General features: G+C 43.5%; 1 protein-coding gene across 2 annotated transcripts; it reads right to left on the bottom strand.

Annotated features, from left to right (window-relative positions):
• Window positions 1-24265: 24265 nt before the first annotated feature.
• Window positions 24266-183726, bottom strand: OPN4 (opsin 4). Of its 2 annotated transcripts, XM_077257176.1 has the most exons (11): window positions 183509-183726; window positions 144716-144858; window positions 129681-129814; window positions 127133-127336; window positions 80114-80285; window positions 78382-78543; window positions 74496-74603; window positions 55629-55818; window positions 47439-47585; window positions 47124-47192; window positions 24266-25306 (listed from the first exon to the last, which is right to left on the bottom strand). In XM_077257176.1, the coding sequence occupies exons 1-11, from the start codon at window positions 183650-183652 to the stop codon at window positions 25007-25009; spliced, it is 1773 nt and encodes a 590-aa protein (XP_077113291.1). In that variant the 5' UTR covers window positions 183653-183726; the 3' UTR covers window positions 24266-25006. The 2 variants fall into 2 exon arrangements, with proteins under 2 accessions (XP_077113291.1, XP_077113290.1); XM_077257175.1 differs by lacking the exons at window positions 144716-144858; window positions 183509-183726 and adding an exon at window positions 141294-141429.
• Window positions 183727-243793: the final 60067 nt, after the last annotated feature.

Here is a 243793-nt window from a genome sequence, read left to right as displayed (position 1 = left end):
CGGCTTCTTAAGACTGTGCGGTGTCACGGCCGTGGCATGCTATTAGGGACCAGCTGACACCGAACAGTCTGAAGAAGCCATAGGGAGATGAGTGAGAGGTGGAGGTTCAGATATGCACTGCGCATGTCCATGGATCCCAGGCCCCCAGTGGGATTAAATCAGAAGACACTGCGAGGCGGGCTCTCTGCCAGCGCGGCCGCACAGGCGCAGCCATCCTGACACCAAATGATGCCAGAAGACGGGCAGCGCTAAGTGTGCCTGGCCACGGGATAACATAACAGCGCAGGCTCCGGGACGGAATCAAACAACGCTGAGGAGCGGGTGCGCGGCGCCGGGGGGGTAGGAATGACGGCTGTGCTGCATCACATTACGAAGGAAAGTCCCACCTCCGGGACGGTGTTACGGTATCAGTGGACACATTTTATAAGTGTTAAGTTCTGCGTGTGCAAGGTGCTAAACAAAAATAGCTACCTTTTCCTTGTGCAGCATTACTGCTGCACAAGGTGGCTCTTTCAGTAACAAACGCCTTGGGGGGGGGGGGACAGATTCCCTTACATTTCAGTTGTTGTGTCAGCGTGGCGGTCGCATGACACATTGCCGGCTACACAGCTGGGGATCAGCTGACGTTACTGAAACCCAATAACACTGGGTCGTATGTTTTGACTGTGCAGACGGCACTTCTGAGCCTCAACTGGCGGTGTTGGAGCCCAGGAATTTAAGTTCAGGTGGTAGAAAGATGAACACAACAGGAGACCTGGATAACGTATACAGTGACCTAATTATTTAATCAGGAGGAGGAGTGGCAAATTCCTGCGAGATCCAGGCCTTGTTCATTTTCAGGAAAGTAAGCCGGTCAACGTTATCGGAGGATAGTCGCATGCGACGGTCAGTTAGTACACCACCTGCAGCACTAAAGACACGTTCCGATAATACACTGGCCGCAGGGCAAGACAGCACCTCCAATGCATACTGGCTTAGCTCTGGCCATGTATCCAGCTTTGAGACCCAAAACTTGAAAGGGGAAGAGCCGTCTGGGAGTACAGCAAGAGGGCAAGACATGTAGTCTGTCACCATCTGACGGAACCGTTGCCTCCTGCTGACTGGAGCCGTCTGTGATGGTGTAGACTTTTGTGGGGGGCACAGAAAACTGTGCCACAGTTGGGCCATACTGGTCTTGCCTTGGGCAGAGGCACTGCTTCTGCTCCCTCTTTGTGCAGAGCCTCCACCACTGCCTGGACGCACTGAGCTGCTTTGGAATGCACTAGCAGAACTTCTCTCAGTTGGAATGGAGAAGATGATGGAATTGACCAGTGTGTCTTGGTACTCCCGCATTTTTCGCTCCCGGTTCAACGGTGTGATGAGGCTTTCTACGTTGTCCCGGTAGCGAGGATCGAGGAGGGTGAACACCCAATAATCAGACATGTTGAGAATGTGGGCGATGCGGCGGTCATTTCTCAGGCACTGCAGCATGTAATCCACCATGTGCTGCAGACTGCCAACTGCCCAAGAAACGCTGTCCCCTGCTGGAGGCGTGATCTCTGCCTGCTCGTCATCACCCCACCCTCGCTGTACACACTGAGTACTGGACAATTCGGTAACTCCCTCCTCTGGATGGACGTCTTCCTCCTCCATTGACTCCTCCTCATCCTCCTCACAAACTGTCCCCTGCCTACGCGTTTGTGAGGAACCACGTGGTGCTGACTGTCCAGAAGATGATGGAAATGGTGAATCCTCATCCTCCACCTCTTCCACAACATCATCCCTTAGCGCTTGCAGTGATTTTTCAAGCAGGCAGATAAGGGGGACAGTCATGCTGACTAGTGCATCATCTGCACTCGCCATCCGCGTGGAATAATCAAAGGGACGCAAAACCTGGCAGACGTCATTCATAGTGGCCCACTCTGTGGTTGTGAAGTCTGTACGGCGCTGACTGCGACTTTTTTGCGCCTGAAGCAGCTGGTACTCCATTACAGCTTGCTGCTGCTCACACAACCGCTCCAACATATGTAACGTGGAATTCCACCTGGTAGGTAGGTCACATATGATGCGATGTTCCGGCAGGCGGTGTCGGCGCTGCAGAGCCGCAATGCGCGCTTTTGCCGTGCTGGAACGCCGCAAGTGAGCACACTCTAGGCGGACCTTGTGCAGCAGTGCATCAAGATCCGGATAGTCCCTCAAAAAGCTCTGCACGACCAAATTGAGCACATGTGCCAGACATGAGATGTGAGTGAGGTTGCCGAGGCCCAGAGCTGCCACCAGATTTCGGCCATTATCACACACTACCATGCCTGGCTGGAGATTCGCTGGCACAAACCACACATCGCTCTCCTGCTTGATGGCATTCCAGAGCTCCTGCGCTGTGTGGCTACGATTCCCCAAAAAAATTAATTTCAACACGGCCTGTTGACGTTTGGCCATGGCTGTGCTCATGTCGGTCGTAACAGGTACACGTTCATCACGGGTCCATGTGGAGGTGGACTGTGACGGCTCCTGCAGCGATGATTCTGAGGAACTGGTGTAAGAGGAGGAGTCAATGCGTACAGAATGGATTCCTGCAATCCTTGGAGTGGGCAGGACACGTCCTGCGCCACTCGCACGGTCTGTACCCGGCTCAACGACATTAACCCAATGGGCAGTGAGGGAAAGGTATCGCCCCTGTCCATGTTGACTGGTCCACGCATCGGTGGTGAGGTGGACCTTGCTACTGACGGCGTTCAGTAGCGCGTGTTTTATGTGTCCCTCCACATGCTTGTGCAGGGCAGGGACGGCTTGCCTGCTGAAGTAAAAGCGGCTGGGCACATTGTACTGTGGGACTGCCAATGACATCAAGTCACGGAAGCTGTCAGTCTCCACCAGCCTGAATGACAGCATTTCCAGTGACAGAAGTTTGGCAATGCCTGCAGTCAGAGCCTGTGCTCGTGGGTGGTTTGACAAGAAAGGCCGCCTTTTCTCCCATGCCTGTACTACCGATGGCTGTAGACTGGGCTGGGAGTGTGTGGATGACTGGGAAAGTGGTGCTGCGGGTGGAATTACAGCGGGTCTCTGGACAACAGGGCCAGAGGTTCTTCCACGGCGATCCTGGGAGGAAGCCGAACCAGCTGCGTGTGAGCTAGAGGAAGAGGCAACACGAGCTGAAGAGGTGGTAGCTGCCGCTGTTGGTTGGCCTACCTCTTCAGTGTGTTTTTCTAACTCCGCCGGGTGCCTGTTGCGCACATGTTTCCACATGTTGGAGGTATTGAGGTTGCTGACATTTTTCCCTCTTTTGACTTTTTGATGACACACCTTGCATCTGACATAGCAAATGTCATCTGCAACTGTGTCAAAAAAGGACCAGGCACTGCAAGTCTTGGGAGCGCCCTTTTTGGCTTTTGGAAGAGACATGCTCCTAACAGGTGCCAAAGCGGAGGCTGCAGGATCCGCAGTCTTCCCCCTCCCTCTCCCTCTTTGGGCCGTACAGGGAATCTCTTCCTCAGAGCTGCTCCCACCACCTTCCTGTCCCTCACGCCAAGATGGGTCGAGGACCTCATCATCTACACTACCCTCTGCCCCCAACTGCTCCTCCTGGGTAGTCTCAGCAGCAGAGCACGCACCAGTAAGTGGCACCTGAGTGTCATCATCAGCTGATGCGGCCTGCGATGTGGTGACCGGAGCCACTGGCCCACCCGCCTCTTCAGAGGAAGACAGAAAAAGCTGTTGGGCATCACTGCACCCTGCCTCTTCTTCCATTTCTCCAATGCTGCTTGGCTGGCCCCCTGTTTCCAAGCCAAGAGATTCAGAGAACAGAAGTAGAGACGGCTCCTGCCCTGGGCTCTCTGTCTGCCTGGGCAATTTGGCAGGTGGTGAAGAGACAGATGGCTGCTCTCCAGTGCTCTGTGTCTGAGAGGATGTGGCACTAATGGAAGTTGATGCATTAGCTGCCATCCATCCGACAACAGCTTCAATTTGTTCTTGACGCAGCAGCGGTGTACGGCGCTCTGACACAAAGCTGCGCATGAACGACTGTTGCCTGGTGAAAGTGGGTGCTGATGAGTCACCGGTGCCCGCAGCAGGCACAGAATCCCCACGTCCCCTCCCTGCTCCGCGCCCACGCCCACGCCCACGTGCCTTACTCACTGCCTTCTTCATCTTGGTTGACTGATAAAGATAAGCAGAAAAGTACTAACGGATTTGTGTGCTTATTCCTGAGCAACTCCTCCTAACAGGTATAAGAAACACTAATTTTCTAAAGTGTGGACTAGACTTTAATATGAGCTAATGTGGCCTACACAAATGTAAAGTGGTGTAACTGGTGTGTTTGGTGAACTTTATTATTTATTTCTTTTTTGGGGGCTGAACTGACAACAGATAGAGCTGCAGTCACACGGAGACCGTGCAGACAGACGTAAACGGCGCTGCAAGGCCCAAAAACCCTCCTCTACGTTATCCTATGTAGTGTTTTTCCACAAGTTAGCTGGAGACGGGTGGAAAGACACTAATAGGATTTTTTTAAATAAATTAGCAGCAACCTACACTACTTGAAAAAAAAAGAAAATTGATTTGGCGGTATGACGCAGTGAACAACCCTGAGCTGGAGACAACCAGGCTATGGCTGCTCACAGACTACAGGGCGAGCTGCAATCACACGGAGACCGTGCAGACAGCCGTAAACGGCGCTGCAAGGCCCAAAAACCCTCCTCTACTTTATCCTATGTAGTGTTTTTCCACAAATTAGCTGGAGACGGGTGGAAAGACACTAATAGGATTTTTTAAAATAAATTAGCAGCAGACTACACTACTTGAAAAAAAATTAAAATTGATTTGGCGGTATGACGCAGTGAACAACCCTGAGCTGGAGACAACCAGGCTATGGCTGCTCACAGACTACAGGGCGAGCTGCAGTCACACGGAGACCGTGCAGACAGCCGTAAACGGCGCTGCAAGGCCCAAAAACCCTCCTCTACTTTATCCTATGTAGTGTTTTTCCACAAATTAGCTGGAGACGGGTGGAAAGACACTAATAGGATTTTTTTGAATAAATTAGCAGCAGACTACACTACTTGAAAAAAAAAAAAAAAAAAAAAGAACAGTATGAGGCAATGAACCACCCTCCCTGAACTGAATACAACCAGCTATGGATGGCCTATGTGGCTGCACTCAGACTAGAGAGTGGGCTGCACTCACACACACACACACAGACCTTGCAGATCGCTGTGAAAACAGCGCTACAAGGCAAAAGCAAGGTGAATAGTAGGTGAACACAGCAGTTGCTAAATTAGCCTTTGGAAAGCACAAAGAAGCAAATCGCTATCTCTAAACTGGCCCTCAGTCAGCAAACAGCGTCCTGTCACTAACTGAATTCACAGCAGAGTGATCGCAAAATGGCGCCAGCGACTTTTAAACTGCAGCATGACATCATTTCAGCAGCCAATCACAGCCTTGCCAGTAGTTTCATGCCCTCCATGCTAAACAGGATGTGCCCACACTTGGAATCATTCTCATTGGCTGAATTTCTGCATTTTGAATCTTGGAACTTCCGATTCCGGTATCCGATACGCGGCAAGTATCGGAATCCCGGTATCGGAATTCCGATACCGCAAGTATCGGCCGATACCCGATACTTGCGGTATCGGAATGCTCAACACTAGTCAGTAATGAATATTGCAGTTTATAGCAAAGAAACAAACAGCATATTCACTCGAATCACCGTAGGGCTATTCTAACCCCTCCAACTTGATATCGCTTCAATGGATGACACTACCTGTTAAGGATCCACCGCTGTAGCCTGTTTGTCAGGTAAAGCAACGTCACTGCCTTCAATCATCAGGGGAATTACTCAATTGACTGACAAATGATGGATGAGGCCTATTAGACCAGTTATTGAGGAACTCACAGTGAGCGTATACACCTCCGATTCCAGCTCATGGAATATATATATATACCCCAATAGGATCAATACCAGTTCCACAATAGCAAAAAGAACTACTAGCTGCCATCACCAATCATTTATAGAGGTTGATTGGACACCCTTTACAAGTAGCATATGGCTTCAGGGGAGCGGTTTACAGAGCAAGAAAAACAGAGCTATTACATTTTTTATATCTAAACCAGAAAGGTAGGCAATGTTTATAAAAACTATGCAGAGATGATGCAAATGGGAACAAACAATACAGTATATAAAATTATATATAATAAAATGTATATCAAAAGAAAATTACTAAAGCTGACGTCACAGAAATAGCTCAGAGCTTAGCGAATGGAAGTACTTCTTACAAAACAGACAGAACCCCGAGCAAACTGTACCTTCCAGGAATGACAAATGAAACCCAAACTTTGTTTTTTATTAGAACAAGGTTACACTCACATACCTCCCCTTGGTCAGCTCATGTGGGGGCTGATTATGGGATGTGCTAGATCTGCTAAAAATTTTAGGGTTGAGCGAAACAGATCGGCCAATTTCAAAAGTCGCCGACTTTTGGGAAAGTCTCACTGTGGGATCGGGTCGGCCGTCGGCGATCTTTGCTCCAAAGTCGGGTTTCGTTTTATATATATACATATATATATATATATATATATATATGTCATTGAGACATATATATATATATATATATATATATATATATTTATATTTACTTCAGCGCGATATATGTGAAAAGCCGGTAATTCAATTATTCAATTGCTGGCTTTTCATTTCTCCTGACTAAACCCGACATGATATGAGAAATGGTTTACATACAGTAAACCATGTCATATCCCCCTTTTTTTTGCATATTCCACACTACTAATGTTAGTAGTGTGTATGTGCAAAATTTTGGCGCTGTAGCTATTAAATTTAAGGGTTAAATTGCGGAAAAAATTGGCGTGGGCTCCCGCGCAATTTTCTCCGCCAGAGTGGTAAAGCCAGTGACTGAGGGCAGATATTAATAGCCTAGAGAGGGTCCATGGTTATTGGCCCCCCCCTGGCTACAAACATCTGCCCCCAGCCACCCCAGAAAAGGCACATCTGGAAGATGCGCATATTCTGGCACTTGGCCACTCTCTTCCCACTCCCGTGTAGCGGTGGGATATGGGGTAATGAAGGGTTAATGTCACCTTGCTATTGTAAGGTGACATTAAGCCAGATTAATAATGGAGAGGTGTCAATTATGACACCTATCCATTATTAATCCAATTGTATGAAATGGTTAAAAAAACACACACACAATATTGCAAAGTATTTTAATGAAATAAAGACACAGGTTGTTGTAATATTTTATTTTACTGGTAATCCACCTGAAGACCATCGTTCTGTAACAAAGGAAAAATAATAAACCAACAATATACATACCTTCCGTAGATCTGTAACGTCCCACGATGTAAATCCATCTGAAAGGGTTAAAATATTTTACAGGCAGGAGCTCTGCTATAATGCAGCTGTGCTCGTGCCTGTAAACCCCGGGGAATGAAGGTAATGTAGGTCAATGACCTGTATTTACATTGATTCGTGGTGAGGCGCCCTCTGCTGGATGTCCTCATATGAACTCCAGCGTGGGAACTTTTCCAAGGCTCCAGTTCAGAGAAATGAAAAGCCAGCAATTGAATTACCGGCTTTTCACATATATCGCGCTGAAGTAAATATAAAAATATATAGATTTTCCATTAACTTGCATTGGGTTTCGTGTCTCGGCCGATCCCCGACCCCGACTTTTCAAGAAGATCGGCCGATTTCACTCGACTCGACTTTTGGTAGATATTGTTGTCATGTTTCTTATTGTGATTTTACCTGTTTACAGAGATGAAGCATGGCATGGATAGCACCATCTTATCAGACCAATATTAACACCTTCCCAATATGCACCTTATATTTACAACGCTGCGTGTGCTGTTTTCCTGCAAATCACCGTATATATATATATATATATATATATATATATATATATATATATATATCATAATGATTAGTGATGAGCGAGGATACTCGTTGCTCAGGTTTTCCCGAGCACGTTTGGGTGGTCTCTGAGTATTTGTAACTGCCCAGAGGTTTAGTTTTCATTGCCTCAGCTGCATGATTTACAGCTTGAATACATGTGGGGATTCCATAGCAGCCAGGCAACCCCCCATGTACTCAGGCTGGCTAGCAGCCATAAATCATGCAGCTGCGTCAACAAAAACTAAATCTCCGAACAATCACAAATACTTGGAGACCACCCAAACGTGCTTGTAGAAAACCCGAGCAATGAGTACACTTGCTCATCACTAGCTGACATGACTCCTCCCTGCATCTGAGACGCTGATCTAATGGTCTGCAATGCCAAAAGTATTATTATCAGCGATATGTCAATTTAAATTCAAATAATAGCTATCTGAATATGGGGATGCAAAAAAACAGTTTGTTTTTGCAATAAAAAGCATTTTTCACTGTGTGACAGCAGCAAAACATAAAAAAATGCTTTAAATCTGGTATCACTGTAATCACAACGGCCCGAAGAATAAAGTCGTCTAATCACTTATACTGCACAAAGAACGGCTTAAAAATAAATACAGTAGAACCAATTCTTCACCTGCTGTTGATTTTTTTTCATTCTGCCTACCAAAGATCACAGTAAGGCTCAACTCACATTTATCCTGTGCTCTACGCTGAGCACTTACACAGGGGTTTCAGTGTAAATCTCTGAAATACATGAATCAGACAGAACCCCTGTGGAAGATTGCCTCTAATGAGGCAGATGGAGGCACTGTGGACGTAGTCTGGCCTATGATCCGGCATGCAGAAAAGCACGGTCTCCACAGTTTTGTGCACTTTTGAAAACAAGAACACTAGATATAAACCTAGATGTAAGTGCTCAGTGTAGAGTGCCGGATAAATGTGATCCCAAATGTTTTGTAAAATGTTCCCAACAAAAGCTTCAACTCAATCCACAAGAAAGGCAAGTCCCAACTCAGGGCCGTCATCTGTCAATGGAAATATAGAGGGCTTCCACATTACTGATAGTACAAATGTTCTGTAAAAGCGAAACGGCTCCTCACCCCACAAAAGAGATTCAGCAAATTCTGCGCTCTCAAATCCAAATGCCCCCTTCCCTTCTGAGCCCCACAATGTGCCTAAACCACATTTAGCGTCCACATTTTGGGCATTTTTAGAAAGATGACAGCTTTCTTAATTTACAGGTGCATGTCTCCAAAAGCATGAGCCGGGCACCACAATGTGCTGGGCACTACAAAGTACTGGGTACTACAACTTACTGGGCACTGCAATGGCAGTTTGCAATTTTCACTCAGCAACATCCACTCTTGCTTGCTTCTGGAAAACACCCATGGAGTCAAAATCATCACTACACCTGTAGATAAACTCCCAAAGGGGTATAATTTCCAAAATGTGGTAACGTGAGAAATTCTGCTCTTCTAGCACTAGGGCTTTGTATATGAAGTCCGTAAACTATTCTAGGAAAATCTGTGCTCCACGAGGCAATTAGCGCTCCGTGCTTCCCGAGTTACGCCGTGTGGTTAATCAGTACTGTACAGCCACATATTGGGTCTTTCTACATTCAGCAGAAATTGTGGGACAAGTTTTGGTGCTATTTTTACCCATTTCCCAGTGTGAAATTTAGTGATGAGCGAACGTGTTCACTCGAACCTGGTGTTCGATCGGACATTAGGGCGTTCGAAGGTGTTCGGTATTCGGCCGAACATCTCGCGGTACTCGAGTGAAATCTCGTTTTTGTTTTTCTCATTTTTGGCGGTTTTTCAAGGAGCCAATCATGTTAGGTGAGCCTTCTAAGCTACTAGCATGACGTAGGGACATGTACAAGACGAGAGCAGTGAGTGGCTGGCCAGATCAGGTGACCTGACCAGCCAATAGACTGCTTTCATTATGTTCGGCGCTTTCAGCCATTTGCAGTGTGAAAGAGCATAGGGACAGACGTGCTGGGGGGACTGGGAATTGATAGGGACTAGAGCAGGGACAAAGACCAGAATTAATCAGGCAGGCAGGGTGCAGAAATCAACAGCCCTTGTCAGGGCTAATCTACGTTTACTACTACTAGTCCTCTCTTGTATTTGCTGGCTAGCTGTGTGGCAGCTGGGACCAGGAGTGCAGCGGCCGCCATCTTAGCTGCGCACTCACTGTCTCAGTGCCAAGTCTCAATCTGAGTCTCCAAGTCAATCTTTATAGGCATTAGGCATTAGGCAGGGATCGTGTGTGCATTAGGCTGGGCTTTATAGTGTGGCGTCCGCCATTTTGGGCGAACGCCGCACTATTAGAATATCGGATGCTGGATGTTCCTCAGACTCCATTTAGCCTCCAGCACATGCTGTCTGTAACCTCATTTGTGCTGCTGTCTGGGACTTGTAGTGCCTCAGACTCCAGCACACGCTGTAACCTCATTTGTGCTGCTGTCTGGGACTTGTAGTGCCTCAGACTCCAGCACACGCTGTAACCTCATTTGTGCTGCTGTCTGGGACTTGTAGTGCCTCAGACTCCGTAGAGTGGTACAGCACACGCTGTCACCTCATTTAATAATAATAATATTAATTAATAACAATAATTAATAAATTAAAAAAGGAAATATTTGCGGCCTAAAAATAAAACCGCATAAGATATAAAAATGCATTTTTGAGTGATACAGATATACCACACCTGGCCCAAAAATATTTGTTTAGCGTACACATAAGCGCAGTGTACAGAATACGCAATTCTGCCACATATATAGTATATATATATAGTATAGAATACCCTACATTCTAATCCAAGGTTTTGTGTGTCCAAAAAACCGCATTAGATAAAAATTGCATTTTTATAGCACGCCATATCTAATAGTTAAAGAAATAAAGGGTATTTGATGTGAAGAAATACCACAAATATAAACACAGTTTTATATCTGTTACTGGTACCCAAGTTTTGTGGTTCAAAAATACGCTCTGTATTTAGTGACTAGGCCTGTTGCCAGATTTGTGCACGCCATATCTAATAGTTAAAGAAATAAAGGGTATTTGATGTGAAGAAATACCACAAATATAAACACAGTTTTATATCTGTTACTGGTACCCAAGTTTTGTGGTTCAAAAATACGCTCTGTATTTAGTGACTAGGCCTGTTGCCAGATTTGTGCACGCCATATCTAATAGTTAAAGAAATAAAGGGTATTTGATGTGAAGAAATACCACAAATATAAACACAGTTTTATATCTGTTACTGGTACCCAAGTTTTGTGGTTCAAAAATACGCTCTGTATTTAGTGACTAGGCCTGTTGCCAGATTTGTGCACGCCATATCTAATAGTTAAAGAAATAAAGGGTATTTGATGTGAAGAAATACCACAAATATAAACACAGTTTTATATCTGTTACTGGTACCCAAGTTTTGTGGTTCAAAAATACGCTCTGTATTTAGTGACTACTAGGCCTGTTGCCAGATTTGTGCACGCCATATCTAATAGTTACATAAAGAAGGGGTATTTGATCTGAAGAAATACCACAAATATAAAACACAGTTTTATATCTGTTACTGATACACATCAGTTTGCTGTAAACCAAGGTTTGGTTGCATAAAATACGCTCTTTACCGAATAGTCCTTTTTGCAACACGCAATATATCCTCTGTTTGGACAAATAGAGTGTATTTCACCTTCATAACTAGCTTTTCTAGCATAACCTTTACAATGGTGAACCCCAGGGGTAAGGGACGAGGACGAGGACGTGGTCGTGGGCGTCAAAGTGAGGTTGCAGGCAGAGGCCGTAGTCCTGGGCAGGGTGACACAGTACCTGCTTCTGATGGAGCACTGGAACGCCGCAGAGTACCCTTTTCTAGCTTCCTGTCCCAATTTACAGTGTCACGTGGCACACCCCTATTGGATCCCCAGCAGTGCGAACAGGTGATCAACTGGATAGCGGATAATGCATCCAGTAGTTTATCCACCGCCCAGTCTTCCACGCAGTCCACCAACGCTAGCCAAGGGAGTGGACCTCAGGATCTTTCAGCTCAACCTCCTCCCGCCCAGCCTGGCCCCTCCTTGGAAATTAGTGATTCAAATCCTGCATACTCCCAGGAACTGTTTTCCCAACCCTTCCTAGATTCACAAAGCACTGCTGAGCAGCAACCTGACCAGTGGGTCTGTCCCGATGCCCAAAATAGAGAGCTTTCCCAGTCTGTGGGTGATGAAAGTGGGGATTTACAAATAGTCTGTGGAGAGGTGTCTGAGGATGAGACACGGGTGTCGGACAGTGAGGTGCTTGTCAGTGCAGTAATTCCCAGGGGGGAGCAGGCTGATGAATGGGAGGAGGAGGAGCCGGTGGATGATGAGGTGACTGACCCCAGCTGGGTTGTTAGGCCTAGTCAAGAGAGTGCTTCGGAGGGGGAGGCAAGTGTAACATCAGAAAACGTTGCAAGAGGTAGACGTGCGACCAGAGGGAGAGGCAGGGCCAGAGTAATTTCATCAGACAGAGGTTCAACAAGTGAACCAGTTTGGTCGAGGCCTCGGTGTTCTAAAGTCTGGAGCTTCTTTAAAGAAAGTGAGGAGGACCGACGGACTGTGTTGTGCAACCTGTGCCACACCAAGCTCAGTAGGGGAGCCACCACTAGCAACCTAAGCACTACCAGCATGCGCAGGCATATGAGTGCTAAACACCCAACTCATTGGAATCAAGGCCGTTCACCTCCTTCTGGTCGCACCGCTGCTCCTTCCCCTGTGTCACATGCTGGCTCTGCCAGTAACTCCCCAGCCCAGGAGCCCGGCACCAGCGACTCCCGCCATGCAACCACCCCTGCACCTTCACCATCCCCCCCACAATCCACCAATGTGTCCCAGCGCAGTGTTCAGCTGTCTTTGCATGAAACATTTGAGCGCAAGCGCAAATATGCCTCCACCCACCCACATGCACAGGCCTTAAATGTCCACGTCTCCAAACTCCTGAGTTTGGAGATGCTGCCCTACAGGCTGGTGGAGACGGAGGCATTCCGCAACCTGATGGCGGTGGCTGCCCCTCGCTACTCCGTCCCAAGCCGCCACTATTTTTCTCGATGTGCCGTCCCAGCACTACACCAGCACGTGTCTCAGAACATCAACCGTGCCCTGACCAACGCAGTTACAGAAAAGGTCCACTTAACCACGGACACGTGGACCAGTGCTGGGGGGCAGGGACACTATATCTCCCTGACGGCACATTGGATTAATTTGGTTGAGGCTGGGACAGAGTCTGAACCGGGGTCAGCTCATGTGTTGCCCACACCCAGGATTGCGGGGCCTACCTCGGTGACTGTTTCCCAGGATTACTATACTTCTCCCCCCTCCTCCTCCTCCTCCTCCTCCTCCACCACAAACACCACTTGTAAATTTCCATCCGTGGACACGCCACCTTCAGTCGGCAGCTGCAGTCGCAGCAGGACCGCAGTGGGCAAGCGCCAGCAGGCGGTGCTAAAACTGCTGAGCTTAGGTGACAAGAGGCACACTGCCCAGGAGCTGTTACAGGGCATGACGGCTCAGACGGATCTTTGGCTGGCGCCGCTGAACCTGAAAGCAGGCATGGTCGTGTGTGACAACGGGCGTAATCTGGTGGCGGCTCTGCAACTGGGCAGACTCACACACGTTCCATGCCTTGCCCACGTGTTCAATCTGGTGGTTCAGCGGTTCCTCAAGACCTACCCCAATCTGTCAGATTTGCTCACCAAGGTGAGACGCATCTGTGCCCATTTCCGCAAATCCACCACTGATGCTGCCACCCTGAGGGCAGTGCAACGGCGCTTACAACTGCCAGCTCACCGACTGTTGTGCGACGTGCCAACGAGATGGAATTCCACCCTACACATGTTAAACAGGGTTTACCAGCAGCGCAGAGCCATTGTAGACTGTCAGATGACCACTTCCACCAGAACCGGTAGTCAAGTTAGTCAGCTTCCTCAAATCTACAATGAGGAGTGGACGTGGATGTCTGATATATGTAAGGTGTTAAGCCACTTTGACGAGTCAACACTGATGGTCAGCGGGGATGACGCCATAATCAGCGTCACCATCCCGCTGCTTTGTCTGCTGAAAAAATCATTGCTCAGCATGAAGTCTGAGGCGCATCGATTGTCACAGGAGATGGGGGAAGAAGAGTTGACTGAGAGCCAGAACACCAGCCAGTCTGTTTCTCAGAGTGTAACTGAGGAGGGGGAGGAGGAAGATGAGGATGAAGAGGAGGAGACTGTGGGCGAGACTGAAGACGGTACCCATTCCCTCTTCTCAGTTCAGCGTGTTTGGGCTGAGGAGGAGGAGTTGGAGGAGGAGGAGGAGGAGGAAATGGAGAGTCGGCCTGTTGCGGAGGGGGAATTCTTACGTGTTGGGACTCTGGCGCACATGGCTGACTTCATGTTAGGCTGCCTTTCCCGTGACCCTCGCGTGAGAAAAATATTTTCCACCAGCGATTACTGGGTGTTCACCCTCTTGGACCCCCGGTACAAGCACAACTTTTCCACTCTAATTCCTATAGAGGAAAGGAGTATGAGACTGCATCAATACCAACTGGCCCTGGTGCACAAGCTGAAAATAGCCTTCCCATCTGACACCGCTAGCGGCAGAGGACGTGGTTCTGAGGGCCAACAAGCGAGGGAGAGGAGGGGAGCAGGCAGCTTGTCAAGCGCTGGCAGAGGATCAATCTCCAAGGCCTTTGCCAGTTTTATGTCACCCATGCAAGAGTATGCCACCAATCCACAGTCTAGACAGAGTAGAGGCGAGATTTACAGAAAGATGGTGAAGGACTACCTAGGTGACCATACCAACGTCCTGCATGATCACTCTGCTCCATACAACTACTGGGTTTCAAAGCTGGACACGTGGCCAGAACTGGCACTGTACGCCTTGGAGGTGCTGGCTTGCCCTGCCGCTAGCGTGTTGTCAGAGCGGGTCTTCAGTGCAGCTGGTGGCATCATCACCGATAAGCGTACACGCCTGTCAACTGACAGCGCTGACAGGCTGACGCTTATCAAGATGAATAAAGCATGGATTTCTACAGATTTCCACTCGCCACCGTGTTAAAGCAGCTCAAACTGAAGTCTGTCATGTCACCGTGCCACTCTCCGTGCTGACGCTGCTGACGCCTCCACATGCTGGGTCTTCGCTACCTCCAAACTATGTAATTGTGCCACTCTGTGGCCTCAATGTGTAAGGAATGATGCTGCTGCCGCCTCCTCAAGGGTCCGTCACCGTGCCACTCTCCGTGCTGACGCCTCCACATGCTGGGTCTTCGCTACCTCCAAACTATGTAAATGTGCCACTCTGTGGCCTCAATGTGAAAGGAATGATGCTGCTGCCGCCTCCTCAAGGGTCCGTCACCGTGCCACTCTCCGTGCTGACGCCTCCACATGCTGGGTCTTCGCTACCTCCAAACTATGTAATTGTGCCACTCTGTGGCCTCAATGTGTAAGGATTAAGGAATGATGCTGCTGCCGCCTCCTCAAGGGTCCGTCACCGTGCCACTCTCCGTGCTGACGCCTCCACATGCTGGGTCTTCGCTACCTCCAAACTATGTAATTGTGCCACTCTGTGGCCTCAATGTGTAAGGAATGATGCTGCTGCCGCCTCCTCAAGGGTCCGTCACTGTGCCGCTCTCCGGCCTGATGCTGCCTCCGCATGCCGTGCCCATAGCTGCCATGCTGTGTCAGGCTCAATTTCGGTGTGTTTCACCTGCTACCTCATCAAAGTGGGTCACTCTGTCACCACAAAGCTGTTGGCCATAATTTGGCGTAATGGTGCATTTGGGCAGCCTCAGAGGCAACTATGCATGCTGCCCCTGCTGTTTCCTGTCCATTCCAGTGTTGTTTCCATCATTTTCTGAGCTTCCCAGGTTTTTAGGCGACCTTCCCTGTGCAGAGCTTTGGTCCCGCTGAAAAATGTTCGAGTCTCCCATTGACTACAATGGGGTTCGTTATTCGAAACGAACACTCGAACATCGGGAGATGTTCGACTCGAACAACGAGCACCCGAACATTTTAGTGTTCGCTCATCACTAGTGAAATTGTAAAATCTGGGGCTAAACCATAATTTATGTGGTGAAAATGTAATTATTTTTTCTTCACTGCACATTGGTATAAAATTCTGTGACATACCTGTGGTGTCAATATGATCACTGCACGCCTAGATGATTTCACCGAGAGGTGTAGTTTGTAAAATGGGATCACTTATGGGGGCTTCTGCTATTTTGGCACGTTAGGGGCTTTACCAATGTGACATGGCACCCTCAAGCCAGTCCAGCAAAATCTGAACTCCAATATGGTGCCTATTCCCTTCTGATCTTTGCAAAAGTAGTTTTCATCCACATTGGTGTATCAAGGTACTCAGGACAAATTGCACAACACATTTCGGGGTCCATTTTGTCCTGTTACTCTTGCGAAAAAAAAAATTGAGGTTAAAAGAACATTTTTGTTTGAAAAATGTGAGTTTTGTATTTTTATGGCTCAACGTTATAAACTTCTGTGAAGCACCTGAGGGTTCAAGGTGCTCATCATACATCTAGATAAGTTCCACATCTATATGAGGGATCTAATTTACAAAATGGGGTCACTTGTGGGGGGTTTCCACTCTTTAGGCACATAATGGGCTCTTCTATGCTGATATGGCATCTGTCAATGATTCCAGCAAATTTAGCATTCAAAAAGTCAAATTGCGCTCTTTCTCTTTCTAGCCCTGTTGTGTACCAAAACAGTAGTTTTCCCCCTCATATGGGGTATCAGTGTACTCATGAGAAATTGCACAACAAATTGTATTGTATAATTTCTCCTGTTCCCCTTGTAACAATGCAAAATTTGAAGCTAAATACATTTTTGTGACAAAAATGTGATATTTTTTATTTTCACAGCTCAACATTATAAACTTTTGTGAAGCACCTTGGGATTCAAGGTGCTAACTGCACATCTACATAAGTTCAATGAGGTGTCTTGTTTACAAAATGGTTTCACTTGTGAGCAATTTCTACTGTTTAGGCACATCAGTGGCTCTCCAAACACAACATGGCGTTCGCTAATTATTTCAGCAAATTTTACTTTAAAAAAGTCAATTGGTGACCCTTCTCTTCCATGCTCTGCTTTGTGCCCAAACAGAGGTTTTCCCATACATATGGGTTATCGCCACACATAGGAGAAATTGCTCAACAAATTTTGGGATCCATGTTTCCTGTTACCCTTGCAAAAATAAAAGTGAACTAAAATTTTTGTGAAAAAAAGTTAAATGTTAATTTTTTCCTTCCACATTCTATTAATTTCTGCGAAACACCTGAAGGGTTAATAAGCTTGTTGAATGTGGTTTTGAATGCCTTGAGGGGTTCAGTTTTCAGAATGCTGTCACTTTTGGGTGTTTTCTGTCATATAGATCCCTTAAAGTCACGTCAAATATGATGCGGTCCCTAAAAAAATGTTTTTTGCAAGTTTTGTTGGAAAATTGAGTAATTGCTGGTGAACTTTGAACCCTTATAGCATCCTAACAAAAAAAATGTGGGAAATGTTATGTATTAACTATTTTGTGTGATATGGCTCTTTGATTTAAAGGCATAAAAATTAAAATTTGAAAATTGAAAAATTTTCCAAATTTTTGCCAAATTCTGATATTTTCACAAATAAATGCAAGTCATATGGAACAAATTTTACCACTATCATAAAGTACAATATGTCTCAAGGAAACAGTTAAAGAATCAGTGAGATCCACTGACTTCAGGGTGAAGGGGTTAAGTTCTGCCAGCTTTACAGTGATGCGAGTTATTGTGTTATGTTCGCCCCTTCGCTACAATGCTGAGAATATATTTCCTATAAATATCAGATCACTTCAAACCCAAATATTCATCACTGACCACTGGCTCAAAAACATCTCAGAATCGTGTATTGATCAGATGAAGCTCTATCCCTGGGAAGCGTCCTTCCCAGCCGCTGTGTAAACAGATCCCAGTCTTAGTTTCCGGCTCTCATAACAAATCTACTGTTGCCATTACCTGTTCACCGCAGGAGGCCTCTACTTCAATTTGGAGGTTGAAGTGTCAGATCCCTCCCACTTCCCCAGTTGTAATTAGTTTTTCTCTTCCCCAGATATAATTAATTCCATATGATCAATGTAGGGTCCTACTTAAAAGGAAGTTGAAGAGTTTGTTTGTTCCCTTTTCCCCAGCTATAATTCCATATGTTCAATGTGAGGGTGATATGTCCCCGCTCTGGGGATGTCTTATAAATTTAAAATTTTCTTCATGACACTACCCATGCCATATTTCATCTGTATAGAAAAGTAAAATCGTGATAGGAAACATGACAACAATATATACTGCCTGGGACTTCCAGGGGCGAAGATATCCTACAAGTTAGGGATATCAAAAATTCAAACAGACCTAGCATGTCCCACAACCAGCCACCATATGAGCTGCATGAGAGGTTTGTGGGCGTAACCTTATTCCAATTTAAAGCAGAATTTTGGTTTTCACATTTTGTCAGTCCTGGAAGGTACAACTTGCTGTATTTCTGTCCGTTTTCTTAAGGAGTACCTCCCTCGTGAACCATTTCCGTGTCATTAGGTTTACTAATTTTCTTTTGTTATCCCTTTTATTTCATGTAATTGTATATACTGTATTGTTTTGTTCCCATTTTGCATCATCTTAGTCTATTTTTATAAACAATGCCTACCTTTCTGGATGACGGATTAAATATATATAAATTTAATAGCACTGTTCCTTTTGCTTTTTTGTAAACTGCACCACTGAAGCCATACAGCCATACCTGTACAGAAGTCTGCACACGTGGCAGATTTGGTGCGTTTTTGTCGTGTTTTTTCTGTGCGGACAAAACCTGAATCAAAACTGATGCCAGCAAAGTGAATGAGAAATCTGAAGTGTCATGCACATGTTAAGTATTTTTGAGTTGCAGATTTGGTACAGAAAATACTCTACACCATAACAATTCTCTGTGCGTTTTTGCCCTGTGTTTTTCATAATTGACTACTAAAATCAATCAAAAACGCAGGCAGAAAAAGAGAGCAACAACGCAGGCAAAATTGCAACAAAAGCACAGGTTTTTGCAGATTCTTTTTTCCAGGTAAGAGATACAGAAATGGTGGAGAAATTTTACCCATGTGCCAATGCCCTTAAGGGTGTCCAATCAGTCTCCGTAAACGATTGGTGGTGGCAGCTACTAGCTCTCTTTTGTTATTGTGGAGTTGGCAGTGACCTTACCGGGTTATGTACTGTGTGTGTGTATATATATATATATATATATATATATATATATATATATATATATATATATAAATGGGATGCGTTTACAATAATCGCCAAAAACTTTCAAGGGCATTTCTCATCTATTGTCCTCCTTCTAATGACTTCACCTTCACACTCCTTACATCATACAGGTTTGTGCTATCTTTATTATAAACACTTTTAAGGGGAAAATTGAAATTCTGTGAAAGCAAGACTATGTTTGTTGCCCATAACAACTAATCCTGGTACAGCTTCAATCTTACAAGTCTCGTGTAAAATGAAAGCTGCGCTGTGATTGGTCTCTGAGAACATCAGAGACAGCTTTTCCTTTAGATTGTTGCTATAATATGTCCCTTTTATTTTGTGTGATATTTTACATCTTTAATCCTATTGTTTTATTGAACAATTAATTTTCTTAAAAAATTAAAGCAGGCATATATATAATCCGAAGTAAATGTACAATAACATTCAAGTAGAAAGTGTCATTAATTCAAGCAAAACAAAATGGCAAAAACCGTAATGATCGCTGAAGCATAACAATAAACTATACATGTTTGGTGTTAAAGAGAACCTGACAGCTGACACATGCTATCCGATCCTTGGGCAGCATGGATCAGGCACCGGCTGCGTGATCTCAGCCAAGGATGTTTGACTCTGTACGCTGCGGCGTTTAAAAGAAAATCATGATTAAAAAGTTGCAAGGACTGAGCTGCTCTGTAGACTAGTCGGACAGGCTGGTCCCTGGTGGCTTCTCCCCATCTACTGCCTAGGATTGACCGGTCTCTGTCTACATGCTCATATAGGCAGAGACCTGTCAAGCCAGGGCAGTTTGTGAGGAGAAGCTGCTGGGGTCTGAGCCGCACTGTAGACTGGTTGGTTTTTAAGGGTTTTTTCTGTAACTAGGACAAGTTAAAATGTTCATATTGTTCTTCTCAAAAATGTGTACACTTTTGAATAGGATTAATTTTATCTCCATATACAAGGACTGATACCCACTATCCTTGTCTATAGATGGAACCTGCTATCTTTGTCTACAGATGGAATCACCACTAGTGAACAGGGAAGACACTTAGAGAAGCCATTTCTAAATATTAGAATATATTTTAGGGAACTACTTTATATGAAACCGAGCATTATATAGCGTCTCTCTTTTGGTTGAAGAGTTCCAGAAAATCTATATAAGCAGGTGTTTTTTCCCAAATAGGTGGTCTTTTGGTTTTACCATGAACCACATTTATCATGATCAAATTGCTTGCGAAATTGATAAAGAACAATGAACACAATTTATTTCAGCAGGAAAAAAACACTCATATCCAAGACATTATGGACAACATTACAAAAGGATGTGCAATCACACTGAACGGAAAGCACTCGGACAGCAGTCTTTGTTCTGACATTATCATGGTGACATATGCTAAGAATAAAACACAGTTGGTATGATAAATGAGTTGTACAGGGTTAGCAAAACAGTGTCAGACATGTCCCTGGGCTGTGTGTGGTATTGCAGTTCTGTAAGTGAATGGCAGTGGCATAGTTACAGGATCACTTCTGCAACTGAGTCTTAAAGCCAAGGAGCTCACAGCCCCTTCCATCAACGGTTACTGTAGGCACTTGGCCTTTGTAATTTTATTTAGGTGAAACTGCTTGGATCTCTATTATGCACTTACCCGCCCATCTCCCGAGCAGGTCCTTTTTTCTCTTAGCACAGACCTGGGTGCTAGAGCTGATAACTAATGTGTAGTGATGAGCGAATATACTCGTTAGTCGAGATTTCTAGAGCACGCTCGGGGGTCCTCCGAGTATTTTTTAGTGCTCGGAGATTTAGTTTTCAGCGCCGCAGTTGAATGATTTACATCTGTTAGCCACCTTGATTACATGTGGGGATTCCCTAGCAACCAGGCAACCCCCACATGTACTTATGCTGGCTAACAGATGTAAATCATTCAGCTGCGGCGCTGAAAACTAAATCTCCGAGCACTAAAAAATACTCGGAGGACCCCCGGGCATGCTCAGGAAATCTCGAGTAACGTGTATATTCGCTCATCACTACTAATGGGGTATTGTATGTGAGGTGCACACAATGTTCTGAAGCTAAACAGCACCCAGAATGTAAGATGACTTATCTCGGGAGCGAGGAGCCATAAGTATACTTATATGGGTCTGACATCTGAAATTTTAAGGTTTGGTCTAGAGTTGAAATTTATTTTTGAGGTTTGATCTGTGGTCTGTATCAATTTTGGTGTCTGAATTAATTTTTGCAGTTTAATGTGAGGTCTTAATACATTTTTCAGTTTGGAATAGGGTTCTCAGTTTGTTTTTGGGTCTGGAGTTTTTGGGTCATGGCAAAAAAAGTGCAAATTGGGATGGCAGAATGACCACAGAAACCTCCTAATCTATGGCATGTTCAGCATTGCATTAAATAAATGGGTGTTTTCCCCTAGAATACATGGCATGTAACTATACTCTGTAACAAAGCACGAGTTCATTTAACCTCAATAGTTTTACCAAGTCCTGTAAAATCTTATTCAGAGGTATAAGGATGTACAGCAGGGCCCACCGAGAGCTATAGCAAAGCTTCAGACAACTTGCTATCATATGTGATATGTGCATAAGTCCTTATTCATACACAGAGAGCATAGGATTTGTTGTAAGTGATGAAGACAGAAAGGGTCCAAGATGGTTTTTGCACCAGGGTCTATGGTGAACCCGGATGATCTGCAATACCATGCACAGTTTTCTGAAAACTAACAGCCATGTTGTTCTTTTCCTACAAAACCTCACCTGCACAGTGATACAGATCTTTTCCTAACTTAATATTAATATTTTCCTAACTTAATATTATTATATAAATATTTTTAATTAAATATATTAATTATTACGTTTGCTATATCCGCTAGCTTAAAACTTACATTGTGATTTTGGTCGTTATTTTGGTTTCTAGCTGCATATAAGTTATCATGAAAACATTTGTACTTGAAATATGCACTAAACTGTATACGTGTACAAGTAGTCATGTAATATCCGATTATCATCTTATCTAGTATTTACTATTTCTAGGCATAGATTGATTGTACAGTACAAAGTAATAAAGGGACACTGCTGTAAAATAAGTCACACTGATAAAGATACAAATGGGCTGGATTGCATTTGATACAACTATGTCATGTACCCATTGTACGGGTTTTGGCAATAATTCCAGAATACATGTAGAAGTAACTAGAGATGATTAAACCTTTTGAGATTCAAATTTGCCAGATTCAGAAAATTTTTCTTTAAAACTCGATTTGCAGCAAATTTCAATTAGTTCAACTGCTTTCAAATGACATGTCAAATATTTTGCCATCCCTCAATCCTGTATATAATGTATTTTTTTCAATATAGCCATAGGGGAGAAGAGAGAGACACAGACAGCGAAATGTTCATTAACTATACTGCCTTTTTCTGTCACTATGTGAACGAGCTGTACACTGTGATCTCTATCTCTATGGTGTAAAAGCATAAAATAGCGCTGCTTGTATGGCCCCCATCTTTTAAACTGGCTGTGATTGCCCTATGATTGACAGTGCTAGACCATGCGATATGATAGTTGCAAGGCATGTTGGGAAATCCACGCCTCTTGGCATTAGCCCACTCTGTGGCTGTTCAGCAGTGTGTGAAATAGCGACTGGTATTTTTTTGTACTGATCCTCGTGAATCAAATTACAAACTGTTGTCTTTTAATTTTCAAGAAATTCATTTCAAATTGATTTGCTACTGATTGATCCTATCATCTCTATCAGTGACCGACTGCATTAATGAAGAATAATTAAACTAAAATAGTATTAAAGGGGTTGTCCACTACTAGCACAACCCCTTCTTAAAATAAATGTTCGGCCACAAAAAAAATAATAACAATATACTCACCTTCCGTGCCGGAGCTGTACACGTGGTGTCCAGCGCCCAATCAGACCTGGCATCACTGTCCCGCCTTCAGACAATTTGAACTTGAAGTCTAGGATGAGCTACAACTCTGGCTTTCTCTTCGTGTTCAGTTCATGCGAAGGTGGAGACAGTGACCCTAGTGTTGATTGGGCACCGGAGTCATGTGTCACAATCCCGCATCACAGCCCCGGGGAGAGAGAGTGCCAACACTGTGGAAATGGTGCCTGCATGGGAGGTGAGTATAGGCTTTATTATTTTATCTGGCCCAAACATTTAGTTTAAGAAGGGGTTGCCTAGTCGTGGACAACCCCTTTAAGTCAATCACTGGTTGTGGCTGTGACTTGCTATAACTAATGATTGTTTGCAGTGTTCACAGGTCCATGTCATGATTTCATTGTTGGATCAAGAAGCAAAGACTAGCAGGGGACCTGCAACTTGACAGAGCAGATTAGCATTGGATTGGTAAAGTGAGTTTAATTTCTATTATTTAAAAATATGTTTTACTATATGGACAACCTATTTAGAGATCTCATATTCCCCAAACTCAAAATTGTGCTTTCCCAACATGGAATATTAAAGGGAACCTGTCACCCCCAAAATGGAAGTTGAGCTAAGCCCACTGGCATCAGGGGCTTGTCTACAGCATTTTGGAATGCTGTAGATAAGCCCCCGATGTATCCTGAAAGATAAGAAAAAGAGGTTATATTATACTCACCCAGGAGCTGCGGTCCGGTCCGATGGGCGTCACGGTCCGGTCCGGGACCTCCCATCTTCATAGGATGACGTCCTCTTCTTGTCTTCACGCTGCGGCTCCGGCACAGCAAAGTACTGCAGTGCGCAGGCGCTGGGCCTCTCTGACCTTTCCCGGCACCTGCGCACTGCAGTACTTTGCTCTGCCCTCAACAGGGCAGACAAAGTACGCCTGCGCCGGAGCTGTAGCATGAAGACAAGAAGAGGACGTGATCGTAAGAAGATGGGACCGGACCGCGATGCCCATCTGATCGGACCGCCCGCCCAGGTGAGTATAATATAACCTCTTTTTCTCATCTTTCAGGTGACATCGGGGGGCTTATCTACAGCATTCCAGAATGCTGTAGATAAGCCCCTGATGCCGGTGGGCTTAGCTCAACTTCCATTTTGGTGGTGAAAGGTTCCCTTTAAAATAAAGTTTAGATAATTTTTGTGGAAAAGGTTTTTTTTTCACAGTTGAAAGCAATGTAATTGTGCAAACAGATAACATCCGATTTAGGACAAAAGCTTTGATACATTGAATATCCCAATGTAATGTATAATCGAGATTCAAATAACATGGCAAAAATTTTTTAGAAGTCAACCAAGAATCTGTGTTTGCTGGAGTGTTCACTTAGGCAGCAATCTGACATTCTCTGTCTGTTCCACAATCCTTCTACTGTAGGAATATTTTCTAGAACATATTTAATAGCTTGTTGATATATGTACATACGGTTTCTCTTCTATGAAAGGTGTTCTGGAATTTGTTTTAAAGTGATTTACAATCTTCCAAATTAATATGCAGTATATCATGGCAGTCACTATTGCTGAAGACTCTGAAGATTAAAGGGATTGTCCACTACTGTAAGATGGATGACCTATCCTTACATCAAGTGTATGGGTCCTGAACTGCGGAAACAGCTTAAAGATCTGTGCTGTTCCTTTTTGGACACTGTTGTTGAAGGTTATAACAGATGATCGGTGAGGATGGCCGACCCCATCAATCTGAGACTGATGATCAATCCTGAGGATAGGTCATCATTAGCATCATCAGCTTAATAGTGGACAAGCTCTTTAAACTGAGCACATAAGATCAAAAAATAGCCACATAATATACCTACTGTAGCTACCTTCATAACTATGGTCTGATTCTAGCAACCAAAAGAATTTCACAGTGTAGAAACCAAATTAATTTCTGAAGGTTTCATGAAGTTTTACTAGGTGATGACTGATCTGTGAACATCTCTGCACTATTTTCTGGTATGGTCTCAGTGATGATGGTGGTAGAATTCTGCTTCATTTTATCGGTTTGTCTTCTGAGATCTTTGTCTTGATCTTGGTTATTGGTTCTATGACAAGGCAGGGTTGTATTATGTTCTGCTGCTGCTTGACCTCCCTGGTGGTGATGGCTGTAAGTCACTATGATACTGGGTATTCTTGATGCGGCTACATGCGAGATAGGGTCTCCTTTTCGTTGGCCATAGCCATTCAAATATTTTCCTGTCTTAAAAATGAAGAGTGAAAAAAAAGAATTGTTAAAAGGAATAATTTCAAAATTGTACTTTTTGTAGCATTGTTCTCTATGTTCTCATCTAATATATAAAGCTGAATGTGTGTGTGTGTGTATGTATGTATGTATGTATGTATGTCCGGGATTGGCATCTGAACCGTAGCAGCTACAGCCACAAAATTTTGCACAGTCACACGTCTGGACCCCGAGAGCGTCATAGGCTATGTTGTGAGGTGAAATTTTAACCCCGCGCTTTCCAATTCACCAAACAATTTTGCCCCTATCTACATAATGGGGAAAAAGTGAAAGGAAAAGTGTTGGAGGCGTCGCAGCTACAGGCACAAAATTTTGCACAGTCACACGTCTGGACCCTGAGAGCGTCAAAGCTATATTGTGAGGTGAAATTTTAACCCCGCGCTTTCCAAGTCACCAAACAATTTTGCCCCTATCTACATAATGGGGAAAAAATGAAAGGAAAAGTGTTGGAGGCAAATTAACAGCTGCCAGATGTGAACAAGGGGGACTTAAAGAATGACAGCGATGGCACCAAAGAGTATATACTGTACAGTTGCTAAGGTGGGGCCCCAACATGGGATAATCACACCACCACGGGGATATGAACACACACACAAAATGCGCCACACACTACCACGTGCTCGAACACATATACCACCCTCAGTGCACATTTCACCACACATACACCAACCTCGCCACATAAAAGTAGAAACACAAAAGTCGCCGCTCAAAACTCGCCACGCGCAAAACTCTCCACATGCAAAACTCGCCACACGTGCAAAACTCGCCACACGCAAAACTTGCACACGCAGAAAAATTGCCACACGCAGAAAAATTGCCACATGCACAAAAGTTGCAACACATGCAAAAGTTGCCTCACACAAAACTTGCACATACTCAAAAGGCACCACACATAAAACTCGCCACGCGCAAAACTCGCCATGCGCAAAACTTGCTGCACACAACTTGCTACACTAACCTGTCACATGCAACTCGACACACAAAAAGTTGCTACACGCATGTCGCCACACAAAACTCATCTCACAAAAGTCCCTACATGCATGTCGCCACACGCAACTCAACACACACAACTTGACACACGAAACTCGCCCTAAAACACACACAAGTCTGGTATCCTTCAAAAATAAAAATCTGATTAATAAGCAGACAAACTACAAGAGCAACAAATGTACCATATAGGAATCCGGCAGCTGTCAGTCACATGACCAGTCTATTATGTGTATGTGTGAGCTAATATATACTGCCAGGGGGTGGGCTTACTGTTGGCTGGGGATTTATCAGGCTGCCATTTTAGCTTACAAATACTGAGGTAAAAATACTGACCAAATAACGTGTGAACGAGGGCTAATACAGGAGGAGATGGCATACAGCTATATACTATATACAGGAGATGACACACAGGTATATACTATTTACAGGGGAGATGACACACAGGTATATACTATATACAGGAGGAGATGACACACAGATATATACTATATACAGGAGAGATGACACACAGGTATATACTATATAGAGGAGGAGATGACATACAGGTACATACTACATACAGGAGGAGATGACATACAGGTATATACTATATACAGGAGGAGATGACACACAGGTATATACTATATACAGGAGCAGATTACCTACAGGTATATAGTATATACAGGAGGAGATGACACAGGTATATGCTATGTATAGGAGGAGATGACATACAGGTATATACTATATACAGGAGATGACACACAGATATATACTATATATAGGTGAGATGACACACAGGTATATACTATATACAGGAGATTACATACAGGTATATCTAATATATAAAGCTGAATGTGTGTATGTATGTATGTGTGTATGTCCGGGATTGGCATCTGTACCGTCGCAGCTACAGCCACAAAATTTTGCACAGTCACACGTCTGGACCCCGAGAGCGTCATAGGCTATGTTGTGAGGTGAAATTTTAACCCCGCGCGTTCCAATTCACCAAACAATTTTGCTCCTATCTACATAATGGGGAAAAAGTGAAGGGAAAAGTGTTGGAGGAAAATTGACAGCTGCCAGATGTGAACAATGAGGACTTAAAGAATGAGAGCGATGGCGACAAAGAGTATATACCGTACAGTTGCTAAGGTGGGGCCCCGACATGGGATACTCACCACACACGGGGATATGAACACAAACACAAAATGCGCCACACACTACCACGTGCTTGAACACATATACCACCCTCAGCACACATTTCACCACACACACACACCAACCTCGCCACATAAAAGTCGAAACACAAAAGTCACCACTCAAAACTCGCTACATGCAAAACTCGCCATATGCAAAACTAGGCTCACGCAAAACTCGCCACACGTGCAAAACTCACCTCATGGAAAACTCACCTCATGCAAAACTTGCACACACAGAAAAATTGCCACATGTACAAAAGTTGCACCACATGCAAAAGTTGCCTCACACAAAACTTGCACATACTCAAAATGCACCACACATAAAACTCGCCACGCGCAAAACTCGCCATGCACAAATCTTGCTGCACACAACTTGCTACACTAACCTGTCACATGCAACTCAACACACAAAATGTTGCTACACGCATGTCGCCACACAAAACTCATCTCACAAAAGTCGCTACATGCATGTCGCCACACGCAACTCAACACACACAACTTGACACATAAAACTCGCCCTAAAACACACACAAGTCTGGTATTGTCCTTCAAAAATAAAAATCTGATTAATAAGCAAACTACAAGAGCAACAAATGTACCATATAGGAAATACGGCAGCTGTCAGTCACATGACCTGTCTATTATGTGTATGTGTGAGCTAATATATACTGCCAGGGGGGAGGGCTTCCTGTTGGCTGGGGATTTATCAGGCTGCCAATAGCAACCAATCACAGCTCAGCTTCTATTTTGCTACAGTTAATTAACCTGAGCTCTGATTGGTTAATATAGGCAACAAAGACATTCTCAGTATAACAAAGCTAATATATGTTGTGAAATGCTTCTATTTGCTTAGTTTTTGCCTTTTAATAATTACATTTCTATCTATTTGTTTTGTGGTTTTTGTGTGCAGAATAAATTTTTGTTAACACATTCTATTTTGCTAACAGCAGTCATTAACCCGGGCGAAGCCGGGTAGTACAGCTAGTAATAAATAAAGGCATAAAGCTGAAACTATTGAAATACCAGTTTATGTATTTGGTCCATACTTACACCACTGTTTGGATATAGCCCCCACTGGTGGCCATTGAAAATGCACACAGTTTGCACAAGGTTTTTCTCATATCCACTATTCTATTTGAATGGAACTAACAACAATCTTTATTCTTATCTGGGAAAATATCTGTCCACTTCTAAGAAAGGTGCACCTGAAAAGTGACCCGTTATTCAAGCCTTCCTGTCGAGCAAAGCGCGCTACTTCTACATCTACAAAACCAATGAGCTAGCGAGCTTGTAAACATTTATATACATTGTTATAAAAAGTATGGATTTATTTTTTTAATTTTAGAATTTCAGTTTTACAATATTATTCATCATTTAGATGAACATGCTGTTAGTGCGCACATCTCTTATACTAGTACTGATCTCCAATGTTTTTGTATAAGTCTAAAAAAGAAGAATACTGCTAGGACAAAGGCCAGACATTGTCCAAAGAGACTCAATCAGCATAATTGAAGTGAATGGATCCTTTGGGGTTTTCTCTGGCTTCCTTTCAGAATCCTGATTTTTGAGGATTCCTATAGAATCCCCAAAATAGTGCCCAGTGGACAGCACTGCATTTGTGAGAACCTAGCAATACACCACTTTATTGATCTCATAATACTTCCACACCATGATGGGATAATAGCGCCATTGTGTAAATGAATAATATTACCATACAGTTACTGAATAATATCTACATACCGTGTTTGAATAACACCACCACACTGGGACTGCATGATATCTCAATGCAATAACTAAATAACACAACCATTTAGAATACGTAGCATAAATACACAGTAAATCGGCCATGTTTAGACCTGGATTAAAGATTTAGAAGAAAAGTTAAGGTACCTTCACACATAACGATTTCGTTAACGATATCGTTGCAACATCACGCTTTTTTGTGACGTAGCAACGATCCCGCTAACGGTCTCGTTATGTGTGACAGCGACCAATGATCAGGCCCCTGCTGGGAGATCGTTGGTCGTAGGGAATGATCAGGACCTTTTTTTGATCACCCGCTGTCATCGCTGGATCGGCGTGTGTGACGGGGGACGTGACAGACATCTGAATGTGAGTATGTAGTGTTTTTTTTTTAAACTTTTACAATGGTAACCAGGGTAAATATCGGGTTACTAAGCGCGGCCCTGCACTTAGTAACCCGATGTTTACCCTGGTTACCCGGGTGCTGCAGGGGGACTTCGGCATCGTTGAAGACAGTTTCAAAGATGCTGAAGTCGTTCCCCTGATCGTTGGTCGCTGGAGAGCTGTCTGTGTGACAGCTCCCCAGCGACCACACAACGACTTACCAACGATCACGGCCAGGTCGTATCGCTGGTCGTGATCGTTGGTAAGTCGTTTAGTGTAACGGTACCTTTAGGCCTATTAGACCATGTTACCAAGACAAATAAAATGTCATAAAATGATTAACAGTTTATAGGTGACTGCTCAAAGGTGCTGTGAAAAAAAATTGGGCGGAATAACAGTGCACCATTCCTGTTGTGAAACTATAAGGGATGTTCCTAGGGAGCTGATTAGCCCATGAATAATCTGCCTGCATTACATAGGTATTTTTTCATAGATTTGCCATGATGCTGATTTAAGATCTGCCCTATGGTTATATGGGCAGAGCTTCCTGATGGGCAGTTCTCAGCAGTTCTTCCAACCAGTTGTTAAACAGACAGCAGGTCTGGAGAACCAGTGAAATGCCAGTCTCTCATTCATGATTACAATTGAAGCTATGAGTGACAGTACTGCATGGGCCGAGGTGCATTGATGGTGCAGATAGAGACAAAGACAGAGTGGAAAGGGGCCAGGCTATATTAGGGACTGATCAGCAACCATAGTTCCTAAAGAGGGGACAGTAACCGTGAAACTAATAAGAGGGGACGATGTGGCAGTTATTGTTCATCAGGGGGTATGGTAGGGCAGATATATTTCATAACTGAAGATGGTGTGGTAGTTATAGTGTGGAGGCAATGTTTTTACAGTATATGTTCATTTTATGCTGTAAATCTATCACAAAAAACTTTTACACAGAAACCCCCTACACATTCCAAGTCTCTGACATTCGAACCAGACACTTACACACAACTATCTCTAAGTGTCACAAAACAGTTTCTTGCTTGTTGGCATAAAGCCCTTTATAACCGGGGTGTATATAAACCGCACCCGCATTTAATTAAAGTGGAATCTTATGCTGAACACTACTTGTGTGCACTGTATTGATTCTCCAAGCTCGTTCATCACAACACCTTTAATCCGGCTTTGCACATCAACTCAGGTGAGCCCGTTGCGCCCACAGTATCATAAGAGAAATAGTGTAGGGGTAGTGTAGAGAGTAGAGTCAGGGGTAATTATTTATAAATAGGACAGCAAAGCCAGATATTTTTATAGATGGGGCATAATAATGAAACTGCTTTTTAAGGGCCCATGTATCTGCAGATATAAACTGTGGATGTGAAAAGTCATCATGGCATCTACAACAGATGGAGATAAAAGGGATAAGAAGGACAATCAGAGCAAACATCACTTATAAGGTACCTGGATGTAAATGTTTCTTTGTCATACTGACTGCCTCTAATAAGTACACCATGTTCCAAATTATTATGCAAATTGGATTAACGTGTCATAAAGATTTACTTGTTTTGTTTTTCAAATAAACTCGTGGATGGTATTGTGTTTCAGGGCTCAATGGATTACTGAAATCAATCTTAAACACATGTGATAATTAGTTTTCCAGGTGATTCTAATTAAAGGAAAACTACTTAAAAATGATGTTCCACATTATTAAGCAGGCCACAGGTTTCAAGCAATATGGGAAATAAAAAGGATCTCTCTGCTGCTGAAAAGTGTTAAATAGTGCAATGCCTTGGACAAGGTAGGAAAACATTAGATATTTCACGAAAACTTAAGAGTGATCATCATACTGTGAAGAGATTTGTGACTGAAACAGAGCACAGACAGAGTTCACGCAGATAAAGTCATAATGAGGAAGGTTTCTGCCACACAAATTCATTGGATTAAGAGAGCAGCTGCCAATATACCATTACAAAGCAGCACACAGTTATTTAAAGCTGCTGGTTCCTCTGGAGTCCCCCATACCTCAAGGTATAGGATCCTTCAAAGGCTTGATGTGGTGCATAAACCTACTATTCGGCCACCCCTAAACAGTGTTCACAAGCAGAAATGGTTGCAGTGGGCCCAGCCCCAGACATACATAAAAACTAATTTTCAAACAGTCTTGTTTACTGATGCGTGTCGAGCAATCCTGGATGGTCCAGATGGATGGAGTAGTGGATGGTTGGTGGATGGCCACCATGTCCCAACAAGGCTGCGACATCAGCAAGGAGGTGGAGGAGTCATGTTTTGGGCCGGAATCATGGGGAAACAGCTGGTAGGGCCCTTTAAGGTTCCTGAAAGTGTGAAAATGACCTTTGCAATGTATATAGAGTTTCTGACTGACAACTTTCTTCCATGGTATAAAAAGTAGAAATGCTCCTTCAGGAGCAAAATCATATTGACGCATGACAATGCACCATCTCATGCTGCAAAGAATACCTTTGAGTCATTGGTTGCTATGGGCATAAAAGGAGATAAACTCATGGTGTGGACACCATCTTCTCCTGACCTCAACCCTATAGAGAACCTTTGGAGTATCATCAAGCAAAATATTTATGAGGGTGGGAGGTAGTTCACATCAAAACAGCAGCTCTGGGAGGCTATTCTGACTTCATGAAAAGAAATACAAGAAGAAACTCTCCAAAAACTCACAAGTTCAATGAATATAAGAATTGTGAAGGTGATATTAAAGAAGGGGTCCTATGTTAACATGTAACTTGGCCTGTTCGGATGTTTTGGAGTTAAATTGCTTTTTGTTCAGTGAAAGTGACCTCCTAATGCTGCAAATTCCACAAATGAGCATTTTCAGTACTTTAAAACATATCAAATGTTTAGCAATTCTACTGTGCCTAATAATTTGGAACAGTGCATTTTGAGTTTACTTTAGTTCCGGTTTGGTTCACAGTCTGATGATGACTGGTAATAACATCTTCCAGTATCTACTTACCATTGTTAAGAACATACTGGTAGATGTATGTTTATGCCATGCAAATGTATATGGCAAGAGCTTCCCTGATATTACAATTGAGCTCTGTAATAAGCTTGGTACGGTTTTCATGTATTCATGACGGTTCTGGATGATTTTGGTGATCTATTCATATAATTACTGTGATTCTAATTGTGGTTTTAATGATGTATTAATGTACTGTTGATGATTCTGGTGATGCATTCATGTATTGATTATCACTGTTTACTGTATTAATTTACCAATAGTCATTCTGGTTCTGTATTCATGTATTAATGACAATTCTGGGAATATATTCTTGTATTGAGGATTGTTCTGGGGCTGTATTCATCTACTAATAGTGGTTCTGGTGCTTTAGTCCTGTAATGATGGTAGTGCGGGTGCCGCATTCATGAAGTAAGGGTGGTTCTAGTTTTGCATGGAAAGACTAATGGTGTTTTTAGTTTTGTATTTCTGTGATGTTGGTTCTAGTTATGTATGCCTCTTCTAAAGGGAGCTCTGGTAATGTATTCATGTACTCATGATGGTTCAGGTTACATATTCCTGTACAGTTATTGGTTCTGATCCTGTACATATATAGCAATTCATAACTTGTCAGATTACATGCTGCATGGCTATGTTAATAAACATTGTGCCATCAGAAAAGTTAAGGATTACTACATCTGTATTTATGTTAGCAGTGTTAAAGGGACTCTGTCTCCTGAATTTGGAGGGAACAATTTTCAGCCATAGGGGTGGGGTTTTCGGGTGTTTGATTCACCCTTTCCTTACCCGCTGGCTGCATGCTGGCTGCAATATTGGATTGAAGTTCATTCTCTGTCCTCCATAGTACACGCCTGCGTAAGGCAAGATTGCCTTGTGCAGGCATGTACTACGGAGGACAGAGAATGAACTTCAATCCAATATTGCAGCCAGCATGCAGCCAGCGGGTAAGGAAAGGGTGAATCAAACACCCGAAAACCCCACCCCTATGGCTGAAAATTGTTCCCTCCAAATTCAGGTGACAGAGTCCCTTTAAACATTTGTTTTTGAAAGCCCTCAAGTTCTTTTTTTTCTCACTAGTGTACACTCTGCACCCCATATTGACTGAAAAAAAACAGAAATGTAGTAATTTTTGTAAATTTATTAAAAAAGAAAAACTGAAATATCATATGGTCATAAGTATTCAGACCCTTTGCTAAGACACTCATATTTACAGTAAGTCACATGCTGTCCATTTCCTTGTGACCCTCCTTGAGATGGTTCTACTCCTTCATTGGAGTCCAGCTGTTTAATTAAACTGATAGGACTTGACTTGGAAAGGCATACACTTGTCTATATAAGACCTCACCGCTCACAGTGCATGTCAGAACAAATGAGAATCATGAGGTCAAAGGAACTGGCCAAGGAGTTCAGAGACAGAATTGTGGCAAGGCACAGATCTGGGCAAGGATACAAAAGAATTTCTGCAGTACTCAAGATTCCTAAGAGCACAGTGTCCTCCATAATCCATAAATGGAAGAAGTTTGGGAGCATCAGAAGTCTTCCTATACCTGGCTGTCCAGCCAAACTGAGCAATCATGGGAGAAGAGCCTTGGTGTGAGAGGTAAACAAGAACCCCAATATTACTGTGGCTGAGCACCAGAGATGCAATAGGGTGATGGGAGAAAGTTCCACAAAGCGAACTATCACTACAGCCCTCCACCAGTCAGGCCTTTATGGCAGAGTGTCCCGACGGAAGCCTCTTCTCAGTGCAAGACATTTGAAAGCTCACATAGAGTTTGCTAAAAAACACATGAATGACTCCCAGGCTATGAGAAATAAGATTCTCGGGTCTGATGAGACGAATCTAGACCTTTCTGGTGATAGTTCTAAGCGGTATGTGTGGAGAAAATCAGGTGTTTTTCAGCTGCAGGGACAGGACGACTGGTTGTCATTGAAGGAAACATGAATGAGGCCAAGTACAGAGATATCCTGGATGAAAACCTCTTCCAGAGAGCTCTGGACCTCAGACTTGGCCAAAGGTTCAACAAGACAAGCACCCTAAGCACACAGTTAAAATAGCAAAGGAGTGGCTTCAGAGCAACTCTGTGACCATTCTTGACTGGCTTTGCCACAGCCCTGACCTAAACCCAATTGAGTATTTCTGGAGAGACCTGAAAATGGCTGTCCACCAATGTTCACAGACTGGAACTGACAGAACTGGAGAGGATCTTCAAGGAAGAATGGCAGAGGATCCCCAAATCCAGGTGTGAAAAACTTGTTGCATCATTCTGAAGAAGGCTCATGGCTCAGAAGGGTGCTTCTACTCAATCCTGAGCAAAGGGTCTGAATACTTATGACCATGTGATATTTCAGTTTTTATTTTTTAATAAATTTGAAAAAATTGCTGCATTTCTGTTTTCTTTCAGTCAAGATGGGATGCAGAGTGTACATTAATGAGAAAAAAATGAACGTTTTTGAATTTAACAAATGGCTGCAATGAAACAAAGAGTGAAAAATTTAAAGGGGTCTGAAAACTTTCTGTACCCACTGTATACCTCAGTTCCAGTGTTACCTATGTGATGTATATAATAGATCTCTGTTTGAGTCTATAAATGTTACATGAGCAGTGATGATTTTTCCAACTTAAGGAGACTTACATTGAAATTTTTAAACATGATGTTCCATAGGTTGCAGTACAAAATCAAAGTTGTCGCTTCCCACAAGACCTGGCAGCCCTGAACAGCGGTGACATCAGTAAGTAAATTGCTCATCAGAGCCGAGTCGCATAGAGGACAACGTGACTCAGCGACTCTGATGAGCGGTATAGTTACTGACATCTCGCAGGAGTAAATAACTTTGACTCTGCACAGCAACCTATGGAGCATGGACACTTCATAGCTCACTCCCAGTCATGTCTCACAAGTGATGACATTACTGAGTTACTGATGTCATCACTGATGTCATGTGAGACATGACCTGGAGTGAGCTATGAAGCGTCTTTCTCAGAACGACACTCTATAAGTTGCCGTATAGAAGCTGTGAACGCCATGGGAAAGCCATGGATTAGGCTGGAGCTGCTGGGATTTTTCAATAATAAGTTGGTTAATGAGGGTCTGTTTCTTGTTTTTATTGCTTTACCTCTCTCTTTTTTTATATCTTTCAGGTTCATGTTTGTGGATTGGAAGACTTTGGATATGGTGGGCTATGTCAGAATCCCTGGACTGGATGACATTTTTTAATAAATTGGTGAAACAGGGCTTGAGTCATGGGATGTTTGTTTTAAATAAAATGTGTGTGTGTTTTTTTTCTTTTAACTTACTGGGTCAGTAACGGGGGTGGCTGATAGACACCTCTCCATTACTAACACCACTGCTTGATGCCAGCTGACAATGCACAGCTGACATCAATCCCATAAACCATTAACCCGATCGCCACCGCACCAGGGAAAAAGGGAAGAGCTAGGGCGATGTGCCATAATTGGCACATATAATGTGATGCGGCAATTCTGGTGCGACTGCTGGCTTGTATTTTTATGCTGGGAAGGGCCCGAAATCAAGAAAACTTCCCAGCCTGATAATATAATTCCAAAGTTGTTTGCTTTATCTTGGCTGGTTATAAAAAATACCTGGGACCCCATGTAATTTTTTTAAATGATTTATTTATTTAATTGGTTAAAGGCTAAATACCCTTTAGTGCTACATCAAAGGCACTAATGGATGCTAGATTAATATGTGTAGGGGGCTTGTGAAATAAAAAATCTACAGGACATTTATCCTATATATTAAAAAATCTATTCTATCTAATCTATCTATTGTGATGGTTCGGGTTGTGATTTTACTGTACTTGGCTAATGAAATGTCGGGTTTCCTATGAGATATGTGCGTACAAGTTGGGCGGCACACGCATGTCCGTGTGCCATCGGATTCTTTTCTCACACCCACTGAGTTGCATTGGCATGTGCAATCCAATTCTCGCATTCAATCACAGAATGCTGTGATTTTTTCATCAGTCCGATTAAAGGAAAAACTTTCAGATGAGCGCCGCCGCTGACTCATTGAATAACATTGGTCAGAGTGCAATGCAATGTTTTCTCGCATTGCACTCCTCCGTATTATACGCCAGTGTGAGCAAGCCCTTACTGTGTTACATTTCTCAAATAGGCAAAAAAAAAATTTTGGTGCCCAATATGCTCCATAGTTTGGGTGCAACTACATCCCCTCCACCCAGTGTAGTTGTGCTTATTGTTAGTGCTCACTATTTACTAGAGTGGTATTATGCTTCTTTGTGTTTTATTTTGTGTTTGACATGACCTTTGACCTTTATATTACGTAGCTGGAGGATGGTGCCGATATATCGCTGTTTTCTAGACTTACAGATTCTATTTTGTAGCAGCTGCAATAATGTCCTGTAAGTACATGCTGCTTCAAAATCAAATAAATTCTCTACCATGACATTCCTCTATTAACAGATTCTGTACCTGTGACAGTGGTGTAAATGGAAGCTCCTGGGGGGATGTAATGAAGTAGGACCTAATTATGATACTTGTGTATTTTTAGGTGAATGTGCAACCTCAAATTTTAAGCAAAAGTTGCATTACTATCTCTGCCAACTTTAAAGCTATGCTCCTGTCTGTTAAATCTACAGTTGTGGAGTCATTTATTCAGTAAGTTGGAAGAGGGAGGGGTAGAAGTGAGATGGGACACATGCCCCTGACACATTTAGGAGAGAGGGAAGAAGTTTGGTTTGCAGCAAAAGATATATATTTGCAGCCCCCTGTCACACATAGTGCCTCTGTCAGCACTAATCAGCTGCTGGTTTCACTCCCTGCTGGTTGCAGCAGTAAACATCTAATTTGCAGCAGCCAGCAATCCTCTGCTCCTCCTGTCTTATCTAGAATGAGATGATTTAAAGAGAAGGTGTGAAAACTTCCCATTACAGTTATGGGGAGGTTATACCAGGAAGCAGCAGCAGTACTGATGTATACAGGTGACTAAGTCCTGCAGAATGTGGCTGTATACATTGGGCTTTGAGGAGTGATTCACTGCATGATGTGGCGGCGTATACATGTTCTGAATAGAGTGGTACATGCAGGATAGTATTGTATATAGAGGGACTAAGGCCGGTTTCACACGTCCGTATATTTTCGGTACTGGAGAAATCGATACTGAAGATATCCGTGTCCATGTGTCTGTGTGTGTACTACGTGTGGCAACTGTGTGCCACCCGTGTGTCGCCTCAGTACCACACGGACAGACGCCGTGGAAGAAGCGCTACAGTAAGCACTGTTCCTCGGCAGCTGGTGCTGAAGCCGGCTGTCATCATTCTCCCCTGCTCTGCCAGTGAGAAAATGAGAATGATGAGCTTTATATTAACGTCCGAACGACAGCAGGTGGTGGGCTCTTACCCCCATCATCTGACACCTGCTGTTGCTAATAACAGCCACAGTAGGTGCGGAGGATGGGGTATTCCACAGCGGCCGGCTGCGATCGTTCGGAAATAAATTAATGAAAAACCTGACATGGGTTTCTGTTATGATCTGGTGGCCTAAGAGCAGCATGAGACGTACTCTGGAGAAGGTGGTACCTGTACTGACCGCAGACCCTGAACTTAACACCGCAACTAGAAGTAGCCGTGGAATGTACCTAGCACTCCCTGGACATCTCGACACAGCTGGAGGACTAATTACCCCTAAAGATAGAAAAGGGAAAACTATCTTGCCTCAGAGAAAATTCCCAAAGGATAGGCAGCCCCCACAAATATTGACTGTGAGAGGAGAGGGAAAAAACATACACAGGCTGAAATCAGAATTTAGCAAAGGAGGCCACTTCTAGCTAAATAGAAAGGATAGGACAGAGTACTATGCGGTCAGTATTAAAACACTAGAAAATATCCACCACAGAAAATACAAAAACTCCACAGCTAACTAAAGATATGGAGGGTATATCTGCATCTCCAGAGACACCAGCTTGGCTAAACAAATCCTAATACAGACCAAGCTGGACAAGACAAAAAACATGGAAAAGAACTGAACAATAAGGCCACAGCATGTGGACAGCAAAAAATCAAGGCCAGAACTTATCTTTGTTGAAAAGAACTGCAAAGCAGGAGAGACCAGGCAGAGATGTGAATCCTCCAGGAACAATGGACAACTGGCACTGACTAAAGGGTGAAGCAAGACTAAATAGCCCAGTCAGATTTGCAAAAAGTGAACACACCTGATAAATGCTGCGATTCAAAGACAGCAGCGCTACCACTTACAACCACCGGAGGGAGCCCAAGAGCAGAATTCACAACAGTACCCCCCCTTGAGGAGGGGTCACCGAACCCTCACCAGAGCCCCCAGGCTGATCCGGACGAGCCAAATGAAAGGCACGAACCAAATCATTGGCATGAACATCGGAGGCAACAACCCAAGAATTATCCTCCTGGCCATAACCCTTCCATTTGACAAGATACTGAAGCTTCCGCCGTGAAAAACGAGAATCCAAAATCTTCTCAACCACATACTCCAACTCCCCATCAATCAACACCGGGGCAGGAGGATCAACAGAGGGAACAACGGGCACCACATATTTCTGCAACAAAGATCTATGAAAAACATTATGGATGGAAAAAGAGGCTGGAAGGGCCAAACGAAAAGACACTGGATTGATAATCTCAGAAATCCTATAAGGGCCAATAAACCGAGGCTTAAACTTAGGGGAAGAAACCTTCATAGGGACATGACGGGAAGACAACCAGACCAAATCCCTAACCCGAAGCCGGGAACCAACACACCGACGACGGTTAACAAAACGCTGAGCCCCCTCCTGAGACAACACCAAATTGTCAACAACATGAGCCCAAATTTGCTGCAACCTGTCAACCGCAGAGTCCACCCCAGGACAATCAGAAGGCTCAACCTGCCCCGAAGAAAAACGAGGATGAAAACCAGAGTTACAAAAGAAGGGTGAAACCAAGGTAGCAGAACTAGCCCGATTATTAAGGGCAAACTCGGCCAATGGCAAGAAAGCCACCCAATCATCCTGATCAGCAGACACAAAGCATCTCAAATAAGTTTCCAAAGTCTGATTAGTTCGCTCGGTTTGGCCATTTGTCTGAGGATGAAATGCGGAAGAAAAAGACAAATCAATGCCCAGCCTAGCACAAAAGGCACGCCAAAACCTAGAAACAAACTGGGAACCTCTATCGGAAACAATATTCTCCGGGAATGCCATGCAAACGAACCACATGCTGAAAAAACAACGGAACCAAATCAGAAGAGGAAGGCAACTTAGGCAAAGGTACCAAATGAACCATCTTAGAAAACCGGTCACAAACCACCCAGATAACTGACATCCTCTGGGAAACCGGAAGATCCGAAATAAAATCCATAGAAATATGCGTCCAAGGCCTCTCAGGGACTGGCAAAGGCAAAAGCAACCCACTAGCGCGGGAACAGCAAGGCTTGGCCCGCGCACAAGTCCCACAGGACTGCACAAAAGAACGCACATCCCGTGACAAAGAAGGCCACCAAAAGGACCTACCAACCAAATCTCTGGTACCAAACATCCCCGGATGACTAGCTAACACAGAACAATGAACCTCCGAAATCACTTTACTAGTCCATCTGTCAGGAACAAACAATTTCCCCACTGGACAGCGGTCAGGTTTATCAGCCTGAAATTCCTGAAGAACCCGTCGTAAATCAGGGGAGATGGCAGAAAGAATCACCCCTTCCTTCAGAATACCGACCGGCTCAAGGACCCCAGGAGAATCAGGCAAAAAGCTCCTAGAGAGGGCATCAGCCTTAACATTCTTAGAACCTGGAAGATACGAGACCACAAAATCAAAACGGGAGAAAAACAGGGACCATCGGGCCTGTCTAGGATTCAGCCGTTTGGCAGACTCGAGTTAAATCAGATTCTTATGATCGGTCAAGACCACAATACGGTGCTTGGCCCCCTCAAGCCAATGTCGCCACTCCTCAAATGCCCACTTCATAGCCAACAACTCACGATTGCCGACATCATAACTGCGTTCCGCAGGCGAAAACTTTCGAGAAAAGAAGGCACACAGTTTCATCAAGGAACCATCAGAATTCCTCTGAGACAAAACGGCCCCTGCCCCAATCTCAGAAGCGTCAACCTCAACCTGAAAAGGAAGAGAAACATCCGGCTGACGCAACACAGGGGCAGAAGTAAATCGGCGTTTAAGCTCCTGAAAGGCAGAAACAGCCGCAGAGGACCAATTTGTCACATCAGCGTCTTTCTTCGTCAAATCGGTCAGTAGTTTAACCACACTGGAGAAGTTGGCAATGAAACGGCGATAAAAATTAGCAAAGCCCAAAAATTTCTGAAGGCTCTTCACGGATGTGGGCTGGATCCAATCATGAATGGCCTGAACCTTAACCGGATCCTTTTCTATAGATGAGGGAGAAAAAATGAAGCCCAAAAAAGAAATCTTCTGCACTCCAAAGAGGCACTTAGACCCCTTCACAAACAAGGCATTATCAGGAAGGATCTGAAATACCATCCTGACTTGTTTCACATGAGACTCCCAATCATCTGAAAAAATCAAAATATCATCCAAATATACAATCATGAATTTATCAAGATAATTCCAAAATATATCATGCATGAAGGACTGAAACACAGATGGAGCATTAGAGAGTCCGAATGGCATCACAAGGTATTCAAAATGGCCTTCGGGCGTATTAAACGCAGTTTTCCATTCGTCACCCTGCTTAATACGAACAAGATTATATGCCCCTCGAAGGTCAATCTTTGTAAACCAACTAGCCCCCTTAATCCTAGCAAACAGATCAGAAAGCAAAGGCAAAGGGTATTGGAATTTGACCGTGATCTTATTCAAGAGGCGATAATCAATACAGGGTCTCAAGGAGCCATCTTTTTTGGCAACAAAAAAAAAACCTGCTCCCAATGGTGAAGAAGATGGCCGAATATGCCCCTTCTCCAAGGACTCCTTAACATAGCTCCGCATGGCGGTATGTTCTGGCACAGACAGGTTGAAAAGTCGGCCCTTAGGGAACCTACAGCCTGGAATCAAGTCAATAGCACAATCACAGTCCCTATGCGGTGGAAGGGAACTGGACTTGGGCTCATTGAATACATCCTGGAAATCTGACAAAAACTCAGGAATTTCAGAAGAGGGGGAGGAGGCAATTGACATCAAAGGAACGTCACCATGAACCCCCTGACAACCCCATCTAGTCACAGACATAGATTTCCAATCTAATACCGGATTATGCACCTGTAACCATGGGAAACCCAGCACAATAGCATCATGCAAATTATGCAACACCAGAAAACGACTATCTTCCTTATGGGCTGGCGCCATGCACATGATCAGCTGTGTCCAAAACTGAGGTTTATTTTTAGCCAACGGTGTAGCATCAATGCCCCTCAAAGGAATAGGACTCTGCAAAGGCTGCAAGGGGAAACCACAACGTCTGGCAAATTCTAAGTCCATTAAGTTTAGAGCGGCGCCTGAATCCACAAATGCCATGACAGAAAATGACGATAATGAGCAGATCAGGGTCACAGATAACAGAAATTTAGGTTGTACAGTACTGATGGTAACAGAACTAGCGATTCTCTTGGTACGCTTAGGGCAATCAGAAATAACATGAGCAGAATCGCCGCAGTAAAAACACAACCTATTCTGACGTCTGAATACTTGTCATTCAGCTCTAGACACAATCCTATCACACTGCATAGGCTCAGGACTCCGCTCGGAACACAATGCCATAGTGTGCACAATTCTGCGCTCACGCAAGCGCCGATCAATCTGAATGGCCAGAGACATAGAATCACTCAGACCAGCAGGCGTGGGGAACCCCACCATAACATCTTTAACGGATTCAGAAAGACCCTTTCTGAAGATTGCCGCCAAGGCATCCTCATTCCATTTAGTCAGTACAGACCATTTTCTAAACTTCTGGCAATATGATTCTGCCGCTTCTTGACCCTGAGACAGGGCCAACAAGGTCTTCTCAGCATGATCCACTGAATTAGGTTCGTCATACAATAACCCAAGCGCCTGAAAAAAGGTGTCTACATTAAGCAATGCCGGATTCCAAGGTTCCAGGGCAAATGCCCAATCCTGGGGGTCACCACGCAGCAGAGATATAACAATTTTAACCTGCTGGATGGGATCACCAGAGGAACAGGGTTTCAGAGCAAAAAACAGTTTACAGTTATTTTTAAAGCTCAGAAATTTGGACCTATCCCCAAAAAACAAATCAGGAGTTGGAATTCTAGGCTCTAAAACCAGAGTCTGAACGATATAATCGGAAATACCCTGTACTCTAGCAGCAAGTTGATCCACACGAGAAGCCAATCCCTGAACATCCATACCAGCGCCGAACTCCTGAGCCACCCAGAGGTAAGAGGGAAGAAAAAAAAAACACAACAGACTACAGAAAAAAATGGCTCAGCACTTTCCTTCCCTTCTTCTGAGATGCGGTTAACTCATTGTGGGCCAGTTGTACTGTTATGATCTGGTGGCCTAAGAGCAGCATGAGACGTACTCTGGAGAAGGTGGTACCTGTACTGACCGCAGACCCTGAACTTAACACCGCAACTAGAAGTAGCCGTGGAATGTACCTAGCACTCCCTGGACATCTCGACACAGCCGGAGGACTAATTACCCCTAAAGATAGAAAAGGGAAAACTATCTTGCCTCAGAGAAAATTCCCAAAGGATAGGCAGCCCCCCACAAATATTGACTGTGAGAGGAGAGGGAAAAAACATACACAGACTGAAATCAGAATTTAGCAAAGGAGGCCACTTCTAGCTAAATAGAAAGGATAGGACAGAGTACTATGCGGTCAGTATTAAAACACTAGAAAATATCCACCACAGAAAATACAAAAACTCCACAGCTAACTAAAGATATGGAGGGTATATCTGCATCTCCAAAGATACCAGCTTGGCTAAACAAATCCTAATACAGACCAAGCTGGACAAGACAAAAAACATGGAAAAGAACTGAACAATAAGGCCACAGCATGTGGACAGCAAAAAATCAAGGCCAGAACTTATCTTTGTTGAAAAGAACTGCAAAGCAGGAGAGACCAGGCAGAGATGTGAATCCTCCAGGAACAATGGACAACTGGCACTGACTAAAGGGTGAAGCAAGACTAAATAGCCCTGTCAGATTTGCAAAAAGTGAACACACCTGATAAATGCTGCAATTCAAAGACAGCAGCGCTACCACTTACAACCACCGGAGGGAGCCCAAGAGCAGAATTCACAACAGGTTTCCCCCTATTTTATTAACCAACCAGACCAAACTCACAGCTGGGAGCTGCAACCCTCAGCTGTCAGATTCTGCAAGGTTGGTTATCAAGAATAGAGGGGTCCCCATGCTGTTTTTTTAATTATTTAAGGCAGCATATGCAGCATCAATAGTAAAAAGTTGGTCCGGGATGGGGCGGCACACTGGCACTGACTGGAGGGGAGTAGGGAGGGGGCACTGACTGGAGGAGAGTAGGGAGGGGCCAGTTCACGGCCAGACTAAGCCTGTCGCTGATGAAATCAGCGACGCGGGATTTCCATTACAGACAAACAGACAGAAGGACAGACAGACAAACGGACGGAAGTACCCCTTAGACGATTATATTGATAAATTGTAAGGAGGCTAATGGCCATCTAGTGAATGGGAGATATGTGTCGCAGAGATGGCTGCTCCCTGCGATGCAACCCGGAATATTTTGCTTTAGTGCAAGATGTTGTTTAGTGCACCTGGGTCCGGCTTGGGGTTAGCTATGAGAGATGGGTGGGTCTGGCTACCCACATATCTCACCAGTGGATGTGGTTACAGCCTAGACAATGGAGGCTGTTGTTTGGCACATTGTCTGTGTCTTGGGAGGTAGAAAGCCTCCTGGGTGTGTGGCTCTTGACCGAGCCTGCATGCTGGACATTGCCCCAGCCTGTGTGCCCACTGGCCTGAGGGAGCAGACAGCCCTGGCTAAGGATAGTTTTGTGTTGTTTTGCCTGCTCTGAAGGCCGTTTACCATTTGTTGTTACTGCTGGGTTTATGAAGGAAATAAACCCATTCAGACTTTCTAAAGAAGCATGCCTTATGTTTTCCTCCTGCCGCACCTAAGTGAGTACGATTCCTTACAATATATATATTTTTTGACCTCCTTGTATTTCTGCTTGTTATTTACCCTTATTTTGTAAGTGTGCATCATTTTTGTAAAGAAGGAATTTTTAAATACCGTATATACTCGAGTATAAGCCGACCCGAGTATAAACTGACCCCCTAATTTTGCCACAAAAAACTGGGGAAACTTAATGACTCGAGTATAAGCCTAGGGTGGGAAATGCAGCAGCTATCGGTAAATGTCAAAAGTAAAAATAGATACCAATAAAAGTAAAATTAATTGAGACATCAGTAGGTTAAGTGTTTTTGAACATCCATATTGAATCAGTAGCTCCATATAATGCTCCATAAAGATTATGATGGCCCCATAAGATGCTCCATATTAAAATATACCCCATATAATCCTGCATAAAGGTTAATAATGGCCCCATAAGATGCTCCATAGACACATTTGCTCAATATAATGCTGCACAAATGTTGACTATGGCCCCATAAGATGCTCCATAAAGATATTTGCCCCATATAGTGCTGCACAAACCTTGATTATGGCCCCATAAGATGCTCCATACAGACACTTGCCCTATATAATGCTGCACAAACGTTAATTATGGCCCCATAAGATGCTCCATAAAGATATTTGCCTCATATAGTGCTGCACAAATGTTATGGCCCCATAAGATACTCCTGTGATGGTGTGATATGCTATGTGGGTATAATTTTGTGTATATTTATATTTTACTGATTATCATGATGTTCTCTTGTAGTATGAGTTATTTGCCAATTGATGAATTGCTGTTATTTGCCATCTGATATCAGCCACCACATTCCTGTACTGTTATCGCTCCACAGGGTCAGTGAATAAACCTGTTTGCTAATATGCTAATGAAATATTGAACTAGCTTGTTGAAACAATGACCCCCTGTAGCGCCTTAATCCACCAGGCACCTTTGTCAGGTGTGGGAGGCCTGAAAACCACCCCAACCTGTCTTACTACTTCTGGACATAAGGAGAGGACAGGAGCTGGGGGGAAGTCAGTATTGTGTGGAATGAGGTGAAGACAGCACATCAGAGAGAAAGAAGGGAATATGGACTGTAATCCTCTGTGCTGGATTGTTGGACTTTTATTCTGTAACTGAACTGCATTCGTGTTCTGGAATATTTTATCCTTTGTGTGGTGGATCGTATATGGATCTTTCGTACTTTTGCCTAAATAAAGGTCTTGGGACTGTTCACTCTTTGCTGGCTCTGTTGATTGTGTTATACCGGAGAAGGACCCCGTGACAACTCCATACAGACATTTGCCCCATATAGTGCTGCACAAATGTTGATTATGGCCCCATAAGATGCTCCATACAGACACTTGCCCCATATAGTGCTGCACAAACGTTATGGCCCCATACAGACACTTGCCCCATATAGTGCTGCACAAATGTTATGGCCCCATAAGATGCTCCATAAAGATATTTGCCCCATACAGTGCTGCACAAACGTTATGGTTCCATAAGATACTCCATACAGACATTTGCCCCATATAGTGCTGCACAAACGTTGATTATGGCCCTATAAGATGCTCCATACAGACACTTGCCCCATATAGTGCTGCACAAACGTTATGGCCCCATGCAGACACTTGCCCCATATAGTGCTGCACAAACGTTATGGACCCATACAGACACTTGCTCCATATAGTGCTGCACAAACATTATGGCCCCATAAAATGCTCCATACAGACACTTGCCCCATTTGCTGTTGCTGCATTAAAAAAAAAATCACATACTCACCACGCCATCGCTCAGGCCCCCGGCGCTTTCAATATTCAATAGACTTCGTTCCGGTGCCGCTCCATCTTCAGCGTCTTCTGCACTGCACTGACATTCAGGCAGAGGGCGCGCACTAACCACGTCACCGCACCCTCTGACCTGAGCGTCACTGCAAAAGATGCTGAAGACGGAGCGGTGCCCGGAACGAGGAGCAGGTGAATATCGCGCAGCGCTCCCCTCCCCGTTATACTCACCTGCTCCTGGCACGGTCCCTGCAGGTCCCTGGTTCCCGGCGCCGCACTTCTTCCTGTACTGAGCGGTCATCGTTACTGCTCTTTACAGTAATGAATATGCGGCTCTACCCCTATGGGAGGTGGAGCCGCATATTCATTACTGTAATGAGCGGTACCATGTGACCGCTCAGTACAGGAAGAAGCTGGGGCAACGGGAAGCAGGGACCTGCATGGACCGCGCCAGGAGCAGGTGAGTATAATTAGACAGGCCCCGCTCCCCCTCCTCTGCCGACCCCTGGGTATGACTCGAGTATAAGCCAAGAGGAGGACTTTCAGCCCCAAAAAATGGGCTGAAAATCTCGGCTTATACTCGAGTATATATGGTATATGTTTAATGTATTATAAAGTACTTACAGAGAGTGGAGAACTACGATCTGATGAGCCAATTTCAACCAATGAAATGTCATCTGCATCAGCTGAATTCTACAAATAAAAGACATTTTTATAATTAATTTTAAAATCATTAATAATTATTAAATTATAATTAATATTAAAAATGAAAAATCCAACTCTTAACAAAAAATTTTTTTTATCATTAATAGAACGCAAACTGGAAAATACTTTTATTTTAAATATGAAAGATAAAAGAGAAAATAAAACACACATGGTTGAAATAGTCTACAGAAGGATGAGAGGAATTGCATACAGGAATTTAAAATGTAGCTTTACCTTTTCAAAAATCCCAGAATCATGACTTTTCAGCTTGGCTTTGGATTTCAAGTCATTGCTGTCCGTTGTGTTTTTGCTCATCTCATAGGAAACTTGCCGACTAGCTTGCCTGGAGTTCAAACTATCTGCTTCAGTTTCAGTCCAACCCTGTAATAAATATATCATAGACACTGAATACACAATTATTCAAGAAGCTGATTGCAAAAAGACTTTTATTGATTATGACTTGACTGAGGTGGAGTGCAGTCTACAGAGATATACTATAGAGATAAGTGAATCTGCCAAAATTCTAATTCAGCAGATTTTGGATTAAATTTGCTCAATGCAAACCAGATGAGTCTAAATTGTCCATAAAAATGAGCTCATTATGATGTGAGGTGTTTCAATCTCAAGTCATAATAAATAAATCACCCATCTCTGTTGCAGCGGCTCCCTGAAGGTCATTTGCAGGATTTTTAAGCTACCACTCCAGTGCTGGTCTCCTCTTCTTTCTTCACTAGCACTTACAGCACAAGCTAGGCCTCAACACAAGTTCTAAAGTCACAAAGTCAGAAATTGTGTTGCCTCACTTGGTCACATGGAACGATGCACATAATGAAGTCAAGACTTCATGCGGTAGCAGGGACAAGTGAGAAGCTAGGTGAGTGGCCAAAATGAGTGCAGCAAAATGGAATCCAACTAGTCACTATTTTGCTAGATTCACAAGAATAGAATTTCCAAAAATTTGGATTCACTATAATCTACGAATTTTAGGAAATTGTAAAATAATTAGATTTGTTTAAGGGTATGTGCGCACGTTTTGGATTTGACTGTGGAATTTTCTGTGCGGATTCTTCCTCTCTTGGCAGAAAATGCAGTTGAAAATCCATGCGGATTTGATGCAGATTTTCATCCTTTTTTTAATGTGGATTTGTATGCGTTTTTGTAAGCTAAATAAAGATATATTATTTAACAAACAAAAATTGTGATGTCACTTCCTTGTCCAATTTCTTCTTTTACATACTCCATTGAATACCATAACTTCATTACATACCTTATTCACATATTATTTTACACACACAAAACAAATATAAGTGAATATTAGATAGATAGATAATACGAAGCCAGATGTTTAGTAATGAACAAAATAAAATGTACATAAAGACGTAATAAAGACACACACGAAATATGCGTGAAACGCAATATCTGTTTAAAAAAATGGAAATAAAAAATTGCGTGGGCTCCCTCGTAATTTTCTTAAACAGCAGAGGGAAAGCCAGCGACTGGGGGCAGATGTTTATAGCCTGGGAAGGGGGTAATACCCATGGATCTTCCCAGGCTATTAGTATCAGCTCACAGCTGTATACTTAGCCTTTACTGGCTATTAAAATAGGGGAGACCCTCAAAAATGACGTGTGGTACCCCTCCAATTAATAAAAGGCTATGCAGACAGCTGCGGGATGATATTAACCGCTTTCTGCCATTGGACATACTATACCATCCATGTGCTCTGGGCCCGTCTGACCATGGACAGGATAGTACATCATGGGCGATCAGCCACGCTCAAGAGGGCCGATCGAGGCCGGGTGTTAGCTGATTCTCGGACCACTCACGGCACTTTAACCCCCATAACACTGCAATTAAACATGATCGCAGCGTTCTGGATCCGGCAGAGGGGATGACAGCCCCTCTTCCTTTGGATCGGAGACCCCACGGCATGATGCGGGGTCCCGATCGCTGCCATGGAGACCCGATGTCATAACTACATCCGGGTCTCCAGACCTGAGGGATTTTCTGTCATGCGCAGTGATGACAAGGATGTCTCTCAGGTCAGTTTAATAGAGACTGCAGCGCTGACAGCGTCTATAGCATGCAAAAAATGAGTGTCCCATAGTGGAACAAAGTGTAAAAGTAAGAATTAAATGGAAATTTTTTTTTTTAAATAATTGTAAAAATATTTTAAAAAATAATGGAAAATAATCAAAAAAATCAATATTCCATCAATAAATAAATATTTGAATAAAAAAATCTAAACAATAAAAGCAAGCACACATATTTAGTATCCCCGAGTCTGAAATGACGAGACCTATAAAACTGTCCCACTAGTTAACCCCTTTATTGAACACTATTAAAAAAATTAAACAAGGCAAAAAAATAATGCCTTATTATCATACCGCCAAACGAAAAGTTGAATAACTCGCGATCAAAAAGATGGATATAAATAAACATGGTACTGCTAAAAACGTCATCTTGTCCCACAAAAAACAAGCCACCATACAGCTCCATCACCGGAAAAATTAAAAAGTTATAGCTCTCAGAATAAAGCGATGCAAAAATAATTATTTTTTATATAAAATAGTTTTTATTGTATAAAAGCGACAAAAAATAAAAAATGATATAATTGAGGTATTGCTGTCATCGTAATGACCCAAAGAATAAAACTGCTTTATCAATTTTACCACACGTGGAACAGTATAAACGCCTCCCACCCAAAAGAAATTAATGAATTGCTGGTTTTTGTTCATTCTGCCTAACAAAAATCGGAATAAAAAGCGATCAAAAATGTCATGTGCCCAAAAATGGTACCAATATAAACATCAAATCGTCCCGCAAAAAACAAGAACTCACATGACTCTGTGGGCCAAAACATAGAAAAAAATTATAGCTCTCATAATGTGGTGATGCAAAAACTATCTTTTGCAATAAAAAGCATCTTTTAGTGTGTGACAGCTGCCAAACATAAAAACCCAAACTAAAAACCTGGTGTAAATAGTAAATCAAATCCCCCTTTATTACCCGGTTAGTTAGGGCAAAATAATAAAATATGTTTTTTTTTATTTATTTCCATTTTCCCATTAGGGTTAGGGTTGGAATTAGGGTTAGGGTTGGGATTAGGGTTAGGGGTGTGTTAGGGCTATGGTTAGAGTTGGGATTAGGTTTAGGGGTGTGTTGAGGTTAGGTTTGGAGTTACAATTGGGGGGTTTCCACTGTTTAGGCACATCAGAGGTTCTCCAAACGTGACATGGCGTCTGATGTCAATTCCAGCCAATTCTGCATTGAAAAAGTCAAACGGCGCTCCTTCCCTTCCGATCTCTGCCATGCGCCCAAACAGTGATTTACCTGCATCTACGGGGTATCAGCGTACTCAGGACAAATTGTACAACAACTTTTGTGGTCCAATTTCTCCTGTTACCCATGGTAAAATAAAACAAATTGGAACTGAATTACATTTTTTGTGAAAAAAAGTTAAATGTTCATTTTTTTAAAACATTTCAAAAACTCCTGTGAAGCACCTGAAGGGTTAATAAACTTCTTGAATGTGGTTTTGAGCACCTTGAGGAGTGCTGTTATTAGAATGGTGTCACTTTTGAGTATTTTCTATCATATAGACCCCTCAAAGTGACTTCAAATGTGATGTGGTCCCTAAAAAAATGATGTTGTAAAAATAAGAAACCTTATAACTTCCTAACAAAAAAAAAAATTGGTTCCAAAATTGTGCTGATGTAAAGTAGACATGTGGGAAATGTTACTTATTAAGAAATTTTCACAATTTTCACAAAATGTTCATTTTTTTCACAAATAAGTGCAAGTCATATCAAAGAAATGTTACCACTATCATGAAGTACAATATGTCATGAGAGAACTGTTTCAGAATTACCAGGATCCATTTAAGCATTCCAGAGTTATTACCTCATAAATGGACAGTTGTCAGAATTGTAAAAATTGGCCTGGTCTTTAACATGCAAACCACCCTTGGGGTAAAGGGGTTAATAGCCTATAAAGGGGCCATGGATATTGCCACCCTGGCTAAAAACATCAGCTCTCAGCTGCCCCAGAAAAGGCACATCTCTAAGATGAGCCAATTCCAGCACTTAGCCTTGCTCATCCCTCTTGCCCTGTAGCAGTGTCAAGTTCGGTAATAGTTGGGGTGGGCTGATGTCACCTTTGTATTGTTTGGTGATATCAACCCCACTGCTTAGTAATGGAGAGTTGTCAATAAGACACCTATCCATTACTAATCCTATAGTTGTTACATGTTAAATAAAGACACAGCCAGAATAAAGTATTATAATGGAATAAAAGACAACACAGTTTGCCATTTTTGTTAGTACTCCTAATCCATGTGACGCCCTTGATCTCCTCCAAAAAAAAATAATAATAAACCAACACAAATACTCCTTGTTCCGATATAATCCATTTAATAATGAGTGTCCCACCACGATTTCCTGTGTAGAGCAATCACATCAGGATGTGGGACAGCCCTACCTGGCCTCCGATACACTGACAGAAGATAATCGCTCCTGCACTGCATCTGAGTTCATCTGAATTCGTGCTCTCACTTTACAGCACTACCACTGCATAAGAATTTTCTCATGGAGCGGTGCTGCAAGCATGAACTCCTGTGAACTCTAGGCGATGGAGTGATACACGGCTGGAGGATTATCTCCTGTTATTGTATCACCGGAGTCGTGTACAGCAGTCACATCTCCCGATGTGACTGTTCTACACGGGAGATCGTCACGGGACACTCATTATTAAATCGATTACATCGGAACAGGGAGTATTTGTGTTGGTTTATTATTTTATTTTTTTTGCAGGAGATCGAGGGCATCAGGGATCAGCTGTTTGGTGAGTATGAAGGGGTTTTTTTTACTATTGAACACAGTAGCCAGATGATGGGACTACAACTGTCCCATCATCGGCTAATACTATCACAGTTATATGTGACAGCAGACATAGCCAGATGGGACTAGTAATCCCATTGGACAATGCCTGCCTACACACAGACACCCGCACACACACACACAGACCCACACACAGCCGTGCACACACCCACAGAGCCCTGCAGACACACAGATACACACAGACATCTACAGACAGACATGAACATATTCTCCGCTCACACATAGTCTCCGCCAACACACATAGTTTCTGCCCACACACTCTTCCTCCTTCCTTTCTGCAGCTTTTTACGCACGCACATCCGCAGCAGATCCGCAAATCTTTTTACAACTGTGGTTTTGCTGCGGATTTGACTGACTCAATGAAAGTCATTGGGTGCAGAAATGCTGCAGATCCGCTAAAAGAATTGACATGCTGCGGAAAATAAAATTGCTGTGAATCTGCACGGATTTTCCATAGCATGTGCACACCAATTCTGGATTCCCATTGATTAACATTGCTTGTGCACTACACTGCGGAATTGGTGCAATGCTGAGCGTCCAAAAATGTTGCGGATCCGCAGCAACATCCGCAACGTGTGCACATAGCCTAACATCGATTTGCTCATCTTTAATATATTAGCTAACATATTCAACAACCGTTATTTTTTTTACTATTTGACTTGATTCCATTACCCAGCGCTATAATCCACAAATGTTATGGGCAGGACAGTTAAAGGGTTTATCTTTATTTTACCAAATGTGTTGGGGGACTTGATTTTGTGGCCCTTAGTAATGTGCTACTATTACAGATTTTCCTCCTGCACAGCTCTCCTGGTACAAAATGACTGCCGACAAAAATCATATGACCAAATCTGTCCATCAGCCTCCTCAAACATGAGACATGAAAAGATTTCACTAATTTCTGCTATGAGGGCACTTTATTGACTGATCTTTTCATTGTCTTTATGATTACAGATGGGCAAATTTATTTAAGTGGAACTGAATTCTACTCAGATTCTTCAAAAGCATGTATTTCTATGCAGCTGTCATGCCCGAGTCAGGACAACTGATGGCCAGTTCAAGCATTAGGCTGGAGTCACACTAGAGAAGAATACGGACGAGTGCGAGAATAAATCGCATAGCTCTCGGCCCAATGTTAATCTATGGGGCAGCTCCCATCATCCGTTTTTTTCTTGGGCCGTATCATACGTGCAAGTGAAATCTCAGCATGCTGCGATTTGCACCGTATATTGGCCGAGACTCGCCAATACAAGTCTATAGGTGCGAGAAAAAAACGGGGAACACACGGACCATCAGTGTGACTTGCGAGAAATATGCAAGCATTGTCCTCATTTCAGCCTATTGAGCCATTAAATTCAATGGGGAAAAGCATTGAGAAATACGCATGTCATACGGATACAAAGATGTGAGGAAATCGCATCATCATATTGCACACAGATGACATATGGATCACTGTTCATGAAACATTGATGTGATTCTCGTCCATGAAAAATGGACTGATTTTTTTATACGTTATGTGTGACACTGGACTTGCAATGTGAGCTTCGTCCGTGTTATACAGCCATTAGTGTTGAGCATTCCGATACTGCAAGTATCGGGTATCGGCCGATACTTGCTGTATCGGAATTCCGATACCGAGATCCGATATTTTTGTGATATCGGGTATCGGTATCGAAACAACATTAATGTAAAAATGTGTAAAAGAGAGAATTAAAATAAAAAATATTGCTATACTCACCTCTCCGACGCAGCCTGCACCTTACCGAGGGAAGCGGCAGCGTTCTTTGTTTAAAATTCGCGCTTTTCTTTCCTTTACGTGAGTCCCGGCTTGTGATTGGTTGCGTGCCGCCCATGGGACCGGGACGCAACCAATCACAGCAAGCCGTGACGTAATTTCAGGTCCTTAAGGATTTTAAAATTACGTCCCGGCTTTGTGATTGGTTGCGTCGCAGTCACATGGGAGACGCAACCAATCACAAGCCGTGACGTCACGGGAGGCTGGACACGCGCGCATTTTAAAATGGGCGCGTGTCCAGCCTCCCGTGACGTCCCGGCTTGTGATTGGTTGCGCCGCGATCAACCAATCACAAGCCGGGAGGCTGGACACGCGCGCATTTTAAAATTTTAAAATGCGCGCGTGTCCAGCCTCCCGGCTTGTGATTGGTTGACCGCGGCGCAACCAATCACAAGCCGGGACGTCACGGGAGGCTGGACACGCGCCCATTTTAAAATTTTAAAATGCGCGCGTGTCCAGCCTCCCGGCTTGTGATTGGTTGATCGCGGCGCAACCAATCACAAGCCGGGACGTCACGGGAGGCTGGACACGCGCCCATTTTAAAAAGCGCACGTGTCCAGCCTCCCGTGACGTCACGGCTTGTGATTGGTTAATGGCGGCCATGTTGCCGGGACGCGGACCAATCACAGCAAGCCGTGACGTAATTTCGTCACGGCTTGCTGTGATTGGTCCGCGTCCCGGCAACATGGCGCCGTGACCAATCATAAGCCGGGACGTCACTGGAGGCTGGACACGCGCGCTTTTTAAAAAGCGCGCGTGTCCAGCCTCCCGTGACGTCACGGCTTGTGATTGGTTAATGGCGGCCATGTTGCCGGGACGCGGACCAATCACAGCAAGCCGTGACGTAATTTCGTCACGGCTTGCTGTGATTGGTCCGCGTCCCGGCAACATGGCCGCCCTGACCAATCACAAGCCGGGACTTCACGTAACCAAGTAAAAGCGCGAATTTTAAACAAACAACGCTGCCGGTTCCCTCGCTGAGGTCCAGGCTGCGTCGGAGAGGTGAGTATAGCGATATTTTTTATTTTAATTCTTTCTTTTACACATTTATATGGATCCCAGGGCCTGAAGGAGAGTTTCCTCTCCTTCAGACCCTGGGAACCATCAGGAATACCGTCCGATACTTGAGTCCCATTGACTTGTATTGGTATCGGGTATCGGTATCGGATTGGATCCGATACTTTGCCGGTATCGGCCGATACTTTCCGATACCGATACTTTCAAGTATCGGACGGTATCGCTCAACACTAACAGCCATCTGACTGTGTCCTTGTACTGTGATTGTGATTTCTATGTTAAAGGGAGCCATGGCTCTGCTTTTTGGGGAATGGAAGCTTCAAGTAACATGTAAAGCCATTATTACCTGTTTGCAATCTCTGCAACCTGTAGAGCTGCTTTGAACAGACAACAACTTGCATGCTGAATAAAAATGAAAGGTGTTTAAGAAATAAGGAGCATGGCATCAGGGGGCAAACATTGTCTGCCTTTAGTGATGGCCGCAAGATATAGCAACAAAGATTTTAGGTTTTCTTTCAAAAACTCAATACTGATATTATTAGCCCCGTTCTCTCACAAACATTATTGACCTGGAAGAGTAGAAAACATCTACTGACTTGAGATCTTTGAGGACAAGTTCGACCAGTACAGGCTTCTTACATGTAAAACCCCTACTATAAGATGCAAATAAATAACAATGTAAACTGCAGAAATAGTGTATATAGATGTTCTTACTGATTCACTGTCTGAGACGGAGGGTAAACGAGTCTTCAGTTTTAGATGCCCACCAAAATCAGAAGATTGGCTGCAGTGACTGGTAACAGTGGAACGTCTAGTTGATGGATAGCTGCTGTAGGACTTGGAGTCTTTGCGAGTAACTCTAAGTATTGACCTCAGACAAGGAATATACTTTGCAATTGCCATTCTATGACACAAAGAGTTTAATAAAAGTCAAAAATGTAAATTCTGCCAATATTTCAGTTATTTTTTTAACTCATACAACTCATACATGCTTTCAAAGTTATTCGCTTCAAAAATAGTACTAGACCAATTGTCAACCTTTGATACATAGAAAGCCCAAATAAACCATAGAAAAAAATGACTTAGTAGCCATTTGTCTATTTGTGTAGCGGCTGCACTCAGGTGCAGTGGCTCAACTCCTATTAAAGTGAATAGGAGCTGAGCTGCAGTTCTCAGCAATAGCCACTACACAGTGCATGGATCTGTGCTACTCAGTTCAGTTCACAATGTACATCCGGCTGCCAGCAGAGAAATAAACTGCTGATAAGGTGACAGTGTCGGGCAGCACTGATTTGATATTAATGACTAATGCTAAGGATAGTTCATCAATATTTTACAGGGGTTGTTCCCTGACACGATGTCAGTGCCACAGTCAATGCTAAACAACAGGAACAGCAGCGACGAATCGCTAGTGGACAAAGAAATGTATACAATGCGGTTTGTTTTTTTTTATCGTAAACAGCAGCCAAGGGAGAAATTAAATTGAAAGGATATAACCTTTTCGAATTTTTGAGAACATGAATAGTCTACTGAGAACTATATACACACGTGGTCAAAATTGTTGATACCCCTCGTCTAGTGACAGGAAAACCCATAATGGTTCACAGAAATAACTTGAATCTGACAAAAGTAATAATAAATAAAAGATCTATGAAAATGAAGAAATGAAAGTCAGACATTGCTTTTCAACCATGCTTCCAAAGAATTTTAAAAAAATTTAAACTCTTGAAATAGGCTTGGACAGAAATAATGGTACCCCTGAAAATAATGTGACAAAAGGGACATGTTAAACCAAGGTGTGTCCACTAACTAGCATCACAGGTGCCTACAATCTTGGAATCAGTGAGTGACGCCGTATATAGGGCTACAGATACTCACAGTGCTGCTTGGTGATATGGTGTGTATCACACTCAACATGGACCAGAGGAAGCGAAGGAAAGAGTTGTGTCAGGAGATTAGAAAGAAAATTATAGACAAACATGTTAAAGGTAAAAGTTTTCAGACCATCTCCAATCAGCTTGATGTTCCCGTGACTACAGTTGCACTTATTATTCAGAAATTTAAGATCCATGGGACTGTAGCCAACCTCCCTGGATGTGGCCGCAGGAGGAAAATTGATGACAAATCAAAGAGACGGATAATACGAATGGTAACAAAAAAGCCCAGAAAAACTTGTAAACAGATTAAAGGTGAACTTCAAGCTCAAGGAACATCAGTATCAGATCGCACCATCTGTCATTGTATGAGCCAAAGTGGACTTCATGGGAGACGACCAAGGAGGACACCATTGCTGAAAAAAAATCATAAAAAAGCCAGACTGGAATTTGCCAAACTACATGTTGACAATCCACAAAGCTTCTTGGAGAATGTGCTATGGACAGATGAGAAAAAAATGGAACTTTTTGGCAAGGCACATCAGCTTTATGTTCACAGATGGAAAAATGAAGCATATCAAGAAAAGAACATTGTTCCTATTGTGAAACATGGAGGAGGCTCTGTCATGTTTTGGGCTGCTTTACTGCATCTGGCAGAGGGTATCTAGAATCTGTGCAGGGTACAATGAAATCTCAAGACTATCAAGGGATTCTAGAGAGAAATGTGCTGCCCAGTGTCAGAAAGCTTGGTCTCAGTCGCAGGTCATGGGCCTTGCAACAGGATAATGACCCAAAACACACAGCTAAAAACACCCAAGAATGGCTAAGAGGAAAACATTGGACTATTCTGAAGTGGCTTTCTATGAGCCCTGACCTAAATCCTATTGAGCATCTTCGGAAAGAGCTGAAACATGCCTTCTGGAATAGGCAACCTTCAAACGTGAAACAACTGGAGCAGTTTACGCTTGAGGAGAGGGCCAAAATACCTGTCTAGAGGTGCAGAAGCCTCATTGACAGTTACAGGAATTGTTTGATTGCAGTGATTGTGTCACGATCCATTTTTGGATTTGTGGCAGATCTGGTTTCATCAACTTTTTTCCTTTCAGGCCATTGGAGGTGTCTATTCCCCTGTTCCCTATTGACAGGGCCCACTGTTGTTATAGTTTCCATGGTGAACTCTGGTGGATGGAGGCATCCTCACTGTAGGTTCTTGACTGGTGAGGTCCAGTGTTGAGGGTCCAGAGGCCCCTCATTGAAAGGGGGGTACTGTCATGATCCATTTTTGCATTTGTGGCAGATCTGGTTTCATCGGTGGCCTGCTGGTATAATTGCATTGATGCTGGGTCAGCTGATGTGGCTGGTGACCACTCCCACCATCCTTCAAGAGGTCACCTGATGCATCAGCTGACTGTCGGTGTGGTGTTAGTTCATTCTACAGCGACTAAGCTGGAGGAAGGAGCTCTCTGGGTGCGATGGTGCTTTGCTGAGTTTTCTTTTCTGGTGCGTTACTCTGCTGTTCGGTGCTTTTCAGCAGAGGGAGCTAAGTGTTGCATTTTTTACCCTGTCCCTTTTTGTGTCTGTCTTTCCATTCCTTTTGTTGTATTAGTGCAGTTGTGGGACCAGTGCTCTCACCTGCCAGTTCCCTACTTAGGGATAAGAACAGGGCAAGTGAGGGATTAGGTACCCTGCTCGGTGACAGGATAAAAGAACCCGTATATGGACAATAGAGAGATCTGGGCACATCCTCAGGTGAGTGCAGGAGGTGTCCATTCCCTTGTTCCCTATCGACAGGACCCACCTTTGTTATACTTTCCCTGGTGTTACTTGGTGTTTTTGTGCCATCCATTGACCGACCATTCGTGGGGTTGAGTCACACCGCTTCAGTCACATCATGAGTCATGACAGATTGCATCAAAAGGTTGTGCAACAAAATATTAAAGGGAAGGTGCCGCATTTTAATTTGTTGTATTAAAAATGATTGTTTATATAAAAAATTATATTTAATACAAATTTACATTTTTTACCTTTAATTTTTTTTTATTATTAATTATTTTTTCAGCCACTGGGCACCGCCATTTTGTTTTGCAGGAGTGTAAGTGTAGCTGCATGACACTTACACTCTGCAAATATGGCAGCCCTGGGCATACACATCTGCGGTCGGCATCTGACCCTATACCTAGCATTGAGCTGCTCCCTGCTGTGATCTGGCCACGCCCCCGAGCCTTTCACATCACAGCAGAGGCAGGAGATCGGCGCCATCTTTCTGGAGCTCACAATGCATCTGTGAGCTCCACTTGAGAGCCCTGCTGTTATAGGAGGAGGAGACCAAGGATGGCACAGGAGGGAGAAAGGAGCAGCGTCGGCAGCAGTGAGGTAATATCGGCGGGGAGGGGGAGAGGTAATCTAATCCTATCCTTTGTGATGCTGACTCTGAGCAGTGTTTCTCCTCCCATGTGTGTTACTGTGCTGACTGTGCATTTAATCCTATCCTGTGTGATACTGACAGAGCTGTGTATCTAATCCTCTCCTGTGTGATGCTGTCTGCTGAGCCATGTATCTAATCCTACCCTGTGTGATACTGTGCTAAGACGTGTATCTAATCCTCTTCTGTGGGATACTGTGTGCTGAGCCGTGTATCTAATCCTATTCTGTGTTACTGTATGCTGAGCCTTGTATCTAATCCAACCCTGTGTGATACTGACTGAGCTGTGTATCTAATCCTCTCCTGTGTGATGCTGTCTGCTGAGCCATGTATCTAATCCTACCCTGTGTGATACTGTCTGCAGGGCCAAGTATCTAATCCTACCCTGTGTGATACTGTGCTGAGACGTGTATCTAATCCTCTCCTGTGGGATACTGTGTGCTGAGCTGTGTATCTAATCCTATTCTGTGTGTTACTGTATGCTGAGCTGGGTATCTAATCCTCTCCTGTGTGATAATTTGCTGAGAAGTGTATCTAATCCTCCCTTGTGTGATCCTGACTGCTGAGCCATGTATCTAATCCTATCCTGTGTGATACTGACTGAGCTCTGTATCTAATACTATCCGGTGTGAAACTGACTGCTGAGCTGTGTATCTAATCCTCCTATGTGTGATATTAACTGCTGGGCTGTGTATCTAATCTTCTCCTATGCACTCCTCTTCCCCCTGTTATGTGTGATCTGTATGGCGGCATTATGTGAGAAGTATATGGCGGTATTATGTGTGAAGTATATGGCAGTATTATGTGTGATCTATATGGCGGTATTGTGAGAACACTGGTGGTATGTGAGATCTATATGGTGTCATTATGTGTGAAGAATATGGCGGTATTATGGGTGATCTATATGGCGGTATTATTTGAGAACACTATGGTGTTGTTATTTGTGATCTATATGATGGTATTATGTGAGAACTATAGGACAGTATTATGTGTGATCTGTATGGCGGTATTGTGTGAGAACACTATGGCAGTATTATCTTCAGAAAGCGGACCCATTCTAGGGTGGTCCTGGCTGAGCACCTGCACACGGGTCTGCTGTAATAGAGGGGGCAGCATGACCTCCAGTTAGGTGCAGTCAGGGGAGGGCTGGTGGGGCAGCTGTATAGAAGGGTCTCATTTTTATCGTTACTATATGGCTACATTTCCCCCCCACCCTGCTTCCCAGAGTCACCCTGGACTGTGCCTGTCATCTCACAAAGTCTGGATCAGAGCAGGCCATCAATCGAAAAGAGCATCATAAAAAAGCATTGGGGAATATTAAGAGCTGACCCTGACCTTAGGGACTATATCCCGCCCACTCCTAAAATTACGTACAAAAAGGGTAGATCGCTGAAAGACAGATTAGTACACAGTTTCTACGACCGACCCAAACCACCAGGAACATGGCTGGATCGCAAACCCTGTGGTACTTTCAAGTGTGGTAACTGTAAATTTTGTATGTGGGTCAGAAAGGAAAAAACCTTTAAGAGCACTACATCGGCCAGGGTCTACTGTATGAGGGACTTTGCCAATTGTAAGACGGAAGGAGTGGTGTACATGGCCACATGCGTCTGTCCTCTCAATTATATTGGGAAAACCAAGAGAGAACTGCGGAGACGTATAGGCGAGCATATTGGTGATATTAAACACAGACGGGATACACCAGTGGCGAGACATGTCAGACAGTTTCATTCTAATGACAGTAGTGCTATCTCCTTTTGTGTTCTTGAAGTGGTGCGTCATAACCCACGGGGCGGAAATTTGGACAAATTACTTTTACAGAAAGAGTGTCAATGGATCTTTAGGCTGCGAACCCTTGTACCGGATGGTCTTAATGAACAGCAAAATTATTGCTGTTTTTTGTGAGTCAGTAGTCCATTATCACTAGCCAGACCGTACTACCTGGGCTAATTGCCCGGTTTTGCTTTATTATTTATTGGTTATTATCTATTTTTGTTCTAATTTTGTATATGCACAATTTCGTTATATGCTGATCATTGGTCCTTCATATATAGTACTTAAAAGGTGTTGGTCTTTATCTATATAGCACGTTATGTCTATACACATAGATATGTTTATTGCAGTATACCTTTTATCTTTCCTGTAGAGGTATCCTGTATGCGGTATCGCCGCTGGTAATGTGATGTCTGTATGTTGATTTTAAATATATATCTTATTTCTTTGTCTGCGCCGTCTTTATTATGCTTTACAATAGCGCATCATATCAGTGCACATAATCCTCAGCTCATCAGCGGTCATCGGAGTGTACCTGTTTTTCTATCACCGGCGCTTGGGTTTTTTCTGATGTCATCAGCCCTTGATGTTGGGCGCATGCGCCGTGCTTAGCGGCCGCTTGTTATTTTTCCAAGCCGCTGGAGCATGTAAGCAGTCTTTCCTCTGTATGGGGGCGGTTTTGGACTCCATGAACATGGCGGCTATGGGAGCTAAGCATTATGCTCCCCTGCTTCATGGATGTATTCTCTAGGTAGTGATATAGCGCATCACTAAACAGGAAACTTTCGGGTATAAGCATTTATATAAAGGAGGCACCAACCGGTAATCAGCGCAGTCCTATATTTCTTTGTAGCCATCTATGTTGCCATATATTTTGTCTCTCCTGATGAACCCAACCATGTGGGGGAAACGCGTCGAGAGGAGCGGTGAGGTATTTCTCGCCGTGTAGCTATCCACATGAGCCAGGATGTCTGGACGATTTGCAGTATATTACAGATGAGTACAACATCACTGTACATTTTTGTATTGATTTAACTTGATCCTATTGGTATCTGCAAACTATCTGTTCCAGGCGTTTATTGGATCATGCGATCATCTACTTGATATATAATATACTTTTTTATGGTCAGCTGGGTCAGTAATATTCTGAGTGGCGTGCCTAGCTTGTACACGCCTTTTCTGGTGTCCACTGTGATTTAGGTTTCTCCCTATGTGTATCTTCCCATTAGATGTGGTATATGTATATCTCTATCCTTGGATCTTACAGCACATTGGAGGGGAGGGCCTGAGACGCTATGTAAAAGGCACCACACATATTAATATATACCTACAAGTTGCCTACAGCCACCTGGCGTTCTATTTCTCACTCTATCCCTTATAGGGATAAACCAGGAGACTAGGGTGAGCCATCGTACGAGCGGGGGCGCCATTCTCGACTTTCTTAAGGGTGCCAACCTCCGCATCTAGGTAGATGTATCTCTAGGGCCAATACATAGCCTATAGGGACACTTTGTGTTTATCTGTACACCCTTATAAGTCAGTAGTGTATATCACATCTTCTGTCATATTTTCAAACCCTGCAATTTTTTTTTGTGGTTAAAGGGCAATCGGGGTTTTTTTTTACCCCTGCTCGTTCATCTCAGCTGACCTACTTGTATAGGGCGTTATTTATCTTTTTTGTTTGTGTGCTTTTAGATATATTCAATAAATTATTATAGTTTTATGGGGGTTTCTATTTTGTAAATCTGTCACTTTCCCTCAAGGTATATCCTTAATTTTGTTGTTAGCAGGCCATCAATCCACAGAAATGTTTACTGGATTTCTGTGGAGCAGACAAGCAGTCGGTCCATCCATGTGTATAAAAGACAGCGCTCTATGTACTATCCCTGGCTGCTCCGTGCACCGAACAGGGTACCCCCCATAGACCTGCACACTGCTGTCCTGAAATACTCTGTGCTGCTATCACCCTGCTCCCTCCACCATATATCTCCCAGAATCCTTGCTGCCTGCCATCCTCGTGACTGTCTACTTGTCAGTATAACTTTGCAGTCACCAACAAAATGGCTGCTCACTGTGTTCACAGCCATGTCAGCAGACTCCGCCCATAATTACTGCAGTGCAGTAATGTGAGCTAGTTGTACACTAGGTTTTTGTCAAATTTCATTAGCTGCTCCCCCTAGTGTTTAAAAGTGGAAATGCCAAACCTTTTAACATTATTTTTCATATTTTACTAAATTATAAAGAAATTATAATATTTTTTAAGAAAATTTTAACATTAATTCTTTACATTTTTTCAATCGCTGGAATTTTTTTATTTTTTATGGCACCTTCCCTTTAAGTTAAGCGTACCATCATTTCTGTCCAGGCCTATTTCATGAGTTTGAATTTTTTAAACATTCTGTGGAAGCATGGTCGAAAAGCAATGTCTGACTTTCATTTCTTAATTTTCATAAATTTTTTATTTATTATTTTGTCAGATTCAAGTTATTTCTGTGACCATTGTGGGTTTTTCTGTCATAAAAACGAGGGGTAGCAACAATTTTGACCACGTGTGTAGGGTTAAAATTTGTATTTGTGTCATTGCCCTCGGCTTTCTAATTCATTATTAAATTCAGAACATCAAAAGAGATAATGTGGTTTCTCCAGGGACCCCAAACCAAATATTAAGTCTAAAGATTATCTACATCTACAGCATATTGCTCATTTGATGTCCTACCAATAGTTATGCAATTCATTTTATTTACTTTCATTATTAAGCAAAAGTCAGAATGCTGTAAAAGACTCTCAGATCTTGCCACAATAATTGCAAATTAACGTACAACTCACATTTATTTCCCATTGTAAGATTAATATTTTTACAGCATAAGATACAATGTTTTATCCTAAGAAGGTAACAAATAGATTCAAATTGTATAAGCTTGATTTTTGGTGTTTCATCTCTTATTCATTTAAACATGAACAATTGTCTTTGTTCCGGGTGCAATGCCAAGAAAGATTTTCAGAACACCAGGCAGACAATAAGGTGGATACCTGCTGTGCAAGGCAGCATTGTAAACAAAGTACATTCTCCAAAATTGGAGGCTAGAGATTCCTTGAGCTAGATATATATTTGGGACAAAGCAATAGCTTATGATTAGTGTTGAGCGATACCTTCCGATATGCAAAGGTATCGGTATCGGATTGGATCGGCCGATATCCAAAAAGTATCGGATATCGCCGATACCGATACCAATGCATATCAATGGGACACAAAATATCGGAATGGTTCCCAGGGTCTGAAGGAGAGGAAACTCTCCTTCAGGCCCTGGGATCCATATTCATGTATAAAATAAAGAATAAAAATAAAAAAATATTGATATACTCACCCCTCCGACGGCCCCGGCTCTCACCGGTCCAAGCGTCTGCCTCCGTTCCTAAGAATGCAGAGTGAAGGACCATCGATGACGTCGCGGCTTGTGATTGGTCGCGTGACCGCTCATGTGACCGCTCACGCGACCAATCACAAGCCGCGATGTCATCGAAGGTCCTTCACTCCCTGCATTCTTAGGAACGGAGGCACCGCTAAGAGCCAGGGTCCGCCGGAGGGGTGAGTATATCAATATTTTTTATTTTTATTATTTATTTTTTACATGAATATGGATCCCAAGGCCTGAAGGAGAGTCTCCTCTCCTCCAGACCCTGGGAACCATACGCACCGCACACTTCCGATTCCGATTTCCGATATCGCAAAAATATCGGAACTCGGTATCGGAATTTCGATACAGCAAATATCGGCCGATACCCGATATTTGCAGTATCGGAATGCTCAACACTACTTATGATCAGTGTTGAGCATTCCAATGCCGCAAGTATCGGGTATCGGCCGATATTTGCGGTATCGGAATTCCAATACCGAGTTCCGATACTTTCAGTATATCGGATACCGAAATCGGAAGTTCCCATAATTCAAAAAGCCAGAATTCAGCCAATGAAGCTTTTTTTGGCCTTGCAGCGCCGTTCACGGCTGTCTGCACGGTCTCTGGAAATAAGCATGCTATTTTCAATTGGTTTCCATTGGTTTCAGGGTAGGGCTGCAAATGGTTTAAATGCAGTGTTAAAGTCAAAGGGGATACTATATAATTGGGACTTCAGTGACGTATTGATGAGTGTGTTTGTTTTTTTTATGCAGCCTTAAATATCCTTTTTCACTGTGTTTGCATACTTTTGAGCTGGAGATCCCTGAGAGTTGTCTCTAACTTTGAATGCCGAAGATTGATGGCTTAATGAGTGCCCAGTTTCTGGTGTATATGTTTTAGTATCTATAACCCAGGAGACTTTTAGGGACACGAGGGAGTGCCGCCGAGGAGCGGGGGCGCCATTTTGCGTCCAAGAGGGTGCCAACCTCCGCTGATAGGCAGGGATTACTCTAGGGACCTGGTAGGCAAGATATCCTTATATCTATATTTATGCTCCCAGAATATCAGATTGGTTTTATTCACTGCACTTTTTTTTGGTTGGTTTTGTATATTGCTGTCCTACTCCCCTTTTTTTTGGTTATAATCAAGAAAAGTCATTGTGTGCTGTATCCCTGTGTAGTGGCATTTTTCGTGAATCCCCTATTGGTTTTGCTAGGAAGATAAGGGCAAGCCGCCGAGGAGCGGGGGCGCCACATTGCGTCCAAGAGGGTGCCAACCTCCGCAGACAGGTAGGGTACAGATAGGGATTATTAGGGTGTAACAGGGATACCCATCCCCCATGCCCACCTGCGAGTGTTGTCTAGTATAGTTGATTAATTATTGCTTGGTGTGGTTTTTTTTTTAGGTCATTGGTTATATTTTTTAAAAAAAAGCAGTTTAATAAAAATTATTTTTATGGTATTAGTTTTTTTGGTGAGACGTTGTTTACACTAATCCAGCAATATAGGTAATATACTTTTTTTGCCCCTGGAATAAACCTGCTGTTGCAGGCAAAACTGAACGCGGACAAATCCTGTTGTAAATCTTTTGTGACAGGCAGAACGGAAGGTGTAATCGTTAAACTTTTATAGATAACAACTACAGGAAGGCCTGTCACAAATAAGAATATGATGGAGAAGAAGAATATGAAGAAGATGAAGAGGTTGAATATGAAGAAGAATAATAGTTGAATAAAAAGAATATGAAGAATGTAAAAAAAAAAATAATAGGAAGAAGGTGAAGAAGAAGAAGATGAATCAGGTGAAGGAGAAGTTGATGAAAAAGATGCTGCTGCTGAGGATGATGAAGAAGAAAGTGTGGGAGAAGTAAAAAAGAAGGTGAAGAGCATGGAAGTAGTGAAACATAAATATCTGACAAAATATACAAAAATTAACATAGTCAATATCTTTGTAACTCCGAACGTCTTAAAATAAAAATAAAAAAATTCCTGCTATTCCATTTGATTGGGCTAAACCTCTATGCCTTTAATGTCTCCGCCACCTCCTCCCCCCAATACATCCTACATTATTCTTAGTTGTTTTCCTTCATGTAGAATTAACCTACAAGGAAAGAAAGGGTTTATTTTAATTCCGATATTTTTGTCCCATTGACTTGCATTGGTATCGGGTATTGGTATCGGTGATATCCGATATTTTTTGAATATCGGCCGATCCAATCCGATACCGATACTTTTGGATATCGGAAGGTATCGCTCAACACTACTTATGATATATTATCCAATATGTTATTAATGCTTCATTGTCATTAGTGGTATAAATAGAGTTTGCTATAAATATTGCAATACATTTTTAAAGTGTATTAAAGCCACTTAAATCTATACGTTAATATTTTCAGAATATATCCTAGTGTATGTGGATGCTATTATTTGGTTTGGCCATTTCAGTGATGCCCATTGCTAATAGGAGTGTAAAATTAAGCATATTTTCATACAATCCTTTTAGAGTATTAATGGAATGGATTCAATTAAATATCTCTATACACTCACGGGATGTCCTTGATTCAAGCCTTTTCCTAAAATGACAACCCTTAAAAGTTACTGCAGTCCACTATAAAGGTAGCTCTAACATCATACTAGTTGGTCTTGGGCTTGGCATGTATCCAGTGAGTGCTTCCCTTCTTAAATGAAGTTTCATCTGTCATGCACAGTGTAGGAAAGACTAAGTGCAACATGAAGGGATGAGGGGAAGGGAGTACAACACTAGGGAAGGGGGGAGTGGAGACCCCTAGTCAGATCTAAAGTCACCCTGTCTTGTCATGGTTCCCAATGGCAGGGGAACATCAGGAGCATAGAAAAATGGACAAGCTCTCGGGTGATGGAAACTAGAGCTGACCACGATGCTAAACCTATCACACAACTAATAGTAGCCAGGGAACGTATCTACGTTTTTGCTAGACGTCTCGCACCAGCCGGAGAACTAACTACCCCTGGTAGATGAAATATAGTCCTGGCTTGCCTCCAGAGAAAATCCCCACAGGAGATAGTAGCCCCCCACATATAATAACGGTGAGTTCAGATGAAAAGACACACGTAGTATGAAAGCAGATTTAGCACAGCGAGGCCCACTAACTAGATAGCAGAAGGATACAATAGTGGACTTCGCGGTCAGCTACAAAACCCTATCAAATACCATCCTGAAGTTACCTTAAACTCATGTGCCAACTCATGACACCGGAGTGGTAACTTCAGCCCACAAGAGCTTCCAGCTGCAGAGAATCACATAACTGCAAACTGGACAAAACATACAAAAATAGACTAAGGACAAAAGTGTCCAACTTAGCTGGTCAGCAGACTGGGAGCAGGTACATGCAACAGAATGACTCTGGTTACATTGATGGCCGGCACTGGAAAGACTGAGGAGCAAGGCTAAATAGGAAACTCCCATATCCTGATAGAAACAGGTGGAAAGCACACAAGACACCAGTACCACCAGTGACCACTGGGGGAGCCAAATAACCGAATCACAACAGTACCCCCCCCTTAAGGAGGGGGCACCGAACCCTCACAAGAACCACCAGGGCGATCTGGATGAGCCCTATGAAAGGCACGGACCAAATCAGAGGCATGAACATCAGAAGCTGTAACCCAAGAATTATCCTCTTGACCGTAGCCCTTCCACTTAACCAGATATTGAAGTCTCCGTCTGGAAACACGGGAGTCCAAGATCTTCTCCACCACGTACTCCAATTCACCCTCAACCAGCACAGGAGCAGGAGGCTCAACAGAAGGCACAACTGGCACCTCATACCTCCGCAATAATGACCGATGGAAAACATTATGGATAGCAAAGGACGCTGGGAGGTCCAAACGGAAAGACACAGGGTTAAGAATTTCCAAAATCTTATAAGGACCGATGAACCGAGGCTTAAACTTAGGAGAAGAAACCCTCATAGGGACAAAACGGGAAGACAACCATACCAAGTCCCCAACACGAAGACGAGGACCAACACGACGATGGCGATTAGCAAAATGCTGAGTCCTCTCCTGGGACAACTTTAAATTGTCCACCACCTGACCCCAAATACGATGCAACCTGTCCACCATAGTATCCACTCCAGGACAATCCGAAGATTCCACCTGACCTGATGAAAAACGAGGATGGAACCCCGAATTGCAAAAGAAAGGGGAAACCAAAGTGGCAGAACTGGCCCGATTATTGAGGGCAAACTCTGCCAACGGCAAAAAGGTGACCCAGTCATCCTGATCAGCAGACACAAAACACCTCAAATAAGTCTCCAAGGTTTGATTAGTACGCTCCGTCTGGCCATTCGTCTGGGGATGAAATGCAGATGAAAAAGACAAATCAATGCCCATCCTGGCACAAAACGCCCGCCAAAATCTGGACACAAACTGGGATCCCCTGTCAGAAACTATATTCTCCGGGATACCATGCAACCGAACCACATTCTGAAAAAACAGAGGCACCAACTCAGATGAGGAAGGCAACTTGGGCAAAGGCACCAAATGAACCATCTTAGAAAAACGGTCACACACCACCCAGATGACAGACATTTTCTGAGAAACAGGGAGATCAGAAATAAAATCCATAGAGATGTGTGTCCAAGGCCTCTTCGGAATAGGCAAGGGCAACAACAATCCACTAGCCCGAGAACAACAAGGCTTGGCCCGAGCACAAACATCACAAGACTGCACAAAAGTACGCACGTCCCGAGACAGGGAAGGCCACCAGAAGGACCTAGCCACCAAATCCCTGGTACCAAAAATTCCCGGATGACCTGCCAACGCAGAAGAATGAACCTCCGAGATGACTCTACTGGTCCACTCATCCGGCACAAACAATCTACCAGGCGGACAACGATCAGGCCGATCCGCCTGAAACTCTTGTAAAGCACGTCGCAGGTCAGGGGAGACAGCAGACAAAATCACCCCATCCTTAAGGATACCCGTAGGTTTAGAATCACCAGGGAAATCAGGTTCAAAACTCCTAGAAAGGGCATCTGCCTTCACATTTTTAGAACCTGGCAGATACGAGACCACAAAATTAAACCGAGAGAAAAACAACGACCAACGCGCCTGTCTAGGATTCAGACGTCTGGCCGACTCAAGATAAATCAAATTCTTGTGATCAGTCAAGACCACCACCTGATGTCTAGCACCCTCAAGCCAATGACGCCACTCCTCGAATGCCCACTTCATCGCCAAAAGCTCCCGATTACCAACATCATAGTTTCACTCGGCGGGCGACAATTTTCGAGAAAAGAACGCACAAGGTCTCATCACTGAACAATCTGAACTTTTCTGTGACAAAACCGCCCCCGCTCCGATCTCGGAAGCATCGACTTCCACCTGAAAAGGAAGTGAAACATCAGGCTGGCGCAACACAGGGGCAGAAGAAAAGCGGCGCTTAAGCTCCCGAAAGGCCTCCACAGCAACAGGAGACCAATCGGCAACATCAGCACCTTTTTAGTCAAATCAGTCAAAGGCTTGACAACGCTAGAAAACCCAGTTATGAATCGACGATAAAAATTAGCAAAGCCCAAAAATTTCTGAAGGCTCTTAAGAGAAGTCGGCTGCGTCCAGTCACAAATTGCCCGAACCTTAACAGGATCCATCTCAATAGAAGAAGGGGAAAAAATGTACCCCAGAAAAGAACTCTTCTGAACCCCAAAAACACACTTTGAACCCTTTACAAACAGAGAATTGGTCCGTAAAACCTGAAAAACCTTCCTAACCTGTTGAACATGAGACTCCCAGTCATCCGAAAAAATCAAAACATCATCCAGATACACAATCATGAATTTATCCAGATATTCACGGAAAACATTGTGCATAAAGGACTGAAAGACCGAAGGGGCATTTGACTGACCAAAAGGCATTACCAAATACTCAAAATGGCCCTCGGGCGTATTAAATGCGGTTTTCCACTCATCCCCCTGCTTAATTCGCACCAAATTATACGCACCGCGAAGATCAATCTTAGAGAACCACTTAGCTCCCTTAATGCGAGCAAATAAATCTGTCAGCAATGGCAAAGGATACTGATATTTGACTGTGATCTTATTTAAGAGTCTATAATCAATACAAGGACTCAAAGAACCATCTCTTTTGGCTACGAAAAAGAACCCTGCTCCTAAAGGAGATGAAGAAGGACGAATATGTCCTTTTTCCAAGGACTCCCTAATATACTCTCGCATAGCAGCATGTTCAGGTACAGACAGATTGAATAAACGACCCTTAGGAAATTTACTGCCAGGAATCAAATCTATGGCGCAATCACAATCTCTGTGAGGGGAAAGAGAATTAAGAGTAGACGCCTCAAAAACATCACAGTAATCAGACAAAAAAGCCGGGATCTCAGAGGGAATAGATGAAGCAATGGAAACCAAAGGTGCGTCCCCATGATTTCCCTGACATCCCCAGCTTAGTACAGACATTGTTTTCCAGTCAAGGACTGGGTTATGAGTTTGCAACCATGGCAATCCCAGCACTAATACATCATGTAGATTAGACAACACAAGGAAGCGAATCACCTCCTGATGGTCTGGAGTCATACGCATAGTCACTTGTGTCCAGTATTGTGGTTTATTACTAGCCAATGGCGTAGAATCAATACCCTTTAAAGGTATAGGGACTTCCAGAGGCTCTAGATCAAACCTACAGCGCCTGGCAAAGGACCAATCCATAAGACTCAAAGCGGCGCCGGAATCCACATAAGCATCCGCGACAATAGAAGATAACGAACAAATTAAAGTCACAGACAAAATAAACTTGGACTGCAAAGTGCCAATAGCAGAGGATTTATCAACCTTCTTTGTTCGTTTAGAGCATGCTGATATAACATGAGTAGAATCCCCACAATAGAAGCACAACCCATTTTTGCGCCTATAATTCTGTCGTTCGCTTCTGGACAGAAAACTATCACATTGCATACTCTCTGGTGCCTTCTCAGAAGACACCGCCAAATGGTGCACAGGTTTGCGTTCCCGTAAACGCCGATCAATCTGAATAGCCATTGTCATGGACTCATTCAGACCCGTAGGCGCAGGAAACCCCACCATGACGTCCTTTACGGCATCAGAGAGACCTTCTCTGAAATTTGCCGCCAGAGCGCACTCATTCCACTGAGTAAGCACAGACCATTTTCGAAATTTTTGGCAATATATTTCGGCTTCATCTTGCCCCTGAGAGAGGGCTATCAAGGCTTTTTCAGCCTGTATCTCTAAATTAGGTTCCTCATAAAGCAACCCTAAAGCCAGAAAAAACGCATCCACATTGAGCAACGCAGGGTCCCCTGGCGCCAATGAAAATGCCCAATTTTGAGGGTCACCCCGCAATAATGAAATCACAATTTTAACCTGCTGTGCAGGATCTCCAGCAGAATGAGATCTCAGAGAAAGAAACAATTTACAATTGTATTTAAAATTCAGAAAACAAGATCTATCTCCGGAGAAAAACTCTGGTATAGGAATTCTAGGTTCAGATATAGGAGCATGTATAACAAAATCCTGTAAATTTTGAACTTTAGTGGCAAGATTATTCAAACCTGTAGCCAAACTCTGAGGATCCATTTTAAGCAGGTGAGATCAGAGCCATTCAAGGGTTAGAAGGAGAGGGAGACAAAGACTGCAATTAGAGCTGAAATGCAACTGATTCAACTATAGAGCAAGTACAGAGGGAAAAAAAAAAAAATTTGCAGACTTCTTTTTCTCTCCTTTCTTCTGCCAACAGTTTTAACACTTGGCCGGCCATACTGTCATGGTTCCCAATGGCAGGGGAACATCAGGAGCATAGAAAAACGGACAAGCTCTCGGGTGATGGAAACTAGAGCTGACCACGATGCTAAACCTATCACACAACTAATAGTAGCCAGGGAACGTATCTACGTTTTTGCTAGACGTCTCGCACCAGCCGGAGAACTAACTACCCCTGGTAGATGAAATATAGTCCTGGCTTGCCTCCAGAGAAAATCCCCACAGGAGATAGTAGCCCCCCACATATAATAACGGTGAGTTCAGATGAAAAGACACACGTAGTATGAAAGCAGATTTAGCACAGCGAGGCCCACTAACTAGATAGCAGAAGGATACAATAGTGGACTTCGCGGTCAGCTACAAAACCCTATCAAATACCATCCTGAAGTTACCTTAAACTCATGTGCCAACTCATGACACCGGAGTGGTAACTTCAGCCCACAAGAGCTTCCAGCTGCAGAGAATCACATAACTGCAAACTGGACAAAACATACAAAAATAGACTAAGGACAAAAGTGTCCAACTTAGCTGGTCAGCAGACTGGGAGCAGGTACATGCAACAGAATGACTCTGGTTACATTGATGGCCGGCACTGGAAAGACTGAGGAGCAAGGCTAAATAGGAAACTCCCATATCCTGATAGAAACAGGTGGAAAGCACACAAGACACCAGTACCACCAGTGACCACTGGGGGAGCCAAATAACCGAATCACAACACTGTCTGCCCTAAACATCCCTATATGGGTTCTGCATCTATCACCGAGCAGGAACCTAATCCCTTAGGGAAGGATGGGGTATTTTAGTCAATCCCCACTACCACTAAAGACAGCTTAGATAGACAAACAAGGGGATCACTTATCCTGAGTAGACTCAGAGATGTAACACAGACATGGTCCAGCAATACCAAAGATGAATACCAACTGCTATAGCCTCAACAGGGGAAAATGGAAATATCACCAGCAATTCCCAACAGCAGTCTAAGAGTCTATAAACACCCAGGTACAAGTTTGTCAATTAGAGCTGGAGAAAGGTTGCAACTGAGTCAAAGAGGCAGAAGGGTTAAGAAGGTGTCTGCATTGCCAAATGCTCAGACCTTCTGCAGCTAGATTCAGTGAGACTGTCTGCAGCTTCAGACATACCTGTGACATCATCATTGAGAAGTGAACAATGATCTGATGTATTTTCTAGACTTCTTTCTGGCGTTATAATGCAATATTATTGCTTAATTTTTGTAAAGGGATTGTCCTGCTACAAAAAAATTATACTTAAAATAGTAAACTATGCAATTTATTAATATACTTGAGGTCTCGAAGGTACCCTAGTATTAGAGATTTTCTACTTTTAGAAAAATGTGCCTCTAATCATGACTCTGTGCTGCCTGGGTGTGAGTATTTTGGTTGCAGTTGTGATGTCACAACAACAGCAGGCATCACTGCTGTAGGCAATAATTGTTGTGCCATCAGTAGAAGGCGGCACTAACAAGTGCAGGAGGGGAACCTGTACTACTTAAATACTAGCATGAGTTACAAAATCATGTCCCAGCACATTTATTTAAAGGGAACTTGTCATGTCAACTAATGCTATTAACCCGCAGATGTGGTGTTAATCTGCAGATTAATAGTGCAAGGATGGTGCCTGGCTGCTGTACTGGAAGTGTGGTACCTGGGGTAAATGAACTTTTTTCCTCCCAGAAGCCACAAGCTTTCAGTCATGTAGGCGTGCCAGCCCGGCAACAGTCATTTTCAGTACAACAGCATCATGAGTACACTATTATCCTGCACGTTAATAGCATTATCAGATCTGACAGGTTTCCTTTGATTAAAAGATAAAGTGGGCAAACCGTTTACGCTTTGGGCACATTTTAGACGTCAAGTAAGGTGTATAAATTATTGATATTTTTTTAGCTGGAAAAAATCTTTAAGTCTAGTGCCCGCCTTATAGAATATTGAATGAACATGTCTAAGTGTTGATCAAAACATTAGTAGGTGGATTAGATAAAAATTGATGAGCAATGATATGCCCTGTGTAATAATACAAGAATTTACTTAAAATGTCCATGTCAGTACAAGATGAGAACAAGAGCACCCACAGTAAGCTTTTTTTTATGAAAACCTAAAATTCTAAAAGGCCTCTATAAATCCAAATAATTTTATTAAGTATATTTTCTATTTAAAAATATCTCCCAATGCTCAATAACATAATGGAAATACACATTTCTTACGTACGTATAAAGATTACGCAGTTTTGCTAAACATGCTATTAAGATAAGCTAATCTCAGTGTATCAGAATAGAATAAACGCATCAAATCAAATCGGTCACACATGATGTAGAAGGGATCAAGCATACCTATATTTAGGATGAGTGATGGCATAGATAATAGGATTGTGGATGGCAGATGCCTTTGCTATCACAGCAGGTACTGAATTCATGTACGGAGTTAAGAAATTTGAATATCTGGTGAAACATAAAAAATGTATAAAGACTTTTAATAAATGATCACACATTTTAAAAGATATATAGGAACTGAAAGTATTGTGGATCTTAAAGCGCAAGCTCACATTTGAATTTCATTTTTTGGGTTTACATCTAGAATTAATCTATAAAAAATTGAATGGTTAAAACATTATATTGCTTGTGTTTAGCTTGAGTTACATCATATATAACCCCCGTGAAAAGCTCTAAACTCTTCCACTTTTTGGCAAAATTGTGTCAACATTTTAGAGTAAAATATTGGGGCAAACTAAGCCAAACAGTAGATGTGGTAAATTGAGACAAATGTGTCTAAAGATATACACAAAGTATCATCCAGCAGGATAAATTTAGCACATTTCAATTCTGTTTATACTGACTAAATACAGAATAAGGCCAGTTTCACACATCCTGATATTTCCGGTACCGGAAAAAACGGTACTGGAGATATCAGGTCCGTATGTCCATCTGTGTACTAGGTGCGGCACACGTGTGGCAATCGTGTGCCACCCATGTGCTGCATCAGTACCATGCGGACGGCCACTGGAGAAGCAGCGCTATAGTAAGCGCTGTTCGCCTGCGTGTGGTGCTGAAGCCGGCTGTCATCCCTTCTCCCCTGCTCAGCCGGCGAGCAGCGCAAGCAGGGGAGAATAAATTAATGATACACAGCAGGCACAGGCTCAGTAACTAGCGCTGACATCACTGAGTCTGTGCTCGCTCGCCGTCATGAACTCCTGTGACCTCAGGACCATGGGACAATGTAAGTGATGAGGTCACTGTAAAAGAGCTCGAACTGACATGACCTCATCACTTGCATTCTCCCACAGGAGTTCATGACGACTAGCGAGAACAGACTTAGTGACGTCACTGCTAGTTACTGAGTCTGCGCCCGCTGTGTATCTTTCATTCCCCAGTAGTTTACAGCCGGGAGTGGTCGCATTAGCACCGCTCTCGGTTGTAAACTGTATACTCCCCCAGAGATGGATTACGGTGTGGGACTGACTGTATGCCGGACAGGTATGGGTATATTGTTTGTTTATTATTTTGACTTTTTTTTTTTTTTTACAGGAGATCAAGAGCTTCACTGGGAATGGCAGACTAATAAAGATGAGAAACTTTGTTGTGTATGATTTCATTAAAGGTCTTTATTTTTACTGTGTGATGTTTTATTAACCCTTTACCAACTATAGGATTAGTAATGGAGAGGCTTAATGTCACCTTACAAATAGGAAGGTGACATTAACCCTTCATTACCCCACTTGCCACCAATACAAGGCAAGTGGGAAGAACCAGGCAAAGCTCCAGAATTGGCGCATCTAATAGATGCGCCTTTACTGGGCAGCTGAGGGCTGCTGTTTTTAAGCTGGGGGGGCCCATACCATATCCATGACCCCTTACTAGCCTGAGAATAGTCTAGAATGGGTCTAGATGTGTCAGTGTCTCCGGTATGTGAGAAGACTGTCACTACACGTACCGGAGGCACTAATATGTGAAACCGGCCTTAGTGATTTTTTTTCACATTGGTTATTGAATATTGTGGTAAACTACACTTTTCAACAGTATACAGCATTTATATATTTGATATAACTAGACTCTTTTGGCATATGTTTTGAACCACAGAAATCTCAAAGTATTCCACAAGGTGTCTGAGTTCACACCATGATTGGTCAGGAACCAGTCATTTACATAATAAAAGAAGCATGTATCCTGTCGAAAAATTCTTAATTTTTAACTCTCCTTTAGACAGAGACATCTACAGTATATACTGTGCAAACTGGTACCGATATAAGTGAATAAGTCTGCCGTTGGCTGATATTATATAATCTTTATCTTCCGAACTAGAAACATTATAAGTCATTGGCTGATGTGACTACAAAAATACAGATGTACCTTAATACACATACCGTCATGGTACCCAGTTGCTTTAAAAGTTACCTCGCTCATGTTTTTCAGTATGGTTATAAAAAATGTACCTAGGTGTAAAATTGACTGAAATGCACGAAAAGCAGATGTCTGCTCTAAAGCAATGTATTGATACTGAAGAAGAGTATGTAGATTCCTTTTTATTTAAGCTGTATACTGCCAACTGTAGTGAAAACATGGTGCAAATTAAGCTGAAGTTAAATATTATTCTTCCATTACCCCATGGGGAATCGATCTTGGAAGCAGTAATATTTTCGGCTGACTAACACTATGATTTACAAGATATAGATTTATTATGATCTCATCAGCTGATAAGATGTAGCAAATATAAAAGTGACATAATTAGTGACCCAAGCTGCATGTGACAGTGGTGGTCTGAAGGTAGGTGATTATAGGTGTCAGGACTCTGAACATTTTTTACCTTTTGTGCATTACTGCTCTTTTCCAAGATGGCGTCTTTGGTCTCATGTGCACTGTGTCTTCCTGCTATAAAACTCCACCCCAGCCTTCAGTCTGTGGTAGAGTATTCTGCCTTGCATCCAGCTCCTGACTCTGATGACTCCCTGGCTATATACCTGCTCCTGTGAACCTGTGTGGTTATACTGCTACTCTGCTCTGAGTTCCTGCTGCATACACCAGTTTCCAGTAATCCTCCTTCATCTGCTGCTCGTGTTTACTCCCATCTGCATTTGCTGGACATGTAAGCTGTTGCTGCTCTGCTTAAACCTGAGATTATCACCCAGGCCTTCCTGGTTGAGATAAGACATTGCTTGAACTGCCTTATAAGCATATCTATCTATGTTTGGACTAAAACAAGGACTTATTTGTGTCAAGTATCCTCAAGAATAACTGTGCTTCATAGACTTTCTGCGTGATTGCATTTTCCTCTGAAGTTTCCTATAGACTGTTAAGCTGCGTTTAATATTTACACCAAGTGTTGTGGACTTGAGTTTCTCTCTGCACCTGTTTGAATAACCATGTTATAATACAGACTTTACCACTTATAAAACTGTGTCCTGTAGTTGTCTTGTTCCACACAAAGAGTCTCCTGAGTTATCCCCTATAATTATTACAATAGGTAACAATGATACCACATTATTCCCCCATTTATATTATGGGTGTCCATATGTCGTGATGGATGGAGACACGATATTCTCCTTAACAATAACTTCCCCTGATGAGTATTAGAAATGAAACGTGTTGGGAAGCAGATTTTTTCGGTGTGACGCTATGGGTCTCGAGTCGACTGGTGATTCACGTGGGGTAATGTTTGGATTAAATAAGAGATGCCTCCCCCATGTATATGACACCAGAAAAAAAGAGCCCTCTTTCTCTGTTAGATGAACGAAGGAACATGAGGTGAGATCGTTGCTTTTTCAGAAATTAATAACTGGATTTGTTATTTTCTAACCCACACATGATTTGGGATTCATAACCAGTTATACCAGCTAATTATTAAGGTTCTTATATGAGCCTTTGTACAGTGTTTACAGTATTTCTACTCCTGTATTGTGGGAATATATGTACTTTTTTGTGTATCTATTTAGTCATGAGTATTTAGGCTCCGTTTATATATGGAATCATATTTGTGTCTGCATACAATTGAGTGTGAATCACTGAGTTGGACCAATTGTCTCTCAGGTGTTTTTTTAAAATATGTTATGTTAAAAATTAAATTTTAACTTATTGGTCCCACCCTGCTTTATTCACTGTTTTTGGATCGGTGGTCATAGCTTTATTTTGGATTATACGTAACAAGCCTAACCCCCACTTACAACATGTATTACCATATTGTAAAGTCAATATACACAATTCAGAAGTATTAAAATGACAGTATTACCCAGCAAATGCTACCAGTGCCACAGTTGAATAAGGAGACCATGAAATCACATACAGGAGGATGACAATTAGAGCAATCTTTGCCATTTTCCACTCATTTTTCATTTTCTGATATTGTTTATGAGATTCCTTGTTATCATCTGAACCAATTTTCTGAACAGCCCTTTAATAGACAAAGTGACATTGAAAAACAGGCAAACATAAGCAGAGTCACATTCTTTTCCTAAGATCATTGTCTGACTAAGGGCTCATTCGGAAGTCAGCAACATTTTTTGTACACAAAGAAATGATCTGAGTTTCATTAGTAAAACTGAAAAATTAACTGAACTGTAAGGTGGTATACATGCAAAGTGTAGGAGCATGCTCACACTGGCCAATAAAACAAAATAAACATTTACCCTGCTATAAGTAATTAAAAAGCAATAGTGCATATAAATAACATATAGTACCTAGTAAACGCTGTTTTGATTTTTAAAAAAGTGTAAACGCCATCCCACCAGCGTCAAGGTGAACCCAAATCGGGATGGTCCAAATATCTAGTATTAAAACTTACCATGTGTCAAAAATTACATCAATGTGGATAAGGGCCAGGACCCAACTATGGAAACCTGGCAGTGGGAAGCCATATAAATGTAAGCTCTAAGAAAGGGAGGCCATGCCCTTGAGTGCAAGTTTTTATAAAGAAAATCTTTTATGCTTTTTTTTTTAAATCAAAACAGTATTTTCTAAGTACCCTATGTTATTTATATGCCCTATTGCTTTTCAGTTACATCAGAGTATATGTTTATGTTCATTTTGTTTCAATCTTAGGTTTTGTCTGAATTTCACCGGTGTACTGGATGAGACTTTCCTCTGAGTTTGGTCACTGTGTCAGCTTTTACATCAGCATTTCAACAGTTTTTCTCATATGCAAAAAAAAAAAAAAAAAAACTGATGAAGATTTCTCAAGCATATTTTATCAGTAAGTGAAAAACGGAGAGTAAACTGGTGGCATCCAAGTGCTGTCTGTTGCTTTCATGATCATCTAGACTTGCATTGGTGAGTTTGATCCGTGACTCAGATCAAAATTGGACATTTTTCTGTGTTTTTGTATGGACGACTTAGTCTGCAAAAAGTCATGTGAACAGCCCAATTGACTATATAGGCATGAGAGAAAATCATTCATGAAAAACTGACATCTGATTGAGCCCTAGTCAACACATGTTTTCATTATACTTATATATTTATGTCTATGTTGCAATTTTTACAATTCATAGATTAAGCGATGCACATTATACAGTTAAAGGGTGCTATATACATTATATAGAAGGACGTTGATGGTTGAATAAACTCTGAAGGAATATTCAATGAGTGAGTGATCATTCTGATGAGACAGCCATAAATGTTTTTGTCTATAATGGTCTTGCAAGCTGGCCAACCTTGGCGATCCAATAAGACGTGAGCTTTCTGGGAAGATTCTTTCACAGAAAGTTCATAGACTCGTCACTATTACATGACAATGACACTGTCAGATAAAAGAATAGTTTTGATTGAAATTAACAATTTTCCTTCATTTTAAACTAATATGTATGGTCACCTTCACATTGGACAAAGCTGCTTGTATATCTTGCACAAACTATAATGTGGTTCATGGTCAATGTGCTCTACTGCAAAACTCAAAACTACACAAATACTGTATGTATAAATATATCATCAGTCAACTACATCGCCACAGGTAGATGCAAATGAATCACCTGTTAGTATTCTTGATAGCCTTAAAAATAAAAATGTAGCAATATATAATGACAAAAAGAGGTATGAAGAAAACAAAGCAGAAGAGGAGCATTGTGTATGCTCTAACAGATGGTGTGAAGGTCATATAGTCCCATGTGCAGGAAGTGAAGAGTCCTTCAGGGACATAGGCACCTTTTAAAAAGGAAAGAAAGAGTTTATGTTAATTGATATTATTAGAAGGGTGTCATGATGTTTAGTACCAGAGAAAAATACACTACTAAAGATATATTTTATATACTGTAAACACTGTAGAGTAAACGGATAACAATGAATGAACTTTTTGATTTTCAAGCTCCATATCTCACCATCCATTACTGTTTCGAACATGAGACTACCATAATCATCCTGGCTATCTCACACATAAATTTGACTTGAAACTATTCAGCATATGATTAGTTATGTAGATTCTTGTCATGTCACTGTGTTGATACTATTTTGCTCCTGGCAGTGGAAAAATCTTTTTTTTGCTGTATACTACAAATTACAATCTGTTCTCACATTTTTTAATAGCTCAGTGTGCTATTAGGTTGATTTGCAAGCGAAAGGTCACTGATTCGAATCGAGGAGCATCCATAAAGATTTTCTAAGAAAAGAGAAAAAGCATCATCCAGCTCATTGATAGTGGTCTCTTGGCCAAGAAAATAGCGAAACTGCAATGTCAGTACCATGACAGTTGGAATAATACGAAATAAAGTCTGTCCTTTATAAAATTGCAACTCATAGTAATACTAATGGCTGTCACATGAACTCTTGACCTTGTAGACACTATGTCAGGACTCTGAACATTTTTATTACCTTTTTGTGCATTACTGCCCTTTTCCAAGATGAGGTCTTTGGTCTCATATGCACTGTGTCTTCCTGCTATAAAACTCCACCCCAGCCTTCAGTCTGTGCTAGAGTATTCTGCCTTGCATCCAGCTCCTGACCTCCGATTACTCCCTGGCTATATACCTGCTCCTGTGAACCTGTGTGGTGATCCTGCTACTCTGCTCTGAGTTCCTGCTGCATACACCAGTTCCAGTAATCATCCTTCATCTGCTGCTCGTGTTTGCTTCCATCTGCATTTGCTGGACATGTAAGCTGTTTTTGCTCTGCAAGAACCTGAGACTATCACCCAGACCTCCCTGGTTGAGCTAAGATATTATTTGAACTGCCTTATAAGCATATCTATCTGTTTTGGACTAAGCAAGGACTTATTCGTGTCAAGTATCCTCAAGAATAATTATGCTTCATAGACTTTCTGCATGATTGCATTTTCCTCTGAAGTTTCCTATAGACTGCTGAGCTGCATTTGATATTTGCACCAAGTGTTGTGGACTTGAGTTTCTCTCTGCACCTGTTTGAATCACCGTGTGATAATATTGACTTTACCACTTATAAAACTGTGTCCTGTAGTTGTCTTGTTCCACGCACAGAGTCTCCTGAGTTATCCCCTTTAATTATTACACACTAGTTACTAAGATGATAAAGCTTCTGCCTCTGAAAAATTGCTAAATTCATTTTCCTTGGATCCTTTACAGATCTTTAGATAGTGTCACAATTGTGCCACTCACTGTGTCCTAGGGACACAGTGAGCAACAGCTCATCCGTTCTATGAATTGCAAGGTCATGTTGGGCTGTCAGTACTGTTAGTGGCATTTAGTCCTTCCTATTGTTTTCAGTGGCATGCTGAGCTGTCCATTTTATGTATGGTATTTCCCTGCAGCCGATTTAGGTCAGGCGTGCTGGAAGTCCTGCCCTGGGTAATTACCTGGCTGACCATGCTAAAGGCCCCGTCACACACAGCGACGCTGCAGCGATACAGACAACGATGCTGATCGCTGCAGCGTCGCTGTTTTGTCGCTGTGTGGTCGCTGGGGAGCCGTCACACAGACCGCTCTCCAGCGACCAACGATGACGAGGTCCCCGGGTAACCAGGGTAAACATCGGGTTGCTAAGCGCAGGGCCACGCTTAGTAACCCGATGTTTACCCTGGTTACCAGTGTAAAATGTAAAAAAACAAACAGTACATACTCACCTTCGCGTCCCCCGGCGTTCGCTTCCTGCACTGACTGAGCGCCGGCCCTAACAGCAGAGCGGTGACGTCACCGCTGTGCTGTACTTTCACTTTCCGGCCGGCAGTCAGTCAGTGCGGGAAGCAGACGGCAAGGGACCTGACGGACACCGGAATGTGAGTATGTACGTTTTTTTTTTTTTTACATTTACGATGGTAACCAGGGTAAACATCGGGTTACTAAGCGCGGCCCTGCGCTTAGTAACCCGATGTTTACCCTGGTTACCAGTGAAGACATCGCTGAATCTGTGTCACACACACCGATTCAGCGATGTCAGCTGGACCTAAACGACCAGGCTATTCCGACACGACCAGCGATCTCACAGCAGGGGCCTGGTCGCTGGTACATGTCAAACATAGCGAGATCGCTACTGAGGTCGCTGTTGCGTCACAAAACTTGTGACTCAGCAGCGATCTCGCTAGCGATCTCGCTATGTGAGACGGGGCCTTAAGACTATTGCCAGTCGTTGCTTTTGCATGCTGGTGTGTGCTTTGTACTTAGTATTATCTGACTGTGATCTTTGTTGCCCAACCTCCAATTTATCCTCTTTGACCATTCGGATTGTTGCTTTGCCTTGAAGTTCTCTGAATTTCGATGCCTGACCTCAGCCTTGCTCTTGACTTTTTGTTTGTCTTATCTTTTTATCTCTCACAAAGTCACTGGCAAAGTACTAGAGGGGAGGTAGGTTTCACTAAGGGTTTTAGCTTCAGGGATAGCAATCTTGCAAAGTGCTGAAAGGGGTTAATCAGCCATGTTTAGTGGTAGGTTGATTGAACAGCGGTAGAGTGGGAGGAGTCTCGAGGATAAATACCCAGCCTTCTAGACCATTCAGAGTGGGGGTGAGCCTGAAGGTCCAAGCTCTGGAGCTGTGTTTCCATGTTTAGGGAAGTATAACTTTTTGTTGTTTGTCCCTGGAGTGGGCGGATTCCCGTTGCAACAAGGACTGTGCCATACATTATGTTTTGTTTTCCTGTCAGGCCAGGAAGGCTGGATTTGTTTTGCTAACATTGCATGGGTTTATGCAAGATTTTTAATAAATCACTGGAAGATTTAAAGAGACACATTTGGAGCTAGAAGTGCGGGCAATATCCCTAGGAAGCAAGTGTGATGGCTGTAGACAAACTGCATGTCTTGGGTGAAGGCAGCTATAGGGATGGAACAGCGGTCAGACTTATTGTAGGACCTGATCAAGGACCGGGTTCAAAGCCAGCAGAAGCTCCAGTAGCAGCTGCAGCAGTAACCGCTGGCACAACAAGAGACAAGTAAGTGGCTGATTCAACAGCAACTGCAGAGCAGACAACATCAGCAGCATATTGAATTATTCACAGAGGCAATTCATGGCACGGCGGCAGCTACGACCCCAATGTCAGCTGATGATTTCTTTGTCCAGAAGGCGATGAGGAGAGCCTAGGTCAGACTGGTCAAAAGTATCAGGGGGTCAATCGGTTCTTGAGGAGGCAACCCACTCCATAATGGGGGAAGTTTAAAAGGGAGTGGGGAGTCCAAAGTCCAAGGGGACAGCTGAGGTCCTGCTCAGGACCTCATTGGAGGATCTAATTTGCTGGAGATGTCACGGCCCAGGTCATATAGCTGTCAATTGTCCAATGACCACTGAACAAATGAACTGTACCATGGGATACTGGTGTTCATGCTACACATATCCAGTTTGCAGTGTAGACTATCCACCCAGCGAGAGGCCCCAAGCTTGTCAGATAAAAGTGAATGGTCTGCAAATTACTGGACTACTAAACTCAGGATGTTTGGTGACCCTTGTGAGGGCCACAGTCTCTCTCCAATTTATCACTGTGAAGAATGTGGGCTGCATTCATGGTGATGCTAAAGTGGCCAGAGTGGTCATCGAGACAGTTCAGAGTGCTAAGTCCCATGAGGTCGGCGTGGTTCAGGATTTTTTGCACCCAATTATCATAGGCTGGGACTCAACAGTATATTGGTTTTGTGACTTGTGGGGGAGATGTGTTATGGACCTGGTGGTTAGGTGCACCGGGAATGACCTGATGATTAAACTAAATGACAGGATAAGCTCTGGGAAGTGGGAACTCTGCTGACCGCAAATCCTAATCCTAACACACACACTAGAAATAGCTGTGGAGCGTACCTAACTCTCCCTAGACGCCTCTTCACAGCCTAAGAGCTAACTACCCCTAAAGATAGGAAAATAAGCCTTACCTTGCCTCAGAGAAATCCCCCAAAGGTAAAGGCAGCCCCCCACATATATTAACTGTGAGTTAAGAGGAAAGTCACAAACACAGGGATGAAACAGGTTTCAGCAAAGGAGGCCAGACTTACTAGATAGACTGAGGATAGGAAAGGGATCTATGCGGTCAGCACAAAAAACTACAAAAAGCCACGCAGAGTGTGCAAAAATATCCCCGCACCGACTCACGGTGCGGAGGTGCCACTCTGCAACCCAGAGCTTCCAGCTAGCAAGGCAATATCATGTTAGCAAGCTGGACTAGAACTTAGCAAACACTAAGAAACATATTCAGTACACAATAAACAACAAATGAACCAGCGGGGACTTAGCTTATGCTGGCGTTGACAGGTCATCAGAAAGATCCGAGAGAGATCTGAACCAGTACTGATACATTGACAGCTGGCATGGAGTAATGATCTGAGTGGAGTTAAATAGAGAAGCCAGCCTAGCCGCAAACGAGGGCAGCTAAGGAAGTAACCTCAGAACCAGCAGTTCCACTCACAGCCACCAGAGGGAGTCCACGGACAGAACTCGCCGAAGTACTATTCATGACCACAGGAGGGAGTTCGAGAACGGAATTCACAACAGTACCCCCCCCTTGAGGAGGGGTCACCGAACCCTCACCAGAGCCCCCAGGCCGATCAGGACGAGCCAAATGAAAGGCACGAACCAACTCGGCCGCATGGACATCGGAGGCAAAAACCCAGGAATTATCCTCCTGATTATAGCCCTTCCACTTGACCAGGTACTGAAGTTTCCATCTCGAAATACGAGAATCCAAAATCTTCTCCACCACATACTCCAACTCCCCCTCGACCAACACCGGAGCAGGAGGGTCAACGGAGGGAACCATAGGCGCCACATATCTCCGCAACAACGACCTATGGAACACATTATGGATGGCAAAAGAAGCTGGAAGGGTCAAACGAAACGACACAGGATTGAGAATTTCAGAAATCTTATAAGGACCAATGAAACGAGGCTTAAACTTAGGAGAAGAAACCTTCATAGGGACATGACGAGGTGACAATCAAACCAAATTCCCAACACGAAGTCGGGGACCAACACAGCAACGGCGGTTGGCGAAACGTTGAGCCTTCTCCTGGGACAATGTCAAATTGTCCACTACATGAGTCCAAATTTGCTGCAACCTGTCCACCACAGAATCCACACCAGGACAGTCCGAAGGCTCAACCTGCCCTGAAGAAAAACGAGGATGAAAACCAGAATTACAAAAAAAAGGCGAAATCAAAGTAGCCGAACTGGCCCGATTATTAAGGGCGAACTCAGCCAATGGCAAGAAGGTCTCCCAATCATCCTGATCAGCAGAAACAAAGCATCTCAGATAGGTCTCCAAAGTCTGATTAGTTCGCTCGGTTTGGCCATTTGTCTGAGGATGGAAAGCCGAAGAGAAAGACAAATCAATGCCCATCTTAGCACAAAAGGACCGCCAAAACCTTGAAACAAACTGGGAACCTCTGTCCAACACGATGTTCTCCGGAATGCCATGCAAACGAACCACATGCTGGAAAAATAGTGGAACCAAATCAGAGGAGGAAGGTAATTTAGGCAAGGGTACCAAATGGACCATCTTAGAGAAGCGATCACAAACCACCCAGATGACTGACATCCTTTGAGAGACAGGGAGATCTGAAATAAAATCCATGGAAACATGCGTCCAAGGCCTTTTCGGGACTGGAAAGGGCAAAAGTAACCCACTGGCACGAGAACAGCAGGGCTTGGCCCGAGTACAAGTCCCACAAGACTGCACAAAAGAACGCACATCCCGCGACAAGGAAGGCCACCAAAAGGACCTAGCCACCAAATCTCTGGTACCAAAAATCCCAGGATGACCCGCCAACACCGAACAATGAACCTCAGAGATAACTCTACTAGTCCATCTATCAGGGACAAACAGTTTCTCTGCTGGACAACGGTCAGGTCTATCAGCCTGACACTCCTGCAGCGCCTGCCGCAAATCAGGTGAGATGGCAGACAGAATTACCCCCTCTTTGAGAATACCAGCCGGCTCAGGAACTCCCGGGGAATCAGGCACAAAACTACTTGAAAGGGCATCGGCCTTCACATTCTTAGAACCCGGAAGGTATGAAACCACAAAATGGAAACGGGAGAAAAACAGCGACCATCGAGCCTGTCTAGGATTCAACCGCTTAGCAGACTCGAGATAAGTCAGATTCTTGTGATCCGTTAAGACCACTACGCGATGCTTGGCTCCCTCAAGCCAATGTCACCACTCCTCGAACGCCCACTTCATAGCCAACAACTCCCGATTGCCAACATCATAATTACGCTCAGCAGGCGAAAACTTTCTAGAAAAGAAAGTACATGGCTTCATCACAGAGCCATCAGAAGATCTTTGAGATAAAACAGCCCCTGCTCCAATCTCAGAAGCATCAACCTCGACCTGAAAAGGGAGCGAAACATCTGGCTGACACAACACAGGGGCCGAAGAGAAACGACGTTTCAACTCCCGAAAAGCCTCAACGGCTGCAGAGGACCAATTCACCACATCAGCACCTTTCTTGGTCAAATCAGTCAATGGTTTAACAACGCTAGAAAAATTTGCGATGAAGCGACGGTAAAAATTAGCAAAGCCCAGAAATTTCTGAAGGCTCTTCACAGATGTAGGCTGAGTCCAATCATAAATGGCCTGAACTTTAACAGGATCCATCTCGATAGTAGAAGGGGAAAAAATGAAGCCCAAAAAGGAAACCTTCTTTACTCCGAAGAGACATTTAGACCCCTTCACAAACAAAGAATTAGCACGAAGAATCAGTCAATGGTTTAACAACGCTAGAAAAATTAGCGATGAAGCGACGGTAAAAATTAGCAAAGCCCAGAAATTTCTGAAGGCTCTTCACAGATGTAGGCTGAGTCCAATCATAAATGGCCTGAACTTTAACAGGATCCATCTCGATAGTAGAAGGGGAAAAAATGAAGCCCAAAAAGGAAACCTTCTTTACTCCGAAGAGACATTTAGACCCCTTCACAAACAAAGAATTAGCACGAAGAACCTGGAACACCATTCTGACCTGCTTCACATGAGACTCCCAATCATCCGAAAAGACCAAAATATCATCCAAATATACAATAATGAATCTATCCAAATACTTTCGGAAGATGTCATGCATAAAGGACAGAAACACAGATGGAGCATTAGAAAGCCCGAATGGCATCACCAGGTACTCAAAATGGCCCTCGGGCATATTAAATGCTGTTTTCCATTCATCGCCTTGTTTAATACGCACGAGATTATACGCCCCTCGAAGATCTATCTTGGTGAACCAACTAGCCCCCTTAATCCGGGCAAACAAATCAGACAGTAGAGGCAAGGGGTACTGAAATTTGACCGTGATCTTATTGAGAAGGCGGTAATCTATACAAGGTCTCAGAGAACCATCCTTCTTGGCCACAAAAAAGAACCCTGCTCCCAACGGTGACGACGACGGACAAATATGCCCTTTCTCCAAGGACTCCTTTATATAACTCCGCATAGCGGCGTGTTCAGGCACAGATAAATTGAAAAGCCGTCCCTTAGGAAATTTACTACCAGGAATCAAATTAATAGCAGAATCACAATCCCTATGAGGAGGTAGGGCACTGGATTTGGGCTCATCAAATACATCTCGGTAATCCGACAAAAACTCAGGGACTTCAGAAGGAGTTGAAGGAGAAATTGACAACAACGGAACGTCACTATGTACCCCTTGACAACCCCAACTGGACACAGACATTAATTTCCAATCCAATACTGGATTATGGACCTGTAGCCATGGCAAACCCAACACGACCACATCATGCAGATTATGCAACACCAAAAAGCGAACATCTTCCTGATGTGCAGGAGCCATGCACATGGTCAACTGAGTCCAGTACTGAGGTTTATTCTTGGCCAAAGGCGTAGCATCAATTCCCCTTAATGGAATAGGATACTGCAAGGGCTCCAAAAAAAAACCACAGCGCCTGGCAAACTTCAAGTCCATCAAATTCAGGGCAGCGCCTGAGTCCACAAATGCCATAACAGAGTAGGACGACAAAGAGCAAATCAGAGTAACGGACAAAAGAAATTTAGGCTGTACAGTACCAATGGTGACAGACCTAGCGAACCGCTTAGAGCACTTAGGACAATCAGAGATAGCATGAGTGGAGTCACCACAGTAAAAACACAGCCCATTCTGACGTCTGTGTTCTTGCCGTTCAGCTCTGGTCAAAGTCCTATCACATTGCATAGGCTCAGGCCTCTGCTCAGAGGACACCGCCAAATGGCGCACAACCTTGCGTTCACGCAAGCGCCGATCGATCTGAATAGCCAAGGACATTGATTCATTCAGACCAGCAGGTGTGGGAAACCCCACCATAACATCCTTAAGGGCTTCAGAAAGACCCTTTCTGAAAATTGCTGCAAGGGCACACTCATTCCATTGAGTAAGCACAGACCACTTTCTGAACTTCTGGCAATATACCTCCGCTTCATCCTGACCTTGACACAAAGCCAGCAGGATTTTCTCTGCCTGATCCACAGAGTTAGGTTCGTCATAAAGCAATCCAAGCGCCAGAAAAAACGCATCTACATTAAGCAATGCAGGATCTCCTGGCGCAAGGGAGAATGCCCAGTCTTGTGGGTCGCCACGTAACAATTTTTTACTTGCTGAATGGGGTCACCAGAGGAACGGGGTTTCAAAGCAAGAAACAATTTACAATTATTTTTGAAATTCAGAATTTTAGATCTATCTCCAAAAAACAAATCAGGAATTGGAATTCTAGGCTCTAACATAGGATTCTGAACTACATAATCTTGAATGCTTTGTACCCTCGCAGTGAGGTGATCAACACAAGAGGACAGACGTTGAATGTCCATATCTACACCTGAGTCCTGAACCACCCAGAGGTTAAGGAGAAAAGAAAGACAAAACACACTGCAGAGAAAAAAAAAATGGTCTCAGAACTTTTCTTATCCCTCTATTGAGATGCATTAACACTTTGTGGGCCAGCTGTACTGTTATGGACCTGGTGGATAGGTGCACCCGGAATGACCTGATGGTTAAACTAAATGACAGGACAAGCTCTGGGAAGTGGGAACTCTGCTGACCGCAAATCCTAATCCTAACACACACACTAGAAATAGCTGTGGAGCGTACCTAACTCTCCCTAGACGCCTCTTCACAGCCTAAGAGCTAACTACCCCTAAAGATAGGAAAATAAGCCTTACCTTGCCTCAGAGAAATCCCCCAAAGGTAAAGGCAGCCCCCCACATATATTAACTGTGAGTTAAGAGGAAAGTCACAAACACAGGGATGAAACAGGTTTCAGCAAAGGAGGCCAGACTTACTAGATAGACTGAGAATAGGAAAGGGATCTATGCGGTCAGCACAAAAAACTACAAAAAGCCACAGCAGAGTGTGCAAAAAGACCCCCGCACCGACTCACGGTGCGGAGGTGCCACTCTGCAACCCAGAGCTTCCAGCTAGCAAGGCAATATCATGTTAGCAAGCTGGACTAGAACTTAGCAAACACTAAGAAACATATTCAGTACACAATAAACAACAAATGAACCAGCGGGGACTTAGCTTATGCTGGAGTAGACAGGTCATCAGAAAGATCCGAGAGAGATCTGAACCAGTACTGATACATTGACAGCTGGCATGGAGTAACGATCTGAGTGGAGTTAAATAGAGAAGCCAGCCTAGCCGCAAACGAGGGCAGCTAAGGAAGCAACCTCAGAACCAGCAGTTCCACTCACAGCCACCAGAGGGAGTCCACGGACAGAAGTCGCCGAAGTACCATTCATGACCACAGGAGGGAGTTCGAGAACGGAATTCACAACAGAGATGCGGAAAACTCAATTGCTCGGGTAAGAAACAGGTTGGCCCTAAAAAACTCTCACCAACCCCAGAGTCTAACGCGCTTCCCTTCTGTGTAATAAGAAAAGAGGAGAAGGTAGTACTTCCTGAGGCAGACATTCCTGAGATGGAGTGACCAGAGAAAAAGTTGGTTTCGTTCAACATAGGGGCCTAACTAGTGATGAGCAAAAGTGCTCAGATAACGTCTTATCCAAGCATGCTCGGGTGTTATCCGAACATCTCTTTGAGTCCCTGTAGCTGCATGAATTGCAACTGTTAGACAGGATGAACACATTGAGGGATTGACTGTTTGTTATGGAATCCAGACATGTGTTGAGGCTGTCTAACAGCCGCAAAACATGCAGCTGCGGGAACTCGAACATAATATATGAGCACTCCCAGATGCTCGGATAACTCCAGAGCATGCTCAGATAAGATATTATGCGAGCATGTTCGCTCATCACTAGACCTAGCTCTAAAACAAATGTTCAATAAGGTAACCGTTATAGACAACATAGCACAGGAGTGGGGGGCTGACAACAGGTTTCCCTTTTCACGTTGAGTGGGGACTTATTGAACCGGCTTACTAAGGTGAGGGAGGAGATAGTTGAGCAATTGTTGGTACCAGAACCTTATAGACAAAAGATGTTGGACATGTGAAATTCATATGTCTTGGGTGGCCATCTGGAGGTGGAGCAAACTCTAGAATGGGTCATGTGGAGGTTCTATTGGCCCAGATGTCACCGGGAAATCCCAAGATATTGAAAGTCCTGTCCCACCTGCCAGTTAACGATTACCATCTCTCACTTCCAAAATCCTCTCATATCGCTACCAATCAAGGCCTCATTAAAACTCCATGTTAGCTGGACAAGCCAGAAGAGGACATTGAGAATGTCACAGTGGGAGAGACACTGTGACTGGCCCAGAACCAACAGTGTCGAGAACTGCTTAAGTGGAACTGGGACCGGTTTTCGGAGTTCTCAGGATGTATGCAGGTTTGTTGTGGATTCTGTTTTTGGGCTCCCTCTGGTGGTTACAACTGGTACTGGGTGACTTTGGTGGGTTGCGGTCTCTGGTTTCCACCTGTCCATTAGTGGCTGGGTGTTTCCAATTTAACCTGGCTTTCCTGTCATTCCCTTGCCGGCTATCAATGTATCAGCGTGTCTCTGTTACCTTTGCTACCTGCTCCTAAGCCTTCAAGACAAGCTAAGTCTGGAATTCCCTGTTTCATGTTTGCTTTCATGTTTTTAGTCCAGCTTGCAGATATGTAATTCTCTGCTGCTGGTTGCTCTAGTGGGCTGAAATTACCACTCATGTGCCATGAGTTGGCACATGAGTTCAAGTAATTTCAGGATGGTATTTTGAAGGGTTTTAAGCTGACCGCGCAGTTTTCCTTTTGTATCCTCTGCTATCTAGCTTTAGCGGGCCTCATTTTTGCTGAATCTGTTTTCATTGCTACGTTTGTGCCTTCCTCTCATTTCACCGTCATTATATGTGGGGGGCTGCTATTTCTGTGGGAATATTTCTCTGGAGGCAAGAGAGGTCTGTGATTCTTCTGATAGGGGAAGCTAGATCTCTGGCTGGCGCGAGGCATCTAGAGTCCCCCCAGGAACGCTCCACGGCTACTGTTAGTTGAGTGTTGAGGTTCAGGATCGCGGTCAGCTCAGGTTCCATCACCCTAGAGCTCGTCCTGTTTTTGCCCATGTTCTGTTGCTAATTTCCCTGCCATTGGGAACATGACAGTATAGCCGGCCACAAATTGTTAATTGTTTGGGCTGAAGCAGGAGAAAAAAAGAAGTGTTGAGGGGAATTTTTTTTTTTTTTCCCTCAGAGTTTTGCTGCCTAGCCCTTAATTGCTGTCTAGCTGCTTCTTACCTCCTCTTAACCCTTGAATGGCTCTGACCTTAGCTGTTTAAACATGGATGTCCAGAGTTTGGCTTCCAGCCTGAATAATCTCGCTGCTAAAGTTCAAAACATACAGGATTTTGTTGTTCACACTCCTATGTCTGAACCTAGAATTCCTATTCCAGAGTTTTTTTTTCTGGAGATAGATCTACCTTCCTGAATTTCAGGAATAATTGCAAATTGTTTCTTTCTTTGAAATCTCGCTCCTCTGGAGACCCTGCTCAGCAGGTCAAGATTGTCATATCTTTCCTGCGGGGCGACCCTCAGAATTGGGCATTTGCATTGGCACCAGGGGATCCTGCATTGCTCAGTGTGGATGCGTTTTTTCTGGCACTGGGATTGCTCTATGAGGAACCTAACCTGGAGATTCAGGCTGAAAAGGCTTTATTAGCCCTCTCTCAGGGGCATGATGAAGCGGAGGTTTATTGTCAAAAATTTCGGAAATGGTCGGTGCTTACTCAGTGGAATGAGTGCGCCCTGGCTGCAAACTTCAGAGATGGTCTTTCTGAGGCCATTAAGGATATTATGGTGGGGTTCCCTGCGCCTACAGGTCTGAATGAGTCTATGACTATGGCCATTCAGATTGATCGGCGTTTACGGGAGCGCAAACCTGTGCACCAGTTGGCGGTGTCTTCTGAACAGGCACCTGAGACTATGCAATGTGATAGAATTCAGTCCAGAAGTGAACGGCAAAATTATAGGCGGAAAAATGGATTGTGTTTTTATTGTGGTGATTCAGCTCATGTTATATCAGCATGCTCTAAACGCACAAAAAAGGTTGATAAATCTTTTGCTATTAGTACTTTGCAGTCTAAGTTCATTTTGTCTGTAACTCTGATCTGTTCACTGTCATCCATTTCTGTTGATGCCTATGTGGATTCGGGCACTGCCCTGAGTCTTATGGATTGGTCATTTGCCAAACGCTGCGGTTTTGGTCTGGAGCCTCTGGAAGTTCCTATTCCTTTGAAGGGAATTGACTCTACACCATTGGCTATGAATAAACCACAGTACTGGACACAAGTGACCATGCGCATGACTCCCGTTCATCAGGAGGTGATTCGCTTCCTTGTACTGCATAATTTACATGATGTACTTGTGCTTGGTCTGCCATGGTTACAAACTCATAATCCAGTCCTGGATTGGAAAACAATGTCTGTGTTAAGCTGGGGATGTCAGGGGGTTCATGATGATGCACCTCTGATTTCAATTGCTTCATCTACTCCTTCTGAGGTCCCTGCGTTTTTGTCTGACTATCGGGATGTTTTTGAGGAGCCTAAGCTCAATTCGCTCCCTCCTCATAGGGATTGTGACTGTGCTATAGAATTAATTCCTGGCAGTAAGTTCCCTAAGGGTCGTTTATTTAATCTGTCAGTGCCAGAGCATACTGCTATGCGGAATTACATTAAGGAGTCCTTGGAAAAGGGACATATTCGTCCATCTTCGTCCCCTCTGGGAGCAGGTTTTTTTTTCGTGGCTAAAAAAGATGGTTCCCTGAGGCCTTGTATAGATTATCGCCTTCTGAATGAGATTACAGTCAAATATCAATATCCATTGCCATTATTGACTGATTTGTTTGCTCACATTAAGGGGGCTAGGTGGTTCACTAAGATAGATCTTCGCGGTGCGTATAATCTTGTGCGGATAAAGCAGGGTGATGAGTGGAAAACCGCATTTAATACGCCTGAGGGCCATTTTGAGTATTTGGTAATGCCTTTTGGACTTTCTAATGCTCCTTCAGTCTTTCAGTCCTTTATGCACAATATTTTCCGTAAATATCTGGATAAGTTTATGATTGTGTATTTGGATAATATTTTGGTGTTTTCTGATGACTGGGAGTCTCATGTTCTACAGGTCAGGAAGGTGTTTCAAGTTCTGCGGGCCAATTCTCTATTTGTGAAGGGCTCAAAATGTCTCTTCGGAGTCCAGAAGATTTCTTTCTTGGGGTACATTTTTTCTCCTTCTACTATTGAGATGGATCCCGTCAAGGTTCAGGCTATTTGTGACTGGACACAGCCTACATCTGTTAAGAGTCTTCAGAAGTTCTTGGGTTTTGCTAATTTTTATCGTCGGTTCATTACTAATTTTTCCAGTGTTGTTAAACCTTTGACTGATTTGACTAAAAAGGTTGCTGATGTTGCTAATTGGTCTCCTACGGCTGTGGAGGCCTTTCAGGAACTTAAGCGCCGGTTTTCTTCTGCTCCTGTGTTATGTCAACCAGATGTTTCACGTCCTTTTCAGGTTGAGGTTGATGCTTCCGAGATTGGAGCGGGGGCGGTTTTGTCACAGAGAAGTTCCGATGGCTCGGTGATGAAGCCATGTGCGTTCTTTTCTAGAAAATTCTCGCCCGCCGAGCGCAATTATGATGTGGGTAATCGGGAGCTTTTGGCCATGAAGTGGGCATTTGAGGAGTGGCGTCATTGGCTTGAGGGTGCTAAGCATCGTGTGGTGGTCTTGACTGATCACAAAAATTTGACTTACCTTGAGTCTGCCAGGCGTCTGAATCCTAGACAGGCTCGTTGGTCGTTGTTTTTTTCTCGTTTCAATTTTGTGGTTTCATACCTGCCAGGTTCAAAGAATCTGAAGGCAGATGCTCTTTCCAGGAGTTTTGTGCCTGACTGTCCTGGAGACTCTGGGCCTACTGGTATCCTTAGGGATGGGGTAATATTGTCCGCCGTCTCCCCAGACTTGCGACGTGCATTGCAGGAGTTTCAGGCGGATAAACCTGATCGTTGTCCACCAGAAAGACTGTTTGTTCCGGATGATTGGACCAGTAGAGTCATCTCCGAGGTCCATTCTTCTGTGTTGGCTGGTCATCCTGGAATATTTGGTACTAGAGACTTGGTGGCCAGGTCTTTTTGGTGGCCTTCTTTATCAAGGGATGTGCGTACCTTTGTGCAGTCTTGTGAAGTGTGTGCTCGGGCTAAGCCTTGCTGTTCTCGGGCCAGTGGGTTGTTGTTGTCCTTGCCTATCCCGAAGAGGCCTTGGACGCACATTTCCATGGATTTTATTTCAGATCTCCCTGTCTCACAGAAAATGTCCGTTATCTGGGTTGTGTGTGACCGCTTTTCTAAGATGGTTCATTTGGTACCCTTACCTAAGTTGCCTTCCTCCTCTGAGTTGGTCCCTTTGTTTTTTCAGAACGTGGTTCGTTTGCATGGGATTCCGGAGAATATCGTTTCTGACAGGGGATCCCAGTTTGTGTCTAGATTTTGGCGGTTTTGTGCTAAGATGGGCATTAATTTGTCTTTCTCGTCTGCATTCCATCCTCAGACGAATGGCCAGACGGAGCGAACTAATCAGACCTTGGAGACTTATTTAAGGTGTTTTGTTTCTGCTGATCAAGATGACTGGGTTGCCTTTTTGCCACTGGCCGAATTTGCCCTTAATAATCGGGCTAGTTCTGCTACTTTGGTTTCTCCTTTCTTTTGTAATTCGGGGTTTCATCCTCGTTTTTCCTCTGGTCAGGTGGAGCCTTCGGATTGTCCTGGAGTGGACGTGGTGGTGGACAGGCTACATCAGATTTGGAATCAGGTGGTGGACAATTTGAAGTTGTCTCAGGAGAAGGTTCAGCAGTTTGCTAATCACCGTCGCCGCGTGGGTCCCCGACTTGGTGTTGGGGACTTGGTGTGGTTGTCTTCTCGTTTTGTCCCTATGAAGGTCTCTTCTCCTAAGTTCAAGCCTCGGTTCATCGGTCCTTATAAGATCTTGGAGATTCTTAACCCTGTGTCTTTTCGTTTGGATCTCCCAGCATCGTTTGCTATTCATAATGTGTTCCATCGGTCGTTATTGCGGAGGTATGAGGTGCCCGTTGTTCCTTCGGTGGAGCCTCCTGCTCCGGTGCTGGTGGAGGGAGAATTGGAGTATGTTGTTGAGAAGATCTTGGATTCTCGTGTTTCCAGACGTAGACTCCAGTATTTGGTTAAGTGGAAGGGTTATGGTCAGGAGGATAATTCCTGGGTGGTCGCCTCTGACGTTCATGCGACTGATTTGGTCTGCGCCTTCCATAGAGCTCATCCTGATCGCCCTGGGGGTTCTCGTGAGGGTTCGGTGACCCCTCCTCAAGGGGGGGGTACTGTTGTGGATTCTGTTTTTGGGCTCCCTCTGGTGGTTACAACTGGTACTGGGTGACTTTGGTGGGTTGCGGTCTCTGGTTTCCACCTGTCCATTAGTGGCTGGGTGTTTCCTATTTAACCTGGCTTTCCTGTCATTCCCTTGCCAGCTATCAATGTATCAGCATGTCTCTGTTACCTTTGCTACCTGCTCCTAAGCCTTCAAGACAAGCTAAGTCTGGAATTCCCTGTTTCATGTTTGCTTTCATGTTTTTAGTCCAGCTTGCAGATATGTAATTCTCTGCTGCTGGTTGCTCTAGTGGGCTGAAATTACCACTCATGTGCCATGAGTTGGCACATGCGTTCAAGTAATTTCAGGATGGTATTTTGAAGGGTTTTAAGCTGACCGCGCAGTTTTCCTTTTGTATCCTCTGCTATCTAGCTTTAGCGGGCCTCATTTTTGCTGAATCTGTTTTCATTGCTACGTTTGTTCCTTCCTCTCATTTCACCGTCATTATATGTGGGGGGCTGCTATTTCTGTGGGAATATTTCTCTGGAGGCAAGAGAGGTCTGTGATTCTTCTGATAGGGGAAGCTAGATCTCCGGCTGGCGCGAGGCGTCTAGAGTCCCCCCAGGAACGCTCCCCGGCTACTGTTAGTTGAGTGTTGAGGTTCAGGATCGCGGTCAGCTCAGGTTCCATCACCCTAGAGCTCGTCCTGTTTTTGCCCATGTTCTGTTGCTAATTTCCCTGCCATTGGGAACATGACACAGGTTGCTGAACATGAAATCCTGATGGAACCACATGTGAGGGTGAACCAAAAGCCGTATAGAATCCCTGCCGCAAGGTGGTTTCAAAGGAGGTGAGGAAAATGGTGAGCTTGTGCATCGTCAAGGACTCAAAGAGCTGCGAGTCCATCACCACTGACCTTGTGCAGAAACCTGGTGGTGAGTGGGGTTTCTGCAACAACCACCGGAAATTAAATGTGGTGTCTAAATGTGATGCATATCTGATAAACTGTGTTGATGATCTTATAGAGAAGCTAGGTTCAGCCAAATACATCACCACTCTGGACCTAACGAGAGGTTACTGGCAAATTCTTTTTTCTTAAAGTGCAATGGATAAGACTGCTTTTTCTAAACCTAATGCTTTGTTCCTGTATAAGAGAATTCCATTCAGGCTGCAAAAAGCCACAGCTACGTTCCAGAGGGCCATCGACCAAATCTTAGCCCCTCACAAAAAGTATGCCACAGCACCCCAACCGACCTTCTTAAGGTCATGAAGACGTTTATGGCCAAATGGTCTCTTGAAGCAGAGATTGCATTCCAATAGTTGAATTTCAGGGCTGCAAGACTTTCATGTGGAACACAGGCCTTGGAAGCTGCATGGTGATGCACATGCCCTGTGTAGACTTTCCTTTTTTGTGATTTTAGGTGCCAAAACCCCTGGCTTTGGGCAGAAGGTGGGGATATGTGACAAAGTCACTGGCAAAGTACTGGAAGGGAGGTATGTTTCACTAAGAGTGTTAGCTTCAGTGAGAGCAACCTAGCAAATGCTCCAACACACAAGTGCTGAAAGGGGTTAATCAGCCTTGTTCAGTGGTAGGTTGATCGAACTGCTGTAGAGTGGGAGAAGTCAAGAGGATAAATACCCAGCCTTCTAGAGCATTCAGAGTGTTGGTGGGCCTGGAGGTGCAAGTTCTGGAGCTGTTTTCATGTTAAGGAAAGTTTAACCTTTTGTTGTTTGTTCCTGAAGTGGGTGGATTCCCATAGCAACAATGACTGTATCATATGTTATGTTTTGTTTTCTTGTTAGGCCAGGAAGGCTGAGTTTGTTTTGCTAATGTTGCACTGGTTTATGCAGAATTAAAAAAAAAAAAACAGAGGAAGATTTAAAGACACAGTATTCCTGGGTCTACCTTTATGTTCAAACAAGTGAGCCAATCTACCAGAATGGATAAATCATTGTGAATTACAGTGGGTACGGAAAACTCCTTTATATTTTTCACTCTTTGTTTTATTGCAGCCATTTGGTAAATTCAAAAAAGTTCATTTTTTTTTCATTAATGTACACTCTGTACCCCATCTTGAATGAAAAAAACAGAAATACAGTTTTCTTTTGCAAATTTATTAAAAAAGAAAAACTGTAACATCACATGGTCATAAGTATTCAGACCCTTTGCTCAGTATTGAGAAGCACCATTTTGAGCTAGTATAGCCACCCACGAGTATTCTTGGGAATGATGCAACAAGTTTTTCACACCTGGATTTGGGGCTCCTCTGCCAATTTTCCTTGCAGATCCTCTCCAGTTCTTTCAGGCTGCATGGTGAATGTTGGTGGACAGCTATTTTCACGTCTCTCAAGAGATGCTCAATTGGGTTTAGGTCAGGGCTCTGACTGGGCCAGTCAAAAATGGTCACAGAGTTGTTCTGAAGCCACTCCTTTGTTATTTTAGCTGTGTGCTTACGGTCATTGTCTTGTTGGAAGTTGAACCTTCAGCCAAGTCTGAGGTCCAGAGCACTCTGGAAAAGGTTTTTATCCAGGATATCTCTGTACTTGGTCGCATTCATGTTTCCTTCAATGACAACCAGTCATCCTGGCCCTGCAGCTTAAAAACACCCCCACAGCATTGTGCTGACACCACCATGTTTCACTGTTGGGATCGTGTTGGGCAGGTGATGAGTAGAGCCTGGTTTTCTCCACACATACAGCTTAGAACTATCACCAAAAAGGTCTATCTTCGTCTCATCAGACCAGAGAATCTTATTGTTAATAGTCTGGGAGTCCTTCAGGTGTTTTTTTAGCAAACTCTATGCGGGCTTTCATATGTCTTGCACTGAGGAGAGGCTTCCGTTGGGCTACTCTGCTGTAATGTCCTGACTGGTGGAGGGCTGCAATGATAGTTGACTTTGTGGAACTTTCTCACATCTCCCTACTGCATCTCTGGAGCTCAGCCACAGTGATCTTGGGGTTCTTCTTTACCTCTCTCACCAAGGCTCTTCTCCAAAGATTGCTCAGTTTGGCTGGACGGCCAGTTCTAGGAAGAGTTCTGATGGTTCCAAACTTCTTCCATTTAAGGATTATGGAGGCCACTGTGCTCTTATGAACCTTGGTTACTGCAGAAATTCTTTTGTGACCTTGGCTAGATCTGTGCCTTGCCAAAATTCTGTCTCTGAGCTGAGTTGTGAGGTCTTATATAGATAGGTGTGTGCCTTTCCAAATCCAATCCTATCAGTTTAATTAAACACAGCTGGACTCTAATGAAGGAGTAGATTAATCTCAAGGAGGATCTGTCATGACTCATGATGGGACGGTTCTGGCTCCATCCTGGTCAGGTAAGGGTTAAGTTTGTCTGCCTCTCTTTCGTTCTAGGGTGGCTATTAATGCTGGTAGTTCCTGGGCACAGTGTCGGTGATACTTCTGTTTGCTCGGCTAGAGATTGCTGACTCAGGTTACTCATCTGTAATTGCTGTTCCTCTGCGTGTGTGAGTTTCGCTGTGCATGGCCCAGTTTGTCCCTTTACTACTGTCTCTGTCTTCTTGCTCGGTACTGCTTTGTCTCTCCTGGTATTCTGACCCCTTGGCTCATCCCTGTTTACTCTTCTGTCTTGCTCCTGGTCACCTTGTACTTGTCTGGCTTCTGACACTTGAAGTCATTCGGTGTGCGTACTTTTCTCCACACCGCGGTCGGCTCTCCATACGTTTGTGGGGTATCTCCGCCCCTGTGGTCACGTGACTGGCTTAGCTCCGCTCCTGTGATCACATGACCAGCCTATCTCAGGTTGCGGGCGCTCTGCACACCTCAGTCTTCTCGCTCCGTGTTTATCAGCTCACGATCCCGGCTAGCACCCCTGGCCTTTACCCTGGTGACACTATCTCCGTGTCATTACATTATCACTGACCCAAACATATTTTTTGGGGCGTATAGATTTACTGTATGTCATGGATCCGCTCCATGCTCTGTCAGATTAGGTGGCTAATCTGACCAAAATGATGCAAAATCTGTCTGTTGAGCAAAGAGCTTTGGTCACTTCCCAACAGCAGGTGCAAAGGTAGTTAGCGGATGCTGTTAACTCTATTAGGGGTGCCCCTTCCCCATCTGGCAATGTGGGGGGTGTGGTGTCAGATGTCTCTTTTTCTTCCCCTGAACCTTCTGTTAAACTGCTGGATAATTTTTCTGGGGATAAAAAAAATTCCGGGTATTTAGAGAAAGTTGCAAATTATTGTTTTCCCTGCACCCTTGTGTCTAGGGTAATGAGAGTCAAAGAGTGGGAATAGTGATATCTCTGTTATGAGAGGGGCCACAGGCTTGGGCTTTTTCCCTATCTCCCACCTCCCCTGAGAAACTGCCTGTTGATCGGTTCTTCAAAGCCTTGGGTCTGATATACGATGAACCTGATCGAGTGAAATTGGCAGAGGACACGATTTTGGTTCTCACCCAGGGAAAGTGCTCTGCTCAGTGGTATTGTTCAGAGTATAGGCGATGGGCATCAGAAGTGTATTGGGACTCGGCTCTCAGAGGGATTTTCCAAAGGTCTGTCTGAGCATTTAAAGAATGCATTGACTCTGTATCCACCACCTGACTCTTTGGAAGAGGCCATGACACAGGCTGTCAGCATGGACCACAGACTGCTTGAAAGAGGAGTGGTGCAACAGACTGTTATTGCCAATTTATTCTGAACCTTCATCATTGGTCAAGCCCATGGAAGTGGGGGCGGTCTCCACAAAAGAAAGAGAAAGGAGACGTCATAGAAAGAACAAACTATGTTTCTATTGTGGAGCTCCGAGCCATTGGAGAAAGGACTGTCCCTCCTGCCCGCCAGATTCCAAGGTCTCAGGAAACGCCTAGGTCTCGGTAGCTACCGAGGAGGTTACCCAGACCCACAGGTACTTTTTTCCTCAGTTTTCAAATTATTGCTGAAAGTGGAAGTTGCTGTGAACAATTGATTTTCCCTCTTCTGCTTGTGTGGATTGTGGGTCTTCTGTAAACTAGATTGATTCGAAATTTGTGACCCATTGTAAGCTAGGGACAGTCAGGCTGGGGAAACCCATGAAAGTGGTGGCTATGACTCTACTCTTGTCACCAAGGATGGGATCCACTTTGCTACTAAAGAAGTCATCCTTATGTGGGCCCTGCTCATCTGGAGCATATAGCCTGTTTCATTCTGGATAATCTCCCTGCTGGGTTGGTCTTGGGTTTCCCTTGGTTGCAATGTCATACCCCAATCATTGACTGGGAGGCTCGTGAAATTGTTAAATGGGGTCTGAATTGTGAAAACAAATATCTGGTTTTTGCATCTGTGTCGTCTGTCGGTCTGGAGGGCATTCTGGAGTACCTGAAAGACTTCGAGGACGTGTTTTCCGAAAGCCAGGCCGAAGAGTTACCAGCGCACCACCCTTTTGATTGTGCTATTGACCTGGTTCAAGGGCTAAATTGTTTAAGGCCCGATTGTTCAACCTTTCTAGTCCCGAGTGGGTCGCCATGAAGGAATATATTTCTGAGAGTCTCCGCAAGGGACATATCCGCCCTTCTGTGTCTCCTTTTGCTGCAAGTTTCTTTTTTGTAAAAAAAATTGACAGTGGTCTCCGCCCATGCCTTGACTTTTGGGAACTGAATAAGATTACCATAAGAAACACATACCATCTTCCACTCATTCCAGATTTGTGTAACCAATTGTCCAAGGCCAAATGGTTTTTTAAGTTGGACTTACGGGGGGGCATACAACCTGATCCGGGTATGGGAGGGGGATGAGTGGAAGACTGCATTTCTTACCTCTGAAGGGTTGTTTGAAAATCTTGTTATGCCGTTTGGTTTGACCAATGCTTCTGCGCTCTTCCAAAACTTCATCAATTATGTATTTTCTGATTTTATTGGGTGGTTTGTGGTAATATATTTAGATGATATTTTAATTTATTCATCTGAATAAAGCTTATATTGGTCATCTTTGATCAGTTCTCCAGAGACTCAGGGGAAACCAGCTCTTCGCTAAGTTAGAGAAGTGCTCGATTTTTGTTAAGGAATTGTCCGTTTTGGGGTTCAGTGTCTCAGGTGAGGGTTCAAGCCATTATTTATTGGATGCAGCCCCATGATCTGAAGGGTCTTCAGTAGTGTTGAGCATTCCGATACCGCAAGTATCGGGTATCGGCTGATATTTGCTGTATCGGAATTCCGATACCGAGTTCCGATATTTTTGTGATATCGGAAATCGGAATCGGAAGTTCCCAGTGTATGGTTCCCAGGGTCTGGAGGAGAGGAGACTCTCCTTCAGGCCCTGGGATCCATAATCATGTAAAAAATAAAGAATTAAAATAAAAAATATGGATATACTCACCCCTCCGGCGGCCCCTGGACCTTACCGATGTAACCGGCAGCCTCCGTTCCTAAGAATGAGGAGTTTAGGACCTGCGATGACGTCGCGGCTTGTGATTGGTCGTGTGAGCGGTCACATGAGCGGGTGAGTATATCCATATTTTTTATTTTAATTCTTTATTTTTTACATGAATATGGATCCCAGGGCCTGAAGGAGAGTTTCCTCTCCTTCAGACTCTGGGAACCATCCAGGATAGCTTCCGATACTTGTGTCCCATTGACTTGCATTGGTATCGGGTATCCGTATCGGCGAAATCCGATATTTTTTGGATATCGGCCGATCCCATCCAATACCGATACATTTGAGTATCGGAAGGTATCGCTCAACACTAGTCTTCAGCGATTCTTAGGATTCGCTAATTATTATTGAAGGTTTATTAAGGGTTTTTTTCAAGTGGTCAAACCCCTCACTGATTTGACGCATAAGGGGGCTAATGTTAAGAATTAGTCAGCTGCAGTGGTTGCAGCGTTTCTGTCTTTAAAAAAATGTTTTATGACTGCCCTGGTTCTGGTCCAACCTGATCCATCTGAACCTTTTGTGGTGGAGGTTGATGCCTTGGAGGTGGGGGTGGGGGCAGTGTTGTCCCAGGGGCCCACCACATTGACCAATCTGAGACCTTGCACCTTTTCTCTAAAAAGTACACCCCGGCAGAACTAAATTATGATGTGGGCAATCAGTAACTGCTGGCGGTTAAGTTGGCTTTTGAGGAGTGTAGGCATTTTTTGGAGGGGTGGCTCATCCCATTACTGTGATTACTGATCACAAGAATTTGGCATACATTGAGTCTGCTAAAAGGTTGACCCCTAGGCAGGCCTGATGGTCACTTTTTTTTCCTGATTTCAGTTTTTGACCACTTTTCATCCAGGATCCAAGAATGTAAAGGCTAATGCCTTGTCCCGAAGTCTGGATCCGGTTTCTCCTCCCAAACCTCCATCATTCATTCTTCAATCTGGGGTGATGGTGGCTAATGTGTCGCCAGAGTTGTTTCAGGAGATTCGAGAAGGTTAGTCTCAAGGTCCCTCGTCTAAACCAGGTGATAAACTGTTTGTTCCGATTCAGTTTCATGTTAGGGTGGTGCAGGAGTTTCATGATTCGGCTTTTTTGAGTGGTCATCCTGGGATTTAGGCTACTCAGGGTGCCATCGCAAGGGTTTTTTGGTGGCCTTCGCTTATGTCCAATGTTAAAAAGTTTGTGTCTACTTGTGAAGTGTGCGCACGTGCTAAGAGCTCTCATAACCGGCCGACTGGGGAATTGGTGCCTTTGCCAGTTCCTGATAGACCATGGACACATTTGTCCATGGACTTTATCACCAATCTTCCCCCTTCTAAGGGTTGTACTGTCATATGGGTGGTGGTGGACAGGTTTTCCAAACAAGCACACTTCGTACCCTTGGTGGCTTTGCATTCTGCGGAAACCTTGTCTAGGTTGTTGTTTCAGTATGTGGTTCCTTTGCATGGGGCACCTTTGAATGTGATGTTTGATTGTGGAGTACAGTTTGTGGCCAGGTTTTGGCGGGCGTTTTGCAAAAGGCTGGGTGTTGAGTTATCCTTTTGGACCGCATACCATCCAGAGACTAATGGTCAAACTGAGCGGACCAACCAGTTGTTGTAACAAATTTTGAGCTGCCTTTCCACTTCCAGGTGTGATGCGTTGTCATTAGCAGAGTTTGCATTCAATAACCGTGTTAGTCACTCCACAGGTAATTCTCCATTCTTCTATAATTACGGAATCAATCCACATTTTGGGGAGTTCTCCAATTTGGACTCCAGTTGCCCTGGGGCTGATATAATTGTTCAGCGGTTGGGGAACTTGTGGTGGGAGGTCCAGAGGAATATTGAGAGGCTCAGAGGAAGTTTAAGGTTTTCACAGACAGGAGACGGCCTGTGGGACCTATGCTCTGGGTTGGAGATAAGGTTTGGCTGTCTACCAGGAACATTAAGCTTAAAGTTCCTGTGGCAAAATTGGGGCCTAAGTTTATCGGCCCTTATGAAATCACGGAAGTGGTTAACCTGGTGGCATTTCGGTTGCGTCTTCCATCATCTTTTAAAATTCCCAATGTGTTCCATAACTCCCTGTTGAAACTGTTGGGGGCTGTTGAGGAAGGATCATTGAGCCCTTCGCCACCCATTTTGGTAGATGGTAAGGAGGAGTATGACGTGGAGTGCATCGTAGAGTCTCGGGTGGTCCGTTGTTCCCTTCAATACCTTGTGCAATGGAAAGGGTATGGTCCGGAGGACCAATCTTGGGTTCCTGCCTGATCGATCCATGCCGATCGTCTGGTGCGGTCTTTTCATGCCCAATTTCCTGAGAAACCTGGGGTCCTGTGGCCCCCCGTTGAGAGGAGTGTACTATCATGACCCAGGATGGGGTGGTTCAGGCTCCTTCCTGGTCAGGTCAGGGTTAAGTTTGAAAAGAAGAGTGAAGAATTTAAAGGGGTCTGAATTCTTTCCGTACCCACTGTATACTAAACGGAAACTTTCTAATTTCAGAAACTTCTTATTCCCTTTTCATGCTCAACTGTATCCTAAAGATGTGAACTTATAACCCATTCCTATGATAGATGCTAAGTGTCTGGAAGAGACCATCTCCATCATGAAAATGGGGATTCTGAATTCCCTCTGTAAATTGGAATGGCAGTCAAGATTGCAAAATGCAGCTCCAATGAATCTCTGTGGAACTTCCATGGAAGTCTAGATGTGGCTTTCTCTTGCACTGCCATAATGTTTGAATTAAGCTGTAAATCAATTGCTGGAACACAGCTTCAGTCATATGGAAGATTTGAGATGTCTGTTATCAAACTTTATGAATCACTTTTCTCCTATACTTTTCCGCAAATGTGACCCAGGGTCATGTAACACCAAATTGCAAGTATTAATTGAGTAATCAATTACTCAGTAGCGTGCCTTTGCAAAACAGTGGGATTGGAAACTTGAAGTTTTAATGTGCAGTTTAGATATTTGTAACATCTGCATGATACTATTACATAATTCAAGCCATTCACCAAATGCAAATCTATAGGAAAGCAAAGTATTGCTTTAGTTATACTTGGAGGTTGCTAATTTTTTAATAGTAACTGTATAAACAACATTATTTCTTTAATGCTGACATAATTCATGACATTGCACACTGGCAAGTATGTTCATTAAGTTAATCCTATTTGTCAAATTTGGTTAATGTACAAATGGATAAAATTCACTCATATAGTTAATCAAAACTGGAGCATTATATGCAAGTTTTGATCCAAAACCCTCTGTAGTATGATGAGCCAAATTTATTAGGAGGCACATGCATGGTGTATCATTGACGTGCTGCATGCCAGAAAAGGAAATCTATGCCAAGCAGGAGCTAGAATAGATTTCTGCTATCATTTTCAACACTATCTGGTGAAAATTAAGTTGTCATAGGTATAATGTAATATAATGTACACCGATTTCTTATAATAGAACATTTGTTGAGCTGTGGTTGGCCATGCCCCTTCCTGCTTAGCCTGTTAACTTTTCATAAAAGTGCAGTGGCCAATTAAAGACCATAAAGAAACACAAAAGTTCTTCTAAACTGACTGTTTAACACCAAAAAACTGGCATTAAGTATTTCATGAACCCTCCCACGTCTCCAATATTTTTGCAAACCGGCCACAAAATCTTGTCCTTTCATTACTACCATTTTGTGCTTTTTATATTCTCTAACAGTGTATTTGGTAGCTCAGGATATTTGTTGTTCATGACCCACAAAGTTCTGTACATCTTTAACACTGGCTATACACCTGTCTCAAGGAGAAGTATCCACTGGGCAAATTCCCTTCAGATTTCCTCATCCAGCTCAACATGATTTCTCTCACTATGCAGTAGGCCTAGAACATATATAATCTAAATACATATTATGCACAATTATTAGGCAAGTATTTTGTCCATATCATAAACTATATGTAGATTTTTTTTACCTCCAAAGTGTATAAACTTGAATGCTTATTTGTTGTGTGGAGATCAGACTGAACCAAAAGAATCTATCGTGTCTTTCTCCTGTTAAATCTGGCTTACAACAGGAAACTTGAGCAAAGTTGACATTTCCTTTTATGGAAATAATTACGCACGCATTCCTTCTTGATATTGTAGCCTTTCACCTACATACCAGAGGTTGTAACTTATCACAGTATAGATCTGCTTTGTAAAAGAATGTGAAATATGAGCGCTTGTGCGCATGTCTGTAAAATGTCTAACTCTTTACTATATAAAGGAGGGGGAGAGCCCAGCGAGGCAGACGTGCTCCAGGGCTACCTCTGTATATGATCACACAAACTCTGTGCTGCGTGTCATTTACTTGGTTACCTACATTCAGGAAGCCAGGGACGAGAAGGACTCAACATTTCTTTGGCGCACCGAACAGGGACCCGAGGCGAGAGTATTTGCTCGAGATTCACCTGTGGATACGGACAACGGAGATCTGGGATAATGGACGGCAAATGAACTGAAAAACCTGGCCAGGTAAGAGACATTATTAGCTCTCTTTTATCTGCCTTGTATTATCCGAAAGATCTCTATGAGCCGTGTCACGCTGGGTTAGTCTAGTAGTGAGTAGATACCTATAAAACTCGGGTTACCATATTGTATAGATTTATGAGTCCTGTCCCTGGCAGTGTGTGAGCAGTGTGGAGGTTGTGGCATGTTGTGAAAGAAGAGCAAAAGTGCATAGAAAAATAAGCCGAAATAGTTGGGGTATAAGCCTTATACACGGAAGTCAGCCTAACTGGGTCATGTGGTTGCGTCCTTTCGGGGAGACCTCCGCCCATGCTTGACTCTCATTAAGTGCTTAACCTCCTTCATTTCTGGATAAGGTTTGATAGAATGAGCCCAGGACGCGGTTTCATGAGCCTGGGACAAGTATGCTAACTGAGACAGAAAGTTTTGTGATCTGTATGGTGTTGCTGGGTCTGTTTGCGTGCATAATAGCACTTAAGTATGTTCTGCACGTTAGGAAGAACGGAGCAGACAAGCCTTTCAATATTTTAGCTCCCTAGGAGAGAAGGCAACGAGACATCACCATAGAGTAAGTGATTGTCCAAACGTCACCTGGGGTAGAAATAGCTAATATTGAAGAGAAAAATGGGAAATAAACAGACAAAAACCGTCTTAGGACAAGTGGAAGCAGCAGATATCATACAGGAAAGATGTGGAAAGACAGTCAGAAGGCAGATTAGGAGGGTAAGAGAAAAATTGGGAATTTCAGAAGCACTTATGTTCAGTACAGAATGGGAAAGAGTAAATAAAGAAAGAGGAGGAATAGTTAAAGATAATGGGTGGGAAGATATTGTGCACTGCATGATAAGAGTCTCAAAAACAGCAAAGGAAGAAAATTGGAAGTATGATCCAGACACTTCCAAATGGATCATGGGGAAGGGAAAATGTTGTGACATAATCCCGCCACCTTACCTAGATCCAAAAGCCCAATCATTTGTACCATCTGGAGGAGCAGAAGGAGTAAAACAATTTCCAGCTTTGTATCCCAATCTTGGTGGGGTAGGAGGATGGGAATGTTCACACTGTGGACAACAAAATCCAGATTGGAGGAATGATTGCCTAGCCTGTGGTGCGCCTAGACATGGCGCTGTACTTGCCCCTGTTAGGGTAGTACCAAGACCCTTTAGGGAACCTGGTGCTGACGGGGTAATGGGAACTAGGTATCATCAAACTCGGCAATATTTCCCTTGGTCCCCTGCTGAAGGTATGTCTCTCTTGCATAACGCGCCAGACCCCACCCAGTTTCCAGTCAGATTTGCACAATATATACAGCAAATTATGCAGACTCACGCAGGAGTCTGGGCGGATGGAGAGGAACTATGTAGAATGAAAATGACTCCTGGTCTCTTCCAGGAATTACTGGCATATCTACAGGGACATAAGCCACAGGTAGGACAAGTAGGACAAGCAGGAGAAGGTGCCCTACAAACGATAGAATCAGGCAATCAGTTCGTAGACCACTTAATAATTTTCATGAGGCAGAAACAGAGGCAGAGAGGAACAACGGGAGTGGTGGCTCAGAAACCTGGTCAATCAGTAGATGAGTATTATCTAGGGGTAGAAAATAGCTTTAGAGATGAAGGAATAGATCTGACCACTCCAGGAATGATGAGGTTAATTACAAAAACCTTCATAGATGGATTGACTCCAAAAGTGAAGGAGAAACTTAAGGCCGCAACTCCTGATTGGAGAACCTTGGAAGACCCACACTTGGCTAGGCAAAAAGCCGTAGGGATAGAGTTGGATTTAAGAGAAAATCATAAGCCTGTCAGAATAGCGCAAGCAAACACAACAGGAGGGAGAGCAAGACACAATTTTCCTTGCCATTACTGCAAGAAGCCAGGACATTTTCAGAGAGAATGCAGGAAAAAGTTGGCAGATATAAAGTCAGGCAAATTTGTTCCCAGAAATAACCCTCCCCAAATGGACAACCAGCAGAAATCTACCATCGTAGATGGTCCCATACCAGATTCAGATTGACTCGATGTGTTACAAACTTCCCTACCAGCTAGAAGACCTATGATACAGGTGAATGTGGGGGGGAGAGAGATTCCATTTTTGATAGATACAGGTGCAACTTCCTCAATTTTGAATCAAGATTTTCTTCCAAACCCGGAAGATATTTCACAACAAACAACTTTTGCTGAGGGTTATGATGGGGTAATTCGAACACTGCCATATACTGTGCCCCTAGAGGTCTCATTAGGACCTAAATGTTTTGCATCCAGATTTTTGTATGCCAGAGGTGCCCCAACATGTTTGTTAGGAACTGATGTCCTAAAGAAATTAGAAGCTAACATCAATTTTAGGGAAGATGGCACAGTTATGCTGACTATCCCTGATGATGCAGAAACATTAGAACAATATGTTAGAATTCAGGCTTTTGAGGATTATATTGAAGAAAAAGAGTACACCACAGATCTAGACCTCTCAATGATCCCAGAAACACTGTGGGCACAGGGTGATACTGATGTGGGATTATTGCATATCTCTCCTGTAAAACTATCTGTGCAACCAGGAACTGTTCTCCCACAGCTCAGACAATACCCTGTGAGTGCCCAGCAGGAACTAGCGATTACAAAACAGATAGAGAAATATAGAGAGAAAGGAGTTTTGGTAGAGATACAATCACCTGCTAACACTCCTCTGTATCCAGTCAAAAAGAGAACTCTTGATAAGAGTTCTATGCCCAAATATCGTATGGTACATGATCTAAGAGAAATAAACAAAGTTCTAGATCCAATCACCCCAGTTGTACCCAATCCTCATACGTTACTATCACAGATACCAGCCAGTTCTCAAGTATTTACTGTAATAGATCTTTCAAATGCATTTTTCTCGGTTCCTTTACACCAAGATAGTTGGCATTTGTTTGCATTTACATTTAAGGGCAAACAGTTGGCGTGGACACGCCTTCCACAGGGAATGATACACTCCCCTACTCTTTATTCAAATGCCCTACAAACAGTCCTTCAGAGGTTTGAACCCGAACCACAGGTAGTAATTTTGCAGTATGTGGATGACATACTACTTTGCTGCCCAGATCTAGAAACCGCAGAAAGGTCCACTGTAAGTTTACTATGTTTTCTAGAAAAAGAAGGGTGTAAAGTGAATAGACAAAAGCTACAAACTTGTCAGACCAAAGTGGTCTTTCTAGGTCATTGCATTTCTCAAGGTAAAAAGCATCTTACACCTCAAAGAACTGAAGCAATAAGACAGATGAATGAGCCTAGAAATCATAAACAGCTACGAGCATTTTTAGGAATAGTGTCTCATTGTAGACAATGGATTATACATGCCAGTCAACTAATGCAACCACTGTATGACTGTGTAAAAAGTGAACCTTATTTGTTGACAAAAGAAGGTCAAATTTCGTTCCAACAATTAAAAGATGCCCTTGTTTCAGCTCCAGCGTTAGGGCTACCAGACTACACTAAACCATTTCAGCTTATGGCTGCAGAAGTTGATTCCCATGCTACAGGAGTTCTTACCCAGAAGCATGCAGGGAAACAAAGACCAATTGCATATCTTTCAGCAAGGTTAGATCCCGTAGCTAGAGCAGCGCCAACCTGTGTACGTGTAGTTGTTGCTGTCTCACTATTGTTGGACAAAGCATCAGAAATTGTCCTAGAGTATCCACTCACAGTTCAAACTACACATGATGTTTATGGGATATTAAACCAGGTCCAACCAAAACACATTTCCATGGCCAGACATTTGCGGCTGCAGTGTTCTTTGCTGCTCCCCTCTACTATCACATTTGCTAGGCTTCAGACTCTCAATATAGCTACACTGCTACCTCTCGAGTCTGAAGGGGGGAATAAGGACACTGATCCACACGCAAATTTTTTCCCTGCAGACACACATGATTGTACAGAGCTCATTTTACAAGAAACGGTAGGCTTACCCAATGTATCCGAAACACCACTTCAAAATCCAGATTTAGAGCTGTTTATAGACGGTATTAGGTTTGCAGATGACACAGGTAACTTCCATACAGGGTATGCAGTTGTGTCAGAATCTGAAACTCTCAAAGCAGAACCACTTCCACCGAAACAGTCTGCACAAGAAGCAGAACTAACAGCATTGATTGAAGCGCTAAAAATAGCTGAGAATCAGACAGCTAATATATACACTGATTCTAGGTATGCATATGGTATTGTGTTTGATTTTGGAGTAATCTGGAGAGCTAGAGGTTACATGACAGCATCAGGACAACCTGTAAAACATGCTTCTTTGATCAAACAGATCTTAGAGGCTGTACAAGAAACAAAAGAAGTAGCAGTAATTAAGGTAGCTGCACATGTGAGACTCGACACTAGGGAATCTAGGGGAAATGATAGGGCTGATAAAGCAGCCAAAGCAGCAGCAGTCAAACCCTTACAACAGGTTCATACTGTAAACCCCACAGAAAATACTGAAGATAGACTGAGACAAGCACAGGAAGATGCAGGAGAAGAGGAGAGGGACAGGTGTAAAAAGGAAGGGGCATAAGAACAAGCAGGAATTTGGAAGAAAGATGGACTAATATGTCTACCTAGAGCCTGGTACCCGATTGTAGTTGGTGGACTGCACCACCCTACTCATGTGTCTGCAAATACAATGACACTACTGGCAAAGCAAGTCTGGTTGGCTCCAGGTTTTGGCAACTATGCAAGAGACTATTGTGCTGCATGCGTTATATGCCTGGCACATAATCCCGGACAGACAACAAAGACCCCTATGAAGCACCACGTCCGACCTCTCTACCCGTTTCAGCGATTACAAATAGACTTTATCCAGCTGCCAAAAAGTAATGGGTATGAGTATGTGTTGGTGTGTGTGGACATGTTCTCGGGGTGGCCAGAGGCCTATCCAGTTCGGAAGGCTTCAGCTAAAAACACTGCTGTAAAGCTAGTTGCCGAACTGATACCCCGTTACGGTCTCCCTGAAGTGATCGAGTCAGATAGGGGTACTCATTTCACTGGAGAAATATTTCAAAATGTACTGAAAATGTTAGGTGTTGAAAGTCAGTTACACACTCCGTACCATCCTCAAAGTTCTGGAAAGGTGGAACGCATGAATGGAACTTTAAAATTAAAAATACAGAAAGCCATGGCTGAAACAGGAAAGCCTTGGACAGAATGCCTTCCACTGGCCCTTTACTCAATATGCAATACCCCAAGGGGTAAGACTAAACTGTCTCCATATGAAATTTTGTTTGGCAGGACTGCCAATTTAGGATGCTATTTTCCACAGCAACTTGTATTAAATATTGAGTCATTGACTTCTTATGTGCAAAATCTTCAGAAACAATTAACTAAGGTGCATGCACAAGTTTTTGCTTCCCTTCCAGATCCTGACAACACTGAAGGGAGTCACAAGTTGGAACCAGGTGATCAAGTCTATGTAAAAAGACACACCAGAAAGGCTCTTGAACCAAGATTTGACGGACCCTTCCAAGTCCTGTTGACAACACCTACATCAGTCAAGCTTGAAGGAAAGGCATCATGGATACACGCAAGTCATTGCAAGAAGTCTCGACCATAATCTTCTTATGGACACTAACATTCAGATTATGTAACAGTTGGACTCCAGGTAAAGAGATGTTGCAGAATACCGAGCTACAAAACAATAAGTTCAATACATCATGGTCTTGGACCAATAGTACACAGAATCGCACACAAGGACATTTTACTTGTCAAGCAAATACTGGATGCCCAGTAATGAATGTGCAGATTGGCGGGACAGGCAGAATCTTTAGAAGTAGTGACTATCATACATTGTATATAATAGAAGCCTATACAAATGGAAGTATTACAGTGAATATTACTTCTCTTAATACTACAAATACATGTATAAGATACAACAACACGCCGTCAATTACACAAATATATCGAGGTAATCAAGAGATGGTGGATGACTTAAGACAGCAGACCATAAATTTTGAGAAGGGAAGGTTAAGTGCAACTCTTAATTTTACACTGTTCTCCGATAATGGACTCTATATGTGTATGAATGCTACCCCTATAAACGGAAGAATTAATACTAGATTTGATTCTCTTATTGAATACAAGCGTGTACATGTGTAATACCAAAAAAATAAATAAATAAAATAAAGGCTTTGTCTTTGGCCCTGTGGTAATAAAATAAAAGAATATGTCAAAGGGGGGAATTGTGGAGATCAGACTGAACCAAAAGAATCTATCGTGTCTTTCTCCTGTTAAATCTGGCTTACAACAGGAAACTTGAGCAAAGTTGACATTTCCTTTTATGGAAATAATTACGCACGCATTCCTTCTTGATATTGTAGCCTTTCACCTACATACCAGAGGTTGTAACTTATCACAGTATAGATCTGCTTTGTAAAAGAATGTGAAATATGAGCGCTTGTGCGCATGTCTGTAAAATGTCTAACTCTTTACTATATAAAGGAGGGGGAGAGCCCAGCGAGGCAGACGTGCTCCAGGGCTACCTCTGTATATGATCACACAAACTCTGTGCTGCGTGTCATTTACTTGGTTACCTACATTCAGGAAGCCAGGGACGAGAAGGACTCAACAGTTGAAGCACATCAGACGTTGCGTATTTGTGTGATAAGGAAGGGTGTGGCCTACGGATGTAACGCCCTTTATCAAGGTGTACAGAATTATTAGGTAGCTTGTTTTCCTCAGGCAAAATGATCCAAAAAAGAGATTTAACTGACTCTGAAAAGTTAAATTTCATTAAAAATCTTAAATAGATTGCTAAATTGCTAAGATAACCGAATGAGATCACAGAAGCACCAAAAGTTTTTTTGTAAATAGTCAACAGGGTCACAGAAAACATTGTTAGCCATACAAAAGATGGACACTAATGGCCACAGAATTAAGAACAATCAAGCATAATGCAACAAGGAATCCATTATCCTCCAGAACTGCAAACTCCCTGAAGTGTCCAGAAGTACATGGTGTTCAGTGCTCGGTAACATGGCTAAGGTAAGGAAGGCTGAAACTTGACAATTACTAAAGACAAGATAGGATCTAAAGACAGGATATAGGTACCGCAGACATGGTTTAAGGAATAGGATACCGCCAAAGCAGTCACAGGAACACGGACAAACTACACCAGGCTAACGGGAAGACAGGATTTGCAAATGATTTTAACAGACTAAGGATGGGGGACCTGGCAACATACAGTTGCAGACACCAACACCACTAAAACTAAACTATAGAGGTTGCTCAGACACTTACCATGTGGGGAGAGTGCCTTTTACACAAGACTAGATGGAGGCCCAATGCTATCACATCGGGAGGGCGATAATGTCACAATTGGGGCAGACTTTGCAGATTTGAGAATCTCTCCGCCCATGTGCTCACCCACCTCTCCACTCTCTCTTTACCCATGTGCTGACTTCTCCCGTCTGTGCTCTCCTCTTTGACCTGTCTACCCCATGTGCTATCCCCCTTGTCTGCTGTCTTTCTTCTTCCTGTGCTGTATTCTCCCCTTGTGTGCTGTCCCATTTGAGCTGTCTCCCCCCTGCACTCTGTCTCTCTCACCCATGTGCACTTTCTCTCTCCCCCATCTGCTGTCTTCTCCTCTCATGTCATCTCTTCTTTGACCTGTGTACCCCATGTGCTCTCGTACATGGTCAGACACAGACAATTTTTAAAATTAAATTTTGTTCATGGGAAAGCCCCTTTAATGTGACCAGCTTCCTCTACCTGTAGACACGTCGTGCATCTGCCACCGGTATCAGTCGAATGATTCACTGCGACTGCACGGAATTTGCACAGGTGCAGTAAATCAGACAGACTCCATCTTTGTGCAGACAGATAGTGGCGGTCACATTAAAACTGCGCATGCGCTCCTCCTGTACAAAGATGGTGCCGGTCAGTGAATAATTCGGCTAATCCCAGCGGCGGTGTGTTCGCGATGGTGTTCCGCTGGTGGTACCGCGCAATAGGCTGCGTATGGCATATACAGTGTGTGTGTGTGGTGCGTATGGCATATACAGTGTGTGTTTGTGTGTGGTGCGTATGGCTTATACAGTGTGTGTGTGTGTATGTGTGGTGCCACGGTGTTCTGCTGGTGATACCGCGCAGGGGGCTGGTACCACCAGCAGTTTCCATATTGAGACACCCATCACTTGGGTGTCCCAATATGGCATTCGGTGAACTTTTGCTGCATGGAATTCTGGGATCCGGACACATCTGGGCGGCACAGGATGTGAAGACATTACAAGGTAAGTATATATTAAGATTCCTTTCAGCTATTGGCCCAGGAGATGCCTTGCAGGTGATAACGTTAACTAAATGCCTCCCAGCTGTTAGCTGGGGGCATTTTACCACGTGCGTGTGTTGCCCCTTTAAGAGCAGCGGAGCACGTGTGTACTACACTCGCCACTGGAGCACAGTGCGGCATGCACAGGGACTGTGAGTAAGCTGGCATCCCTGCATGGTGTGAGCAGGGGAACAATGCGGAGGTGCCATCAGATATCACATCAGCAGAGCAGCTCTTCTGCTCTGTTCTGTTGACATTGTGTGACTGCCAAAGTCATGCTGATTGACAGCCGACTATCAATCAGCATTTGGACAGCAGTCACTCCACGTCAGTAGAGCGGAAGAGTAAGAGCTTCTCTGAAGCAGCAGAATCACTATCGGGAGCAGTCCATGACTGTTTTGAGCCAGCTCCGGGTAGAATAGGCAGATAGTTAGCAACTACCTGCCTGTTAGTTCTTAAAGGGAACTTGTCAGCAGTTTTGGCCGATATAAGATATGGCCAATGCCTTTCAGGGCTTATCTACAGCATTCTATAATGCTGTAGATAAGCCCCTGGTCTGACCTGAAAGATAAGAAAAATAAGTTTTATTATACTCACCCGGGGGGCGGTCCAGTACGGACCGGTCCGATAAGTGTTGCAGGTCCTATTTCGGTGCCTCCCATCTTCTTGCAATGCCGCCCTCCTGTTGTTTCATCGCTCCCTGACATCACGCTCCTGCGTAGGCATACTTATCTGCCCTGTTGTGGGTAGAGTAAAGTACTGCAGTACGCAGGTGCTGGGAAAGATCAGAGTGGCCCAGCACATGCACATTGCAGTACTTTACTCTGCCCTCTACAGGGCAGATAAGAAAGCCTGCGCAGGAGCGCGATGCCGGGGAGCGATGTAGCAACAGGAGGGCGGCGATCATAAGAAGATGGGAGGAGCCAGACCTGGACCACGACACCCATCGGACTGGACCACCATCTTATAGGTTGGACCGGGGGGGCATTATAGAATGATGTAGATAACCTCTGAAAGGCAGTGGCCATATCTTATATCAGCCAAAACTGCTGACAGGTTCGCTTTAAGCCCATAGTTAGAAAATAAAATTTCCTGGATAATCCCTTTAAGCTTTCTGAGAACAGTGGAAGTTTATGTAAACTGTACAGAGCATTCAGTGCACATTGCTAAGTGTGGTCTGCCTGGGTGAACAGGGTACTATGCGATCACAAATTGTCGGAATGTGGCCAGAAGTATACATATCGCATACTTGCGGTCACATGACCACTCGGTCTTGCAGCCGACACTGGAGGATCCTCACAGGGAGTGTTGCGCTCCATGTGAGGATTCACAAGTCTACGGTCACATAGAGTGACTGCAGACTTTTTGATAAGTCTAGGCAACCCTTTTAAGGTGCATTTAATTTGGCAGACTGGCTGCTAAAGAGGTTTTTCACCCCAGAGCATACTTTCAGTAAGCTGTAAGCAGTGCATCTTATTGTATATCTAAGTGTAAAAACACACAAATTGAGCAGCAGTTTGAGTTGGTATACATGCAACATATAAACGCATGATCACATTAGCCACTGAATAGACAAAACCTGCAAGAAACAAAATGAGCATAAACCCTATTTAAATTACATAGGGTTCTTAGTAACACTGTTTTTGACTTAAAAAAAACCATGAAAACCATCCCACCAGAGACAAGGTGACCCTATTCGGGATGGTAGTACACTGTCTAATATTGAAACTTTACTATGTGTCAGAAGTGACCTGTGTGAATAAGGGTAGACAAACATACATTTACATGCTGCATGTATACCAACTCAAGCTCCAGCTCAATTTGTGTGTCTTTTCTTGAATTTTTGCATTTTGTGAATGTTAGCGTAGGGCCTTCCCTCCTTGAGCAAATCGTTACATTTAAAAAGCTTCCTGAGGCAGAGGCGTCCAGAGTTTAGGACCATGTCCTTTGTCTGCCCTTATTCACACAGGTCACTTCTGACACACGGTAAGATTTTAATATTAGACAGTGTAGGACCGTCCCGAATAGGGTCACCTTGCCGTAATCTTCCCCTTAGAGGCACAATATAATTATTGAACTTTCACCACACACTAAGTGAGCCTGTTTGCTCTCAAATGCCAGGGCTAAATTTCAAACTATGAAGAAGTTGGCAGTGGCACTCAAGTATATTGCGAGAAAATAATTTTAATTGTGATCCACAATAAAATATGATGTTTTGGTCTGTTATAGATTATTTATAACAGACCAAAACGTCATATTTTACTGTGGATTGCAATTAAAATTATTTTCTTGCATCTTACTTGAGTGTCAAGTTCTTCATATATTGGATTACGGATTGGGTCCCTACTTGTGTACCTTCATTCAGGAGTGACTTGTACTATACATATGGCTGAATTACAGCCCCAATCTGGCCCTTTCTATAGATATTCCTACCTGACCCCGGAGATTGGTACTCTATAAAAGCACGGAAGAAATTGCGACCCCGCTTATCCTAGCCTTACCCTGGGAAACCCTAGGGAGCCCTATACATGAGTTGGGAAGCCCCTTAGTGTATATGAAAAAACTTGTAAGGAGGACAGAAATTATCCATACAGTCATGGCCGAAAGTGTTGGCACCCTTGGAATTGTTCCAGATAATGTTTTGTTTGCGTTGTTCCAATACATACAAAGAAAATAAACATATATATAACAAAAAATGTTTAATTGCAATAATTTTTTTTATGAGAAGAACTTCATTCTCTACAGTAGAACAATTTCAAGGTTGCTAACAATTTTGCCCATGATTGTATGTACTCAATAAATAAAGCAAAGCATAATTATCCCTGAGGCAGCACAAATAAAACCCTAAAAGCCACCTACCATATACGTCCTGACTGTATGGACATGTAAGAAGATGGACTAGACTAGTGGTCTCTCTTGTGAGTCTGGGCCAGAACCGACGGGGCTGTCACCATCGCTGCCTGGGGAAAGACTTCCTGACTGGAACAGACCTTTGCCCCTGACTGATGGGGGTGGATCGGGATAAAAGGGACTGAGCACGCGAGAATGGGGCATTTGGGGGGTATTCAGCGTGTGCGACTTGAGAAGGTTGAATCTCTTTCCACTCACCAGCGCCATGTGATGGAGCCACTTGATCCGATTATGACCCCTGCTCAGACGGACCCTGTAACTGGAAGAGACATTTACATGCAACCCTCTTCCCCAACAGTGCTTACCAGACTTTACCGCTGACAACCACAGACACAAAGGAATGAACCCGTGGTGCATGCTGATCGCAGGAGTGAGACTGTGACCTCTTTTCTGGGACTGTGTGCTTCAACAGTGTTGCTATGCACTTGCTTGTGGACAGCATTCCGTTCCAAGATCAGGAGACCTTGTGCAGGAAGATCCGGATCCTCCACCATCGTACAGAGACAGTTCACGTATCCTCAGGACTGGCTCAGAGACTGCTCATGCCACCTGTGGTGCCGACGTGGGATTTTCCAGCCTCCACCAACCAGGAACCAGAGACTGTTAAGTTAAGCTGTTAGGTGACCCTCTTTTAGTACCCCGTTGTCGTTAACATTTTTGTGTTATTCACATGTAGTTCCCCATACTCCCTACATGGAGAGTTATTGCTGAAACTGTTAACCATAAAGTATATGTTAACTCTTGCTCTGTCTCCTGCTTGTCACTGCATCCTTCATTCCTGCCAGTGCCTTACATACATGAAAGGTACTAAAAGTGCTTGTCCAATAGCCTCATTATACTGCAGGACAGAGGATGCATAGTCCATGTGTGAGCAGGTTGTGGGATGCAGTGACAGACAGGAGACAGAGCAAGGGTTAACAATTTTAATTAACACTGAGATACTCCACGCATGGAGGTTAAAGGTCAACTAGGGGGTTGAGTAGGCAGTTCAAAATATAGATAGTATGTAGGGGCTAAAGAACAGTGAAAAAGGTATTAACAGTTCTTGGGGGGTTAACTTATTCTGTCAGACGTTTATCAAGATGTGGTAGTCTCGGAGCAGGTGTTGGCGCCAACAACGGCTGATGCGACGCTTGTCCGATATGGTCCTGTGGGTAATGATGATTCGTCTTCTGGTGGCATCGGTTGGTCTCCGGCACCTTCCGCTGAGCCCCTAGTCCATATACTGATGTGGCCAGTGGAGCATGGGTCACGGTTCTGTCTGAGCCCGACGTGGCCCAGCAGATATACACTGGTGAATCAGGGTGCAGATAGCAGTCCTGCACCCGGTCTCTCTCTGGCAGCACACGCGCAGTACTCACTAGCCCGGAATGTTCAACACCTCGCTTTGTGGTGACCAACTGGCACACTGCACGTCTCTCCTCACAATCTCTGTCAGCGGTGATGGGGAAGCTCGAGTGCGGGCCTGCGCTATATTGATGCTTGAGGGCCAGGGCACTCACATCCCCCTGCTGTGTGCTGTCTCTTCCCACCAAGCCTGCCCATTTCCACGCACGCAGAGTCTGTAAGCGCTTAGCTACACCCTCTGTTTCCGCCTGCAATGATTGGTCTGATCTCTTAAGCTTTCCCCCGGACAACAGAGGAGACAGCCCTGACAGTTCCAGACCAGGCACAAAAAAGGTACTCATGGCACGGTTCTTCTTCTTACACTCCCCCTCTTCTTTTGCTCGCCATTCCATGGGCGAGAGTTCTTGTAGTAAACGTTGACATTCTCCCATCTCCTGGATGATTCGCTACCAAATAAATTGGTCTCATTCATATCGGTTAGGTGGTATTCCTGCTGTTGTCCGTTCTGTGCGGCATAAGTCAGGTTGAAGTGTGGGGACAGGTTGAGATGTGGAGTCAGGTTGAGTGGTAGAGTCAGGTTGCGTGGAAGAGGAAGGGGATGCGCCCAGGTTCAATGGAGCAGCCAGTTGAGGAGCTTCAAATTCCTGTTCCTCTTCTGGGTCAATGGGCAGGGGGTCAGAGAAGTCTTCCTCGTCATAGTTGAGAGCTGTGGAGGGGTGCGTTTCGGGGACAACTTGTGTTCTCTCTGTTTGATCAGGGTCTCATGACAATCAAGGACGTAACATGTTCCGATGAACTACTTGAGTGGGAGCATCTTCTACCCCCTCAGGTTGGACCTCATAGATGGGACCTTCAGATCCAATTCTGTGTTTCACCCGATACGGGGTCTTTTGCCAGCGATACTCCAATTTGCCTTGAGGATGTTTGTCTCGGATCACCACACGGTCCATGGTCTTAAGAGCTGTCCTTTACAGGGCGGTCACTTCATGAGGTTCCAGTTCCCCGAACTTGGTCTGCACAAGCCAATGTAGAGTCTGCAAACAGTGATGATGTTCATGGACCAAGGTGGACACCAATGTCCGTGGGTAGTCCTCCTCTGGATCCAATTCCAGCTCAGTGATTTCCCGCTCTTCCCGGCCGAACAGTAGGGTGTATGGTGTATATCCAGTTGTACTGTACACCTGATTGTTGTACACCCAGACTAATTCAGCCACAAACTCGGGCCTGTGAGCTTTCCGGTCTTCTTCCATGGTTCTCAGCATCTGAATCAGCATCCAATTAAAACGCTCACAGGCCCCATTCCCTTGGGGGTGGTATAGCGCTGTCCTAGATTTCTTGATCTGATTCAGGCAATGCAGTTCTTCCATAACCCGTCCTTGAAAACAGGCACCTTTAGGTGGGAAGTTGTCTCAAAACCACCCAATGCCTCATCCAAGCGAGTTCCCTATCTTCCTGCTGAAGCCGTACCCAGTCATCACGGGGTTACCCTAGCATGTGTCCTCTGGACATCTCCCTGATCTGTCCCTGCATTGCTGCCATCGTCCTGGTGGATTTACCAAACTCAAGGATCTCTTCGGCCTCCAGCTCTTCGTCCCGGTTAGGTCCAGGTCGTTCATGAGTCACTCTTGATAGAGCATTGGCATGTGTGTTCTCTGCTCCTCTCCGATAGACAATCTTGTATCGGTACTTAGCCATGCGGGCCACCTATCTCTGCTTCATGGCCCCTAATTTTGCATTTTCCAGATGAGCCAGAGGGTTGTTATCGGTGCGTACCAAGACTTCGAACCCTGACAGGTACTCGGTGAACTTCTCAGTTATGGCCCACACCAACGCCAAGAATTCCAGTTTGAAAGAACTGTAGTTATCTGGGTTCCATTTAGAGCCATGGAGAGACCGACTTGAATACGCAATTACTCGCTCCTTCCCGTCTTGCATTTGTGACAATACCGCTCCCAGTCCATGCAGACTTCCATCGGTGTGAAAGATGAAGGGTGAAGTCTGTATAGGCCAGTATGGGTGCCTCAGTGAGAGCCATCTTCAGGGCTCAGAAAGCTTCTTCCTTACTATCTCCCCACTGAATGGTCCGATTCTTTGCTCCGGACAGCACTCCTTTCAACAACTCCAGTAGTGGGTTAACAATGCAAGTGAAGTTTTTTACGAACCGTCAATGATACCCAGTGAGTCCCAGAAATGCCCAGACATCCTTTACGGTCTTTGGGGTGGGCCAGCCCTGTACCGCGGCTATCTTCTCATGTGACAGTCTCACCCCATCAGTAGAGACGACATGTCCCAGGTACTCAATCTACTTGCGAAAGAGGTGACATTTCCGAGATTTTATTTTCAAGCGGTGCCTCTGTAGTAGGCTCAATACTTGTTCCAGCCATTGTAAGTGCTCCTCGAAGATGACCGCATAGACAATGATGTCATCTGAGTAAATGAGGGTAGCCTCGATGTTCAAGTCTCCTTAGCACCTCTCCATCAATCGCTGAAAGGTCCCAGGTGCGTTAGTAAGGCCGTAAAGGCATCCGGTTGAATTCAAACAACCCTATAGGAAGCATGAATGCTGTCTTCACCTGGTCATGCTCGGACATGGGCACTTGCCAATATCCACTGGCCAGATCTAACGACAAGAAGGACTTTGCTCTTCCCAAGGTGGACAGTGATTCTTCAATTCTTGGTAGTGGGTACGAATCTCGCATGGTGCAAGCGTTCAGTTTCCGATAGTCTACACAGAAGTGCAAGGTCCCATCCTTCTTCCTTACTAGGACAATGTGTGTGGCCCACGGGCTTTGGCTCTCCCGGATGACTCCACTCTGGAGCATATGCGCCAACATCTCCTTCACCTCCTGTTATGCTTGTGGTGGGATCTGTCAGTATCATTCCCTAATGAGTGCAGTGCTTCCCATTGAAATCTTATGAGTGATAGCTGTCATACATCCGAAATCATCGTCATAACGAACGAAAACATCCTGGTATCGCTCCTGCACGGCTTCCACTTGTTGTACTTATTGAGGTGACAGTTGCGTTAGCTTGGCCTGCATTTGCTCCAGGATTCGGTGTCCTTTTAGGTGGCTAGATTCTGGTTCGGAGGACACCAATATGGCCATTGTCCAGGGATCCCCCTGCTTCACTGTCAACTGAACAGCCTCTGGTGGTATAAGCTCTTCTGGCATTCCCATGATCTGTGCTACTTCGCTCTATGGCAGAAGCGTGAGATCGCTCTCTGCAAGATTGACCCATCGCACTGGCATATTTCTGTTGTGGATGATGGCTAACATCCATGCAACAAGGAGCCCTGGAGGTAATTGCTCCATGACAGCTGGTTCTATCTGAGCTTTGACTCCTTCAAGAGGGGTGCAGGCTCGGATAGGTAATGTGAGCACAGTCTGACCTGGTGGCAAGATGAGCTTGGCGGAGGCCGGAACGATTACCTTGCCTAATGCTCTAACCTTCACTCGATGTCTCCTCAGCTTGAGCCACTCGTATCAACTGTTGGAACACTTCTCTGAGGGGTGCAAGGGCTCCATCGATTCAGAAACACATCGGCTAACTTGCTGACCAGGATGTTTCCCAATTCCTTCAGTACCTTCATTCCTAAAGTCACAGTGGGGTCACTACCAGGATCTTCGGCGGTTAACATGACTCCTTTCCAGCCCACATCTTTTCCGCACACAGTGATTTGCATCCACACCACCAATGCGACCGGCATGGGCAACTGGTTGGCCGCTGTCAACTTGATCATGGACCCCATTCAGGTCGCATCACCTCCGGAAAATGATGTCTGAAATAAGTCTCGGGCATAGTAGTTACTTGAGAGCAGTTATCAACTAAACAGCGGACAGCCCGGCCATCCATTTCGGCCCAAACAAGAGGACTCACAGACACTAAACTTGTGGGATTTCTTTCTTTCCTTCTTGTCTGCTCATGCTCCGGATGGCGTCCTCCAGCCACTGAGCCTGCTAGTTTAATGGATGGCGGTGGAGGGGTCTTCCCCGGAGTGCACATCCTTTAGCATAATGTGAGGATTAACCTGCAAGGCCTGTTTAAGCAACGTGTCTCTAAAGTCTGCTACCAGCTGACTAGCGATTGCAGCTTGAATCTCCTGCAGTGCATTCATGTAATGGGTCATGGACTCCCCCTCCCTATGGACACGGCTAAACAGGTGCATGTGCAACTCTCCCACTTCAGTTTGGTCACCATGAATTTCTTCCAAGATTTGTAGTACCTTAGTGAAGGTATCACGCTCATGGGGAGGCTGAAACATGATGGAGCTCCTTGCCTCTCTGTTCAGGGCCATCATAGCAATCTCTGCCTCTATCATGGGGGTCATAGGGTGCATCCTCAACATACCCCTGACCCACACATTCCAGTCCTACAGCAGAGTGTTGCCCCCTATAAACTTTGGGAGGTTGCTCAACATTGCCCCCAGTGGTATACTAGCCCTTGGAGTACCTATGACTAGGGTTGAGCGAAACGGGTCGGCAATTTTCAGAAGTCGCCGACTTTTGGCAAAGTCGGGTTTCATGAAACCCGACCCGACCCCTGTGTGGGGTCGGCCATGAAGTCGGCGATCTTCTGAATCTGGAATCGGAATTCCGATACCGATTCCTGATATGTTTAAGATATCGGGAATTGGTATCGGAATTCAGATTTAAGTGTAAAATAAAGAATTAAAATAAAAAATATCGCTATACTTACCATCTGATGCGCCCTGGTACTAAGCGGGAACCTTCCTTCCTTAGAATCAGCCTTCCCGGACCTTGCGGTGACGTCGCGGTGACGTCGCGGCTTGTGATTGGTCGCGCGGCCGCCCATGTGACCTCTCGCGCGACCAATCACAAGCCGCGACATCACCGTGACGTCACCGAGGGTCCTGGAAGGGCTGATTCTTAGGAAGGAAGGCTGCCGGAAAGAAGCAGGGCGCGTCCGAGGGTGAGTATATACCTAATAGGAATATACTCATCCTCGGCTTCTTTCCGGCAGCCTTCCTTCCTAAGAATCAGCCTTTCCAGGACCTTCGGTGACGTCACGGTGACGTCGCGGCTTGTGATTGGTCGCGCGAGCGGTCACATGGGCGGCCGCGCGACCAATCACAAGCCGCGACATCACCGCGATGTCACCGCAAGGTCCTGGAAGGCTGATTCTAAGGAAGGAAGGTTCCCGCTTAGTACCTGGGCGCATCAGATGGTAAGTATGGCAATATTTTTTATTTTAATTCTTTATTTTACACTTAAATATGGATCCCAGGGCCTGAAGGAGAGTTTCCGCTCCTTCAGACCCTGGGAACCATTGGAAACCCAATGCCCTGCATTGGGTTTCGAGTTTCGGCCGACCCCGACTTTTTTATAGGATCGGCCGATTTCACTCGACCCGACTTTTGAAAAAGTTGCGTTTCGTGAAACCCGACCCGATCCTATAAATGTAAAGGTCGCTCAACCCTACCTATGACCGCTTGGTCTGTCCCCTCTGTGCCTGTAGACTAAATTCTGCCAGCTACGCCAAGTGTGAGCAGGTTGTGGGATGCAGTAATGGACAGGAGACAGAGTAAGGGTTAACAATTTTAATTAACACTGAGATAATCCATGCAGGGAGGTTAAAGGTTAACTAGGGGGTTGAGTAGGCAGTTCAAAATATAGGTGGTATGCAGGGGATAAAGAACAAGGAAAAATGTATTAACATTTCTTGGGGGGTTAACTTATCCTGTCAGACGTTTATCAAGACGTGGTAGTCGCCACGGCAGGTGATGACGCCAACAGCGGCTGACGAGATGCTTGTCCGATATGGTCTTGTGGGTAACGATGATCCATCTTCTGGCAGCAGCGGATGGTCTCTGGCACCTTTGCTGAGCCACTAGTCCATATACTGTGGCCAGTGGAGCATGGGCCACGGTTTTGTCTGAGCCCGATGTGGCCCGGCAGGCATACACTGGTGAATCAGGGTGCAGATAGCAGTTCTGCACCCGGTCTCTCTCTGACAGCACACGCGCAGTACTCACTAGCTCAGAGCGTTCAACACCTCCCTTTGTGGTGACCAACGGGCATACAGCACGTCTCTCCTCAAAGTCTCTGTCAGCGGTGATGGGGAAGCTCGAGCACGGGCCTGCGCTATATTGATGCTCGAGGGCTGGAGCACTCAAGTCCCCCTGCTGCGCGCTGTCTCTTCCCACCAAGTCTGCCCATTTTCACACGCGCTGAGTCTGTAAGCACTTAGCCACACCCCCTGTTTCCGCCTGCAATGATTGGTCCGATCTCTTAAGCTTTCCCCGGACAATAGAGGAGACAGCTCCAACAGTTCCGGACCCGTCACAAAAAAGGTACACGCGGCACAGTCCTTCTTCTTATACATGCAAAATAGGAAGCAGAAGAGGAGTATCACAAATTCAAGTTACCAAAAGTCTCACAACCACCATCATGCTTCACATGATGGATTACCTACCCTATTCCTCCTGATCAACCAGTACCACAATAGGGAAACGCATCAAGGTTGCGGTGAAATGGTAGCTATGTGGGGCTTTTGTTTGTATTATATCCATGTTTTACCCCTTTTTTCTTATAAGAGGCTCTCTAGTGTTTCTTGAGGAAAGATGATGTGAGCAGGGGTACCATTTCTTCCTTGCTTTTATAGAGTGCCAAACTTTGCGGTCAGGAAAGACTTTCTATAGGGCATAGTTTTTAGGGAAAGCATCCTCTTTCCCTTATCCCTTTTACCCTTCTTTTCCTATACTGATTAGTGGTAGCGCATTACCAAATTTTGTCTAAAACATATTTAGTATTTTTTTTTTAATTATTACTAATAAAGATTCATTTTTCCTTGGGGGGTTACCATTATATCCTCCTATCAATTGTTCCTTTGTTAGCAAAATTGAAAGGATGACTACAGTATATTGGTCACTGAAATTTTTGTACATTTTTAGTTTTTTGGTTATTCTGATTTGAGATGGAAAATTTAAGTTTTCAATAATTCTGCACACATACTGTAGATATTTTTCTAGGAAAGACAAAACTTCACTTTTAGTTTCTTAAATAATCAAGTTTATTAACCTTTCGGATTGACCAGCAGCACTGTAACTGTCGTTGTTCAATAACTAATATAGTCATCAAAAATACAAATTGGCTAATGATTGTGTTCACAGTGTACCTTGTCCTATTTTGACAGCTGAGTTTTGTCAATTTTACATATGTATTCTTTATCGCATTAGTGTATATATCTATTGCTAACATGTTTAATCTGAGATTGAATGTGAGAGTAGATTTTCAGGCATGCAATCGTTGCATATTTTGTCATGCCCTTTGTAAAATACATTTTTCATTTTTTTTTGTTTTACAAGAAAATCTAACAATAAAAAAACATAATAATAACAGTGTGCAAATTTTTCCCAAGAAGCCTAATCCTTGAATAAATATTTGAGAAATTAATTACTCCTTCTCTAACCTGTCATATTTATCCTGTCTGATTTTTAGAGACCAATGATTTGCCCAGTTAATATTATTTGTCAGACCAGTCATCCAAACTTACTCCAACCAAAGAAGGGAGGGAGGCTCCACGCCAGAGCATACAGCCAGACACCTAAAAGGATTAGCACTGCTCTTTTCTTGGACAGCACTCCTATGGAAGCGAGCGGTCGAGTGATTACGAAATACCTATCTACAGCAATCACCATCAATGTGATCATGGATGTGATCCCAAACAGAGCTCCGCAGAATGCATATAATTCACAACCTAAAGTAGTGAGAAAAGTAAAATTATAAATTGAGTGATAATAGTAATATTTTTAGTCTACAAGATCTTTATCAAATTTACCTACTAACGTTAATAAAAGTACATTTAGTATAACTATTCTTCAGCAGTGTTAATACAGAAGAAGGCAAAACAACATTTATAATGCAACTGCCAGTTGTTCTCATCTGTAGGCAATCTCTAAATCAACAATTGATCTCAAGCAATTACTAATAATGGCATGCCACATACAGAAAGACAAGTACATTTTTTTTAAACTCATATAATGATCTGTATAGAGTTCAGTATCAGAGGTGTTTGAATAAACAGATCTTTTTTAATTTGCCAACACAAAAACACAATCTCTGTCACTAGGATCATCCCTCCAAAGCCAACTATATGGACATTTACGGTATGTGCACACGCTCCGGATTATTCGCGGATTTTTTGCGTGTTTTTTCAGCGGCTTTCGCTGCAAAAACTCTATAAAAATGCATACATTAAGCATCCCATCATTTTTAATGGTTTCCGCAATTTTTGTGCACATGTTGCGTTTTTTTCCGCAAAAAAAACGAATGCGGAAAAATACGCAGCATGTTCAATAATTTTGCGGATTTTAAGCGGATTTCCCACTATGTTATTGCATTGGGAACCTCCGGACAAAAACGCAAAAAATCAGCACAAAATCTGCACAAAAAACACGCAAAATACGTGCTAGAAACGCGACAAAAACGAGTGCAGAATTCCTGCGGAAAACCTCAGGATTTTCTCAGGAAATTTCTGCGTACTTTCTGGACGTGTGCACATACCCTTAGGTCATAGGAAGTTGAATAAAATTACAGGATCATTGAGGGCGAGCTTATATTTTTTTCTAGGGTGCCAACTTCCGTGGCAAGGTAGGGTAACCATCAGGCCATAATTAGTGCAGATTCCCTTCTAGTCATGTTTTCTGATCTACACCTAGTCGACAAAAAGCCCCTCTTTCTTAATACTTTTCAATTAAAGTTGTTTTAAATAGTAGGAGGGTTTTTTTTTTTAATTGGGACAAGTTATTTTTGATTGATCAAGACACAGGTCTCCCTGAGAATCTGCCTCCAACGCCTAATTTAAATGAAAGGGGCATTACCAGTTTGAGACATGTAATGACTGACAGTCCTTATCTACATGTTACACACTATTAACTTCCTCTTTTATTTAAAATAAGATGCGGAGGCAGATTATCAGGGACATCAGTTTCCACAAAGAGTTTTGCAGTCTCACTGTTCTTAAGCTTCCCATACACATTAGTCTAATGTCGACCAAATCCGTTGATAAGTCTAATGTGTTTGGGAGCTCAGGACAATTGATTGATGGGGAGCTAAGGATGTGGCATGTCTGATTTCGACTACTGACCCTCTTGTTCTCTCAGAGATAAGCCACCAGACATGTTTGATATCACGTTTCTGATAGAGAACAAAGAAGCACTCAACAGAGCGAGCACTCTTGTGTATGGGAGAGCTGACCCAGATAGATGCCCGCATAACCATCAGCTGAACCATGTACAGCCTTATAATGTGTATGCAGAACTTTATGATACAAATCCTATAGGTCTCAATCCAGGTTAGTAATCCTATATAATGGGTTTATCACTAAAGACGTTTATCACATATTAATGCCTTTCCATTAATTCTCTGAGGCAATAGGAAGAACAAGGAAATGGGACCCCCATTCCAATGAGAAGCTCTTTGGCAATAAAATCAATTCTTTTACATACATTATTATGGATATCATGAACATTTAATAAATCATGTAAACTTTACATTTTTTTCACTAGTAAGAGTATTAAGAGAGACTGTGCTGTTCTGACAAAAGCAAATGGAATCCTTGCACAATGGACCCTAATGGTAATCGTAACATGGCCGTGCCAAGAACTGTATTATTGGTTCATTTTTTTAAGATTCGAGTTTTATATTTCAATTTTTTGTTTGACATGATGATTCACTGCACCCCATCAAAAATACTAGCGCTATGGAAGATTCTGGTTTCTAATTATGGACAACCCTTTAAAAGGTGTTGTCCAATACTTTATATCCCCTGAAATGGTGTTGCCACTACTCGACTACCCCTTATTAATTCGCAAAGGGTAATTAATAGCACTCAACAAAAAACAACATACTCCCTGGACTGGCGCCATTCATCTATACTCGACACTGATTTCATGTGATGCACCCAGCAGATGTCAATGCCAGAGGAGCAGCAGGGGACTTAAAGTACAGAGGAGGTACAGAAGGTGAGTATTGTTTTTTTAGCTTCTCGGGGTCCATTAATAACTCATCAATATCCTGTAAATAAAAGATAATCCCATCACCTTTCTCTCCAAAAATCCATCTTTTATGTAAACTTGTTGCAAAAAATACTGGTGCCTGAGTGATGGACATGCAGAAATCGCTGATGGCGAGGTTGATGATGAACATGTTGGCCGGTGATCGCAGGCTGCGACTTCTGTAAAATAAAAAATATAAAATCTACAATGACCAAATATACTGACAGCAAAGTGATATAACGCCCATTGTTGATCTTCTGATCTTCTATTTTAGTGTTTTCGACTTGGCACTTTATAATTATCCAGCCTGAGTTCAGCTATTAACCTACAGTAAGCTTCTGTGCCCAACAGGAAATTAACACTGACCTTAATAATTTATTTTCGGGATTTGGGCTGAAGTATGCTGAGCTTCAGGATAAGCAGAATTTTCTATGTCTGATAAGATTAACATTCATTACCAAATATGAAGATTACAAATTACACCAGCTGTATTCTTTGTTACTTAACTGTAAAGTCTACAGGTTACATATAGCCAGTTTTTTTTTTTTATTAAACATAGCACTAGTTGAAAGACAAAGAAATCACCATCTATATTTATATTTTTTCTGTTAGGTTATGTTCACATGTCCTGTAGTTATGTCTATTCTTGGATCCATTTTGGGATGACAAAAACAGAAATATGATCCAATGCGGCATCCTTTCATTTGAATAGGGAAGGAAATATCCTAAAATGTTATCTGACTGCAATCCATTTTTTTCAGCTTGATCAAAAAATCTAGTGCCCCATATTTGAAGAGGCTCATGTAAAGCGTCTTCAATTGTCAACATTTTTTTGTGCAATTCGAAAGTTGCCCCCCAAATTTTGCAACTATTGGCCTTTTCAAGTCAGTCCTGGCTAGCTCGACCAAAGTGGGTTAAGTGTAGGAAGGACATGGCTAAGTCTGCCCACATAATTCATGAAGATTTACGTAATTAGTGTGTTAAATTTCTCCAGAAATGTATTCGAATTCCTGACCGGAGTACATCTCAGGATGTGGTGCACCTGTTAATTAATTAGTTGCATCTTATTCCTGTCATGTACAATGCCTGTCCTAATGAATCAGGCCTATAGTCTGCACACATTTTTGGTTCAGCTAAAAAAAGGATAGCAAATGGATCTGTTTTTTTTTTACATTTCAACATAGCAAGTCTATGGGAAATGGATCATAACAGATGGTCATCTGTTTCGTCATTAGCAGATCCTTTTTTTGGCACTCCCATGTCCAGATCACAAGAGATGTTTAGTGAAATCTCTAGAAAAAAACAGGGATTAGACCAGTAATATTGTTTCCAGGAGTCCATCCTAACAGCACCAGGGAGGTTGTCCTTCCTTCCTTATTGGGACAGGAAACACACAACAGGTTAAAAGACCCCCCACACACACACACTCCCCAGTGATTTTCCAAGTACCACACCAGGAGGGATGCAATTCTTATTTATTGAAATTCTGTACAAGTCAATCATCACCAATACAAAACTTAAGTGAGGGAATTACCAGTGCTGTCAGGATGGACTCCTGGAAACAATATTATTGGTAGGTCTGATCCCCATTTTCCCTCCTGACAGCACCATGGAGAATACCAAAGTACTCTATCTCTAGGGTGGGACTACTGCCTGCAGAACCTTCAGGCCGAAGGCCATCTGGCTACCCATCAAAGTATCTAGCTTATAATGTCTACAAAATGTGTTTAAGCTAGTCCATGTAGCTGCACTACAAATCTGATCTACCGAGGCCCCTGCCCTTTCGGCCCATGATGTTGCAACTGCTCTGGTGGAATGGGCCCTGAGGCCCTCGGGAACGGGCAATTTCTCAGCATCGGATGCTAGGGAGATGGTGGTCACTATCTATCTAGCTAAAGAATATTTTGATGCTCTTTTCCCCATATTTTCCCCCCATACTGCACAAACAGAATAGTGCCCTGTCTCTACTCAGGAGTAGCTTCCAGATAGTGAATGACTGCCTGCCAAACATCCAAAGAGTGGAAAAAAATTTAATTAAGGTTTTTTGGGGCTTGGCAGAAGGAGGGAAGTATTATCTCCTGATTTAAGTTTCTAGAAGAAACCCCTTTTGGCACAAAAATGGGGTTAAATCTTAGAATTATACAGTTGTCAAAAATTTGAATATAAGGGTTCTGGATTGAAAGAGCCTGAATTTCTCCCAGTCTTTTAGCTGAGTTGATGGCCACTAAAAATACTGTCTTGAGCATGAGTTTTGCAATGTTAATACCTTCCACTGGCTTGTAAGGGGACCTACACAGGGCGTTGAGGACTAGATTTAAATCCCACGGAGGGACCGATTTCCTTATTGTGGGCCTTAATCTCTGAATAGCTCTGGAAAAACATGCTACCCGTGGGTGAGATACGAGGGAGGAATCGAAGGAAATACTCAGAGCCGCTATCTGCACCTTCAGCGTGCTTGGCTTTAACCCTTTATAAAATCCCGCCTTGAGAAAATCCAGGATCTTTGGGATGTGAGGCTGGAAAGAGTCTATGAAAGAGCTACCACAGTCTAGACAAAACCTCTTACAGATCTGTTAGGCATCGAGTTCGCACCGCTGCACAGGGGGAATCTTGAGCCACCTCTGCTGCGGTCTCCCATTCTTCTTCAGCTGCAGTGGAGCCTGCTCAGCAGAGACGTCGGTCCCAGTGTCTGGCTCAGTCAGATGCTGTGCACTTGGTTACTGCTGATCTTCCGGGCTCAGCCATTCTAACCAGCACTGTTCAGCGGTGGGCAGACGCTCCTGGGACTAAGTCCTACTTTTCCTCTACTGAGCATGCCAAAGGGATGACCTCTCATTGGAGGTCGGGGGTCACATGCTCAGGTCCTGTAGCTGCTCCTATTGGACCACTAGGAAGGTCCTGGAGAGCTTCTTCTATAAAAGGTTTGCATGGCCGCATGGCCATGCGCTAGTATAATTCTTTTCTATTTCTGTATGTGTAGATGTATGCCTGTTCTGGTGAAAGCTCCGAATCATTCCCATCCCTAGAGTTGTTGAATGCTCGCGAGTGTTGTAGCTGTCTAGCGCCAGATAGTGCCATCCAGCACCAGGCACAAAATATACTGCGTCTATCTTTCAGTGACCGCTGCTGCGGTACTGTACGCACTCTGTGCAGCTATCTTTAGCATCTCCTGACAATCCGTCAGTGTAGGGAAGAACTCCCATTTGATCCCAGTGTCTGACTCAGAGCATCCTCAGGTGTGGGCTCAAATGCAACCGAGGGTCAGAGCGGGATCAACCACCAGCACCAGCATAGTGGGGGTGAGTTGCAGGGATCCCACTAGTATCCAATTGCTGTGCCCTGTGAATGCTAACAGGGCACAGTGTTATCTTTAATCCCGGCGACTCTGTGAAGCAACAGAGTTCGCTCCTATACAGACCGGGTGACGGTACCCATGTCTATTCAGGCGTAGTGCCGCCATATAGTGCCGCCATTACAAGCAGCAGGTTCCACTCCTGCACGGTGGACCCCGGGCTGCAAACTCACCTATACTATCTCTATATTTACTCGGTGCGTTCCGCCAGCCCTAACACAGATCTTATTGTAAATTACGCATGTCACGGGTTTACGGCTGGCCTGGATCGTGGAGATTACCTTGGTCGGAGAGACCTCTAGCTCTTAAGATCTTCCTTTCAGGATCCACGCTGATAACTGAAGACTCTTTGGATCTGGATGAAGAACTGATCCTTGAGAAAGCACATCTTCTCTCTATGGAAGCAGGAGCCGATCTCCCCAGGACATCTTCCTCAGCAAGGGAAACCAGCTTCGTCTTCGCCAAATTGGAGCAACCAGCATTACCAAAGCTCCTTCCTCCTGGATCTTCCTGAATAGTCTTGAGATCATGGCAATGGGGGGAAAGGCATACAGAAGCCCTCTTTCCCATACCTGGTTTAAGGCATCGACCACTTCCGGGTTGTCAGCTGGATTGAGGGAGTAGAACCTTTGAACCTTGGCATTTTCTTCTGGCTGCAAAGAGGTCCACATGGGGGGTTCCCCACTAGCGACACAGATAACCGAATATCTCCCCACCTAGTTCCCATTCGGTGGACTGGATCGTCCCTCTGCTCAAGTAATCAGCAACTATGTTTCTGGATCCTTGTAGATGTACAGCTGATATTGACCTGACTTTCTTCTGCCCAGCCAAATAGCCTTTCAGACAGATCTTGAAGAGCCCAGTGTCTTGGTCCTCCTTGGTGACAAAGAAATGATACCACTGTCATGTTGTATTACATAGATTTTATATGCCGGCCTTGCAAGCAGATCTGACTCCACTTCAGGGTGTCCCAAACTGCCCGTAACTCTCTGAAGTTTGAGGACTGGATCATGATATCTGGAGACCAAATTCCCTGGAAATACTTCCCTTCTAGATGGGCTCCCTATCCTTCCTTGCTTGCATCCGTGACAATATCCAAGGATGCTATTTTCCCTGAAGAAGCTGCAGTCTATCCCACACTCTCTCCCCTCCCAGCTACTATGGCTCCATCCAGGACTTTAGGATTCCCACATCTTTTTGTCTGAGTATTTGGGTTTCTGTTTCTTTCTTTTTCTTACTATCAGAACAGGAATGGCAACTCCCCTTTCTATTTCCAATATGGTACTGTTAATAAGCACGGTTTTTCATATGTTTATTTGACCGTGTCTTATTTTTGCGTAGCATTATATTTCTATCATCTGATCTATCCTTTTTGTGAGCCATATTATACCATTATGCTGTGAGGTGTCATTTTGTGGGTTGTCATTGCCATTACCACAAGGCATGACTAGTACATGCATCTTTGATGGTTTTTAAATGTTTTTAACACTGTTGTTGCTGTATCCTGTTCAAAATTGTTTGAATTGTGAATTTTTTGTATTTTTTGTATAATAAAGTATGTTTTTTACCTGTTATAGGTGTTCCCATTCTGTGGGCATGTTTTGTTCACTTTTTCTTCTATAGTATATTTCACATGCTTATGGAGAACCCCGAGTACATTGTTTAGTGGTGCCCTCCAACCTTTCTTTATTCTACAATATCCAAGGAACCCACTGCGTGATGTTCCTGGAAACAGTCCACCATCCACCATCTTAGTGATGATTTTAATGCCAGGGGTAGACTGATCTCTTTGTCCAAAGACATCTGTCTTCTGTCCCAGGCTGAAAGGATTTCTCTCTGTAATCCCCTTATGTGGAACTGACCCCAACGAACGCACAACATGCAGGTTGTTAATGTTCCCAAGACTCTCATAGCCATCCCTATGTAACCTGATTCCCAAGGAGTAGTCATATCTTGTTCTTCACCGCCTCTTGCTTCTCCTCTGGTAAAAACGAGACTCTCTGTCTGGAATCCAGAATAACCCCTAGAAACTTTTTTATGATTCCTGGGAGTAGGTCAGATTTTTCTCGATTTAGGATCCAAACTAAGCCTTCTAAAGTAGAAATCACTAGATTGAGTTGTTCTACTAGTTCTGTTTCTGAACTGGATAGCAGTAAAAAATCGTCCAAGTACGGGACAATGACCACATCCCTATGTCTCAGGTAGGCCACGATCTCTGCAACCAGCTTTGTAAATACCCAAAGAGCCGAAGCAAGACCAAAAGGAAGAGCGCAAAACTGGAAGTGGTAGCACTTGTTCCTTATCTTTAGGGCAAACCGTAGGTATTTCTGAGAGTGACGGGTGAATCGGAACGTGGTAGTATGCACTTTTTAGGTCTATTGTGCACATCACTGCGTTCTTGTCTAAGAGCGGAATGGAGGTCTTTAGAGACTCCATTCTGAACCTCTTGTACGTTATTCACTGATTCAAGGGCTTCAGGTTTATGATGGTACGGCTTTCTCCTGATGTTTTTTTTTATTGTGAACAGGGTTGAGTAATGTCCCTGATAGTGTTGAGCGATACCGTCCGATACTTGAAAGTATCGGTATCGGAAAGTATCGGCCGATACCGGCAAAGTATCGGATCTAATCCGATACCGATACCCGATACCAATACAAGTCAATGGGACTCAAGTATCGGACGGTATCCCTGATGGTTCCCAGGGTCTGAAGGAGAGGAAACTCTCCTTCAGGCCCTGGGATCCATATTAATGTGTAAAATAAAGAATTAAAATTAAAAATATTGCTATACTCACCTCTCCGACGCAGCCTGGACCTCACCGAGGGAACTGGCAGCCTTCTTTGCTTAAAATGCACGCGTTTCCTGCCTTCCGTGACGTCATGGCTTGTGATTGGTCGCGTGCCGCCCATGTGGCCGCGACGCGACCAATCACAGCAAGCCGTGACTTAATTTTCAGGTCCTGAATGCCTAATTCTAGGTATTCAGGATTTGAAAATTACGTTACGGCTTGTGATTGGTCGCGTCGCGGTCACATGGGCAACACGACCAATCAAAAGCCGTGACGTCACGGGAGGCAGGAAACGCGCGCATTTTAAAATTACGTCACGGCTTGTGATTGGTTGCGTGCCGCCCATGTGACCGCGACGCGACCAATCACAGCAAGCCGTGACGTAATTTCAGGTCCTGAATGCCTAATTCTGCATTCAGGACCTGAAAATTACGTCACAGCTTGCTGTGATTGGTCGCGTCGCGGCCACATGGGCGGCACGCGACCAATCACAAGCCGTGCCGTCACAGAAGGCGGTAAACGCGCGCATTTTAAGCAAAGAAGGCTGCCGGTTCCCTTGGTAAGGTGCAGGCTGCGTCAGAGAGGTGAGTATATCCCTATTTTTTATTTTAATTCTTTATTTTACACATTAATGTTGTTTCGATACCCGATACCACAAAAGTATCGGATCTCGGTATCGGAATTCCGATACCCGCAAGTATCGGCCGATACCCGATACTTGCGGTATCGGAATGCTCAACACTAGTCCCTTACCCACTTCTAGTTGGGGAACTGGGACCACCACTCCTGCTTTCAAGAGGTCTTTTACATCTGTCCATATAGGGGAGGCGAAAGTTCTAGATCAGGGATCTGTCACAGCAAACCTTGATGGGGGATCTGTCAAATTCCAAGGTGTAGCCTTGAGAAATAGTGTTTATGACCCATTGATTTTGGGAGACGAGACTCCATGAATCTATGAATTCCTTGAGGCAACCCCCTACAGACATGGCATCATTGTCTCCTGTTCTTTGAACCAGACCCAAAGCGTGAGGGTGGGGCTCTACTCCCCCTTTAGGGTTGTCCCGCCAACCATCTTTTCCCTTTCCCTGATATTTCTGCCTCTGGGAGGGGTGGGTCCTTGGAAAGGGGTAGTATCTCTTTGTTTTTTCCTCAGGAAACCCTTTCTTCTTGTCAGTGGCATTCTCTAGTATATTATCTAGAACTGGCCCGAACACCCTTAAACCTGAAAATGCTATGGCACACAACTTATTATTGGACTGGTAATTACCCGACCAAGTCTTCATCCATAATGCTCTACGAGCTGTGTTGGACAAAGAGTTTTTCCAGGCTGCAAACCACACAGATTCCGCTGAGGTATCTGCCAAGAACCCGATGGCGAGTTTTAACAGGGGAAGACTTTCTAACATGGTATTCCTAGTAGATTTCCCTCTTAACTAATCTTCCAGTTGGTCTATCCATAAGTGCGTGGATCTGGCCACTGAAGTGGCAGCAATATTAGTTTTCATGATCACTGCTGATGCCTCCCAAGTCCTCTTAAGGAGTCCATCCGCTCTTCTGTCCATAGACTCTCTGAGGCTAGATGAATTTTAAAAGGGATTGAAGTCATTTTTGACACTCTGGCCACCGGAACGTCAATATTTGGAATCTCGTCCCAGGTCCTTATATCATCTGGGTCAAATGGTAGATGGAGTCTGAAATCGCAAGGAATGACCAAATGCTTCTCGGCGTCCTCACACTCCTCCATAATCATCAACCAGATATGGTTGTTTATAGGAAACACATGATGTATCTGTGACTGAAGGCCCCCAAACATCTCGTCCTGTACTGACTGAGGTTTCTAGGATTCCTCTATCTGCATTATGCTTCTAACAGCCCTGAGTAGTTCATCTGTGTCATCAGAAGAAAAGAGGTACCTCTTGCCCACCTCAAGAAGTTCCGAGGTAATCTCCCCTTCTTCCTCAAAGTCTGAGCTTATGGACTGTCCTCATCCTCTGAGGATTGCTCCATTTCCCATCTAGGTCTCTTGGGACGGGGACCCTGTTGGGGTGATTGGGCTGGTAAGATACCCAAGATGGAAGCCTGGACCGCCTCTCTAACCATGGTGCGCATTTCGTCCTTGCTGATTTTAAGAGTGCGTATTTCACATAGCTGTTTTGCCCATGCATCAGGTAATTTGTTATTACAGATGGCGCATCTCCTGGATTTCCCAGAGGACTTGCCGGTCCTTTTGGGAGCAGGTGTCATCCTGGCTGGTACTGTATTTTCCTAGTGCAAATACAGGACAGCTTACTAACCATGGTATCATCAGTTATCGTACCCCTGCCTTTAAGGTAACTCACGATCATTAGTGATTCAGCGGGAATGGCATTTCTCACAGAGTCCTCCATGCAACTCCAGAGGTTCACTCAGTAACAGCTCCATTTATACCAAGGCAGCTTTTATTTCCTACCTTGTCTTCTCTCAGTGCATACAGCTAGTCCCTCAAAGAGTCCTCTCCTGAATCTTCCTGGGCGGTATGCCAGCTTCGCCACATCTGATGTCACCAGAAAGCACCCCTGACCACCGGCGCACATTGCGTTCCAGCCTGGAATGCAACAGGAAGTTCTTCTGCCGTGCCTGGAAATAAGGTATGCGGCTACTGGTGATGGACATCAAGAGTCCTCGCTGAGAGGGAAGTGGCTCAAAGCCCAGAGCTCCTGCTCAACTGGGCGCATGGCTGAGGAACCCCCCTTTGGGGGGCTGTCAGCCCCAGACCTCTTGACAGGGGGAAGGAAAGGATTGACCCTGATCCCCCTGAGCCCACAAGGTAATCCAAGGAGCATTGGAGCTCCAACCCAGACTTCCATGTCTCTCTCGTGTCTGTCCTTACAGGGACAGGAAAAACACTGGGGAGTATGGGTGGGAGGGGTCTTTTAACCTCTTGTGTCTTTCCTGTCCCTATAAGGAAGGAAGGACAAGCTCCATGGTGCTGTCAGGAGGGACGTCCTGGAAAATTAGATACAAATGGAATAAAAACATATGCCAAACAGAAACCAAAGTTTGCACCTTGATCTGCCATATTTGCAGTTAATTCATTTTTTAGTACTGGATCCTTACAAATATATGTCAACTGGACATGAAAACAGAGCATTAAATTGAAGACTAAAAGCTGATTTTCACTGGCGGATTTCCTGTCCAAAAAGAAATGCTGACTACTGACATAAGGAGCCGATGAATTGTAGTATAAAAGTCTATTACATGGGCCAGTGTATATTGCATGATAACATATAACATGTAATCAGTAGCATGGCTTCAAGGGGCAGAGGTGGCAGTTGCTCTTGCTTCCTAACTTTGATGGTTCCACCAGGGGTAACTGCCGCAGCATGCTGATAAAGTTAAAGGGGTATTCCCATCTCCAAGATCCTATGCCCAAGACCTAGTAATAATAATAATTTTAGCAAATACCTCCAATTAGAAATTTAGTGCAGTTCTTCTGATTCGCTGTGTCTCTTTTCTCATGTGTAGTCATTCCAGGACGTTAGGTATCCATGGTTACCACCAAAAGCAACTAGATACCTAGTTGTCACTATATCAGTAGTCATAATCATGGATACCTAAGGTCCTGCAATGCCTGCACATGAGGAAAGAGACATAGCGAATCAAAAAACTATACAACAATTATAATTGGAGATATTTGCTAATATTACCATTATTACACATACTACATATTCGGATAGTATCTTGGAGATTGGAATACCCCTTTAAATTCTGTAATAGAGCAGGGAGACATGATTTCCCTGTACTACTGCTCTCCCTCCATTATGTATGCCACAGATCATTTTATGTATGTGATTTAAAAAAAAATTTAATGACACTTGGAGGGAGACTGTCACAGTCATCATCCAGTGTGGAGGCTACTGAGGGGGCAACATAATGTGTGGATACTACAGTGGGAGCCATCATAAAGTGTGGGAACTACTGTGGCAGCCATGATACAGTGTTGAGGCTACTATGAAGGGCCTCATACAGTATGGGGGCTACTGTTGTGGCCATCATACAGTGTAGGGTCTACTGAGAGGGCCATCATACAGTGTGGACTACTGTAGAGCCATCACATAGTGATGAGGTTACAGCGGAGGCATCATACATTGTTGGGGCCATCATGTAGTGTAGGGACTACTGTGAAGGCCATCATACAGAGTGTGAAGTACTGTGGGAGCTATTCTAGAGTGTTGGAATTACTGTGGGGCAACCATAAATTGAGTGGACTACTGTGGCAGATATCATACAGTGTTAGGAGCTACTTTGGGGGCCAACATGGAATGTTGAACCTACTGTGGGGACATTATAGAGTGTGGGAGCTATTGTGAGGGTCATCATACAGACTGTGGGCTACTATAGGGGCAAAAAACTGTGGTACTCTTCATACAGTGTGGTGGCTACTGTGAGGGCTTCATACAGTGTGTGGACTACGTAAGACAAAATTTGAACTTTTTGGAAGGTGTATGTTCCATTACATCTGGTGTAGAAGTAATACAGCATTTCAGAAAAGGAACATCATACCAACAGTAAAATATGGTGATGGTAGTGTGATGTTCTGTGGCTTTTTGCTGCTTCGGGACCTGGAAGACTTGCTGTGGTAAATGGAACCATGAATGTTGCTGTGTACCAAAAAAAAAAAGAAGAATGTTTGACCATCTATTCGAGACTTCAAGCTGAAGCACACTTGGGTTATGCAGCAGGACAATGATCCAAAACACACCAGCAAGTCCACCTCTGAATTGCGTAAGAAAAAAAAAATTAAGACTTTGGAGTAGCCTAGTCAAAGTCCTCACCTTAATCCAATTAACATGCAGTGGCATGACTTTAAAAAGGTGGTTCATGCTCGGGAACCCTCCAATGTGGTTGAATTACAACAACTCTGCAAGGTGAGTGGGCCAAAATTCCTACAGAGCGTTGTAAAAGGCTCATTGCCAGTTATCACAAATGCATGATTGCAGTTGTTGCTGCTATGTGAATCCAAACCAATTATTAGGTTTTGGGGGCAATCACTTTTTCTCACAGGGCTTTGTAGGTTTGGATTTCTTTTTCCCTTATTAATAAATACTTTCATTTAATAACTGCATTTTGTGTTTCATTTTGTTATCTTTGTCTAATAATTAAATTTGTTTGGTGACCTAAAACATTTAAGTGTGACAAACATGCAAAAGAATAGGAAATCAGGAAGGGTGCAAACTCTTTTTCACACAACTGTAAATACAACACCAGCACCATCATCTGTGCATAAATACATCACCAGAAAGACCATCAGTACATGAATACATCACCAAGCTAAATACAGCATTCAATTGTAATGTCAAGTCAGACCCATATACATTTGTATCTCATGAACCTACAACTCCCAGTATGTTTTTAACAACAATAAGGAGATTCTGGGAATTGTTGTTATCAGTCATTATCAGACTGTGGACCATACAGGAACCAACAGTACTGATGAGACATAGTCAGTATCGACAAGTAAACATTTACATCCAGGTACCTTATAGATGACATCTTCTCTGATTGAGTAGTTTCTTTTGTTTCTTTTCCATCTTGTGCAGATGCCATGGTGACTTTTTACATAAACAACTCTTCTCTGCAGACTTCCCTCTTCTCCGGTCTTCTGCAGCACATCCCTAGACAGTGCCCTTAAAAACAAGAGTGTTATTAAAATGCCCTTTGCATAAAAGAATCTGCCCATAATATAACTTAAATAAGCCTCCCATTGTACTGTATATGGCCTGGCCTCCACACTGTTTGCCATTATGAGCTACACCAGCCACACTGTCCGCCTTAATGTTGTATAACCACTCCACTGTCTGACATTATCAGCTATAACCACCCCACTGTCTGACATTATCAGCTATATCTGCCACCCTTATGAACCACGGACTATACCATAGCATCCCCCTCTTCACTGTTTTCCCTTAAGGTACCATCACACGAAACGACTTTGTAACGATATCGCTAGCGATCCGTGACGTTGCAGCGTCCTGGCTAGCGATATCATTTAGTTTGACACGCAGCAGCGATCAGGATCCTGCTGTGATGTCGCTGGTCGCTGAATAAAGTTCAGAACTTTATTTGGTCGTCCGATCGCCATGTATCGTTGTGTTTGACAGCAAAAGCAACGATACCAGCGATATTTTACACTGGTAACCAGGGTAAACATCGGGTTACTAAGCGCAGGGCCGCGCTTAGTAACCCGATGTTTACCCTGGTTACTAGTGTAAAATGTAAAAAAAACAAACAGTACATACTTACATTCGCGTCCCCCGCCGTCTGCTTCCCACACTGACTGAGCACCGCAAAGTGAAAGTGAAAGCACAGCACAGCGGTGACGTCACCGCTGTGCCCTGCTACTGCCGGCGCTCAGTCAGTCAGTCAGTGCAGGAAGCGGACGCCGGGGGACGCGAATGTAAGTATGTACTGTTTTTTTTTTTTACATTTTACGCTGGTAACCAGGGTAAACATCGGGTTACTAAGCGCGGCCCTGCGCTTAGCAACCCAATGTTTACCCTGGTTACCCGGGAACCTCGGCATCGTTGGTCGCTGGAGAGCGGTCTGTGTGACAGCTCTCCAGCGATCAAACAGCGACGCTGCAGCGATCGGCATCGTTGTCGCTATCGCTGCAGCGTCGTTTCATGTGAAGGTACCTTTACACTCTCTATTGCCCCACACTATATCCCGCAATGCAAATCTCTCTCCATGCTGTGCTCCCTTTTCACACTATGTCCTCATCCTTCCATCATGTTGTCCTCTCCAAACTAGCACAAGCTTCCAGTATCCATTGTTTCAGATGCTGCACATCTCGTATCTTCACAGCATAGACCACCACATTATGGGTGCCAGGTCCAAGCATTCCTACATGAACAGTTTCCTGGAAAGTGGATTGGTCGTCGTGGGCCAGTTGAATGGCCACCAAGGTCTCCCGATCTGACCTCCTTAGACTTTTATCTTTGGGGTCATCTGAAGGCAATTGTCTATTCTTTGAAGATACGAGATGTGCTGCATCTGAAACAACGGATACTTGAAGCCTGTGCTAGCATTTCTTCTGCGGTGTTTCTATCAGTTTGTTAAGAGTGGGAGAAGAGCGCTGCTTTGACAATCCAACACAATAGGCATCACTTTGAACACATTTTACAAGTGGTCATATACTTGTAAATAACTCATGAAAGAATAAAGTTATGTTAAAACCATGCACACCATTGTTTTTCTTGTGAAATTCTCAATAAGTTTGATGTGTCACATGACCCTCTTCTCATTGGAAAAAATAAAGTTGGATCCAAAATGGCCGATGTCAAAATGGCCGCCATGGTCACCACTCATCTTGAAAAGTTTTCCCCATCCCATATACTAATGTGCCACAAATAGGAAGTTGATATCACCAACCATTCCCATTTTATTTAGGTGAATCCTTATAAATGGCCCACCCTGTATATGCCCTTCTCATACTGTCGTCCTACACGGTATGATGGTCACTACAGCCCCAATATACAGTAAGATGTCCATCACAGCTCACATGCAGTACAATGTCCACCACAGCCCCCCATTATATGGTATGATTGTCCCCACAGCACCCTATACAGTATTATGGCCCCCCAGTCACTGACAAAGTATTATGGCCCCACAGCCCCTTACATACAATATAATGTCCCACACAGCACCCCACACAGTGTGATATCTACCACAGCTCCACATATACAGTATAATATCCACAACAGCCCCCAATATACACTATAATGTCCATCACACCATTCCATTATAAATACGATGCCCCCCACAGCAAACCATACAGTATTTTGGCCTCCCAGTCATCAACGCAGTATAATGGCCCCACAATACCTTATATACAGTATAAAATCCCCAACAGCACCCCACACAGTATGATAACCTCCAATATACAATATACATAGCCCCCTGTACTGTACAATGTAAGATCCCAGACAGTACCCAATACAGCATGATCACCTTCTTGTTATGTCCCTACAGCCCCTCTTGTAATGTCGCCATAGCCAGCCCCTCTTCTAATGCTCCCATAGTCAGCCTTTTATTGTATTGTCCCCACAGTCAGCCCCTCTTGCAATGTCCCCATCACCAGCTCCTTATGTCCCCAATACCAACCCCTTATGTTCACATAGTGAATCCCTATTGTAATGTCCTTGCAGTCAGCTCCTTATGTCCACATAGCCAGTCCCCTCTTGTAATGCCCCATTGTCAGCCCCTTATGTCCCCACAGCCAGCTTCTCTTGGAATATCCCCACAGGCGCTAGGTCTAATAGCCTACATTCATTAAGAAAATAATGAAAAAGCTTATACTCACCTAATCCAGGCTCCCTGTCCAGCGCAGCTCCGTTTCCTCTTCCATCTGGTTCAGCAGCGGGCGTTGCCAGCAAGATGATGTCACTTCATCATGATGTCTGACTTCCTCTGCATGCCCTGGAGTTCCCGGCAGAGCAGGGAACTGATTATTGCAGCTCTTCTGCTCCTGTGTCACCCTGCACCGTCTTACAGATGCAAATACAATTGAGTGCAGGGAAGGAGCGACGGCCGGGGTGCAGGCACAGAGTGGTGAGTGGTGCCAGAGGTGTTGAGCAATGTTAGGGTTTTTTTTCTCCGAAATTCCTTGTCCCATCCCTACAACTGATCATTGGGGGAGATGTTGGTCAGGCAAGTCTTCCTATTGCTTTGTTCTCCAGGAGATAATCCTCCAGCAGAGATGTCTCATGTCCTCATGTGGCAATGTCGGCGGACAAATAAAAACATTATGCTTTCTAGAACAAGGAGATGAAAAAAATGAAAAGCACAAAAGCTGATAATCACATGGAAGGGGTTAAATAGGACTTACTTTATGTAAAAATTCATACACACTTCTTTTAATAAGTAAAATATTTGAAAACAAATAAATAAATATCGTGGTACCTGCAGAAAGCGTAGATGACCAGAAAGTTACCCAAAGTCCCTGTTATTCCTACTGCCAGAATCACAGCCCCAATTACATAATGAACATGATCTGGAACATCAGCTGTAGGATAGGCATGATGGATATCTTCTCTAGGTGTTTCCTAATGAAGCCAGAATAGAAAATGTTATCAGTAAAATCATTTTTATTGTTAAAGTGAATCTGTCAACAAGTTTTTGCTACCTCATCTGAAAGCAGCATAATGTAGGAAAAGAGATCCTGATTCCAGAAATATATCACTTAGTTTACTGGGTGCAGCAGTTTGACACAATGATAGTTTTCAGATGTAGTAAGTAGCAGAGCTGAGAAAGGTAACCCCGCCCACACCACAGCTTTCTGTGTACATTGCACATTGACAGTGAGCTGCTAATTATCAGAGCAGGTGACTTGGTCAGACCAGGGCTCACTTGAGCTGTAGTGTAGATAGTGATAATCTCCTGGTGATAAAATATTAATTGAACAACAGTACACAGCCTAATAAGTGACATCGCTTGGAATGTGTCTACATCATGCTGTCCTCAGATTACATAGCAAAAACCTGCACAGAGATTCCCTTTAAATATGCAATAAATATGTACGCAAACAAATAGAAAATAATAATCTGTGGCAGTCAGAAAATCAGTCTATGGATCCTTTAGAAAAATAAAAAAAATCATGGTTAACAGGCTATAAAGGAATATGCGCTATGCAATATTTTCTGTCAAGGAAAAAAACAGCTAAAAGTACATCTGCATATTGCTCAAAAAGAAAGGTTAATTTGCAGACAAGTTCTTTTCAGGAATCCATAATTTACCAAGTCCTGTAGATAAGTAAAAAAGTAACTTTAAAGGGAATTTGTCTGCAGGATTTGCTATGTAATCTAAGAGCAGTAAGATGTAGGGAGCATGATTCCAGTGATGTATCACTTACTGGGATGCTTGGTGTTGATAGAATCCCTGCATTCTCTGCTGTAGATGTAGCCCACACCCCTGATTGGCAGCTACCTGTGAACACTGTGCATCAATCAGTGATGGATATTAGCCTGACTGGCTTGCACATGAGACATAGTCCTATAGTGATAATCTCCTGCTGATAAAACACTGATTACCTTGAAATACCAAAACACTGCCTAATAAGTGACACATCACTGGAATCAGTTTCTCATGTCCTATATTATGCTGCTCTCAGACAAAATAGAAAAAAACCTGCTGACAGAATGCCTTTAAAGGGAACCTGTCGCTCTATTCATGCTTCCCAAAGCAGTGTGAATTACAACTTGGCTGCACAAATGTGCTTAGAAGATCCAGCTCCTTCCTGCACTAGAGAAAAATATACCTGGCTGTAGTAGTAATGAGAAGCTCTGATTCGTGCTGACTGTGGTTTGGGTAGCATGAATCGAGTGACAGATTTCCTTTAATGGTGTTATTTTAATTTATAGTAACCATGAATTGTGGAGATAAAAAAACATATATATCATTATCAAGCACGCATAACAGATGCAGCTCATAGAATTTAGAATATATAAGAAACCTTTTGGAAGAACTTGATAAATCGGTCCCTAACCACAGTCTTAATTGTAAAATCCAATGCAGAACAAATGGGTTTAGTGCCTTATGTGGAAATATGGTAAGACTGGCATTGCAAGCACCAGTGCTAAAAGAGCTGAAATAATAGAAATACAGGCTATCACATGCATTTTTTTTATTTGGTCCAGGTTAAAGATTTAAAGTTTCCTGTATTCTAAAGTCTCACTAAAGCACCATTGTATTATTTTCGGCATGACTTTGTGGTAGCCATACTTCCCAAGGCTAATTTGCAATGAATGAACACTTTGATATTTAGTGAATGATAAGGCTGAATGATAAGGTCAATTTCCAGTTAACATAACTCAGAAGGATATGCCTATTGAGAAGCTCCTCAGACAGAAAATAAATCCTTAATGTTTTTGACAACACACATATTGGAGTATTGTCCAAGTTTAAAATGAATGGATTCAACTGTATCTGTCCATTTGTTTTCAATGAAAAATATGCAGTTGTGGAAGAAAAAAGACTGAGACTAAATCTTAAAAAATTGTGAAATAGACTGACCACGCTTCACGGGAGAATATCACAGAGCAAACTAAGTGGGTCCAATAAACAAAGACTATATAGAGACTGGTAGCCGTCCAATAAGACAACTAGCCCCAGATGGCACTCCCAGAGAGAATAGGAAAAAAAAAAGCTAAGTAGATTTGATGAACAAAAACTGTATATAGTAATCTAGTAGGCATCCATTAACACCATCCCGACCTATGACACAGCGTATGCGTCATGAAAGTCGGTGCCAATCCGACCTGTGACGCATATGCTGTGTCACAGAATGATCACGTCCCTGAAGGTCGGGTGAAAGGGTTAACTGTAATTTCACGCAACCTACAGGGACAGGGGGAGAGGGACTTCAGTCCAGGGGGGGGGGTGGCTTCGCCCCCCCTGTGGCTACGATCACTCTGATTGGCTGTTGAAAGTGAAACAGCCAATCAGAACAATTTGCAATATTTCACCTGTGAAAAGTGGTGAAATATTACAATCCAGCCATGGCCGATGATGCAATATCATCGGCCATGGCTGGAAACCCTGATCTGCCCCCGCCACTGATCTCCTCCCCAGTCCTCCGTCCTGTCCCGTACTGTGCTCCGCTCCCCTCCTTCCTCCTGTCCGCTCCCCCGTCCGCCTGTCCGCTCCCCCGTGCTCCAATCCCACGCACCCATGCACCGATCCCATTCCCTCATACTTACCGAGCTCCGGTGTCCCTCCCGGTGTCCGTCTGTCTTTTCCATGGGCGCCGCCATCTTCCAAAATGGCGGGTGCATGCTCAGTGCGCAGATTCATTCCAGGTACATTTTGATCACAGTGATCAAAATAAAAAAGATAGTAAATGAACCCCCTTTTTCACCCCCATAGGTAGGGACAATAACAATATAAAGAAAATATATTTACTTTTATTTTTCCACTAGGGTTAGGTTTAGAACTAGGGTTAGGGCTAGGGTTAGGGTTGGGGCTAGGGTTAGGGCTAGGGCTAGGGTTAGGGCTAGGGTTAGGGCTAGGGTTAGGGTTAGAATTAGGGTTAGAACTAGGGTTGCAGATTTGGCTGCAGGTTAAACCTATGGAAAACCAAATCCACTGTGCCCATGGTGCAGAAAATACAGCGCAGAAACGCTGCGTTGTTTTTTCCGCAGCATGTCATTTCTTTGTGAGGATTCCGCAGCGTTTTGCACCTGTTCCTCAATGGGAATCCACAGGTGAATTCCGCACAAAAAACACTTTAAATCTGTGGTAAATCCACAGGTAAAACACAGTGCCTTTTACCTGCAGATTTTTCAAAAATGGCGTGGAAAAATCTCCCACGAATCTGCAACGTGGGCACATAGCCTTAGGGTTAGGGTTGGAATTAGGGTTAGGGTTGGAAATAGGGTTAAGATTAGGCTTGTGGTTAGGGTTATGGTTACGGTTAGGGGTGTGTTGGGGCTAGGGTTGTGGTTAGGGTTGGGATTAGGGTTAGGGTTGGGATTAGGATTAGGGTTATGGTTGGGATTAGGGTTAGGGGTATGTTGGGGTTAGGGTTGTGGTTAGGGTTATGACTAGAGTTGGGATTAGGGTTAGGGGTGTGTTGGGGTTAGGGTTGGAGTTAGAGTTGAGGGGTTTTCACTGTTTAGGCACATCAGGGGTCTCCAAACGCAAAATGGCGCCACCATTGATTTCAGTCAATCTTGCATTCAAAAAGTCAAATGGTGCTCCCTCCCTTCCGAGCCCCGACGTGCGCCCAAACAGTGGGTTATCCAAACATATGGGGTAACAGCGTAATCAGAAAAAATTGCACAACAACTTTGGGAGTCTAATTTTTCCTGTTACCCTTGGGAAAATAACAAAATGGTTGCTAAAAAAGCACTTGGGGGTTCAAAGTGCTCAGTCACCATACATCTAGATAAGTTCCTTGTGGGTCTAGTTTCCAAGATGGGGTCACTTGTGGGGGGTTTCTACTGTTTAGGCACATCAGGGGCTCTGCAAATGCAACGTGAAGCCCGCAGACCATTCCATCAAAGTCTGCATTTCAAAGCGTCACTACTTCCCTTCCGAGCCCCGACGTGTGCCCAAACAGTAGTTTACCCCCACATATGGGGTATTAGCGTACTCAGGACAAACTGGGAAACAAATATTGGGGTCCAATTTCTCCTGTTACCCTTCTGAAAATAAAAAATTGCTTGCTGAAACATAATTTTTGAGGAAAGAAAAATTATTTTTTATTTTCACGGCTCTGCGTTGTAAAGTTCTGTGAAGCACTTGGGGGTTTAAAGTGCTCACCACTATCTAGATAAGTTCCTTGGGGGTCTAGTTTCCAAAACATGGTCACTTTTGGGGGGTTTCTACTGTTTAGGCACATCAGGGGCTCTGCAAACGCAACGTGACTCCCGCAGACCATTCCATCAAAGTTTGCATTTCAAAATGTCACTACTTCCCTTCCAAGCCCCGACGTGTGCCCAAACAGTGGTTTACCCCCACATATGGGGTATCAGCTTACACAGGACAAACTTGGCAACAATTATTGGGGTCCAATTTCTCCTGTTACCCTTGCAAAAATAAAAAAACTGCTTGCTAAAACATAATTTTAGAGGAATGAAAAATTATTTTTTATTTTCACGGCTCTGCGTTATAAACTTCTGTGAAGCACTTGGGGGTTCAAAGTGCTCACCACATATCTAGATAAGTTCCTTGGGGGTCTAGTTTCAAAAATGGGGTCTCCTGTGGGGGGTTTCTACTGTTTAGGCACATCAGCGGCTCTGCAAACGTAACATGATGCCCGCAGACCATTCCATCAAGGTCTGCATTCCAAAACATCATTACTTCCCTTCCGAGCCCCGACGTGTGCCCAAACAGTGGCTCACATATGGGTATCATCGTACTCAGGACAAACTGGAAAACAACTTTTGGGTCCAATTTCTCCTGTTACTCTTGTGAAAATAAAAAATTGTGGGTTAAAAAATAATTTTTGAGGAAAGAAACATTATTTTTTATTTTCACGGCTCTGCGTTATAAACTTCTGTGAAGCACTAGGGGGTTTAAAGTGGTCACCGCACATCTAGATTAGTTCCTTGGGAGGTCAAGTTTCCAAAATGGGGTCACTTTGGGGGGAGCTCCAACACGACATGGTGTCCGCTAACGATTGTAGCTAATTTTTCATTCAAAAAGACAAATGGTGCTCCGAGCCCTGCTGTGTGCCCAAACAGTGGTTTACCCCCACATGTGAGGTATCGGTGTACTCAGGAGAAATTGTCCAATAAAATTTATGATCCATTTTATCCTGTTGTCCAATGTGGATATGAACAAATTGAGGCTAAAAGAATTTTTTTGTGAAAAAAAGTACTTTTTCATTTTTACGGAACTATTTTTGAAGCACCTGGGGGTTCAAAGTGCTCACTATGCATCTAGATAAGTTCCTTGGGGGGTCTAGTTTCTAAAGTGGGGTCACTTGTGGGGGAGCTCCAATGTTTAGTCACACATGGGCGCTCCAAACGCGACATGGTGTCTGCTAAAGATTGGAGCCAATTTTTCATTGAAAAAGTCAAATGGCGCTCCTTCCCTTCCGAGCCCTGTCGTGCGCCCAAACAGTGGTTCCCCCCCACATATGGGGTATTGGCGTACTCAGGAACAATTGTACAATAACTTTTGGGATCCAGTTTCTCCTTTTACCCTTGGGAAAATAAAAAAACTGTTGCTAAAAGATCATTTTTGTGACTAAAAAGTTAAATGCTCATTTTTTCCTTCCATATTGCTTCTGCTGCTGTGAAGCACCTGAAGGGTTAATAAAATTTTTGAATGTGGTTTTGAGCACCTTGAGGGGTGCAGTTTTTAGTATGGTGTCACTTTTGGGTATTTTCAGCCATATAGATTCCTCAAACTGACTTCAAATGTGAGGTGGTCCCTAAAAAAAATGTTTTTGTAAATTTTGTTGCAAAAATTAGAAATCGCTAGTGAAATTTTAACCCTTATAACTTCCTAGTGAAAAATAAATGTGTTTCCAAAATTGTGCTGATGTAAAGTAGACATGTGGGTAATGTTATTTATTAACTATTTTGTGTCACATAATTCTCTCGTTTAACAGAATAAAAATTAAAAATGTGAAAATTGCGAAATTTTCTAAATTTTAGCCAAATTTCAGAACCGCTAAGATCCGTTGAAGCGTTCCTGAGATATTACCTCATAAAGGGACACTGGTCAGAATTGCAAAAAACGGCCAGGTCATTAAGGTCAAAATAGGCTGGGTCATGAAGGGGTTAAACAAATAAATACTGTAGATAACTAGCCCCAGATGGGGACAACACTATTAGCACACAGATCCCCTTTATAATAAGACAGGCAGTGAAGCCCTTAGGCCATGTGCACACGTTCAGTATTTTTCGCGTTTTTTTCACGTTTTTTCGCTATAAAAATGTGATAAAAACGCGAAAAAAAGCTTACATATGCCTCCCATTATTTTAAGTGTATTCCGCATTTCTTGTGCAAATGTTGCATTTTTTTCCGCGAAAAAATCGCATCGCGGAAAAAAAAGCAACATGTTCATTAAATTTGCGGAATTGCGGGGATTCCGCACACCTAGGAATGCATTGATCTGCTTACTTCCCGCACTGTGCCCATTATGCGGGAAGTAAGCGGATCATGTGCGGTTGCTACCCAGGGTGGAGGAGAGGAGACTCTCCTCCACGGACTGGGCACCATATAATTGGTAAAAAAAAAGAATTAAAATAAAAAATAGTCATATACTCACCTTGGATGGCCCCCGGAGTCTTCCCGCCTCTCAGCGGTGCATGCTGCCGCTTCCGTTCCTATAGATGGTGTGTGTGAAGGACCTGCGATGACATCGCGGTCATATGACCGCGATGACGTCGTGGTCACGTGACCGCGACATCATCGATGGTCCTGCACACACCATCTATAGGAACGGACACCGCTGAGGAGATCGGCTGTCTGCAGAGGGTGAGTATAACCATTTTTTAATTTTTTTATTATTTTTAACATGATATCTTTTTACTATTGATGCTGTATAAGCAGCATCAATAGTAAAAAGTTGGTCACACTTGTCAAACAGTATGTTTGACAAGTGTGACCAACCTGTCAGTCAGTTTTCCAAGCGATGCTACAGATTGCTTGGAAAACTTTAGCATTCTGCAAGCTAATTTCGCTTGCAAAATGCTAAAAAAAACGCGAAAAAAACGGGAAAAAACGCAAAAAAAATGCGGATTTCTTTCAGAAAATTTCCGTTTTTCTTCAGGAAATTTCTGCAACAAATCCTGACGTGTGCACATACCCTTACCGTTCAGTGGAGAGTGTCCTGTGTGAGCTGGCAGATCTGCAGATATATTGCTGTGAATTGCAGATGCAGATAGCAGTAGAGCAGGACAGCAAATTAATCAGACAGAGCCAGGTTAAGCTCCGGCCAGCAGCTTTTCCCTGGATGTTTGTGAAAGTGACCTGAGCAGCTGAGGTGATTCTAGTGGTGGTTTTCTGCTGCATGGTCAGGTAGCGCTTGTGTGTTTTTGTATTTTCTTTTTAAACTTAAAAAAATGTTCACATGCGCTCTACAGCAGACCCACAAAAGACACAATAGCACTCCATAGCAATGAGGTGTTTTTTTTCTAATTTTTATAAAATTTCGATAAACAACAATGTTCCATGTGTTTTGTGAAGGACCAACTTTGGAAACATCACAATACAGGCATGCAAAGTGTACAGTTGGAGGTTAGTCTAAGAGAAAAAAAAAAGCCATGTAAAAAGTGGTGTATTAATCTCCAGGAGGTACAGTGGGGGAAATAAGTATTTGATCCCTTGCTGTCACGGAGAGACTAGGTGGGCGAGAGCTTATAACCCGGGCCCCTGCAATTTCCCTAAGACTAGGGAAATACTGACTGGCCCTCTACCTGAAGTTTACACTGATGGTGTGCATGTTCAGGCCTCGAACCTCATCCTGCCTCCTGATACAACCCTGAGCTGGAAACCTCCGCCCTCCACCCAGTGAATGCAATACACCAGTACCCACAGTTAGCACAGACAAGGATAAAGGAAAATATACATCACGCTGCAGTCACTCAGGAATACACTATAAATGTGCAGGGCAAAATAAACACAAATATAGGAAGGAGTAAATAAGACAAGGGAAAATACACCACCAGCAACGATACTCCAACGACCAGCTCTCCACTCCAGACCGAGATAACAAATGCGCAAGACAGAAGTTATAATCGGCAACGCCCAATGATCAGGAGAACTATGAAAAGGCAATGGGCATGGCCCAGCCTCCAATCTGAAGATCAAGTAAATTAACCCCGGAACAGCTAGACAAAATCTAGCCGACGCCAATGAGCAAATAGTGGTCAAAAGCGGAACTACCGCTGTCTGTCGAATGACCTGGTCTGAACAGCGTCCGACATGACACTTGCTGATTTTGTAAGTTTGCCCACTGACAAAGACATGAACAGTCTATAATTTTAAGGGTAGGTTAATTTTAAAACAGAAGATAGAATACTAAAAATAAAATCCAGAAAATCACATTGTATAAATTATACACTGTAAATTTATTTGCATTTTGAAGTGAGAAATAAGCATTTGATCCCTCTGGTAAACAAGACTTAATACTTGGTGTCAAAACCCTTGTTGGCAAGCACATCCAGTCAGACGTTTTTTGTAGTTGATGATGAGGTTTGCACACATGTCAGGAGGAATTTTGGTCCACTCCTCTTTGCAGCTCATCTCTAAATCATGCAACTTGGAGCTTCAACTCCCTCCATAAGTTTTCTATGGGATTAAGGTCTGGAGACTTTTTCTGTCTAACCTGTCCTCCCATTATGAAATCTCCTCCCATGTGACCGCTGCAACTTGTGATTGTCCACAGTTGTTACTTGATGAGACATCACAGAAGGCCAGATGTATGGAAAATATTATTGGACTAGGGTTATAGGAGCTATGGAAATCCATACCTTTGGTCAATTTCCCTGCAGATTCTGCCCAGATTTTGTCCACAGCATGTGAATGAAATGTGGTACACCATCAAGAATCAAGAGGTAAAATTTGCATCATATCTGCACTTATAGCGTTTTTACTATAATGTAAGGATCTCAAATCTCATGAAAATACATGTATTTAATATGCGCCTTTCATAGAGTAAAATAACACTGGCAAAAAAAAAAACATTAATGTTAGGAACTCAGATCGCCTTACACTTTTGACACGGCAAATAAACCTCTGATCTCATAAGAAGATTTATGCCCTGAAAAAATTAGAAGCCTTTGACTCATCAAATGCAATGAGATCAGTGCACTGTAATCATGGTGATGGCTTTCATTAGATGCCCACTAATTCAATCATATTTATATTCAAGTGTTCCTTTCTTTCATAGTTAATTTGATTCTTGCATAGTGCTAAATCCCCATGAAATTCTACTAATATTATTTAAAAATTAGGTAAGTAAATTTTCTAATTGAATATCAGCCTAGTAGTGTGATTAGTCTATACTTTCCCTCTGCAATTTCCACTTATAAAATGATTATTTTTTATATTTTTACATCTGCAACATTTGTGAGATGGTTTCCAGTCATATCTGAAGCCATAGCAGTGTGTTGGATCCAACAGCCTCATTTGGTCATTTTGACGACAAGACTACTGCTGCATGCTGCATTTCTGTTACTGCCAAAAATAACAAAACCACTCACTTAGTACTGAACACCGCCACGATCTGATGGACTAATGGCTATTCATCAACAATTTTTTCCTTCTTGTATTAACCTCAGTGCAATCACTTTCGAAAGCACAGCATTTTTCTTTATGGGAGTAAGCAAATGAAATGAAATAATTAAAGTAAACTAATTGCAAAAAATATAGTCTGCCAGTGTCTTATTTTATTTTCTTTGGCATCATGCTGGATTTCCATTAGTATAAGGCAGAATAATTGCTATGCTTTCCTTCACCCATGGCAAAGACTAAGACTATTGCTTAACCCCTTTCTGCCATTGGAAGTACTATTCCGTCCATGTGGGGTGGGCCCTACTTCTCAAGGACGGAATAGTACATTCAGAGCGATCGGCCGCGCTCAAGGGGGTAGCGCGGCCGAACGCGGCCAGGTGTCAGCTGACTATTGCAGCTGACATCCGGCACTATGTGCCAGGAGCGGTCACGGACCGCTCCACCACATTAACCCCCGGCACACTGCGATCAAACATGATCGCAGTGTTCCAGTGGTATAGGGAAGCATCGCGCAGGGAGGGGGCTCCCTGCGTGCTTCCCTGAGACCCTCGGAACAACTCCTGCAGCCCTGCCTGTCAGATCGCTGATCTGACACAGTGCACAGCAAAGTGTCAGATCAGCGATCTGTCACTTTACTGTGATGTCCCCCCCTGGGGCAAAGTAAAAAAGTTAAAAAAAAAAATTACATGTGTGAAAAAAAAGAAAAATTCCTAAATAAATAATAAAATATATATATATATTGTTCCAATAAATACATTCCTTTATCTAAATAATAAAAAAAAAATAAAAGTACACATAGTTAGTATCCCTGCATCTGTAACGACCCGACCTATAAAACTGTCCCACTAGTTAACCCCTTCAGTGAACACTGTTAAAAAAAGGCAAAAAACAACGCTTTATTATCATACCGCCGAACAAAAAGTGGAATAACTCGCGATCAAAAAGACGGATATAAATAATCATGGTACCGCTGAAAACGTCATCTTGTCCTGAAAAAAACGAGCAACCATTCAGCATCATCAGCAAAAAAATAAAAAAGTTATAATCCTCAGAATAAAGCAATGCAAAAATAATTATTTTTTTCTACAAAATAGTTTTTATCGCATAAAAGCGCCAAAACATAAAAAATTATATATATATATGAGGTATCGCTGTAATCGTACTGACCCGAAGAATGAAACTGCTTTATCCATTTTACCAAATGCGGAACGGTATAAATGCCCCCCCCCCCCAAAGAAATTCATAAATAGCTGGTTTTTGGTCATTCTGCCTCACAAAAATTGGAATAAAGAGCGATCAAAAAATGTCAAGTACATGATAATGTTACCAATAAAAATGTAATCTCGTCCCGCAAAAAACAAGACCTCACATGACTCTGTGGACTAAAATATGGAAAAATTATAGCTCTCAAAATGTAGTAACGCAAAAAATATTTTTTGCAATAAAAAGCGTCTTTTAGTGTTTGACGGCTGCTAATCATAAAAATCCGCTAAAAAACCCACTATAAAAGTAAATCAAACCCGCCTTCATCACCCCATTAGTTAGGGAAAAATTAAAAAATTGAAAAAATGTATTTATTTTCATTTTCCCATTAGGGTTAGGGCTAGGGTTAGGGTTAGGGTTAGGGTTGGGGTTAGGGCTAAAGTTAGGGTTGGGGCTAAAGTTAGGGTTGGGGCTAAAGTTAGGGTTAGGGTTTGGATTATATTTACGGTTGGGAATAGGGTTGGGATTTGGGTTAGGGGTGTGGTTAGGGTTACCTTTGAGATTAGGGTTAGGGGTGTGTTTGGATTAGGGTTTCAGTTATAATTGGGGGGTTTCCACTGTTTAGGCACATCAGGAGCTCTCCAAACGCGACATGGCATCCAATCTCAATTCCAGCCAATCCTGCGTTGAAAAAGTAAAACAGTGCCCCTTCCCTTCCGAACTCTCCCGTGTGCCCAAACAGGGGTTTACCCCAAGATATGGGGTATCAGCGTACTCAGGACAAAATGCACAACAACTTTTGGGGTCCAATTTCTCCTTTTACCCTTGGGAAAATACAAAACTGGGGGCTAAAATATAATTTTTGTGGAAAAAAAAAGATTTTTATTTTCACGGCTCTGCATTATAAACTGTAGTAAAACACCTGGGGGTTCAAGGTTCTCACAAAACATCTAGATAAGTTCCTTGGGGGGGGTCTAGTTTCCAATATGGGGTCACTTCTAGGGGGTTTCTACTGTTTAGTTACATCAGGGGCTCTGCAAACGCAATGTGATGCCTGCAGACCACTCCATGTGCATTCTGCATTCCAAATGGCGCTTCTTCCCTTCCGAGCTCTCCCTTGCGCCAAAACAGTGGTTTACCCCCACATATGGGGTATCAGCGTACTCAGGAAAAATTTTACAACAACTTTTGGGGTCCAATTTCTTCTCTTACCCTTGGGAAAATAAAAAATTGGGGGCGAAAAGATCATTTTTGTGAAAAAATATGATTTTTTTATTTTTACAGCTCTTGCATTATAAACTTCTGTGAAGCACTTGGTTGGTCAAAATGCTCACCACACATCTAGACAAGTTCCTTAGGCGGTCTACTTTCCAAAATGGTGTCACTCGTGGGGGGTTTCAATGTTTAGGCACATCAGGGGCTCTCCAAACACACATGGCATCCCATATCAATTCCAGTTATCTTTGCATTGAAAAGTCAAATGGTGCTCCTTCCCTTCTGAGCTCTGCCATGCGCCCAAACAGTGGTTTACCCACACATATGGGGTATCAGCATACTCAGGATAAATTGTACAACAACTTTTGGGGTCCATTTTCTCCTGTTACCCTTGGTAAAATAAAACAAATTGGAGCTGAAGTAAATATTTTGTAAAAAAAAGTTAAATGTTCATTTTTTTAAGCATTCCAAAAATTCCTGTGAAACACCTGAAGGGTTAATAAACTTCTTGAATGCGGTTTTGAGCACCTTGAGGGGTGCAGTTTTTAGAATGGTGTCACACTTGGTTATTTTTTTCATATAGACCCCTCAAAATAACTTCAAATGTGATGTGGTCCCTAAAAAAAATGGTGTTGTAAAAATGAGAAATTGCTGGTCAACTTTTAACCCTTATAACTCCCTAACAAAAAAAAAATTTGGTTCCAAATTGTGCTGATCTAAAGTAGACATGTGGGAAATGTTACATATTAAGTATTTTGTGTGACATATCTCTGTGATTTAAGGGCATAAAAATTCAAAGTTGGAAAATTGCGAAATTTTCAAAATTTTTGTCAAATTTCCATTTTTTCCACAAATAAACACAGGTAATATAAAAAAAAAATTACCACTATCATGAAGCCCAAAATGTCTCGAGAAAACATTGTCAGAATCACTGGGATCCGTTGAAGTATTCCAGAGTTATAATCTCGTAAAGGGACAGTGGTCAGAATTGTAAAAAATTGGCCCGGTCATTAACGTGCAAACCACCCTTGGGGGTAAAGGGGTTAAATCTTGCACTTGAATACTCTGGGACAAGGCAGTGTGGCTTGTTGGCATCTTCTTTGCACTCAAAACCTAACTCTTAAAGAATGCATAGAGTTGTAAAGAAATTCCAGGCACAGATTTAACCCCTTTCCGATGTTAGGCATAATAGTATGCTCACGTCACTCCCTCCCTCCCTTTGATGTGCGCTCCGGCAGTGAGCCCACATCTTTCCCAGCACATGTCAGCCGTTTTGAACAGCTGACATGTGCCCGGAATAGCCACAGATGGAATCGCGATCCACTCACAGCTATTAACCTGTTAAATGCCGCTGTCAAATGCTGACAGCGCATTTAACATGCATTTCTGGCAATCACACCTGAAATCCATCCATCGATGACTCACGTGATCACGGGTCACCAATGGGTTGTCATGACAATCAGAGGTCTCCTGGAGACCTCTACAGTTGTCACTGCCAGATTGCTATGAGCGCTGTCAGGTGGTCGGTGCTCATAGCAAGTGAGGTGTTCTGCTACATGTAGGGGATCTGATCATCGCGTGTATGTAGCAGAGCTGATCTCCCCTTTCGCCCCATTCAAAATAAAACAATAAATCAAACATACACATATTTGGTATCACCGCATTCAGAATCGACCAATCTATCAATAAAAAAGGATTAACCTGATAGCTAAATGGCATAGTGAGAACAAAAGTAAAAACGCCAGAATTACATTTTTTTTGGTCTCTGCAACATTGCATTAAAATGCAATAACGGGCGATCAAAACATCGTATGTGCACCAAAATGGAATAATTAAAAATGTCAACTCGGTGCGCAAAAAATAAGCCCTCACTCAACCCGAGATCAAGAAAAATGGAGACCCTACGGTTATGGGAAAATGGTGCATTTTTTTGTTACCAAAATATGGAGTTTTTTTCACCACTTAGATAAAAAAAAACTAAACATGTTTGGTGTCTATGAACTCATAATGACCTGAAGAATCATAATGGCAGGTCAGTTTTAGCATTTAGTGAACCTAGTAAAAAAGCAAAACAAAAAACCACTGTAGGATTGCACTTTTTTGCCATTTTCCAGGACACAATATGTTGAAACAAAAGGTATCTTTCAAAAGTACAACTCATCACACAAAAAAACAAGCCCCACATGGCCATATTGACTGAAAAGTAAAAAAGTTATGGCTCTCGAAAGAAGATCAGGAGGGGGATCATGAGTGATCAGTAAGTAAAAAAAGACTGGAAAGAGATTGTGCTTTTACCAGAGTACGTATTATACTGACATCTACTGGGCGCCACAATCAAAGGATCCAGCTACATTAGAGGAAGAAAGGAAACAGCCCTTCAACTTAAACTAATCTTCAGATTTGATGAGGTAAGATTTATCTGACATGTAATAACATTAAATGTTCTTAAAACTTCTCAGAAAATCATATTTAAAAAACTTGCAATTATAGGTTGTAACTCACATTTATACTGTGCTCTGTTATGAGCACTGTGATAGGTACCAAACTTTTGTGTCTTCCTAAAATGAGGTCCATCAGTGGAATTGAGACCCAATGAAGACCAAAGTTATTGTGTCTGCCCCATTTGGCTCTGTTGGTTCTCAATTAGGGGATCACTGTGAATCCTGTTTTTCGAGGAAACCTGATCCAATGCTCACCATAGAGCAAAGTATAAATGTGAACCGAGTCTAACTAAAATAAACACATTGGTTTGGTATTAATTTTACAGAAAACACATGCACACGTGTAAAAGGCTACAACTACAAGGCAGTCACAGTTTGTCTGTAACAAAATATATTTGTTTGGCATCTTAAATCTCTGGAAGGAAATACAATACAGTTAAGCATTGAGAAAGATAAATGTGATCATTTTGTTCCATTCCTATGCACAAAAAATTGGCAGAGATAGTTTGAAAAACCTACATAAAATTAAATATAACATTAGGTTTTTAACACTTGACATTCCAAGAAAAAATAGCAAAATGAAATTTCTGCATGGAGAGAAGTCATTCCCCCACCCACAAAGTTACACTTATTTGGTCCCTGCAATTTGGAAGATTCATGGTGGTCTTCATACAAATTACATCTCAACCACAGCTGCTTATTCAGATAATGAGTGGAAATAACAAGCAACCTTTACATATTTCTTCTTAGTTATGTTCTGAGAGTAATTTCTACCATAAGCTTTTGAAGAAGAGGTTAGTGAAACATTAAGAGTGGGATGGATTCCTTTTCCTGGCGTGTAACTTGAAAATTTCAACTTTTAGACAGGTTGTGTCAATATAATGGAAGATGAGGAAAAAGGAGGTTCTCCAGCTCCTAAAATCTTGAAATTCTTTATTGGTGCATATAAATATAGCGTGATAAAAATCCTTGCCCAAAGGTGGATGTAGTCATGTGGACAGACAACGCATTTCGATCTATATGATCTTAATCATCTCTAACACCATATGAACATTGCTGGTATTCATAGTACTGAGTAGCCTATCGCTATAGATTTCAAAATCACATGACTGAAAAATCGCAGGTCCTAATGTCTGACCACTTTATGAATATATTAATTTATCTGCAGACCAAAAAGAGAAAAAGTTTGTAGAATGAATGGCACCAGAGGAGTACACCATCTGGACTCGGATACATGTGAATCCAATTTAACAGCCTGCACGAAATCCCAGGGTTTGAGGTGCTCAGCATAAAAAACATGTAATCTTGACAAACAAATAGTAGAAAGAGATGCGGCACTCACCCTTTTTGCTTGTGAAATCGTGTTGTTTTTATTTGGACAGACATGAAAAAGTTGTTACATGCCCATGTGATACATCAGGCATACAGGAGGGTGCGGGGAGAGAAGGAGGACGACGTACGTTTCGCACAAAGTGTACTTCGACGGGTCCAGGTGATTGATTACTGTTCTTCATTTCCTTTTAAAGGGGATTTAGACGTATATGCATAGATATATAGTAACAAGTGGGTAAAACAAGCGTGAAAGTGCATTAAAAACAAGTAATCATAAATCACAAACAGACATATAACTTTAGGCGACCTTTTGAAACTTTTTGGTACGATTTATAGCGTTAGCTGCGTTTATAGGAAAACTGACATGTGACATGAGCTCTGGATCTGAATTATGTTTCTCTTTCATGTGCTGTATTAGCCTCAAACATCCTTTACCTGTGTTTATCGATTTGTAATGTTCTTTAACCCCTTCATGACCCAGCCTATTTTGGCCTTAATGACCTTGCCGTTTTTTGCAATTCTGACCAGTGTCCCTTTATGAGGTAATAACTCAGGAACGCTTCAACGGATCCTTGCGGTTCTGAGATTGTTTTTTCGTGACATATTGGGCTTCATGTTAGTGGTAAATTTAGGTCGATAATTTCTGAGTTTATTTGTGAAAAAAACGGAAATTTGGCGAAAATTTTGAAAATTTTGCAATTTTCACATTTTGAATTTTTATTCTGTTAAACCAGAGAGTTATGTGACACAAAATAGTTAATAAATAACATTTCCCACATGTCTACTTTACATCAGCACAATTTTGGAAAGAAATTTTTTTTTTGCTAGGAAGTTATAAGGGTTAAAATTTGACCAGTGATTTCTCATTTTTACAACAAAATTTACAAAACCATTTTTTTTAGGGACCACCTCACATTTGAAGTCAGTTTGAGGGTTCTATATGGCTGAAAATACCCAAAAGTGACACCATTCTAAAAACTGCACCCCTCAAGGTGCTCAAAACCACATTCAAGAAGTTTATTAACCCTTCAGGTGTTTCACAGCAGCAGAAGCAACAAATAGGGGAAAAATTAACATTTAACTTTTTAGTCACAAAAATGATCTTTTCGCAACAATTTTTTTATTTTCCCAAGGGTAAAAGGAGAAACTGGACCACGGATGTTGTTGTCCAATTTGTCCTGAGTACGCTGATGCCCCATATGTGGGGGTAAACCACTGTTTGGGCGCACGGCAGGGCTCGGAAGGGAAGGAGCGCCATTTGACTTTTTGAATGAAAAATTGGCTCCAATCTTTAGCGGACACCATGTCGCGTTTGGAGAGCCCCCGTGTGCCTAAACATTGGAGCTCCCCCACAAGTGACCCCATTTTGGAAACTAGACCCCACAAGGAACTTATCTAGAAGCATAGTGAGCACTTTAAACCCCCAGGTGCTTCACAAATTAATCCGTAAAAATGAAAAAGTACTTTTTTTTCACACAAATTTTCTTTTAGCCTCAATTTTTTCATTTTCACATGGGCAACAGAATAAAATGGATCCTAAAATTTGTTGGGCAATTTTTCCTGAGTACGCCAATACCTCATATGTGGGGGTAAACTACTGTTTGGGCACATGGTAAGGCTCGGAAGGGAAGGAGCGCCATTTGACTTTTTGAATGAAAAATTATCTCCATCGTTAGCGGACACCATGTCAGGTTTGGAGAGCCCCTGTGTGCCTAAACATTGGAGCTCCCCCACAAGTGACCCCATTTTGGAAACTAGACCCCCCAAGGAACTTATCTAGATGCATAGTGAGCACTTTAAACCCTCAGGTGCTTCACAAATTGATCCGTAAAAATGAAAAAGTACTTTTTTTTCACACAAAAATTTTTTTAGCCTCAATTTTTTCATTTTCACATGGGCAACAGGATAAAATGGATCCTAAAATTTGTTGGGCAATTTCTCCTGAGTACGCCGATACCTCATATGTGGGGGTAAACCACTGTTTGGGTGCACGGCAAGGCTTGGAAGGGAAGGCGCGCCATTTGACTTTTTCAATGGAAAATTAGCTCCAATCGTTAGTGGACACCATGTTGCGTTCGGAGAGCCCCTGTGTGCCTAAACATTGGAGCTCCCCTACAAGTGACCCCATTTTGGAATCTAGACCCCCCAAGGAACTAATCTAGATGTATAGTGAGCACTTAAAACCCCCAGGTGCTTCACAGAAGTTTATAACGCAGAGCCATGAAAATAAAAAAATATTTTTCTTTCCTCAAAAATGATTTTTAGCCCGGAGTTTTTTATTTTCCCAAGGATAATAGGAGAAATTGGACCCCAAATGTTGTTGTCCAGTTTGTCCTGAGTACGATGATACCCCATATGTGGGGGTAAACCACTGTTTGGGCGCACGGCAGGGCTCGGAAGGGAAGGCACGCCATTTGGCTTTTTGAATGGAAAATTAGCTTCAATCATTAGCGGACACCATGTCGCGTTTGGAGAGCCCCTGTGTGCCTAAACATTGGAGCTCCCGCACAAGTGACCCCATTTTGGAAACTAGACCTCCCAAGGAACTAATCTAGATGTGTGGTGAGCACTTTGAACCCTCAAGTGCTTCACAGAAGTTTATAACGCAGAGCCATGAAAATAAAAAATTATTTTTCTTTCCTCAAAAATGATTTTTTAACCCACAATTTTTTATTTTCCCAAGGGTAACAGGAGAAATTGGACCCCAAAAGTTGTTGTGCAGTTTCTCCTGAGTATGCTGATACCCCATATGTGGAGGTAAACCACTGTTTGGGCACATGGCGGGGCTCGGAAGGGAAGTAGTGACGATTTGGAATGCAGACTTTGATGGAATGGTCTGCGGGAATCATGTTACGTTTGCAGAGCCCCTGATGTGCCTAAACAGTAGAAACCCCCCACAAGTGACCCCATTTTGGAAACTAGACCCCCCAAGGAACTTATCTAGATGTGTGGTGAGCACGTTCAACCCCCAAGTGCTTCACAGAAGTTTACAACGCAGAGCCGTGAAAATAAAAAATAATTTTTCTTTCCTCAAAAAAGATGTTTTAGCAAGCAATTGTTTATTTTCACAAGGGTAACAGGAGAAATTGGACCCCAATATTTGTTGCCCAGTTTGTTGTGAGTACGCTGATACCTCATATGTGGGGGTAAACCACTGTTTGGGCGCCCGTCAGGGATCGGAAGGGAAGTAGTGACATTTGAAATGCAGATTTTGATGGAATGGTCTGCGGGCGTCACGTTGCATTTGCAGAGCCCCTGATGTGCCTAAACAGTAGAAACACCCCACAAGTGACCGCATTTTGGAAACTAGACCCCAAAAGGATCTTATCTAGATGTGTGGTGAGTAGTGTTGAGCATTCCGATACTGCAAGTATCGGGTATCGGCCGATACTTGCTGTATCGGAATTCCGATACCGAGATCCGATATTTTTGTGATATCGGGTATCGGTATCGAAACAACATTAATGTAAAAATGTGTAAAAGAGAGAATTAAAATAAAAAATATTGCTATACTCACCTCTCCGACGCAGCCTGCACCTTACCAAGGGAAGCGGCAGCGTTCTTTGTTTAAAATTCGCGCTTTTCTTTCCTTTACGTGAGTCCCGGCTTGTGATTGGTTGCGTGCCGCCCATGTGACCGGGACGCAACCAATCACAGCAAGCCGTGACGTAATTTCAGGTCCTTCAGGATTTTAAAATTACGTCCCGGCTTTGTGATTGGTTGCGTCGCAGTCACATGGGAGACGCAACCAATCACAAGCCGTGACGTCACGGGAGGCTGGACACGCGCGCATTTTAAAATGGGCGCATGTCCAGCCTCCCGTGACGTCCCGGCTTGTGATTGGTTGCGCCGCGATCAACCAATCACAAGCCGGGAGGCTGGACACGCGCGCATTTTAAAATTTTAAAATGTGCGCGTGTCCAGCCTCCCGGCTTGTGATTGGTTGACCGCGGCGCAACCAATCACAAGCCGGGACGTCGCGGGAGGCTGGACACGCGCCCATTTTAAAAAGCGCGCGTGTCCAGCCTCCCGTGACGTCACGGCTTGTGATTGGTTAATGGCGGCCATGTTGCCAGGACGCTGACCAATCACAGCAAGCCGTGACGTAATTTCGTCACGGCTTGCTGTGATTGGTCCGCGTCCCGGCAACATGGCCGCCCTGACCAATCACAAGCCGGGACTTCACGTAACCAAGTAAAAGCGCGAATTTTAAACAAACAACGCTGCCGGTTCCCTCGCTGAGGTCCAGGCTGCGTCGGACAGGTGAGTATAGCGATATTTTTTATTTTAATTCTTTCTTTTACACATTTATATGGATCCCAGGGCCTGAAGGAGAGTTTCCTCTCCTTCAGACCCTGGGAACCATCAGGAATACCGTCCGATACTTGAGTCCCATTGACTTGTATTGGTATCGGGTATCGGTATCGGATTGGATCCGATACTTTGCCGGTATCGGCCGATACTTTCCGATACCGATACTTTCAAGTATCGGACGGTATCGCTCAACACTAGTGGTGAGCACTTTCAACCCCCAAGTGTTTCACATAAGTTTATAACGTAGAGCTGTGAAAATAAAAAATTATTGTTCTTTCCTCAAAATTATGTTTTAGCAAGTAATTTTTTTTTTGTTGCAAGGGTAACAGGAGAAATTGGACCCCAATAGTTGTTGCCCAGTTTGTCCTGAGTACGCTGGTATCCCATATGTGGGGGTAAACCACTGTTTGGGCGCACGTCGGGGCTTGGAAGGGAGGGCACACCATTTGACTTTTTGAACGCAAGATTGGCTGGAATCAATGGTGGCGCCATGTTGCATTTGGAGACCCCTGATGTGCCTAAACAGTGGAAACCCCTCAATTCTAACTTCAACACTAACCCCAACACACCCCTAACCCTAATCCCAACTGTAGCCGTAACCATAATCACAACCCTAACCCCAACACACCCCTAACCACAACCCTAACCCCAACACACCCGTAACCCTAAATCCAACCCTAATCCTAACCCTAATCCCAACCCTACCCACAACTGTAACCCCAACACACCCCTAACCCTAATCCCAACTCTAGCCATGACCCTAACCACAACCGTAACCCCGACACACCCATAACCCTAATCCCAAACCTAACCCTAATCCCAAACCTTAATCTCAACCCTAACCACAACCCTAACCCCAACACACCCCTAACTATAACCCTAACCACAAGCCTAATCTTAACCCTATTTCCAACCCTAGCCCTAATTCCAACCCTAAGGGTACCGTCTCACATAACGATTTACCAACGATCACGACCAGCGATACGACCTGGCCGTGATCGTTGGAAAGTCATTGTGTGGTCGCTGGGGAGCTGTCACACAGACCGCTCTCCAGCCACCAACGATGCCAAGGTCCCAGGTAACCAGGGTAAACATCGGGTTACTAAGCGCAGGGCCGCGCTTAGTAACCCGATGTTTACCGTGGTTACCAGCGTAAAAGTAAAAAAAAACTAAAACGTACATACTCACATTTCGGTGTCCTTCAGGTCCCTTGCCGTCTGCTTCCCGCTCTGACTGAGTGCCGCCATACAGTGAGAGCAGAGCGCAGCGGTGACGTCACTGCTGTGCTGTGCTCTCACTTTCCGGCCGGCAGACAGTCAGAGCGGGAAGCAGACGGCAAGGGACCTGAAGGACACCGAAATGTGAGTATGTACGTTTTTTGTTTTTTTTTACTTTTACGCTGGTAACCACGGTAAACATCGGGTTACTAAGCGCGGCCCTGCGCTTAGTAACCCGATGTTTACCCTGGTTACAAGTGAACGCATCGCTGGATCGCTGTCACACACAACGATCCAGCGATGACAGCGGGAGATCCAGCGACGAAAGAAAGTTCCAAACGATCTGCTACGACGTACGATTCTCAGCAGGGTCCCTGATCGCTGCTGCGTGTCAGACACAGCGATATCGTATGGATATCGCTGGAACGTCATGGATCGTACCGTCGTAGCGATCAAAGTGCCACTGTGAGACGGTACCCTAACTCTAATTCCAACCCTAACCCTAAGGCTATGTGCCCACTTTGCGGATTCGTGTGAGATTTTTCCGCACCATTTTTGAAAAATCCGCAGGTAAAAGGCACTGTGTTTTACCTACGGATTTACAGCGGATTTCCAGTGTTTTTTTGTGCGGATTTCACCTGCGGATTCCTATTGAGGAACAGGTGTAAAACGCTGCGGAATCCGCACAAAGAATTGACATGCTGCGGAAAATACAACGCAGCGTTTCTGCACGGAATTTTCCGCACCATGGGCACAGCGGATTTGGTTTTCCTTAGGTGTACATGGTACTGTAAACCTGATGGAAAACTGCTTCGAATTCGCAGAGGCCAATCCGCTGCGGATCCGCGGCCAATCCGCTGCGGATCCGCGGCCAATCCGCTGCGTATCCGCTGCCGATCCGCTGCGGATCCGCGGCCGATCCGCTGCGGATCCGCTGCCAATCCGCTGCGGATCCGCTGCCGATTCGCTGCGGATCCGCTGCCGATTCGCTGCGGATCCGCGGCCGATCCGCGGCCGATCCGCTGCCGATCCGCTGCCGATCCGCTGCGGATCCGCGGCCGATCCGCTCTGTGTGCACATGCCATAACCCTAACCCTACCCGTAACCCTAACCCTACCCCTAACCCTACCCCTAGTTCTAACCCTAACCCTAGTGGAAAAAGAAAAAAAAAATTTTCTTTATTTTATTATTGTCCCTACCTATGGGGGTGATAAAGGGGGGGGGTTATTTATTATTTTTTACTATTTTGATCGCTGTGATAGAACCTACCACAGCGATCAAAATGTACTTGTAAGGAATCTGCCGACTGGCAGATTCGGCGGGCGCACTGAGCATGCGCCCGCCATTTTCCAAGATGGCGGCGCCCAGCGAGGAGACGGCCGGACACCGGGAGGATCGGTAAGTATGAAGGGGTGGTGGGGGGGTGTATCGGAGCACAGGGGGGGTGATCGGAGCACAGGGGGGGGTGATCGGACTACAGGGGGGAGCGGACAGGAGGACGGGGGAGCCGGCAGGCGGACGGAGGGGACCGACCCCATAACGAAGGACTGGGGGGGGCGATCGGTGGGGTGGGGGGGGCTCACATCAGGTTTTCCAGCCATGGCCGATGATATTGCAGCATCGGCCATGGCTGGATTGTAATATTTCACCTGTTTTTTAGGTGAAATATTACAAATCGCTCTGATTGGCAGTTTCACTTTCAACAGCCAATCAGAGCGATCGTAGCCACGGGGGGGTGAAGCCACCCCCCCTGGGCTGAAGCACCACTCCCCCTCTCCCTGCAGATCGGGTAAAATAGGAGTTAACCCCTTCACCCGATCTGCAGGGACGCGATCATTCCATGACGCATACGCTGCGTCATAGGTCGTATTGGCACAGACTTTCATGACGCAGCGTATGCGTCAAAGGTCGCGAAGGGGTTAAATCTGGTAACTAGTGGTCTTATTGTTTTGCTGATAGAAAAGTATAAGCAAGGACAAAATAAAACATAAACTACAAATTTACTTTTACAGAAAATGAAATCCCGAACCATGTATGTAATTGAACTAAGCTGTAAGGAGTTATTTGTTATGTGCAAATGGCAGAATTTACAATTGCCGCACTTATGATTTCCTCTTGGAGTATTGCTGTTTATCCAACTAGTATTTTTAGGTGACAATATCCTATTATGTACCAATATCTCTGATAAATTTTGAGCACGTTTATATGCAAATCTCCTGCAAGTCCTGGCATATATATCTGCTAGATCCTTGTCTGTTTGCAGAACATGCCAGTTCTTACGAATCGACGAGTGTATGATATTGTCCAAATTACTATGTTTGAAACAGAAGGAAAATCTCTCTTCCTCAGCATTCCCCCTTTTTTGGAATTTCTTTTTTCTCTTTAAGAAATCTATCTGTGTATGTTTCTTAATCCGATTTTCCGCTTCCTCTAATAATTGTAAGGGATAGCCTCTTTTTCTAAATCGCTGTTTTAAATCATTCACTTGTTCATTAAAAGTTTCATTATTATTATTGATATTACGTAATCTTACCATCTGACTGTAAGGCAACCTCTTCTTGGTGTGCAACGGATGCGCACTATTGAAATGCAGTAAATTATTAGTTGCTGTTGGTTTCTTGTATACCTTAGTGATGATTTCTTCTTCTACGATCTCTATTTTTACATCTAGATATTCTAAGCTATCAGCCCCATAGCAAGGTGTAAATAACATATTTTCTGTATTAGTTTCATTCAAATATTCCACAAAGTTATTAAATTCTGTCTTTTCTCCATCCCAAATTATCAGAATATCATCCACAAATCTAATGTAAAAGCGAATATGCTTCAGAAATGGATTAGCTGTATTATTAATGTATGTTTCTTCAAAGATTGCTAGAAATAAATTAGCATATGTACATGCGGTGGGTGTACCCATCGCAGTTCTGACTCTTTGTTCATACCATTTATCCATGAACTTAAAGGCATTGTGCGATAAAATGAATTCTAAACCCTCCAAAATAAACGATGTTAACCCCATCTCTGTGTTCATATTTTGTAGAACTTTCTGAATAGCTTTTAAGCCTTTATCTTGCGGAATACGAGTATAAAGATTTACTACATCTATTGATATTAGTGAAAATGTACTTTGCTAGTTTATTTCTTTTAAGGCTAAAACAAGGTCTCCAGAATCTCTAATATAAGATGGAATTGTTGGCAATATTGGTTTTAATAACCAATCTATATATTGGGATAATGCTTCTGTTAAAGAATTAATGCCAGATATTATTGGGCGACTTGGTGGCCTTTTCATACATTTGTGGAGCTTAGGTATACCATACCAATGGGGAAATTGTGGAAATTCTGGTAGTAAACTTTCTGCGCGTTTTTTCGTTAGTACACCTTTTTCAACATATTTTCTTAATATTGTTCTTAATTTTACTTTATATTTCTGAGTTGGGTTATTAGATAGAGGGCAATATGTAACGGAGTCTCCTAATTGCATGATGGCTTCTTCACTGTAATAATCACGGTCTAAGGCCACCAAATTACCCCCTTTATCTGTCCTCCTGATAACTATGTCATCCCATTTTGTTAGCTCTTTTAATGCCATTAGTTCTTTATTCGTTAAATTTTTACTCGGTGTATGATAAAAATGGCTTCTACATCTTTTATTACTAGATCTTGGAAAAGATCGATGGTATTACCTGGGGAGATTGGGGGCATATATTTTGACGATATTCCACCTTTAAATGGGGTTTCTTGGGGAGTTTTTATAGCCTCCCTATTAGTGTTTTGTAGAAGAGTAGGATCATTTATGCTAAGTAGCAGTAATGAATCATCAATATCAGTTGTATTTTCAGGTGGGTATACCATAAAGCCTAATGTGCCTATAGAGATTTTATTTTCCGATGGGAATCATGTCTAACACCATATGAACATTGCTGGTATTCATAGTACTGAGTAGCCTATCGCTATAGATTTCAAAATCACATGACTGAAAAATCGCAGGTCCTAATGTCTGACCACTTTATGAATATATTTATTAATCTAAAATAAAACTAAGCATTTATTAATAAAAACCTTTTAACAATAGTGATATAATATTTATTTTTTCTTGTTTAATCCTGAAGGTGATCTTGTTTGTAAATTGTATATCCATTACACCGCCCTAGTTAGGAGGCGTCTCTTAATGTCCCCACCGCGATTTGAGCATTTCACTAATTCTATGCCCTGGACTGACATCGCTGCAATGTTACCTCCATGGCAAATAGCAAAATGTTTGGCAACCATAGATACATTTCTATTAATACCATTGAAATTACTCGTATCTCTTATATGTTCAGAGATTCTGGTTTTGAGCTTGCTTGTGGTACATCCCACATATGAGGATCTCAGAATACCAGATGTCCGTCCAGGGCATAGAATTAGTGAAATGCTCAAATCGCGGTGGGGACATTAAGAGGCGCCTCCTAACTAGGGAGGTGTACTGGATATACAATTTTCAAACAAGATCACCTTCAGGTTTAAACAAGAAAAACAAAATATTATATCACTATTGTTAAAGGGTTTTTATTAATAAATACTTAGTTTTATTTTAGATTAATTAATATATTCGTAAAGTGGTCAGACATTAGGACCTGCGATTTTTCAGTCATGTGATTTTGAAATCTATAGCGATAGGCTACTCAGTACTATGAATACCAGCAATGTTCATATGGTGTTAGACATGATTAAGATCATATAGATCAAAACGCGTTGTCTGTCCACATGACTACATCCACCTTTGGGCAAGGATTTTTAACACGCTATATTTATATGCACCAATAAAGAATTTCAAGATTTTAGGAGCTGGAGTACACGCTTTTTCCTCATCTTCCATTGCTGCGCGTCATGGTCGGGACGAAATCTCCGTGCTCCTTCGGTCTGTCGGTAATCTGGCTGTGGCTTGTAGCCTTATTTTTCTATATATGTGTCAATATAATACATTAAATATGTTCAAATGATTCTCACAAAGTTAGAATATCATCAAAAAGTTAATTTATTTCAGTTCTTCAATACAGAAAATTAAACTCATATATTATATAGAGTCATTACAAACAGAGTGATCTATTTCAAGTCTTTATTTCTCTTAATGTTGATGATTATGGCTTACAGCCAATGAAAACCCAAAAATAATTATCTCAGTAAATTAGAATAATTAACAAAAAACAACTGCAAAGGCTTCCTAAGTGTTTAAAAAGATCCCATAATCTGTTTCAGTAGGATCCACAATCATGGGGAAGACTGCTGACTTGACACATGTCTAGAAGGCGGTCATTGACACACGCCACAAGGAGGGTAAGCCACAAAAGGTCATTGCTAAAGAAGCTGACTGTTCACAGAGTGCTGTATCCAAGCATATTAAAGGGAACCTGTCAACAGATTTTGCCGCTATAAGATGCAGCCATTGCCTTTCAGGGCTTATCTAAAGAATTCTATATTGCTATAGATAAGCCCCCGGTCCCACCTGCAAGTGAAGAAAAATAAGTTATATTATACTCACCCAGAGAGCGATCCGGTCCAATGGGTGTCGCAGGTCCAGGTCCGGTGACTCCCATCTTCTTGTGATGCCGCCCTCCTCTTTTTCATTGCTCCGCGGCATCGCACTCCTGCGTAGGCGTACTTCTCTGCCCTGTTGAGGGCAGTGCAAAGTACTGCAGTGCGCAGGCACCGAGAAAGGTCAGAGAGCCCCAGCGCCTGCGCACTGCAGTACTTTACTCTGCCCTCAACAGGGCAGAGAAGTATGCCTGCACAGGAGCATGATGCCAGAAGCTGGGAGGCACCAGACCTGGACCTGCAACACCTATCGGACCGGACCGCCCCCCCGGTGAGTATAATATAACTTATTTTTCTTCACTTGCAGGTTGGACTGAGGGCTTATCTACAGCATTATAGAATGTTGTAGATAAACCCTGAAAGGCAGTCGCCACATCTTATAGCAGCATAATCTGCTGACAGGTTCCCTTTAATGTAAAGTTGAGTATAAGAAAAAAGTGTGATAGGAAAAGGTGCACAAGCAACCGGGATAACTGCAGCCTTGAACGAATTGTTATGAAAAGGAAATTCAAAAATTTGGGGGAGATTCACAAGGAGTGGACTGCTGCTGCAGTCATGCTTCAAGAGCCACCACACACATGTGTATCCAGGACATGGTCTACAAGTGTCACATTCCTTATGTCAAGCCACTCATGACTAATAAACAACGTCAGAAGCGTCTTACCTGGGCCAAGGAGAAAAAAGTTGAAATTAAATTTTGCATTTCATTTGGAAATCAAGGCCCCAGAGTCAGGACGAAGAGTGGAGAGGCACACAATCCAGCTACTTGAGGTCTAGTGTGAAGTTTCCACAATCAGTAATGGTTTGGGGAGCCATGTCATCTGCCGGTGTAGGTCCACTGTGTTTTATCAAGACCAAAGTCAATGTAGCTGTCTACCAGGAAACTTTAGAGCACTTCATGCTTGCCTCTGCCGACAAGCTTTTTGGAGATGGAAATTACATTCTCCAGCAGGACTTGGCACCTGTCCACACTGCCAAAAGTACCAACACCTGGTTTACAAACAACAGTATCGCTATGTTTGTTTGGCCAGCAAACTTGCCTGATCTTAACTCCATAGAGAATCTATGGGGTATTGTCAAGAGGAAGATGAGAGACACCAGACCCAACAATGCAGACGAGCTGAAGGCTGCTATTAAAGCAACCTGGGCTTCCATAACACCTCAACAGTGCCACAGGCTCATCGCCTCCATGCCACACCACATTGATGCAGTTAGTATTTGATGCAAAAGGAGCCCCAACCAAGTACTGAGTGCATTTACTGAACATACATTTCAGTAGGCCAACATTTCGGATTTTACAATCATTTTTCAAGCTGGTGTTATAAAGTATTCTAATTTACTGAGATAATAACTTTTGGGTTTTCATTGGCTGTAAGCTAATAATCATCAACATTAACAGAAATAAACATGTGAAATAGATCACTCTGTTTGTAATGACCCTACATAATATGAGTTTCACTTTTTGTATTGAAGAACTGAAATAATTAACTTTTTGATTATATTCTAATTTTGTGAGAAGCATTTGTATCACGCATAGAGTAGAAGTACAAAAGATTATTGATTTCAATTCCATGTGACTTCTTTATGGTAACTATACCCAATTAAAGTAAATTATATTATGAAAAAAAACTTAAAAAATGCAGCTCAGAGGAGCTTAGATTGTAATCAGGCTGGTCATAGGACTCTAAATCTAACCGACAATACTTCACTAGTAAAATTTTAATTGACTAAATAGTTCACATATTGTAACTAATTTTACTGAAAAACACAGGAGCCATGATTCACTTTTCAGGGAGCAGACAGGCGGCCAAATAATTTGTGAGAGCATGGCATTGCTATCCTCGTACTAGCTGTCTGCTCTTCTAACCTGAGCTTGAAAGCTGCATAGAAATATATCACGCTGTCATGCTCAGGTCAGAAGAGATGCTCAGGTCAGGAGAGTTGCCGGGCCAGTCCATGGCAATATGCCCTCCTGCTCCAATTCTGGTGCAGGAGAATCCTGACAGCCCTGCACAGCGTGCTGTGAAGATTCAGAAATCTACTGTCACACATTGTGACTGCAGACTTGTACTATAAACTATAAAACCCCTTTAATGAATGCTGATGGACTATACACAAGTCAATTGGCACAGATTTACTAGTCCATTCATGCAAACAAAAAAAAACCCTGAAAAGTGATTGGTAATGCCATCATTTTGCCCCCAAACAGCATCATGCAGTTACGAGCAAATCCCTTGTTTACATTGGGTAATGTGCTGAGGCCAATTATGATTTTGTGACAAAAATTATCTGATCTCCCGGCAAATGAGTTTTGTTAATGCAATGGAAGATTGGCAGCATGTTTACATGACCTGAAAAATGGGAACAAGTGTGCTTATAAATGTTTGTTCACTGATATTGCCCTATGTAAATGTGGTTTGCTGGAATAGCAAGTTGCTTTGCATAAGGACATTCAGTACATGAGTGTTCTTGGAAAATGTTCTATCTTCCACTGACCCTAAAATGAAAATTATAGGAGAAATAGTGTGGACTTCTTATCAATTGGGGTAAATCGGTTCTTTTGCTAGTTGACCCCTTTCCAGAATTTCTATATTTGGTTGAAATATTTAGGGAAAAAAGTTTATGCCAGCCCTCAAGATTATGCACCTCTTAAAGGGACTCTGTCAGCTCAAATTGGCGGGATATTAGAATGATTTCTTACCGGTCAGATGGGCGGCGTATCCTCTTTATTTCTCCACCCCGTCCATCCCTGTTTTCTGCATTATTTTCGGGAATAAGAGTATGTGTTTGCCAAAGTAGTGCGCTATGCAGTCTTCGATGGCGCACACGCAGTATATTTTGCTCTACTGTGGGCAAAGCCGAAAAGCATTACTGTGCATGCGCCTGTGCACTATGTCCCGGAAGTATTTCGCTGTGTTCCAGGACATTTTTTTGGTCGCCGCGACGTTGCATTAAAATGCAGTAACGGGCGATCAAAAGAACGTAACTGCACCAAACTGGTATCATTAAAAATGTCAGCTGAGCATGCAAAAAATAAGCCCTCATCCAACCCCAGATCATGAAAAATAGAGACACTATGGGTATCGAAAAATGGCACAATTTTTTATTTATTTTTTTTAGCAAAGTTTAGAATTTTTTTTCACCACTTAGATTAAAAAAAACCTAGACATATTTGGTGTCTATGAACTCATAATGACCTGGAGAATCAAAATGGTAGGAAGAATTTTTTATCATTTAGTGAAGCTGGCAAAAAAGCCAAACAAAAAACAGGTGTGGGATTGCACTTTTTTTGCAATTTCACGGCACTTGGAATTTGTTTCCCATTTTCTAGTACATGACATTCTAAAACCAATGATGCAGTTCAAAAGTACAGCTGATCCCGCAAAAAATAAGCCCTCACATGGCCAAATTCACAGAAAAATGAAAAAGTTATGGCTCTGGGAAGGAGGGGAGCGAAAATAAAAACAATGAAAAAACGAAAATACCCAGGGTCATGAAGGGGTTAAAATGCTGTCTCTCACAATCGTAGTGTACCTATGATTTAAAGACTTTAAAGATTTAAAGAAATTTAAAGACCTCTCCATTTTTTGCAGGTGGGAAAACTTGCAAAATCTGCAGTGTATCACATTCTTATTTTCCCCACTTTATCTATATCTAAACTATAGCCACTATGTGACTTACCGAGCAATTTAACATTTTTTTTATACATATACCATATTTTTTGGCATATAAGACGCACTTTTTCCCCCCCCAAAAAGGGGGGAAAATGGGGGGTGCATCTTATATTCGCAATGCAGGCTTACCGTGGACCGTGGCGGCAGAGGGGCGGCGGCAGAGGTGTGGCGGCAGAGGTGTGGAGATGAGGAGGCGCAGTGAGCGGGGTCCCTTTCCCCGGTGAGGTGATGCAGCAGCCCCGGTAATGCAGCAGAGCCGGGTGAATCCTGTTGTTATCGGTGCGTGCGGCCATCTTCCTGAGGCCGCGCATTCGCAGATGGAGCTCTGCTGCCCGGGGCTTCAGGAAAATGGCCGCGGGATGCCGCACGTGTGCAGATGGGGATCGCGGCGGCCATTTTCCTGAAGCCTCGGGCAGCAGAGCTCCATCTGCGAACGCGTGGCCTCAGGAAGATGGCCGCGCGCACCGATAACAACAGGATTCACCCGGCTCTGCTGCATTACCGGGGCTGCTGCATCACCTCACCGGGAAAAGGGACCCCGCTCACTGCGCCTCCTCATCTCCACACCTCTGCCACCACGGTAACAACAGGATTCACCCGGCTCTGCTGCATTACCGGGGCTGCTGCATCACCTCACCAGGGAAAGGGACCCCGCTCACTGCGCCTCCTCATCTCCACACCTCTGCCACCACGGTAACAACAGGATTCACCCGGCTCTGCTGCATTACCGGGGCTGCTGCATCACCTCACCAGGGAAAGGGACCCCGCTCACTGCGCCTCCTCATCTCCACACCTCTGCCACCGCGGTAACAGCAGGATTCACCCAGCTCTGCTGCATTACCGGGCTGCTGCATCACCTCACCGGGGAAAGGGACCCCTCTCACGCCATACCTCTCACTGTGCCTCCTCATCCCAACACCTCTGCCGGTAACCACTGCTGCCACCCTCCCATGGACACCAGGCCGTGGCGTCGCCCACCTAAGCAGGAAGGGACCCTGCTCAGGTGCACGCCGTACCACCTCACCCCACCTCTGCCGACACCATGCCTCCTGTGACCCTGCTCTGCCACCATCAGCCCACAGGTAAGATACTGTAAATTCGGACAATAAGACGGACCCCCATCTTATAAAAAATCTTTTTTTTCTGCAATTTTCACCCCAAATTTGGGGTGCGTCTTATGGTCCGGTGCATCTTATATGCCGAAAAATACGGTAATTATTGATGAGCCCTTTTAAAGTTATTAATCTTTGTAGTACACTCCATTACCTTACTTTTGCTTCATTCTATCTTTAACTCCATGCTGAAAGTGCTGGCTTGTCTGCCTAGTTCACGCTGTCTTAGGTGTTAATTGGTGGTGAAGTTCTGCCTCTAGAGCTTATTTTAAATGCAAGGGGGCATTACAAGTGTGAGACATGCAATGACTGACAGTCTACTCTCATGATTTGTTTGCAGAGCCCTCTTTCATTTAAAATAAGCTCTGGAGGCAGATTCTCATGCAAATCAATCTCCGGCCTATAGATCTTAACAGATGATTTGCATATCAAGAAAAATATAAATTTCTCTTGAATAAGACAATGGATCACAGATATCAAGGTATCATTTTATTCAGCTTCCTATGACCTGCATGCACATGTAGACAGCATAGGAAAGATGACCCTGCTAACAGATTCCCTTGCCCACTACTTTTCCTGCCACTACTTCTCCATCACATGGAGACAATAAGATAGCCATGATGAGTATAATAAGATGTGAAGCTATATTAGCTATTTCAGACAATATAAGAAAGGAGAGTATGTTGGGAGGTGAAGAAAGAAAATTCATGCTTGTGATTGAGAAAAATTGGAGAATTATGATAGTGACTGACAAAGTAATGAACTTTTCCATAACACTAATGAGAATAAGATAGATATTTTGACAAACGTAAAAGACAGTGAAGACCTGAACCAGTATGACTCTTTTTTCCATAGTTTTTCTTCTTTATAAAACAGCTTATGTCTTATAAGATATAAAAGCTTTCATCACAATGATGGCTCTTTACATCCTAAACACCCTTCCACCCTTCTTCCAATGATTTGGCAGGAAAGAAAAATAAATTTATCAAAACTAATATTTAGATAAAGTATGAACCTCTCTACATTATTCTCCACGACTGCTAATATTAGAGAAAAGGCATGATAATAAAGGGATATTAATGAAGAGACAGTCCATGAATTGGATCAAGGTTTGTTTAAAATGTATTCCAGAATTTTTTGTTCTTAAAATATATCTTTCCCCACTTTGCTTTCTTCATCTTCTCTAAATCCTTTTCTCACCACTGGTGACTTTTACATTTCAATTTGTCACAGTTTTAATTTATTAACTCGCCACACGAGTATGGAAGATCGTTGTCAATCATTTTTTCTCTTATTAAACAGTTTTTACATAACAACTTTAGGGGAGATCTAAAATATATATATATATTTTGAGTCAGTCTTATGAATTGCATTTTTCAGTTGATATTACAGTATACAAATTCATTAACATCTCCATGATCAATTCACTCTGTTCTTTCAGCTCTTCGTTCTCTATAACACACAGTTTTTCTAATCCCATCTAGTCTAGATTTTGATCTAGAAAAAATGTATTAGCGAGATCCATAGTCTGGCCAGTGGGGGTGTCTGATGTTGGGCCCCACCAGTCTGATATTATTGACTTGTCTTACAGATAGATCATTAATGTTAAAAATATTAAAAAGTGGTCAACCCCTTTCAAATGAAATTCCACCTTTCACCACTTTTGTGGGGAGACATAAATATTTTTGCTTAACCCTCACCTTGAAGCAATTTCCCAGAAATGTATCCTCGATCCACACTAGGGATACAGTAAACACATACAGCAGGATAAGGAATTCACACTAATCTGTTATTCTATCAGTTTAAAAAAATATGGAGACTGTTCCATATCATCTCAATTCTTTTTCTCATTGGAGTTCAAATCAAGGAATTCAGCTATATTGTGTCTGATAATGAAATTTCAAAGTATTTAAAATGTTTCTGCTTTTTGAAGGTGCTAAATTACTGATTTCTGAAAAAAGTAAATGTGACCAGTATACTGATAGACCTGAAAAAAATTCCTGAATTTTTAACATCACATATATTTACTGAGCTTTCAATCAATAACGATAAATTATCAATTTGTCCTTTCTCCTCCTTACACCAAAGCACAGGGTCTTTCCCTATTAAAAATAGCAAAGGCTCAATTTAAATGGAAAAGAACAAGGGAGAGAAAACAACCTTGTCTTGACCCATTATTAACAGGAAACATACCAAACCTTTGAGGACTAACAATAATTCTACAGAAGCTGGTCAGTATAAAAGAATGGCACCTATCCAGTATAGGATTATCATATGTCATACCTACTTATTAAAAAACACAGTAAACCTCACTCCATGCTGTCCAATGCTTTTACTGCACAGAAAGATAGGATAGTTAGAGGTTTGTTACACTTTATTTTACTTTGCTGATCTATAAATCCATTCTGGTCTGGATAAACCCTAGAACCAGTCATCAGGCCATTTGTATGGTCCTTGGCAACTAGCTTAGCATCACGTCTATAAGGAGATTTGCTTCAGTCTTCCTAAGTGCGACATATTTGTGATCGTCCTTGTTACCTTCTTACTCTTCTACTTGAACGGAAGATATTTGTTCACCATTACACACTTCGGCAGTATTAAGAAATCTTCCACATAATCATCATGTTGATGATTTAACCCCTTTCTGACCTCGGACGGGATAGTACGTCCGAGGTCAGATACCCCGCTTTGATGCAGGGCTCCGCGGTGAGCCGGCATCAAAGCAGGGACATGTCAGCTGTTTTGAACAGCTGACATGTGCCCGCAATAGCGGCGGGTGAAATCCTGATTCACCTGCTGGTATTAACTAGTTAAATGCCGCTGTCAAACGCAGACAGCGGCATTTAACCAGCGCAACCAGCCGGGCGGCCGGAAATGAGCGCATCGCCGACCCCCGTCACATGATCGGAGGTCGGCGATGCTTCAAAATAGTAACCATAGAGGTCCTTGAGACCTCTATGGTTACTGATCCCCGGCAGCTGTGAGCACCAGCCTGTGGTCGGCGCTCACGGCACACCTGCATTTCTGCTACATAGCAGCGAACATCAGATCGCTGCTATGTAGCAGAGCCGATCGTGTTGTGCCTGCTTCTAGCCTCCCATGGAGGCTATTGAAGCATGGCAAAAGTTAAAAAAAAGTAAAAAAATGAGAAAAAAAATAAAAAAATATAAAAGTTTAAATCACCCCCCTTTCGCCACATTCAAAATCAATCAATAAAAAAAAATCAAACCTACACATATTTGTTATCACCGTGTTCAGAATCGCCCAAGCTATCAATAAAAAAAAGCATTAACCTGATCGCTAAACGGCGTACCGAGAAAAAAAATTCGAAACGCCAGAATTACGCTTTTTTGGTCGCCGCGACATTGCATTAAAATGCAATAACGGGCGATCAAAAGAACATATCTGCACCAAAATGCTATTATTAAAAATGCCAGCTCGGCATGCAAAAAATAAGCCCTCACTCGACCCCAGATCATGAAAAATGGAGACGCTATGAGTATCGGAAAATGGCGCAATTTTTTTTTTTTTAGCAAAGTTTGGAATTTTTTTTCACCGCTTAGATTAAAAATAACCTAGTCATTTTAGGTGTCTATGAACTCGTAATGACCTGGAAAATCATAATGACAGGTCAGTTTTAGCATTTAGTGAACCTAGCAAAAAAGCCAAACAAAAAACAAGTGTGGGACTGCACTTTTTTTGCAATTTCACCGCACTTGGAATTTTTTTCCCATTTTCTAGTACACAACATGGTAAAACCAATGATGCCGTTCAAAAGTACAACTCGTCCCACAAAAAATAAGCCCTCACATGGCCAAATTGACAGAAAAATAAAAAAGTTATGGCTCTGGGAAGGAGGGGAGCGAAAAACGAACATGGAAAAATGGAAAATTCCAAGGTCATGAAGGGGTTAATGTGACCAATTTATGTCAGCAAACAGGACAAGACAGTCCAAATTCTCAGTTTTAACCATTGTCAGTATTTTTGACCACCAACCTAATTTGCACTGTAGAAAAAAGTCTAAAAAGTTACTGTATATTTGTAACCAAATAGGATAATTCCTAAGTCCTGGAAAAGTTTTTCTTCTCTTTAGTTCATGGAAGTGGTCTATTCAATATAATAGCTAGAAAAACTCTATGTAATGAATTCTGTCTTCTAAACGCAGAACATAGGAAGGCATTGATCTTGCACCAAAGTCCTCTATTTCTATTTCATTTTATTGGTATTATTGGTCATTTACTGTTTTAATTTTCCTTTAATTCAGTTAGATCCTTGTGACCTTGCAACCAAAATAATTTCATCTTGTTGTGCTTTCGGCAAAACCAAATGTAACAATTTACGTGTAAACTACAATTACTTATAAGCAAACTTTTAAAATTTGTCCACCAAAGGAATTTTTATCACTTCACTTAATCTTTTTAACATATAATTTAAAATTTTAAAAAAGAATTAATAGTGTTGAAAACAAAATATGATGTAGAAATATCGATATACCGGTGTTGCTATCCCTACAACAGTTATCTTTAAAAAAATGAAAAAATAAAAATAAATGATTTATTGGTGACTAGTAGGCTAGAAGAAGGGGGAAAAACATACTAGTAGGGCCCATGATGGGGGACATATATACCAGAATGAAGGCTATATACCAGGATGGGCCCATGTTGGAGGACATATATTCCAGAATGGCCCCATGTTGGGGAACATACAGTAAGTACAGAAAGTAATCAGACCCCTTTAAATTTTTCACTCTTTGTTTCATTGCAGCCATTTGGTAAATTCAAAAAAGTTGATTTTTCACATTAATATACACTGTGCACCCCATCTTGACTGAAAAAAACAGAAATGTAGAAATTTTTGCAAGTTTAATAAAAAAGAAAAACTGAAATATCACATGGTCATAAGTATTCAGACCCTTTGCTCAGACACTCATATTTAAGTCACATGCTGTCCATTTCCTTGTGATCCTCCTTGAGATGGTTCTACTCCTTCATTGGAGTCCAGCTGTGTTTAATTAAACTGAAATGACTTGATTTGGAAAGGCACATACCTGTCTATAGAACACCTCACAACTCACAGTGCATGTCAGACCAAATGAGAATCAAGGAGCTCAGAGACAGAATTGTGGCAAGGCATAGATCTGGCCAAGGTTACAACAGAATTTCTGCAGTACTCATGGTTCCTAAAAGCACAGTGGCCTCCACAATCATTAAATTCAAATAGTTTAGGACCACCAGAAGTCTTCCTAGACCTGGCCGTCCAGACAAACTGAGCAATTGTGGAAGAAGAGCATTAGTGAGAGAGGTAAAGAAGAACCCCAAGATCACTGCTGCTGAGCTCCAGAGATGCAGTAGGGAGATGGGAGAAAGTTCCACAAAGTCAACTATCACTGCAGCCCTCCACCAGTTGGGCCTTTGTGGCAGAGTGGCCAGACGGAAGCCTCTCCTCAGTGCAAGATATATGAAAGTCCACATAGAGTTTGCTAAAAAACACATGAAGGACTCCCAGACTATGATAAATTAGATTCTCTGGTCTAATGAGACGAATATAGACCTTTTTGGTGATAATTCTAAGCGGTATGTGTGGAGAAAACCAGGCACTGCTCATCACCTGCTCAATACAATCCCAACAGTGAAACGTGGCAGTGGCAGCATCATGCTATGGGGGGTGATTTTAAGCTGCAGGGACAGAAAGACTGATTGTCATTGAAGGAAACATGAATGCGGCCAAGTAGAGAGATATCCTGGATGAAAACCTCTTCCAGAGTGCTGGACCTCAGACTTGGCCGAAGGTTCACCTTCCAACAAGACAATGACCCTAAGCACACACCTAAAATAACAAAGGAGTGGCTTCAGAGCAACTCTGTGACCATTCTTGACTGACCCAGCCAGAACCCTGACCTAAACCCAATTGAGCATCTCTTGAGAGACCTGAAAATGGCTGTCAACCAACATTCACATCCAACCTGACGGAACTGGAGAGGATCTGCAAGGAAGAATGGCAGAGGATCCCCAAATCCAGGTCTGAAAAACTTTTTGCATCATTCCCAAGAAGACTCATGGCTGTACTAGCTCAAAAGGGTGCTTCTATTTAATACTGAGCAAAGCGTCTGAAAACTTATGACCATGTGATATTTCAGTTTTTCTTTTTTAATGAATTTGCAAACATTACTACATTTCAGTTTTTTCAGTCAAGATGGGGTGCAGAGTGTACATTAATGAGAAAAAAATGAACTTTCTTATATTTACCAAATGGCTGCAATGAAACAAAGAGTGAAAAATGCAAAGGGATCAGAATACTTTCCTTACAAACTGTAGGTTGCAGGATATGCTATCAATACTGCACCAGCAAAGCCCCTGATTCCATTAACACTTACCATACACTGCAAACACATAATGTATAGAAAAGTGACAAGCTGCAGTAGGATGCTCCAGTGTATCGCTGACCTACATCCCCCTCCCTTTGGATTTGCAGCTTTGACCACTTAGCACAAATTCTAATATTCCCAGGTTTCAATCTACACATATTAGCTGGAAGCAAATCACATTTACAGCTACAAAACCTTAGTCCCTTTGCAACTATCTATTTTATCGCTGTAGTGATTTTTTCATTTTAATATTTTCTTATAGATATATTTGTACAAACAGAAGTGTCACATTCATATAGTATGTATATAATATACTGTATGTATATTTTTTTCTTTTTAGCTGTCAGTATAGTCAATTCTTATGCAATTATGTATCACTGTATTTTGTAAGTTCTATATTTTTTCTGCAACATATTAACAAAAAAATATTAAAATTACATTTTTCAATATTATTGATGTGTATGAAACTGAAATAAAAGCATAATAAGCCCCAAAAGACAGTGTTTAAGTAATAAAGGCTTTAAAATAGTTGCTTACAGGTATGATGAAACTTACCGTGGTCACTATTTGTGTCATTTCTACCAGTTTGTATGAACTGACTTCCGAATCATTCCAGATGTTCATAGACTCTGTAATCTTGGTGCAGTTAGCATCTTGACCTGGGCAAGTAATGCCTTTTTGTATTGGCAAATAATTCATACTTGGATCAAGAAAATTGCTGGGGTCTGATGGGCTCCACTGAGTTTAGTAAATTCTTTTTAGCTTTGTCCCAGGCTTAGATGTGAGTTGTTATCTGTGCAGCTGCAGATAGCTGTTTTGATGTGCTGCTGGAAGGCAGAGATTCAACCACACTTTAAATATAAGAGCGTGTACTGTCTGCACATGCTCACTCAATGCCTGGACTCATTCATACAGTGCTTCAGTTATATTCAACCACTCAGCTGACAGACACTACAGGTCTACGCTCTTCTTCACATCAGCAACTTAAGATTGCCAATGCTGAGTATTAGCATCACAATGGTTTACAGTTAGATATCAGCAGTTCAATCGCCTGCCTGCAAAATATAAATATATCTGATTTTGAACCATTTTTCGATAAACAGTTCTGCTCATTGTTATTGGCACCCATGAAGTTTAAGTACATAATGTGGAATGCTTCCTGAAAAAAATGAATCAAGTGAAAAAGTTTTTTTGTACAGAGCACTCATGTTAAATACAAAAGACCAGATAATCTAATATATAAAGCTGAATGTGTGTGTGTATGTGTGTATATGTGTATGTCCGGGATTGGCATCTGCACCGTCGCAGCTACAGCCACAAAATTTTGCACAGTCACACGTCTGGACCCCGAGAGCGTCATAGGCTATGTTGTGAGGCGAAATTTTAACCCCGCGTGTTCCAATTCACCAAACAATTTTGCACATTTCTATATAATGGGGAAAAAGTGAAAGGAAAAGTGTTGGAGGCAAATTGACAGCTGCCAAATGTGAACAAGGGGGACTTAAAGAATGAGAGCGATGGCGCCAAAGAGTATATGCCATACAGTTGCAAAGGTGGGGCCTCGACATGGGATACTCATCACACGGGGATATGAACACACACACAAAATGCGCCACACACTACCACATGCTTGAACACATATATCACCCTCAGCACACATTTCACCACACATACACCAACCTCACCACATAAAAGTCGAAACACAAAAGTCGCCACTCAAAACTCGCCACGCGCAAAACTCGCCACATGCAAAACTAGGCTGTGAAGAAACCAGATTGTATCTTAATTTCCCAGACAACCATGTTTTGCAAAAACAAAAGAACTGACTTTTCATCTGTATATTGGCTTGAGCATTTAAGTGTTTATGTCTGGTGGTTCAAGAAGACAGACTTGCAAACTGATACCATTTAACATACAATGTAAAGGCCCCATCTCACTTAGCGACGTTAAAGCGATCCCGACAACGATACGACCTGTCAGGGATCGTTGCTGCGTCGCTATGTGGTCGCTGGTGAGATGTCAAACAGTGAGATCTTCCCAACGATCGCTGCTGCGATCTCACTGTTTGACATCTCACCAGCGACCTGTAGCGACCTGTACAACGATGTCACATGGGAGCTATTATGGCGATTCTGTGTCTGAGTCGTCAACGAGGTCGTTGGTAAGGTGTCAAACACAGCGATGTGTGCTACCCAGCGGGACCTCAACGATCAAAAAACAGTCCAGGCCATTCCGACACGACCAGCGATCTCACAGCAGGGGCCTGGTCGCTGGTACGTGTCACACATAGCGAGATTGCTACTGAGGTCGCTGTTGCGTCACAAAACTTGTGACTCAGCAGCGATCTCGCTAGCGATCTCGCTATGTGTGACGGGGGCTTTAGTCTGTAATAGTGATTTGTACATAGTGTGTGTTTATCTTTGTTTATTGATGTGTGCTGATATGCTAATTGTGCATTGAATTCCAGAGCTAGCTTGGTGACTTCTAAAGCAGAGAAGGAAATACTGTGCAAATAGATTGAATGGTCAAGTAGTACTAGGTAATCTCATCACCATTGTTTGCCATATCTTGATGTTGAACTAAAGGACACTGGGTAATTCTAAAAATAGCTTACATGCCTTGGGTATATAAAAGACTCAGAGATCACATCTGGGGAGTCTGAAGTAAGACAGAGCTACCAGCGAGACATTCTGAAAACCACCCAACAGACAAGAGAAAGGACTGCAGCCAATTCATCATGGCACCATCACGAGGGACACTGATCTAGGATTCTATAGGATACAACCCAGGGGTTTTCGGCTCCGGTTGGAAGGACACAGATCTGATCCAGTGACCATCTCTGAACCATGGATATGTTTGGAGAAAGCCAGGGTTGGGACCCGCTGGTCGCCTGGGTCCACGGAGATGGTCAGATAAGCCAGGTGGTGACTCTCGTGTCAACTGGCTTTGGACCTTGTATGGACTCTATGGACAGTTCTTGGTCATCTCCCTATGCTTGTCGTTACCCCTTCTCTGTGCGTTCGTCCACCGATGGAGTAGCGACCCTGGGAGCTCTGACATCATGTCATACTGGAAATACATGGAGACGCAGTGATATTTTATATGCTCCCATGTGACCAAACAATTCCAGCCATGGTGAGATTGTTGTTTGCTATTGTGTGTTGTGGTTCAATAAAGTATTGCCACACTGTTTTACCTTAACCCTGTGTTGTCTGCGTAGTGTATTGCCCATGGGGAGATAGAGCGGGCGTTCAGTGGTATAAGCCGTGGTCCATGCAGTCTTGCTAAAGACAGCCGGGCCAGCGGACGAGAGCACCCACTGACCCCGTTTCTCCATTACATAGGCTCAAGCAAAACTCACCACACGTGCAAAACTCACCTCATGGAAAACTCGCCACGCGCAAAACTTGCACACGCGGAAAAATTGCCATATACACAAAAGTTGCAACACATGCAAAAGTTGCCTCACACAAAACTTGCACATACTCAAAATGCACCACACATAAAAACTTGCTGCACACAACTTGCTACACTAACACTCACATGCAACTCGACACACAAAAAGTTGCTACACGCATGTCGCCACACAAAACTCATCTCACAAAAGTCGCTAGATGCATGTCGCCACACGCAACTCAACACACACAACTTGACTCATGAAACTCGCCCTAAAACACACACAAGTCTGGTATTATTCTTCAAAAATAAAAATCTGATTAATAAGCAGACAAACTACAAGAGCAGCAACTGTACCATGTAGGAAATACGGCAGCTGTCAGTCACATGACCTGTCTATTATGTGTATGTGTGAGCTAATATATACTGCCAGGGGGGAGGGCTTCCTGTTGGCTGGGGATTTATCAGGCTGCCAATTTAGCTAACAAATACTGAGGTAAAAATATTGAGCAAATAACATGTGAACGCAGTGTAATACAGGAGGAGATGACATACAGATATATACTATATGCAGGAGGAGATGACACACAGGTATATACTATATACAGGGGAGATGACACACAGGTATATACTATATACAGGAGATGACATACAGGTATATACTATATACAGGAAGAGATGACACACACATATATACTATATACAGGGGAGATGACAAACAAGTATATACTATATACAGGGGTGATGACACACAGGTATATACTATATACAGGGTAGATGACACACAGGTTTATACTATATACAGGGGAAATGACACACAGGTATATACCATATACAGGAGGAGATGACACACAGGTATATACTATATACAGGGGAGATGACACACACATATATACTATATACAGGGGAGATGACACACAGGTATATACTATATACAGGAGATGACATACAGGTATATACTATATTTAGGAGGAGATGACATACAGATATATAATATATACAGAAGAGATGACATACAGGTAAATACTATATACAGGAGGAGATGACACATAGGTATATACAATATACAGGAGGAGATGACATACAGCAGGTATATACTATTTACAGGGGGGATGACATACAGGTATATACTATAGACAGGATATGACATACAAGTGTATACTATATGAAAGGGAGATGACAAATATGTATATACTGAGGGGAAAATGAGAGGTGTGAGGTGAAAATGAGGGGTGTGAGGTGAAAATGAAAAGGTGTGAGTGCAAATTGAGAGGGGTGAGGAAAAATAGTGGAGTGTTAGGAGGGAATGAGAGGAGGGAGGGGGAAAATAAGAGGAGTGAGGGGGAAAATGAGAGGTGTTGTCAGGGAGAGACTAGGTGAGCGAGAGCTAATAACCCGGGCCCCTGCAGTTTCCCTCAGACTAGGGAAATCCTGACTTACCCTCTACCTGGAGTTTACACTGAAGGTGTGCAAGTCTAGGCCTCGAACCTCACCCTGTCTCCTGAGCTCAGCCCTAGGCTGAAACCTCCGCACACCACCCAGTGAAGATGTTATTTGTCATGAATCCCCAATGGCTAGGGATAGCACAGGATGAGCAAAGTATAATAAATATCGGACGAGCTCTAGGGTGATGGAACCTGGGCTGACCGCTGCCCTACGCCTGACAAACGCAACTAGAGATAGCCAGGGAGCGTGCCTACGTTGGTTCTAGACGCCACGCACCAGCCTAAGAGCTAACTAGTACTGCAGAGAAAACAAAGACCTCACTTGCCTCCAGAGGAATTAACCCCAAAGATATAGTTGCCCCCCACATGTATTGACGGTGAAATGAGAGGAAGGCACACACATAGAGATGATGTATATAGCTTTAGCAAATAGAGGCCCGCTGAAAACTAGAAAGCAGAATGACACAAAAGGGGACTGAGCGGTCAGCAAAAAACCCTAATCAAAAAAACCATCCTGAGATTACAAAAACCCATGTGCCAACTCATGGCACATGGGGAGAACCTCAGTCCACTAGAGCAACCAGCTAACAAAGAGACATTCTAAGCAAGCTGGACAAAAAACCAAACAACTGAAAATCAGCACTTAGCTTATCCTGAAAGATCTGGGAGCAGGTAGGCAGGAACCAAACAGAGCACATCTGAACACATTGATAGCCGGCAAGGGAAATGACAGAGAGGCCAGGTAAAATAGGAAACACCCAGCCTCTGATGGACAGATGGAAACCAAAGGCCGCAACCCACCAAAGTCACCCAGTACCAGCAGCAACCACCAGAGGGAGCCCGCAAACAGAATCCACAACAGTACCCCCCCCTTGAGGAGGGGTCACCGAACCCTCACGAGAACCCCCAGGGCGATCAGGGTGAGCTCTATGGAAGGCGCGGACCAAATCAGTCGCATGAACATCGGAGGCGACCACCCAGGAATTGTCCTCCTGACCATAACCCTTCCACTTAACCAAATACTGGAGTTTGCGTCTGGAAACACGAGAATCCAAGATCTTTTCAACAACATACTCCAATTCTCCCTCCACCAGCACCGGAGCAGGAGGCTCGACCGAAGGAACAACAGGTACCTCATACCTCCGCAACAACGACCGATGGAACACATTATGAATAGCAAACGATGCTGGAAGATCCAAACGGAAAGATACAGGGTAAAGAATCTCCGAGATCCTATAAGGACCGATGAACCGAGGCTTGAACTTAGGAGAAGAGACCTTCATAGGGACAAAACGAGAAGACAACCACACCAAGTCCCCAACAAGAAGTCGGGGACCCACGCGGCGACGGCGATTAGCAAACTGCTGAGTCTTCTCCTGAGATAACTTCAAATTGTCCACCACCTGATTCCAAATGTGATGTAGCCTGTCCACCACCACGTCCACTCCAGGACAATCCGAAGACTCCACCTGACCAGAGGAAAAACGAGGATGAAACCCCGAATTACAAAAAAAAGGAGAGACCAACGTGGCCGAACTAGCCCGATTATTAAGAGCAAATTCGGCCAGTGGCAAAAAAGCAACCCAGTCATCCTGATCAGCAGAAACAAAACACCTCAAATAAGTTTCCAAGGTCTGATTAGTTCGCTCCATCTGGCCATTCGTCTGAGGATGGAATGCAGACGAGAAAGACAAATCAATGCCCATCTTGGCACAAAACGTCCGCCAAAATCTAGACACAAACTGGGATCCCCTGTCAGAAACGATATTCTCCGGAATCCCATGCAAACGAACCACGTTCTGAAAAAACAAAGGAACCAACTCAGAGGAGGAGGGCAACTTAGGCAAGGGCACCAAATGAACCATCTTAGAAAAGCGGTCACACACAACCCAGATAACGGACATTTTCTGTGAAACCGGGAGATCAGAAATAAAATCCATGGAAATGTGCGTCCAAGGCCTCTTCGGGATGGGCAAGGATAACAACAACCCACTAGCCCGTGAACAGCAAGGCTTAGCTCGAGCACACACTTCACAAGACTGCACAAAGGTACGCACATCCCTAGACAAGGAAGGCCACCAAAAAGACCTGGCCACCAAGTCTCTTGTACCAAATATTCCAGGATGACCAGCCAACACAGAAGAATGGACCTCGGAGATGACTCTACTGGTCCAATCATCCGGAACAAACAGTCTTTCTGGTGGACATCGATCCGGTTTATCCACCTGAAACTCCTGCAATGCGCGTCGCAAGTCTGGGGATACGGCGGACAATATTACCCCATCCCTAAGGATACCAGCAGGCCCAGTGTCTCCAGGAGAGTCAGGCACAAAACTCCTGGAAAGAGCATCTGCCTTCACATTCTTAGAACCTGGCAGGTATGAAACCACGAAATTGAAACGAGAAAAAAACAACGACCAACGAGCCTGTCTAGGATTCAAACGCCTGGCAGACTCAAGGTAAGTGAGATTCTTGTGATCAGTCAAGACCACCACGCGATGTTTAGCACCCTCAAGCCAATGACGCCACTCCTCAAATGCCCACTTCATGGCCAAAAGCTCCCGATTACCCACATCATAATTGCGCTCGGCGGGCGAGAATTTTCTAAAGAAAGCACATGGCTTCATCACCGAGCCATTAGAACTTCTCTGTGACAAAACCGCCCCCGCTCCAATCTCGGAAGCATCAACCTCCACCTGGAAAGGAAGTGAAACATCTGGTTGACACAACACAGGAGCAGAAGAAAACCGGCGCTTAAGTTCCCGAAAGGCCTCCACGGCCGCAGGAGACCAATCAGCAACATCAGCACCCTTTTTAGTCAAATCAGTCAAAGGTTTAACAATACTGGAAAAATTAGCAATGAACCGACGATAAAAATTAGCAAACCCCAAGAACTTCTGAAGGCTCTTAACAGATGTAGGTTGTGTCCAGTCACAAATAGCCTGAACCTTAACGGGATCCATCTCAATAGTAGAAGGAGAAAAAATGTACCCCAAAAAAGAAATCTTCTGGACTCCGAAGAGACACTTTGAGCCCTTCACAAACAGAGAATTGGCCCGCAAAACTTGAAACACCTTCCTGACCTGTAGAACATGAGACTCCCAGTCATCAGAAAATACCAAAATATCATCCAAATACACAATCATAAACTTATCCAGATATTCACAGAAAATATTGTGCATAAAGGACTGAAAGACTGACGGAGCATTGGAGAGTCCAAAAGGCATTACCAAATACTCAAAATGGCCCTCAGACGTATTAAATGCGGTTTTCCACTCATCACCCTGTTTTATCCGCACCAGATTATACGCACCACGAAGATCTATTTTAGTGAACCACCTAGCCCCCTTAATGCGAGCACACAAATCAGTAAATAATGGCAATGGATACTGGTATTTGACTGTAATCTTATTCAGAAGGCGATAATCTATACAAGGCCTCAGGGAACCATCTTTTTTTGCCACGAAAAAAAAACCTGCTCCCAGAGGGGACGAAGAAGGACGAATATGTCCCTTTTCCAAGGACTCCTTAATATAATTCCGCATAGCAGTATGCTCTGGCAGTGACAGATTAAATAAACGACCCTTAGGGAACTTACTGCCAGGAATCAATTCTATAGCACAGTCACACTCTCTATGGGGAGGGAGCAAATTGAGCTTAGGCTCCTCAAAAACATCCCTATAATCCGACAAAAACGCAGGGATCTCCGAAGGAGTAGATGAAGCTATAGAAATCGGAGGTGCATCATCATGAACCCCGTGACATCCCCAGCTTAGCACAGACATTGTTTTCCAGTCCAGGACAGGATTATGAGTTTGTAACCATGGCAGACCAAGCACTAGTACATCATGTAAATTATACAGTACAAGGAAGCGAATCACCTCCTGATGAACGGGAGTCATGCGCATGGTCACTTGTGTCCAATACTGCGGTTTATTCATAGCCAATGGTGTAGAATCAATTCCTTTCAGAGGAATAGGAACTTCCAGAGGCTCTAGACTAAAACCGCAGCGTTTAGCAAATGACCAATCCATAAGACTCAGGGCAGCGCCTGAATCCACATAGGCATCGACGGAAATGGAAGACAGTGAAAAAATCAGAGTCACAGACAAAATGAACTTAGACTGCAGAGTATCAATGGCAAAAGATTTATCAACCCTTTTTGTGCGTTTAGAGCATGCTGATATAACATGAGCTGAATCACCACAATAAAAACACAAACCATTTTTCCGCCTATAATTTTGCCGTTCACTTCTGGACTGAATTCTATCACATTGCATAGTCTCAGGTGCCTGTTCAGAAGACACCGCCAACTGGTGCACGGGTTTGCGCTCCCGTAAACGCCGATCAATCTGAATGGCCATAGCCATAGACTCATTCAGACCTGTAGGCGCAGGGAACCCCACCATAATATCCTTAATGGCCTCAGAAAGACCATTTCTGAAGTTTGCAGCCAGGGCGCACTCATTCCACTGAGTAAGCACCGACCATTTCCGAAATTTCTGACAATATATTTCCGCTTCATCATGCCCCTGAGAGAGGGCTAATAAAGCCTTTTCAGCCTGAATCTCTAGGTTAGGTTCCTCATAGAGCAATCCCAATGCCAGAAAAAACGCATCCACACTGAGCAATGCAGGATCCCCTGGTGCCAATGCAAATGCCCAATTCTGAGGGTCGCCCCGTAGGAACGATATAACAATCTTGACCTGTTGAGCATGGTCTCCAGAGGAGCGAGATTTCAAAGAGAGAAACAATTTACAATTGTTCCTGAAATTCAGGAAGGTAGATCTATCTCCAGAAAAAAACTCTGGAATAGGAATTCTAGGTTCAGACATGGGAGTGTGAACAACGAAATCCTGTATGTTTTGAACCTTTGCCGCGAGATTACTCAGGCTGGAAGCCAAACTCTGGACATCCATGATAAACAGCTAAGATCAGAGCCATTCAAGGGTTAAGAGGAGGTAAGAAGCAGCTAGACAGCAATTAAGGGCTAGGCAGCAAAACTCTGAAGGAAAAAAAAAAAAAAATTTTCCTTGAACACTTCTTATTCTCCTGCTTCAGCCCAAACAATTAACACTTTGTGGGCCGGCTATACTGTCATGAATCCCCAATGGCTAGGGATAGCACAGGATGAGCAAAGTATAATAAATATCGGACGAGCTCTAGGGTGATGGAACCTGGGCTGACCGCTGCCCTACGCCTGACAAACGCAACTAGAGATAGCCAGGGAGCGTGCCTACGTTGGTTCTAGACGCCACGCACCAGCCTAAGAGCTAACTAGTACTGCAGAGAAAACAAAGACCTCACTTGCCTCCAGAGGAATTAACCCCAAAGATATAGTTGCCCCCCACATGTATTGACGGTGAAATGAGAGGAAGGCACACACATAGAGATGATGTATATAGCTTTAGCAAATAGAGGCCCGCTGAAAACTAGAAAGCAGAATGACACAAAAGGGGACTGAGCGGTCAGCAAAAAACCCTAATCAAAAAAACCATCCTGAGATTACAAGAACCCATGTGCCAACTCATGGCACATGGGGAGAACCTCAGTCCACTAGAGCAACCAGCTAACAAAGAGACATTCTAAGCAAGCTGGACAAAAAACCAAACAACTGAAAATCAGCACTTAGCTTATCCTGAAAGATCTGGGAGCAGGTAGGCAGGAACCAAACAGAGCACATCTGAACACATTGATAGCCGGCAAGGGAAATGACAGAGAGGCCAGGTAAAATAGGAAACACCCAGCCTCTGATGGACAGATGGAAACCAAAGGCCGCAACCCACCAAAGTCACCCAGTACCAGCAGCAACCACCAGAGGGAGCCCACAAACAGAATCCACAACAGTTATTCCCCAATACCCACAGTTAGCACAGACAAGGATAAAGGAAAATATACACCATGCCACAGTCACTCAGGAATACAATATAAATGTGCAGGGCAAAATAAATACAAATATAGGAAGGAGTAAATAAGACAAAGGAAAATACACCACCAGCAATGAATCTCCAACCACCAGCTCTCCTCACCAGACCGAGATAACAACGAACAAGACAGAAGCTATAATCGGCGACGCCCAAAGATCAGGAGAACTATTTAAAGGCAGTGGGCATGGCCCAGCTTCCAATCCAAGGATTAGGTAAATTAACCGCGGAACAGCTAGATAAAATCTAGCAGACGCCAATGAGCAAATAGTGGTCAAAAGCAGAATTACCGCTGTCTGTCGGATGACCTGGTCTGAACAGCGTCCGATATGACAGGTGTAAGGGAGAAAATGAGAGATGTGAGGGGGAAAATGAGAGGTGTGATGGGAAAATAAGAGAAGTGAGGTGCTATAACTAACCACAGATATTTACTATGCCCAGGCAACGCTGGGCTCCTCAGCTAGTCTAATATATAAAGCTGAATGTGTGTGTGTATGTGTGTATGTCCGGGATTGGCATCTGCACCATCGCAGTTACAGCCACAAAATTTTGCACAGTCAAACGTCTGGACCCCGAGAGCGTCATAGGCTATGTTGTGAGGCAAAATTTTAACCCAGGGGGATGACATAAAGGTATATACTATATACAGGGGAGATGACACACAGGTATATACTCTATACAGGAGGAGATGACTTACAGGTATATACTCTATACAGGAGGAGATGACATACAGTTATATACTATATACAGGGGAAATGACATACAAGTAAATACTATATACAGGAGGAGATGACATACAGGTATATACTATATACAGGAGCAGATGACATACAGGTATATACTGAGGGGAAAATAAGAGGTGTGAGGTGAAAATGAAGAGGTGTAAGTGCAAAAGGAGAGGAGTGAGGGGAAAATAGTGGAGTGATTGGAAAAAGACAGGTTTGAGGTCAAAATGACAGGTGTTAGGGGGAAATGAGAGAAGTGAGGGGAGAAAATGAGAGGCGTGAGGGGGAAAATGAGGTGTGAGGGGGAAAATGAGGAGTGGGGGAAAATGAGAGATGTGAGGGGGAAAATGAGAGGCGTGATGGGAACATGAGAGAAGTGAGGTGCTATAACTAACAGTTAGGTACTATGCCTGGGCAACGCCGGGCTCTTCAACTAGTAAACAATAATTTAGAATGTAAGTCCACAAGGACAGGGTCCTCTCCCCTCTGCACCAGTCTGTCATTGTAAATTTGTTTACTGTAAACGTCATCTATAACCCTGTACGTAACCCCTTTTCTCATGTGCAGCACCATGGAATTAATGGCGCTATATAAATAAATAATAATAATTTAAAACAAAAAACCGTTGGAATTGAAAAATAATAAAATCTAAAGCTTGCTGCGACACTGATATTGGCACACTTTATATTGACCCCTTTCCAACATCGGGCATAATAGTACGCCGATATCGTACTCCCCCTGTTTGATGCAGGCTCTGGCACTGAGCCCTCACCTTTCCAGGTACATGTCAGCTGATATATTCAGCTGACATGTGCCCACAACAGCCAGGGTGGAATCGCGATCCTCCAGCAGCTGTTAACCCTTTAAATGCTACTATCAATCTCGGACAGTGACATGTAACTCGCACTTCCGGCAAGCATGCTGGAAATCCCGCCCATTGGTGATCCCGTCATGTGATCGTGGGTCACCGATGGGTTGGCATGACAACCAGAGGTCTTCAGCAGACCTCTATGGTTGTCATAGCCAGATTGCTATGAGCACCACCTGGTGTTCGGCGCTCAAAGCAAGTGAACATTTCTGATACATACAGGCGATTTGATCAACGCCGGTATGTAGCAGAGCTGATCAGAAAACTGCAGCTTCTAGTCTCCCATGGAGACTATTGAAGCTTGCAAAAAGTAAAAAAAAGTTTTAAAAATATATAAAAAATGCAAAAGTTCAAATCACCCCCCTTTCGCCCCATTCAAAATAAAACAATAACAAAATCAAATATACATATACTTGGTATCGCCGTGTTCATAATCGCCCGATCTATCAATAAAAAAGAGAATTAACCTGATCGTTAAACGGTGTAACGAGAAAAAAAGTCAAAACGCCAGAATGTTTTGGGATGCCGCAACATTGCATTAAAATCAATTGATCAAAAGAACGTATCTGCACCAAAATGGTATAATTAAAAACATCAGCTTAGCATGCAAAAAATAAGCCATCACCGAAGCTGAGATCATGAAAAATGGAGACGCTATGGGTATTGGAAAATGGCACATTTTTTAATTTTTTTAGCAAACTTTGGGATTTTTTTTCACCACTTACCGGTAAATAAAAAAGAACCTAGACATGTTTGGTGTCTATGAGCTCATAATGACCTGGAGAATCATAATGGCAGGTCATTTTTAGCATTTAGTGAACATGGTTCAAAAAACAAAGAACTTTGGGATTGCACTTTTTTGCAATTTCACCGCACTTTGAATTTTTTTGCCGTTTTCCAGTGAGTGATATACTAAAAACAATGGTGTTATTCAAAAGTGAAACTCATCCTGCAAAAAATAAGCCCTCACATGGCCATTTTGACTGAAAAATAAAAAAGTTATGGCTCTGGGAAGAAGGAGAGCAAAGAATGAAAATGCAAAAGCAAAAATATCTCTGGTCGTTAGGAGGTTAAATTTGTATGGAAACACATTTTGACTCGCCCGTGGTAAATCACAAATGAGAATCACCTGTGATTAATTGAAGGTGCCTAAATGATATGAATTAGCCAAGTAACGATAACTTCAGTGTTTTAAAAGGCTACATGGTAGGCTCTGTTCCTTTGTCACAATGGTGAAGACAAAGCAGCTGTTTGAGGACATCAGAACTGCTATTAGCAAACACAATATTTCCAACAGGTATAAGGCCATCTCCAAAAAGCTTGGTATCCCAGTTTCAACAGTGTGCAATTATTAAGAACTTTGCCAAGCATGCAACGTCAAGAACCTCCCTGCATGTGGGGGAAAGAGGAAAATTGAAAAGAGATGTCTTCTAAGGTTGGTGTGAATGGTGGAAAAAACACCACATCAAACATTCAAAGACCTGAAGGCCAACGTGGAACAGTCTGGAGTCATGGTTTCAACAAGTACCACATGCTGCACACTAAACCAAGCAGAGCCTTATGGGCGAAGGCCAAGGAACAAACCATTATTGAACAAAAGACATAAAAATGAGCTACTGATCTTTGTCAAAGAATACCCTTACAAACCACAAGACTTCTGGAAAAATGTTCTGTAGGCAGATAAATAGAGCTTTTTGGCAATGCAAAGCAACAGTTTGTTTACAGTTGCTGCAATGAAGCTTATGAGAAAAAGAACACTGTACTAGCAATGAAGCAAGGTGGAGGATCCATAATGCTGTGGGGTTGCTGTGCTGCATCTAGTACTGGAAACCTTGACTGTATCACAGGAATCATGAAATCAAAGAATTATCAAGAGATTTTAGAGTGAAATTTCCTACCCAGTGTAAGAAAGCTTGATTTGAGTCAAAAATCATGGGTCCTCAATCAAGACAATGACCAAAAGTACACAGGAATAGTTGAAAAGAAAAAATGGACTATTTTAAAATGGCCATGAGTTCTGACAACAATCCCATTGAAAATCATTGGGGTGAGCTGAAATCTGCTATTGGTAAAAAGAACCCTGTAAACATTCAAGAGCTTGAACAAACTGCAAAGGAAAAGTGGGTGAAAATACTAGCTGAGAAATGCAAGAACCTTATTGATGGCTACAAGAAACATTTGGAGGTTGTCATCAATGCCAAACAAGTATTAATTAGGGGTCCCTTTATTGCTGCACATAATGTTTATTCTGTTTCTTCTTTAAAATTACAATTGTTATATTACTTTGGACCACTAATGAAAAAATCCTGAGGATATAACTTTGGTACATTTCCATAAATAAACATATATACTGTCATGGCCGAAAGTGTTGGAATCCTGGAAATTGTTTCAGAAAATTAAGTATTTCTCCCAGAAAAGTATTGCAAATACACATGTTTTGTTATACACATGTTTATTTCTTTTGAGTGTATTAAAACAGCATAAAAAAGGAAATTTGGACATAATTTCACACTAAACCACAATGGGCAGGAAACAATTGTTAGCACCTTACCAAAAATGTAAACAAACAACTTTTTTTCAAGCAAGTGATGCTCCTTCAAACTCACCTATGGCAAGTAGCAGGTGTGGGCAACATGAAATCACACCTGAAACCAGATAAAAAGTTGATTCAATCTTTGCATTTTGTGGCTTTGTGTGCCACACTAAGCATGGAGAACAGAAAGAGGAGAAGAGAACTGTCTGAGGACTTGAGAACCAAAATTGTTGAAAAATGTAAACAATTTCAATGCTACAAATCCATATTCACAGACCTTGAAGTTGCTCAGCCCCCGTGTGCAAAATAATCAAGAAGTGTACAACCCATAGCACTGTAGCCAATCTCCCTGGATGTGGACGGCAGAGAAAAATTGATGAAAGGTTGCGACATAGGGTAGTCCAGTTGGTGGAAAAGCTGACCCCACCAATTTCCAAAGAAATTCAAGCCGTTCGACAGGCTCAGGGAGCATCAGTGTCAGCACAAACTGTCTTCAAAATATTTTAATTAAATGAAACGCCCTGGCATGAGACCCAGGATGACTGCACTGCTGACACAGAGACATTACACCCAAAGGAAATAAACAAAACATGTAATTGCAATAATTTTGGTGGAGAAATACTTAATTTTCTGGGATAATTTCAAAGATGCCAACACTTATACAGCTCTGGCAAAAATTTAGAGACCACCACATCAAAACCCTGTCATGGGCAGCCCAATCTCCAGACCTGAGCCCCATTGAAAACCTCTGAAATGTAATAAAGAGGATGATGGATAGTCACTAGTGTTGAGCGATACCGTCCGATACTTGAAAGTATCGGTATCGGAAAGTATCGGCCGATACTGGCAAAGTATCGGATCTAATCCGATACCGATACCCGATACCAATACAAGTCAATGGGACTCATGTATCGGACGGTATCCCTGATGGTTCCCAGGGTCTGAAGGAGAGGAAACTCTCCTTCAGGCCCTGGAAACCATATTAATGTGTAAAATAAAGAATTAAAATAAAAAATATTGATATACTCACCTCTCCGACGCAGCCTGGACTTTACCGCCGTAACCGGGAGCCTTCTTTGCTTAAAATGCGCGCGTTTAATGGTTTCCGTGACGTCACGGCTTCTGATTGGTCGCGTGCCGCCCATGTGACCGCGACGCGACCAATCACAAGCCGTGACGTAATTTTCAAATCCTGAATGCCTAGAATTAGGCATCAGGACCTGAAAATTACGTCACGGCTTGTTGTGATTGGTTGCGTCGCGGTCACATGGGCGGCACGCGACCAATCAGAAGCCGTGACATCACGGAAACCATTAAACGCGCGCATTTTAAGCAAAGAAGGCTCCCGGTTACGGCGGTAAAGTCCAGGGGCCTCCGGACAGGTGAGTATATCAATATTTTTTATTTTAATTCTTTATTTTACACATTTATATGGATCCCAGGGCCTGAAGGAGAGTTTCCTCTCCTTCAGACCCTGGGAACCATACACTGGAAACTTCCGATTCCGATTCCCGATACCACGAAAGTATCGGATCTCGGTATCGGAATTCTGATACCCGCAAGTATCGGCCGATACCCGATACTTGCGGTATCGGAATGCTCAACACTAATAGTCACAAGACATCAAACAAAGAAGAACTGCTTACATATTTGTGACAGAAGTAGTGTGAAAGACTGGTGGAAAGCATGCCAAGGCGCATGAAAGCTGTGATTAAAAATCAAAGTTATTGCACAAAATATTGATTTCTGAACTCTTCCTGAGTTAAAACATTAGTATAGTTGTTTCTAAATGCTTATGAACTTGCTTTCTTTGCATTATATGAGGTCTGAAAGCACTGTGTTTTTTTTTATTAATTTTGACCATTTTTCTTTGTCAGAAAAAAATACAAAATTTATTGCTTGGAAATTCGGAGACATGTTGTCTGAAGTTTATAGAATAAAAGAAAAACTTACATTTTACTCAAAAATAAACCTATAAAGAGAAATAACAGTCTAATAGAACATTGCTGTACATAGCCTATACTCTACTTCTCTGAACATAATTCACCATCAAACTCAACTGTACCCAAAAGCCTCATGCAGCCTTTATCTACCCCCACTTCCTCAAGATGGTTGGACCATCATTGTAAATAGGCACCTGTACTTTGTGTCACTACTAGTGTTGAGCGATACCTTCCGATACTTGAAAGTATCGGTATCGGATAGTATCGGCCGATATCCGAAAAACATCGGATATCGCCGATACCGATACCCGATACCAATACAAGTCAATGGGACACAAGTATCGGAAGCTATCCTGGATGGTTCCCAGGGTCTGAAGGAGAGGAAACTCTCCTTCAGGCCCTGGGATCCATATTCATGTAAAAAATAAAGAATTAAAATAAAAAATATGGATATACTCACCCCTCCGGCGGCCCCTGGACCTTACCGATGTAACCGGCAGCCTCCGTTCCTAAGAATGAGGAGTTTAGGACCTTCGATGACGTCGCGTCTTGTGATTGGTCGCGTGACCGCTCATGTGACCGCTCTCGCGACCAATCACAAGCCGCGATGTCATCGCAGGTCCTAAACTCCTCATTCTTAGGAACGGAGGCTGCCGGTTACATCGGTAAGGTCCAGGGGCCGCCGGAGGGGTGAGTATATCCATATTTTTTATTTTAATTCTTTATTTTTTACATGAATATGGATCCCAGGGCCTGAAGGAGAGTCTCCTCTCCTCCAGACCCTGGGAACCATACACTGGGAACTTCCGATTCCGATTTCCGATATCACAAAAATATCGGAACTCGGTATCGGAATTCCGATACCGCAAATATCGGCCGATACCCGATACTTGCGGTATCGGAATGCTCAACACTAGTCACTACCGCCTCATTGCATATTGCAAGCTCTGAAGAGCAGGGCCATCATTATTTTTGCTTTAATTGTTTGATTATCTTAAATTTTGTAACTTTTGACTGTTTATGTGAACTGCTGACTTGTAAAGCTATGCTGAATGTGTTTTGGCACCCTCAAATCTGTGCTTACAAAAATGTGAGTTGACAGATAGCAAAACTCTTTCCTATGGATGCATTGAGGTAGACATAGGGGGTCCTTTACAACTTTTATTGATAGGATCAGTGCAAAACTACAAGAAAAATCAAAGTACTCAATAAAAGGCATACAACATATCTAAAGTACATGGTATTATGCATGGTACAGGACATTCACAGTGTAATCACACAACATGGCGAACAGTGTAAATATCTCTAATAACAAAAGACTACTTTGATATAGAACATGTAGAACAGAGTAGCTACATAATACAATATGGTGAGCTCTAACAAGGGGAAAATAATAAGTCACCGAGTGTTAGTAAACACTATGTGAAGGTAAACAACCAGATGGGCTGAACATCAGGGAGAGATAATCAGCATGTTAGCATCCATGAAGCCAAAATGGCTGCTGGAGAAAAAGGGGACAAGACTAATGCAGAGGCTGATGGGAAACTATGGAAGCCTTGATGAGCAAAGAATAACTGCACAGTAAACAAGGAAACAAAAAGTAAAGCCGTAATGAGAACATTGTCAACAGATGGCGCTGTTGGATAAGTTATCACAATTCAGAACACTTCTATGTTATCAGTACACTGCAAATCAATATTACAAAGCATAAATTGATTATATGCATCTGTATAAAGGCATGACAAAATTAATAAAGCTTATTATTATTAGTAGATTGAAGATGTGAAGTTCAACCTCTTAGCTTTGCCATATGTAGGAGGAAACAATCTTTTACGTGAACACAACTGCAGAAACGAGGGCTCGCTGCTGTGCTGACACAGGGTGGAGTAGGGTGAACAAGTCAAGCTGCTGGACTGTGAGAGAGGTGCAGGCGGAGATATTACAGTGGATTGAGAAATATGGGTTGTGTTTGGTATCTGAGTTCAGTAAAAAACACCAGGCATGTCCACTTCCATATCAGCTAACAGGCTCTCAGTCACACCAACTGTTGGGGGTAAACCAGTGGAGGTTCTGGGCCAGAGACTTGTGTGACAACACTTGCCACAGTGAGGGAGGAGGAAGAATAAGGAGGTGCGTTTGATGGGCTGGATGGTGGTTGGCGAGGCTCACTAGTCTGTGCAGCGCCCCAGAGTCCTGGTTGTTGCAGTAATGTCGTTCTTCCACCAGGGGGAGCGATATTACGTCTAATGGCAATAAAGGAGATCTTCCAACCAGGTATCACAAATCATACACCACACTTCACACTCCAGTCCACCAGGGGGAGCCTTGCTCCTATCTACTAGGGCACTCCTCACAGAAGAGTAAAACTGGTAGGCTGGATAGAAAGTTAGAGAGAAGCTGACTGGGCTTTGCCCAGGCAGCACCTGTCAGGCAGACAGAGGAAGGAGGAACATCGGGACTGCAGACAGAGGGTCCCTGACAGGGGTGGGATCCTGTCAGAGGCCTAGCTAGACAGAAAGACACGGATCTGCGCCTGCCCCACGTGTGGTAGCATCCTAAGAAAGGACACGAAGAGAATTGTGTTGTAGAGGGTGAGAAACTAAGTCATAGCACAAGGAGATAACACCAGGAGGAGTTCTGCCCTGTAAAAGGCTGCGAAGCCGGTGGCTTGAACACCGAGGGAGCAACTGTCTCCAAGCCTTGCTCCAGAGACTGGCAGGACAGTCAATTCCAAGTTGGCTGCCCGACCTTAATACCTAGGAGACACAGTGGCAACTTGTGGGGGTCGGGGCATCTCTAGGGTCCCTATAAACAAGCCTCAGGCCATCAGTCATATGGGTTTGTCCTATCCATACCATCTGGGGGACAGAGAGGAAGACATAACATCTAGAACATCTACAACAGTTGTGAGGACCTTACCGAGAAGCTCAGCAGGGAGGTACTACAACACACAGGTGCTAGAGGAAGGCTACTGATTTCCACCTAGATAAGGGGACTCTGGATTTGCCTTCAGACTGGCTGGACTCTGCCTACCCTGTGGTCTGTGCCCTGGACTGTGGATGCTGAAGTCTTCAGTAAAGGTAAAGAGACTGCAACCTTGTGTCCTCGTTCTTCACATCATCCACCATCACCACCTACACTTCTGGGAAGCCCTGGGGATACACTTCACCTGTGGGAAGGTATACCATCTTGCTGCCATAACATCACCCTAGTGGACCCCTAAGCAGCGTCGGTCACCCTGACCGAATACCACAGGTGGCGTCACGAACATTATCCCTTTAAAGACCTTTCCCCATCTATCAAACGAACGTTCCCCTAGGGCCACGGACCGGGTTAGCCACCGTGACATCCCCTGAACTGAAGGACCCGGTGCCGAGTACCCCATTGCCCTAACCTGGGGGTGATCCATCTGCATTTTAACACAGTGAGATTCACAGATTAAAGCATATTGATCACGCATGTGCGAGTTCATACATGTAGTACTCAAATTATTGCATTTTTTTAACTTTACTCTGTCGTTTTTTAAAAAGTTGGCAGATAACCTGATTTTTAACATTTTTGACAGTCTGTAAAAAGACTCAAGCTAGGCAACTGCAGACTCGCGAACATTGCTGGCCACTGCCAGAGTTAGGGCTCAGGATTCATTGCTTGTTGTGGTTGCATAACTCTGTGTCTGCAGGAAACCACAACGTAACCTCCTTGTCTTCCTCCTCCTCTGCTGAGCTTCTCAGCTTCATGCCTCTGGGTTTACACCAAGTGTGATCTCCCCTCCCCCTCCTCTCATCTCAGCTGAAGACTTTACTTCAACCCCTGTGAACTTGACCCAATAACATTCCACCTCATTCCAAACCTTACCATAGTCTTTATCCAAAGCCTAACCAAACTCTTCAACCTGTCACTGACAGCTAATTTTTGTAAATGTGTAGGCTCCTGGTTGAGTCTCCTTCACGCGTGTTGCCTGTAGCAGTAGGCCTCTGAGACCGGTAGGCCTTCACTTCTTTTGAGTCAACTACCCATGTTATTATCCTTAGATTTTTCTGACAATAATAGTCTATGAAATTTATATTTGTGTCACCTGAGTTTGGCTGAGCATGAAAGCAGGTTGAGCTGTTGCATGTGGTATCAGGGCTCCCAGTACAGCAGGCCTACACCAATCCCTCACCCACCTCGTCTTAAATTGACGTTCAATTTAAAGCTGTAAATGCTGGCCCAGAACCTGATACCTCATGCATGGCTTATTACTGCCATGCCATGCTACAATTTGTACTGTGGGTGAATTGAGGCCACTTTCCTGGTGTCTGTCCCTCATTTGATTTGTTTTGGCAGCTTGACACAAATCCAGTCTGCTGCATTCACTCTGATGCAAGCTCTGCCTGCTGCTCCATCCAGTCTGTCATTCTGGGTTCAGCTGCTGCACGACCATTGGCTGTCCTGGAGTGGCACCTGGCATTCATGGGGAGCCAAGTCTAACCTCACCATCAGAGGCTCTAGTGAACAGTCAGGTGATCGCTCAGTCACGCCCCTCCAGGCTCTCCACGGTCCGTGGCACAAAAAAAGATTTTTTATTTTCACAGCTCTGCATTATAAACTGTAGTGAAACACTTGGGGGTTCAAAGTTCTCACAACACATCTAGATAAGTTCCTTGGGGTCTAGTTTCCAATATGGGGTCACTTGTGGGGGATTTCTACTGTTTAGGTACATCAGGGGCTCCGCAAATGCATTGTGAAGCCTGCAGATCAATACATCTAAGTCTGCATTCCAAACGGCGCTCCTTCCCTTCCGAGCTCTGCCATGCACCCAAACGGTGGTTCCCCCCACATATGGGGTATCAGCGTACTCATGACAAATTGGACAACAACTTTTGGGGACCAATTTCTCCTGTTAACCTTGGGACAATACAAAACTGGGGGCTAAAAAATAATTTTTGTGGAAAAAAAAGATTTCTTATTTTCACGGCTCTGCGTTATAAACTGTAGTGAAACACTTGGGGATTCAAAGTTCTCACAACACATCTACAAACCACGACCATGACAGTGTTTGCTTCAGTGATAATAAAAATTTTCACAGTCATTTACTATTACTGAACCTCGTTGCAGAAAGATAGGCGGGATATAGGCATGGGGAGCACTGAATATTCATTTTCTTCAATAGCGGACACACATTATTGCCCCAGCTTCTGGCTTCCTGTAGCAGCCTCCTTACACTTGCCTCCTGTGACCCCACTCCACCGCCTCCAACACCCCACACCACAGTGAGGCAGATATATGAGGACAATAATGTATAAACTTGGCACACACTAAATTGATGCAGTGAAAAGGGTTTAATAAAGTACAGTACATACAGTAGTAGACGTTTCAGTCTTTATGACCTTCATCAACTGATGTCAATGACTATCGGTGGACATCCACATCTCTTCAGCTACTTGACCTCATTAGGCACGCGCATTATAAATGCTATTCAGGGGAGGTCTGCTCCCTTACTTTGGTACACTACTTTAGTACTTTGATGAAGGTTCACTATGACAGAATCACTGACTGGGTGGATCAGGGAAATGCTGTAGATATAGTATATCTTGACTTCAGTAAAGCTTTTGACAAAGTATCTCACACCATCCTTATTGAAAAAATGACTAAGTATGGAATGGACAAGGCAACTGTAAGGTGGATTTATAACTGGCTTAGTGATCACACCCAAAGAGTGGTCGTAAATAGCTGCACTTCCAGTTGGAAGGATGTCTCAAGTAGGGTACCACAGGGTCCTGGGCCCTGTATTGTTCAACTTTTTTATCAATGATTTAGATAAAGAAATTGAGGGTGCACTGATTAAATTTGCTGATGACACAAAGCTAGGAGGGATAGCTAATACTAGAGAAGAGAGAGAGAGATAAGTTTCAAAAAGATATAAATAAACTGGAGCAGTGGGTAGCAACTAACAGAATGGTTTTTAACAAGGAAAAATGCAAAGTACTACATCTGGGAAATACAAATGGAATGGAAGGAATAGGGCTAAGTAACAGCACATGTGAGAAAGACCTGGGTGCACTAATAGATCATAAACTGAACATGAGTGAACAGTGTGATGCAGCAGCAAAAAAGGCAATTGCAATTCTGGGAAGTATTAACAGAAGCATACAGTCTAGATCACGTGAAGTCATTATTGCCCTCTACTCCTCTTTGGTCAGACCTCTCCTGGAATACTGTGTCCAGTTTTGGGCACTACATTTAAAAAAGAGACATCAACAAACTCTATCAAGCTCAGAGAAGAGCGACCAGAATGGTGACTGGTCTGCAAACCATGTCCTATGAGGAATGGTTACAGGATCTGGGAAGGTTTAGCTTGCAAAAAAGAAGACTGAGAAGAAACTTACAAATATCTCAACAGCTGTCACATTGTAGAAGGATCATCTTTATTCTCATGTGCACTAGGAAAGACTAGAAGCAATGGGATGAAACTGAATGGGAGGAGACACAGACTAAATATTAGAAAAAACTTTTTGTCAGTTAGGGTGATCATGATCAATGACTGGAACAGGCTGCCACGAGAGGTGGTGAGTTCTCCTTCCATGGAAGTTTTCAAACAGAGGTTGGACAGACATTAGTCTGGGATGATTTAGTGAATCCTGCTTTGAGCAGGGGGTTTGACCAGGTGACCCAAGTGGTCCAACTCTACCGTTCTATGATTCTATGATTCTATAATGGTGATAGATAGATCAGGTAAGGACGATCTGTAAGATGGAGGAAAGTTGATGAGTTCAGATTTGTTTACATTGAGTTTGAGTAAGCGAGAGGAGAAGGAGGCTGATAGACACTCCGGGATTCTGGACAACAGAGAGGTGACGTCTAGGCCAGAGAGGTAGGTCTGAGTGTCATCAGCATACAGGTGGTACTGGAATCCATGGGACTTTATGAGTTGTCCCAGGCCAAGTGTATAGATTGAGAAGAGTAAGGGACCTAGAACAGAGCCTTGGAGGACTCCAACAGAGAGAGGGTGGGATGACGAGGTAGTGTGGGAGCGGGAGATGCTCAATGTGTGTAAAGACCGAAACGTCTACTACTGTATGTACTGTACTTTATTAAACCCTTTTCACTGCATCAATATAGTGTGTACCAAGTTTATATATAACTGGACACGGATTGGGCCCCTACTTGTGCACCACTATAATAGTTGTGTTAACGGTTCTTATAATATATGAGGACAATAAGAAACATCCCCATTTTCAACCCAAATTTGGTAGAATAAAAATACATCTTATAGTCCAAAAATAAAGCATAATAAGTGTTGAAGTGAATAGTGTCATTGAAAACTATAACATGTCTGGAAAATATCGAGCCCTCACACAGCTATGGCAACAGAAAATAAAAATTATGGCTCTTGTATGAAGGGAAGGAAAAATGAAATAGTAAAAATGAAAAATGACTATATCCTTAAAGATGACCTTTCCCCAAATTTTTCATGTTGAACTGGACACTATGTAATAGTAGCTGCATAGTGGAATGAAATATACACTCACCGGCCACTTTATTAGGTACACCTGTCCAACTTCTTGTTAACACTTAATTTCTAATCAGCCAATCACATGGCGGCAACTCAGTGCATTTAGGCATGTAGACATGGTCAAGACAATCTCCTGCAGTTCAAACCGAGCATCAGTATGGGAAAGAAAGGTGATTTGAGTGCCTTTGAACGTGGCATGGTTGTTGGTGCCAGAAGGGCTGGTCTGAGTATTTCAGAAACTGCTGATCTACTGGGATTTTCACGCACAACCATCTCTAGGGTTTACAGAGAATGGTCCAAAAAAGAAAAAAAATCCAGTGAGCGGCAGTTCTGTGGGCGGAAATGCCTTGTTGATGCCAGAGGTCAGAGGAGAATGGGCAGACTGGTTCGAGCTGATAGAAAGGCAACAGTGACTCAAATCGCCACCCGTTACAACCAAGGTAGGCCTAAGAGCATCTCTGAACGCACAGTGCGTCGAACTTTGAGGCAGATGGGCTACAGCAGCAGAAGACCACACCGGGTACCACTCCTTTCAGCTAAGAACAGGAAACTGAGGCTACAATTTGTACAAGCTCATCGAAATTGGACAGTAGAAGATTGGAAAAACGTTGCTTAGTCTGATGAGTCTCGATTTCTGCTGCGACATTCGGATGGTAGGGTCAGAATTTGGCGTAAACAACATGAAAGCATGGATCCATCCTGCCTTGTATGGAGCATCTTTGGGATGTGCAGCCGACAAATCTGCGGCAACTGTGTGATGCCATCATGTCAATATGGACCAAAATCTCTGAGGAATGCTTCCAGCACCTTGTTGAATCTATGCCACGAAGAATTGAGGCAGTTCTGAAGGCAAAAGGGGGTCCAACCCGTTACTAGCATGGTGTACCTAATAAAGTGGCCGGTGAGTGTATATATTAATTTTGCCTCTCTGTTGCGGAGATATTAACAAACAAAGTATTTGGCACTTAATGAGTTCATTTTTATTAAGTGCAAGTGGGTGTCATCAAATAGCAACCCAGGGAGAAGAAGTACATGCCCCAAGTGAAAACTAATAACGTCCACTCGAACGTAACTGAAGTTAACTCATTAGGTGCCAAATACTTTGATTGTGCATATCGGAGCGGTGTAAGAAAAAAAAGATACTAAAAAGTTTTACTTACTTATATTGTGTCAAGTTCAACATGAAAAATTTGGTGAAAGGTGACAAAACCATAAAGCCATACAGTTACTAATTCAGAATAGCCTTACCCCTGATGAAGCTTTTTTAGGGTTGGCAATACATGTGTGGTTTTTCTTCCTGCCATAGGTATATTGACCTATGACCATTTATTTTGGTTTGTGGACATGTGACCACAAGTATATCATTTTTTTTAACTCTAATCTTCAACCATGTGGCTTATTTTGTATCTGACCTTCTCTTTGGACTGTGGACACATTGGTTCAGATTTCTTCTCTCTTATCTCTCATACTGTATAATTTAATCCCTTTCTGATGTCAGATGCAATAATCCGTCCATGTGCCCTGGGCCTATTTAACCAGGGACAGATTATTACGTCTGCGCGATCGCCGGAGCACACGGGGAGTGTGTGGACGATCGCTGCTGGGTCTCAGCTGATTCTGACAGCTGACACCTGGCAATAAGTGCCAGGAGTGGTCAAACACCGCTCCATGCACTTTAACCCCCAAAATGCTGTGACCGAACACGATTGCAGCATTCTGGAAGCTGGCAGAGGGCTAACAGCCCCTCTGCCTTTGTATTGGAGACCCTGCAGCATGACACATGGTTCCGATCCTTACAATGGTGAGCCAATGTCATCATGACAACATTGAGGTTGCCAGACCTAGGAAATTTGCTGATCATGCCCAGTGTCTGATTACTAAGTTTGTCTGTCAGTGCAGAGACAGTTTCTACAGCATGGGGATGCTGTAGAAGCGATCAGTCTGCAAGCAATTATTGTCCATAGTGGGATGAAGTAAAAAAGTTAGAAAAAAGTAAAAATATTTGAAAAAAATAAAAAATAATGATTAAAAAAACAAAAGATATTGTCTATCTAAATAAATATTTAAATGAAAAAACCCATAAGCAATTAAAGTACACATATTTGGTATTGCCACGTCTGCAATGACCCCGCCTATAAAACTGTCCCAGTAGTTAACCCCTTTAGTGAACATCATAAAAAAACAAGGCTTTATCATCATACAGCCAAAAAAAGAGGAATAAAACGTGATCAAAAAGATGGATATAAATAAATATGGTATAATCTTGTCCTGAAAAAAGCAAACCGCAATACAGCTCTATCATCAAAAAAATGAAAAGTTATATCTCTCAGAATAAAGCGATGCAAAAATTATTATTTTTCTATAAAATAATTTTTATTGTATAAAAGTGCCAAAACACAAAAAATTACATAAATGGGATATCTCTCTAATCGTACTGACCCAAAAAATAAAGCGTCTTTTAGTTTGTGACAGCTGTCAAACATAAAAACCCAATATAAACATGGCATCATTGTAATTGCACCGACCCTAAGAATAAAGTCATCTAATCACTTATACTGCACAAGAAACAGCGTAAAAAATAAATAAAACAAATTCTTCACATGCTGTTGATTTTTTCAGTCTGTCTCCCAAAGGTCGCAGTAAGACTCGGCACACATTTATCCTGTGTTCTGTGCTCAGCGCTTACACTGGGGTTTCTGTGTAAATCTCTGGAATACATTAATCAGATTCCCTATAATGAGGCAGATGGAGGCACTGTGTACACTGTCTGACCTGTGATCCGGCAGTGTCCTTCTTTTTAGGATTGCAAAAAAGGGCCGTCGGCCTGAAAAGAGGCCAGAGTAACTCTGCTGCCTCATTATAGTGAATGGGTCCCTCAGGGGTTTCATCTGAATCACATCACTCAGAGATTTACATGGAAACATTTACTTTGGTAAGTGCTCAGAGTTGAGCATCGGATAATTGTGATCCCAAATGTTATGTAAAATGTTACCAATGAAAGCTTCAACTCAATCCACAAAAAAAGCAAGTCCTCACTCAGGTCCATCATCTGTTAAAGGGAATCTGTCACCACAAAAATTGTTTATGAGCTAAGGCCATCTGCATCAGGGGCTTATCTACAGCATTCTGTAATGATGTAGATAAGCCCCCGATGTAACCTGAAAGGTAAGAAAAACAGGTTAGATTATTCTCACCCAGTGGCAGTCCCGCTTGGTTCGGGTCCGATGGGTGTCGCGGTCCGAGTCCGGCGCCTCCTATCTTTATACGATGACGTCCTCTTCTTGTCTTCCTGCCGTGGCTCCAGCGCAGGCGTACTTTGTCTGCCCTGTTGAGGGCAGAGCAAAGTACTGCAGTGCGCAGGCGCCGGGCCTCTCTGACCTTTCCTGGCACCTGTGCACTGCAGTACTTTGCTCTATAGGAGGCACCGGACCCGCACCACGACACCCATCGGACCCGAAATGAACCGGGACCGCCCCTGGGTGAGTATAATATAACCTGTTTTTCTTACCTTTCAGGTTACATCGGGGGCTTATCTACAGCAATACAGAATGCTGTAGATAAGCCCCTGATGCCGGTGGCCTTAGCTCAAATATATGATTTTTGGGGTGACAGATTCCCTTTAATGGAAATATAGAGGGCTTCCACGTTACTGGTAGCACAAAGACTCTGGAAAAGCAAAACGGCTCCTCGCCCCCAAAAGAAATTTAGCAAATTTTGTGCCCTCAAATCCAAATGCCCCCTCCTTTCTGAACCCCACAGTATACCTAAATCACATATTGCATTAACTTTTGGCAGTTCTGAAGAGATAAGAGCCCGCTTAACTTATGGGTGCATGCCTCCCGAAGCATGGGTTGTGCATAAAGTACTGGTGACTGAAACGTACTGGTCACTACAGCGTACTAGTCATTACAGCTTACTGGTCACTACAACAGCAGTTTTCAATTTTCACTCGGCAACATTCATTGCTGCTTGTTCTGGAAAATACCAATGGAGTCAAAATCATCAATACATCTGTAGATAAATTCCCCAAGGGATATAGCTTCCCAAATGGGGTCTGTCATGATCTCAATGGCAAGAGATCATAGCATCAGCATATAAAGGAACTAGCTCTTGGAAGATGGGAACTGAGCTGACCATGAACTAAACCTAACGCACAACTAGCAGTGGCCGGGTAGCATGCCTACGTTGATTCTAGATGCCCAGCACCAGCCGGAGGACTAAGTAATGCTAGCAGAGGAAAATATTAGTCCTAGCTCACCTCTAGAGAAATACCCCGAAAGGAGACAGAGGCCCCCCACATGTATTGGCGGTGAATTAAGATGAAATAACAAACGTAGTATGAAAATAGGTTTAGCAAATTTGAGGTCCACTTACTACATAGCAGAAGACAGAAAGGACACTTTCATGGTCAGCTGAAAACCCTATCAAAACACCATCCAGAAATTACTTTAAAACTCTGGCATTAACTCATAACACCAGAGTGGCAATTCCTGTTCACAAGAGCTTTCCAGACACAGTAACGAAACTACAGCTGTGAACTGGAACAAAAATGCAAAAACAAACATGGACAAGAGTCCAACTTATCTAGTAGTTGTCTAGGAGCAGGAACAAGCACAGAGAGGCTTCTGATAACATTGTTGACCGGCAAGCAACTAACAGAGCAGCAAGGTTATATAGCGACTCCCACATCTTGATGGGAACAGGTGAACAGAGAAGATGAAGACACCAGTTCAATTCCACCAGTAGCCACCGGGGGAGCCCAGAATCCAAATTCACAACAGTACCCCCCCCCTCAAGGAGGGGGCACCGAACCCTCACCAGAACCACCAGGGCGATCAGGATGGGCCCTATGAAAGGCACGAACCAGATCAGAGGCATGAACATCAGATGCATTCACCCAAGAATTATCCTCCTGGCCGTATCCCTTCCACTTGACCAGATACTGGAGTCTCCGTCTGGAAACACGAGAGTCTAAGATTTTCTCCACAACGTACTCCAACTCACCCTCAACCAACACCGGAGCAGGAGGCTCAACGGAAGGCACAACCGGTACCTCATACCTGCGCAATAATGACCGATGAAAAACGTTATGAATAGAAAAGGATGCAGGGAGGTCCAAACGGAAGGAAACAGGGTTAAGAATCTCCAATATCTTATACGGGCCGATGAACCGAGGCTTAAACTTAGGAGAAGAGACCCTCATAGGGACAAAACGAGAAGACAACCACACCAAATCCCCAACACAAAGCCGAGGACCAACACGACGGTGGCGGTTGGCAAAAAGCTGAGTCTTCTCCTGGGACAACCTCAAATTGTCCACCACCTGCCCCCAGATCTGATGCAATCTCTCCACCACAGCATCCACTCCAGGACAATCCGAAGATTCCACCTGACCAGAGGAAAATCGAGGATGAAACCCCGAATTACAGAAAAACGGGGACACCAAAGTGGCAGAGCTGGCCCGATTATTGAGAGCGAACTCCGCCAATGGCAAAAAAGCAACCCAATCATCCTGGTCAGCAGACACAAAACACCTCAGATATGTCTCCAGGGTCTGATTAATCCGCTCGGTCTGGCCATTCGTCTGAGGATGGAAAGCGGACGAAAAAGATAAATCTATGCCCATCCTAGCACAGAATGCCCGCCAAAATCTAGACACGAATTGGGTCCCTCTGTCAGAAACGATATTCTCAGGAATACCATGCAAACGAACAACATTTTGAAAAAACAGAGGAACCAACTCGGAAGAAGAAGGCAACTTGGGCAGAGGAACCAAATGGACCATCTTAGAGAAACGGTCACACACCACCCAGATGACAGACATCTTCTGAGAAACAGGCAGATCTGAAATAAAATCCATCGAGATGTGCGTCCAAGGCCTCTTAGGAATAGGCAAGGGCAATAACAATCCACTAGCCCGAGAACAACAAGGCTTGGCCCGAGCACAAACGTCACAAGACTGCACAAAGCCTCGCACATCTCGTGACAGGGAAGGCCACCAGAAGGACCTTGCCACCAAATCCCTGGTACCAAAAATGCCAGGATGACCTGCCAACGCAGAAGAATGAACCTCAGAGATGACTCTACTGGTCCAATCATCAGGAACAAATAGTTTATCAGGTGGGCAACGATCAGGTCTATCCGCCTGAAACTCCTGCAAGGCCCGCCGCAGGTCTGGAGAAACGGCTGACAATACCACTCCATCCTTAAGGATACCTGTGGGCTCAGAGTTACCAGGCGAGTCAGGCTCAAAACTCCTAGAAAGGGCATCCGCCTTAACATTCTTAGAACCCGGTAGGTATGACACCACAAAATTAAACCGAGAGAAAAATAATGACCAGCGCGCCTGTCTAGGATTCAGGCGCCTGGCGGTCTCAAGATAAATCAAATTTTTGTGGTCAGTCAATACCACCACCTGATGTCTGGCCCCCTCAAGCCAATGGCGCCACTCCTCAAAAGCCCACTTCATGGCCAAAAGCTCCCGATTCCCAACATCATAATTCCGCTCAGCGGGCGAAAATTTACGGGAAAAGAAGGCACAAGGCCTCATCACGGAGCAGTCAGAACTTTTCTGCGACAACACTGCCCCAGCTCCGATCTCAGAAGCGTCGACCTCAACCTGAAAAGGTAGAGCAACATCAGGCTGACGCAACACAGGGGCAGAGGAAAAACGGCGCTTGAGCTCCCGAAAGGCCTCCACAGCATCAGGGGACCAATCGGCAACATCAGCACCCTTCTTAGTCAAATCGGTCAATGGCTTAGCAATATCCGAAAAACCAGCAATAAATCGACGATAAAAGTTAGCAAAGCCCAAAAATTTCTGAAGACTCTTAAGAGAAGAGGGCTGCGTCCAATCACAAATAGCTTGTACCTTGACAGGATCCATTTCAATGGAAGAGGGGGAAAAAATATATCCCAAAAAGGAAATCCTCTGTACCCCAAAAACACACTTAGAACCCTTCACACACAAAGAATTAGACCGCAAAACCTGAAAAACCCTCTTGACTTGCTGGACATGAGAGTCCCAGTCATCCGAAAAAATCAGAATATCATCCAGATACACAATCATAAATTTATCCAAATAATCGCGAAAAATATCATGCATAAAGGACTGGAAAACTGACGGAGCATTTGAAAGACCAAAAGGCATCACTAAATACTCAAAATGGCCCTCGGGCGTATTAAATGCGGTTTTCCACTCATCCCCCTGCCTGATTCGCACCAAATTATACGCCCCACGAAGGTCAATCTTAGAGAACCACTTGGCCCCCTTTATGCGAGCAAACAAATCAGTCAGCAACGGCAATGGGTATTGATATTTAACAGTGATTTTATTCAAAAGCCGATAATCAATACATGGTCTCAAAGAGCCGTCTTTTTTTGACACAAAGAAAAAACCGGCTCCTAAGGGAGATGACGATGGACGAATATGTCCCTTTTCCAAGGACTCCTTTATATATTCTCGTATAGCAGCATGTTCAGGCACAGACAGATTAAATAAACGACCCTTTGGGTATTTACTACCCGGGATTAAATCTATGGCACAATCGCACTCTCGGTGCGGAGGTAACGAACCAAGCTTGGATTCTTCAAAGACGTCACGATAGTCAGACAGGAACTCAGGAATTTCAGAGGGAATAGATGATGAAATGGAAACCACAGGTACATCCCCATGAGCCCCCTTACATCCCCAGCTCAACACAGACATAGCTCTCCAGTCGAGGACTGGGTTGTGAGATTGCAGCCAAGGCAATCCTAGCACCAAATCATCATGTAGATTACACAGCACCAGAAAGCGAATAATCTCCTGGTGATCCGGATTAATACGCATAGTTACTTGTGTCCAGTATTGTGGTTTATTATTAGCCAATGGGGTGGAGTCAATCCCCTTCAGAGGAATAGGAGTCTCCAAAGGCTCTAAATCATACCCACAGCGTTTGGCAAAGGACCAATCCATAAGACTCAACGCGGCGCCAGAGTCGACATAGGCGTCCGTGGTAATAGATGACAAAGAGCAAATCAGGGTCACAGATAGAATAAACTTAGACGGTAAGGTGCAAATGGAAACAGATTTACCAAGCTTTTTAGTGCGCTTAGAGCATGCTGATATAACATGAGTAGAATCACCACAATAGAAACACAACCCATTTTTCCGTCTAAAATTCTGCCGCTCGCTTCGGGACAGAATTCTATCACACTGCATACTCTCTGGCGATTTCTCAGTGGACACCGCCAGATGGTGCACTGGTTTGCGCTCCCGCAAACGCCTATCGATCTGAATAGCCATTGTCATGGACTCATTCAGACCCGCAGGCACAGGGAACCCCACCATAACATCCTTAATGGCATCAGAGAGACCCTCTCTGAAAGTCGCCGCCAGGGCGCACTCATTCCACTGAGTAAGCACAGACCATTTACGGAATCTTTGGCAGTAAATTTCCGCTTCATCTTGCCCCTGAGATAGGGACATCAAAGTTTTTTCTGCCTGAAGCTCCAAATGAGGTTCGTCATAAAGCAACCCCAAGGCCAGAAAAAACGCATCCACATTGAGCAACGCAGGATCCCCTGGTGTCAATGAAAAAGCCCAGTCTTGAGGGTCGCCCCGGAGCAAGGAAATCACAATCCTGATCTGCTGTGCAGGGTCTCCGGCAGAGCGAGATTTCAGGGACAAAAATAATTTGCAATTATTTCGAAAATTCTGAAACCCAGATCTATTCCCCGAGAAAAATTCCGGCAAAGGAATTCTCAGCTCAGATACAGGTGCATGACAAACAAAATCTTGCAAATTTTGTACCTTCGTGGCGAGATTATTCAAACCTGCAGTTACACTCTGAAGATCCATTACAAACAGGTGGACACAGAACCATTCAAAGATTAGAAGGAGAGAAAAAAAAAAAAAAAAAAATTTCAGCAGACTACTTATTTCTCTCCTTTCTCAGCCAAGGATTTTAACCCTTTAGTTGGCCGGTCAAACTGTCATGATCTCAATGGCAAGAGATCATAGCATCAGCATATAAAGGAACTAGCTCTTGGAAGATGGGAACTGAGCTGACCATGAACTAAACCTAACGCACAACTAGCAGTGGCCGGGTAGCATGCCTACGTTGATTCTAGATGCCCAGCACCAGCCGGAGGACTAAATAATGCTAGCAGAGGAAAATATTAGTCCTAGCTCACCTCTAGAGAAATACCCCGAAAGGAGACAGAGGCCCCCCACATGTATTGGCGGTGAATTAAGATGAAATAACAAACGTAGTATGAAAATAGGTTTAGCAAATTTGAGGTCCACTTACTACATAGCAGAAGACAGAAAGGACACTTTCATGGTCAGCTGAAAACCCTATCAAAACACCATCCAGAAATTACTTTAAAACTCTGGCATTAACTCATAACACCAGAGTGGCAATTCCTGTTCACAAGAGCTTTCCAGACACAGTAACGAAACTACAGCTGTGAACTGGAACAAAAATGCAAAAACAAACATGGACAAGAGTCCAACTTATCTAGTAGTTGTCTAGGAGCAGGAACAAGCACAGAGAGGCTTCTGATAACATTGTTGACCGGCAAGCAACTAACAGAGCAGCAAGGTTATATAGCGACTCCCACATCTTGATGGGAACAGGTGAACAGAGAAGATGAAGACACCAGTTCAATTCCACCAGTAGCCACCGGGGGAGCCCAGAATCCAAATTCACAACAGGGGTCACTTGAGGGGGATTCTGCTCTCCTAGCAATTAGGGGCTCTGTATATGGAGTACGCAAACTGTTCTAGGAAAATCTGCGCTCAAGGAGGCAAATAGTGCTCTATTCCGCCCGAATCTCTCCATATGGCTAAGTAGTACTGTACAGCCACATATGGGGTATTGCCACATTCAGTAGAAATTTTGACACATTTTGGTGCCATTTTTACCCACTTCTAGTGTAAAAATGCAATATCTGGGGCTAAAACAACATTTTGGTGGTAAAAATGTAGCTATTTTTTCTTCAGTGCCCAATGGTATAAAATTCTGTGACACACCCATGGTGTTAATATAATCCATGTACCCCTAGATAAATTCATCGAGAGGTGTAGTTTGTAAAATTGGGTCACATATGGGGGTTCTGCTGTCCCGGCACCTCATGGACTCTCCCAGTAGGTCAAGTGACTTCAAATGTGATGTGGTCCCTAAAAAAATGGTTTTGGAAATTTTGGTAGAAAAATGAAGATTTGCTGGTCAACTTTTAACTCTTATAACTTCCTAACAAAAACAATTTTGGTTCCAAAATTGTACTGATGTAAAGTAGATATGTGGGAAATGTTCTTTATTAATTATTTTGTGTGATATAACTCTGTGATTTAAGGTCATGAAAATTCAAATTTGGAAAATTGCAAAATTCCAAATTTTTGCCATATTTCTGTTTTTTTCACAAATAAACGCAAGTCATACCAAATAAATTTTACCACTATCATGAGGTACAATATATCACGAAAAAACAGTCTCAGAATCACCAGGAACAGTTGAACTGTTCCAGAGTTATTACCTCATAAATTGACAGTGGTCAGAATTGTAAAAATTGTCATGGCCATTAATGTGCCATTGGGGGTAAAAAAAAAATTACCCTTGGGGGTAAAAGGGTTAAAAGAGTAAGGCTGCCACTACAATTCTGACCACTGTCAATTTACTACCAAATACTGCTAGTGTGATGGCAGCCTAACCGTTGTTTTCATTTTTTACTTCTTAAATCACTAGTACACATCAAAATAAGCAACTTTGTATTATATCTTATCGGAGAGATCTACTGCTTTCTCTGCCAGAATTGATCAGTCATTATCAAAATTCTCAATTCTGAGGTAAAATCTGTATTCAGTGAAGTCAAACTCTCCATTTACTGAGTTAGAAGATGGCAGCTGCTACTCATAAAATTCTATATAGCTGGCAGGAGCCAGAGCTCCTATCTCGACAAAATCTTATCAGTAGCAGCCACCATCTCCTATCTCAGGAATGGGAAAGTGTCTTCACTGAATACAGATTTTACCTCAGAATTGAGAATTTTGATAGGGTTAGGGTGGGTGCTAAAGTTAGGGTTAAGGTTGAGACTAAAGTTAGGGATAGGGTTGGGGCTAAAGTTAGGGTTATTGTTGTGGCTAAAGTTAGGGCTAGGGCTAAAGTTAGGGTTAGGGTTGGGGCTAAAGTTAGGGTTAGGGCTACAGTTAGGGATGGTGTTACAGTTAGGGTTGGGGCTGCAGTTAGGGTTAGAGTTGGGGCTAAAGTTAGGGTTAGGGTTGAGGCTAAAGTTAGGGATAGGGTTGGGGCTAAAGTTAGAGTTAGGGTTGGGGCTAAAGATAGGGTTTGGATGACATTTACAGTTGGGATTAGGGTTGGGATTAGGATTAGGGGTGGGATTAGGGTTAGGGGTGTGTTGGAGTTAGGGTTGTGGTTAGGGTTGGGATTAGGATTAGGGGTGTGTTGGAGTTAGGGGTGTGGTTAGGGTTGGGATTAGGATTAGGGGTGTGTTGGGGTTAGGGGTGTGTTGGGGCTAGGGGTGTAGTTGGGATTAGGGTTAGGGGCATGTTCAGGTTAGGGGATGTGGTTAGGGTTATAGTTAGGGTTGGGATTAGGGTTAGGGGTGTGTTTGGGGGGTTTCCACTGTTTAGGCACATCAGGGGCTCTCCAAATCTCAATTCCAGCCCATTCTGCTTTGAAAAAGTAAAACAGTGCTCCTCCCTTTCCGAGCTCTCCCATGCGCCCAAACAGGGGTTTAGCCCAACATATGGGGCATCAGCCTACTCAGGACAAATTGGACAACAACATTTGGGGTCCAATTTCTCCTGTTAACCTTGGGACAATACAAAACTGGGGGCTAAAAAATAATTTTTGTGGAAAATAGTTTCCAATATGGGGTTACTTGTGGGGGGTTTCTACTGTTTAGGTACATCAGGGGCTCTGCAAATGCAACATGATGCCTGCAGACCAATCCATCTAAGTCTGCATTCCAAATGGTGCTCCTTCCCTTTCGAGCTCTGACATGCACCCAAAGGGTGGTTCCCCCCCACATATGGGGTATCAACGTACTCAGAACAAATTGCTCAACAACTTTTGGGGTCCAATTTCTCCTGTTACCCTTAGGAAAATAATAAATTTGGGGCGAAAGATCATTTTTGTGAAATAATTTTTGTGGAAAAAAATGATTTTTTATTTTTATGGCTCTACATTATAAACTTCTGTAAAGCACTTGGTGGGTCAAAGTGCTAACCACTAGGGTTGAGCGACTTTCATTTTTTTAAGATCGAGTAGGGTTTTGGGAAACCCGATTTTGTCCAGAGTCGAGTCGAGTGCAGTCGGCCGATTATCGCTAAAAGTCGGGGATCGACCGAAACACGAAACCCAATGCAAGTCAATGGGGAAGCATAGTCGGCAGTGAGTGGAGGCCAGGAAAACACCTACAGTGCCCATTTTAATGCCAAAAACATCCATTCTTGTTTCTGAAGCTTGTCAATCTTAATTAACTTTATAATAATAGTTGGGCATAGGGAATTGGGGGTCATTTGGCAAAAGTTGTGGGGGGAGTAGGGCCGGCTCAAGTTTTTCGTGGGCCCAGGAAATGCGGACTACGTCACGGCGGTGTTGCAGGGAAAGGTAATTATTTAAAAGTTGCAAGTGCTGTGATCCTGAGCAAGCAGGGGGGGGGCCCACTCGTTCGCATTGCCACTGGCACAGGGCCCCTCAAAGTACGGCGGTGTGTTTGCATGGCGGGGGCGCCTCCCACCAGCAGCGACACTTTTGCGTACTCTGAGGGGCCCTGTGCCAGTGACGTCGCCAACGAGTATGCCCCCCCACCTGATGAAGGAACCTGCACTTTCATCTGCACCTTCCTCTTTGTCCCTGTGTAAGGTGGTATAACATGCGGGAAGGGGAACCTTACTTTCAGCAGGGACAGATTCTGGCTGTGTAGAGTACAAGGGGAATGTAGTGGTCTCGGTCAATGTACCAGCAGACTCATTTAGCAGTGGCTGGGCAATGGGCAGGATGAGGAGGAAACAGATATAGGGCCAAAGAATAAAGTAGGCTACATGCAGTTCAAAATTGGTAACAGGACTAAACAGGCGGCATTGCTTTGTTCAGTGGAGTAGCAAACCCAAGAGCAGCAGACACTGTTTCAAGGGCCTAACCACACTAGTAGGCCAAATGCAGTTTAATATCTGATAGTATAGGGCGAAAGCCAGAATGTGGAAGCTCAGCTTTGTTCAGTTGAGGACAACACCAGGGAGGGGCAGACACCTTTAGTAGGCCGGAAAAGCCTATTGCATTTTTTAAAATGGTAATTTGGAGCAGAAGGTTGAAGCTCAGCTTTATTTAGTTGAGGGCAACACCAGGGAGGGGCAGAAGCCGTTAGTAGGCCCTAACCACCTTTTTTTTTTTTAAAACCACATAATGAGAGCCGGAAGGTTGAAGCTCAGCTTTATTTAGTTGAGGACAACACCAGGGAGGGGCAGAAGCCGTTAGTAGGCCCTAACCACCTTTTTTTTTTTTAAAACCACATAATGAGAGCCGGAAGGTTGAAGCTCAGCTTTATTTAGTTGAGGACAACACCAGGGAGGGGCAGAAGCCGTTAGTAGGCCCTAACCACCTTTTTTTTTTTTAAAACCACATAATGAGAGCCGGAAGGTTGAAGCTCAGCTTTATTTAGTTGAGGACAACACCAGGGAGGGGCAGAAGCCGTTAGTAGGCCCTAACCACCTTTTTTTTTTTTAAAACCACATAATGAGAGCCGGAAGGTTGAAGCTCAGCTTTATTTAGTTGAGGACAACACCAGGGAGGGGCAGAAGCCGTTAGTAGGCCCTAACCACCTTTTTTTTTTTTAAAACCACATAATGAGAGCCGGAAGGTTGAAGCTCAGCTTTATTTAGTTGAGGACAACACCAGGGAGGGGCAGAAGCCGTTAGTAGGCCCTAACCACCTTTTTTTTTTTTAAAACCACATAATGAGAGCCGGAAGGTTGAAGCTCAGCTTTATTTAGTTGAGGACAACACCAGGGAGGGGCAGAAGCCGTTAGTAGGCCCTAACCACCTTTTTTTTTTTTAAAACCACATAATGAGAGCCGGAAGGTTGAAGCTCAGCTTTATTTAGTTGAGGACAACACCAGGGAGGGGCAGAAGCCGTTAGTAGGCCCTAACCACCTTTTTTTTTTTTAAAACCACATAATGAGAGCCGGAAGGTTGAAGCTCAGCTTTATTTAGTTGAGGACAACACCAGGGAGGGGCAGAAGCCGTTAGTAGGCCCTAACCACCTTTTTTTTTTTTAAAACCACATAATGAGAGCCGGAAGGTTGAAGCTCAGCTTTATTTAGTTGAGGACAACACCAGGGAGGGGCAGAAGCCGTTAGTAGGCCCTAACCACCTTTTTTTTTTTTAAAACCACATAATGAGAGCCGGAAGGTTGAAGCTCAGCTTTATTTAGTTGAGGACAACACCAGGGAGGGGCAGAAGCCGTTAGTAGGCCCTAACCACCTTTTTTTTTTTTAAAACCACATAATGAGAGCCGGAAGGTTGAAGCTCAGCTTTATTTAGTTGAGGACAACACCAGGGAGGGGCAGAAGCCGTTAGTAGGCCCTAACCACCTTTTTTTTTTTTAAAACCACATAATGAGAGCCGGAAGGTTGAAGCTCAGCTTTATTTAGTTGAGGACAACACCAGGGAGGGGCAGAAGCCGTTAGTAGGCCCTAACCACCTTTTTTTTTTTTAAAACCACATAATGAGAGCCGGAAGGTTGAAGCTCAGCTTTATTTAGTTGAGGACAACACCAGGGAGGGGCAGAAGCCGTTAGTAGGCCCTAACCACCTTTTTTTTTTTTAAAACCACATAATGAGAGCCGGAAGGTTGAAGCTCAGCTTTATTTAGTTGAGGACAACACCAGGGAGGGGCAGAAGCCGTTAGTAGGCCCTAACCACCTTTTTTTTTTTTAAAACCACATAATGAGAGCCGGAAGGTTGAAGCTCAGCTTTATTTAGTTGAGGACAACACCAGGGAGGGGCAGAAGCCGTTAGTAGGCCCTAACCACCTTTTTTTTTTTTAAAACCACATAATGAGAGCCGGAAGGTTGAAGCTCAGCTTTATTTAGTTGAGGACAACACCAGGGAGGGGCAGAAGCCGTTAGTAGGCCCTAACCACCTTTTTTTTTTTTAAAACCACATAATGAGAGCCGGAAGGTTGAAGCTCAGCTTTATTTAGTTGAGGACAACACCAGGGAGGGGCAGAAGCCGTTAGTAGGCCCTAACCACCTTTTTTTTTTTAAAACCACATAATGAGAGCCGGAAGGTTGAAGCTCAGCTTTATTTAGTTGAGGACAACACCAGGGAGGGGCAGAAGCCGTTAGTAGGCCCTAACCACCTTTTTTTTTTTTAAAACCACATAATGAGAGCCGGAAGGTTGAAGCTCAGCTTTATTTAGTTGAGGACAACACCAGGGAGGGGCAGAAGCCGTTAGTAGGCCCTAACCACCTTTTTTTTTTTTAAAACCACATAATGAGAGCCGGAAGGTTGAAGCTCAGCTTTATTTAGTTGAGGACAACACCAGGGAGGGGCAGAAGCCGTTAGTAGGCCCTAACCACCTTTTTTTTTTTTAAAACCACATAATGAGAGCCGGAAGGTTGAAGCTCAGCTTTATTTAGTTGAGGACAACACCAGGGAGGGGCAGAAGCCGTTAGTAGGCCCTAACCACCTTTTTTTTTTTTAAAACCACATAATGAGAGCCGGAAGGTTGAAGCTCAGCTTTATTTAGTTGAGGACAACACCAGGGAGGGGCACACAGACAGACTCCTTTAGTAGGCCTGAAAAGCCTATTGCATTTTTCAAAATGGTAATTTGGAGCAGAAGGTTGAAGCTCAGCTTTATTTAGTTGAGGGCAACACCAGGGAGGGGCAGAAGCCGTTAGTAGGCCCTAACCAAAGTTGAAGGCCAAATGCAGTTTAATTTCTGATACTATAGGCCGAAAGCCAGAAGGTGGAAGTTCCGATTTAGACAGTGGAGCACAATTTGAATTAGGGACTGCAGACAGACTTAGTAGGCTGTCCCCTGTGGACCATGCATCCACCACATTAACCCATTGCGCCGTAATGGACACGTAATCTTCCGTGGCCATGCCTACAGGTCCATGCGTCTGTTGTCAGGTGCACCTTTGTACTCACAGATTGCCAGAGTGCATGGACAATGCGGTCTTCTACATGCTGGTGGAGGGTTGGGATGGCTTTTCTCGCAAAAGAAGTGTCGACTGGTTAGCTTGTAGCGTGGTACAGCGTAGTCCATCATGGCCTTATTAATAGTAAATAAAATATATAACTAGGCTCTATGAACTTTTAAATAGGTTCCAGGGGTACACGGGCAGCATTGGTGTGGTCAGTGGAGGAGTATTGCAAGTAGGGGCTGCAGACAGGCTATCAAAGGCCTAAAATAACAAACAGTAGGCAGTCATGGCAGTTTTACATCGGTTACATGGATACACAGGCAGGCACTCCAGGCAGCATTGTGGTCAGTGGAGGAGTATTGCAAGTAGGGGCCGCAGACAGGCTATCAAAGGCCTAAAATAACAAACAATAGGCTCATTGCAGTTTTACAGCGGTTACATGGATAGACGGGCAGGCAGCTTGGTGGTGGTGAGTGGAGGAGTATTTAAAGTAGGGACCGCAGACAGGCTTCAAAGGCCTAACATAAGAAAATGGGCTGGCTGTAGGCACTTTATAATTGGTTCCAGGGGTACACGGGCAGCAGTGGTCTGGTCAGTGGAGGAGTATTTAAAGTAGGGACCGCAGACAGGCTTCAAAGGCCTAACATAAGAAAATGGGCTGGCTGTAGGCACTTTATAATTGGTTCCAGGGGTACACGGGCAGCAGTGGTCTGGTCAGTGGAGGAGTATTTAAAGTAGGGACCGCAGACAGGCTTCAAAGGCCTAACATAAGAAAATGGGCTGGCTGTAGGCACTTTATAATTGGTTCCAGGGGTACACGGGCAGCAGTGGTCTGGTCAGTGGAGGAGTATTTAAAGTAGGGACCGCAGACAGGCTTCAAAGGCCTAACATAAGAAAATGGGCTGGCTGTAGGCACTTTATAATTGGTTCCAGGGGTACACGGGCAGCAGTGGTCTGGTCAGTGGAGGAGTATTTAAAGTAGGGACCGCAGACAGGCTATCAAAGGCCTAACATAACAAACAATAGGCTCATGGCAGTTTCACAGCGGTTACATGGATACACGGGCAGGCAGCTTGGTGGTGAGTGGAGGAGTATTTAAAGTAGGGACCGCACACAGGCTATCAAAGGCCTAAAATAACAAACAATAGGCTCATGGCAGTTTCACAGCGGTTACATGGATACACGGGCAGGCAGCTTGGTGGTGAGTGGAGGAGTATTTAAAGTAGGGACCGCACACAGGCTATCAAAGGCCTAAAATAACAAACAATAGGCTCATGGCAGTTTCACAGCGGTTACATGGATACACGGGCAGGCAGCTTGGTGGTGGTGAGTGGAGGAGTATTTAAAGTAGGGACCGCAGACAGGCTTCAAAGGCCTAACATAAGAAAATGGGCTGGCTGTAGGCACTTTATAATTGGTTCCAGGGGTACACGGGCAGCAGTGGTCTGGTCAGTGGAGGAGTATTTAAAGTAGGGACCGCAGACAGGCTATCAAAGGCCTAACATAACAAACAATAGGCTCATGATGGCAGTTTCACAGCGGTTACATGGATACACGGGCAGGCAGCTTGGTGGTGAGTGGAGGAGTATTTAAAGTAGGGACCGCAGACAGGCTATCAAAGGCCTAACATAAGAAAATGGGCTGGCTGTAGGCACTTTATAATTGGTTCCAGGGGTACACGGGCAGCAGTGGTCTGGTCAGTGGAGGAGTATTTAAAGTAGGGACCGCAGACAGGCTATCAAAGGCCTAACATAACAAACAATAGGCTCATGATGGCAGTTTCACAGCGGTTACATGGATACACGGGCAGGCAGCTTGGTGGTGAGTGGAGGAGTATTTAAAGTAGGGACCGCAGACAGGCTATCAAAGGCCTAAAATAACAAACAATAGGCTCATGGCAGTTTCACAGCGGTTACATGGATACACGGGCAGGCAGCTTGGTGGTGGTGAGTGGAGGAGTATTTAAAGTAGGGACCGCAGACAGGCTTCAAAGGCCTAACATAAGAAAATGGGCTGGCTGTAGGCACTTTATAATTGGTTCCAGGGGTACACGGGCAGCAGTGGTCTGGTCAGTGGAGGAGTATTTAAAGTAGGGACCGCAGACAGGCTATCAAAGGCCTAAAATAACAAACAATAGGCTCATGGCAGTTTTACAGCGGTTACATGGATACACAGGCAGCTTGGTGGTGAGTGGAGGAGTATTTAAAGTAGGGACCGCAGACAGGCTATCAAAGGCCTAAAATAACAAACAATAGGCTCATGGCAGTTTCACAGCGGTTACATGGATACACGGGCAGGCAGCTTGGTGGTGGTGAGTGGAGGAGTATTTAAAGTAGGGACCGCAGAAAGGCTTCAAAGGCCTAACATAAGAAAATGGGCTGGCTGTAGGCACTTTATAATTGGTTCCAGGGGTACACGGGCAGCAGTGGTCTGGTCAGTGGAGGAGTATTTAAAGTAGGGACCGCAGACAGGCTTCAAAGGCCTAACATAAGAAAATGGGCTGGCTGTAGGCACTTTATAATTGGTTCCAGGGGTACACGGGCAGCAGTGGTCTGGTCAGTGGAGGAGTATTTAAAGTAGGGACCGCAGACAGGCTATCAAAGGCCTAACATAACAAACAATAGGCTCATGGCAGTTTCACAGCGGTTACATGGATACACGGGCAGGCAGCTTGGTGGTGAGTGGAGGAGTATTTAAAGTAGGGACCGCACACAGGCTATCAAAGGCCTAAAATAACAAACAATAGGCTCATGGCAGTTTCACAGCGGTTACATGGATACACGGGCAGGCAGCTTGGTGGTGGTGAGTGGAGGAGTATTTAAAGTAGGGACCGCAGACAGGCTTCAAAGGCCTAACATAAGAAAATGGGCTGGCTGTAGGCACTTTATAATTGGTTCCAGGGGTACACGGGCAGCAGTGGTCTGGTCAGTGGAGGAGTATTTAAAGTAGGGACCGCAGACAGGCTATCAAAGGCCTAACATAACAAACAATAGGCTCATGATGGCAGTTTCACAGCGGTTACATGGATACACGGGCAGGCAGCTTGGTGGTGAGTGGAGGAGTATTTAAAGTAGGGACCGCAGACAGGCTATCAAAGGCCTAACATAAGAAAATGGGCTGGCTGTAGGCACTTTATAATTGGTTCCAGGGGTACACGGGCAGCAGTGGTCTGGTCAGTGGAGGAGTATTTAAAGTAGGGACCGCAGACAGGCTATCAAAGGCCTAACATAACAAACAATAGGCTCATGATGGCAGTTTCACAGCGGTTACATGGATACACGGGCAGGCAGCTTGGTGGTGAGTGGAGGAGTATTTAAAGTAGGGACCGCAGACAGGCTATCAAAGGCCTAAAATAACAAACAATAGGCTCATGGCAGTTTCACAGCGGTTACATGGATACACGGGCAGGCAGCTTGGTGGTGGTGAGTGGAGGAGTATTTAAAGTAGGGACCGCAGAAAGGCTTCAAAGGCCTAACATAATAAAATGGGCTGGCTGTAGGCACTTTATAATTGGTTCCAGGGGTACACGGGCAGCAGTGGTCTGGTCAGTGGAGGAGTATTTAAAGTAGGGACCGCAGACAGGCTTCAAAGGCCTAACATAAGAAAATGGGCTGGCTGTAGGCACTTTATAATTGGTTCCAGGGGTACACGGGCAGCAGTGGTCTGGTCAGTGGAGGAGTATTTAAAGTAGGGACCGCAGACAGGCTATCAAAGGCCTAACATAACAAACAATAGGCTCATGGCAGTTTCACAGCGGTTACATGGATACACGGGCAGGCAGCTTGGTGGTCAGTGGAGGAGTATTTAAAGTAGGGACCGCAGACAGGCTATCAAAGGCCTAAAATAACAAACAATAGGCTCATGGCAGTTTTACAGCGGTTACATGGATACACAGGCAGCTTGGTGGTGAGTGGAGGAGTAGTGCAAGGAGTGTCTGTCCCAGTACTCCCAAAATATAAATAGATGTTAATGTCTCGCAAAACAACCAAAACAAAAAAAAAAGGTGGCATACTTAGGTACAGGGGTGGGCTCATCTACTGAGTTTCTGACATTGTAATTTGGCAGTAACTATTTAATGGTGCCAATATAGGACACAGACACAGACTACTTTAAGTTGCATCATAGATGTCTACAAATTTGTATTGTCAGTGCCAGACATTGAATGATGTCAGCGAATAGACTAAAGATTGGTGGAGCTGTGCGACATAATTTTGCACGTGGTAGAGCACATTTTGAGCTGGGGTAGGGGGGAACTCTCTTGAGGCCGGCGGGACCGCCCCAGGGCCCCTCATGTTACAACGGTGTGTCTGACGTTGGGTGCGCACCACCACCGCCAGAGACACTACATTGTACTATGAGGGACCCAGTAGCAATGCCGTCAACCAAAAGCGAGCACACCCACCTCTTCAGACAAACAGCAGTCTCACGGGTGCTTGCGCCAAGTCGCGATACCACGGCCCCGTGTGGGGAGTTTTGCCATTTAGGGAGGTGTAAACATGTCGTATGCTGTACAATCAGCTGCAGCAAATTAGACATTAGAAAAGTAATTCACAGGCAAGAGCTTTTCATAGGAAAGCTAGGTGTCGGCCGGGCAAGGTGGGGCAAAAGATTTCGAAATCCAGTTGTGGTTCATTTTAATGAATGTTAGATCGTCAACATTTTGGGTAGCCAGACGAGTCCTTTTTTCGGTTAATATTGAACCTGCAGCACTGAATACTCTTTCTGATAGGACACTTGCTGCCGGGCAAGCAAGCTCCTGCAATGCATATTCTGCCAATTCTGGCCAGGTGTCTAATTTGGAGGCCCAGTAATCAAATGGGAATGACGGTTGAGGGAGAACATCGATAAGGGATGAAAAATAGTTAGTAACCATACTGGACAAATGTTGTCTCCTGTCACTTTCAATTGATGCAGCAGTACCTGTCCTGTCTGCGGTCATAGCAAAATCACTCCACAACCTGGTCAGAAAACCCCTCTGTCCAACGCCACTTCTGATGTGTGCACCCCTAACACTCCTAGTCTGCTGCCCCCTGGAGCTTGTGTGAGAACGATCACGTGCGCTGTGTGCTGGGAATGCCTGAAGCAAACGGTCAACAAGAGTTGATTGTTTGGTTGCTAATATTAGTTCCAAGTTCTCATGTGGCATAATATTTTGCAATTTGCCTTTATAGCGTGGATCAAGGAGGCAGGCCAACCAGTAATCGTCATCGTTCATCATTTTCGTAATGCGTGTGTCCCTTTTTAGGATACGTAAGGCATAATCCGCCATGTGGGCCAAAGTTCCAGTTGTCAAATCTCCGGTTGTGATTGGTTGAGGGGCAGTTGCAGGCAAATCTACGTCACTTGTGTCCCTCAAAAAACCAGAACCCGGCCGTGACACGCAACCAATTTCCTGTGCCCCCGTGAAAGTTTCCGCATTAAAAATATACTCATCCCCATCATCCTCCTCGTCCTCCACCTCCTCTTCGCCCGCTACCTCGTCCTGTACACTGCCCTGACCAGACAATGGCTGACTGTCATCAAGGCTTCCCTCTTCCTCTGGTGCAGACGCCTGCTCCTTTATGTGCGTCAAACTTTGCATCAGCAGACGCATTAGGGGGATGCTCATGCTTATTACGGCGTTGTCTGCACTAACCAGCCGTGTGCATTCCTCAAAACACTGAAGGACTTGACACATGTCTTGTATCTTCGACCACTGCACACCTGACAACTCCATGTCTGCCATCCTACTGCCTGCCCGTGTATCCTCCCACAAATAAATAACAGCACGCCTCTGTTCGCACAGTCTCTGAAGCATGTGCAGTGTTGAGTTCCACCTTGTTGCAACGTCTATGATTAGGCGATGCTGGGGAAGGTTCAAAGACCGCTGATAGGTCTGCATACGGCTGGCGTGTACAGGCGAACGTCGGATATGTGAGCAAAGTGCACGCACTTTGAGGAGCAGGTCGGAGAACCCAGGATAAGTTTTCAATAAGCACTGCACCACCAGGTTTAAGGTGTGAGCCAGGCAAGGAATGTGTTTCAGTTGGGAAAGGGAGATGGCAGCCATGAAATTCCTTCCGTTATCACTCACTACCTTGCCTGCCTCAAGATCTACTGTGCCCAGCCACGACTGCGTTTCTTGTTGCAAGAACTCGGACAGAACTTCCGCGGTGTGTCTGTTGTCGCCCAAACACTTCATAGCCAATACAGCCTGCTGACGCTTGGCAGTAGCTGGCCCATAATGGGACAACTGGTGTGCAACAGTGTCATCTGCCGATGGAGTGGTTGGCCGACTGCGTTCTGTGGAAGAGCTGTACCTTCTGCAGGAGGACGAGGAGGAGGAGGAGGGGGTGCGAACGCCTACAGCCAACTGTTTCCTAGACCGTGGGCTAGGCACAACTGTCCCTAAATTGATGTCGCCTGTGGACCCTGCATCCACCACATTCACCCAGTGTGCCGTGATGGACACATAACGTCCCTGGCCATGCCTACTGGTCCATGCATCTGTAGTCAGGTGCACCTTTGTACTCACAGATTGCCTAAGTGCATGGACGATGCGCTGTTTAACATGCTGGTGCAGGGCTGGGATGGCTTTTCTGGAAAAAAAGTGTCGACTAGGTAGCTCGTATCGTGGTTCAGCGTACTCCATCAGGGCTTTAAAAGCTTCGCTTTCAACTAAACGGTAGGGCATCATCTCTAACGAGATTAGTCTAGCTATGTGGGCGTTAAAACCCTGTGTACGCGGATGCGAGGATAAGTACTTCCTTTTTCTAACCAGAGTCTCATGTAGGGTGAGCTGGACTGGAGAGCAGGAGATCGTGGAACTTTCGGGTGTGCCGGTGTACATGGCAGACTGAGAGACGGTTGGAGACGGTATTGTTTCCGCCGGTGCCCTAGATGCAATATTTCCTCCTACTAAACTGGTGATTCCCTGACCCTGACTGCTTTTGGCTGGCAAAGAAACCTGCACAGATACTGCCGGTGGTGCGGAAAATGGTGGCCTTACAGTGACGGAAGGGATGTTGCGTTGCTGACTAGCTTCATTGGCCGAGGGTGCTACAACCTTAAGGGACGTTTGGTAGTTAGTCCAGGCTTGAAAATGCATGGTGGTTAAGTGTCTATGCATGCAACTAGTATTTAGACTTTTCAGATTCTGACCTCTGCTTAAGCTAGTTGAACATTTTTGACAGATGACTTTGCGCTGATCAGTTGGATGTTGTTTAAAAAAATGCCAGACTGCACTCTTCCTAGACTCGGATCCCTTTTCAGGGATTGCAGACTGAGCTTTAACCGGATGGCCACGCTGTCCTCCAACAGGTTTTGGCTTTGACACGCGTTTTGGGCCAGATACGGGCCCGGCAGATGGAACCTGTTGCGATGTTGATGCCTGCTGCGGCCCCTCCTCCACCTCCGCTTCTGAACTACTGCCGCCTGCACCCTGTTCCCCCAATGGCTGCCAATCGGGGTCAATAACTGGGTCATCTATTACCTCCTCTTCGAGCTCGTGTGCAACTTCGTCTGTGTCACTGTGTCGGTCGGTGGTATAGCGTTCGTGGCGGGGCAACATAGTCTCATCAGGGTCTGATTGTGGATCTGTACCCTGAGAGGGCAATGTGGTGGTCTGAGTCAAAGGAGCAGCATAGTACTCTGGCTGTGGCTGTGCATCAGTGCACTCCATGTCAGAATCTACTTGTAATGGGCATGGCCTGTTAAATGTTTCACTTTCTAAGCCAGGGACGGTATGTGTAAAGAGCTCCATGGAGTGACCCGTTGTGTCGCCTGCTGCATCCTTCTCTCTTGTTGTAGTTTTTGCTGAGGAGGACAAGGAAGCGACTTGTCCCTGACCGTGAACATCCACAAGCGACGCGCTGCTTTTACATTTACCAGTTTCGGAAGAGGAGGCAAAAGAGCTAGAGGCTGAGTCTGCAATGTAAGCCAAAACTTGCTGTTGCTGCTCAGCCTTTAAAAGCGGTTTTCCTACTCCCAGAAAAGAGAGCGTTCGAGGCCTTGTGTAGCCTGACGACGAAACTGGCTCCACAGCTCCAGACTTAGGTGGAATATTTTTATCCCCACGACCACCTGATGCTCCACTACCACTACCATCATTACCAGCTGACAATGAACGCCCACGACGACCTCTTGCACCAGACTTCCTCATTGTTTAAAAATCGTAACCAAACTAACTTTATTTGTTGCTGTCAAACAACTTACACGGTGAGCTATAACTTCAGTATGATTTCAATATCCCTTAACAGGTTGGTGAGACCACAAGGAAAATCAGGCACAATGTTACACACTCTGTTTTCTGTGACACCAAATCACAGAGATGACACACACGCAGGACTGTCACTCAAGCACTAATGTCAATATTAATCTCCCACCTAATTTATTTTTTTTTTTTTCTCTGTGAGACTTTAGAAACCAAATAATATTTAAAAAAAAAACAAAAAAACAAGGCTTTCTATGGCCCACTGAATGAGAGATGGCACGCACAGGAGTGGCACACAAGCCCTGACTGAGGCCAATATTTTTCTCCCACTGATTGATGTAGTGTTTTTGTGTTGAGGTTGATTTTAAAACACAAATGAAGGAAAAAAATAAAAAGGCTTTCTATGGCCCACAATTAGAGAGAGAGGTGGCACACCCAGGAGTCAAGACTGGCACACAAGCTGAAATGGCAATATTACTCTCCCACTGTTTTTTTATGTATTTTTTTTTTATTTTCAGGGAGACTTTAGAAACCAAATAATATTAAAAAAACCAAAAAATAAATAGGCTTTCTATGGCCCACTGAATGAAAGGGAGAGAGGTGGCACACCCAGGAGTCAAGACTGGCACACAAGCTGAAAGGGCAATATTACTCTCCCACTGTTTTTTTATGTATTTTTTTTTTTTATTTTCAGGGAGACTTTAGAAACCAAATAATATTAAAAAAACCAAAAAATAAATAGGCTTTCTATGGCCCACAATTAGAGAGAGAGGTGGCACACCCAGGAGTCAAGACTGGCACACAAGCTGAAATGGCAATATTACTCTCCCACTGTTTTTTTATGTTTTTTTTTTTTATTTTCAGGGAGACTTTAGAAACCAAATAATATTAAAAAAAAACAAAAAAACAAGGCTTTCTATGGCCCACTGAATGAGAGGGAGAGAGGTGGCACACCCAGGAGTCAAGACTGGCACACAAGCTGAAATGGCAATATTACTCTCCCACTGTTTTTTTATGTATTTTTTTTTTTTATTTTCAGGGAGACTTTAGAAACCAAATAATATTAAAAAAACCAAAAAATAAATAGGCTTTCTATGGCCCACTGAATGAAAGGGAGAGAGGTGGCACACCCAGGAGTCAAGACTGGCACACAAGCTGAAAGGGCAATATTACTCTCCCACTGTTTTTTTATGTATTTTTTTTTTTTATTTTCAGGGAGACTTTAGAAACCAAATAATATTAAAAAAACCAAAAAATAAATAGGCTTTCTATGGCCCACAATTAGAGAGAGAGGTGGCACACCCAGGAGTCAAGACTGGCACACAAGCTGAAATGGCAATATTACTCTCCCACTGTTTTTTTATGTTTTTTTTTTTTATTTTCAGGGAGACTTTAGAAACCAAATAATATTAAAAAAAAAACAAAAAAACAAGGCTTTCTATGGCCCACTGAATGAGAGGGAGAGAGGTGGCACACCCAGGAGTCAAGACTGGCACACAAGCTGAAATGGCAATATTACTCTCCCACTGTTTTTTTATGTATTTTTTTTTTTTATTTTCAGGGAGACTTTAGAAACCAAATAATATTAAAAAAACCAAAAAATAAATAGGCTTTCTATGGCCCACTGAATGAAAGGGAGAGAGGTGGCACACCCAGGAGTCAAGACTGGCACACAAGCTGAAAGGGCAATATTACTCTCCCACTGTTTTTTTATGTATTTTTTTTTTTTATTTTCAGGGAGACTTTAGAAACCAAATAATATTAAAAAAACCAAAAAATAAATAGGCTTTCTATGGCCCACAATTAGAGAGAGAGGTGGCACACCCAGGAGTCAAGACTGGCACACAAGCTGAAATGGCAATATTACTCTCCCACTGTTTTTTTATGTTTTTTTTTTTTATTTTCAGGGAGACTTTAGAAACCAAATAATATTAAAAAAAAAACAAAAAAACAAGGCTTTCTATGGCCCACTGAATGAGAGGGAGAGAGGTGGCACACCCAGGAGTCAAGACTGGCACACAAGCTGAAATGGCAATATTACTCTCCCACTGTTTTTTTATGTATTTTTTTTTTTTATTTTCAGGGAGACTTTAGAAACCAAATAATATTAAAAAAACCAAAAAATAAATAGGCTTTCTATGGCCCACTGAATGAAAGGGAGAGAGGTGGCACACCCAGGAGTCAAGACTGGCACACAAGCTGAAAGGGCAATATTACTCTCCCACTGTTTTTTTATGTTTTTTTTTTTTTTTCAGGGAGACTTTAGAAACCAAATAATATTAAAAAAAAAAAAAAAAAAAAAAAAATAGGCTTGCTATAGCCCACTGAATGAGAGATAGCACACACAGCAGTGGCACACAAGCCCTGACTGAGGCCAATATTTTTCTCCCACTGATTGATGTAGTGTTTTTGTGTTGAGGTAGATTTTAGAACACAAATCACGGAAAAAATAAATAGGCTTTCTATGGCCCACTGAATGAAAGGGAGAGAGGTGGCACACCCAGGAGTCAAGACTGGCACACAAGCTGAAAGGGCAATATTACTCTCCCACTGTTTTTTTATGTATTTTTTGTTTTTTCAGGGAGACTTTAGAAACCCAATAATATTTAAAAAAAAAAATAAATAGGCTTTCTATGGCCCACTGAATGAGAGGGAGAGAGGTGGCACACCCAGGAGTCAAGACTGGCACACAAGCTGAAAGGGCAATATTATTCTCCCACTGTTTTTTTAGGTTTTTTTTTTTTTTTTCAGGGAGAATTAGAAACCAAATAATATTAAAAAAAAAAAAAAAAAATAGGCTTGCTATAGCCCACTGAATGAGAGATAGCACACACAGCAGTGGCACACAAGCCCTGACTGAGGCCAATATTTTTCTCCCACTGATTGATGTACTGTTTTTGTGTTGAGGTAGATTTTAGAACACAAATCACGGAAAAAATAAATAGGCTTTCTATGGCCCACTCAGTGAGAGATGGCACACACAGGGATGGCACTGTAGCAGAAATGCCAATCTTAATCTCCCACAAAAAAAAAAAACAAAAAAAAAAAAAAAACTGTCCTACAATTACTATCTCCCTGCAGTAATGTAAGCCAGGTATGGCAGGCAGCAATAGGAGTGGACTGATGCACAAATTAAATAAAAAGTGTGGAAAAACAGAAAAGATAGCTGTGCAGAAAGGAAGGAACAAGAGGATATGTGCTTTGAAAAAAGCAGTTGGTTTCCACAGTGGCGTACACACAGCAATACAGCTATCACGGAGCCTTCTAGGGCAGCCCAATGAGCTACAGCGCTGAGGGGAAAAAAAAAAAAAAATAGCTTCCACAGTCCCTGCACACCGAAGGTGGTGTTGGACAGTGGAAATCGCTGCAGCACAAGCGGTTTGGTGGTTAGTGGACCCTGCCTAACGCTCTCCCTGCTTCTGATGAAGCGGCAGCAACCTGTCCCTAAGCTCAGATCAGCAGCAGTAAGATGGCGGTCGGCGGGAACGCCCCTTTATAGCCCCTGTGACGCCGCAGACAGCAAGCCAATCACTGCAATGCCCTTCTCTAAGATGGTGGGGACCAGGATCTATGTCATCACGCTGCCCACACTCTGCGTTCACCTTCATTGGCTGAGAAATGGCGCTTTTCGCGTCATTGAAACGCGACTTTGGCGCGAAAGTCGCGTACCGCATGGCCGACAAGCACAGGGGTCGGATCGGGTTTCATGAGACGCCGACTTAGCCAAAAGTCGGCGACTTTTGAAAATGATCGACCCGTTTCGCTCAACCCTACTAACCACACATCTAGATAAGTTCCTTAGGGGGTCACTTTCCAAAATGATGTAACTTGTGGGGAGTTTCAATGTTTAGGCACATCATGGCTCCCCACCGCGACATGGCATCCCATCTCAATTCCAGTTAATTTTGCATTGAAAAGTCAAACGGCACTCCTTTGCTTCCAAGCCCCGTCATGCGCCCAAACAGTGGTTTACCCCCACATATGGGGTGTCAGAATACTCAGGACAAATTGTACAACATCTTTTAGGGTCCAATTTCTCCTGTCACTCTTGGTAAAATAAAACAAATTGGAGCTGAAATAAATTTTTTGTGAAAAAAAGTTAAATGTTCATTTTTTTAAACATTCCAAAAATTCCTGTGAAACACTTGAATGGTTAATATACTTCTTGAATATGGTTTTGAGCACCTTGAGGGGTGCAGTTTTTAGAATTGTGTCACACTTGGGTATTTTCTATCATATAGATCCCTCAAATTGACTTCCAATGTGATGTGGTCCCTAAAAAAAAATGGTGTTGTAAAAATGAGAAATTGCTGGTCAAATTTTAACCCTTATAACTCCCTAACGAAAAAAAAATTGGTTCCAACATTGTGCTGATGTAAAGTAGACATGTGGGAAATGTTACTTATTAAGTATTTTGTGTGACATATCTCTGTGATTTAAAGGCATAAAAATTCAAAGTGGGAAAATTGCGAAATTTTCAAAATTTTCACCAAATTTCCATTCTTTTCACAAATAAACGCAGGTAATATCAAAGAAATGTTACCACTATCATGAAGTACAATATGTCACAAGAAAAAAATGTCAGAATCATCAGGATCCGTTGAAGCATTCCAGGATTATAACCTCATAAAGGGACAGTGGTCAGAATTGTAAAAATTGGCCTGGTCATTAACGTGCAAACCACCCTTGAGGGTTAAGGGGTTAATTACTGCAATCTTTCCAACTTAAAACTCGTGCCCCTGATGCCCACCCCCCTGCTCCCTCTCTATGGAGCACTCTGGAATACCCGCATCATCTGCAATAAGCTTCATGTGATTCACGACCTCTTTCTCTCTCCCAACCTTGACTTTCTCGGTCTCACAGAAACAGGGCTGACAACCTCTGACACTGCCTCCCCTGCTGCGCTGTGTTATGGTGGCCTCCACTTCACCCACACGCCTCGCCCCAGCAACAGACATGGTGGAAGTGTGGGTCTTCTACTTTCCACTAACTGCACCTTCAACCCAACCCACCTCTACCCTCCCTTATCCTCCCCTCTTTTGAAGTCCACTCGGTCCGCATCTACTCTCCCTTGAACCTCCAAGTGGCCATCATATACTGACCACCGGGCCTGGCCACTGCCTTTATTGACTAATTCTCTACCTAGCTTCTTCACTTTCTTTCCACTGACATTCCCACTATCATCATGGGTGACTTCAACATCCCCACTGATACCCTTCAGTCAACAGCCTCCAAACTTCTGTCCTTACTTCATCTTTTGGACTTCATCCCTGTCCTCCTCACCTGTCACCCATGTCCAGCAACATGTGTACCCCCGCAGGAACCTCACACACCTAGACACCCACACACTCTCTGACTTTATATTACCACTGGCATCCATATCCTCTCTCCACGACACAGACAATGCCACTGCTTCCTACAAGGCCACTCTCACACCAGCTATTGACACGGTTACCCCTCTCATTCATGGCAGAGTGCAACGTATCAATAGACAACCCTGGCACAATACCATCACTAAAAAGCTCTGGCAAGTGTCCAGGGTTGCAGAGCGGCATTGGAAGAAAACAAATTTGCAAGATTATTTCACTGCATTCAAACAGGCCCTGTCCAACAATACTGAAGGGAAGCTTCATTGTCTCCTCTCAAAATCACACCTCACCACTTGTGCACTAGACCCCATCCCATCCCACCTCCTCTACAACTTCACCACCACACTTATCTCATCCCTAACCTATCTCTTCAACCTATCACTAACTTCTGATACCTTCCCTTCTGCTTTCAAACTTGCCACAGTCACGCCAATACTTAAAAAGCCAACCCTAGACCAAACCGCTATGTCCAGCTATCACCCAATATCGCTGCTCCCTTTCGCTTCCAAACTCCTGGAGCAGCGTGTCCACGCTGAACTTTCCTCCCACCTCTCATCTAACTTTCTCTTTAACAATCTACAATCTGGTTTCTGCCCCTATCATTGCACTAAGACTGCCCTGATCAAAATTACTAACGACCTACTTACAGCCAAAGCTAACGGGCAATACTCTATTCTTCTCCTTCTAGACCTGTCCTCTGCTTTTGACACAGTTAACCACTGCCTCCTACTACAGATCCTCTCCTCCTTTGGCATAAAAGACCTCACCCTACCCTGGATCTCCTCATACCTATCCAACCACACAGGAATGGTATGAGGCAGTGATGCACCCTGAGCTGACTACAACCGGCTGTGGTGGCAGAACAGACTACAGAGTGAGCTGCACTCACACAGAGACCGTGCAGACAGCCGTAAACGGCGCTGCAAGGCCCAAAAAAGCTCCTCTATGTAATCCTATATAGTGTTTTTCCACAATCTAGCAGGATACGGATGGAAAGCCACTAATAGGATAAATTTGAAAAAATGTGCAGCAGGCTGCACTAATTGAAAAAAGGACAATGGAATGGTATTAGGCAGTGACGCACCCTGAGATGACTACAACCGCCTGTGGTGGCAGAACAGACTACATAGTGAGCTGCACTCACACAGAGACCTTGCAGACAGCCGTGAACGGCGCTGCAAGGCCAAAAAAAGCTCCTCTATGTAATCCTATATTGTGTTTTTCCATAATCTAGCTGGATACGGATGGAAAGCCACTAATAGGATAAATTTGAAAAAATGTGCAGCAGGCTGCACTAATTGAAAAACGGACAATGGAACGGTATGAGGCAGTGACGCACCCTGAGCTGACTGCAACCAGCAGTGGCTGCAGACCAGACTACAGAGTGAGCTGCACTCACACAGACACCTTGCAGACAGCCGTGAACAGCGCTTTAAGGCAAAAACAAGGTTCTCACACAGCGGTTACTAAATTAGCCTGGGTAAAGCACAATGAAGAAAATCGCTATCTCTAAACTGGCCCTCAGTCAGAACACAGCGTCCTGTCCCTAACTAAATTCACAGCAGAGTGAACCCAAAATGGCGGCCGTGACTTTTATAGTGCATCATGACATCATTTCAGCAGCCAATCACAGCCATGCCAGTAGTTACATGCCTACCATGAAGAACAGGATGTGCCCACACTTCTAAGGATTCCTCATTGGCTGAATTCTGGCTCTTTGAATTAGGGGAACTTCCGATTCCAGTATCCGATATACTGAAAGTGTCGGAACTCGATATCAGAATTCCGATAAAGCGAATATTGGCCGATACCCGATACTTGCGGTATCAGAATGCTCAACACTAGTTCTGAGTGTTTGCAATATTTGGAAATAAAGGGATTAGTTACAATTACCACTATTGAGGCAAGGAGGAAACTGCACAAATGTTTATACATGTAATACATATGATTGTTATTTTGCAATTAAAGTGGGGTCCCGAATTGGTGCATGACAATGCCCTAGAACGGATCTTAAAGAGTAACCGTCATTTTTATTTGTATTTCCTAAATCAATAGAGCATATGAAAAGTTAGTCTGACATGACTTATTAGTTACAAACCCATGCTGACTCTGGTTAATCACTTCATTCTTATCCAGGTACTTGCATACATGTTGTTTAATAATTTGTTCAAAGATCTTTCCTGGTATGGAAGTCAGACTCACCGGGGGATAGTTCCCTGGGTCCACCTTCTTCCCCTTTTTGAACATAGGAACAACATTTGCTCTTCTCCAGTCTACTGGGACTTCTCCTGTTCTCCAAGAATTTTCAAAGATTATGGAGAGTGGTTCAAACTTTTTTTCTGCTATCTCCTTCAGTACTCTGGGGTGTAATTCATCAGGACCTGGAGACTTGAATTCATTTATGTTAGCTAAGTGTTTCCTCACTATCTTTCTGTTTATAGATATCCTTGATTCTTCTATTCCTTTAATAGGACAGTGAAGATCAGATGATGTTACATTTCCTTTCTGAGAGAAAACAGATGCAAAATAGGAATTTAAAAGTTTGGCCTTCTCAACATCCTTTCTTACCATTTAATCATTTTCATCTTGTAAAAATACTATAGCATCTTTGACTTTTCTTTTACTTTTGACATATCCCCAAAATCCTTTTTTATTGCTTTTGACATCTCTTGCAAGCCTTAATTCATTGTCAGCTTTAATTAATCAGATTCGTGCCCTGCAGGTTCTGCAGACAGCATTATATTCTTCGTTAGATATACCTCACTGTTTCCATTTGATAAACATTTATTTCTTCCTTTTTAGCATGTGTTTAAGTTCTGTGTTCATCCATCCTGGTTTCCTTAAATGCTTTGTACTCTTCCCTCTTTTTGGAATTGTTAATGATTGTGCTTTGAGAATCTAATTTTTAAAGATTTCCCATCCTTCCTGGACATTTTTGTCCTTAAGGATATCCAGCCATTGGATCCCTCCGATTCTCTTTCTGAATCCCTTAAAATCTGCCTTTCTGAAATCTAACCTTGAAGTCTGAGTCTTCAAAGGACTTCCTCCTCTAGTTATCCAAAATTCTAAAATAGCATTGTCGCTACCTCCTAGGGTCCCAGCCACTCTTACCTCCTCAACCATTTCCTCCCTGTTTATAAGGATTAGATCCAAAGTAGCAGATCCCCTTGCTTTCTCCCCTACCTTTTGGAAGATAAAGTTGTCAGCAAGAGAGGATAAGAATTTGCTTTAACTATTAATTTTGCCTGAGAGAGATTCCCAACAAATGTCTGGATAGTTGAAATCTCCCATGACCACTATGTCATATTTTTTGGAGAACTTGGCCATTTGATCCATAAAGAGTTCATCCATATCCTCAGCTTGCAAAGGCGGCCTGTAGTAAATGCCTACAATGGAGTCCTTTCCGTTGTTCTCTCCTTGTATTCTTACCCAATTTTCACAGAACTCACAGTCTCTGAAGCTTCAATCTCTGTGCAGATATACGCTTTTTTAACATACAATGTGACATCTCCTCGTTTACCAAGTCTGTTTCTTGCAAATTAGTTGTATCCTTCTAGACTTGTATTCCAATCATGTGTATCATCCCACCAAGTTTCAGTGATTCCAATTACATCATATTTCTTCTCCTGTGTTAGTAGTTCCAATTCTCCTTGCTTGTTGCCCATGCTTTATGCATGTATAGAAACATTTTAGTTTGTGATTGCTTTCTCTTTCACCAATATTTTTATTACTTAGATTTTTTAGTCTTTCTTCTTCCTTTCCATCTCTAATAGCAGAGTTCTCAATAGTATTTGTCAGGTGTATGGCTTTTTCTGGCCTTTTGCTCATCTTTCCACATTGTTCTAGTTTAAAGCTCTCCTGATGAGTGTAGTAAGGCGACTTCCAAATACATGTTTTCCAGTCTTCATAAGGTGCACCCCATTTCTAGCAAACAGTCCATCGTATAGGTAATTTAATCCGTGATCCAGAAATCCAAATCCTTGCTGATGGCACCATCAACATAGCCAATTGTTCACCTGAAGAATCTTATTCCACCTCCTTGTTCCATGGCCATCCACTGGGAGGATGGAAGAGAAGAACACCTGCGCTCCCAGTTCTTTCACTTTCTTACCTAAGTTTTTAAAGTCACTTCAGATGGTTTCCAGGTCCTTTCTTGCGGTGTCATTTGTCCCCTCATGTATTAACAGGAATGGGTGGTCGTCTGTAGGTCTGAAGAGTCCTGATATCCTGTCTGACACATCTTTAATTTTTGCACCTGGAAGACAGCACATTTCTCGAGATTATATCCGGTCTGCAGATAGCGGCCTCTGTTCCTCTCAACAGTGAATCCCCCATGACTAAAACTCTCCATTTCTTCTTCACAACATTTTTCTTTCTCCATCCCGAAGGACTTTGAGGGCGTACAAGGTTGTTCTTTGTGGGTAAAGTCTTATCTTGATGTATTTCTTCATCGCTCTCCTGCGTGAGAGCCTGGTACTGGTTCGTGAGCAGTATGGGTGCTGACTGCCTCCCGATCCTCCTGCTTCTCTGTGTCACATGCTTCCATTTCTCTGTTTCTTCATGTGCACTTTGAATTTCTTCTCTTTCTGTAACATGAAGAGATAATTCTGCTCTGGCTAATAATTCTTTACCTTCCTTAATGGTTTTCAATGTAGCTAACCTCTCTTCTAAATTTTGCAACTTTTTCTCCAACAGGGACACAAGCTTGCATTTCTGGCATGTGAAGTTTGGCTTTTCCACTGGTAAGTCTGTGAACATGTATCAAGAAATGCAGCTCACCAAATGGCTCCTGGCCTTTTATGTATAAACTGTTAAAAAGATATTAAACGATGAAAACCGCTCGTAGTTTCCCGATGTCCTCCTTTCAGCTGAAATGGCCAAAATCCAGTGTTCTTTGAGCTCGCAGAGACTCCTCACTTATCCCAGAATGCACTGGGAATATGCAAATTATCTCCTCAGGACTCCTCCCCTGGTTAATGACATCACGCTTTTCCCCGTACTTGAAGTCCGCTGCCTTGGTGTAACCCTTGACTCTGCCCTGTCCTTCAAACTGCACATCCAAGCTCTTTCCACCTCCTGACGCCTCCAGCTCAAAAATATTTCCAGAATCCGCCCATTCCTCAGCCCTCAATCTCCTAAAATGATTATGCATGCCGTCATCATCTCCCGCCTTGATTACTGCAACATCCGTTTCTGTGGCCTTCCTGCTAACACTCTCGCACCTCTCCAGTCCATCCTTAACTCTGCTGCCCGACTAATTCATCTCTCTCCTCGCTACTCCACCACTTCTCCCCTCTGCAAATCTTTTCACTGGCTTCCATTCCCTCAGCGTATCCAGTTCAAATTACTAATAAGGACTTACAAAGCCATCCACAACCAGTCTCCTCCATATATCTCTGACCTAATCTCCTGATATCTTCCCTCACGTAATCTCAGGTCCTCCCAAAACATCCTTCTCTCCTCCACACTTATTTGCTCCTCACCTAATCGCTTCTAAGACTTCTCCTGAATTTGCCCCATTCTCTGGAATTCTGTGCCCCAACACGTCCGAATTTCAACCACATTCGGATCCTTCAGACGGAACCTGAAAACCCACCTGTTCAAGAAAGCCTACAGCCTGCAATGACCCCACTGCCTCCTCACCACCACCGGAGCTACCCCCTCCACAACACCAGAGCTGCCGCAACCCCCCAACCCATTGTCTCCTTCCCCACCATCCTGTAGAATGTAAGCCCTCAAGGGCAGGGTCCTCACCCCCTCTGTATCAGTCTGTCATTGTTAGTTTGTTCTACTGTAAGTGATATCTGTAATTTGTATGTAACCCCTCCTCATGTACAGCACCATGGAATCAATGATGCTATATAAATAAGTAATAATAATAATAATAATTACCTCATATGCCACTACTACAGGGCAGTGGGAAAAGAGAGGCTAAGTGCCAGAATTGGCGTATCTTACAGATGCGCCATTTCTGGGGTGGCTGGGAGCTGGTGTTTGTAGCCGGGAGGGGGGCAATATCCATGGCCCCTCTCTAGGCTATGAATATCAGCCCACAGCTGTCTGCATAGCCTTTCTGGCTATTAATTATAGGGGGACCCCACATCAGTTTTTTTTGGGGGTCCCCCTATATTAATAGCCAGTAAAGGCTAAATATACAGCTGTGGGCTGAGATTCATAGTCTGGGAAGCTCCATGGGTGTTAACCCCTTCCCAGGCTACAAACATCGGCCCCTCTCTGGCGCAGAAAATTGCTTGGGAGCCCAAGCCCAGATATTGTGTTTAAGGCCAGGGTCACACTTGCGAGAAACTCGCACGAGTCTTGCACCTCAATACCCGACACTGCCGCCTGCACTCAAGATTGGAGTGTGCGGCTGCATGAATTTCTATGCAGCTGAATGCTCCGGTCCCATTGCCGGCGGCAGTGTCGGGTACTGAGGTGCGAGACTCATGCTAGTTTCTTGCAAGTGTGACCCTGGCCTAACGCAGATTTTGTGGGTGTGTGTCTTTATTTAACTCTTTATGTACCATTTTATTATGTTTATTACTAATCATCGGTCTTGGTATTATCCTTCTATCTATAGATCTATCTATCTATCTATCTATCTATCTATCTATCTATCTATCTATCTATCTATCTATCCATCTATCTATCTATAGATCTACTGTATCTAACTAGATAAATCTATAGATAGATAGATAGAACTATCTATTGATAGATCTATGGATAGAAAAAAATGTGAAAAAAGCAGCACAAGAATAGTTATAGGGTGCAAAGCTTCCCAGGCATGTACCA

Source organism: Ranitomeya variabilis, chromosome 4, assembly GCF_051348905.1.
Source record: "Ranitomeya variabilis isolate aRanVar5 chromosome 4, aRanVar5.hap1, whole genome shotgun sequence".
Lineage (NCBI taxonomy): Eukaryota > Metazoa > Chordata > Amphibia > Anura > Dendrobatidae > Ranitomeya > Ranitomeya variabilis.
The sequence above is the reverse complement of the archived record's forward strand: the minus strand, read 5'-3'. Positions and strand labels throughout refer to the sequence as shown.

Excerpts from the sequence above, each read along its gene's own strand:
- OPN4 (XM_077257176.1), bottom strand. The coding sequence starts at position 183,652 with ATGAATTATTTGCCAATACAAAAAGGCATTACTTGCCCAGGTCAAGAT. Across the intron at positions 78,544-80,113 it reads GCTATCAAGAATACTAACAG|GGCTGTTCAGAAAATTGGTT; the intron begins GTGATTCATTTG and ends TGTCTATTAAAG. Across the intron at positions 55,819-74,495 it reads ATCACTCATCCTAAATATAG|AATGGCAATTGCAAAGTATA; the intron begins GTATGCTTGATC and ends TTTGTGTCATAG.